The sequence below is a fragment of the Rhea pennata genome, chromosome 6 (assembly GCF_028389875.1).
Source record: "Rhea pennata isolate bPtePen1 chromosome 6, bPtePen1.pri, whole genome shotgun sequence".
Classification (NCBI taxonomy): Eukaryota; Metazoa; Chordata; class Aves; order Rheiformes; family Rheidae; genus Rhea; species Rhea pennata.
This window is the reverse complement of record NC_084668.1, coordinates 20,210,508-20,498,865: the sequence shown is the minus strand read 5'-3', so window position 1 is coordinate 20,498,865 and position 288,358 is coordinate 20,210,508. Positions and strand designations below refer to the sequence as shown.

Genomic DNA, 288,358 nt, shown 5'->3' with positions numbered 1-288,358 from the left:
TGAAATGTACTGAAACTCCCAGGTAGATGCAAAACATTTACAGAAATAGTGGCTGAAGTATCTTATAATTTGGGGGGGGGGGAGAGGGAAGGAAATCACATTAAAAAAAATGTATACAAATACATACACATAGTACAAATCTACTAGAACCTGGTAAAAAAAATCATAGTGAGAAGAACCTTGTGCATGTACCATACCTATTGAGATAGTTTTAAGGTGGTTTCTCATTATTTTTAAAGAAACTGATGAGGCTCCTTGGCCTAAAATTAGACTTACTATATCAGTTGTGTTAATTCTTGGCTGCGACATCCTTTCAGCCTGCCCTTACACTGCTCTCTTGTGAGCTATTGTGGTAATGCAATAGCTCAAAATAACTTGTTTCAATAAAATGCAGCATCAATAGAGATGCAAAATGGAACAGGAATGACATCGCAAGTTGTATGCAAGGGAAAGAACTCACTGGCCTTAATTTGCTGCTGCTGGAGAACAGAACAAGAAAGCTGAATTTAAACAGAACTGCAGTCATTCTTTGCAGCAGGGAGGCCGTAGATCAGGATTGTTAAACACTTATTTTGGAAATAAAACTGACAGGAGAGAAAGAAGTCTGACCGGCTCTTAACCTCGCACTATGGTTTAAATGCAATTATTCACAAAATAACTGTGAACAAAATATAAAGTATATTTTTTAAAGAGGAATTAACCTACTCTTCTAATTCACATTATGCAACTCCACCTCTTGGCTGCAGCAGGTATCAAGACATTCAGCTGTTTCATAGCAATGTTTATAACTTATGTGAGGTGCTTTAAAGCAGATATGCTCATCCTGTGTAAAACAACTGCGACTGCTTTAGTGTGCTTCTGAACCAAATCTTGTAAACTGTACTTATAACTTGCTGACCATTACCTGGACCATGAAGACACTTTCAATTTTATAACCAGTTATGCTTATGTTTTTAAGTAATTTAAAATCATATTTAAGAATAGGTCAATAATGTATCTCTGCCACTCTGTCAGGAAATTAACATCAGAAAAGTCTGTCTAGGGCCACTCAGCTACTTTTCAGTTATACAAACTGCATGCTTGTAAGTGTATTTTATGCAAAGTAATAAAAATACCTGTTAAGGGTTAGAGGGAAGAAAATGATGAAGGATCATATCAAATAGCTAGAACTACAACAGCAAGGACTCTAAGTTTATCCAACAATGGAAACTCCAGCCACAGCCCTCTCTTTGCAATGTCATGAACGGTTGCTGTGGAAATAACAAAGCCATTAATTCAAAACTGAAAACGGGGAGTGTCTGGAAACTCAAAGTCCAGCCCCCAGCATCTCTAGTGTTAAATTTCTAATGTTAAAATCTATTAAAAGGATTGTATTTCTCACCCATAAATCATATTCTCTCAATCTTCTTTTCTGCCTCCCACCCAGCTGCACCTCCACCCACCCTACTTCAAGGCTGTACTGTTTGTGCAAGGTAATGTTCATCACTGCATATAGTAAAATAATTCTACCTTCTGTTACCCAACAGCATTTCTTTTTTCCACTCCATATTATTAATAGTTAGTCACAGAGCTATTATTCATCCTCCAGACTCCTAAAATGAGATATTACTGATAGGTTTATATCCTTAGCAACTGCACACAATATGGAGAACTGTAGTTTGCTCAGCTGCTTCATCGCATTTTCCTGTTTCTGCTTGCAAACAGTTTCTTGTTGTTGCTAAAGAATGTGTGTTAACAACAAGCTTCAAAGAGATATTTCGTATGAGTTAATACTTAAAACGTGTACTTGCATCCCCAGTAATGTCACCGGTTTGAGTTACTGCAGTCTTTCAGCCAAGAATCAGGTCTTTGTTAGTTTGTAACTAGGCCGGTTACCTATTAAGCACTATCTTTAGTATTCTTCCTAAAAATAAGCACATGTATAAATATATATATATATATATATATGTATATCTAGTTTTGCCTTAAATATCACATTTACATGTGAAAATATGGCAAATAAGTGAAATAGCTCTCTAAAATATTTGATCACTTAATACATACTATGCCTGTAAATATAAATGCTGCTTTTCATTTAAAAAGTTTATAGTTACTGTATTTTACTCAAATCTCTCTCATTGCATGCAGTAGCGAATACTGCAAATAGAGGAGGCAAGACTGAAATTTAAAACAAATGAAATCATTTTGGCAGTCACTATCGAATTTCACAGCTACTGGAGAAAAAAAATTAAAGGCAGGATATGCAAGTATTTGAAAAAAACTGCATCTAACCTTAGATGCATGTTAGTATTAGCTCACACCTTCATATAATAAAGGAAGGGGTCAGATGACCACCTTTTGTTATACTAAGTGTGAACTAAATTCAGTGAAGACAACTAGTCTTTCACCATGGAAGCAACCCTGACAGAGCTTCTATTTTTTTTTTACTCCTTTCCTAAGAAGGGTGAGAATGTTGCAAAGTGAGGAAAATCACAAGGTTGAGAATAAATAAAGAGGCACAAGTTGTTAAAAGCTTAGATCTTTATAAGCAAATTCTCCATTTGATAAGAGTGTAAGTCTACTGTTCAAATCCCCGGTCTTGTTTCTAGATGGTCTTTTTGGCCAATATTAGTGCTGAACTTCTTATAATTTTGAAATTCCTACATTCCTTTTAGACTGACTACTTCACAGGCACTGTAAGGAAAGTGAAAAAAAAGTCTTCATACAACTAGCAACTCAGCATACAAAAGGAAGATTTTCTTCATGAAGCACTACAGCAAAATCTCATTCCATCCACAGACCTATTTGATAAAACCTGTTTCCCTTCTCCTTTTACATGATTGTGTCAAAGAACTTTAAAAACTCATTTATATACTCTAACAAAATACTGCTATTTCCCCCATCTAGGGCTTCCCGTCAATCTTGCTAGAGTCTTATTTTCATAAACTCTTCCAAAAGACAGTCAAAGTCACTGCATCTTACCAACACATACAGTTAACCCTCAAAACATGACGAAAGGTTTGAAGAAGGATGATGAGAACTACTGGCACCACTATTGCTGCCTCAGGTTCCAACAAGAGTCATAAAAGTCCATTCCCCACTTTGTCCAAGCATATTACCAACTCAAGCACCTCAATCAGGTTTCCACTCCACTGCAGAAGTTACCTGTGGTCTAACCAAACTTCCTCTCACCTTGGTAAGGAGGAATGAGTATTATTCTCCAATTCTGTACTTGTCAGTGTAAGCTCACAGCTTCATCAGAGGAAGACAGGCAGAAATGAGGGAGCAGGTAAGGTAGTGCTTCTTGAGGTGAGAAGTCACAGACTTCTGAAGAGATAGTAGTAACACCCATCTTAGACTAAAGTGTGAAGGGAAGTACTTAACACTTAAAGTGTGTCTGCGTGTACAAGTCGAATAATCAAATAAAGACACCTATCACACTGCATGTCACTCATACTTTATCAAAGAGATATTCTAGGTTAGTTACACATTGTGTATGTCAATATCACAGAATCAGTAAGGTTGGAAGGCACCTCTGGAGATCATCTAGTCCCACCTCCCAAACAGTTCCGGGTGCTGGTTCCACGAGGGCTTGAACCCAGAACCTTCTGCATGTAAAGCATATGCGATAACCACTACACCATGGAATTTCTGTGACTGTGTGATATTAAGTTCTTCTAGAAGGTGCTGCTTTTATAATTCATTGAGAGGAGGTATGCCTTTGAGCTTGAGAGAGATGATATTCTGTAACACTGTCAGTTTAGTTTGTCTATCAAAGTAGTGGCTTTACATATGTATCTATCTATATATAGACAGATAGATACATGTTAACACAGATGCATATACACACACAGACACAGTTACCAACATTTCCTTTCTCCTTCATTGAAATTACTACTTTTGGCATTAAGGAAGTCTCTCTTGCTAGCCACCTATATTAAAAATAGAAAAAAAAATGATTGTTTTTAATAGAAAATATTTTACTGTTATAATGCATGCAGTTATCCATTCCTTTAGTTAGTTGTTACTGCCTATGGAGATGATTCCGAGTCTTTCCCACTGATGTTGTATTTTATCACTAATCTGGGCATTAATCCAAGTCCAAAGATAGGAATGAAAATTATAGGTTCATCCTACATAGCTTTCCTTTTTAGTAACTACATACAGGTTCCACATTAGCAAATTCTAACTTTTCTCAGATTTCTTCCTACAAAAGTCAGTCTCAAATGGATCACGACTGAAATAAATTCAGCTCGCTCCTATAAGGGAATTTATTCTTTAACTTCTTACTGAAAATAGACTTTTTTTCCAAATCCAAATAAAGCTAAGTTTGCCGTTGTTGTTTTCTTGTAGTAATTTCTACAGTATCAATCATATTCAAATCTGAGAAAAAACATTATTGAAACTTTCTTCATAACAGTTCCCCAAGATGCAAAATATCACTAACTTCATTTCAGCAGTAGGGAACTCGTGTACAGAGAAAGTGTATTGCGTGTTCAACATCACACAAGAAGCTTATACTGAAATCAAGAATACCTTTCTGAAAATGCAATTCACCTCATTCCTAATTCCCTTAGTGTTTTGGAAGACACTATCATGTACTTTACTGCTGTTCTATGATAGTAACTGAAATGAAAGCTGAACGTAACTTTTTGATTGGATTTTATTCATCATAATACCTTAATGGCTAGGAGCCCCAAGCATGGGTCAAGATTCATTGCACCAAATGTCAACAACTTAACAAGTTAGCAATATTATACTAAATATTAACTAACTAAAAAATAATCAAATCTAAGGAGCAGAAGCAAGAGAAGTCACTCCTATTCTGAACTAACTGACAGTAAGTCTATTTTGAAGTAGGAGACAGAACTGAGGTGTGATTGATACCACCTGTCATTTATGCTCAGAAACAGAGGAGACTGATAAGGCACATTTGCTAGAGGAAAAGCTCTGTACTTGAGTACATGGAGTCCATACACTGCCGTAGTGGTGTGTTTAACTAAATATTGCTCTATGTGCTTACCAAGACTCCTGGATCATACAGAATAGGTACTTCAGAAAAGATGTAATGTTTCACTGAATTTTAAATTGACATATTGACAACAAAACACTGAAAATGCCCTGTACTTTTTTCTTTCCCTTTTTGAGAGCCTTCCTCTTTTCTTCACTTCCCTTCGTCTATAATAATTAAAAAAAATAAGGAAATACATTTGCAAGCAGCTCTTCAATCTCAATCTAAAATAAAATCAAGAACTGTTGCCAAAAACTTCTTGGCTGTTTTCACAATGAAATATATTCATTTAAGGTTAAAATGAGCAATCGTATATGATTACAAAATTGAATGGTGATTGGGCAACATTTAATCACCTAACCAACATAAAATGTTATGTGTGACAAATTGCTTGAAAGAAAAATCTGAGAGGCCAAAAAACACAATCAAAAGAGAAACCAAATTTCAGGAAAATCATTAGCAAAACAGCACTTGACAAGCCCAATTGCCTCCTACTTATCTTTATCCTGCTATTTTGAAATCATCACTTCCCACAGACTATTTCTATTCTTCTCCCTTCTTCCTTTTGCTAGCCATTTTGTAAAAAGAAAAAAAAAAAAAAAACACACACACACACACACACACACACACAAACCACCACTATTCTTCTACTCCTTGTCAAAACATATCACTTATGCCGTCTTTTCCACTTACTAACTCCCTCTAAACCTGCATTATTGTAGAACCTACCATGGGAATTTACACATAAAATTTTATCAGAAATAAAGGTAACAAACACACACAAGAAGCTTATTAGAATAATTCATTACCTCCTATTGGTCTATGTAATTGGTGAACTCTCACATTTATTTATACAGTACCACGAGTATTTAGGAGTTTCACCACCAATTGCAAGATTTTATCATTAATACTCTACCTATAAGACAGATTCTAAAATAACAGTAACCAAACAAAAACTTATGGGGACTTAACAGTTTCCAGAAGCATAACAAAAGCATATGGCACTGTGTGCATCTTAAATAAGCTAAAATCAATTTTGTGTTTTTAACATTTTACACAATACAAAAATACTTGTGTGGCTTGATTCAAAACAGCCTTCTTCATGAGATCTTATCTCCTCACCTTCAGTACAGAAACAAAGAGAAACACAAGCTTGTAAATGATTGTTTAAGACTCAAATATGGACAAACAGTTGCAAGGCACACCAAGTTATGAAGATTGCTATGAGCAGGTCAACAGAAGACTGAATGGGATTGACTAATCTGACCCAATTACTGTACTTATTAACATTTCTTTCATGATTTTATGTGATACTCTCTTTTTAAAAAGTAAAACAGAACAGTACCACTTTATTTTCCATCTTTGACAAATCGAGGTCGTCACAAATGTTCACAGTAGTTTCTGAATTCAGGCACTGTTTTCAACATTTATTTTTAATTTTCACTGTGTTTTTATCAGCCTTTTCCACTAGGGCCTGTATAAGCTGTAACTGAAGTAAGTGAGAATCCTGACACTGATTTCAGTGCTTATCAGATGTGTCATACATGAAGTTTATTCATCTTGATCACACATAGGAGTTAGCGCTTTGCAGTACACAACTAGAAGTCAAATACTGACCCCTAGTGTCCCACAAAGCATGTCACCTATGATCAATTGCTTATATACTTGCCTACACTTAGCATCGTAAGCTGTGCATCCTCACAACACAAGCATAGTCTTTCAAGGGGAATTTACAGCAGAAGTTTGGAGGACTGAGGTAATGCAGAATTCCAAGGCTCAGCAAAACGGTACTCCTTAGCCCTTGCTGAATGACTCCCTCGTGATACAGCTTAGAAACACGTTAGATGAGTAAGAGCCACTCATTTCTGCAAAGAACTAAAAACACTGGCAAAGAACTTCAGCAAAGAGTTAAAATCATATAATAATGATGAAAATGGTTTGCATCTCAAAATAAGATAAAAACTAGTCTTTTTATACTCAACCTATATTGTATCTTTAATTAGAAGTAGAAAAATAAATTACCTTGATTTTTCTAAATGAGACCATAGATCTGCAGTTTTTAAACTACTGCAACTGTATGTTCAGCTCATTATTCATTTCAAAAAACACCGAGAGATATTCCTTAAAAAACAAGTGACTTATGCAGTTGCTTAGCATTCATTCTCAAAACATATGATTAAAGCACAAAAATTCACAGCCAAAAGAGCAAGAGTTAACAGAAATAAGTAACATCAGTTCTAATTCTTTGAAAACAAAAGCTAGTAACTAGCAATCAAAGCAAGTGATTTTACTGCAGTATAGGATCTGCTAAAGCACGGCAGAAATACTATAGTAAAGACTGTTGTGCCACACGACTTCCACATCCTCAGTGAATTGCTCACATCCAGCAGAATAATGGCATTTGCAACATCTCCAGGCTCCACTACAGTTCAGGAAGAAAACTGAAGCAATTAAGTTATACTCACTGGCAACCATAATGCTATTGCACTTGCTATAAATCAAAACTATGTATGCAACAAAAAAAATACCACACTTGGCAAAAACACCTGTTGTACAGAAACATATGTCAGCCAAGCATGTTTCTCTGTCCTTAACTTTTCACTCTCAACACTGAATGCCTGACTGCCAAACAGATGCTAAATGACTGCAGAACTAGCTTCTGCCTTCAGGCTGGCTGCTGGCTAGCATGCATCAATCATGCTCACATCTGTCTTCCTTCCAGGTATATAGGTTGTCTTTATTATGTCTACATTATTTTATTCTATCTAAAATAATATTATAGTATTATTATGTCTATAATCCCATACTCAGGATTAGAATTTTAATGTACACTAATCAAACACTTGTGTGACTCTTTCAGTTAAAATAATTGCATGAATGGCACTGTATCGTATTATAAATCAACAGGACATACTGACATACACGTTTGACTTTAAGTGTTTACATATAATTATTCAACATACGGGAAATTTCAGTAAAAAGCCTGAAGATCCCAAAGTTAAATTTCTCTTGCCAACACCTATTTATCTGTTATTGCACATTCAGCAAGCAACCTATGATTCACACTGTACAATAAAATTCTTTTAAACATTATTAGGAGAACAATCTTTACCATTTAAGAAAAAAAACATTTCTGGCATTTAGGGATTACAGTCTGATTTGGACCACTGTAAGTAAATAGGTATGAAGAAGAACAGAGACTGTTATATAATTCTGCCATGTAGTCTTGGGTAGGAGGGAGATACCAGACACTAAAAGCAGAAGCCTCTAACAGACAATCAAACTAAACCAGTTAAAAAAAAATAGTAAATTAAATAAAGACAAATCCGGCTGATTTGTGGAAATCAATGCCATTACCATTTACTTCTAGCTCCAGATAAAATCAGTGAATTTGTCATGAAATGACCAAGTGAAATGGGAGGAGAAAAAACATGAAAAAAAAAAAATCAAAACTGAACACTGATTTGAAACTTTGCCTCACCAGTTTGTCTTCGCAGAATATAACTCATTAATCCCCACACTCATTCCAATTTATCAAGTCCTCAGGGATACAGACCCTGCCCCTCTCTCATGTCTTCTTCACTGTTACCCAACCTTACAATTTTTTACGCTCATCTCCTCCCATCACCCATATCCTTTGTACCAGACTCAGTGAAAGCTGGGGCACTTATTCTGGGTGTTCAAGGGGAAAGGTTTTTCATTCTTTCTTCTCTCCCCTGACATTTACTGCATTCCTGTAAGCAAAGTATGAACAGTTTTAGGCACCTGTTCAAAATTTCCGCATGCGAAACATGTTACAATCATTTCACAGTTCAAAATACCATTTTTCTCATTTTTTCCTCACTTGAAGATTTTATTCGTAGTTCTACATTAGAACTGCAAAAATACCAAGCTTTCTTATAGCCCAACAACAAAGAAAATTTGCAAACTTTTCTGGTACTATTAAATCAGAATAGTACCCTCAACCCTCAATCTGTGTCCAGGATCATAGTGCAGGGGTGTGTAAAACAAGCATCTTGTAGACCAAGCTGTGTCTTTGGATCACTGGACTACCCTTCTCAAAAGTTTCTGATTTTAGGACATATCTATATACCCAATATTGAAATAGAGATATCAGAGATATCTGTCAGAAAGATATGTAACTATATTAACAACACAACTTTAATAACCATACTAAACCATATTTTTTAGTAGGCAACAAGTTTGAGCTACATACTACTACTATTATGATACAATCTACTCAGTTGTAAGAAAAGTCAGATCTGCTCCACCTGAAGATGAAAGATTTTTGCAAGTGGTCAAGGGCCAAAGTCAGCCTTCTTTCTATCTGTTCTGATATTGTCAAGCAGCACAAAAGGAACAGATTACTAGACTTGCTGCAGCAACACTTCAGACAAATCCCAATTTTCACAACTTCCTCCTCACTCAAAGGCATTCCAAGGTAAACAATCAGGCAGCCATGATTAGCTTTAGCTTTCAGCTTCTCTTTTTGCCCCAGTTGTTACTAGTGTGACAGAGCAAGCTTAGCCCTAGGCCCTGAGCTAAGCACAAGCAGATCTACCTGCACTCACCTGCTGAATTGTAGAGTCATCTGATACTAAACATTACTCTTTTCTTTACCTTCTAATTACAGTAAACAGTCAACGGTAGAACTATGGAGAGTCAAAAGTACACAGAAGGAAAAGAACTTCCAAATTCCAAAGAAGGCGAACAAAACATCCAGGAAAGCAGATAACTAGTTCCTTCTGGGTTCACACAGCTGAGCTGAAAAGTCACAGGGTGAAACACAACAAGTCAGTTTCCAATTTACAATCAAAAAAGGGGTTCTCTTCACCACCTCTACCTCCAGGCGTCCCAGTAGTTCCTTTGAACCAGAGGAATTTTGGTTTTGATTTTCTCAGACACAGATCCCATGATTTAATGAGTTGAAGAAAAAAAGTGAGTTTACATTTCAGACTTGCTATAAAAAAGTATTTCAGAAAGCTTCATATTCTAGTATTTAGCTGGGGTTTTAAGTGTGTGATGTAAATCAAATGAGAAGTACATTTCTCACAATTGACTAGTTAAGCAGATCCTCTTGCAGTTCTCAGACTTTTTGCTCCAAATGCTTGTTTTGACCAAAACTGTGCAGCCCATGTTTCAAGTGAAGCAGAAAACTTTCAAGGCTGTTAGAATAATCTGGATCCACAATGAGTACCATCAACATTAACAATACCACCTATATCTTAAAAGCTTTACTTTATTACCCCAAAACCGATTGGGTATAGTGACTATAATATATACGAGAGAAAAAACTGAAAGTTACAGTTTTAGATAACTTCCAGTTCAGATATTGAGAATTTCTCCACCAACTTATTCATGAAAGTCTACTGGTTCTTAGCCAGGATAAAAGAACTTTTAGAGTATAAATAAACATATTGCTCAAACCCTAATTCTTTTAAGTAGTGTCTCTAATGCTCTGTATACTCCTTCATGAGCCCAGGTGGTTGGTTTTATTAAGTTACTCAACTAAGCTATGCAAGCACACTGCTAATAGTAGTAACACAAGGAGGTTTCATTTTCCTGTAGCCCTGACAGTCTTTGCAGGAGTGTCTAATTAAGCAGGACAGTTTTTACATCATCTTGCTCAGACACATCACAAAGGCTCATTCCATAGAAAAAGCTTTCTAAAAAGTGGTCCATAATCATTCTTATTAACACACTACTAGGTATCTTACAGCTAAATTACTTTACTTTTGAAAACAGTAGTTCTTTTTTAATATGTTTGCCTCATGTGCAAATACACTATTAAAAAGTAAAAGGTTCCTGACAAATAAAACATGGACTAACAAGTTTGATACTAAAGCATCATGTGATGATAATAATCGTGCACTAGGAAAATGCTCATTTATTCTTGTTTTATTCATTCATTTAAAGAAAGGCATAACAGGAAATTATATCTCTCTTCAGTGTTTCTTAATTTTCATCACATGACTTTTCTTTTTCTATGCCCACTTTGTGTTAATCTTTATCTCATGTTTTCAGATAATCCAAACCACATCCTTGAAGTACATACACAACTTCTACTACTGACTTTTCTCTTTTTTAAATCCCTTGTTCAGTGCATTTAATGCTTGTGAAAGATGACCGTTTTGATGGCCTTTAGAAATTAAGTCCTCAGGTGATAACATTAACATAGCCAAATTTTTTAACAGTGCAGGCTTCTCTACAATGCTCTGCCAACAAAGCTCAAATGTCTCTCATTCTATTCTTTAGTTTCTATTACCTTGACTTGTGCCAACTGGCAAGACTTCTGCTCATAAATACTGATGTTATTAATATTGATTCTTTTTTGCTGGCTGTTTCTCTAACTTATTTTCAGCCTGCCTTACCGTGTTTTTACATTTCACTTGTGAAAGTTTATAATTTTGTCTTATTTGGACACAATTTCCTTTGTGTCTTGCTTTTTGGAAGACTCCTTCTTGCTTTAGGTAACTGCCTACTCCTGTTGTTACCTATACAGCATCATTCAGACTTTGGGCCTTCCACCACAACCACAGAAATAAACTTTGCAGCAAACTCTCCTGCAGATAGCTCCTAAGGGACACAATGCAAACAACGGATTACAGACTTTCTGTGAATCCTATAATTTCATTCACAATGAGCCACTAGTCTCAGTGCTAAGACTAAAACTAGCATTAAGGTTTTCACACAGTAATTGCACGCCAAAGCAAGGACAATCCAAGTGATAAGTGATTACTTTTACAGCACAGAAAAAAGCTATACAGTCTTTCGGGAAGTGCTGATTCTTTTCTGTAATTCACTGTTAGGGCAGTGAATTAAAGCTTTTAAGCTTAGGAACAGTGTTCAGTAGCATGCCAGTATGACCAGGACAACTAAAACTCCAGGACTCTCAATAGGTAGGCATATTCAATCATTGGCCCCCTCACATAGTAAGAACTGAAAATAAAAGCTCGACTTACCATGTGTCAAGTATAAGCCTTAATAACAAGGAGAAAGTATTTGCAGAGATTGATTTCTGCTATAACTAATGCATATTCCTAACAGAATTAAGATAAAAAAATCACAGAACTCAAGAGGGCCAACAGCAGAGCATGCAAGTGTTAGATAAAAATGCTTTTTGAGTTCCCATATTACTTAAACAGATGGACAGGAATGAAAACCTACTATAAGTTTTATATGCACTGTGCTTGAAAAACAGCTTTAGCTTCATGCCTTGTTTTTACATAGAAGAGGTACTCTTTGTACAGTCCAGGCAAAAAGAAAAAAAAAAAAAAAAGGCACCTTTTGCCTCTTGACATTTTCTTTGCTGAGTCACGTCAGCTGACTGGTCACACAAGAACACATGTCAGTTTGTAACTTGTCATGGAGCAGATTAGAGATTTTTGAACAAGATGAAGCTAATGTGCTTAAACTATTGAACAAAAATGCCATACATGCTCTTTATGTATGCTTAGTTCCCCATATTAAATCATACACATCACAGATTTTTAAGAACAAAATTACTGATGAACAGCATATGCATTCCTTTAAACACTACAGTTTACCCTGGAAAAAGGTTATCAAATATGAGTGTTCTTCAGACCATAGAGAGCAAATTAACATGTTGTATTTTCTTCTGCTGTTTAGTGAATGTTTTATAGTTGTCATCTCTGCAAGATTTTTCTTCAGTGATTTATTCTTGCTGGAAATTTGAGGTCTCCATTCTATCGATACAGCCCTGCAACTAATGGAATAAATTCCCATTTTTTTTGACCTGCACACAAGAGGTAAATTTTGCCTCCAGGAATACTTTACTAAATTAATAACAATCTGTAATTAATTTCATTCTTGTTTACCATTTTATACATGTTTTTGCTTAAGACTTCTATTTGTAATTTGTCAACACAGAGCAAACCATATGTTTTTGCTGGAGACTACCTGGTCTCAGCTCATGAAAATGCAGGTATTTATGCATAATAAACATATAGCATTGCACTAGTACACTATTTTTTAATTAGTGTGGTCTCCTTCCGTATTTTTACTGTAACTAGTATGGTCTTAATTTAACTCTTCCCCCTTTCATTAACTTTCATTACAGTAACTTACCCCATCTGAGGAGGAAAAAAAAATCAACACAGTAGTAAGGCCTAATTAATAACATCTGCAGTGAAAAGCAAAAACAGATGAGCAAGTTTAACACCTGAGCGGATTTTAGTGACTCACCCTACATACACAGATGTCTTCATACATTCAGATTAAGCAAGTATTGTATAAACTCAGTGTCTCGAAAGTACAAGATGAAATAGCTTACTTTTTGGCCCATGCTGCAAGTTAAAGACGGACTAAGGAAAACTCTTTGCCTTCTCCTCGTCCTGAGGTGAGACCTACACCACCCTCCTTGGGCCGCCATGTTCTCGCCCCACCCTCCTTGGGCCGCCATGTTCCCGCCCCACCGTCCCTGGGCCCGGGAAAGACCGTGCTCCTGCCCCAGCACCTGAGCCGGGCTCCAGCCAGTCTCTGCACAGACCCAGCGCCGGCTGCAAGGGAGGAGGTGGACAAGCATGGCCCACCAGCGCCCGCCTTTCCTCCTGCTGCAGAGGCGGCTGTGGGGGCGGCTTCGCGCCTCCCGCCTCAGAGGAGCTGGCGGGAGCCGCGTGCCCTGGTCCCGCCCCCGCCTGAGGCGGCGCCCCGGGAGGAGCGGCACAGCCGCCCGCCGCCGGCTCTGCTCGCTGCCCGCAGCGCTCAGGAAGGGGCGAGCGCGCTCCCCGCCGCGCCAGGCACGGCCCCCGCCGCGGAGGCAGCTCGGCGGCGCCGGGAGGGGAGCGCCGGCGATGGAGCGCAGCGGGCGGGAGCCGCCGCCGCCCGCCGCTTGCCAGGTACCGGGGGGAAAAGGATCAGCGACGTGAGGCACTGGGGGGCTCTCTGCGGCCAGGCAGATCTACTGGGATTCACCTCATTTCGCTTCAGCTTCCTCGGCCCGTCTTCGGGGGCTGGGCGGTGGCTGCGAGGGGCGCCGGGGCCGGGCTGGCGGTTCGCTCTTGGCGGGTTCACAGCGGCGAGCGGTGCCGAGCGCCCGCGGCGCCCCGGGCGCTGCAGCCCGGCTCCTCGCTCGTCCGTGCCAGCGAGCCGTCCGTGAGCAGCAGCTTCGTTGCTGCTTAGCTTTTTCTTCACTTAAGAGTGGTCGGTTTGCTCCTGTGAGCAATTTGAGGAAGAAAGTGCCATAGGTACCACCTGGGAGAACTGAGCCGGTTTTCTGTTTTGTTCTGTTTTTCTAATTTTAATGCATCTTTTTAAAGTGCGGAAAGGACCGAAGTTGAGCACAGGGTTTATGAAAGAATTTTTGATCTCTGCAGCAAGTACAGTGTTCACTTTCTAGTAACAAGTGAAAAGAAAGAAACTAGACTGTTGTGGTTTAATGCAATTACACGTGACTGTGCTGTAAGTAGCAGAAAATACTAAAAGTTGGAGAGAGAATTCCAGTGATGCTGCTCAAATCAGTGATGAAATAAAATATAAGACTCCAATGTGAAAGACAGGCAGCTCAGGGCGAATATGTTACAGGCGTATAAAACCACATGCAGCATAGGAAGGACAAGTAGGAAATGATGATTCATTGCCTCTGATACAAAAGTTGAGACACAAACTTATTTTAATTATTAAATTATTTAATTATTAAATATATTTAATGGCAGATTCAGAACAAGATCTGTCTCTTTATACAATGCATAATTAAGCTGTGGAACTCACTGCCACAGGACACTGCAGATACTAAAGGTGCTTACTTCAAAAGGGACAAATTCAAGGAGAAATCCATGAAGAAATCTAATGCACCGGGAACATTTCTGGTTCAGGAAGTCTAGGACTTGCAAACTGATGTAAGGTGGGACAGTATACCATAAATTACTTGCTAACTATATATTTTTCTTGTTCTTATACTCTTCCTAAGCACCTTGAATTGACCACTCTTGGAAATGGAATACCAAGCTACATGGGCCTCTGGTCTGAACCACCACTACTACTACTATTATGTTAGTACAGTTTAAGAATTAAAGGTTCCATATAAATGCTTAGTTTTTCTTGAGGCATTTTTTTTCTTGGCAGCTTATACTGCTATCTACAGACTAAGATTTATCAGTCACTTTAGTTTTTTTTTCTTTCCAGATTGGTAACAGGCATCTCAGTTCTTACTGCCTGTTATATGTACTAAATAGGCTTCTGCATCCCTGAGATTGGAGGTGAAAATAAAACCAGTATGTTCTGCTTTTGCAGAACACAGGCAGGCATTTTCTTAATTACCTGTATGTTCCTCCTTTGAATCACATAATCTCAATTCAAATACTGGATGTCTAATGAATGATATTAAAATATTGCTTTTCAGTAGAGTGGTGGTCTAAGTAGAGGACCACTACATGCTTATGAGGAAGTGCTGTTTGAAGATAAGAACTTTAATTTTCAAAACCATTGGATACAGATCTGTGTGTCTTGAAATTTACTTTGAAACTAGACCTTTCCATAGAAACTTCTTAGGGCTAGCCAAAGTTACAATGTCATTGCTATTAATGAACTAAATTGTTGATTGAGATTGATCACTGCTTGATAAAACCTTGCATTAGAGCACCTCCGGGTGCTACCATATTCTAAAAGTAATTTATTGAAATAATTTTCCTGATTCAGGGGCTTATTTTTACTAACCAGTGAGATTAATCAAAATATTTTCAAAGATACTTCGTTCATGTTTCTGCCTTTGGAGCAAGACTTCAACAAAAAAGCTCTTTGTGTAACAGCCTGCCTCTAAGTTTGTATACATCTCTGTTCTTCCTCTTACATTCTCTCAGAGAATAACGTATTGCAGGAGGTTATAGGTCAGGCTTATAAGGGAATTAGATGCCTAATACTCCTTTGATTTCTTACTGAAAAAATGGGATTTGAGATATAAAAATACCACTACAAATCTGAGTTAATATATTTATTTAATGTATTTTTTTATAATTTGATCTTGAATTGACTGTTAAATATGTGCAAAATGTTTGTTCTCACCTATTTTTCCATTTTATAACACTATCATTATCTTCCTAAAATAGATAGAAACAGATGACCAAACAGCCCTGGTCATTAAGCCCAGGAATAAAAGAGGAAACAGTGATTTGGCATCAGCTGGTTTTAACATTATCAATTCTATTATAGGATCAGGCATTATAGGTAAGTATACTTCTCTTCATTATAGTTTTATCAACTTTTTTTATAAGTACATCCAGTTTTGAGGGAAAAAAAATCCTTGTATTTTCTGCTACTATTCCTGAAGATTAGCCCCTATTCCTTGAGGATTCAGAGGTGTCAGTTCAGATCAAAGGTCTTATTGAGGTAAATGTCATGACTCTTTTGCCTTATTGACCTGAGTACTGGTTGAGCAGGTGCTGGCTGAGCTATAAGTGTAGGCAATCATTTGTCCTTTAAAAAGATTTTTTTTTTCCTGGGGTTATGAAGTATGCTGCCTTGCACTGTCTTAGTCCAATCTGGGGGAATGAAAGCAGGGCTTTCGGGGGGTGGGGAGTGTTGTGGGTTTTTTGTTTCTTTGTTTTAATCTGAATATTGATATTGTTTTATTTTAGTCATCACATAGAAGGAGTGTTTGGATAGGTTCTTCTATAATCTCATTTTTTTTTCATTTACAGGATTGCCATATTCAATGAAGCAAGCTGGCTTTCCATTAGGAGTACTGCTTTTATTTGGAGTTGCATATATCACAGGTACTGTAGAAGCAGCTTCTATTGTAAAATGGAAATTAGACCTGCACAGATTGGCTGCCTTTGAGCTTTCTGATAGCTAGAAGAAATGTACCTGTAAATAAATAAAAATGAAGATTTTTTTTCACTTGCCTCACTAATACCCTGAGCAGATTAGAAGTAGAGAATTATGCTGTACCGCATATAAAGCTGGTTTTGTTTGCATTTTATATTTTGGTGAAGCCTGGTTTCCTAGACTAGGTCAAGGTGACATTTGAAAGAATGGCTTTTATTTGTATTTCATAATTGCCTGTTTATAGTCCACTGTTTTTTACCCTAATTAGGAGGTTAACCTTGAGTACGTTGTATTTCACTTGTTTTAAAATATATCCCAGGAATAAAACCTTTGGACCATGATTCTGAGTATTTTATTTAATTACCGTTTAGCACAAAGGTATCATAGATTTACCTTCAAAAAGGGCCAACTCTTAGAATCACATGATAAATAAACTTTAGTATAAGTAAATCCATTCACTTCAAAGGAAAGTTTTAGTAAAGTCACTGTGAATGCAAATTCAAAAACAATAAACCACACCAGCCTAAATGGCACTAATTCTGTTGCCTGTAGGCCAAGCAGCAGTTGATACTTTTCTTGGCTTACAAATATCATTTGAGGGTCCATATATATGATCAAGATTTGATGAGTACAATGTATATAGAAAGTATGGAGAGTCTTCACTATGACTGATGGCAAATTGCATTAATGAAAGCATGCATCCTATTATAAACATTCAGAAATTAAAGTTCCTTTTCAATAGGAAATCTGATTCATGTCCTTTGCTTTTCTTTGTGTTTTGAAGACTTAATAGTCATAGGCCCAGAACATGTGAATTAATCACAGCATTTTACCACATTAAAAATGGGACTCTTATAATTTGGTTATGCAAAATATGTTTACTGTAGTTAAGCTTCCTAACTTGAAGTGTTTCAAGTGTAGGATAAAGTATGTTACATCAACACTTACTTTCCCCAGTCTTCACTGAATAATGAGTGAAAACTTGTTATTTAGAAATTTTTGCTATATGTCATTTTTGGGAATGTTTTTGAATGACATCGGGATCAGTCCTAAATTGCCAAACAGATACATTATTAGATCATCTAAGTATAAATGTGTTAGAATTCTAAGTTCTGTGGATCTAAGCCCTCATGCTACAAAGTAGTATTTTTTTCGTACAAGATCATCTCAGCATGCAACTTAGTTGACAGTGAACATTTCTGTATTTGTGATTCTGTCTGCCACTAACTATAACGGAAGTGAGTATATGTTGTGCAAAAATAGCACATGCTTAGGGGAATCTCTTTGGATTGGCTTTCTTATTAACACAGTAGAAATATCCTTCGTAATGATTGTGAAAACTTCACAAATGGCGTGTGAAATGGAATTATGCACAATTTATGGCTGTACTCAACAGAATTTCAAACAAATATCCCAATTACAGTCGTTCCTAGAAGACAACAAGCACTGATCCTGTTAGCAGAAAGAAACTTGCTATCACAGCATAGATTGCAGGCTAAGTAAAAGCCAGATAGATGAGGAATAGACAAGGTCTAGCTGCTATCTGTCAAGACGTATCTGCACTAAGGTAATAAATTCAGAGTTGTAACTAATCCAGACTGGAAAAATCTCATGGTGCTCAAATAATTACTAAAGCACAGCTTGAAATAACAGGAATATTTAATACAATTCCTCATACAAGGTTGAGGTTCAATCAGGGAGCAATTTTACTTGTGACCTTAGCTCTGCCTCAAGGCATATTGTCTCATGTAAGAAAGTGTCTCAGTTTGAAGGGCATTCAGGCCCTGGATTTCCTGATAAATCACTTTATGTATATTTTGTTTCAAAGAGTACTCAATAAAAATGGTTAAAGTAGATTTTTATGGCAAATAATGGAGAAGGCACAAAATAATAACCAGACTACTTTTGCAAACTTAACTAAATAGCAGAGTAAAGTGATCCAGAGCTTTAGCACCATAACACAGGCAGTCCTCATATTCCACCATGCTTCAGGATACAGTGGCATGTACCACTTGTTTGGTAGCCCTCCACATTAACTGAATCTTCTTTGGTCTTAGTGCTTATGATGATTCTTACTGCCTTTTACCATACTGGAAACCAGTGAAAATGAGGCTGCTTCTACTTTCTCAACTTGCGAAAGCTGAAATTTTCCTCCAATGGGAGCCCACAGCTTTTGTCTTTAGTGGATTGAAATCCTTTGTAAGGATTTCTCTTCCCTGCTCTTCACAATGCCACTGATCTCCTTTTCCCTTTATACAGATATTGTTTATTTCTTAAGGAGTGAACAAACTAAGCAATAAATAACCTACTGTTTTTAATAATTTTATATTTTAACAGATTATTCTATTATACTGCTGATCAAAGGAGGGAACCTCTCCAGTACGAGCACCTATCAAGAGCTGGTCAAAAAAACATATGGTCTTATAGGTTATTTGATTCTTTCAACTCTTCAGTTTTTATATCCATTTATTGGTAAGATCACATAAAATATAAATGTTTAAATTTTATAAATAACTAGCACTTTGCACTACCTTATGCTTTCAGCAGTTAAGTATGAAGAAGTGGTGAAAAATAGACTGCATATGTCTGTCCCTTTAATATATATATATTTTTTTAAAGTAACTGAGAACTGAAGAATGATTTAAAGATCAATGACTTAAAGATCAATGATTAAAGCAGCTATCAGTTATAGCATTCTACTAGAATGGGTAACATAGCACAAATTTGATGTGCCTGAAAGAAAAGGAAAATGTGTTTTTTGGAATATATCAAACTGATATTTGCAGAAGTATTAACATCTATTAATGATAAGCCACTGAATGAACCTCACCTAACTGATTTTACAGAATACTCTATGCTATCATTGTTCTTCAAAAGCTCAGATTCAGCCTGATGCACAGTGAGTTACTAAGCAGTCTAGGCTCTATTATACTAGAAAGAGTAATAGAAATTGGCTTGTTTTGCTTACCAAATTGGAAAACTGAAACAGTTTATTTCTTTCTGTTGGGAGAAGAGTGGAGGAGGAAGCACTAGTGAGGAAGAAGAGTAAGTTAGGCTATTTGAGGAAAGAACGAATGTATAATCTGGAGAAGAATAAATTAGGAAGTTAGAAAAAGCAATATGCTCTATCTGTCCCCTGAAGTAGTAATGTGATTAAATCAAATCTTAAATGAGCTTGATACTTTAATATATGAGACTACAAGGGGTCGTGACCTGAGATACTAAGGGATTGGACTCAGTGACCTTGTAGGTCCCCTCAGAGAAAATTCTTTCTTTAGGAATAATCAATCTAATGTCATTTATAATTGGCTGAAATTCTTAGAGAGTCAGATTACTGTTACTGCAGGTAACCGTGTGGCATTTTTGCATTAACTACTGTATAAAGCTATATCCCTAAAATTGGAATCACCACTTCTAAAAATTCTGATCCATTGCTATTGGCTTAATTTGATGGCTTTACTCAGAAAAGAGTTGTAAAGATCTCAGCTGTTACCAGGGAACTAATTATGCATAAGTTGTGCTTGAGTTTATTTACAGAAATAATATTAATGATTTAAATATTTGCTATTGTGAAGTTGTGTATGTGTAAGTTAAGGTCTAGTACATATATGTATGCTATATGAATATATAAAGGGTAAAGACTGTGTGTGTGTATATATATATATATATATTTTACCTACATGTGTGTTTGCATATGTGTCTGCACACATATGCATGTTTTTACTGTAGGTGAAATATGAATGTTAGGACTACAGTTTTTATTAATGGGAGAAAGGAATGAAAGTCCGTATCTGATATCTTTATCTATCTTTGTTTTCTCCTCCTTTCCTCTGACATCTTAAAAGATGTCAGTCAGTAACTTTTTACTTGGGCTGGGAAGTTCTGTGCATATGACTTCAGAATGGATTATTACACTAACATGGAAACTTGGTTTACTGAATATAAATGAAAAGTTGAAAATAGACTGATGAAGAGTTTCTGTTAGAAATGAACAAGGCAGTTTTAAAGATTCCCCCGCCACACACACAGCTTTTTGAAGTAAGTGTGTTTGCTAAGACTGAGTAACAGCCTTGCTCATTAGACCAAATTCTTTTTCACTGTCTACGTTTTTTTTTTTTTCTTTTGGGGGGGGGGGGGAGGGGGGAGGGCAAAAATAGCAATGTTAAAGAATTACTGGTTTTTGTTTTAGACCTAAAACTCGAAAGTTGTTGGTGCTAACCAGAGTTTGTACAAGAGGGATAGTGGCATATAATCCTGGTATCAACATTATATACTTATTAAGTGTTTAGCAAATACTTAAGTACTTATCAAATACCTCGTATTTGGCTTGTACTGACAATGCTTTCCTTTTTTTTTTTTTTTTTTTTTTTTTTTTCCATTAAGCTATGATTAGTTACAACATAATAACAGGAGACACTTTAACTAAGGTTTTTCAGAGAATTCCTGGAGGTAAGATGCATTCAAGAAAGGGGAAACTTTATAGTGAAGTACTTAGGGATTTGCATGCTATTAGACTGAAGGCTTATCTACTCATTATTTTATTTCTGGTTTATTTTTAAATATAGCTTAAATTAAGTTACTATCTTCCTCCTTTCTCTATGAGTTCAGAATTTATGAGGATCTAAAAGTCATTTCTGTGTGTTGTGTGTGGAGAAATGTTTTTATTATATATATATGTGTATATATATATATATGAATCTTAGACCTTAGTTGTCTTTGGACCCTGTGTCAGTGAAGAGGCCTCTTGCTTCGGTGAAATACAAAGCAAATCTGAGGAGTCTTTCCTCAGTAGTATGATTATAAGATCGTCAGTGTGCCTAACTTTGCTGTCATATTTTCTGGGTATTTGCTATAATAATCATTATTTTAAAAGCAGTTCTGATACTCACCTAGTAACTAATTCTGGATGACTTGCAAATAAAAGATTTAATGCTTGCTTAAGCTTATCTGTGTAGGTAGTTGTGAACTGCATTATGTAGCTTTAGATTTCTTCTAGATATTCACTGCAAAAACAGATGTGGCACTTTGAGATTTTACTTCATGTACTTGTTAGCATTCCTGTACTGGGAGCTTTAATTCCCACACAGAACCCATTGAGCAATTTGTGTGCATGTTTGTCATCTGCTTTGGTACAAAGCCAGCTGAGTTCAAAAATTCTGCACTGGTGAATTAAACTAAAAAGAACATCTGCAATGAAGTGGAAACAAGTATTTGTATGAACTATTTAACTTCTATGAGGGGACTATAATTTGCAGCAGGTATGTAAAGCCTGAAAGGTGTAGATAGTTTTAACTGTCACATACTACTCTTTAGTAGGGCTGATAATGACAAAGAATATTAGATATGACTTCTGTAGTAGGGGGAACCCTCAGCACAGCACATCTTTTCACCTGGCTGGTAGAATGCTTGCCTGGGAAGTGAGGCATTACAATTTTCTGCAGAAAAGAGGGAACTGAACAGAGATTTTCTAACTTTGATTCAAATCCATGAATCATAGTGGTCTGACTGAAACTGATACGTATGTTATGTTCATTTGCTTTTGTCTTGAAAAAAAATCCAGCTGTAGATAAAAATCCTGTTGATTTTAGGGAATGTTATGACAAATACTCTCAATGCCTACACATAGTAATCTGTGTTAAGTGTCATCAAAAAAGGAGGTGTCAGAGAGAACCCCCTTAACTGAGCTTATCTTAGGTTCCTTCTTTATGAATTTGCTTATCTTGACAGTAGTAGTAGAATGGTTTACTTGCAGTCTGCCAGCATAGACTCAGTCATGATGAAAGAGGTGATTAATACTAATCTACATTTACAAATACCAGATTACCAGTTTGATACAGTATCATATCCCGTATGTTGTTATGCACTTAGTTTGAGTTTACAGAATTCTTATGGTTATGCACATGCTGTGTATGTCTTCCTCAAGCTTAACTAATGCCTAGTTTTTATTTCAGTATTTGTCATCTTGAATAAAGGAAATAAACAAATTAGATTTGAAAGGCTGGCGGTAACACACAGTGATATTGACTATGTTTTTATCACCTTAGTTTCTGAGAGAAATAACATACAATTTTTTTCTGTTTTAGTTGGACCAGACAATGTACTTACTGACCGTCACTTCATAATTCTTTTTACCACCATCATCTTTACTTTACCTATATCTCTGTATCGTGACATAGCAAAATTGGGAAAGGTAAATCATAATAGCAGTTGAGTTTTAATTTGTTTGTTTGTTCACTTTTCTGTATGGCATTATAAAACAAGTGCCAGTCATGATTTAAGGTATTTGCATTGCCTTATATCTGGCTAGAATCTGTTATATACTTTGTAAGTTCAGTCTGTCTTTTGTCCCAACAAATATCAGAAAGTTTTGGAGAGTCTCAACAAAATGTTTGTCTCCAAAGAAGAAGCTATGAGTCATTGGATTTTTCCATTTACTGTTGATAGAAATCACTGTGTAATTGAAGTACTGGACGATATTGGTCTGATCTTGAAATAATGAACACTGTCTGTGCCAAGTGTTCAAGTGGGAAGTCTTTGTTACAATTAGAGGTACAGTTGCAATAGGCTAGTTGTCAAATACTTATTTATAAGCAGGTTGTCCTATATTTTCCTGTTGTCACATTCCTAGTATTTTGAAACTTGTTTATTAGTTGTTCCTTTTTAAAGCAGACCATGCTGCTAAAAAGGAGAACCATGAGCAGCTCACAAAGTAAAGTTGTGGGGCTTTTTTTTTTTTTTTTTTTTTTCCCTTACAGGTGTCTCTTATTTCTCTGATTTTAACAATTGTCATCCTGGTTATTGTGATGGTGAGAACAGTAACGTTCAGTCCACAAATGTAAGTACTCTTTCACTTGTCACAAAGTGATTTCTAAGATAACCTGTTTTATAGCTACGATAGAATCATAGGATGGTAAGGTTGGAACAGACCTCTGGGGATCATCTAGTCCAACCCTCAGCATAGCCTGTACAGGGATTGAACCTGCAACCTTGACGTTAGCAGCGCCACGCTCTAACCAACTGAGCTAAACCTGCCCCCATTATATATATATATATATATATATATATATATATATATATATATATATATATATATATATATATATAAAATGGAAACTTTCCATTCACTACTTTCTGAAGAGTAATCATTTTTTACCTACCTTTTACTTCAGACTTTCAAAATGAAGATTATTCCACCTTGAGAGATATGGCGATTATCTGGGAATTATAAACTTTCTTTTTGCTTAAATGGAGTGCAGTTTCTGCTGGTAGTAATATCGGTTATTAGGCCAACAGAGGTTGTTTTCTCTCTCAGGAATCTCCAAGCCTCCACTATGTTGTGCTAGACCACCAGAGAAATTTTTACTACTTGTAATGATTTGATGTGTTGGGGTTCTTTTTTTTTGGGGGGGGGGGGAGGGGGTATTACTCTGGGAATACAGTTGTTTAGGGACAGTATGAGAGTGTTACTTTTCTGTTAGTCTGCAGGCAAGAATACTGTATTTGTAAAGAAAGGGTTATTTGGTTTAATTTATTTCTTCTTTATGATAAATACAAAACAAAGGTACTTGCTTTTAATCAATATCATCTTTGTAATCGTTGTTGTCTGAAGAACATAATATGTCTGTAGATAACATCCAGTGCTCTGAATCTAGAACTTACCCTCAATAGTTCTAGTTGTTGGATAAAAAAATAGTTAGATGATACTTTATTTCCATCTACTTGTAGCTGGATATAACATGTTCAAAAAATAGATTAAGATTATCTCAAACTGTAAATGTCTTCAGATGCATTAATACTGCTTAAAGTAATTTTCTTATTCAGAGATGAAATTTACCTTCATTGTTTTAGAAGGCAATATTGTATGTAACTTATAAAGATGGATCATTTCAACTTGGTGTTCTTTTTTGAAAGAAAACCTTGATGTCAATGTCTGCATAATACATAAATCTCCAGGAAAAGTTTCAAGAGCATCTGTTGCACATAAATGGGATGTGAAAATTACTCAACTGGCAGCTGATCAAAGGGATGAAACACCAAGTGTTCAGGAAAATAACTTGAAAGTAGAAAGTTGTTTACTGTTGAGTTATTTAGAAGCAAGGAAGAATCAAAGGCAAATTTAATGTATGATGAAATTGAAAAAATAAAACCAACACTACGTTGTAAATACAGAATTGTTAAGTAATTCACTAAGCAAAAAGGGGAATTAAAGCAACTGGAAGTTAGTAGGACTATGGAAGGTATAACTTTACCTTCTTTGTTCTTCAATGACAAAAATTACTTTAACTAATATGAAGTTCAAGCTTGACCTGAGTATTAATTGTTTCCTTTCTGCTATGCTGATTGAAATCATATTCACTGTCTAACTCTTAGAGTTTAAATCAAAACAGAAGGATATCCTATCTTATTTTTGCAATAGCACTGAATCTAAGTTTTACAGTTGGTCTGTTTCCTACATTGAATTAAACCTGAATTAGTCTGCCATGTATTCTTCCATTATCAGACATCTTAACTGCCAATTTAAACCTAAATTTCGCTGTTTTCTCCATGATCTTTAATCCAAAGCAGTGGAAGCCTTTTGCTGATTCCAGCATGTAGTTCCCTTCAGTCAAGTGTGACTTCTCTCTTTCATATATGTGCTAGGTGGGTCTGAGGTCAGGAACGTAGGCTTCTCTTTACCCTCCTTTAAGATGGTTTCCTTCTGATGTACTCTAATACCTGGGAGCATTTCTGCATAAATGACAGATCGTAAGCAAAACCCAGGGAAATCTGACAGTGTAGAACAGTCAATCTACTTCTTTGTCAAGCATTTACTGTAAAGTAGTCCCTAGATTTATGCTATGCAGAAATCTGCTCTATGTGATGTGCCTTTTACCGCAAGAAGGGGTGTTAATCTTCGCTTGATTCTTTCTTCGTTTTCTTATTTTCTCTTTATTTTTCCCTTTCCTTACATAGGTAAAGAGTGATCATCTCAAAATGCTTTTTAAATTCATAAACAGGTTTATTATGTCTTACTTTCTCTTAAGTATACTGAAGACTGAGTAGGGTCATGGTTTTTCACCACCTTCCTACAGACAATTCAAACTGTCAATCTATCTTGTTGTCTTTTAGTTTAGACTTTTTCCTGACCAAGAACTTCTTTGGAACATCTTGTCTAGTCCTTTATTTTTGTTCCAGGAGTCACAGTTACATTATCTCTCAACTTTTATATTGTATTACAGCTTCTGCTGAGTACTATAGCTACTACAGGTCTCAATGACTGCAGTTAGCATCACGCTTCTTCCTGTTAACTTTCATTGTGTTTCATCTAACTTCTGCTTCTTCTGAAACAGTAAATAATTTTGTGTTTAGCATGGCTTATTTTATACACTGAGCGAAGATCAATAAGGAAAGAAATTCCTGTTTCTACAGCTAGCCAGTTTCATCATTCACAGACATTCACAGTTAACACTGTTTTATGCAAGCAGCAGTTGTAATCTTCGCTGAACTATTTCTGACAAGAAGGTAGGTAAAACTGTGTCAGAGCAAAGGTCTATTTTGCCAAATCACATCTTTAATGGGAGCAGCAGAATGCTCCGAGTACTTACAGAGATCACTTAAGAAGCAGAACAGATATTGTGTGATGTAATATTCTCCTGATATGCTCTTTTTAGTGTACGTATGCCATACACACACTTATGTGTACACTTGTGCACATGTTTATCTAAACTTATGTATATTTGCCTGACTTATTTTACAGGGTGGTAAGATAATAGTAGGTAAGCCTTAGGTGGCAGGAGCTTTCCTTCTAAATGAGAATAGAGTAATCAAAATTAGCAGCAGCCAACTTTGTGACCACAAGCTACTCTGCTAATGCATTGTGTGTGCTTTAACATTCAAAAATAAAATATTCAACAGGCTTGTGAACGTCATCTGATATTTTAGAAAATTGCAAATCAGGAAAAAGATGTTCCCTGCCCTTCCTCTTTCCTGCATTTTGATTCTGTAATCAGAGCTGTTCATGCAGCAAATGGATTTGTAACTAAGATTGTTGACAGTTTTCTATAATCCTTCAAGAATTACAGTTACCTCCCATCCAAAATAGCAGGGGTATCTTAGAGGAGCAGATATGGAGGATATTATATTCTTTCTTGTGTGATTATATAAGAAAGTATATGGGGTTTTTTATCATTCTTGGGAGCTCATAGGATCTCTTCACTGTGAGAAACGCCCTCTTACGAACAGTTGTATTATACAGAAGGTTTGAACAAGTATGAATCAAGACACTGTCTCACTTGGTCCAGGAAGAAAGTTTCTCTAGAGCCTATGGATTACCTGTGTAGATTCAAAGGAAGAAACTGTTCCTAAATAGTCAGAAGAGATTTTGAGTTGAGATAACCTCAGCTAGTAACAGCTTTTATCCTCCCAGCTGCTGTTTCTTGATATATGGAGACTTTAAGAGATATTTTATTTGCAGAATTGATCACTGGAACAGACTGACATTTTTGGCCATACAAACTTGTCTCAGAAATGCTTTAACTGAAACAAGGGAGGTGAGAAGGCAATCTAACAGTGTTCAAATTCTGTTAATGAACACTGTGGCCTACCATGGAGAGTGAGGATCTGACTAGCAGTTTTGTATTAGAGCAGTGTTTTACATTATTTTAATAATTGATAGTTGAAAAGAATAATCTGTTGAAACAAATATTTGTTTTAGACCCAAATCAGAAAATACTTGGATATTTGCAAAATCAAATGCAGTGCAAGCCATTGGGGTGATGTCGTTTGGTAAGTCAGTTCTCTGTATTTTCAGTCTTCAGACTGACTGTTTAAAAACTTTGAGAGGAGGGGCTGGAAATTGTGTATTAATTTTTTTTCTATCTTCATGTTAAACTGTTTTAGAAGAAAATAAAGTTGACTGAGTGATCCCTCGGTGAATCTAGTTGTTATGATTTAAGTCTTTATCCCCATCTACTGTCCATCTTGTTGTAGAGGCTGTTGCCACTGTAGCAGACAAAGCAGTGTGGGACATGTGAATGTAGCTCAAATGTCCAGTTCATAATTCGTATCTTGAAATATCTGCACCAATAGTTTCAGTATGATTTGTGAAGTGATGTGGCTATTACCATTCTCCTTTCTTTTGAATAACCTCTAACAGAAAGGGCTTATACTTGAACATGCAGATTCGCTAGAGAGCACCTGTTATTTCCCACAATGAACCTTTTGGGTGAATCTTAACTCACATACATTATCCTTATTCTAAAATCTGTTCCTACCTGGTTATCTGGCACACTACTTCGTGTTAATGCTGTGGCAGTCCAAGTCTTCCCTCTGCTTGCTGCTACCTAAAAAGCATGTCATAGAAAGTTTAAAGTCACAAATAGCTCTGTGGAGTTAAAAGCTCTGCTGGGCTCTTGTGCTAAAGAGGAGGATAGGAGAAGAAAGTGGAAGTTGGAATGGAGAGGTGGATAGGAGAGGCTGGGATGACACGATGTGATGTGTTAGGGTGATGTAATCAGAATCGTGTCACCCTGAACAGATCAACCTGCACTGAATCAAACAAGTTCAAGCTACTTACTTTTGTTACTGACTGCAGGATTAATGTTTTTATGCAACAATGAGTGGTTTCTGTGTTTTGTATTTCCTGCCTTAGAATATGCACTCCACTATTTTTTTTATATACATATGCATAAATTCATGTATTTGTTTTAATTATGATGTGTGTTTCAGCATTCATTTGCCACCATAACAGCTTTTTAATCTATGGCTCTCTGGAAGAACCTACTTTAAACAACTGGTCTCGAATCACACATGTTTCAGTCTCACTCGCTGTTATTATCAGTGTAGTGTTTGCTGCATGTGGATACATGACTTTTGCAGAATACACAGAAGGTAAACTGATCAATGCACTTATTTTGATGTTCATTGCAATCCTTATGTTTTCACATTCCTAATCTGAGTTCTGTTGCTAATGCATTATTAGGTGCTGAAGTTCCAAAGCTATATTATGTTTGGAAAGAAATAGCTAGAAGAAACTTTTTTTGTAGGTATTGAACAACCAAAACAAGGTACAAAGTTAGCTGTGTGCCAAGAGGTAACAAATTTCCAAGTGTAAATCTCAGTGGTGAAAGTCCCCATCAGATGTTTCCCTAATCCAAAGATTTCTGAGGACTAAATCTATTCACATGATCTCCTAACAGAGCAGGAAGAACAAAAATCGCCTATGTTTTATTGACATTTATTTCTGTATGTTTTCTTATGTCATTTCATGTCTGTGTTAATGTAGTTTCCTAGCTCTGACTTAGAGATGCTTCCTATCTTTACAACTGATGTCGTGCTGTAATTAAAGCTATTGTAACCTCTGTGTGTATCTTTTATCTCGCAACAGAGGTGGGAGGCTAGTTGGTCCCTCTTCTGCTTCCTTCCTGTGCTGTTTATGCAGGAGAATAACTTACCCTCATATGTGCAACTTTCCAGCCAGACTAATTGCAAATTGACTGAGACATTTCAGGTATAGAAAGCTCTTGACTGCAGCTGCTCCTTGGCATATCACTATACTGTAAACAGATTCCATTTTATCATCTAGCTCTCCTGTCAAAACCTTCTGACTTTTTTTCTCTAGAGCACAACTGGTTGCTTCTTCAGTGCCATTATGACCTTAAAAGTAACAAATCATAAAGATAGTATAATAGAAATCAGGTAGAAAAGATCTGCTACATCACTGTTTTACAGTTTCTCCTGTGTCTCACAGATCATCATTCCAAACTCTTTAAAACTACTAAGCAAAGTGATGATTTGAATTCACTTGGCAGGCTTTTGTTAGCAATCATGAAAATATTTAATAATTACACAGCTTATTAGCAGTGATTAGATACTGTAAGGAAAATGCAGTTCTCCAGAGGTATCTCACTGGTGGTCGTCATGTAATTTTTTTGTTCTAAGAATAACTTTTTTTTTTTTTAAGGAAATGTTCCTTTTATGTACAACCTTTTTTAAATCTGTTGCTGACTTAAACAATTTTGTTTACAAACTCATACATAATCTCATACATAAAAATCTCATACAAAATCACTGTGGAAGACTGCTATGTGGAAGTTAACACATGACAAACATTACTATGTGTTTGAAGATAAATGCTAATTAAAAATACTGCTGCTGTCAGGTGAGGATGAAAGTTCTTTCTGAATATAATTTGTGACTAACTATAGTTTCTTGATATGTGTGATGAAAGTAGGTCAAAGTCTTAAGTGTCAGTAGAAAGATGCTTCTGTAATTTACATTTCAATTTGAAAGTATGGAATCATGCAGTTGAAAATAACTGACGTTTTACTATGCTTCAGGAGATATATTTGAAAACTACTGTAGAGATGACAACCTTGTTACGTTTGGAAGGTTTTGTTATGGAGTTACTGTGATTCTGACCTTCCCCCTTGAATGTTTTGTGACCAGAGAGGTAAGCGTTTATCATCTCCCTCTAGCAACGTTGGTATCTTGTTCACTGCACTATTTCTATGTAACAATACATATTGTAACCATAGTTATGGTTGATACATAAGAAATATCAACATATCCTATCCTGTCGTATTTAATGAATATGAAGTATTAGATGCGCTACTTAGCATAATATTGCCAGAATCTGTATTATATTTATTATAATATCTATCATTATACTAATAATTATTTAATGATAAATATCAGGATAACAGCTACTGTGGTCATTGTATTGAGAATAGCCAGGTTTATAGTAGATATCTAGTAGATTTATAGTAGATAGTAGATGTGGTATTTATAGTAGATACTTACCGTGGTTACTAAGTTTGCTTTGTGGAAGGAAGCTTGTCCATCTAGGAAATACTTCTTTTCAATAAATAACTTTATTGCAAATGATTAAATTCTATAGCAGAAGAATGAGAAGGAAATAGCTATACCCTGAAATTTTGATTTTAGTAGGACTTTTACTAATTATTTGGGGAAGAAAATGAAGAGGCTTTCTTGAAACAAAATGGGTAAAGTTGAATCAGTATGTTCCCACCAATTCTTTTAGTTTACTAAGGTTAGAAGATTTGCAACAAGCTGTTTGTTAAAATAAAGAGCAAAAGTGAAGTTTTAAACTGTGGTTCTGTTTCAGGTGATTGCTAATGTGTTTTTCCATGGGAACCTGTCAACAATTTTCCATATTATCGTGACAGTAATTATTGTTGCTGTAGCGACTGCTATCTCATTAGTATATGACTGCCTTGGAATAGTTCTAGAGCTGAATGTAAGTGAACCTGAATACTCTTATATTTAATAAATCACTATTTAATAAGACACATTCTGGAAAACCCACAGCTCTTCTAGAAATCTATTTAATGCAATATGGTATTTGATTAGAAATGTTAGAGAAGAAAAGGAATTATTTACTGCTTTAAGGTAATTAAAGGAGAAAGAAAATTCAGAAGGACAAGTTCACATGGAAAATTTTCATAACAATTCTGGAGACAGAGTAGGTAGCTAAATGTTTTGAAACTGCAGTGACAATCATTAAAATATTCATTCCACCTGGTACTGCAAAGTTGAATCCAATGTTTCTTTTTCTAGGCCCTTTTTCTGATGAAGTAGACAAATTACTCAGTTTTGAGTGATTTTAGAAGATAACCATTTCACGTGCCAGTAAACTTTCCTATGTCTGGCACTGCCTCATAGCCGAGGTGGAGTTTACCCAGCGGACCTCAAAGTGCCTGTTGTCTTAAAAAGTTATATAAAGATGTTAAATTCAAAACTTGTTTTTGCTGATTGGGACTACTGAAGTCTACTGAAGTCCTAGACTATTAGTTAACAAAATGGACTTATTGAATGGAGTCGGTCTTAAGGGGGGGACACAAAATGTACATTTAATCAAAAGTCTTCAAAAATGGGTAAAAAATTCTAATCTACTTTTATGACAAGTGGTTTGTCTAAGTAGTTTACTTTCCATTTCAGGTCAGCTATTTTTTGATAAATTAAAGCAAGTGTGGGGATCTCATGCTTCAGGATATGAAAATCGGAAAGTGGGGACAAAAACTTTTAAGGGCAGCCTTTGGGATTTTTGTTGTTGTTTTGGGCTTTTTTTAATAGAAATATTTTAGAATTGGCTCCCTATGTCCTTATTCATTTCATTCATTTATAACTTTCAGCTATATCATGCATGCTCAATCAAAACTTGTAGAACAAGAGGAAGGGAGTTGTTCTCTATGCAAAGTGCAAAACTCTTCTCAGGAGTAGCATGCCCACATCATGACATCATTCTGACCCACAATGCAGTTTATCTACTGCCTGAGCAGTAATGAGTGATTTTTGTAGCAGTGATTCAGCAGCTCATGGTTTGACTTGTATTATGGAACTGGTATGAATGTCCAGATAAGCTACAGATTATTCTGTTTAAAATAATTACCTACATAGTTTCCTCTCATTTAATTGTTTATAAATAGCTTTAAACAGTACTGTTATTGTTCTGGTGAGGATACATGTTCCCATTGAAATTTCTCTGTCATAGCATCTGTTGGTAGTTCCCTTTCCATTATTTTTTGCCTATTTTTATATTCGAAATAGATAACATTCACTTGTGCACATAAACACCAATAAAAAAAATTATATGTATTCATACATATGTGCCTATTTTGGTCAAATTTCTGAATACTGATATAATGAACTTTATATGTGTATTTACATTATATTTATTATATATTATAGGTAATAAGAATAAATTACATCATTTTGGAGAACTGCCAGTCTCTCTAGCGAGATCAAATATGTATAGTTCCTATTTGTAATGAACTTAAATTGTTTTAAAGCAATCACTCAAAAGTAAGCATTCCACGAATGCAGTATTTTTCCCCAGATAGGCCTAAGTGGTTGCTTAGTAGTCAATCCAGTAGTGTTTCCGCTAGTAAGAGAAACTGATAGCCAGATATTTTAATGGGTAGCTCATATTTTGTGGGTTTTCTCGGGGGAGGGATGCATTTGACAATACAACTGTCTAAGTGCAAGGATTCTATCCGAGAAGTAAAGGGGTTGTTCAGAGTCTTGTTTGTCACAGTAGAGGTGAAAAGAGGAAGAAGGGCCTTTACATTACAAAGGAAAAAAGGTCTGTATTCTTGGCACACTGCATGCCCAGCAAAAGGGCTCCTCACCCAAAATAGCACTATCGATGCTTCTCTGACTCTGCTTGCTTTTTCCCTGCTTTCTCATTTTAAAACGATGCACAAGCCATTGTGTTTGTTCTGTGGTAAATCACCAGGGAAACTGCTTGATCGTGCAGGAGTCAAGGGTGTGCAGACGTATTTTCTATCTAGCAACACTGGAAGAAGGCCGTTTTCCAGCTTTACTTTTGCTTCAGTCTAACTAGTCATTTTAAAATGATGTAGCTTCTTTTGCTTCAAATGTCCGTATATATTCTTACAAGTTTTTTGTTATTGTTATTTCCCCCACACAGGGAGTTCTCAGTGCCACCCCACTTGTTTTTATCATCCCAACAGCATGTTATCTAAGGCTGTCCAAAGAGCGATGGAACCATTCAGATAACATCATATCCTGCCTGATTCTTGCTGTCGGTGTGCTAGTGATGACAGTTGGGTTTGTTTTGACTATCTTGCATCCCCAGGAATGTAGCCATGGAAAAGAAATGTTCTACTGTTTCCCTAGTAATGTTTCTTTTCACAATAGTACACTTCCACTCTAGGAAATACACAAATTGCCAGATTAGATCGGGTACATCTCCCAGCAATCTATTTGCTAATTTAAATAAGACTGGAACAGAGGCTGGAACAAATTTGTTTTCATATGTGCTGAGAACACTGAACTGTGTAACTGAATTTATACACTTGGTTTTATGCTGCAATTCTTTTCCAGAAAAGATGCAAGTTTTAACTTTTGACACTGAAATGCTCTGAAATGCATTTCAGTAGGTATTACTTGAATAACTTGCACACCTTTCAAAAGGGCTGCATTTTTTTAATTAATGAATCAGCAATATTGCTTAAACCATAAGTGATATGTTCAGGAATGTAAACTTCTCCCATGATAACATCATTTAGTTATTAACTTTATAGTCTCTTAATGTGTATATGTTAGCATACTGTAGTATACTTTTTATGAGTCCTGAAACAGAGAGACCCAGACACATTCTGTTGTTAAAATTGTGCTTTGAAATTGAAAGACCTCTATTAATTCTGTCTTTGATTTAGCAGTAACTGTCCTTAAGTGCTGAAGGCACTTATCCCATGTGCTGAGTCTTCCCTGAAGGGCAATTTCATATCCCTTCTGAACAGTAACTGATCCAATTCAGCTGAACAAATTACAATTCGTGGTCTTGCAACTGAAAGTTTTTAAATGAATAAAACCACACAGGTAAATTTGCAAAGAATGTTTACTTGAAACTTTTTAAAACTTTTTGATTTGGAGGGGACACTATTTGAGAGACCCGGGTGTGTCTTTCTGTTATAATTTCACTATGTAGTCATTTTGAATGCGTTGTTTCATGTGGTGGTTAGGCAACTGGTACTGTTAACAGAGCTTTTTTTCAGCCTTTTAGATACAGCTATACAGCTGATCTGCCTTGTATATGAGACTATTCACTAAATGTACTCCAATTCTTCAGTTCCAAATAGTTAGACTTGGCTAGTATTTCCTTATGACAGCTGGTGAAGATCATTTCAGATGAATTAGGAATGACTTGATACCTTTCCTGTTCTTTCCCCCCGCCCTTATGATTTTTTAAGGCTTTTACTTGAAGTATTTTTATCCTAATTCAAAATATTAATTATAAGTATCCTTACTTCTAAAGATCAGAGTCAGAATAATTTATAGGATGCCATAATAGCATTGCTTTCTTAATTTAAAGGTTCTGCTGAGGTTATGCTAATATTAAATCAAATATATTTGTTTTATGAAAGACAAGTCCTTCTATGCTTTAATATTTATTTTATAAATGCAGATTTAAAGAAAACTGTTTCATGATACTTCTTATTTTAGGAAGTGTGAGGTAGTAATGGTTCATTAAATGTTTGTGTTGCTGATGAAGCTATGATAGTTTCTTTTGCCAAAACTAGTTGCATTCATTTCAACATATAATCATGAATGACTCCCCTGGTTTTATTTCACGAACTTGCTAAGTGAAAATGAGGCTCTCCCAAGCATAAGTATACTGGCATATATATATAAAAGTATATAAATATAGTATAAGTATAAAAGACAAAGTCAGATGTCATGGATACCAGAATTTAAGGTTAGTTACTGTTTGGCTAATGACTTTATATAAGCTGATTCTTTCTAGTATTACATACTATAACTTATCCATACAGAAACTGCAAGTAATGACCTGCTATATCCTTTCTTATGACACAGAAGGTCTGAATACAGAAACAAGTATTCTTTTTATTGTCATCATAAAATTGTCATTGCCATAGTAGATGTTGGGGAAAAAATGAAACTGCCCAAAAGTTAGAATTGTTGCTGTGATCAAAAGCAAACAGGAAGGATATGAAAACCAACTTCAAATAAATGTGACGGTAAGTGTTGATGCAACAGAAAAGAAAGATGGATAACTTTAACAAAGGGAAAGAGTATATCAACAAAAAAACAACCACACTAAAGAATTACTAGCGTATACCTAGTTCAAACTTCAAGAACTGTCTTTGTGACAAAACAAATAATGCAAAAGCAGTTATGTAGAAGTTGCTAGTTTTAACGTAAATCCCTGAAAATTAATGAAAGCTAGCACTGCGGTTAATACCTACAGTGACAGGTGTGAGGCCAGATTCACACTGAAGGGTGTACTTTGTCGTTTTAGAACACAGACTGGTTGATAAACTGGAGGGTTTGTAAGGGTACAGACTGGGGTTGGTCCTGGTTTTGTCAAATCCGTTGGGATGGGATGGTCCCTCTGGCTGCAGCACATGCAGGATTTCAGCCCTAGTGTAATACTTTAAGCATCCAGCGACATGATGTGCACAAAAGTAGAAGGAGCGCTGGAAGTGGCAATGTCCTTAGCTGCATACAGTACGGTGACAGGACTCTGCTGCGTTCAGGCAGAGGGAGGAGCTCTTGAACAGCAGTGTACCAGAGGCACCCACTGGCAGGGTTTTTGTATCACAAGCTGGTTGTGCAATTCACTGTTTCTTCCAAATGCTTTTCCTCCAGCTGAGAAGGCATTTCAGGACACCAGATGTACAATTACCATTCTCACAGGAGCTAAGCAGACAACTTCTGACTTTGTAGAGCAATTTACTGTTTACAAATCACCAACTTCTGCATGTTTGCAGAACATTTTCTCCTAAAAGCTTGGCAGATTTGCATATTCCTTGCACTACTAGGACTCCATTGAGAGAAAGGATTTTCCTGCCTCTTCAAGATTCTCTGGAGAGAGCAAAATGGCTCAGGTTTGCTAAATGGGCATGATCTTGGCATTTTTCACATACACAATTGCTCTATCTTGTACTACACACAAATTACCTGGATCTGGTACTGGAATGTTTTAACTACTTGATGCTTGTGACTCAACAACAACAAAAATAAATGAACAAATGTAATAATACAGTGGTAAGCGGGTTTATTTGGAATTTCTTTTGTGAATGCTGAATACAAGGTAGGAAGAAGGGGACCAAAGTAGTAGACTGAACAAGTATATTATGAGTATGGAATATGAGATTGAGCACACTCCAACAGCAGGATTGACAGGGAAATTGTCTTGTGCAGGAAAACATAGTACACAGAAGGCTTATGTTTTCATGGTTGCTCTATTACATGGAGATCTACTTGAAAAAGCAATTTTTGAGTTCCTGCCTAGAAAATGTTGCAAGAATGTTGTGTAGTGAGGTATGGAGTGTTTTTTTCTTTTCTTTTCTTTTTTTTTTTTTTTTAATGGGCCTAAACTCTACAAACTGAACTGTTTGAATTCAAGCCAGTGAAGGATGGAAGTTTGCCAGTTTCTGTCATTCAGTACTTTACCGTAATTACAACCTATGTTCAGCTAATGACCTTAAAGACTGTGGAATGCCTTTTAAAATAAATCTGGCTCCAAACTGGACAGATCAATTAGAGAAACCAGGTGATCAGGCTGAAGAAGATCGCAGCACTTCTGTCTTTACTGACGTTTGAAATGTTTGATCTATCTATTTCAGTCCCTTATGGAGGATGCTATATGGACATGTGTGCTTGAACTTCTTTTAAACATGTAAATATTAGATTCCTGTATGATATTTATAATGGAAGAGTTTTTCAGTATCACACCATAAACCAAATTCTGCTATAATTTACAGCCTAAGCAGTGCAATGGCAGAGAATGTAAAGTGTAGCAAAACTGAATTCTAGGTTGCTGAAAATGTGCTTAGTCTGATAGTCAACACATTTGAAAATGTTTCTATGTCTTCCTTTTGCAAAGCTAAACTTTTGTGGTAGTTTCTTTCCCCCTTCTTGCTGCGAAATAGTTGCATATAAAACTATATGAACAGATTATGGCATCACTTATTTTGCCCAGAAATCTGATTATCAAAGAGCAAGTTTTAGCATGCTAGTCCTTCCAGTGACTTCATAAACCATTTTGAGGCTTGCCTGGAGAGGTGGAACAAGGTGAGGTTATGCAGTTGTCATTAGATAATTGACATTTTCAGTCATTCAGAAATCAGATGTAATTTACTCTGAGATTTTTAAATAGTAGCTAGGGCCTCCCTGGTAAATTGCAAATATGTAGGTGATGACATATCAAGCCTTTGCATGGCTCTGTTGGACTTGTCCCAACTTTAGGTAGAGCATGAGGATGCGGATGCAGCAGTCTTACATCAGCATGTTGGAGAGAGGGTAGGGAACTAGACCCTGAAATGTGTGGAAGACAATTTGCTTAATTCAGGTTCAGCTACAAAAGCAGTGGGAATAGATGGCATAACGTACCTTTCTTCCCCATAATTTCTCCCTTTGGCCCTGTGTTCCCAGTCTATTGCATTAAGTGGCTTAAAAGGCACTGTAATATGGAAAAGGATATTTGACCATAGGAGTGATGAGGATTAACGCTTTAATTTTGTAGGTGGAATGAGGAAAATCTTGTTTTAAAGCAGAGAGGCAAGCCTTTCAGAAGCTTTGACAGTGGAATGGCAGAGCTGTCAGGCTTGCAGATTCTGCAGGTGCACTGAAGACCCATGTCATTGTACTTCAAAAAGATGTTAGTGAAGCTAGTGAAAGTGTATCTGGACAAGATACCCTATTTATTTCCTTGTACCTAGACTCATAGCAAACATATTATCCCAGATAACACATGGTACAGGAAGCATGTTATTTAAAATCAAGAACAATTATCCAAACATCCAATCTTTTGTTACCTAAGAATGCCCACATTAAAGATGCTAACAATTCTGCTTGATATAAAAAAAAAAAAAAAAAAAAAAAAAAAAAAAAAAGTTTGGGAACTGATTTCACCTCTGTCTACTCTGAAAGTCCACTGCAATTATTGACTAAAAAGCCAGGGAAATGCAGGAAGATGCAAGGAAACTTGAAACTATTTTTGGCATCTTTTAAGTTATTAACCCTCATTTAAACCAGGAAATCAATATGATACAAGTATTTAAAATGCAAGTTGTCTTTAATGAATATGAATACTGTTTCCTCTAATACAGAGAAAACTCAAACTACAACAGTAAAGAACTGTAGACTTCTTAGAGCAGAATTAGTTCTAAAAAACCATGAATTGTTGCATACTACTTTGTATTACTAATTGCTAGTACCCTGTTCCCACCTTCTTCTGTGAGGATGTAGTCCTTTCTCATATGGATATACTCTCTCCTTCCTCCCCACCCCTCCCTGGAAAACTGAAACTTGTAGGGGGCTTCCAGGAGGACTTGGAACTAAAGCAGGATGCTACAAGAAAAACATCCTGAAACTTTAGTAGGACATCTAAAGAGGAGCCCCCTGGAACTTAGGAAGGTGCTTTGTTGAAAATCCACAAACGCCCCCAGCTGATGGTTAATGCCTCCAAAACTAGAGCCAAAAAGGCCAACATTGTGCTTGCTGTGCTATAGTTGGATACAAGCTGGGAACCCACTTGGAGCTCTTCCACAGAACATCAATATTTCAACAATGTAAACTGAATTTCACTGGACTATTTTTAAACTTCTGGGAAAAGAATGTTTTACAAGTTGCTCATGATTAGATTTACTAAATTGTGTAACAGCTGTAGCTACTTCCTGTAAGAAGTGCAACTTTTCATGATGAACGAAATGGAGAATTGTAAAATAATAGATCCTGTGCATCAGGATGTCAGTAGACACAGTATCATGGTGCTGGAACAAAGTCTATGAATAATGTCAGTATGGTGTGAGAGAAAGAAGTCGTTAGTATGAAAAGAAGACAACAAGACAACTGGATAAAGTGCCATGTTAAAATGTTAAGAAGTTAAACAGCTTTCCTTTTCTACAGAAAGTTGTTTATTTACATTTTTCCTTGTATTATACCATCTCTTTGAGAAAGAGAAAAGAGCACAAAACAAGCCTTTAAACTGCTGTTTTGTAGATGGAAAAAATGTTTTAATTGGAATTTTAAAGAAATTGCAGAAAGATTCCTATATATGTTGCCCCAGATTCTTCAATTTTGGACAAATTCTACTATCAGTAAATGAAACTTTGTATCAGTGCCTTGGGATTCCTGCCAATTATTGATCAGTATTGAGAAGTCGTTGCACTTTCTCTTTTTAGGACCATCTTAATCCAAGAGACAGTCACCTAGACTAAGAGAACTTGGATTTATTTTTCCTGTATAAAGTGTTAGTGTTCCTTGAAGAATTGTCAAGCATGCTTAAATTCTGAAAAGACTCCATTCACAAACAGTAAGTAGTGTTCTGCATGCTCTTTTACTTAGACCTAAATTTTTGTCAGCCTCCACAGGGCTCCAGAGTCTCAATCCAGTGCATACATGATTAAATTAAAATGCAGAAGCAGTCCGATTTACTTCAACATGAACAAAGTAAGTGCATGCTTAAGTGTTTTCTTGGAATGATACAGAAATCAAGATTTTCCTGGGACAACAGACTATTGTGAAATATTGAAGGATATACAGAATAAACTCAAATTGATAGAAGCAGACAAAGCAACTTGGGAATATTAATAATTCACTTGATAGTTGGTAATAAGTAAATATTCAATGTTCAAATTAATTGAATAACTGCTTAGCATATTAACAGGCTAGTGTTTTATATCTAGGCCTTGAAGGCTGTACCTTCAGTTTGATGCTGAAACTAAATTTTCTAAATTAATTTTGATCATTATATGTGTGTGGCACTTAAGTATATTTGTCATAAAGGTATGAAGAAAATGGGAAGGTTCAAATGCTCCCTTCTAAAAGTCTTTACAAGGCAATTCAAACAAGAAATTGAGTGAGAGCAGATTTCTTATTTTGTAAAGTATCTTGGTAATTGGAAAATGAAGGCATATTTAGTATGCGCTTATTTAGCGTCCTAGGGAGAAGGAGAAGAGAATCAGGCCACAGATTTGTTAGTACTTAACTCTACCAGAATCCAGGCTCCTAATGTTGGACCCTGATATCTTGTCCTAGAGAAAGTGTTAGGTTTTTCCCTTTCTGGAATGAAGTAAGGAGAAAGGAAAGTATATGACATGATATCCTTTCATTGGCAGGAGCAAGGGGAGAGCAAGAAGGGATCATGATGATATATTTGAGGCTGAGTTTATATCTGTGCTACTTTTCTCTTTCAAGCAGTACCTGGAGAATCCAAGAAATAAAAGATGGCAGTGATATCTCTTCTGTCCTTGCTGACAAGAATTGTGGTAGGGATAACATATAGTACATTAAGAAGAAAAGCAGTGGTAATTTGCTTTCTATTTCAATATACTTTAGAAATCTGTTCAGTTTAAACTTCGCTATGACAGTCCTTTTCTCAACTTGTTTGCCACAGAGAGACCATTATAACCTTTCCAACACATCTCTCCTATAAGCTTCCATTATTATATGAATTCAGTTATTTTCTGTAGTATGATGATAATGCATGACTCGCAGGATGCTTTAATAAATATGTGACAAAGTATGTGATAGATGGATACGGACTAGATATGTATCTAGATCTTACTGCCTTGGGGAAATTCAGAGGTTGTTGTAGAAACAGACCAGCAGATGGTGCTCAAAAATTAATTGCAGCATACCTGAGTTATAGTAGTGCATTTTCAATTTGCTTATTTTGTTTTTTTCATTGTTACTGGTTTTTGTTTTATATAGAATGGTTATTACACACACTTAGATTAATTAAATATGAATGGGACTAAGGCTGGAAGAATGGAATATCCAAGACTTTTCAGAAATCAGTGTCTGAATTCTGTAATGGTTTTACTTTAAGCTATAATTATTGGATTTAATTTCATTATTTATCTTATTATATAGCTTCCATTCAGATGTTAACAGCTTTATCTTAGAACTTCAGCTTTTCTCATAAGCAGACTAAGATGGCTTACTTTGTAGATTTAAGATTTTTGTTGGGATGATGAAAACTGCAGATGACAAAGTTATTTAATTTCATGAAAAAAATAATAAAAAAATCTCTGCTTGAACTAAAATTAAGCTGCAAAGGTATATCAGTAATCTTTGGAGCCTTGGGAGTTTTACAAACAGTATGCTAACCATGAGTCCTGCAAATGATGAAATTCAGTGTTAATTTCATAATCACAAATAAAGCATTAGCCAATGTTAAAATACAGATTTACTGCAAACTTACCCTCCTCTGCCATTCTTTTAACTCTCGGCCTAAAACTGTGACAATCTGTTGACATGTTATATTCTGGATGCTGTGAATGACATGCACAGGTACTTTGAAAGCTGTCAGCTTTACAGCCCCTGCTTTCTTTGATATTTCACTCACAGACACCTTGATAAAATACCTTCTTCATTTTATGCAACAAGGCGTGAAAAGGAGCCCAGCTCAGGAGCTTTGATAAACCCCATCCAAGCCCTATACTCTGTTTTAATTGCATGTAGTGGCAAGCTAATGAAGCTATTTTGTTTGAATAGTAAAACCTTAACATTTGCAGTACTTGCCTTGAGGTAACTGTACTGGAAAGAGAGAGAGATTTAAAAAGGAGTCAAAAGTGTAATAAATAGTATAGTGGTACTGGTGTTTTGTGAAGGAAGGATTAATTGGACAGGCCTTTGGTGGGACAGGGGATGTATACAGTGCAAGCTTGCATATCAACAGAGACAACCAAAGAACTCAGAGCTAGCGTAAGTATATGGTAGGTAACAAAGCCGGGGTTATATAAATTGCAGGAAAGTGCATACTTATGCACTGCAGTGGAGATTAGGAAGCTGTCACACACACACACACACACACACACACACACACACACACACGCAGGCACATGCACTCGCTCGCACTCGCTGTCTCTCAAAAGAAGGACAAACAATTCACAAGCAATAAAAATTTGTAAAATAGATAATGTACATATCATGTAAATAAAACAAGTACCTGGCTTTCTTTCCTGCTGCTAAGAACAACTATCAGAGACTTACTGTAAAGGATAAACTTTCAGTGGACCTTGAATATAGAATCAGTAAGGTTGGAAGAGACCTCTGGAGATCATCTAGTTCAACCTCCTTGCTGAAGCAGGGTCACCTAGAGCATGTTAGAGAGGGTTGCATCCAGGCGGGCCTTGAATATCTCCAGAGACCTCTCTGGGCAACCTGTTCCAGTGCTCTGTCACTCTCACAGTGAAGAAATTCCCCCTCACGTTCAGGCGGAACTTCCTGCGGTTCAATTTCTGCTCACTGCCTCTTGTCCTGTCACATGGGACAACTGAAAAGAGTTTGTCCCCGTCCCCTTGACACCCTCCCTTCAGATATGAGTTAAGATCTTTTAGAGACTGAGAATGTGCAAGTCTGCCCAGTAAATCCAAAGCCATGTATGTGGAGACTGACTGACTTTCAATTGTGCTATAGGTATGAATGGAAAATAAAAAGTATTTTTGAAATTGCCAGTTTCACAATAACCCAACTTGGGAAATCATATGTATGCTGTGGCAGCTCTTTGAAAAGTTGATCAAACAGTTTTCTGCTCCTCAGTGCTTCTCTGCTGACAACTTAGGCTGCTGTATGTGGAACACCTCTCTTTGCTTTCTCACATAAAAGAACAGTTATTTGTCCATGTTTATAGAGAATAGGCAATTATTGTAATGATGTATTTTGATTTTATGGACTCAATGCATTACCTAAAGTTCAATGGCAGAATTGAAGGAAAATACAAGCAAGTCATCTGTCTATATGGGTAAAGTCTTTGAATATAGCTATTACTCTGTTCTCTGCATGAAGTTAGAACAGCAGTTTATGTGCAACTTGAAATCAAGGCTATTTTTTAGAGTGAATCTAGGTGCATGCAACACGTTCTGGGAACATCTAAGCACATTATCATTTGCACAGTATTACGAATGTTCAGCACCTCCTCTGTAAATAGCAAAGCTGAAGATGACTATCAAGATTGAGCAAGGCTGTAGGTTCTCTGCCATATCAGGGTGCTTGCTTGTTACTGATTTTTAGTACAGTAGTTACTTTGTTACTCTTGTTACATTTGACATTTGTTGCCCTCCACATAGTGTCTGTCAGTCGTCTTATTCTAGTAAAGACTGTGTTTAAAGGCCTTTTTTCCTGCTCTGAATACATGATAGTTTCAAGCAGCTTTATTTGCATTCATCTTTGGCTAGGGGATGAGATCATCCTTCTCTTAAATTGAGTGCACATATTTGTATTTTTGGTGACCTCATGCAGAGTAGTCTTGGCCAATGGGAAAGCCAGCACAGATATGCTGAGATGGAGCCCATGTTGCAAAGTTCAGGCATGCAATAGTTGCTAATTGCTATTCTTCTGTGGAGAATAAGAGACCATTATGAGATAGACTCTGAAACCACTGGCCACTTGTAGTGGACAGAGACAGCAGTAAGCATAGGGCAGGCCTTGTAGCTTTAACATCTGTTTTCATGGGCTGCTGTTTCAGCAGGAAGTTATTTTCACCTGCTGGTTGTAGGCTATCTAACAAATAGTGCCTGCACACTAACTTGGCCTGTCAGGAAAATGCACTATTGATTATTTCAAAAACTGACTGCTGTAGAGGATTACTGCAGCTTTAGAGAACAGGACTGGTCTCTAGATCAGAGGCGAAATGACACATAACTGGTACGTCCACAGCACATATCAACAGGCCCTTGATGTTGAACCACATATGGCACTGCCGTGGCTGTAGATACGGGGGGGGGGAGGGAAGAGACAGATTCTATTTTTTTCTTCGTCTCAAAATATTTAAAATAATCATAAGGCTGTTCTGCAGCTCATGGGATTGGCAAACACTCATAGTGTTATGCTGAGGGTATGTGAAAGAGTGCTAGATGGTACAGTCAAACCAGGCCAGGAGTGTCGTAACAGTTCTGCAGCACAGGTGAACCAAGGGTGCAGCCTTAACTCCTGCTCCATGATCCCATTTAATTCAGTAGTAGCCTGCCTTTATTACTGATGAAAAGTCTGTGACAAGATTATCAACTGTGTAGCAACAATGTCAACAAGAGCTGCACCATTTACCAGTTTCATACAATGTCACACAATACAGACTAATATAGACCAATACACACTTGTTTATTTAGGACTTACTTAATGAACAGACAAACTGAGATCAGTCCCAGAATGAAAGAGGTTTCTTGTTCTGCCTGTAGAGGGCATTCATACTATGCAGTAGGTCGTTCCTCTCAGGTTGACAGCGAATTCAAAGCATTATTTATGATCATCTCAGTTAAGGGTCAATGAAGCAAAAGCTTTATGATTTTTATTTTTTCTTTTTAAGTTTACTGACACATCTGCCTTCTGTGAAGACTGAGAATCCATAGCTGGGTATTTATAAAACACCTGACAATATTGTGAGAAAAGTTGTAAGAGATGGCCAAAAATTTTCCCAAGCAAAAATACCATTTTACTTACTGAATTACTCCTTAGTTTTAGTTAAAAAAAAAGGAAATTTTAGGAAGATAGTATTGTTGTTATTAATATCTAATGCTTTGTATTCTAATAAATTTTTGCAATAATTTAATTTTTACAGTGCTAATAAACTCTCAAAATCCTTTTCAATTAAGCTATTCCAGGGAGCTTGCACTGAACTTGCAGAGAGCAGCAAAGCTTACAAACCTCTCAAACAAGAGACGTCAAACAAGACGACTTTGGAAAAGATACCATTAAATCAGGCTGCAGATATGGCTAGAGTGTAGAAAGATGGTGTTTTATTTTCTGGGAACAGAGAAGCAGAAGAGGAAAGAGATCATAATATTAGGGCTATTCAGCAAAATGTTTTTCAAATTATTTATTTCAGTTTTAAATTAATTTGTACAATGACTGTTTTCTTGTAGAGGGAGTATGCCCCCTTTGGGAGGCTCAGGAACTATCTTCATAAAGTATCACCCCATCCTGGAAATGAAGAGGGCAAGGAATGTAGACTAGCTGGAAGAACAGGTCTGATAAATGGTAACCCAGGCCCAGGGTATCAGACAATGGGGACTGCTGAACAAACACTGGCACTGCCCTATTAGCCTCAACAAGAGACAAGCTGAAACAGAGAACTTGAGATCCCATTCATGTTGTTCCTCAAATGCCTGGGGAAGAGAAGATTACTGTTATGAAGTAAGCAGTCCCTAACGTTTGAGAACAGAGCTTTGGGAAGCAGAAAGATCAGGAACAAGCGGAGTTTCTACCTGTTTGGAGTAAAAGTAACTCTACCTTATCACAAGTTGTATTTTTAGCCAATATTGTGAGGAAGTCTCTGTTCAGTGCATCAAAGTGACTGCAGAGTGTACCACTGAGAATCCAGGATCCTGAAATGAGGGTAAGATGCTCAGCAGGAAGGTCATCCCTGGCAGCAGACGGACATACCTGTATCCACAACACAGTATTGCTAGAACAATATTCATCTCTAAGAATAATTTGGTTCCTAAAAAATCAGTTCAGTTTAAAGGTGATTCTTGTAATAATCCAGCATCTATTCATGAAACAGAGTGACCGAATGCTAAATTCCAACTTCCAAATGTCTGACAGCTCTCCTCTTGAATGTACATATTTCTGTAGTCTCTTTATACTGTCACAAGTTGCTTGACACACAGCTTTCTCCTCTGAACTCTTCATCAGCTCTCTGATAAAGCTTATTGATTGTTCCTTAGTGGAACTTGCATAGTATTTGAGTGCAGCCACTGCAGATGGTATGCTAAGACTTGCTGCTGTCAACCATATTTTACATCCAGAGGCCTTTTTGCTTATTCACGTTTACAGTAAAAGAGTTTATGAGCTGTAGCAGTTTGAAAAGTGACTACAGTTAAAATGATTGCCAGGTGCAAGAGGTTTCAGGAAGTTTTTCATTTTAGTTCACGCAAAGATATCTTGTGTAATTGCACATCCTTACAGTGTGCTCAGTAATACAACAGTAAGTTTTGTGATGCCTAGTGCATGTATCTAGGACACAAAAATAGTCTTATGCCTGCCAGGTAAAATATTGCCATACAGGTTAGATTGCAATAGTTAGCGGACTTCTGTAGGTTTTTTTGGTTTTTGGTGAGCCTTTTGTAGAATTTTGTAGGGGGTAATGGGGAAGAAGAGTTTTTGGAACTTAGTATTCACTTTAGGTTGGCAGGGAATTCTGCGCATCTTATTACTCCTCTTTGTTTGATATACAGCAGCATAAATACCAGTACTATTCAGGCAGGATCTGCTGCTGAATTAGATCCTGAAGCAGACAGGGAGCAAGATTTCTAGTGGAAGTAAGAAGGGCCATTGTCACCTCTTTCCTTTACCTGCAGCCTCCCGGTGACGATCATAAAAATATTGTTGCCTTAGATTACAATTCCACCATTCCCATTAGGTGCCACCTTCTGTCATGCCTACTACCTATTTTTGAGGCCTGATGGAGAGAGAGGTTGAGCGGGCTTTTACAAATCAGAGCCTTACCATTACCGTGTCTTTTTCGTTAGATAAACCAGAACTGTTAATAATCTCTGGGAAGTATACTTGGTCTTGACGAGATAATTTGCATAAAAATGATATGCTGCATGCAAGAACTAAAACATACACTACAATCAGGTCTTAAGGTTTTCTGGTGATTTCCAGCATGCCTTTTTTTCATACCTTGCTTTTACCAACCATTAATTTTCTCCTTTAATAAATGATATCCTTGCTGTTAATCTGTAACTGAAGTAGGCTGTTTGCAAATGCAATGTTACAGTTCTAATCAGACTGCTCTCTACGTTGGCATTTTGTAATATGCGATATTCTGGTATCTGGTACAATGTGGAGAGATCTCTGGAAAGGCTTGCTGTATAAACACAAAGAGTAAGCTGTATTGCACAGAAGGATTTAAGAAATATTTATTTCACTCTCTTCTTCCTAGCATCAAGTTAAAGTGGTAATGACTTCAGCACATTAGAGCTTCCTGTTTTCTATCATATCATATTGAATGTGGTTATTTTTTCTGTGCTGTACTCTTGATCTTTATCTGGATGATATTTAGCTTGCACAGTGTATCAGAGAAGGCTTCCAGATTTCAGTCTTTTTTTTTAAATTACATACTACTTAGATGCATATTTGCAACAGTTAACTACAAATAATTGCTACAGCTCTTAACGTTTTTCATCATGGCTGAGATAATGAATTCTGAAAGTGGCCCCCATGTTCTCCCCCATTTTCTGTTTTGCTGAAGTCTGCAAAGCACTCCCTTTCTTATCATAGGCCCCAAATGTCTAGAATTCTTTCATAGAAGCCAGTTTTGGAATATATATCACATGATTTCAGACACAGACTCTGTGGAAACCAGAAAAATGGTTGTGTAAGGATAATAAGGATAACTTTAATACTTCATAAAATAGTTGCTCTGAATTCTATCCACTGGCCTTTCTCTCTCTCTCTCTCTCTCTCTCTCTCTCTCTCTCTCTCTCTCTCTCTCTCTTTTTTTTTTTTTTTTTTTTTTTTTTTTTTTTTTTTTTGCTTCCAGCATTGTGGTTCAAATCTTTCTCAGTGATAACTATAGTATATAGTATATGTTCAAAAGTGAGACTGAAATGACCATCAACTAGGAATGATCTTTGCAATGAGCAGTAATTGCTGTTGGTACTGTCCCAGCCATATATGCAGCACAGATGGAAACTCTGCTAGAAATTCACTCAAAAGATAGCACAGCAGTTTCTAGCTGGTAGCTTTGTACAGATAAGCAGGCTTCTAATTAAAGTCTCTGTTCTAAAATATGCATGAAAAACTGCTGTAAGTAGCATTAAGGACTAGAAGTCTTGTTTAAAGAAAAACTATACAAGATACTATTATGTTATAAAGTGCAACCCATGTTTTGCACAATAATAAAATTTATTAGGACAAAGAAAAAATTAAAACACCTTCTACATGCATTTAAAATAGTTTTAAATAATTCCCCTTTCCTATTATTCCCCATCTGAGTGATGCCTTTTGTCATGTCTATTACCTGCTTTAGTGAACTAATTTAAAGAGAAATCAGGTTTTAAACACCCGTGACCTTTGAAAAATTAGACTTGACTGGAAGGAGGAAGGAAAATCTTCAAACACCTATGCATGGATTCTAAAAAAATGAGGTAAATTGTACCCCTAAGGGCCACAAAGGATCTTGTCTTTGAAGCCAGTGGGTTGGAGTTCACCCATCATGTCTGACTGTTCTGTCTGGATTATCTTCTTTGCAGAACATCTTTTTCTAAAGTTTTACTGGATAAAAAAATACATGTTTATGTGACTCTTTGACAAGAGTCACCAGAATACACCACTATTATTCTTTTGCTTTGTTTACAACAGGAGATTTTGTTTAGTCTGATTTGTAGTTCATCAATATTATCTTGGCTAAATAAATTCAGGTTAACTGTCAGTGGTTTAAATCTTGAACTAGAGTTTGCTTTTCTTCAGCTACACTATACTATAGTAGATACAATTCTATATTCTATACTATTCTATAGTAGATACAATTTTTATCATAAAAAGGGACTAAAAACCAGTTATTTTACCAAAAAATGGACAAAAATATTTTCATTTGTCATTCTAACCAAAAGTTGCAGTAATGCAGGTAAACAGAAATTTAGTGTGCGCTGCCATTTCAGTTCAAAAGAGCAAAATTTAGATTCACATTTTTCACTACTTTTCAAGTTTACACAAGAAAGACAGCTGCTTGGTGAAGCTGCATCACTTTGTTTCTGTTCTTCTCATACAAAAAGACAGTAACAAATCTTATCTCCTGATTCAGTCTTAGACATTTGATCAGTCATGAGAGTATACACCTTGAAGAGTATCAGCATTTATATAAAAATCTCTAACTCTTGACTAAGAACAAAATAGTTGTGAAATTTGCACTTCACTTTTCTTCCTTTTTTTTTTTTTTTTTTTTCATCAGTGGCATGTGAAGTGGAGAAAAGGTAGTGTGGAAAAGTTTTTAAAAATAGCTTTTGTGCTAGAAAGACAGTTAAAAAGACAGCAAAGTTTTTAATGCAGATAGTTATAAAGTCTAGCTTAATCACTGATCTAGAGAGAATAGTGTGATTGGGAATTAAAGCCTCAGTATGCAAAGATGACCATCTGTCTGGCCAGAAACATTATTTTTACTGGTATCATAAAACTGTACCTGTACATTGCAGAAATCATTAACAATGTTCTCCACATTTTTTGCACATTTTGCCTCCTGGTTCTGTTCTTCTCATCTCAGTCTCCCTATTTTATACTGGAAAAATATAATGTTTCTTTTTAATGTTGATAATCACAGTCCATGTTTGAAAATAATTTCTCTCTGCACTCACAGGAATCTCCTGAGCCACAGTGCAGCTTTATCTCCTTGTCCTTTTTCTCTTACCTTAAAAGTTCCAAATATTTTCTGCCCTTGGGCCAAGTTGTTATTAAGGTGAATCTTGAATTATTTAAAATAGGTTATGCTGCAGGGTCTTGTCTGCAAAGTCAGGAGAGAAGAGTTAGTTCACTTGAGAAATATGTGTGTGGCTTAACCCAAATGGATACCACGCATTTCTAAAATTCAGTTTCAGTAGTAAAATCAAAAAGTATAAACTATTTAGTGTGACTCCTAATTTCCACTGTTTTCTGCCTCTGGGTAGCACAACCCTCTTTCTTTTTTCTTTAACCATTTGGCCTAAATAGACTGATGCATCTAATTAGTGCATAGATGTTTATCTCTGTGAATCTTAGCCTGGAATTGAGCCCAAAGACTTGTATCTGACTATTATGGGCTGACTTTTAAAGTCCAGACAGGTTGATAAGCATTTCATACACTGCTAAGGAGAGATAAAACCTTGTCCCAGCACTGTCACTTTCATACACATTGGCTTAAGAGTGATTAACTAAGTTAATTCATCATGGCCATTTTACATAGGGCTTCAAAAGTCAGTACCTAAACAAGACATTTAGCAGAGCTGTAATTTACCTTCTAGCACCACCACACTGCCTTTGCCAGCTCATTGAATGGCCAGCACTTAAAAGGTGTGGTGCATTACAATGAAAAAAAGTAAGACTGAAGGCAAAATCTTGAAATAATAATTACAACAGGTTCAAAGAAACCACAGACGTCTGTACTATGCCTTTACTTTTAATTAAAAAAAAAGCCTTTCTCCTTTAAAGTCAGAGCTCTAAATATATCTAAAGAAACTCAGATGTAAAAATGGCCTTTCTGTGTCAGACCAAAAGTCTTATTTAGCTCAGCTGAGGGAATACAAGTGAAGGATAAACATACAATGGTACTTCCACAAACATGCCCATTGTCCAGATCGTCCAAGGATCTGGAATTCAGGAAGTTCCTGAGCCAGAGAGGATGCTTTGTATCCAATAACCTTTGATAGACTTCTCTTCCATTAATATGTCTATTCTTCTTCAAGAGGGGATAGGAGAGAGAATGGTACTCTTCATTTTCTAATCTTTATTCCTGAGGAAAGCATTGGCCCCATTCCACAAAGTCAAAAATCTTTTTGCTGTATTTAGCTGGTTTTCCTCTTCAAAGGAAGAAGTTAAAAATAACGCTACTTTTAGTGATCTATTTGAAAGCTGAATCTTCAGATCTTTGAACTGTGCAGTTGTACTGCTACAAGTAAAACATTGCAAAGTCTTCTAAATCTGATCTAATAACAAAATGAAACTGGTTGAGCAGTGGAGCTCAATGGAGCATCTACAGTTCTAGCCTAGCTTGTTTCTTTGTTTACATTTTACTTTATTTTTAATGACTATATCTGGACAATTCCATGCAACTTTTGTCTCTGATTAGTGCGTACTGTTTAAGTAGGGTGTAACATAATAGATGTTAATGTAAAGTAAAAAGTAATGCAAACTGTTCATGTTGAAGTAAACATAGTAATTAGCATGTGAGAATTTTATGCATCATTAGATTTGTTTTTATGCTACACTAAACAGAATAAAAACAGATTAGTTTAGCCTTTTTTTTCCCTTGACCGTGTCAAGATATGAATTAAACTCTCTCAGCCATGCCATACATTGGAGAGTAAGCAATGACTTTAGCGTAGCAATTTGGAGGGAAGAAAGAATTAACTAACTTTGATGTCAAGAAGCGTGCCTCCCATGGTGCATGGACACAATCTCTGAATTAAAAAATGGGAAAACTAGAACAAGAAAATGCTCCATACATTTTTAAAATAAAGTAGAAGCATTTAAAGATGCTGAATATATACACTACAGTTTGATAAATTAACAACAAATGTATGTATGCAGGCTATATTTTTATACAATATACACAAAGGTTAGACTACTCTCATTCAGCAGTCTGTGTCTCCCTGGGTTTATTGTTATATGTGAGACTGCTGCTTAATTACCATTTTTTGTTTACAGGGCAGATATGGAAGTATACATACTGCTGTATATATGCCAGAAAGTATATTTGTACTACCACTGAATTACCCAGTCCAGTGTACTGCTACTGATACCCAAAGAGAGGGAGAATTTAGCTTCAACGTTGTCCAGGAAATCTGCTTCTGAAAATGAGTTGTCAGCCTGTGCTGAGGTTTGTGCAGCTGCTGGTTCCAAACTCTTTGACACGTCTGCACAAGCTGCATTGACTAAGCAAAGATGCTCACTAACAAGGTAATACTGTAAGACAGACAAACTGCAGAAAAGAACCAAAGTCAAAGCTGAGAACTTGAAATGACTTGACATTATTTTGGCAGACTCTCAAACTCACATCAGTAATAATTTTTGGTCAAACAGCTCAAAGAGCTTTTGCAACCAGTGTTTTGTTGTACCCTTATGAGACAAATATCAGACATAAGCCAAACTCAGCTGTAATATGCAGACAGCCCTGAGCTCCTATCCATGTTCATTTTTGCTTTTTATAATCATACTGATAAGTGATATATTTAGGTTTGAAAACGTTACAGAAATTAACACAGTTGGTAAACTCTGCCAGTTACTCTAACTGAAACCTTTATATTTTCATTTATAAACCTTTATATACTTTTCATTCAAAGGTTTCATGGAAAAAAAATTCCAGCATTTTTCTCATAGGCTAATATATCTTCCTCCATGATACAATACAAATAGAGTGTATCTACTGAAAGCTTAGTTATTGCTACATTCTTTTTCTGCATCTCCTTTGAAAAAAAAAATCTCAATTTTCTTTTGAATCTAAGCATTTTTTTCCTAATAGAAAACAGAGAGGATGTTTTTTATAGTGTTATTTTATGAGATGCAGTATGACAAGTTAATACATTAATAATCATTTGAACAATTATTATGAATGCAACATTTATTTTTCCAAAAGAAGTAATAATCCAATATTCATAAATATATTGTAATGTTTAAAGTTTGCAGACTTAAGTGTTGACAATTTTTGCACAGTGTGCTTTCCAAGTTACATATGAATATTCATAATTTGTACGTTCAGTGCATGAAAGCAATATAGTGAACTTGTAGTTTCTTGTAAACTCTAAATGAGTTTTAACATTTAAATTCATATCTTATCTATCCTTTGTTGCAACTACTGTGGTTAACATGATTTGAAAGCACTAGACAAAGCTGCACTAAAAATAATTAACATTGCAACAGGATACTTGAGGCATGTGTGATTCTGTATCACTGCACTCTGCATCATCTGAAGCTTTCTAATATTACTCAAGTACAGTTATTCCACGCTAATATCTCACTAATTATTATTTAATGCATACACAAAAATGCTGTTCAATAATCAAAACAGCTTGCAAATCTTGACATGTAATGTGATAAAATATCCACCCTGATCATCCAAACAGCAAAAATAACATTTGAGTAGGATAAAATAATACTGGTAGCAGTAAGAATGCATCATATCATGCTAATCTTTAATCTGTCCTATGATATGAAATTATATCGTATGTATCATGCTAACCTTTAATGTGTCCTAAAACCACTATGTATCTCTAAGTAAATGCTTTTAATATACATTTTAAGAGCAAAATGTATTTCAGACATTAATGAAAGCAAAAATATTTTTGGATCTGACCCTGCAAAATTTTACTTCTATATGTAGTAGCAACTATTGGGTAAAGCCTCTGTAAAAGGCCAAAGTAACTTAATCCTATATCTAACAGTTTTTGAGGTACCTTTTTGTACTGTGTTCTGATAAGACAAGTTCATCTACTAGGGCCAAAATGTTAAACAGACAACTGCCTTTCTTTCACTTTAAAATAAAGGGTGAAGTCTGTTTTTGTGTAGATGACCAGCACATATATGACTTAAATATAAATTACTAAAATATAATATTAAACGTAAAGACTAAATGATACTACCTCTATAGTCTCATTGGTGTTAGCAGAGTCTATCATGCTTCAGTTACTTTAACCAGATTCCACTGGACAGCAGTGCACCAGAACAAATCCAACTACAGGATAATTTTAATATTACCTTTGGTCTCAGAGCTATGACAGTCCTAACTTGAACTATATTCTACTTTTTTCTTGTGCAGGAGGAAGATAAATCATTCTGTTTTTATATTCTCTTGCACCTAAATCAGCACTCCTACTAAACACTGAATCTAAAATCATCGACATACTGCATAGGATATCTTTATGCTCTGATGTTAATCAAATCCATGTATGCCCTACATGTGTGTGCCCTCCCTATGTGTGCCCTACTAGATAAATCATTGATCCTGTACAAAGCTATGTTAAATTTTGAGCCTACTCACTTTAAAGAAATAAGTTACCAATTTTATAATTTTCCATGTATTTAAAAATACAGGATCCCCTCAACAGATGCCTTTTGTTATTGTCCTATTTCCTGTAAGATCATCTGCTGAACAGAGAGCAGAGAATACAATTAGTTGTGATATAAAGCTGTGCTATTCCCAGCTTTGTTGTTAACTAGCTGTGATTTTAGCGAATTGTTTAGTCTCCAGGCACCAAAGTTATATTATAAGAAACAGAACCAATAATTTTAACTACTTTACAGTGATGACATTTTACTATTTTGAAATGCTTTCAGAGCACCTTAGAAAAAAAGATGTTACCAAAATGCTTACTATTCCTCTTGTATATTCATAGATGAGAGCATGAATATACTTTTCTTCAGTTAAGCACACATAGTTTAGGTAAGTACAATAACCTATCCCTGTGCCTACAGCAATACTTTCAGTGGCTGTATGCATGTGTGTGCATGCTTCCCAAAACCTCACCCACATGCTGGAATGCAAACAAAGAAAAGGCAACTGTTCAACAGGATGCGATGTAAGCTGATTGCCTGTTCTATAGAAAATAAAATACAGAATTGAGTTCATTTAAACCAAAGCAACAGTTATATATTAACTCCTTATTTTATCAAAATAGTACAATAGAAAATACTGGAAAATATTTGATTTTCATCACAGCTGGTATACCTACAGAATGAAACAGCTCAGCTTTCTAACTGATTTAATGGTGCATCATAAAATTGATCTAACAAGGTAAACACCCTTCAATTCCATACTCTACTCCACAACTACATTGCACAATATTATGCAAAACAAGCACTGCATCATACAGTATAGTTATATCTATATAAAACTACAGTGAGAGAGCATCCAGGTTACATCCCTAAATCAGGAAATCCCACTAATAGGGTGACTGAGATACATATAAACATACATATGTATGTACATACATGTATATGTATACATGTATACACACACACATATATGTATGTTTATATGAATAAATTCAAAAAGCAAGACCTTGTAAACAGATCTTTAAAACAGTGAAAAACACTGGAAGAGTCTCCTAAGTTCTGTTTAACGCTTTTAATAATTTTCACCACAGGCAATGATGGGCATAGCTGTTTGAAATTATACAGTCTATTAGATTTCTACAGCATCTTTCATACCAAAATATTTATATTCTGCGTTTCTGGACTGCAGCTGCCTCTTGAACACGAGACAGTAACCACCAGGACCATCCTACTGGGTGGGTGGAGGCAGGGAGGTTTTCCCCAAAAGTTCTAGGACAACAACTGACTGTTGTAAAAAATGCCATGGGATATTTCTGCATTTTCTGAACAGGCAGGACTTTGTTTTTAGCAATTTAACTTGTATGAAAGACCTATGTTTAGTAAGCTGCCTGGAACTCTTTTTCCTACCTAAGATGGAGGTTCTCTTTCAAACAGCAATTGGAAATAAGTCTTCAGTACTTGAAGGTTATGTTAACAATAATCAGAACTGAGTATTAATCTGCAAACATACTGAAGTATTCAATGGTACGTAGTACAGTCGCTGAGTACAGCAGGTGGAGACTTGTCAGATGAGTTAATTCTTCCAGAGGTAAAACAAATGGTTATTCTACCTCAATCCATATGGAAAGGATGACATTATTGCTACTATGCAATTAATAACCTGTTGACTAGGACAATGATGCCTTCTGAGATCAGCTTGAAAAAGCAAGAGAACTTTAAATGGTTTTCTTTACGGCATTTAATTTGAGAGACATGAACAGTATATTAATAGCCCACTTAGTTGGTATTCCCTGTAGCAGCCTTCTGTTTATCGTGTATGAGAGTTACATTTGCTTTATATGAGCAACATTTTGAGTTCAAGTCAAGGCTGTGAACTTTACAAAACTAGGGGAAAAAAGAGATTGACTCTGTCAGCATTTTTAGAACATGAACACAGAACTGATTTTCTATTGTTAAAAAAACAAAGTGTCACAGGCATCCAGATTTTTCTTGCAAAAACAGAGATGTCTAAAATGGTATCTCAGATATCTCAGAAAACCAACTATGTTAAGTCTAGTCATCACAAAACTGTCACTGCAGAACATGGCCTGCAGGCACTCAAGAGCCTGCTGTTTTTCACCGATAAACACTTCAGAAGTGCTTAGTTGATGACCGAAGTTGAAGAGAAGTGGTAGTGCAATGAGACAAGCACAATCTCTTCCCTCTTAAGTGAGGCTAGCATTATTCAGCGAACGTTTTTTTTTTCCACCAATTCCCCAGTCTCTATTGGAAATCGCCACCACAGACAGTCTTTATTAGGTTACTTCCCTTAATTGTTGTACTGAAACCTTACGATGATAGTCCGTTTTCTCCCTGCCATTGCTGAGTTTCTATTATTAGCCCATGTGAGCTATTTGGTAGATTACAATCTTAATTTAGTGTTAGTACTTACCTAAAGCATTAAAATACAGCATATTGTTGTTTTCAAATGAGATTTTAAAGAGAAAAATGCCTCAGTTTCGTATCTCTTGGTGGTCTGGTAAATTTTATTTGGCAGGATGACAACACTGCACTTCAACTTCTGTAGTTATTCTACCTAACAGCTATGTTAATGCAGTATATTTTACTGTGCTACAGTACAGTCTGCTTTGATGTTCTTCATTCTCAGTTCAGTTGAAACAGTGCTATTGTGCTGAATCATCCCACACCTTTGAAAAATGAGAGTTTCACTAGTGTTTAAAAGACAGAGGTCACTTCATTTTTGCTGAAGAAGTAGCTGGCTGGAAATACCAGGGTCTTTTGTACTTTAACTAGGGACACACTTGTAGTGCAGAAAGTTACCCCGTGGGGACAGCCAGCATAGAAAGGAAATATCTGGCAGTAAAAACGGCCTGGGAAGCTTCTCAGCCGTTGCTGTAGCCCAGGAAGTGGCCAAGCAATTTGAGGAGCACCCGAAAAGAAACAAGCAGACTGCCAAAGATGAGCAGGGCCAGAGGGGCTTCCCGAAGACCTTCATGGGGATTGTTCTCGAGATTCTTCTTTGTTAACAATTTGTTGAACACCGTTTCTTTGAAAGCAGGACCACCGAGAACCTATCTGACTCATCAGTGATTTTTTGGTTTAAGAAGCTGGGAGAGACGAGCGGAGTGTGCCTGACCACGGCGTGTGGTAACTGCGGGTGCGAACGGTCTCTGCAGTCTGGCAAAACAGGCACCTTCAGGCCTATTTAGTCTTTTCTGAAGAAGCAGAAAACAAAAGCAGAAACATCATCGCAGCAGCACAGGGCGCCGGGGGAAGGAGAAAGGCGGCCCCGCCGCGCTGACGGGCCGGGCCGGGCCGGGCCGGGCCGCGGGCAGCCCCTCGCCCCCGCCACCTGCGGCGGCGGCCGGCGCCCTGGCGGCTGGAATGGCGAAGGGCCGCGCCGGGGCGGCCGCCGGGAGGCGTCGCTGGCGCAGAGGAAAATTCCAGCCGCGAAGGGCGGCGCTGCCCCCGCGGGCGGCCGCGGCCGAGCGGAGCGGAGCGGCCGCACCGCAGGAGCCGGGGCCGGGGCCGGGGCTGGGCGGCGGCGGCTGGCGGGCCGGGTGGGTGGGAGGAGCCGGGCCGGGAACAGGGAGCGTCTGTTTCCCTGCGGGTGCCGGAGCGGGGAAGCTTCCGCGTTTCAAGTTTCTCGCCGCGAAGTTTGTGCGTGTTTTCTTTCCCTCCCCCACGGTGTGGTTCGACGAGCGGCCGCCGCGGAGCCCAGCGGAGCCGTGTGCGTGGCCGCCGCCTGGGACGGGAGGGGAGGGCGCCCATGGCCGCGCCGTGAGCGGCGGGGAATGTCTCGGCTCGGGGGCACGGCGGCGCCGGGGGCGGCAGAGCGGCGGCCTCTCCCTCAGCCCTCCCCGCGCAGGTGAGGCGGAGAGCACAGGCGCTGCGCCGGCGGGGCCCCAGCGGCCGCCCCTCACCCCAGCGAGCCAGGCGGCGCCCAGCCGGCCCCGGGCATGGACGGCCCAGCTGGGCAGGCAGCGGCTGCCCCGCCGCCCGCAGGGTAAGGCTCGACGCGGCGCACAGGCGGGAGGCGGGGAGCCGGGCGCGCTCGGCGTGGGGCGGCGAGGTGCGAGCGGGCGGCGCGGGGCCGGCGGCGCCTGGGGCGAGGGGCCACGGCGGCGGCGGGAGCGGCGCGCGGAGCCTCCGCGACCGTTAACGGCCGCCGGCGCTGCGGGGCGGGCGGGGCGGGGCGGGGCAGGGCAGAGCGCCGTGCCCCGCGCTCCGGCGGCCGCTGGGGCGGTCTGCCTCGGTTCCCCTGACTGGAAACGGGTTCGCCCGGGGCGACAGGGCTCCTCCGGCGTGAGTCTGGCTGGCGCGGGGGCAGCGCGCGTTTCCCTGTGCAGCGCCTGGGCGAGCAGCAGCGAGCGTGTGCGGGTAGGTGCTGCCTCAGCCGCCGCGCGTCGGCGGGAGCAGTTCCGTAGGGACGAGCCGTAACCTGCCGCTTCGCGTCGTTGGTGCCGCGCGGTGCTTCTGCAAGCCCGTCGGGACTTGGGGGTGGGGGGCAGTGTTCCTGGTCAAATACGTGCCAGGCAGCGTTTCCTTGTAGCGACTGACTCCTTGGTAAACTCCCTTAAACACGAAACTTACCGATTTTATCAACCTTAAAGCTCTCCCTCGAGAAACGTTCGTGGCGGCGTGGGAGAGCAGGGCGCTTTGGTAGCCGCCCAGGTGGAAACGCAGAGCGTAAACAAGCAGCATCCGACCAGCAACGGTTGGTCGGTCGGTTTTTAAATGAGTCGTGTCTGATGAGTGATAAGTTACTCATAGCCAGTCAGAAAACAATATGTTTGTATGTAACTTTACAGAATGTGATTATAAATCTAAGTGCAGCTACCCCTGTCACAGAGAACTAGGAGAGAGGTGGAATTGCTGATACCCAGAGAAGGAGGGGGAGGACCCTATCTGCACTTAAATGCCAGATATGTTTGAAGAAAAGTAATGCACCAGATAGCTTCAGTAGGAATTTTAGGGGTTAAAAATGCTAACAAGACTGCCAGGGTTACCACCTTCAAATAGAAGGGATGAAGGAAATGGTGAGTGTATACTTCAACACCAAGACTTTCTGGAAGCTTGCAAAAATTTAGTTTTTTGGATTTCTGACCAAATGAAGACAAGATGAGCATCTGGAGTTGTGTGATTGGTTTTAACATTTGCTAGAGATAATCAGATCAGATCATGGATGCAGCAAATATAGAAGACTCATTGAGAAGGGCTATTTATTCAGTTACAGTCTCGTGGCAAGTCCACATTTACAGTCATTAAGAATTGAGGTTCACATCATTAATCATTTTAGAAGGTGTAATTGCAGAACAGGTAATTCTTACATTTCTGAGACTTTAGATGTGTAAGTGAACTCGCTCACTTGAAAGGATTAAGCCTATGATAATAGAATATACATAAATTTGGAAATTACTAAAGCATTATGTCTTGAAGGTCCTCACTTTCATGTTGGGGGCAGGAACACAAAAACAAGCAAAAAGGCATAATTAGAATTTCAGTTGTTCTGAAAGCTTCTCTAGGCCTGAAGCCTGCCATAATGCAGTTGGTTATACTGGATTTTGGCAGCTGCTTTCCAAGTATCAGGAAATATACTCTGTTTACTTAATACAACTTCAAGCATCTGTCACTACTGACACCTTGATTTTGAATAACATATCTAACAGCAATTCTTATTTTCTTTAGCCTTGTAGGTATGTTTTTAATCATTTTATCAGTTGTTTCCATATAATTTGATGCATAGAAAATTAAGTTATTGTTCCTTTCTTGTTACAACAAGAGTTCTTTATTGGAAAATTTTAATTGTTTCCTCAGGATGGTTTCTTGTTAGCTCATCCAAGCACTGAGACAAAAATCTGGTTATACCAACAAAAAAGGGCAACTCTTTCCTAATTCATTAGAAAGGATCCACAGATAAGTGTTTCGAATAGTAAGCAGTAGTACTGCAGTTCTCTTCACTGAATGACATTGAAGGTAGAATTGTGTAACCTAGGGAAAAAAATCATTTGAAATGGTAAATTTTCTTTAAATGGGGATCATCAAATGGTATTACACTGTGTTTCAGCTCTTCCTAATCTGTCTAACCAGGTGGAGAATGTTGTTAATTCACAGTTGAAAACTGCTTATCAGGAAATGTGTTTTTAAATCACTGTTTGAAGTTATGGGGTGTAATTATAACTCTTTCAGATTCAAAAATGAATTTATGCTAAATACTGGGAAGGACAGATGTGTTAAAGGTGCTCTGTGAGTTTTCAAGTGTTAATGTTTATGTAGCCTGGAAGCTTCTATATAACTATAGGTGATAAATTTGTGTGATTCTTCTACATGGAATTTAATCAACTGTTATATTAGGACAACCTATGGGAAACTACACTGTAATTTTTTTTCCTAAAGGATAAATGTTTGCATGTAGGATTGTGCTTTTATACTGAAAAAATTGTTTATTAAAATCTATTGTGGATGAAATTGTTCTTTTGAAATTTTGGGGGAAAAATGCTGTTGTTTTAATAGTGTGATTGAAGTAGATCAGTAAAGATTAAAACAAAAAACAAAAAAACAACTGCTGCTGGAATTTTTCAGAAGATGGTGAATAGGAGCTCGGCCCAGTAACTGGCTGGACTACCAGTTTTTTCTGGTAGCAGAAGAAACTTGGCTGGATCTGCTTTTAAAGCATTTTATAGCATATCTACCTTTCTTGAGTTTCAGCACCGAGGAGAATGAGCTGCTGCCAGGGTAGTTGACACAGCCTATTACTGTTCATTGCAGAGCTGAACTGACTTTATAAAGGCGATACACCTGCATGATAGGATGACAGTAAAGTGTATGTTTTAATTCATTAAGAAAAAAAAGGAAAGAAAAAAAGAAGATCATGTGACTATGACTGATACCCAGCCTCTTGACCACAGTTTTGCTGCCCTTGCTGGACAGCAGTGCCATTTTCCTGGAGTTAAATGAACTTTTACATGAATAAGTAAATTTAATTAGTTAACCTAGGTTTTTATCATAAAGAGCTGTATTGCAAGTAAAGTTGCTGCTAAACTGTTGGAGCAGATTTGGTTTTTGCTAAACTAAAGATTGGTTTAATTTGAAATATTAGAGTGCTCATTGAGGTGTACCTTTTAATTCAGTTCTAATCAGTTTCTGATAAATTGTCATGATTTCATTTGTTTCCTTAAACTATATTTAAAACTGTATGTTGACTTTCAAAATAACTTTTGACCTGCCTTACCTAAACAAAACCCACCCCTTTTTTTTTGTAATTTTCTTCTTGTATGTGTAATGAAAACATGCTTGGGAGATGTGACTACTGTTGGGAGGCTGAAGATGCACAGGTTGTTTGGGGGAGGTGAGGGGAGGGAGGCTAAAATAAGCTTTGGTTAGTTTACTACCAGAAATGCTCAAAAGTGTGTTAATGCTCCCATGCCCTGGTCCTTTGGCCTAGTGAACATACTTGAACTGTTTTATAGTAAGAGAGAGAGGGAAGTCTTTTCACATGGTTAGGGGTCTCTCTGAAGAAGCGGGAGACGTGAGTGCTTTCAAAAGGAACAGGGCATTTTAGCTTCTCTCTGGTGTGGCTGGGCCCACATGTTCTAGCTGTTTGAGTTCTTTCATGGAATAATTTCAATCAGATTATAGATCTCTGGAGATATCAGCTGTGGTTCAGTGCTGCAAAGTGTCTGGCATCAGTACGACCTTAAAATACTGTTTTAGACTCTCTTTCAGGTTGTGAGTTGAGCCAGTTCACAACATAGCTGTGGGTTATTCAGGTTTAAATGAAGGTCCCCTTCGTGTGAGGTGGAGCTGAGAGTGTGGCAATAACTTTAAACCAAGCATTCCATTGCCAAGCCACAGCAATAGATGGAGGATTTCTAAGTCTGCTAATTCTAGTGAAGTTTAGGTCGGGACTGAAAGTACATTTTCATCTTACAATGAATTAGCTATATACTACATTAGAGAGATGCAGATATGAAATAGTGGTAGATAAAGTTTCTTTTACTGCAGAACCCTCAATAGAACTGGACTGGATGTAGGGATATTAATATTAGAGATTTTTACAATTAAAATTCAATGAGATTTTTCATAGTAAACTTTTTTGTAAGATTCCCCTCACATCCTTTATATTTTAAATTCATCGGTGCCCCCAGATCTAAAACAGTGAGGTCATTTGTGATGCACTGATAAAGTTCTGTAACTGACTTCTTTACCGTGCAGTTCTGTTCACGTGGTAAGGTCCTGTTTCTCTGCTGTGGGGCACTACAGCAGAGAATCCTGTACTGCTAATGGACTTTCTGATTTTTGCAATACTGTTGAAAATTCTGGGAGTCACAGGTAGTAAAACAAAATGTTTTTTCCTGAGATAGTATATGATATCATTTGGTAACTTTTTCCTTAAATCTATTATCCGTATTCAATTTCTCAAAAAAGCAGAAAGTCTGCTTTTAGTCTTTTTGCAAGTTTATGGGTAAATGCAAGATGTTTATGATACTAAATGATACCTTGTGTTTTTGATACTAAATGATAGCACGAGCTAGAAAAAGAAATTAGGCTGGCATGGATCTAATAAGCAGTCCGAGCTTAGCCATGTGTATCTCTTAGATTGAGGAGTTCAAGATAAATATTTAGTTTATTTTTCTTGCCCTGGAGACCAAACAGAGAACAATTATTTGAGAAGCTAGAAAAATGGAAAAAACTTTGAGAATCTGCTACAGTAGTTTGCTACATTTTTGCAACAAAGTTAACTATTTTGTGGGTGGGTCTTATCAGAAGCCACTTGACTGTTCCTCATTTCAGGGTGTGATTTACAAATTGAATTCATATTCAGAATACCTAACACTTCGAGTTGATTATGTGGTTCTTAGTAGTGGATCTGCCTTAGAAGACAATGTCAAATAGTTGCATGACATAGTGGTGCAATAAACTTACTGTTGTTGTGTTTAAAAGCCGGTTTGATTAGTCCAAATTTGTTGAGTCTGAAGTTATAGCTCTGTGCTTATTCAGTATTCAGTAGTAATGTTCACTGTTGAGAGTGTGTTGCTGTGGGAATGAGATCAAGGAAACATTGAGGGATAAGGAATGTGGATACTAGGGTGAAAACATGTGTGGGAGGATAATATGTAAATAGGGAAACTAACAGAGTTGTTTCAAAACCTTGTCCAACTCTGATGGCATCCTATCAAAAGGAATAGTGAGAGCTAGCAGTTAGTGAGGTGTCATGTATGAATGGGAAAAAGTGCTTCAGATTGGAAGGAGGGTTTCAGTGTTGTCCTCTCTTGCTTTTGTTGTTGTCATTACCGTCTTGTATGAGGAAAAATTGTTTAGTTCTAAAAAACTGGATTTTTTGACTTGATTTTGTAAACCTGAAGATCACTGTTTATATTCAGTGATTGCATCTTTGTTGGGGGAAGAAGAGGAAAGCTCCTTGTAGAGGACCAAAACTTGATTTCCAGGAGAAACTGAAGATCTATACAAGATTCTTGTCATCTAACAGATAAATTAATTCACTAGGAATATTTTGAAATTACAAGTAGATGGTTTCAGTTGTTATCTAGCAACATTTAAATAGACCTGTCGTCATAAAGTTCAGTACTGGTTCTGGCTTTCTTGACTGTAGCTTGGGAGAAAGTTTTCAGATATCCATTCTAGCTTGACTGCTGTTGTTTCTAGCTGCAACTGTTGTAATTTTGCATACTAGAGAGCAGCTGATGTCAAATTCTCTGGAAAGACATTGGAGTTGTAAGAATTTTTTTTTCTAGAAATCAACAAATCAATATGATGAGTTGTTATGTTAATGGAGGAGGTACAAGGAATGCTAGGTGTTCTGTTTTATAGTTGCTTGCAAGATAAAGCAGATCTGATTTTGTACTTTCTTTCCCTTTTCACCTGGCTCTCACTGTCTTTCCCAACAGCTGACCTGCTACTCTGACTTAAGTTCACATTGCTGCCTGCTGTTAAAGAAAGAGTTACTCTTTACTGTATGTATTTTCTGTCATTACATGCACTGCTCTAAAACTCAGTGAATTGACGTTAAGGCATTAGAGGATGACAAGAAGCCAAGATGTTGGCTTTGAGACTCCTGTAGAGTTCTGTGGCCATGCCCAGCATTAGCACAATGAGGAGGAAACTCCAGCTGTGCAGCATGCAACAACAGAGAGTTCAAGGGGAAAAAAATCCCACTGTTTTGAACTGTAATAACCAATTAAAAAATTGAGATTTCACCTGAATCCTCTCCTGGGGTGAGGTCCCACAAATGCAGCTCTCTGTATGAAACCAAAGTTATGTATTTACCAACTGGACTTCCAGAGATGCTTTGTGACTTACAATCTGCAATGGACTAATGGATAGAAATGCTTCTTTTCATAGTTAGAAAACAGTTTTTCTGCATAGGAAGTGGAATACCATGGGAATCATTAGAAAACTGAGAGTTCCTGGATTTGTTTTTTGTTTGGTAGAAAATTATTCGGTTCAAAATGGGCATCTATATTTGTAAGTATCTTTTGGTGGTTGTAAACAGTCAAAGGGTTGTATGTGACTGAGGGTGGCTCCCTACTCTAAGAAGTGTCTCCCTTGGGAACCAGCATGTATGTTGACTGTTCTGCAATAGTCAACTGTTCTGGAATTCGTCAGTATTGCTATTTCCAGTTAAAGAAAATAGAGCATATGCATATTTTTAGCTAGACATAAGTTTTTCTACTGTGAGAAAGCATTCATTTTACTGGGAGCTTTAGTTTAACAAAAGTTTTTATTGAAGAAATACTTTTATCTATCACAACTATATGTAAAAAATCCTTTCTGCATGTTTCTTTTGTTTATTTCCCCCCTTTTTTCTGGTTCACGTCTGTTTTGGAAATAAACTATTTGGTTTCAGAAACATGACTTAAGATTATTTAAAAAAAAAGAAAAACTTGAACACTTGTCAGAAAAGTGTAGACAGTGATTGCTCTGTGCTAAATAACAAATGTGGTCTTGAATTTTCTCAAATACTGATAAGCATACAATTTCTATTCTCTGCTCTGTGTTTCTTCTATGAAATGATGTAATCTTAATCCCCCCCAAAGAAAGTGTTTCAAAATAACATCATTAGAAACATAAGTATTTTTCTCTAAAATGAAGTCACTTTCCCAATTTTATGTTTCCAAGTGGAATTTTTTAATTTTGTTTTTTAAAATCTTTTTCTTTTGTGGGCTTTGGTTTCATATTGGGAATAAATTTTACCCTTTTGTGTTGCACCTGGCCTTAATATCAGACCTTCAGATGTGCTTTTTTCCAAAGACTAAGAGTTTGTACGACGATTTATAGCAACTAATTCTAAATGTTTCGCTATAAGAATTAATAATCTTGAATCAAAAAAGCAAAAAACAAATGCATCTTGAGAGGTGACTGTTTTGCTTCTTTGTGTAAAACAAACTGTCAGTTTTGTTTTTTAATGCTGCATTTGCCTGCACTTGTTAGGAGCTTTGCTTAGTGAAGTAAGTTAAATGAGAATGATCCAGGATATGGGACCATCAGTAGAGTCAGCAATGGAAAACTTGTGTTACTGCTGCCTAGACAATTACTCTTTCTTTCTTTTTTTCTTTTTTTTTTTCTAGAAAAAGATGTTTAGTGACCATGAAAGGTGGTGAATTGATGTCATTCTGGAGGTCATACTTTATGTACAAGTACCAAGATAATCAGAAGGTTAATAGAAAGGAATACAGTGCAGCAATTTTGTTCTTGACCTTTTTAGAACCTAGTAAAGTCCTTGTTTACTGTCAGACTGTAGCGACAAAACAATTGAATGTAGTAGTGCAGGTAGAAGGTGATCTGAGATACCTGTTTAACTCTTCTCGTGATAATGTTGAAAGTATTTTTTGTTTTGGAGGAGCAATGACTTTTGTCTCTGGATCTAGTTAAAAAAACAGGAGCCAAAATGTGTATTAGGAGCGAAGTTAAGAAAACAAATGTTTGAAACTCATCATTCCTGAAATAAACCCTTTGGGCAAAAGCGAAGTAAATCTCTGGTCCTTCAGTTTGGAAAAGAAAGAAAAAAAAATTAGTAAGTGGCTGAAGTGTAACAGGCAAGTTTTCAAAAGTGGCATATTTTCTGATGTTTATGTAAATTCAGAAGTTCTGGCTATGACAGCAGTATGTGCTTTGACAACTGTCTTAATTCATAAACTTGATTCCTGATGAAAGGTCAAAAATCAAATGCAGCTGTGTTGAGTGTTGTCCCTAGGTTCCCATTCTGTCATTATTTAATGCTCGCTGCTTTCTCGATCTGCTCTGTGAAGTTTCCAGGCATAAACTTTCCTGCTGGTCTCTTGACTCATGGTCTCTCACTTCCCTTCCTCTGCAGTTTGGATCCTCTCCTTCCACCCACACTGAGTAGCCTCACTAATTCCATACTTGGTGCCCTTTTGGAGCTATTTTTACCTCATTTAGTTTATAAAGTGCTCACTGCTTGGAGAAAGTCCTGTTATGCTGAATCTTAAACTTCGAATCTGCTACTTCTTTTCTAAAAGCCTTTGTCATCGATCATGCTGAGGAACTTTGAAGATGAGTAACACCTCATTCCTAACACAACTAAACAATTGTGGTTTTAAAAATTAGAAAGCTAAAATGGCCTTGTCCATCTGCTTTTTCTTGGTGGCAGATGCCCTTGAAAACTGCTACATTTTTTCCCCACTTCTTGGGACAGGGGGAGAGGAAGGATACTCTTTCTCCTGATTACTTATTACTATTTTGCAATGTATGATTCTATCCTTAAGCATTTTCATTGAGTCCTTCTGCATTTAACTTTTTGGATTCAGTTTGTGTGAGTGTGTATACATAAATATGTACATATGTTTTATGTATATGGTATAAATTCTGAGATTCAGAAAGAATCTGACCCATCAGTCTGATCCTTCCATCTCTCTCATGTTTTTTTTTTCCTGTGTCTGATTTCTCATCCCTTGACTTCATCCTGAAGCCATAGATTCTCCTCCTTTATTTTCCAAATAAGGCTTAATGTTTAAACACTGTGTATCACATATTACCTAGATTAGTCTCTGTGATCATGCAAGTACAATGAAATAAAGTGCATTATTTTCTCTACAGTGTTTTTAGGAGAGAAGGACTTCCCAAGTTCTCCCATATGATGCTTTAAAGAGTGTTCATCATCTGTCTTGGAGTTGCAGTTCTCTTCAACTCAATTGTGGTTGAATAATGCCTCAGACATTGCAGAACTTGGAGCTGAGATCTTAAGGTAGCAGTGACAGCTAAAGTTGTGAAGTAGGATTTATTTTATTTTTTCCCCCCACTCAAGCAGGTCAGAGTTTACTTAGAACTTTATTGGGCCAGCAGCAGTATTTCTATCAATATTACACGTTGTCCTTCCTAAGAATTAGATATACCCCATGTGATGTCTCTGTGACAGGTTATCAGGACACTTGTTTTTGAAATGACCTGATGGAATTGCATCAGATGTATCTTTATTCCTTCAACTCCTTTATGTTTCTTTCTCTCTCTCTATTTCCCGCCACCCCCTAAGTGACATGTACAGGGATTTTGAGATTTAAATAATTGAACAGATAATTGCAAAAAAAATTATCCATTGTTTTCAGAGTTTGTTTTGATTGTTTGACTGTACTGTAGAGTACCCTTTTTTTCCCCTGTAGATACAATTGGGAGAGTCTTGTATTTAAAAACACACCCTGTAGTACTCATTGACTTCTATAGAAAGGCGAGGTGAGAATTCAAAAGACATGGAAAACCACAGCATGTTCTAAGCACCCCTTCAGAACTAATTATCAATAATGAATGGGGTAGGAGAGAATCTGAAGCTGCTTATTTTGGAAAAGCAGTAAGGATCTGACATCATTGTCTGAACTGTTGGAATCTCTGTCTTGTTCCTAAGCATCTTTCTTTGACTGTTCTTACGTTTTTATTCCCCAAACATTCCTACAAACTTTCCAGCCTTCCTCCCAAAGTACACTGCTGTAATGCCTCTTTATCCATAAATTGCAAATGAATAGAGGGAAAGGAGGGAAATGTAATGACTCGTAAATGTTAAATGAAACCATCAAAATATAGAATAATTTATTTTAGAAAAAGGATTTTGACTTTCAAAAGCTGACATGATGCGGCATAAATCAATCAGAGATAACTGATTCTTTGTGATGTTGTTGTTCTTTAAGGTATTGCTTATAGAGCTGTTCTTGTTTTTGTGTGGTTTTCTTCGATTTCTTTTTTTCCTGCTTTTACTCACCTCAAAAATATTTCCTGGATTCTCTAGCTCCAAAATGTAAAGCCTGCCAACCATATGGGTTTACAGACTTTTTTTTTTTTTTTTTTTTTTTTTTTTTTTTTAAGACTACTTGCCAAGACTCAATCCAGAATGAATTTTTATGGTAGAATTGAGAATATTTGGAATTAATGACATATGATGTAAATGCTGAAACTTTATCCTATACCAACCAGTATTTTATACATGCATTGGCTGTAGATGGAGATTGAAAAATTACTTGGCACTCTGACTAAATGGTCTGATGGAAAGATCCTTGTGTTGTCAAGACTCAAAGCTCTTTCCCTCTTTGGAAGAAACAGAAGCCCTACTGCTATATTTATATGTATGCGTATATATGTGTGTGTGTGTGTGTGTGTGTGTGTATATAAATGATCTCCAAGAGGTAATCAAGCATCTCTTTATGTCTTGGTTTTATTTGAGGGAATTAAATTAAGAGTATAATTCTGGCACTAGTGAAGTGATAGTAACGATAAACCATTTCTGTGATTTCTGAATGAATATAGGAAAATGTTTGGGCATGTTTCTTTTATCAGGAAAAATACTGCACTAGCTTATAGTGTTTGGATTCAAGTGATTCATTTAACATATTTAGGGCTAAATCTTGAAATTCCCGTTGGGAGGTCCCTTTGAGGCAATATACATTCTTCTTGCTCTTTGTATAAAGCAATTATGTTGTGCATTAGGCCATATGAGAAATACCACCATTTTTTGTCTTGTAAATCTGTTATAATTAAGTAGTTACTTTTTGAGAAATCTTACCAACTTAGCTTTGTGAAGAATTCTGTAATCAGGTGGGAAGTGGTTATTTGTAGTTTAAAAACTAAATGCGTACCCCTAAAAATCTTCTTTAAGCGGAATAGACCGTAATCATTTTATAGTCTTATTTGCTTGCATTAGGCATAATCAGCAGCTAAAGTTAGAAAATCTAGAAGAAATAGGAAAGTAAGTTCTGTTTTACATTGACAGATGCATAATGTAAAGAAAAAAGGTAATGATTAATGGTTTTAAAGTTATTTCCTCTGAGTGCTGTGCTTTTTATTGCTAGGTGTCTTTTCAGATTTTAATCGTTATTGTTCTCTCTGTAACCTGCCTTCCTTGTGGGTAGGGGTGGATGATCATGTTGTTGAAATCTTAGAATTTCTTTAGTAGCACCTCCTTTGGGCATAAAATTCCTTTTACTGCTCTGATACTGCCTTTGGCAGAAGACTTGCACGAATTGTGAGGATCGGTAACAGGTTATCTTATCCTTCAAGTTGGATGTGCTTGATATTTTAAGCCTTGGGTGGGGGACATTAAAGTGCTTTGCTGCAGCTCCAATTTTGTGAGTTCCGACCTGGTTCTGGACTTTGACTGATGATAACCTTCTGCCTGTCTCTAAGTGGGTCTTGATCATCTGCAGTGAGAGGCTAGCAGCAGTACAAATTCAACTTTTCCATTCCCTTGCAGATTATTAACAGCTAATGTGCTTTATCCGTGTACCCATGCTAGCCTAATGGACTTTTAAAGCTCATGGATGTTTCATGCTACGACTGTTTTCAGTTACGTTCTGCATGCTGTCTCTACTGGAAAGGAACTTCTGGATGTTCCTTCACATTTTCTTCCATTTATTGTAGGAGGTCTGCAGATCTGTCCGTTCTCTTAACAAGCTGATGCTGCCTCTTCCTGTTTGTGGTGCAGAGATCTGTAGTAGAAAATGCAGTGCCCGGTAAAATTTTACTTTATAAACAAGTGTTTTTGTTGTAGCAACTTTGAAGAGCTTTAACTTTAAATAGCGATACCTTTGAAAAAATTACCCTGATTAACTGAGAGGCTTACAGTTCAGCTGCCAACAACATTCTCTGTCAAATGGAGAAATAGTTGAGTGTGTAAAGAATTCTTCAGTTATATGTAAACAAAAGCTCCAAGTTTAGAAGTGATTGTTTTAAAAATAAATTTTTAGCATTTATTTAAAATAATTTTAAAATTGACTGTTGGAGAACTCTACAGTTATTGGCCTTTCCCACATCATGTCACATTGAGTTTCACATCTCAGTCATATGCTAGAAGAATATGTATTTCGTTTAGTCATTTTTTGCTATCATGTGAGTAAGTGTTCAGTGTGGTAGCGAGATCTCCAGTCTATCTCTAAAAGAGCATGTGATACTTTAAAGATAGGAAGGGATAACTGAAACACGTCATAGTGTTTGATGAAATTGTAATGATTCAGTCCTTGAGTTCAGCCCTTTTCAAAATTCTGGGCTACTGACTAAAATGAGATCAAAGGCAAAGTTTCTGTTGCTTTATGACCTCTTCACTTACCTCTCCTCACTTTAGGACCTTCCTTCAATTTTGGAATGCGTTTGAAATACCAGCTTTGAGTTTCTGGCCTGAAAGAGAGGCTTTCTTTATTAGCAGTAGTATGGTAGTGACATTATATTCATGTAATAAATATTCAAAAAATTCCGAGCATTGTTATTTTAGGTGTGTCAAAAGAACAGTCAGATGGCCATTAGCCATAAGTAGAATCTTTTGTCCAATATGAAACTTGAGGTTTTCCACAGGCTCCTTAGGGCAATAGTTTAAGCCCAACCCTCCTCTCTCACAGGGGAGAGAGAGAGGAATGGCACAGCAGTTAGCAGCAGCTGTTGGTTTTTAGGGTGCTGGCACTTAGAGTTTTGCTGAGTTCAGTGAAGATGAACTTCTCAATTTCGTAGAGTTTCCAGTTGAATTTTGGCTATAACTCTTGTTTGTGTCTATTTCTGCTTCCATCATCTGTGTAGATAGCTGCGCGTGATCTTTTTTTTCAAATTTATGTCTGCTGTTTTGTGCATGTTGTAAGGTTCTAGTCTTAAAACAACATTTATGCTGCTTTTGACCAGATTCTGTGAAGCACTGGTCAACTCCAGTTGAGTTTGGGGGAATCTGGGGACAGATCTTGGAGATATTAGCATATGAGCCAGCTGTAACTTGTCCCTGACCTAGCTCCTACCACTAAGTATAAGAGCAGAACCTCTGATGTAGGTGATCTGCAGCTGTCGCTGAAGCTTCTACTGATGCAGCTGGATTAGTGATAGTTCTGCATATCCATTCCTCCCACCCCTAGGTCTTTTTTTGGCCAGTGTAGGCAAATTTAGGGTTCTCTGGTGCTCTTTGAATCAGGGTCGTTAGTTTCTAATAAAGAAGTTTGTCCTATATTGGTAGTATGTTAAACTGTACTTCCACTGACTTTTTGCTGACATACTACTTGCCACTTACTTGAAGGCAAATCAGTAAAAAATGTAGACATATTGTAGATTTTACTAGTAATGCACCCCTCATTTTACTAGTCTTTTTGTGAATTAGTGGTTTCAACAAGTAAAACTTTATTCTAAAAAGATTTCTGAACAAGTGCAGTGGTTAACAGTTTAAAAATACAGTCTGTTTTGATACCTTTTTCTAAAATGTGATAACATGTGAATGGAATGTTCCTAAATTACTACACGGTTACAGAGTATGTGTGTATAAATCTATATGAACTGCTATTTGACTACTTACTTTCATGGGTAAGAGTGTGGAAAATTGTGGATTTCTGACAGAATTCTGATGGCTGTGATAACATAGGATACAGAATTTTTGCATAATCTGAGGTTTCTAATCACAATTTTTTTATATACTCTTTTAGACATGCTACTGAGATTTTCTGTCATGTTCAGTTTAAACTTATGGAAAACTTGCAGAGACTGTTCCAGATCTCAGGAATTTGTGTGTGTGTGTGTGTTTCTCTTTTTTTTTTCTAAAGGGACTAATCAAACACCTTAGATCATTCAGTCAGTTTCTCCTGTGTTTCATCTGAAAGCTGTGAAGCTGGATGATCCCTTTTCCCAGAATTTCTTTGGTGTTTTAAGCGACTTCTTAGGGGGAAAAGTGGTTTTCTTTTTTTCGTTTTTTTTTTTTTTTTTTTTTTTGGGGGGGGTAGTATTTATAAACTTAACTCATTGTTTCAAAGAACTTAGTATACATCCAGATACTCAGATAAATACCACATTAGAATTTCAGGAGCAGAAAATCAGAAGGATAAAATGATTCCTCAATTGGAGGGTGCTATTTCTCATGATGAGAAGAGAGTTAGTTATAGGAATCTGATAAATAAAACCTGCAGACAAACTACACAGCTGTACTTGAGATGAAAACAGGATGTTGGTTGTATTGCTGTAGGACTACTGTATAAATCAAAGGATATGCTATTATTGCTGTGTAAGGAAACTGCTACTACTCCCTTAGAGTAGCTCTGTATATAAAAGAACGCTAATTGCCATGCTTATCAAGGACTGGCAGTTCTCCTTTTCCAGTTGTGACCTAGTGAATCCACCTCAAGTCTATGACTTAAAACAAAAAGTTGTGAGTTATTTTAATCCCCTATTCAATGGGATAAATACAAAAGCTATTTTTATCTCAGCGTGGTTCCCTCAACTATACAAGTAAAAGAAAAAAAAACAAAAAACACACTTTTCTATATTTAATCCAAGGATGGTTTACTAAGTGGGAACGTGGATTGTTTTTCCAGTGCCTGTTAAACACTGCCAGTTCCAAGTTGTGTACACTCAGTCATGTAATCTGGAAAGGGCCAGGTGGCTTTTCTCTCTTGCTGGTGTTCGACCTTTCCATCCCTTATTTTTTTTTTGAGTCTGATTTCAACAAGCTTATTTCCTTTAAGTTTTTGTTTGATAGGCTAAGCTGTTTTTTGTTTATTCTTGTCATTTTTTTAAAAAAGTGTTCTTCTACCCCTATTCCACTGACTGCACTGTTCTCTGTTCCACAACACTGAATAGAATGGTGTTGCCCTTCATTTTTTTTTTTTGATGCAAGTCATCACAAACGGAACTCTTGGAAGAATGATTTTAGCATGGCAGTTTACATTGGTTAGCAGAAAGTTACTAACATAGTAAGTAGATTGTAGTCTTGTCAGATAGTAGCACATTTGAAGTAATAACTTCTTTAAAGAGCTTTATTGTGGGCCATTATTCATCTAAAACTTCCCAGTTGAGGGAACTGGTTGCACTGAGATTGTTACTGGTTTCTCTCTTAATGTATGAACTATGAATTTTAATGGAAGTATTACAATGTTACAGTAAGAAAGGGAAACATTGGTTTGTCAACTTAAAACAGAATCTGAGTGTGGTCAACCAAGCCAGTCTATTAGGTTAAGTTTCTGGTTCTTAAATTATTTCCTAAATCACACTTGCATTACCATAGTATTTGTGCACACTGTAAAACTGTTAAGTCAGAAGTACTAGAGGTAGGATGTGCTCAGGGAATACCTCTTGAAATGCTTGCTGTTATTTTAAACTTATACTGATAAAATAATTTTAGATTTAAAACTGAGATGTTACTGTTAACTGATATAGTTATATGCCAGTATCAAGTGAAGTATGTATTTCTGAAGAAGAAAGGCGTCACGAATCTGTTTCTGCTTTTTGCAGAGGGGTAGGTTAGGAGGAGGAAGTGCTAAAACCTTGATTTGTTTCATGTCTATAGGAATTAATCGGGAGTCGTTCTGTTGAATCACACTGTAGTACAGATCAAGTTATATTGGATGTATTTGGGAGGATACTATGTTGTATGGAGAGATGAATCTTTTTTACATAATTGTTTGTGCTTAGTTTATGGAGGACGACTCTTTTCTAGGGCCAGAAACTAATTTCTTTTAGAACATCTTTATCACTATCTGAAACCAAATGTCTTAGTGTCTGTAGCATGAGTTCACCAAATAAAGGCAGGGAATAGGAAGACCAGTGATTCTGGAAAATACGTATAACTCAGATAGTTATGCTTTAGTGTCACTAAAGATGCAGTTTAAATCCTAGCTGTTAAAATAAATATGTAGTATTTTTATAGGCTACAGGCCTGGTTATCGAGAGTCATGCTGTGGAATTCCCCTGACATGACCTTTTAACTGTTGGATTTGAAAAACACTAAGCATTTTTCAATTGGTCTAATACTGAGAAGGCCTCTTAATTATACTTAATTAATTAATTAAAAATACTACCAGTATTATTTTTCTTAAACTTTCCAATAAATGGAAATGCGATCTAGAGTTCTTAGTTATGCACTCCCTTAGATCTCACACTCTGTGTAGGTTATATTGTACCTTAGATTGATCTTTTTCTTCTTTTTTCAAGCAATACCACAACTTTTCATCCACAAAGCAATTATATATTGTTTTTGATTAGTAATTTAAACCTTAGTAAATACATAAATTCCTCAGCAGGGAACTGGTTTTGAAGAGTTACTTATGCTTCAGTGAGAAATCTTTGGAACAGACTGTTTTAGAGCATGCGATTTTTCTGCCTCTGTATTACATTATCTGCACTGATTTACTCCTTTCCTCCAGGAAACACATTTGCATTAAAGATCCGGTCTCCTGTTTGTTTAGTTCCTCCTGCTTATTGCTTACATGAAGTCCTCTTTGACCTCATAATTAACAGTATAATAACTAATATCCGGAGAATTATATCAAGCAGGAATTAAGTACGAGGAGCTGATGAATTCTTTCACTAATCAAGCCTCTCTTTTTACATGCAAATACACTAAGTACTAGTAATAAGAATAAATAAAAAGAAAACATAATGAGCTGGGTTTTTTGTAGGTTCCCTGATGCTTCATGGAGGACTTTAAGCTGCTGTGGTGAGTGACACCACTGGCTTCTATTGTTGATTGTTGGCTTTGACATCAAAAAAAAGTTTTAATTGATTTCATGGAAAGTACTCTGATCTGGGTTGAGACATTTTTATTTATTTGATCAGTTTTAGCTAACTGCCTTTTAGGTGGAATGTTTACATTGTACCGTGGTGGTTCATAGTTTGATATATACAAGCTTCTGTTTTAAACTCCATTGTTGGTGTAAGGATTCTGGCTGCAGTTAGTGCAGTTCTGAAATAGTAGTAAGTGCAAAAGCTAGTAAAAGCTTAAAAGCAAGATGAGTTTCATAAAACTATTGACTACGCTTGTTTGAGTGAATAATGGCACTAAGTATGATAAATCATGGGTAGCTGTTCAAGGATTTTGGAACTTCTTTGCTTTTGAGCAGAAAGCAGATTTCTGGTTATTAGTTTGCACTTAGCTGTATGGTGGCAAGCATTTTAGGCAGGAGTTTTAAGTATGAAAGGTGAGATTCAAGCAATAAGGAACGTGCACCTTAAGCAACTAACAATGGTCCAGAATTCATAAAGCTTGCCCACCTTCTCGTAAGTTGGCAATGCTGCCATTTTGAAGAGAATGAAAATAAAAAGAGAGGTTTTATTGTCAACTTACGCACTGTGCTATAAGAATGTAATCATCAATTCCTGAACCCCACCGGCTTAGGATTCTTGCATGTTTGCCTTGCTTGTACAAAGCAGCTAGACAACAAGCCTATTCCAACTGGCTTATGTTTGCTATAAAGCATGTATGTACACTGCTAATTGAAAAACCTTTTTTGGAATCTGCAAATCAACAAATGTTGAAACTACTGATCTAAATTAGGCTGGCTCAGGATTCAAAAATTTAGCTGCTATTCTATAGCTATCTATGTTAAGAATATCTCTGCCTTTCTTATTGGCACCTGAAAAAGAACCAGCATTTCCTGGTGCAAAATTCTTTTCTTCTTTAAGTATCTCCAAAAAATCAGTGAAACGATAGCTCATTTCTGGATTGCAGGAGGAGTGCGTTAGAGTCCATTTCTATGGATATTGGGGAAGGCAGGGTCATAGAGTAATAGGATTTGGATTGAAGAGTACTTTGGGAGGTCATCTAATATAAACTGTGGTTCAAAGAGCTGTCACAAAATAATATGTTCATGGCCTTATTCAGTCAGGTTTTTGAAAGCCTTCAAGAAGAGAGAGGAATTCCATAGACACTATGGACAGCTTGTCTTCGGCGCTGAAGACTGGACAGACTTGTAAAAGTCCCTTTTACTCTAGAGTTTGCTAAACTTACTAAGCTGTGCTTGAACATCTCATTGTGTGTTTGTGATTATGAATCACCATTGATCTTGCACTCATATTGATGCTGAAGTGTGTTTGTTACGCCACAGCCTGTTTTGTTTTGTAAAAGATATGGAAAAAATGCATTATAATTCCTCAACGCACAAATCACTCTTCACTCTTCTGAATAAAACTGTAGTGGGAGTTCTCTTGAATTTGACTGAATTGATGTTTCTCACTTTCTGTCCTGACTGTATATTCATAACCTTGTTTTAATTTGTTTATACTTGCTAAATTTGACCATGGCAGCCAGTGTCTTATTGTCACAACAGCTTTTCTGCAAAGAACGTTTTGATCAATGTCATTTAAGTTCCAGCATTAAATGAGTCCAGATTTTTTATGTTCTTTGATTTTTGGTTTTTGCAAACTGTCTAGTTTCAGGGAGTGCTCTGACTTCAAATAATAGTCTACAATTTTTGCAGTGCAAATTCCCGTGGCAGAAACACAACGTAGTAGAAATATAATGGATGCCAGAGAGATATGTGAGGGGAGATGCACCTTACATATGATTAATCTTAAATATTTTAATCTTGAGTTGTAGTAGAGGTACAGCCGGTAAGTAATCTCTTAATCACATACAGCAAATCAAGTGAAATAACAGCAGTAATGCTGTAATCTGTTTGTCTATATACTATATTATATTATTACAATTCTATTGGAAATAAAAAAGGCTGGAGAGAACTAAAACTGGCACGTCAAAGAACTGAAAGAGTTAACTGTAATGTGGTCTGCTTAATGTCACTTTAAATCTTTAAGCTTGTTAATGTGGCCTGATTTGAAGGCAGAGGATGCCAAGAAGGAAAGATGATGATTTACATCCCTTGAGCTTCCATAAGTAGAAGTTTGGGAATGGAATTTGGCTATAAAAATACTCAGATTTTTCAGGAAGGACCTGATGAAACAGGCTAGTTTACCAAGGCCTATGACTTAAAACTTCTACAACTAAGCTTGTATGTACTTTTTCCAGAATGTAGGGAAGGGTCTTATTTATCTTGGCAAATAGCCAGCCTGTTTTATTTTCTACTATCTTGAATTATAGGTTTGACTTGCATGTTGGAAGAACTTTGAGCTAGTATCATAAACAAGTTCTACTGTATACCTGTAGGTTGTGCTCTCCTGCTGTGGCCTCCAATGAATCTCAGATTTTTCTGGTCAGAGGACCAGATGTAACAATAGCAAGCCTTAGCACTTATGTGTATATAGAATTGTGTTTCATTGTGCTGATAAAAATAATTCATCCATATGTGTTTATGGCATGTAAGTAAGAATAAGTTTTTCAGATCAGAGGATCTAATTCTAAATACTACAGAAATTGATGTTTACACATTTGACTTGTTCTACTGGTAATACACCTGTGGATACACATGTACATGTACTCAGTGACAGTGTTTTGAGTATGAGCATTTTCCTATGTTTTCCAGGGCTTAATCCTGGAAATTCTATATATTTTAAGATAATAATATACTATATGTTGTCACTGTTGGCAGTTACCAACAGTAGAAATAATCTACAAGACATTAAATCCAAGTACTTATTTTCTTTAACATAGCTTCTAAAGAAAGCTAAGCATGTGTAATTCCAAGTACACAAACCAGTGTGTTCAATATTCATATTCTTCTTTAGGACTCTGTGGTGACAGCTGTCACTGGCCATAGTGTGGAGCTTCACATAAGTGCAAGAAGAGCAGAAAGATCTCCCCCCCCCCCCCCCCCCCCCCCCCCGCCCAAATTAGTTTGCATTCTTGGGCACTTCCTGCCCTGGCACATAAGTGTGAAAGGGTGGGACTTCTCGTCAGTGTTATACAACAGGGTGTTGGAGTTTTGCCTACTACAAGCATGTGGGGACGTTTTTCTTTCTTTTTTTTGTCATTAAAAAGTAAAAAGAGTATGGACTGGAGAGGACAGCCTGGAGAAGAAGAGTTTTCCCTCTCCAATAAGAAAGTAGAGACATTTTTTTCTTCAGCAGTTGCTTAGCCACAACACTTAGCATTGGTTGTGGTGAAGATATGCAGCCGTGTCATTTATTGGGTTTGAAGAAGAATGGTAAAAAGACTGAGAATTATGGCTAGGCCTAGCTGTCAAATTTACGTTTTGCAGTTTTATCAGAAGCAGAGACCATCTCAAGTTGTTGTTATGATCCTTTGTATTTGAAAGCCGCCTGGTATCCTCATTAACCCCAGAAAGCCAATGGTACAGAATATTTTAAAGGCTCATGGATCATTCTTAAAACTTATGGTCTAAAACATGTTCTACATCACACACAATGTTACTGTGACAGATATATCCCAGTTTGACCCTGTCATTCTGCATCAGCAAACATGCAGAAAACAGGATTATGAGGTTAAAAATGATGGTGAGCTTGAGAAACTCTGTCACTACACACTCAGAGACTGCACCTGTGTAAAGTGTTTTATAAGCAGCCACTATTTAGCCATGTTAGCTTGCATTTTCTGTTTAAAAAACAGATTCAGCTGGGTTGGTGGTGTGTAATGAATAAATAGGAGACACAATCTTGCAAATTATACCATGATTACTAGTGGGAGCAGTGCATTTGTACAGCCAGTGACTGATCTTTAGATACAGAAGACAGTGAAAGGTTGGTGGACCTTTGACAGAAGAAGAAGATGGAGACATCCAGAATCAGATAGTTGGTTTCGCTTGTTTTTGCTAACCATAATCCATAATTTGATGGGTGAATTTTGATATTTCTTGGCACTCTGTCAAAGTTTGTTTGGTCTTCTGTACATATCTGAATTGATAAATAATGCTTCAGCCCGGTTTTCTCATTTCTATCTGCATGTCTGAGTCAATACCAGACCAACTTTGCTTAACAAAATTAATCAGCAGCTGTCCTAGCACTTTGTATGCAAAACCACTTACATATTATGGTATTCTCCATTACATGATTGCATATGTTTTTTTTTCTGTGCATCTTCACCCCCCCAATTCTACTGAAATTGTTAAAGAAGTCTTTAGGCTAGATTTTAAAAATGATGAGAGTGGAAACTAGAAATAGAAATATCTTCTTATCTATTAGATAATCAAGGTAAATGTTATGCATCTCTCTTGAGTAGATGATAGAATAAATTTTTCTCCTCTAAAAATGCAGAAAGTTATCTTACGTTTTGGCCATATGCCAATAAGAGACAGACAGGATTTTTATAGTATGATGAGGCTTCTGCAACACGATTTTTGAACGCATTCTTCTGAGAATGAGCTGATGATCATAGACATAGTCAAAATTTTGCAAAGTCTGTGTTTTAGTAAAATTTCTACTTTCAAGATACTCAGTGCTATTCAGTGAAATAGTAGCTTTACATAAGCTTTCAACATACCATACTTAATAATACAGATATTTTTATCCTGTCTGGATTTTTTGATCTTGCACAAATTGGTTGTTCTTTTAAAGGAAATATTTCTGATTTAAAAACAAATGGGACATTCACACAGCTGTGTAGCCAAATGACCCAGAGAAAACAAATTCTCATGATCTATGTGTATATGCAAGTGATGGGGACCATAACTTGTTCTTTGTCCAATATTTCAGTTGTGCGTAGGCACAAGGGAACATGCTCCTTTTACTGTTAACTCTCCATGGGAATGTAAGAATTTCTGTCAATGTTGGATAGAAATAACTGTGTGGGAGGGTTGTTTTGCTTTTATAAAATCTGTTTTGTTACATCTATATTCCTGTGCATTGTGTGAACATTTGTGTCTAATATTGATTGCACATTTGAGGAAGAGCCTAAAACTCTGTGATACTGCAGGATTTTTTTAAGGGTTGAACGCAAACAGTTTGTGTGGCAGCAACCAAAGCTATGCAACCATTTAATTTCTGTTCTTTACCTTGTTGAACAAACACTTTTGTTTTAGAATATTTGAAAAAGTAGGTCACTTTTTATTTATCTGTGTAAATAAATATGTATGAAATTCCCTAACATTAGTCACCTGAGTTGTAAAAACAGAGATCTTGGTCTGCTGTGGCTGGGACAGGGATAGGAATAGCAGCATCCTGTTTTTGGTACTTGATTTTTTTTTTTTTTTTTTGATTTAAAATGCTGATATTTGGGGTTTTTTGTTTGTTTGTTTTTCTTAAGAGGAGGGTAAGATTTGGTTTTCTTGTGACTTCTCACTTAGAATTGCAAGGTTCTGTAATGGTGTATCATGGGTGAAGAGCTCTGCGGTGTTCTAGTGACTGACCATGGAAACTTCATGCATTGTGCAGTTCTGAAATGGATTAGCACTTTGGAGCACGTAAGACGGCTTCTGAGGTGTTATTCTGAACCCATGCAAAGTATCTGCAAATTAACTATGAATGCATCCCTTTCTTAAATAAGAAAATACAAAAAGCAAAGGAAAACAGAGAACAAACCGTAGGTATGCTAGATACTCCCTCCCTACGTCTTGTTATTCAGAGCTTTCTGAGAGGCTGAACTTAAGAGTGAGCCTATGCCCTGGTAAGCAAAGCACCTATTTCCCAAATTCATACAGTTTCCTTCTACCTAGCTATCGTATAGATATCGTATAGTGTGGACAGAAAGCTTATTTAAAGTGTTTTTAGATTGCATCTAATATATTTATTTTTTAATTTAAAGAGCTTATTTTATTTAAAATTAATGGAACTCTCTTTCATTAGTTGCACCAGTATATGAGCTTGCTATGTTATATGTTAACTATATTGTAGCTCACGTAATTGAGGTACTGGAAAGCTGAATGAAGCGTTGTAAGTATAGTTAGTCCATGTCTACCAGCATACATTTCAGCAGAAACACATGCAGAGAAAGCAGATAAAATAACAATAGGTAAATATTTTCAATAAGTATCTTTTGTTGTTTTTGCTGTCTTAAATGCTTTTTATATTGCTAATCTTTTCAATTAACACACTACAGTTGCATTTGAAGTAATTGGAAGAAGGAGTCCAAATAATTAAAGTCTGAAAACTGTGTAACAATCCACTCTTACTGGAATAAAGAACTGTAACGTTCCTTCTTAAAATTTTAAGGATTCAAATTCTTTTATTAAAATATTTCTAATATATTTCCTGTTCTTGAGAGGGTTATCCTATCCAATAACTTACTCATGTTGTCTAGTCAGCAAATGTGTTCATGTAAGAGGGCAGCTGGTCAACAGCAAGGAAATTTTAACTACTTTTTTAAAAACTACTTTTCATGTCGAATTTTCCCTATTTCTAAAATTTCATTTGGTGATAAAATGTCTTTAGGTATCCACCTGTGTTTTCATCAATGACCGTCAGAATGGATTCTTTATGATGTAATTTGGAAGAAAACTTATAGAATTGTGTGTAGATTATTAGAATATGAATAATACTATGACCTCCAAAAGCTAACTACTTATATTTACATTAAATGCAAATATTTTGTTTTTAAGAAATACTGACTCCTAGTACTGAGTTTTTGGCACCAAAATTGATGTAGGCTGGTCACTAACTTGTTAATTTAACGTTTGTCAGACACATGTTCTGAAACTGTTTATTAAAATATAGATTGCTTTAATGTGAGAATCAATAAAATAGGTAAATAATATACTTTTGTGTAGCTCTGGAAATCAATGCTGTTATATAATCACTGGCCTTATCCAAATGTATCATTTTGATTTCAGTTCAGGGTCTGCTGAAGTCCATAGGAGCCTCCCACTATTTCTGAGAGTTCTGAGTCAGATCGAATATGCCTACATGTTTCTTTGCCAACATATGATATTAATGTCATGTTACCTAACAGCCAAGTAGTCTCCATGCACAAACAGTTGAAGAAATATGAGCAGCCATCTTAAAGCAGAAAGAATGTATTACAGTTACTTGGCAGTGGGAACAATTGCCAATGTACTCTTGCATTTCTGTCTGAGGGATTATAATTTTCTGGTTTTTAGAATTCTTGCCTTCTGAAATAAGAAAAATGGCAAATAGTAGATGAATTGGTGGCCTAGTTGATAAAGTGATGCAACAGAGCTAAAATACAGCTTTTTGTTTATTTCTGGAAATATAGACAAAGAAAACTGAGCTGAGCGTAATTTCAAACAGAAAATTTAATGTGATCTATGACCTCAGGTGACTAAAATAATCATGCATGTTAATATGTTATCAATTAGTACAGAATCTACTGAAATGTCAGATTTATACCTTGAAGGAACTTTTGTTTTATGAAGTGGAAAGTAACTGTTGCAATGCTGGATGACTTTCAAATCTCTTGAAAAATCATTTTTTTTCCCCACTTAATGAACAGGAATAACTTTTCTTGCAACTGTTTTGGCTTTTAACTCAAATGCCAGAGATTTGAAAGTGGGAGGAAAAAAGCCACCTTAGCTGGAATCCCTTCTCCGTACAATGCACTATAAATAGATTTGTAAGTCTAGCTTCAAAATATTGCTAGCCTCAGATCACCTTTGGGTGAAATGCTATATGTTTCTTTCTTTAACAGTTCTAAAAGGATGTAGTAATGCTGAACGTAAGATTAAGACTGTTTTTCTATAGAATGAATGTTCACTTTCTCAGAAGCTAAAACTGTTCTGCTTAATGTTTCAGAGAGCTATTTAGAAATTATGCCATTTCAGTATTAAAAAAAAAAAAAAAGACATGGTATGAAAAAAAGCACTCTAGCCTTTGTATGAAAATGCACTTGCTTCATGAAGATTTTTCTTCAATTAATTCAAACTGAACTGCAAAAATAAAGTACGTATCACATATTAGAGTATCTGTGTAATAGCATTATTTCTGCTTTATGCCCTAAGTAGCATGTAATGAATTTGACATTGTTGTGGTAGAGTACCTCTTCTAAGATGTGACTTGTATTTAGGACTATTTGTTGCTGGACAAAGCAATGTGCGAAGAAAAACTAGTGAGCCAGTCTCCTGTTTTATCCAGATGAGATTAGATCTGCTCTGATGTGCTTGGAAAAGGATAACAAACCAAGCAGTTCTAAAACATAGCCTGTCTGCAGTGCCACCCTATGGCTTATTTTTTCATTGCTTCTCTCAAACCATTTTTTCCTACCTTCTCTCTCCCTTCAATTCCTCCTTCCCTCCTATAGGGAAGCTTATATATAAACAGCTAGAATGCCTGTATTCCTGGCTGCAGGCCTGATTTAAGCAGGGTAATATCACACGTTTCTTTGCCTAACTTCTGTAAAGCAGTATTATTTGTACCTTCTAAAACCTGCTTAAAGGAAGAACCAGAAAGAGGATTTTTGAATACTACTGATGCGTTAATCCACCTTGTGAAATCACCAAAATAATTATTGCTGGTTTAGTGATCGCAGAGGAAGGATCATGTTGGAGCAGGAAAGTGGAAGTGTGTCAATTCACAGAAATGAATTGAAAGATCATGGTGATTGGTCTGGTCTGTTCCAGCACAGTGTCAGTGCATGTGATCTGCTTCCAGGTAGTCAGCTGTTTAGGAAGATGTATTCTTTTTAAAATTAGATTGCCTAGATAAATACTGGATTCTCTTTTGTATGTAGTTGATATCATTTTGCATTCAAGACAGATCTGTGTTTTTGTTGACTTTAATGAAGCATATCAGAGAGCTTGACTTCATTCTGAAAAGCAGCATTATGTTTTGAGGAGTATGTTGTGCTTTACCTTGCAGCATTTCAAAGGGTCACTCAAATCTGAGTAAGATAAGTATCTGCAGATTTAAGAATATGGTTTTAACATATAGTAAGAAATAAAAGATTGAGGATATTTCACAATGTGCAAGCATAATATAGAGATGTTTTCAGCATTTTATCTATCTGAGATGTCTTATAAAGCAGAACCTATTTTCTTACTCATAACCAGCTTAGTTTTGCCAAAATCTCTGACTGAGAGGGCAGTATCTGTATTTTTATTCAGTCATTCTGCTGTGTGACAGACTATTTTGTCTCTGTTCTCTAGGTGGCAGTACTAACATCATCTTTGAATGAATTTGGTTCAGCAGATGATCTTTAGTCTTAATACCACTTTCCCCCACTCCTTGCCTGTATAATGAAAGCTGACATATAACTCTAGTCAAAGGAGAATTGTTACTCTAAATTTTTTGTGCGTTTTAAACTGTTGCCCTTAATATTATAGGAATTATTACTGTAATGCTTTTGACATGCTTTTGATATCTTTCCGCTACAGAACTAGTTATTTATTTTGATTAAATAAGCTATCATAATGTATATTAGAATATCTCTTGAAGCTTTTATTTGTCTTCCCTTTAATTCTTTGGAACTCTCTATGCTTATATTGGCTAGTTGTTAGCCTGATCTCATTGCTTAGGTCTCCTGACTTGCTGCCTATTCCGGAACTTCTCATGCCTTGTGAAGAGCAGGATGTGACCTCAGGTGTGAAGCTGATGAGTGATACAAATCGAGTCTGGGCTAGAAGGGCTTTCATTTGTGTCATTCAAACACTTCTGGGCTTTTACGTCTTTACTTAAGGCTTTATTTTTTTTCTTTAATAGAAAAATGAAATATAAGGACATGGTAAGTTTCAAGCTGCACATTTAATGTGTATGTGCTTTCTCCGATAAGCATGTACTTGTGTTCAAAATTATGTACTAGTTATAGAAGTTATACTTTGTTTTTTTTTAGAAAGCTAACTTTACTTCTTCCGAATTCTTCTTTCTTACTTGTAAACTGTAGGTAGAGGAGCTTGAATGTAGAGTTTGAGTTCTTGCACAATCTTAGTCAGCTGTAAAGACCTCTGCTATTAGAATCTTTTTATGTATGTTATTGTTTGTTATGTGAAGTTGGAGAGTCTTGAATAATAAAAATTAAAAATTCAGTTTTCTTTTTCTGATGTTGGCAGTAAGTTTTTCTTTTTTGACAGGAAGCTGTTTTATTTCTGAATGTCTAATATAAATGCAGTGTGTAGCTGTGAAGAAATGATTAATTTCTTGCTACTTTATGTTAATTCAGCAATACAAAAGGCTTAAAAAGAAACAGTTAAAAGACTGTAATTTATTTTCCTAAGTCTGTTGTGACTAGTTTAATATTTGCATTTAAAAACCTCTCTTGGAAGCCTGGATTTCCAGGTTTAATAACCAAAGTTACAAGAAATGAGCATGAAGGAAAGTAACTGAGAAGTTTTTTGACTAAGTCACTTGTGTTTATTTAGGAAGCTTGTTTATTCTTTCTACCACACATCAGGCTTCTGCAGGAGTGAGGAGATGTGAGCTAGAGAATCTCTGATTTAAGGTGACTATTGTGGAATCTCTTCAGACTATTACAATATGAGAAACAACTACATTGTAGTTTAGATCTTGTTTTTATTCAGTCAGTGTTATTCACATGACTCATATATATGTAATTCTGATTATTCTTAAAACATAAAATACAATACTGGAATGTACACATGCTTGTACATTCTTGTGCATTGCAGGTGTTAGCCTGAGTCCCCTTTGTAAGTTCTAGCTATCAAAATGTCTCGCTTTATTCTCTAGATTAGAAAAAAAAATGAAGTGTTATTTTAAGAAATAAGGCCCCTTTGAAACTTGTATAAAATGTGGCTTAAGCCATGGGAAGACTTGAACATTGTGGATAAAAGTCTGATAGTGTCAGTTACGGCACTTTCTTTTATTAGCAATGAAAATCTGTGCTAACTGTTGTGAAAGTGGCATTCATGACTGCCATATGCCATTTGATATCTTTTTAACAGGTACTTTTATTTATATCTTTCTTTTAAAATAAAACTGAAAGTTGTGTGAGCTTATCTGTAAAATAGTTTTTAGGAGCTTTTAGGAGAAGATGCTTTTTGATATCAGAAAGTGGTCATGAGAGGAAAAATATTAAAGAAGGTAAAATATTTATAGACAATGATCCTTCATTACCTATACCTTCTGACATATTCTGTTATTAACTCAAACTTTTGGATGTTTGACAGAAAAATTTTTCTGGAGGTACAGTGCTCTAGCCACCTATTTTAATTTTTTGCTCTTCTTAGGCTTGCAAAGTTTACAAGGCTAAAGTAAAACACTGAATCATAAAATAAATTTTGATATGTTATGTACCCAGGATTATAGGCTGAAAATATCAGATAAACTGACTAAATGTTCTGTAGGTGGTATATCAGTCGATTATAATGTAATGGTTTCTGATAGCATATGAAGACAGGACGCCTGAGAACAAATTGTGAATTTACTGTAGTTTAAGAGGCCTCTTACTGGGTGAGGAAATATGTTCTTGCTTTTTGTTTCTTTTTTCTGGTTTTCTTTTGGTCCAGTACAACTCAGACAACTCAGCTTCATTAAACTGTACTTTTTGGCTCTTCTTCTCTCATTCTGCTTTAATTTAGTTTGTTCCTTATAAGCTTTTCATTGGTAGTATTTCAATATTTGTACTCCACACAAAAATAAATGTTTGAACACATATCACCTTTTTTTTTTTTTTTTTTTTTTTTTTTTTTTTATGTTGTGTGAATAGGTAGAATATTGAGCTGATGTTTTGCTGTGTGAAGTACTTTTAAGAACTTCATGTTATTTTCACATATAAAAATGTTAAGCGCCTGTTTCTTACTATTGCACAGACAAGACAGGCTGGGAGAATGATACAGCTGTTTGATGAGCTGTACACTGATGCATACAGTGTGGTATACTCAGTTACTAGAATATCTGGTTTATCTAGTAGCAGTTTCAAGAAGCCTATGAGCTGCTGTTGAAGCAGTTCAAGGAAGATTTCCACATTCAAGTGGGAGTTCCAGGAAGATACTGGAACTGTGGAAGATTTGTAACATGAAGTAACTTTGTTTTTGCCAGTGTCTCTTCAGCTTGTAAAAGTGTATTTTTTTTTCACATGATTACTCTTGGAAGGTTTCTAGAATAATGTTGTGTGTTTTGTAAAATTTAAACAAAAAGCAGACTTCCTAATCCTGTGACACATGTAATAGAGCTTGAACATGACTGGAGCACTTGCACTTCTCTTAAGTATTCCTCTGTAATCTTTTTTTTTTTTTAATTATTTGAAACAAAACTAATTTTTTTTGGTCAAATCATAATTGTACAAATAACACTTTAAAATGCTGACCTGTTTGATGTTCTTGGAGATATTTTACACTGTTTTGTTGAGTAGAATGAAGTTAGAATTTTGGAAATCTTACTTTCTTTTTTTGCTCAACTTTCCTTATGAGTTTGAATTTTCTGCTTTTAAATGGCAGTGAGAATTTCCAGACTTGCCTAACAGCCCCTGCCGGGAGTTGGCATGTATATTGTCTGTGATACTGATTCCAAGGATAGCTGCTTATTTGATGAAGGAGCTTGTGTGTGCATACTAAGCAAGAAGAACACTGTATTTTACTTCTTCATTCCTGTGCTCAGGGTAGCAGTGAATCTAAAGCATGTTCCTCTCCAGATACTGCTTTTGGAGCCTCAGGGTTTTGCTTTCCAGTCAGCTTGTTATCCCTTTGGAATGAAAGCCCTTCTGAAAATCGGTCTGAGTTCCTCTAAAATAAATCCTTAGCTGAATGACTTGACATCATCGTTCAAGGGAAGGCCCTTCCATTATATCTTTTTTTTTATTATTTATTCCAGTTCAATTAACTGGAATTTTTGTCTTCTAATATTTATATAACTTTGAAATACACTATCTGAGAAGTGAAACGGAACAGATGATGAGAACACAGGCAGAGTTTTGAAGCTAGTACTTTTTTTGGGGGGGGAGCTAGTGCTAGATGAAATAAATGCAAGCAGTTCTTGTTTCACAAAATGTTTAGTATTGAAACACTGCAGTTATTTTTAACTTCTTTATTTTTTTTTAGGGTGTGTTATTCAACTTCACCCAAAGTTTTTAAAAACAGCATTATATCACATGGGAACTTTCCAAACGAGAAACTTTTTAGATTTCTTATGAAAGCAACACTTAAATTCCTTATAGCAACAGTACCATAAAAAAGATTGAGTTAAGTACAGGGTGTTCTGTCAAAAACTAGATCTGATTTACAAAGGCTTGTATTTAGAACTGGATCTGAAAGTTTCTGAATTAAAGCATGGGATTTTCTAAAAGTAAAACCACTCTGAGAGCTTTGGTTTGCCTGTCATTTTTTGATTAATTTAGACACTTTTGGTCTCTGACAATGATTGAAGGAAACGAAGTAGCTATCTTTGGAGTTGTACTTCTCAGATCTCCTAGCATGTAATAGAAAACATTGTGTTTTTTTATTTATTTGTTTTTGGATACATTTGCTTGTTGAATCTCATAGTGACACTTAAAGCTTCCAAAATTCTTTGTTGTGTATCACTTCAGCTTCTGGTAGTTGAAGAAAGTAATATTGTTTTAAGTCTTCTCAATGTCATCTGAAGAAGTTGTGAAGAAATGGGAGGGCTCCAGCACCTGACAGAGTAGCTGGTCCTGTATTGAGCTTTAAATATTAAAATGCTTATTAGAAAATGCAGATTTGCTTTCCCTGTAGTTCTCTGTCATACATGAGTTTAGAGACTTGAAAAGATATTCTTTGCATTACATCTTTTAAATAGTCTGATACTGGCTCTTCTCAACTATGTAATTTCAGTGACATGTAATTTTTTTTAACATTATTTTCCTTTCTAGCACTACTGTGAACACTGCTTGGTAGTAGCTATCTTCTTTTTGAATCCGTGATAGTTTAATAGCATTTTTATGGAAAACTATCAACCCGTTTATTTTAACACTGTATTCAGGTGGTCAGGATTTTCAGTGTTCAGGTTGTCTTTGCCTTGCTTTCCTTTGCTCTTTGCATAATAATTCAGGATGATACTGTTTGTACAGCAGCATGCTGCATTTTTTCAGCATAGAATTTGGATTTTTTTTTTGTTTTAACTTAACATTAAATAATATTTTGGGGCTTAGTTCTGCCAAGCTAGAACTAGTTTGCTTGTGCCATAGACCAGAGTAGGTGGTTTCAGTTATCTGTTGGGTATGCCTGTACTACCCAGTGAAGGAATGATTGCAGTGCAGGAATGGCTGTTCAGTTTAGCTTTAATCCTGTGGTGTGGGTAACAGTACTGAAGGCACCGTGGCATGAGCTGGTAATAAGGAGTACTAAACGCCAGAGGGCTTGTAGCTGTTAATACCAACGTCCTACGTTACTGTTTCTAACTATGTTGTTTAAACTGCAGCTACTATTACGCCTGTTTGTGTTAAAACGACAACTTCATTTGTGGAAATAACTCAAGTACAAGATTTGTGGTGTGTTTCAGTTCCCCCCTCCCCTTCTAGATCTTACATCTAATGAAATATTGATGTTCTACTAAACATATGGCATATTCTGAGTTTTTGTGGAGGATTATAAACTGAGATTTAAAAAAAGTGAATAATTATTTAAGCACTAATTAGTGGTTTTACTGTAACATCATAACAGCAGCCCAGTAATTCTTGATCCTAGCTATTCTGTATAGAGTGTTCTTTTTAAAGATTTTTTTAAGTGTAAATTTGCATCTCTAAAACAAGTCTTGCTAACACTTCCCAGAGGCAGCTGAATTAGGCCTGTTCATGGCTTTCCTGCCTACACACTCTATTAAATAAAATAATACAGCTGTTTGCAAAACAGAGAGGGGGTTATAAAGGTAGCTCTACTGTGACATTAAATCTGTCTTGAGAGCTTTCCCAGAAATCTGAATATAGTAATTATATGATTAAACAATAAGGAAATTTTGGGGTTGTGCACTTCCTCCAGCTATTACCCTAACCACTAATTAACCAACAGGAAATTCCAGACCTGAAAGTTTCATTATTGCTATACTAAACTGTGAAAATATAAGTGTTTTAATGAGGATTTTATTATAGCCATCTGTAGCTTGTTTTTAAATTGTGTCAAAGCAGGAAAAACATAATACACCATCTGTTACCTAAACATATTATACTGCGTAAGTTTAGCTGAACTGAAAAATGCTAGGAAAAACAATCCCCCAATTTGCAAACCTAGCTATCTATTATTTCTTGTATTTTTTTTGTGGCAACCAATAGTGTCATGGCAGTACCATTTTAGCAATGTGTCATTTGCCCCATAAATTATATATTTTTTTACTTTATAGTTTGTGTTATATAACCTCAGTATTTAGAGAGGAAGAATAGTTGACGTATTAGAATGGGTAATTTCTGGGCAGTTAACAACCCACCAGCTTCAGTGCCTCGTACTCCTAAATGTCTTTCCATCACCAAAGCTCAGGTATTGGGGATTGTCTTGCAATTTACCGTTTTTTAAGTAAATACAAATTTCTGGATAGCATATATTATCATTCTGTTTTTCTCTGAAAAATTAAGATGAATTGAAACATTGCCCTAACTCTCATCAGACCTTGCAGGTTTTTTAAATAGTGGCTGTTCCTTTTACCCTAGTCCTTTTATGCTCTTTCATATGGGCTCTTTTCTCAGTGCTTTTCTATGTGCCTTTACAGAGCTTAATCCATGCAAACTTTTCACAAGTTTTTTGATTTGTGGTCATCTTTGACCCAAAAGAGGAAGGAAGTTGTAATGTACTATCATACATGTACCAAGAAATACTTCAGAATCTTAACTGCCAAGTGTTTGCAGGTGTAAGGCAGATGCTTACAGCTTTCTTGAGGTGAGGAGCTGATGGTGGTCCTATGAAAAACGTAACAGAATTACTCTTGGGAAGAATGCTGGCACGGAAGACACTATAAAAACAACTGTGGGATAGTGGGACTGACTGATAGCAGTTGAGGTGAAATAAGACTCAGTAAGGTAAAATGCTGGCAATATCTGCATGCTGCCTTTTGAGTTGAGCACAGAGGGGTGATCTGTGATGTGAAAATGAGGATAAAAGGTTATGATAGAGAGGAAGAGATAGAAGTCATACAGCAGTTTAAGGGAAGACACACTGGCCAGCATTATAAAATACAGGTTTGTCCTTTTGTCCTTGAAAGAAGTTTTTGGGGCAGTCACTCCTTCTGTCCTTCAGAGTGCCTAGCACAGCTTTGGTGAGAGTGACCCTTAAGTGTTACCTTATTATTAATGATAAACTGTAAATATGGTGGCTAAACAAAATCTTTCTCTGTAGACTGTGATGCAACAAGCACAGCTGGACTAACTTGAGGAACTCTTCATTATAGTACATCTATAATTTAAATGCTTTATGTTCTTTTTATATTTTTAGAGTATTAAATAAGTGCTGTGCTACTAAATGAATGAGAGAAAGCCAGCTGACAAAGTCTGTTTGGATTTTGAAAAGGCTTCTGGCAGTTCCTGACCCAAAGCCTTTAAATAACTTGCTCAAAAATAGGCACAAAGATCTGAGAAACGGTCAGCTATCAAGATGAAGGAAGGCCACCTTAGGTTTCCACAGGGATCTGTGCTGGAACTCTTTTGGTTCGACATAATAATCCAGAAAAGAGGGTGAATGGTGAGATGGCATTTTCATGACAGTATGAAGTTATTTATGGTAACTAGAGGAGGCCTAGTGGTGAAGACTTGCAGAAGGAATTTATGGAATTAAATGAATGGATAATGAAATTCACTTCAGCTACATTTAATAGGAATTAGTTTATATGTATTAAGAAAGGAATGGACGTGAAAAGAGAAAACATGATTATGCCACTGTATAAATCTATAATGTCAGTACTATGCACAGTTCTGGTTCTCATCATCTTCAAAAGGATATAATAGAGCTGAAGAAGTTCCAGGGAGGATTAATAGGGATGGTCAGAGTCTGATACATCTCTCATAAAAGGGACAACTACTTAAGATAGCACTCTTCTAGCCTGCATATATGATGAAATGATTTTAAGCAGTCATGGGTAGTGTGAAGGAGTGGAAACAGCAATCTGTCAGTCCTTTCCAATAAAGAGCTAGAGAACATCTAATAAACTGTAACAAACTCAGAACAAGAGGAAGAGTGTCTGCAGCTAGTGCTTTGAAACTGAATGTTAGATGATGTGGATGCTAAAAGTTTGAAGGTTCAAGGGAGACAGGCCATATAATGGATTTCTTTTTCAGAAACAAGTCTGGCTTTTAAAAATGTCTGGCTCAGAAAGTCCCCACTTGGCAAATGCTAGATCCTGGAAAGTATTGGAGAAAGTATCAAATGTGTGTCCTGATTCCTTCCTAGGCATCCATTTTTAGCTGTTCTTTGATAGTACTGGGTTAGACTGACCTTTGAACTCTGCTTGTATGTTCTTAAATGTGCCATAGTTCTGCGATCTGTTACCTTTTAACTATTCCAAGTAACTGGAAGGAGAATATGGAACAAAATTGTCTAAAAGATGCGGTGTAAAATCCTTAAACAAAATGTTACATAATGGAAAAATAATTAAGCCCCCCTCCTTAATGTTGAGTGATTGTACAATTTATAATCAACTTTCTGTGTTGATGTGTGACTTGCTTTAGAAAAACAAGTTATTGGTCTGCTTCCAAGCCATTTGGAAGCCTCTGTCTATTCCCCCTTCTCCAGTTTTTTTGGATGGAACAAAAGTGTTCGCCTTTCCCAGGAGACTTGACTATGTTGATCCATCACAGATAAGATGTCAGTCATTTCAATAGGTACAAAGCAACCAAAGAAATAAATTATTTAATAAGGCAAGAATTTAATCTGGAAGAATGCCTAAAGAATGCCTATTCTTACCCTAGTAATCTAGGTTTCCTGCTATTCTTGCTCCTTTCAGACTCCAGTTTCTCATGGATATTATTAAAAAAAAATCATACTATTTCAGGGTTAGATGAAATATCAGATTTTTTTAAACATTCTTCTGATTGTTAAATAGAGACTATGGTTCAAAGACCTTCCAACTGCCAAGATACATCTACTGGGGATTGGAGGGGGGGGGGGAGGAGTGAAGAAGATAAAATAATTCTGATCAGCTTTTCCATATGCAGGTGATTAATCTACAGCAATTGAGTTCTAACAGCCTATTAGGCTTCAGGGGAGGGCGGGATTATTTGTTTCTCTTTTCTCCCAATACAGAAATACTTAACACTCAACTTTTACTCATCATAGTGAAGTGAATCTGAAGATACTAGAGATATAAAAATGACTGTTGTGAAGCTTTTGTTTATTGTTCTCATTAGGATATGCAAGTCTTCGTATCCTTTCGGTCTTGAACAATTCGGCAGATTAAAAAGCATGAAATGTCTGTACTGGAAATGCGATCTATAGAAATGTGATCTCTTCAGAAAATGTTTTCTATTTAGTGGTGTAGTGTAATTGTATTTAGCAAAACTAGATTATTTCTTTTAAAGGAAACATACACAAGAAATTACGCATTATTCCCCTTTGCTGCTGCTGAGACTAGCCAGTTGATATTTCCTTTTTAGGGAATGCTTGCTAATACAGAGGTGCTAAGATGAGTAGTTTGAGTAGAATGTCTTACAGAAATGAGAAGCATTTCAAAATTCTAATCCTAAAGAAATTCAAACAAAACTATTGTAATCCTCCCCTTTAGATTTTATTTTAATGCCCTTCATAAACTCTATTTTTTTTTCCTCCAGGTCTTTTGAAAGTCTTAGTATTTTGGCTTTCACGGGTGTTCTAGGGGCTCCGGAAAAAAATATTGGTAATGTTTTCATATTTGCATAAAAAGCACATGCAGAATGATACTAGTGGGAGAAAAAATAACCTCTTTAAGATGTACTGGAGTAGCCAAGTGCATACTTACAGGAATGGAAAACCTTTTTATTTCTTCCCTTTCAGATTATCTAAAGTGTCTGACACTTGCTTATCTTAAGCATGGCTAGCACAGGCATTTTAAAAACCTAAAGCACAACTGTATGAAACATGCTTGATAATTTACTTATTAGCAATATAAATGAGAATAGATGTATGCAGGATTTTTATATTAGGTGTTCTGATATAGCACTATAAATAAAACAGATGCTGATCTTCTAATGACCTAGTCGATAGTCTTAAATTGTGTTGGTTACTCACTGAGTGAAGACCATGTTGTTTTCAATAGTGATAATTTTACTGCTTTATATGCAAAAGCTTTAAGGAAGGAAATGCTAGTTACTGCCACAAGATACCAGTAGGACTAAATAGGATAGTAATCAAATAGTCCTAGCTACAGCCTTTAAACCAGGATGGTAATTATTGCTTCCAAGTGGAATTCATGAATCTTTTGACATATAGGCCATAGGGAATATTTTGGCATTCTAAAGACCACATCAATACCCTGTTTGCCTTGAATTTTGCACAACTGGTGGTTTCAGTCTGCAAGTCTGACTGGATCTGCCTACTGTTGTCCCCAGCCTTTCAAACAACTAAAATCTCAAGGAATTTCTATTTAGTCTAAGCACTGTTAACTCTTGAGCTTGGGTGCATAGTGTTTGTGTTTCGGACCACAGCGAGTGGTTGATCTGAGGGAGACTGGGAAATTGCTTCAGTTAACCTTAAGTGTCATAGTGGAACTGACTTAATCTGTTCTGCCTGGCGTAACGGTGATGGATGTCTGTGACAGGATTTCTCTGGCAACAGGTTAGATAAGGAGCTGTCAGTAATGTTCTTCACTCTGTGCATGCGCACACTTGCCCAAGATGTTATCCTCTAGCTGAGGTGGCATAGTAGCTGCTTCAGAACACCATGTGGCCTGATGCAGATCAAGAAGCAGCATCTCCTGGTGATAGGGACCTCCCAGAAGGTGCTGCAGTTGCTGTTAGTGCTTGCCCCGGAAGTTTACTGACCACATTCCATCCCAGGAGCTGGGCAGACCTGCATGTAAGCGCTCCTCATATTGCTGTATAAGTTAGGTTTAACTTTGAGAAAAGGTAACAGAGCTGAGAATTGATTTTTCTTTTTGCAGCCAATCATTTGCAGCTCACATTTGAGTTACTTTTTCTTCACAATGGGCTCAAGTTTCTGTAAGTTATCCTACTTCAAACACTGTTAAGCCCCCCCCCCATAGCCTAAATACTTTTGTTTCTAAAAATGATTAATCGAGCTCTTAAGCATCAATAATTTTGTAGGTACTACTGATGTCCGGACTGAATGGATGTAAATATGCATTTGCCTCTGCTGCCTTGATTCAGTATTCAAGTGATTACTAAAATTCATTTACTTGAACTGTTTAGTGGGATATCTTACAGACAAAGACATAGTGAGAGGCTGAAAAGCATGGAGGAAAGAAGTCTCCTAATTCTAGAATGTCCCATTAAAGTTACTTTGCAAAATTAAAGGGGGCATGGAAAACAGACTGGGTTCTTTTTATGGTATAAAGCCACAGAAGACATAACAAAGCTTCTTAATAGTCTCTTTTGAATTGGCTGAAGTAGATGTGTCAGGATTAATGACTATACAAATCTCTAGATGTACTGTGTAGGTTGTTTGGTCAGGTGGTGGGATTATAAATAGGCAAGCTTACTGATGTCACTGGCAAAGGAAAGGAACAACAGTGAACTCACCATGCATACGCTTACTCAATCCCCTCTACCTACATATGCTATCAAAAGAAATTCACTTGATTTTAATGGAGAAGAGAAAGCTGTCTTATCTTGGAGGTAAGCTGAAAAGTAGCTTGATCAGTGTTACCCATTTCTCTTCCGTCTCTCCTTGTTTAGATGATCAGCAAAATGGCTTGCAAGTAATGCTTATGCTATCTTGGGAATAGCATACTAGTAATAATTTCATTTAATATATGCAGATAAAATATTGACCCACAAAACTGTTCTGATTGAGGTAAATGGGAATTCTAGAAATATTGGTTGATACAAAATGACAAATATTATGCAAGACTGCAGATACACGTCTTGGTATTTGCACAGTGTTTCCTTATTTGGGTTGAAATTGTCGTAACTCCTATTGTGAGGAAAAAGATCTAGCTGTAATTATGTATCTTCAGCAGCACTTAAGTCTTTGCGCCTTTAGGGAAGGTAGAATTCAGGGGTGGGACAGTACCTACGTTGCTAGAACTTAAACATAGGCTCATAAAAGGAAGACTAATTGGTATCTAATCTTACTTTCAGAAAAAAAAAAAAAACAAATAATTCAGTCAAAGTACAAAGGCTTTTTTAACTCCCTTTGAGCCACAAAAGATGAGTGTGAATACAGACCTGTAAATTTATCTGTGTAGATGGACTGCTGGAATTTCAGTGGTATACTTCTGAGTATAGAGGTTGGTCCACTTTTTTAACTTGCAGATTGTAGCCTGGCAGTTCAAATGAGATTAGTTTAAAGGAAGAATGTGTATTTCATGGAGACTGTATGACTAGTTCTCTGACTGAATATCATTGGTCTGATTTTGATCTAAAATTATGTTTGGAAGAAAAGTGCTAATTTGATGTATTAATTTGTAAAATTCAATGCCTTTAGTGTTTTAATATAATAGAGTCCTTGCTGTGTATTCATTGCTTTATGATATAAAGCACTTTTATTTATCATGGAACACATTAAAACATTGTGGTAATTTCTAAATAGATTTATTTATGTCATATATATAATATCAAGATACAGTTTGCTTACAGCAACGTTGAAAGAATGTAAGACATATTGTTCAGTTAAACTTGTAAAAGTATAATTCTTGCATTGAATCATAATGTTTAAGAAAACAGCAGTGAAAAATACTGGATGTAAACTTGTGATTGTAAAGGGATCATCTGGAACAGATGAGAAGGGGTGAATGAAGTAGTGTAATAGAGCAAGCTATTCACTAGCGTGGTTGCATAGGAAAGTTTCTCTACATTTCACAGAGCAGACTGCTGCTGATGATTATAATCCTTATAAATGGTTAATGGGAAATATGTTTTCCCCTTTCCTTTCTTAAAGAATTTTGTTCCCACCTTATAGTAAAGGCTGAAGTCCCATTCCCTTTTTTGGAAAGCAGGGAGGCTTTCTGGTGAAAGTTACGGGAAATCCAAAATAGCTTTGCTATCATCCTGCTGTGATACAGGGAGCCTGCTTTCTTTGAAGTGAAATCCTTTTCCTTGCCTGTGCCAAATGGATGTGGGGGGTTTCCAGCGGGCAGAGGAGAGCGGGGAAGGTGGTCAGGGAGGGCTGGTGCGCGGGGCCGGGTGTTGGGGAGGGAAGGGCAGCGCTCGTGCGGGCCTGCCCGCGGCCGGGGAGCAAGCTGAAGTTAAAGTAGGACAAAGGGGAGGGAGGCTGCCGCTGCCGGCACAGCGGTGCCAAAGGTGCACCCGAAAGCTGCCAGGCGGCCCGCTGCAGCTGCAAAGCGGGCTGCAAGTTCTGCCTGCGCTTCACACGCGTCAATGGTGCGTTTCCCTCCACCACTAATAAGAGAGGCTTGGGAGCCGGTTAGGAGCACTGGTGGTTGAGGGGATGGTAAGTGTTAGCTTGTTCCATAAGGTGAGAGGGTTTCCCGCTTGGTTTTCTGAGGAAGATGCAGAGAGAGGCTTGAGTGCTGAGGAAAAAGCTGTGAAAGGTGAACAGGAGATCCTGGCTGGGGCTCAAAGTTGTTCTGTTTGTGAAGGATCTTACCCTAAGATGCTCAGTACTTCTGCTTGTAGAACTAAAGCTGTGTTGGTCAGACTCAGGGAGAAACTTTCTAGTTTTGGGAATATTAACTAAGTTGAAAAATGAAACTGCTAAGGTGCTTCTGCAATTTGGTTTAAGGAAAAAAACACTGTCTTTGATACAATTTCTTGGCCTGAACTTAACTTTTTTCTCTAATTTTCTTTCCTGCGATGAATTAGGCTTCCTTGTTTGCTGGCATGGCTGTCTGTTTAGTACCTGTCAGTCTCCTCTTCTGTCGATTCCTCTTACCACTTATCAGATGTATATTTTTGTAATTTTTTTTAGTTTCTTGCTCAGAGTAGAAAACTTCCTCTGCTTCCCTGTCCCTTCCCATCCCTGTTGTCATGTCTCCTTCAGTTTATCAAACTCTCCTGTTTCCTGGTCATGCAAATTTTTGAAGTTTTACCAAACTATACATAGCTAAAACATGTAATAACTAAAATCAGTACAGAATGGGGGAACAGGGTTCTGCAAGGGCAAAAGCCTTTTGCTTTCCAAATACTTTCCTAAAAGATAGAAATTAGGTGATATCACTGTGCTTGGCACAATTATCCTTCCTATAGCTGAATTGTCAGCTGGGAAACTGGGATGCTGGACCCAATTACTCTTCTACAGAGAGTAAAATTTATCTTCCCTGCTGTTACTGCAGAGCTTCCTGATTACTGTCCTGCATTATTTTGTCTGTGTTACCCACCCTCACCTATGCCCACATACCTACATTTGAGGCATGTGTGAGAAAAAGGGAGGGGTCTGTGTTCTCCTTTCTCACCTGGCTGCTGTAATACTGTGAGGCTCTGCTCTTCTTTTTCTTGCCTTTCCCGACCTCCAAATCCATCCAGTGCCTGCCTCCAGTGTTACTTCTAAAACATGATTTTAAACAGGAGAGAAAAGCAGCAGAAGAAAAGCTAAGATAAGCTGAAAATTCTTAGCTGTATTGATGTTCAGAGTAGCAGCTGTAAAAGCCATGAGAAGATCTAGGTGTTTCATCTACCGGCTTTGAAAAAACAGGGGTGTTATACCTGCTTTCATGACTAGGAAATAATAGCCAGAATGGCAGATTTAGGTTCTGCTCTGTGTAAGAGCCCTTAACTGGACTTTCCTTGCTGGTTGTAGGAGAAAAATGTCTGCCAGAACACACTTCTATAGAAGTTCTTGAGAAAAGGTTTAAGGGTTTGTTTCTAGTGGAGGTAACATAGGTTTGCCTGAGTTTTAAGCATTTGTTAGATTTACTAGTGTATCAAAGGTTAAGCTCCCCCTTTCAGTTCAAGCTGTTCTTTGTTTTGTTTTCCTGCTTATTTAGCCAGTTATATATTACTTAATCACTGTTACAGATTTACTGTTTTCTCTTCCCTACTCTCCCTCCTTTCTGACAGGCTGTTGTCATGACTGTAGATACAATAAAGGCTAAGTACAAAATTTTAATTGTTTTGAATGTTATTGAAGTTCTTAAAGTTCTCTTGTTAGTAAATTTAGGTTATTTTGCGCACTTGATACCTTGTGAAAGCATTGCTAACGGATGTAAGTATCTGTATTACAAAGGCATGTTGCACATGACATACCAAGTATGTAATTTTGTGTTAGCTCTCCTTATTCAGAAATCAATTTTTAGTCTCCTAGAAGTATGGTTGCTGAAACTAAATTTCCTTCATTCTTTTTTCTCTCTCTTTTCTTTTTTTTTTTTCTTTTAAAAAGAAGAAAAATACTTATTTTGACACAACAGAATGTGGTAGAAAGGAATGTTTGTATCAGAACATGTTTCTGTAATCCTTTAATAATACTAATAATAAATTTTATGTTAATTCATAGCATAAAGTCTTTTCTGTTGTACGCCAGGATTCTGAGCTCTTGGCTAACTTCCTAATAGCAAAGCAATTCTTAGGCTTAGAGTGGAGCTAACTGTGTTTTGCTGGATGGTGTAAGGCAATGCTAAGTCAGTAACTATTTGTACTCAAGAGCTGGATAGTCATTCACATGTTTTAAGGGAACTTGAAAAGGTCATTATAACTTGCAAATGTGATTTGGCTTTTAAGAGTGATGATTCACTTATTTTTCTGTAAAAGGTTTAAATTTGTACCAGACTTAGCTATGTAAATTTGTACTGGACTCACTACCCTTTAATGCTGAGAGTGCCATAATTGAAAACATGATCATACCATATAGATTTGAGGTTATTCTGTCTCTGAATCTCCCCTTTTTCCTTGTAATAGAAGGAAAACACAGCATTAATTATGGCTTGAGTTCAGTCTCTTCTGTTTCCAAGACTGCCACTGCCTTGGGGACAGACAATCAGATGGGCAAGTGTCTGTTCCAAATGGTCTGGAGAAAACTAAGGGATTCATTTGTTGCTTTCTTGCTTTCAGTGTGAACCAGACGTCCAAAGATTCCATTAAGCTTTCACCTTATTGTCATGGTTACAGTCCCAGTTTTGTGATTTATTTCTCTCTAGGATAAAAACTTTCTTCTTCTTTTCTCAGAACTATGAGCCTATTGGACAGGGATTCCACACATTCAACTGATTAGAAAAAAAATTTCTGTAGCAAGAGCTTTGAAAACGTGCCTTGATTTCAGGGATATCTCCTTTTTTTGATCTAATTTATTTATAGAAGAAGAGTGGTAAACAGATAACTTCAATTTTTTGCTTTCATTGTAGCAGTCATCTGCATATAGACACAGATAGGAGAACGTCTGCAGAGAGTCTGTTTTTGCTGGAACCTTGTTGAGTAAACCTATAGAGATAACTTTTAAAGATTAGTTCATTAACATATCATCTATAGCATTGTTTCTGGCTTATCAGCTGCCCAACATGTTTTTGTTTCAGGAGAACCGCTTACCACGGTCCCTCATTTTGTAACATTGTTATTTTTTAAAATAAAATATAATAAATATGGATCTCATTTGCAGTATTGATCTCCCTCCAGCCTGGGAATCTGTAGAGAAATACGCAATGAAATACCTCACTGTCACAGGAGTCTTAGGGATCATTCTCATGTTTCCCTCTCCACTTGGAAATTGGAATTAGAAGCGTGTTTCTGTACTGATTTTTGGTAACTGTTGAGCCACTTACTAGATACTGTATCTATACAATGTAATTTCAGAATCTTCCCCAAATAATTAAGTTTGATAAGATTTTAGTAATCTGAGTGCTCATATTTGTCTATGGAAGAAATACAGCAAATGTATTTCCTTCATATTGTCCTACACACCTGTGCTAAACCTGACTTGAAGGGATAACCTCCTAAAGACGGACACCACTTGACTGCCCTTGCTCTAGACCTTGATCTTAACATCCAGTTGGTGCTTTTACAGTAGAAGTAATTAGATAGTGACTGTGTATCAAACAGTGATCTATTAATATAGAGTTGAAAGCCTGGTATCAAGGCTGATAGGTGCTTAATACAGGGCTGATAGTTGCTTAATACAGATGCTATTGTATTGGTACAGTAAATACTGGAGGTGCTTAATTTTAAGCATAAACACTACAGTACTGTCGCACATTAAAATGAATTTAAAAGTAGTCTTTTCCACAGCACTTCTGGCAACCCACATGTAGTGTAGAAACCTATTGACTGAATAATTGACTGAAGATAAATAAAATGTGTAATTTCAGCTAGCCAAATATCAGTTAAAAATGATTATTTTAAATTTACCAAAAAAGAATGCTTTTCATGAGCATCAGCAAATTGCTCTTTAAGAGTATGTTTTTTTAAAAATTATTATTATGGAGCATGAGCTCGGCACTTTCCAAAATATTAAGAGCTCTGAAATAAGAAATCTAGTAATTTTCAGGAACTGTATGGCAATAAATTCTTTCTAAATTCTAATCTATGGCGTAGTATTGCAAATCAGTAGGCCTACTAACCCGTAATAACCTAAGTTGAAGCAGAGGTGATGACAAGTTAGAGACTTTGTGAAAGTCTTCTAACAAGCATTAAATATTTTCTATTTAATCTTGATGTGAGAATGTCAGTCATGGTGGAAAAAAACGCCATGAGGAATGGAATGAGACTAGTTCTTATGTGAATCTTTTGTTTACAGTCCTCTGCGTGTGTCTACTCTCACAAAGCATCAGCCACAGACAGTTCAGATGTTGAGTTGGAGAGTGTTTCTACTTTTGAAACTGCTGATTATGGTCTGATTATTTAAAAAACAAAACTGTAAGTCTTCTAATGCAAAGACCATAAGGTCTGCATACACATAGTGTTTTGAAGTATCTTTTTTTTATCATGTGCTAGAAATTGTCTGTCTTTAGGTTTGTGATTAGGAGTACTGTAGTGTTTTCAGATGAACATGAACACAGTTTTACAGTATTAGAGAAGAAGGCATCTTATTGCTGGGGAGTCTCTTTGGCTTCTGTGTTTAGACAGTTGCGTGGTGGGTTCTTTAACGATGTAGAGATGATATCAACTACCCGCTTTTCTGTTTTACTTTGTCTTGACTTTTTCAGAAACAACCAACTTAATGGTTTCATATGGCTGTGTGGTATTCACATGGCAATGAGTTATCAGGCTTGTATCAGGTGTGAACTGCAGTAATACTTAGTAACTAGTAGTTCTGCATCTGGTTCTCGTAGGTTCTAGGATTTGGAAATGGAAAGTTCGTGCCTTCAGACCTCTTTCTTTGGAGAGGTACTGATTTGAGAGAGATTCCCAGAAAGTCTGCCAAAAGACAGTGTTACAGCCATTAGGGCACTTCTCTTATTGACATTCTTGACAAGCAGTGCTAGAACTGAAAGCAAATGTTGAATGAGCCATTGAAGACTACTTTCTGTGTTTAATTCCATTGCATAATAAAAATTCGGAGAGACTCCTGTCTGAGAAAGGATGAGCCAAAGTAGTATAATTTATATATACCTATAGACATAGATCTTAAATGCAAGTAAGATTCTTGCTGAATCTAATGATGGAAGTTTGCAGATATGTATTTCACGTTGTATAAACAAGTATGTTAAAGCTGGGAGTGGGAGTGATGTTTTTAGTGTCTGCTGTTCTGTGATATGAGGTGGGATGTCTGGGCTCCTCAGTTGGATCCTCTTTACAGCAGATGTACAGTGACAAGGAAAAGGCTGTTTCTGTTTCTTCCTGCACATTGTCAGTGTTCTGGGGCTTTTTTTGTGGTTTATTTCAAGCTTTGTCCTTGATCGCCTTGCAGATTGTTGTGGTTTGCGTTTACAGTTTATCTGATCCTGTTCCTGTGTTCAGCTGTTTGTTTGTCTTTATGACTCGATTCGAGATAAACACACAGTTAGCAATGCCAGTGGGCAGTAACTTTACCTGAAGAAAGGGCACATGTGCCTTCTCAAACAGTAGCTGTCTACCTCAATCAGTGCATTGACTTCTACTATAAATCCTCGGCTCCCCTATGGGTAGTTTTCAAGAGTTGTCTCGCTATCTTCATGCCCACCTCAGGGCGGAAGCTTTGGCTGTTCTTGAGGAACAAAGTCTACCTACTGACTTTCAGGTCTGAGCATTAGCCCTCGTAGCCTTATACGCACAGCAAGTCATCAAGATTCAACGAAATCTCTTGGTCATTCCTCTCTTACTTAATGTGCGTTTCCTGCTACAAGGATGGTCATTGTATGAATTGTGTTTTTGGAGCAGCTTTAGAGCAAAACAACACTGAGATCTAGAACTGACGTATGTGTAGCTACTATAACAAGAAAAGCAATGAATTTTTCAGGCTGAAAGAAAAATACTTCATATGGAATAGATGCTGGATGCTATTGTTAGTATTCAGGTTAAGAACAATGAAAATTAAAATTGAGCTACACTTCACTAAAAGAAAACAAAAAATGTCTGTACTTATACAACAGGTGAAGCTGATGTCATTTCCATGTCACATTCTTAAACAAACAAACAAAAAAAACCCTGTAGAAGCATAGAATCAGTGAGGTTGGAAGGGACCTCTGGAGATCATCTAGTCCAACCTCCCTGCTCAGCAGGAACACCTAGAACATGCTAGACAGGGTTGTATCCAGGCAGGCCTTGAATATCTCCAGAGAAGGAGACTCCACCACCTCTCTGGGCAACTTGTTCCAGTGCTCCGTAACTCTCACAGGGAAGAAATGCCCCCTCACGTTCAGGCGGAACTTCCTGTGCTTCAATTTCTGCCCATTGCTTCTTGTCCTGTCACATGGGGCAACTGAAAAGAGTTTGGCCCCGTCCCCTTGACACCCTCCCTTCAGGCACTTACACACATTGATCAGATCCCCCCTCAGTCGTCTCTTCCCCAGGCTAAAGAGGCCCAGCTCTCACAGCCGTTCCTCATAGGGCAGATGCTCCAGCCCTCTGGTCATCCTTGTAGTCCTACGCTGGACTCTCTCCAGTAGCTCCATGACTCTTGTACTGGGGAGCCCAGAACTGGACACAGTACTCGAGATGAGGCCTCACCAGGGCTGAGTAGAGGGGCAGGATCACCTCCCTCCACCTGCTGGCAACACTCTTTCTAATGCAGCCCAGGATACCATTGGCCTTCCTGGCCACAAGGGCACATTGCTGGCTCATGGTCAACCTGTCATCCACCAGCACTCCCAGGTCCTTCTCTGCTGAGCTGCTCTCCGGCAGGTCAGCCCCCAGCTTGTACTGGTGCCTAGGGTTATTTCTCCCTAGATGCAGGACTCTGCACTTGCCCTAGGTAAATGTCATGAGGTTCCTCTCCACCCAGCTCTCCAGCCTGTCCAGGTCTCTCTGCATGGCAGCACAGCCCTCAGGGGTATCAGCCACTCCTCCCAGCTTGGTCTCATTGGCAAAAGTGCTGAGGAGGCACTCTGTCCCCTCATCCAGGTCACTGATGAAGAAGTTGAACAGGATGGGACCCAGTAGTGAGCCCTGGGGGATGCCACTAGCCACAGGCCTTCGCGCCACCGATGATGACCCTCTGAGCTCTGCCTTTCAGCCAGTTCTCAATCCACCTCACTGTCCACTCGTCTAACCCACACTTCCTGAGCTTATCTAGGAGGCTGTTACGGAAGACAGTGTCAAAAAGTGCATGCACCCTGAAATATATAGCAGTAATTTTCATAAAAATTTTAAAAGGTTTGTTTTTCAGTGACTTACCCTTGTAACTTCAGTCATTTGCCATACTATAGGAAGCACAATTAGATAGTAATCTTGCACTGCTTCTAAACCTTTTTCTTAGTGTTTGATCTTGAGTATGTGCCACAGTGATGCTGTGAAACCGTAATCTCCAAAGAGGGTACTGACGAAACTGCTGGAAAGTTGGTGGTTTCAGAGTCTTTGCTTAGCGTATGATACAATTTCCTCTATAAATTTTGAAGATTAGGATTGGGCTGAGAATGGTTGTGGAAGAAATTCCTTTTATTTTATACCTGTTGCTCAGAACTGACACAACATTGTAAACAAAGTAGGTTGTACTTAAGTAGACCTAAACTCTTGCTCAATTGTTCTTTTGTTGAAGATGATGTCTGTGAGGTTTTGGCCATCTACTGCTAAGCAGTGGAGGAACGTTATTGTGGTGATCAAAAAAGTGTTATAATTGCTTGGAGTATGAAGTCAAAGGGAAGAAAAGCTCTGGAGGGAGCTGCATTGCAGTGACTTTCTCTACTGAGGTGATCTAAACATGAAAGCTAGGTGCTGTTCTGGCTTTGAAAATAAGGAAGTGCTACTTCTGACATTAAATTTGGTTGAGATTGGTATGAAAAGCCCCCTATAGTTGTTCATCATATAAATCTGTGCTTAGTGATGCTAGAAGTCAAATCAACAAACTTAAATCTATCTGCTATGCAGCAGAAAGCTTCCCCACCCCCCCTTTATTTTTAAATAAACTTCTTCAGGATCTGGAGATGAGTGAATTGAAGGTAAGGTTCCTTATCACTTCTCCTGTCCTCACCAGGTGATTCTTACAGAAAATCTGAGTGATGGTTCTGATGTTGGAAGTTAGATCCAAAATAATTCCTGTGCAAGCTGTCTTTGTATAGTATCTTATGGAATTATGTTCTAGCCTGGAAGTTAAGTGCTGTAAATGTTGAGATTTTCTTTGATATTAAGATCTGAAGAGGTGGTTTGTTTATGCTATAGCCTTTAGTTGTGTGCACATCTAGCACAGAAGATTTTTATCTGCAAACAGACTTCCTCTTTTTCTCCAGTCTTTGGGGGAAAGTGATCCTTACCGAGAGGAAGTACTGGTGATAACTGGAATATCCAGGTCATTGTAAGTTCAAGTACATTATTTTAAAGTTCTCTTGTGTAGTTACTGATAGTTAAAAATGTACTATCTGAGGCTTTGTAACATGCGTTTGCTGAAGCTGCTGCTTTTTTTTTTTTTTTTTTTTTTTTTTTTTTTTTTTTTTTTTTTTAAGTAACATCAAATGAATACATCTTTACTGTGTCCAGACCTTTATTGTACAAAGGGCTTCCATTCATTCAGAACATTGATGCTATTATTTATTTTCATAAGAAGGAAATACATTGAGATACTGCAATGATACTTTATTCTGTAGAAGTAGAATCTGGAGCACATAAAATCTTGAATTTATGGGGCTAGGAATTTCTCAGGACTAGGATTTTTTTTTTCTCCTCCCTTATGGTAAGAATCAGAGAAGAGCGATATTATATTTTCCACTTTGCCTTAAGCCGTTGTGTAGACAGAAGATGATATTCAAGTCGTTGCAACATGGTAGGTAGCTGCAGTTGAGATCTGGTTCCCTGATGATAAACGTGGAGTGCATCACTTCAGGTGAGATGAGATTGGCTGTTCCAATGTTGAGGGTAGAGAGAAGTCAGTCAGCTGAGAGGGCTGGGACCTATGGAAACAAGGAAGGATTGAGGGCCCACATTGTACAGTGAACTTCAGCACAATTTCCACAGGATTTTTTTTAACTGGAAGTTGTGGCCTTATTTGGTTAAAATTTTTGTTTTAACTCCCTTTCTGTATGCACTAGCTAAATAAGTTGTACTTTGATTCTTCCATCAACTTTTCCTTTTGTTCTGTAGTAGCCGAGGAGATAAAGAGCATGTTTTTTTAGTTATTCTACCTCTTTCTAATGTTTGCTTTGAAAATCAGAATAGATTTGCTCAGTTCCTAGCACCAGTTTCAGATAGGAAATTATCTGAAAGAAAAAGGTATTGTGAATGAGATCATTTACTGGACACCTTCTTCTGAACTCCAAGTAATATTTTTGTGATTGGAGTTTATTCAGTTGTTTTAATTGTTTCTTTTTCTTACTTAAAATTAGGTGTTTTCTTCCTATTGAGAAAAAAAACAGCCTTAACCACATTCTCAATCTTTTAAACAAGTTCATTAAAAAACTGGGAGCTCACCCAGTTTACTGAGTACTTGGTGGGAAGTGAGGAGGCAAGAGAGTACTGGATAAGAGCTTGAAATGAGGATGTGGACTTGGAGTTTCCTGGATAATGCTGTTTTTATTGGGGGGGGGTGAATAAAAGGGAGTGTGCAGGGTGCCCTTGTGAGAGTCACCTCTGGCAGCTTCTTGGAGGCTCCGCAGTGCTAACGGGGAGGGAGTGTGGACTTAGACTTCCAGTATAAGTACATTTCCACCATCCTGTCACTTACTGCTTTTCAATTGCACCTGCCTACAAAGTGCTGTATCTTTAAGTGTTGCTAGCTCCTCCGTGCCTGCTCTGCAGCTCTGGGTGGGCACCGCTTCATTTACCAGCCAGGCAGCCTTTCTTGTGAAAAGAGCTCTGTCTTTTCCAGCCTAACATGTGAAAAGACAGCTACAAAACCAAACAAACGTACTCTGGGGTACAAATGAGAGAACTGGTGGAAACTGAAGAAAAAATAGAGATACAGCATTTGGAAACAGAAAATGAGAGTATACAGATCTCTGTTGCTTAATAGGAGGCTGCCAAAAAGTCAGCATGACTTGTGAGAAAGGACTTCAGGATCTTCTCCCCCTTTGTTTAGGGCTGGGGTGAGGAGGCAGGGAACATAAGCATAGCTAACCATGGAGAGCTTGAAGATTTATTAGAATGGTTAGGGTAAACTGCTCCTCACTGCTGTAAGTGGGGAATCAGCTGGCCTTTAGACTGCCTTAACTCCATACGTGTGTATGTGGTGTTTATACAAATGCCTAACTTCACCTTTCTACCTGTTGCACACGAGTTTTGACAAGTGTGTTTTATCAGTCCTAGCTCTCTACAGTGTAAGCTGGACACTGTATAAATGAGGCTGCATTTTACTGATACGGACCATGCCTTTATTCATGTGTTAATTTGGATTAATTGCCATCTTCAGTAGAGTTTCAGCAACGAAATTGCATTTGTCTGCTTAAAGGGAAATACAATCCACTAGTAATTGCTAACAAATCTTATTGTGACTTGTGGTCTTCAAAGACTGAATTCTGAATGTAGTTCTGATAAACATTGTTTAACAGTAATCTGAAGTTACCTCATAGTGTAAGAATGGGTGTAAAACAGGAAAAGCATTTTTTTTTCTATTAAGTAACATCTCGTACTCCCCTATCCCCCCTTTTTTAAGTTAGGTTCTATATGGGCTAATGCTTTCTTTTTGGCAGTGTAAAATTCCTACTAAAAAAAAAAAGTGGGGGAGGAGTAAAAAGTAGTTTGATTCATACATTTTGCAATGTTCACAAAACCCCAAAATAACCCTGGCACACTGCTATAGAGATCAAAGTTAAATGTGCAGCAAACACCACGCATCTTGAATTGTGCATGGAAGAGTTGTACACCAAAACTAGTTTAAAACATCAGCAGAGAGGATATATAAATTTGATGATGTGTATTCATTCAGTATGTTTTAAAATCTGTGAGTATTTCTGATTACTTTTGAGAGACTGTGAATAGTTAATTATTCAGCATGGAGTTCTGAAGTTCAAAACTCCTTAAGTACTTTCAGAAACAGATGGGTCATGTGAAATCTCATTACACAGTCGTCTTTTGCAATGCTGCTCTGGACCTTGTTTGTTCTTCACTGTAAGTGACTTTAAACTTTATTTTCAAAAGGAATATGTGTGTTTCTAATTCTCTGTATGCTATCGATCTTTAATTCTGTAGAATAATTGTAGAAGTTAATTTCTTTGACTGCACTGACAGTGAACAAACTTCAGTACAACCCCAGTATCTAAATTGCCAACATATTTTTGGAACCTTTGTGTATTATGTTATTTTTATCTATCTATATATAAAATATATATATATATATATATAATGTGTGTATGTATCTATAAAATATCTAGTTATATATTTCTTTTTAACTTTTAGTTAATGTAGTTCCTTTCTAGATTTTTAAAAGATTATTTATAAGAAATGAAAAATGTTTGCCCATATTTTTTTAAGTGATGAACTTAATGATAGTCTTTTTTCCTCATGAATATATTGGATATCTCTGTCTTGTTTGTTTTCATATTTATGGTCATCAGTGTTCTTTCATGTTTCTTAAGTACAAAATTCTAATACAAAAATACAGTTCATTTCTATACTAAAAAGGAAGGCATAAGTACTGCTTATCTGCTGAATTGTTTCAAGATGTTTAGATGTTTGCCACTGAATGCAGAAATCTTTTGGGAATCTTTTTTTCCCCCTCTGTATCAAGATGGTACTTCAAGTAACCAGAGCACTATTTTTGGTTTATTCACTTTGTTTTCATGGCCTGTGTTTATGAATCTTTCCATGAAGCTTATATCTAATTAATGATGATGATAATTTCCTGATAAGCATTTTGAAAAAAAGAAGATGCTAAATTATGTGTTGTAGGGAATGAAAGTACTGTCCTCAGGGTATCCTATAGCAGGAGTTGGTCTCCAATAAAAGTTTTCCTTGGCAAAGAAAAAAAAATGGGAAAAATAACTAAAACTTATTTAAAATCAGGCTTAGGAAATGAACAGAGGTGAGGGGAAAATCTAAAAGATTATATGATGATTGAAATGTCAAAAAATATTACAGCACAGTAGTATCGGTTAAAGTGCTATTCTATTAACAGAGAAATAAATAGAGATGGTAGGATTTTTTTTAAAAGGATTTTAACAATCAAAGGAAAACTTTGGGGAGGAAAATAGTGACTATTCCTATGTCTGTTTAAACTATAGATTAAACATTTGTTAGTGCAATTTCACTTTGTACTGTGTTGTACAGTGTTTCTGTGTATATTGATCCAGTAAACATGTTTGGGAGCACTCAAAGTCTTAACTTCTTAATACCAAATGAAAAAAGAAAATTTATTTGCTTTTAAAATTTTTTTTATGTGTTTAGTGTTTATTGAGCTTTAAATTTAAACTTTTTACTCCACAAATTAAGCATTTTTTCTTTGATAAGATAATTTAGTACACTGTACATATCAGTGGTGACAACACAGAAGACAAGATGTTTAAAATACTAGATTACTTGCCCATATCAGTTACACAGTATAACTGAACAAAAGAGTAGTGTGGCTCATTCCTTTTCTGAGTCTTGTTAGTTTGTAGAGTCTGTATTGAGAATTTTGATAATATCAAATCAAATACACAAAAATACTCAACTCTTAATTTTTTTTTTTATTTCAGAAGAAAAGCTAAAGCACCTCTTCCTCCATCTGAAGCAAAAAACATTGATGTTTCTCCTTTTGATGAGACAGAATCAGCCAACTTCACCATGGAGCAGAAAGAGAATGTAATTGATAAAGACATTGAACTATCAGTGGTCCTGCCAGGAGATGTGATCAAATATACTACAGTTAATGGCAGGTATGTTACAAAAAATGACATTTTTGTTGAGTCTTGCTTTCTTACTCTAGCATGCTCATTCAGATTTAAACCAGTTGGTAAAATACATGAGTTGTGTAAGCCTGAATGTTTTAGATAGATGTGGAAACATGTACTTACAGATGTACCTTTCTTTTGGAAAGATTACGTGAGATTCAGAACTTCTGTATGAAACCTACCAAGACTGGCAGCCATACCTGCTGAGTTTTTTTCTGGTCACTCCAAATCTATAGAAAAATACTGATTTGTATGAGTTGCTGAATTTTGTTGCACATATTTTTCTTATTAGACCTAAAGATGAATTCCTGCTTCCCACTCAGGTTCAAAATGATACATATTCAGCACGTGCTCAGCAGCACTACCTATAGACTATTATGAGACCTAAAAATGTTGTCATCACTTTAGATAAAAACTGTAATGCTTCAAAGAAATAGTTTCTAGCTACAACTGTGGATAGCTTTCTTTTGAATCAAACGTATTTTGCTTTAGCTGGTTTAAACTTGAAATGCATATTTCAGTCTTATAATTGATAGTGTGGATTGTGCATGTGAGTCCAAAATCACTTTTAGTTCAGAAAGATTGGGAAATAGACTTGTGAGTTGAAGTCAGAAATCCTAAGACTTAGATTGGTATATTAATTAGCATAGCAGGTCTCCTAAAAAGGCTCCTATGCAAGCTGTTTTATGGATCAGAACAGTTAGGATACCAGTTTGTTTCTTTTCTAAGCTGAAAAAAAAACATACCTATATTTCACTTGTAGTTGTGTGTTGCCAGTGTCTCTGTTACTGAGAGCAGGCAGTCTGATTTTTTGCTCTGGGTAATGTAAATATGTAGTTTTATGAATCTCACTCCTTAATAAGAGAAAGAAGGTTTTATAGCTCAGGTCTCTGAACATGCATTGTTATTCATTAAAACTGATGAAGTCTTTGCTTAGACATCAGTAGCAGCTTGTTCACCAGAGCTGCAGTGACTAAACTTTTGTGGCTGTTGTTGTGGTTTGGTGTGTTCTCCTCCCCCAGCCCATCTGATTTTCAGGATAACTGAAACCTGAGGATATACTTTTTAAAATGCAACATATTTTCTGAAATAATTTAATAACATTTCAGTGTTCTTACTAGCATATTTTCAGCAAGGAGTGTTGCTGTCTGTAAATATGGTGCCTTGCTGTAGTTCTAAAGATGAGACCCCATGTGTATTCTGTCAGGCACTTCTCCCCATCTTCTTTTTGCTCTCTTCCTCCACCCTTCTGAATGCCGTGAGCCCTGTATCTTGCTGTGCAGCTCAGTACATAGCAACAGTAAGGAATTTTGCATTTACCTTCACTCAGTTGAATTAAGCTGTGTATAAATTATTCAGTGTTCAAGAAGGGGTTCACAGGCTTATCAGGAAGCACATGCACATCTCGAGCAGTTTTATTATCTCACAGTTAGTCTCTCAATTGAAGAAATAGTGTGCTTTTTTTTTTTTTTTAAGGGCTCTCTTACAAATAAGAATCTATATTAGCACTGCTAGGCTCATTGAGAACGAGGGGGGGATACTGTGCAGGTCTTGCAGTTCACCATCAGGTATGCCTTAAACCATCTTTTCTAGTTGTAGTCTGTCTTGATGGTTGCTTTTTGTGGACAAGTAGGCAACATTCCTATAGAAATGACATTAAAAGGTAAGCTACTAATAAGTCTTTCTTGCTTACAAAGATAAACAGTTTCTAAGGTGAAAATATTATTTTACTTCTCATTATTATCCTAGGAACAGGAAAAGTTTTTTACAGCCATGTGCTCAGATGTTGTATTGCACTTGAAGAAGCTCCTGTGCTGTTGGCAGGTGGAGTTAGGTGGGTTTACTCTCTGGTTTGGAATTGTGGGTAGCACGAACTGTGTCACACAAAGCTTGTCAGGGTAGCATTTTTAGGACTTTTGTGGTTTCAGATGCCTTTCAGAGAGAACTTAGCTTTGCTGAATCTGTTTTCTTAGAGGCCCTTTTGAATTTCCATTTGATCCATTCTTGAGTACTTTCAGTCATTAGGATATTCTTAATAACCTGTTGGTTTACTCTGTATAGCTAGCTAGTGAATAACAAGCTTTGTGGTATTGCCCTACTTTTCAAAATCTATTTTGCTTACATTTGTTATTAACAAATTCTGGTGGGGTTGATGGTTTTTGTTGTTTTTCTACATCAAAACAATACGCCTTTTTCTTTTTACAGAAGACCATTAATGAATACTTTTGTAAGGAAAGTCATGGAGCTATAGACTTAAGTAATCGGAGATTTATAGGAAGCTAAACTGTGTTGTAGGTTTTGGCTTCTTTTCTTCCACCTCCTGTTAGGAATATGTTTTGTGGCTACTAACAGAATTTTGTCTGTTCAGTGGTGCTAAGTTTCATGACACTAAGACCTTATTCCTGTTGTTTGATCTTGTAAAAATCTACTTTTTTTAAAAAAGTAGCAATTTTCTAGTTCTCCTCATTGGAGAGGAATTTGGAAGCATGATGTATTTTTCCCTTAAACACTGGATCCAGAAAGCAAGTGAAATGAAACAAATATTTGCTGTGGCTTTTACCATTCTAACAATTTTGGAGTACAATTTGACTTATAGTTTTGAATGCAGTGTGGTTGGTAACAAAGTTTGGATGCCCACCCGCTCCAAAATACATTTTTTTAAGTTTCAGTCACAGTTCAAAAATCTGTGAATCACTGGGTGATAAAAGCAATCCTGGTGTGAATACAAAATACTGTGCATTTTCTCTTAAACAAAATTTGTCTGCATAATTTTTTTTTTTTTACAGTTTTCTAATGTTAATCACTTTCATGTAGAGAAAAAGTTCTGCAACAATAAATATTTGGTGAATAAGTGTGTCTATGACAAATGTGAAGTTAATAGTTTGGAGTAATCCTGAGATTGTAATAAAAATGATTCAAGTCTTTTCAGTTGAGCTGGGAATTTTTTCTTCAACATTTCACTCAAGTTAAAAGGTAAGGAGACTTGGAATAGCAGAGTAGTTGTTTCAATGGATGTACTAAGCTGTTAGGAAAGAAGAACAAAAGGATATGTGACTTGCCTTACAGAAATTTTATTTGATATAATTTCATAAATCTTGCATATTGTATAACTTTTTATTGACTTAAATGAATTGAAGATTCATTTTTAGAGAATTGGGAAAACTGTTGGCAGATGGAAATATTTTTTTTAATATGTATCTTCATGTAATAAGTAAGAAACCACAAACATTATTCAAAGAAGAAAAATTAAAGGATTTAACAACTTGGGTGACAGAGTAGAGTGATTTGTTCAGCATTTGTCATTTTGAAGGACTTTGGTTAGAAGTGACTAAGACTAATTGTAAAATATGTTTAGGAGTTTGCTCAAACTTGTCAGATTATTGTAAATACTACTATATAGCTGTGTCGAGTTTTATTTCTTATCAGATGGCTATAGTAGAACATTTTATGTTCAAGCTTTCTTTCATCCAAATGATACTGTAAAAATGATAACAAGATGGCACTTTAAATACTTGCAAATATAGAAGTATTTTCTCAACTCTCCTTGCCCCTAGCCCTCCAGTGTTGATTTCAAATTTAACTTGGTTACAGGTCCAGCATGGTTTGATACATTCTAGATGAAGTTCATCATTTAACCATCAGTTACATTGTGTAATGAGAGGCATCTACGTTTTATTGTTATTTAATCAGGTAGGAGTAACCAGGGGAAGATAGATGAGAGGTGCAGGAATGCTTAAAAAAATTTACAATCAGGGATTTCCAGAAAACTGGAAAATGTAATGAAGCTAAAGTTGTAGCAAATAAACATGTTTTTGAAATCAGATGAAGGAGGATGTGCAGATATTATTCTGTGAGACCACTGATGGAGACTTCTTGGGGTTTTACTAAATACTAATGATGGAAGTGGCTGAATTTACTGTGATCTATGCATTCCTCTACCTGCAATCTTTGAAGGCCTCAGCAAAAAATACAGTTTTGGAGAACGTGGTTACAAAAACAAAAAAATCCTCTAGATTCTCTGTAAGAACATTTAAAAATGTTTCTGTTTGAAGTAGTGGTCAAAGGCCTCTAGGCCCTAGAGGGAGGCTTAAACTCTGGTGTCATCCAGTCAGGCAGGTCATTTTTGGAATTACCTATGGAAAGCAAATTTGTACTGAATCAGTACCTGCTTTCGTGCACTAATGTGCATGTACCGATCTGTTTGTGAGCAGCTATGTTTCTCACCTGTCATTCTGGCACTTCTTGTGACTCCCGCACCGTGGTGTTTGGAGGGGCAAGCCCTCACATCGACATTTCTGTAGACGGTTTTTCCTTGCAGATTCTCTTCCTGGTAATCTTTTGTTTTTCTTACACTCCACTAGCCTTTTAAGCTAGTCAGTGTATGAAAATGCGCCAGAAAAAGCTAATGTGTAACTTATTGGATAAGCCGATAACCAGCAAGGTCACGCAGCAAGTGTTGTCTGGGCCCCCCCCCCCCCAACTGCGCTGGCCCCAGAGAAACATGGGAATGGGCTGAGCTTCCTTCATAGCTCCCTTTATTTTCTTACTGGGGTGAGAGGTAGGCAAACCCTCCGTTGTGGTTTAGAAGCACAAGAAAAAGAGCAGTTTATTTTTCTAATCAGAGCAGATTCTGATATGTGTGAGAGAAGAATTGAAATAAGTGCTCTGATATAGTTCTGTGTAAAAGGAGCAACTTTTTTTTTTTTTTTTTTTTTTTCCCAGTGCTCAGAGCATTACACATGGTATTCCTCAGGCCAATAGGTATTACCTAGATGAAAGCAAGCAAGTTTTTTCCATTCTTGCATCTATACCTCTTCAGAGGTATTTCATAGCTGCCTTCTTTCTGGAGCATCCTTCCTGTAGATTTTTGGCTTTATTGTTCCTCCTGACACGTCCTCCTAAAAAATCCCCCCCCCCCCCCCAAAAAAAAAAAAAAAAACAAAAAACAACCAACCAACCAACCAACCAAAAAAAAAACCATAAAACCATGTTCACAGCAATTTCTAACATTTAGTCATTGTTAACTTTTTACACAACCATATAATAAAAAGTCAGTTTTAACTTCCTACATAATAAATGTCTTTGTAGTCTTTATGATATTATCTAGAGTTCTCTTTATCCTGATAGCTCTTTATGGAAGCTAATTATCTCCTCGTTTTGGTATGCTACCAGAAGAGATTTAGATTTCCGATAAAGCCATACTGTCTAAATCCAGTATTGATTTCCTTTTAGACACCTCAGTGTTGTTCTCAACATAGCATTTGATTGCTTCGCAAACTTTTAGTTTATTTTCATAAAATCTTTGTGAGACTGAGTAGGTGATAGCTTTCCCTATTTTTAACTGAGAGATGCAGAGGATATTAAAATAGAGTGCTCCTTACCCAACTCTAAAAATTATTGAGGAATGATGATCTCCAGTGATTTGATAGTATGATAACCTTATTCATAATTCTGTTGCACTAACATGCAGAGTTCATTTATTTTCTTTCCTTTCAGTTTATTTAACATTTCTATGGCAGTCTTACTGTTTAAGGTACAGTTTTAATAAATTTCATTCCATTAGCAATAGGGAATGTTTAGCCTATCTTGAAACTGTGTTTCTCATTGAGCAAAAAATTTGGATTGCCTTTTTTGTGAGAAGCATATCTATCCCATCACACTGAGCTTTTCAAATTCGACTACTATGTTGAGATTTAGCCACTTTTTTAAATCTACCTTAAACATGGCTTTCATTTTGGGATTCATAATGCAAGACCACCTTATGCAGTGATCGCCTCAAGCTTCTTTTGTCTGTCCTCCACAGGACTTATGCTTAGAATTTTTGAAAAGAAAGTCCCTCATAGCCTTGCAATGATACCAAAATTGCAAGCTTTGGAAGGAAACTGTTCTTAATGAATAGCAGGGCATTTATCATCACTGCTACAGTTCACATTAAATGTTAAGTTAGGTGGCTAATCCACATCTCCCTGCTGGCTTCAGGAAAGGCATCACTTCCTGCAAGCAAAAATTTCCCTCTTTGCTCAAGCACTAAGCGTACTTCTATGCAAACTGGGTTCATTTTCTTTGTAGTGATTTTTGATGTTGCAGATACTTAAAGTTTGTGCTTGACAATAATTATTCAGTCATGGAAGGGAAAGAATGACTTGGGTAAACATTTAACAGCAAATTTTGTTTTATAGCCTGCTTAATTATCTCTTCTGTTGGGACCATTTTGTTTATCTTTTACAGGAAACCCATGATGGACTTGCTGATCTTTCTCTGTGCACAGTATCGTTTAAATCCATCAGGTTATACTATCGAGTTAATGTCAGCAGAAAATAGTCAGATTAAATTCAAACCCAACACACCAATTGGAATGCTTGAAGTGGAAAAGGTGATTGTAAAGCCAAAACAAATGGATAAGAAGAAACCTGCTCCAGTGATACCAGAGGTGAGAACTAAAATTAGAGCCTATCCAGAAATTGGAAACAGTATTGTAATCAACAAGGTGAACTGGCAGCTCAGTCTCTTGTTTCAATTTATTCCTGTTGTCTCTCTTCCTCTCACCATGCACCACTGTGAAAAGTTGGGCTTTTCAGTAATCTTCTCTTAGGTAAAATATATCCCAATTTATTGCATACAACATCTTTGCTGCCTCAAGAAAGAAATGTTAAAATATTATTTAAGATCCCATGCCTTAGTATCTTTTTATCTTAGTATCTTTTTGGCAAACTTGGAAGATTATTTGAATACAGCAAACCTTCCACAAACTGAAAATCAAGAACTTGTGCCACCTCTTGTGCTGTGATATATGTGTCCTTCTGATTGTATGTTCATTTTTCTTTAATGGTGTATTGTACTTTCTGGTTATTACTCTGCATTTCTTGGTATACTCCCCCTTAAGAAGACAGGAGTTTTTAGAATTACTGAACCAAATGCCTCTTCAGGAGTTGTATAAATCTTTTCTCTCTCGTTTTTCATTCTGCCATATAGAATAATAATATTTTTAAATTTATCTAAAGCACTAGCATATAAAGTATATTGTCATGGGAGCTCTTATGCTGCTGTTTCACCTTCCTTCCATCCACATGCACATGGCTTATTGACTGACTGATCCTGCTACCTAATATAACCTAGTAGGGTATCCTGTGGCGCTGGATCCAGGCATAGACCCTTCTGGACAGAGAAGTGACAGTTCTTAAAGTGGATAGTTTGAGCATTCTTCTTGAGTAGAAGGGAGTCACCAACAAATTCTTTATTTCCCTTCTAATGATACTAATACATTGGTTACTAAAACATTGGTGAATTTGGCCTTAAGGGGAATTCGTGTGCTTACCGTAAATTTGTTATAAAAATGCCAGTTGTTTCAGAATATATGTGCTGAGGGTTTATTGGCATTTTTTTCTCTTTAGCAAACAGTAAGAGTAGTCATAAACTACAAGAAGACACAGAAGACAGTAGTAAGAGTTAGTCCGCATGCACCCCTTCAGGAACTCATACCAGTTATCTGTAGTAAATGTGAGTTTGATCCTTCACACACTATACTGTTGAAGAATTACCAGTCTCAGGAAGCCCTGGATTTGGCAAAATCTCTTAATGACCTTGGGCTGAGAGAATTATATGCCATGGATATCAGTCGAGGTAAGACAACTTTTGTAAATCTTTTATAGCAAAGATGATTACCTAGTATTTTCATAATGTATGCTTTCTGAATTTTTACTTCAGAAGAAATTAATTTCCAGCAATTTGAGAAGTGTGTTTCATGAATCTTCTACAAAATTGAAAATGGGACAAGCTTATATGTATTTAGAGTTGAGAAGTGTAATATAATTTTTTTTTAACCAAAATGTTAAACACCAGCAAAGGTGGCTATTACATAGCATCATTGAGAACAACTCCCTTCCACCCTTTGCAAAAAAACACTGTATTTCCCTTAGCTCACAGAGAAGACATGGGAACATGATGAGAAGAAAAGAAAAGAAACATTAGAGAAATTTTGTTTTATGTTTTAAAATTTGAAAGTGTTAGAATGTTCTGATAATGCTTACCTATGCAGTACCTAGGTGCTTTTTATGAATATTATTTGACAATTTCATAAATGGATTGTGAAGGAATAACAATTCTCATTTTAATAGTGGTCCAGCAGGGGCACTATTAACTACCTTGGCTGTATTTGCACAGACTTTCCTATTCTCAAATTTAACTTTAACTATAAACCTGCCTTTTTAAAGGTAGAGTTATTGTACTCTGATTTAAAATTCTATTAAAGTGTGTTTTGTTGTGTTTGAGACATTTCTGTAAGAAATTTTACTTCAATATAGAATGTTGTAATAGTGACTTGCTTCTTTTCAGGATCACTGTTCTACATTTTTGTTATTTTCCTTTCCTACTTTAAAACTGTTCCCCTTCCCTCCTTCCTGAATACGACAATTTTGTACGTGTATATACGGTCATTAGGGGTGTATGTGTGTATACGTGTGTGTGTGTGTGTATATGTATAAATAAATAAAAATATATGGCAATTTTTGTAGGTATCTGTAGAATTCTCGCAATTACTTCCTAAAGAGCAGTTATCTCAAACAGTAAGAATATTTTGATTTGGCGGGGGGGAGGGGAGGGAGGGGAGAAAGGTCCTTTCTACCATGGTAAAAACAAAAACAAAGTTTCTTTCTTTCCTTCGCTGAATTAAAAAAAATTTTTTTTTGAACATGTTGATTGGCCAATAGTGCATTGTCTGGTTTGTTATCTGGCCACCACTTCATCCTACGGACTGGCTGAACTGCCTTTTGCCCAACCTGAGCCTTGCATCATTTGAATCAAGCAGCCAAAAATCCTTAAGAAAGAATATAAGGGACTATACAGTTTGTACGAAGCAGTGTCTTACTAGGAAATTTAGATATACCTTAGTTCTGTCAATTTCAAGTAGTTCTATTAAAACTTTGACTTTCTAGCTTTCTTTATGAAAGTAAATGGTGAGCTGTACCTTTTTCCATAGAATTTAAATTCAAATCTTTATTTGAATTATATCTTAAATATAGATTCCTCTTTGTTTTTCAAGTTTAAACTGCCTGACAATCCAGAACTTGTACAGCAAGCTATATTTGCATACTGTTTTTATTCTTTCCTTCAAAAAATATAGATGCAGTCTCTCCATATTTGAGATGCTAGTTTGTGTTGCATGTCTTCCGTCAGAATCCCCCAAATACCCTTTAGGTTATGTATTTCATGGGCTGTTAGATTGTTCCACTGTTTTCTCACATGTGCCCTCTCTTGCATGCATTGTGTGTGCGTGTGTGTAGTTCTCGTTTTTTGAACTCAAGTTCTTACGTGGCATACAGCATTAGGTACAGTTTAAAGATAAGCATCTTTTTACTTCAGGAAAGCACCCAATTATTTTTCCTAATGTTGGGGTTCTGTGTTTTTGTAACATACAACTGCATCCTTGATTCACACTGAAATTCTCTTTTCTCCTTCTGTAGCTGCATCACCAGCTGATTTAAATTTGCCATCTTTACAAGGTACGCTTTAGTGATATAGGTTGTGAAATTGTGTCACTTACACGCCATTACCATCCCATCCCATTATACTATCACTTACCTGTAAATTAAACAATGTCTCTGCCCTATCAAAGATACATAAGAAAAACTTAGTACAGAAGTGTGTGTGTGTGTGTGTATATATATATACATATATATATATGTATGTATGTGTGTGTATATATATGTATATATAAAGTATTTCTGTGTCTTTTTACTTAGGTCAATTTATTAAATTTACACTTACGTTTATACTAACGCTTAGACTCTGGCAATGATCTTGCTGATGTCTCCTGTTGGTTGTTGCATTTGCATTCAGTGCGATTCTTTAGTTTTTACTGGATTTGAATTTGTTAGAGAAGGACAACCTTGAAATTTACAAATCCTCTGCATGACTAGGACTATGTAAAGAGGATAAATTCTGCAGGATACCAGTGTGGACTTGATTATCTTTACTGTGACTGCCACGCAGTTATGTGTAGGTCAGCAGCTGTCAGGGTTTCAGTGATGTTTCTTCATAGTCATACCATTGGTAGGCTTGTACCTGGCCTGTCCCACTTCACCCTTTGCCATTAGTTTAAACTGCTAGGGATTGTGAACTGGAGAGGCTGATGCTCCTTTTTCCTTCTGTAGACTTTGAGATATGAACTATAACTTAGGACAATTGGGTGGGTTGGGCTGAGAGCTTAAGGGTATTAAGGTAGCTGAAACGCCTCTGCTGTGAGCCCTGAGAAGGGAGGGAAGAACACTGATGTTAGGAAAGCTGGTCATTGTGTAGTTTTTGGAAAAGCTATTAGTATGGATGATTTATGGGGGGCTTGGTGTATCCTTCCAGAAGGCTGATGACAGACCGTGAAATAGTAAGAATGCAGGAGAAATAACCTATGCAGTAAATAATATCTAGAAGTATTTTTCCCCCATTTTTAGACTCCCACCAAATGTCTGAAAACTTAGATGCTTTGAAGGAGAAAGAAAACAGAGGATTTTTCGGTTTTTTTCAACGAAGTAAGAAGAAACGAGAACAAGTAAGATGTAACTTTGCATAAGAAAAGCTTCTATAAACATGTTCTTAGATCAATCAATACTGCTGATTTTTTTTCAGAAATTATAAAAGATTTTTATTTATTCCCTCCGACCAAGGCTGCCAGTGCTCCAGCAACTCCACTGATGAGCAAGCCAAGGCCAACTTTTATCACAAGATCTAACACTGTTAGCAAGCAGTATGATTCAAGCACTTTGCCGTCTGAAATGCCAAAGAAACGGAGAGCTCCTTTACCACCTATGCCAGCTTCTCAGAGCGCCCCCCAGGAACTTGCACATGCCCAGGTCAAAACGGCGTCTGCTATTGTGAAATCTAACAGTCTTGATGGGAATGAACAGGTTAGTTACATTTGCTTCATTTAAGGGAATAGCCCGGTTATATATCTGCTGAGGGGAATAAAAGTAAAGTGTTTACTTCTAAAAAATTTACTGTGACAATAACTGTAGATATTAGCAGATGCCTTTTTTTTTTAATCTTCAAGTCCTATGTCCAGAGTAGCAGCTGAACTTCTTCTAAAGGGAAAAACTAACTCCTAATGTAAACTGCTCTTGTGAGCACCTTTTGTTCTTTTGTATGAATAGTTTACGTATTTTAATATGCAGATATAGTCTTACTTTAGCATGGCTAGTAATTATATGTTTTAGAATTTCCTGTACTTTTTAATGTTTTAATTATATAAGTTTAACAATATTTAGTTCTTTAACATTACTAGAAAAAGATGGAAATCTTAGGAAGTAGTCTTGTTGGAAGTACAAGAATGTTAAACTAAGGTTTTATTTTAAGCAAACAATTGTATATTTAACTGAAGCTGTGAGATGGGGGCTGCATATCAGTTACCTATATATCCAATGCAATGTAGAAATTCTGCCAACAAAATTTGGGAGAAATTGATGCGTCAGGTAATATTTTGGTAAAGTACATATGGTCAATTGTGAATTCCTATTAAAGTTCAAGGCTAAAGCTGGCATTATAAGTCAAAATGTTTTACTTTGTACTTAATACTTTGCTTTAAATCCAGAATCTAAGGTGGTCTTTAATAAATAAGGCTGTTGGCATGCTAGAAAGATGAAAAGTAGAACAAAATGAAATACAGGTCTGAGAGAGAAATTTTGTGTTAGACCTAGAGACAAGAAAATTCAAACTGTGATTTGCTTTATCTTTATACAATGATTTACTCTTTCATTAAGGCACAGAACCACAAGAGAGCACTGTTTAACAGAAGTTCTGAATTTGTGTATTGCATCCTGCTGAAAAGCTTTATCATTAAAGACAAAGGATTTTTTTTCCTTTGTTTTAATAAAAGGAGTGTTGAAAAAAAAAATCAGTCTTTTTTTTTTTTACCTCCTCATGTTAGCCTTTTAATTGAGTTTCAATTTTTTTAAAAATTTATAATGTCAACATGCTTTAAATGATTTATATCCCATTATGTATGACTGCTGGGCTAGAATCTGTCACTCAAAATTGCTTAGATTTATTATTTTGTACTGACATTTTTTATTCATCTAAAGTGATTGGACTGAAGTTGACTAACTCAAGAAGAAAGGACAGAAGTCCAAACTGATTATCTTTTTTTGTGTGTGTGTTCTAGTTTTTCTAGCTACCTTGTCTAGCTCCCTTAGAACTTAGAAGCCTTTGGCTTTTTTTTTTTTTTTTTTTTTTTTTAAGAGCCCCGTTTCATTTTGGTTTAATTGTCTAGTGATTTAGAGCACTACTTTGAATAATGCTGGCAAACAGAAAACTGGAAGCTTGTTTCTTACAGCTTCCACTCTAAAATAAACAAAAAGGTACCTTTAACTAGTAAGAGTTCTAGTTCCACTTAGCTGTAAAATAAAGAACAGTTCCTTTAAAAACATGTTAGGTGAGAGACAATGTTAAATAATTTTATTCAAATAAAAATAGCATGAAGAGTATTTTGAACTTTATATTTGGTTGCTATTTAATATAGACTCTAAGAATCAGTCTTTACCCTAAGAACCAAAATCCTAGGTGCAGAACTTGAAATGAGACATACAAGCATCTAATAAAGGCAGTTATGACGATTGCATAGCATTTCTGATGGTTGCACAGCATTTTTCATCTGTATTGTACACATCAGTGTTTCATCAACTCTAAATGACTAAATTACGCTCTTCTGTTCTGAGTCAGTTCTCAGTAATACAGCAAATCTCATGGTTACTCCATACCATAATTATTTCACTGTAAATGATACAAGAATTTGGCATCTTTTATTCTCCACTGTTGAAAATGTGCCTCCAGTCTCTATGATTTAAAGTCCTGTTTAGGTTACTCCCTGGGCTGATCAGTGTGTTTGCTAGGCTGTTTAGCATGTCTTGTAGTTTCATTCTTATTGTCATTTCCCATCATGTTAACTTACAAAACGAGAACATAATTATTTTCTTAAGAGTTACTTTTTATCTGCATCTGTTTTACTGAAAACATTTCCTTGCAAATCATACTACTTTTAAGAATGCTGAAGTTCGGAAGCTGCCTGCCCTTCAGTTTATTTGGCAAACTGGCTGCATGCTGAATTCCTTTTATAGACCAGGGTGACCTTCTGTGCATGCCTTATTATGGACAAATCTTTTGTGTAGCATCCACAAGGAAGACAAAGTGAAATGTCAGTTTTGCCTAGATAAACTGTTTTTCTGGTTTTGATAGCAACAGGCATTTGCCCATGCCAAAGTAGTAACATCAGACAACAGTGAAATGAGCCAACTTTGAGGGAACAGTGTTCTCAGTGTTGCTTTTTTTTAAATTCACAGTATATTGTAGTCCAGTTTCTCATTGTATGAAAAGGTTTTTATGTTTACCTCCTACAGCTTCCCTTCTTCTTTTCCCTTAAAAAAGAACAGATACAGAACTGTATCTGAATAGTTACATTCTAGTATGAAGAAAAAAATTTTTCCCTTAAATTTCAGAGCAATTATAGAATCAGTTTTTGAAGATGATATGTTGTTATTTTTAGGTAAGAAATTAGTGTGAAGGATGAAATGTTATCTCTTAACAAGTTATTATGTAGCATGATTTGTCCATCCTTTATACGGCAGGATGACTAGTACTGCTTAAATATTTAATTTAAGCACAGCAAATTTCTGTGTTAAATTAAGTTGTAAATGAGCATGTTAGTCTCATACTGAAATCCCTCCCTGCTTGTGTCAGTTCTAATTTTGAGATGGTTCTTGCCAGAAGTATGTTTAGAACTAGCAAGTTTAAATACACTTGCAAATCAAAAGTGCTCTTAAGGGTTTATGGAAAGTGCTGTTGTATAATGCAGTGTGTGCATCTTCACAGTTTTCATAAAAATGGATGCAATTTTCTAGTAATAACATTTCTTTAAATGAAAAGCATTTGATTATGCCCAAAACACAGTTGCTGGTTTTCTTCCTAATGCTTTATTTATAAAAACTAGATTGTGATATCTTTTTTTTTTTCTTTTTTATGTATGTCACAGTAACTGAAAGTAGTGTAAGGTAAAGGAACATACATAAACTGTGCTTGGTTAGAACAATTAAATGGAGATTTTATAGGGAAAACGTTTAGTTGGATAATAATTCTCTACTGTAGAAATATAGTAAGTTTTTATTTCACTCAAGCCTAACCCCTAAAGAAATTGAAATCTCCAGTCTGTTCCTCAGAAAAGAAAGGGAAGGAGCAGGTGAGAAATGGTGGGGGGAGCAGCTAAGCCTTTAAATGGTTCTGAAAAGATTTATTAGCCACTGTCATGGAATTGCTTCATTAAGATTTCTGGGAGGGATGAATTCCATCCTTCAGTGGTTATACCAGAAGCTCAGTTGCCTGAAATGTGATGGTGAGGCTTCTAAAGGAGAAGTTGGGCAACGTCACAGCAGGCCATATAATGAATCTCAGGGAGATGTCGAATAGAACCAGGGTCATCTGCGAAAAGATGATGCTCAGGACTATTTTGTTTTCTCTTGCTAAAACTTGCATGAAGATAATTTGATATGATTCTAATGTGATTCAAAATTGGTTTGTGTACATAGCATGTATCCAGTTTTCATATATACCAAATATATAGCCTTGCCCCCTTTTTTGTATTTACTTCTGTACCATGGTTTATGTACAGAAATCATTGGAGAGAATACTAGTATCAGGCGTTTGGACAGAAGACGACCTATTACGGTTCTCCAGATATATTCTGTATGTCCTTTCTTTCCAACAAGTCTAAATTGTTTTCTTCCTAGTAGTTTGGGTAAGAAGCTTAAGTCACATAATAGAAATTTAGTTCATTAGGCATTTTATTTTTTTTTCCCTATTATTCCTTGGGCATACATTTGTCTGCCTACTTCTTTCCCTGTATGGTGTAAAGGGAAGAAAAAATTACTAGCAATATGATTAGCGATGTGCTTTGTTATTCTATTCTCATGTATAGCTTCTGTTAAGCCAGGATATATGTGGAGGAAAAGAGGTATTCTTGATATGAAAATGTGTGTATAATGACACTTGGTGTGAGACATGCTTTCCAGGACAGTGAAATGCTCTACTATGCCCCTTACCAAACACTTAACAAACGGGCACCACCTCTGCTGTTGCTCAGAGAGGCTGGAAGTTGGGGAGCACTGGCATTTGTTGGTGCGTGCTTGGGATAGTGTGGGATTTAGTGCCAAAATTGTACACTTTTAGGCTAAAAAGCCTCATAATGCACTCTTGTTTGTTCCAGGATGAGGAAGGTGTGCAGTGTTAAAAATGGAGCTCCTGCATTTCGGGAGTTTGAGAAGTCTGCACAAGTGCTCACTGATGTTTCTGCACAAGCACAGTTAATTACTTCAACAATTCTAATATGAACTTCAATTTAAGTGCAACTGATAAGGCACTGGTATCATTGGCAGTTGGTGTGACACATGAACACCCGGATGTATATTCCAAAATTTTGTCAGATGCATGTTAATAATGTTTTTTTTTTTTCCATCTGCTTAAAGTACTATTTTTATATTACAACCTTTGTAACATTTGAAAGCTCTTAATATTCATATGCTGAATAATTCCTGAGAAAATCTGTTCAACACTTGAACCTTAACTGGAACATTTAGTACTTGCTTGAAATCTCTTTTGCAAATTGTTTCTTTGGATGCAAAGGGCAGTAGAAAGATTTATTAAAATCCTGCAGTAGTATTTCTGCTCTTACGCTGAGAATGTTATTTCCTCCCCACACACATACTTTTTTTCTGTGCATGAGGGAACTCTGGTGACAGCTGTACAGCTGAGCAAGCACATGCAGAACCTTGTGCCAAACAAGTCAGCTTGGGGGGAGTCTGTGCAGAGCAGATGAGGGTGCAGAGCTTTGAACAGAGGAGCAGAGTCTTTGTGCAAAATAAAGGGGCTACAGCTGTACAGCAGCTACCAGAAAGGACAGAGATACAGCTGTCCAATATCAAAAAGGAAAATGATTTTACAGTCAAAAAAAAGTGTGATTGGGGGAAATAATACTATCTCTGACACCTTTTCCCTTGCAAAGTCAGATGCTGAATACTGTTAATTCTTCTTCTTCTTCTTCTTTCTTTTAATGTAACTATCTAGAAACTCCAAATAAGAAACTATAAAAAAGTGTAAAGTGATTTCTTTTGTGTGAAGTTTTAATCTAGGATCTGACTTGTTAACTATTAGAACTTGCAAATATTTCTAATTAGGAGTGGAATGTAGGTTCATATCCTCTACTTTTCTTGAAAGAGTATTTCACCTTGTGTCTTTGTCCCTGTTATTCGGAGCCTTGCTTTGCTTTAAATGGTTTGAGTTGCTTTAAACGGTTTGAGTTGCTTGCTTTGGCATTAAAGTCCTTGGTAGAGGAATTCCGTGAGCATGTTTGGACAATGCTGCTCCTTACAGTGCAGGAAAGTACCTATCTGTAGGTATCTGTCAGCCCTGACTGGCACCCAGGTGGCATATAACAAAGCAGGTGACTGACTGTCCTCAGGGTAGCTCAGGGGATAGTTTTTGCCGCTGCAGTTTGTTCATTCAAATGTTCTATTGAGAGGTAACAAGAGCTGCCAGACTGCTTCTCAGACAACTTGCACTAGTATCTTTTCTCTTGTAATTTTCTTTATAATTTTGATTATGTAGAGTGAAATACTCTAGCCTTTTTTTAAAATGTCCCCTTGCTGTAGGATGTATATTTGGTGTGAGTGGTAGCTTGATAAATGAGAAGTGTGTTCCATGGATACTGCCCAGGTCAGGTGTCCTGTCCTCAGGGAGGTTTTGGAAAGAAAGAAAGATTCGTAAGTGTATTTATGCCATCTTGGCTCCTCCATATTCCACTTTGTGAAGCAGGCTTGTTGATTAAAGCATGAAGAGAAGTTCTTTGAGGATCCCCATCTTGAAATGGCCTTAAGGCAGAAAAGAATTCAAATTCTATTTTCATACTATATAGTCATGACTGATTCTCTTTTCCTGCTGTATCTTGTGCTTCTGTGAATATATTCAATTACACTAAAAAAACCCACTTTTTTTGAGAAAACTCAGAATTTAAGATCAGAAACATAGTAATTTTGGTAATAGGCATAGGCTTTTGTTTTCCCAAATGCGTATTACAAATCCTTTTGAAGAGTAATTACTGGAGTTATTTTGCTGGGGTTTTTTTGATGGCTAATAGTCTTTTCCCTCCCCATCTGCCTTCTTAGGCCCCTCCAGGACTAGAAGTAGTAAGAAAGGGCTCTCTGCCGTTCAGTGACACAGCTTCTGTGAACTCCTCTTTACGAAGAATGAAGCGCAAAGCACCTTCACCACCCTCTAAAATGCCAGAAGATCAAAGTGAAAGCATTAATGAGACTGGTAATCTTTTTATACTGCTTAATTACAAGGTAACAGAAAGTATGGTAATTTGGCTAAACATTAAAGAAATACCACCCTATGAGATAAGAATTAAAAAAAAAAAAAAAAGTGCCAAACATTTTCAGATTGTAAGGTGTGATAATATTATTTTATTAGATTGGCTCATGTATTGTGAAGGCAAGCTTTAAGGGACACTGAACTGAAAGAAGCAAACTTCAAATTAATTATAGTTAGATTACCTATAGCACTTTTGTCTATATTAATCAAATGGACAAGTTGGGGGTAGACAGAGGAAAAGATTAGCTTCTCTGGAACTGGGAGGGATTAATAGAAAATGGATTGAGAAAGAGATTTATATTATTGTTTTTATAATTCTTCTGTTTGATCTAAAAATTCAATTCTCTTAGGTTCAAAAATACCTAAGAGTTGAGATTAAAAATATTTAGGAATTGTGACAACAATTGATCACTTAAGGTGCATTTCTTGAAGGACTAACCAGTCTTTAAGATCACAATTTAACATTTTGTTCAGAGCTTTTGTGGGTGCAAAAATTGAGAGGCAATACTTTTTATTAAAAGGCTTATTTCGCTTGTTGCAGTAACATCATCGACAGAAGTAACCCCTGCTAAGGGTACTGTGGAAGAGAAAGCCACTGAAACACAGTCTGAAACAGGTTGGTTTTTTCCAAATGCATTGGTCAAATCTATTTTACAGTAAGCAATTATAATTCATAGCAGTAAATTTCTATACTACAGTTGTGTCTTAAGTACAGGATTATTACAAGGCCTCAGATTGATTAATTCTCCCATTCAAGTACAGAATATGTCTCTCTAAAATACAGATATTTTACCATTACTATATTCAGGAAGATGTGTGTATGTTTTGTATTGGTTTCTCTGCTTTAGATTTTAGGAAACAAAATATTTTCCCTCCTCTCCCACAAACTAGTCACGAACAGGCTAGAACTTCAGTGATTTTTTTGTAACAAGCCTATCAAACGCTGAAGTCCAGTCTTGTTTTCTGGGAGAAAAGAAAAACCCCTTGTGTGCCCTTGACCTGCATAAATTGAGCGTAAGAGCAAATCTGTGCCTGCCTTTTGGCTTCCATCTTGAACAGCCTTTGAAAACATGAGTTGTAAATATATACTGTACCCATAAATAGTTTTACTTATGTTGGATGCTAAAGAAATAAATCGTGATATATGAAAGTATAGCTATTTAAAATAAAATACAGTTACTTATCTGCTGAATAACTTTATTTTTAAGAAAAGTACTGTATGGTTATTTGTAAGCATCTTATGGTAGGGTTCAGATACAAGAATCAGATCATAGCTTCTAAGAATCTTCTAAAATTTGCAAATGCTTTTAGAATAATCAGTATCAGTGCAGTCCGGAAAAAACACTTGTGTAAGTATTTGGGCAAGGATGAAGTGTATGAACAGTAAGCATGTGGAGTGTCATAAGCGGTATGTGAGGCTAAACAGTGAAACTTCTCACTGCTTGACAGGAACTCTTGAATACTTTTCCGGCTAGTTTATTGGGGATGCCAGTCAAACAGGTTGGTGGCGAAACACGAAACACAACAACAGTAGAGAGAGTCATCTGCCATCTTAGGTCCCTGACAAAGGGGAAAAAAGAATGATCAGGAATCACTGAGTTTAGGCTCAGTTTGTGTTTAGGGTTGTTTATGTAAATTGTCAGAGAAGATCTTTGATAGAAATTTTAACAGGAAAAGTCTCTGGAAGACTAAAAATACCTAATTTAATAAATGCAAAATACAAATACTGTGCAGCTGAGATTGAAAAATGTAAGGAAGTGTGATTGCAGACCTGTTACATATTTGTATGCTCCCATAACTTACGTTGGAAGCAATAATATACACAATGAAAATACAGGTGGAACCTTGTAAAACATGTGCTAACCTGTGCAAACAAATAACCACGGATGCAGTATCTAACATACTAATGTGGACTCACTTTCATTGGAGGTTTGAATGACCTTGCTAGAGAGTAGTGGCTGATGTTCAAATGTGCATCTTCTCTCTTTATCTCCTGTTTGGGTTTGGAGCCTCTGGTAAAGAGATGTGGTAAACAGGCGAGGGCTGTAACTTCTCCTTGTCCTCCAAAGCTTTCTGGCACTTGGAAAAAATCCGAGTACAAAAATCTGAGTTAGTCTTGAAGGCGCACTTAAAGTATTCTATGAGAGAGATTGTAAAGAAATTGTAAGCTGTAGTTAAAAAAAATGTGACTAATTAAGTGATAATGGAGACTCAGTTTACCAGACTCTTTGAATTCCCTTTGAAAAGAACTGATCTGTTTTGAAAATCTTCTTGGCTACTCTTTTGTTGTCATTCTAATGTTTATATTCTTCAATCTGCAAATCATTGGAGCTAACAAACCTTATTCCTGTAGTACTCCTTTGATAGGATTAAAGCCACAGTTGCAGCATGTGTCTATCATAGCTTTGAGTCTCCCAGCCATGAACAAAATTCTCTCCAGCAACTGAGTGATGAAACCATCTTTACTTGTAATGCTAACATCTTGATGTATCTGAAATATGATTTAAATATTTGTTGTAGTATATTTCTTTAAAATGTTTTCACTTAATAGTTAAAAATAAATACACAACCTTTTCCTTTCCTAGTTGTAGCAGATGAAGGAGGGTAGTCGCTGCTAATATTGTTCTGAATGAATCATTCTTAAGAATGTTTATTAGTATTTAGTTTCCTGCGTTACAAAGTGTATTTATCTATAGGTGATGGGTCTAAGATGAGCAAATTTATCATGCTCTGATATAATATCGAGCCTTTTTGTTTTCTTGAACTTGTTTTCATTTTACAATTGTAGATCTGCGTCAGAATTTCTGCATTTCCCATCGCTGTAGTGTGAGTGCTATCACTGTCGTGCCCAAGCTTTGCACAGATAAATAACTATGAACTTTCTAGAATAGCTTTCTTGTTCTTTAGGTTTAGTGTCTACGTTTAGGAAGCTCTACTTGAGGTATTTGATTTTTGTGATTAAATATTTTAATTTAAGCTGTAGTGGAAAGAAATGAAATGATCTTTACTGAGCTTAGAACAGCCCCTGTTGAGCCCTGGGGTTTACTTTCTCGGTCAGTGGCAGTCTTCATTCTATAGTCTTGCTTGTGATGTCTTCATACCATATCCTTTGCTGAAGATTCATTGCAATGCATTTTTTAAACGTAAAGACGAAGTCACATAGCACGGCTTCATTGCCATTTTGTTTCTCATGGCTTACTACTGCTCTCTAGTGGTGTTTTGTGGCCTTCTTATGTAAGGCCTTTTCAGGAAAGCCCATTGTGCTGTGAGAAACAATATTTACCTGCAGCAAAATCAGTTGTACTACTTTCGTCCTTCTCTCATTCTGAAAATTATGCATCAAATTGGGAATTGTTTTAAATATATAAGATGGAATAGTTTAGTATCTCTTTAGTTGCTAACTTGGACATAATTTTAACTTTACATAAGCTCAATATTTCCTTCCATTTGGTTTAATACCGCTTAGAGTATCAGGCTTGTGGAAGTCTTGTGGGTTTTTGTTCAGCTGTGACGGGCATTCAAAAAGTAGTAGTTCTATGCATTGCTACTGTATGAAATAAGTAAATAAAATTAAGCTGAAAATATAGTATTATCTTCTGCCCTATAATGAACCATTACAGATGTTAAAGAAATTTTATTTACTGTCTGAGTGGCACGTGGCTAATAGACACATGCACATTAAGTGGAGTTATGCTATATAACTTGCAGCAGGCAATGCTTCCGTTGTAAAATAGCATTTTCAATAGTTTTTTAATGGTGTACAGGCAGCCTATACTGTGACAAAAGTGGTGTGAAGGCATACATCTATTAGAATAAACTTTTAAAAGAGAACTAATTTGAAAGTATTGGATTGTAAACATTTTTTTTCTCAATTATGATCTTTGTTCACCTTCACTAAGCTGAATTATTACTTAGCCTTTTTTTCCTAGGGGAGAGAGTGAAATGATTAAAAAAAAAAACAAACAAAAAACCCACGCCCCTCAGATTTTTAACGTTTTCTGTTAAATAAATCCCTTGTTATAATCTTTGTAGTTACAGTATCTTTTAAGAATTTTTTGAAGGAGTCAAGAGCAAAGGAGCTGAGAGATTTACATAATGTAGTCAGTCTTTCTAGTTTTGTTTTTTAGAAGCATAATGGCTCACAAAGCAGTATGAACCTGTTATCTATAGTGCAATGAGAGTTCTTATTGACTCAGGTGAGACTTAGTTGGTGTATCAGGTATTTCTTCACAGTGTTATCCCATAGGTTTTAACACTCTTCTTTTAGGTCTATATAAAGCTCATCCCCTGGGAACATCAGGCATTAAATTAAACACAGACAAAAATGCAATTTATATGCTTTGTAGGTTACCGGAGACTGATCACCTGATTAGAAAAAAAAAGTTTCATTTGCATGGCGCATGCATGTATACGTACACAGAGTAGGGAAGCAGTATGCGTACAGTATGTAGCCAGTGTTGCCATAAATAATTCCTAGTGATATGTTGCATATAAAACTTCTAAACTGTGGATCTGGAAACAAGTCATAAAATTTGAACTGTTCCTCTTGTGAGTTAACTGCATAGTACAAATGAAGGATGGTTGGGGTGTGTTTTTGTTGTTGTTGTTTTGCTTTGTTTTGGGTGAAATTGAGCCTTTATCCTGCTGCAGCCATGGCAGACCAGTAACAGATGGAAAAACCACCAGTTGAAACTAACATCAAGGAAGTCCAATAGGCTGTCAAATAGCGCTTTGTAGACGGTGTGAGTTTCTTTTTGGTTGGAATCATATATTTGCAGTTCAGAGCTTGGAACTGTACCTGGCACAGTGAAGGAGAGACTTTCATGTAGCAGCAATGTCTTCTACCAGACCAGGCTAAGTTTCCATCCCGTCAATATAGATATAACTTGGTTTTCGTTACACTTTTTCGTTATACTATTCCAGAGGAAAAGCAGCAGAGATGACAGCAGTGCATGTGCACAAAGCCATAGCAACTCCAGAAAGTTTTCATTTATCTTGTCAGAAATACTAGCTGTGTTTTGTTGTGTAATTCAGGTTTCCAAAACATATTATGTTAAACTGAAGGTCTCTGTATTTGTTCCTATGGCTGTCAATGGCTCAGGCCCATAGCATGTAGGAGCTAACCTCAAGCTCTGGGATGAAGATTCTGCAAGTCCATAGTGTTTCTCACTTGTGCAGGACACAGTGTTCTTGCAAAATGGTTACAGACTGTGGAACAATCTCAGCAGAACTATTTGTCCAAGTTCTGACATACTTTGTGTACATATATATATATATATATATATATATATATATATATGTATATATCTCAAAAGGCAAAAACAGAAGGATACAAGTACCACTAAAATAGTCTCCCAAAATACTAGGCTGTATACATGAATTTTCCATAGATGGCGATGAGCGTTTTTAAAAAAACAAAAACAAACAAACAAAAATCAAAAAGGAAAAGAAAGAAGTTACTGTAAGTAAGAGCCTAAGGAGTCCCTTTAATACCAGCATGGTGTGTGTTTGTACACATGTGCTTAGGTCACATGGCAGAGACTAATCTGCACCACTTTGCAGTCTTGCTACTCTTTCCACAGAGATTTAAATAACCTCCACATTCAGACCTGTGACAGGTGCTGTCCACATTGCTAAATGCACAGCTACAAAGCATTATTATAAGAGAGCAAGACAAAAAATTACATAGAACTATTGACTCTGGCTTTCATAAATGCTCTGTAACTGTGAGTGAGTAACTGATATTACTGAAATCTTAGCTAATGACCTTACTAGGAAGAAAAAAGTTTCTGTTCTGAATATTGATTTCCTCTAAGTCTTATACAGTTCCATATTATGTTTGTGTAACACTGTGTACTTCTCTAAAAGTACTGTCTGCATTGTAGGACACCAGCTTGTAGAAAAAGTCTATTTAAGGCTTTTCTTGAAAGAAATGCATACTCTGCGATCTGCTACTTTCTAGCATTATTTACTTAAAGCCAGTGTAGTTATCATTCTTAGTCTTTATTTAAGGTAGGTTTACACCTAGAAATTTGCTCATACAACTTTTCCACAAGGGTCTCACTGCCTAAGTGCAAGGCCTGTACCTAACAAGTACTGGTGCATGCAAAACTGCACAGGAATACCTTGTTCAGGTCAGGCAGAGCACACTGCTTATAAAGCTACATTGCTTCTAGTAGCTTTACATTGTACCATATTGTACTGTATAGATGAAATTAGTGTTATTTTCCTTGTATTACAGAACACAAATTGCAAAGCCAAGAGGTTAATTGTATGGCCTACTTATTAATATTTGAAAAATGTGAATCAACATCTTGTTGTAGGAAGATTCCTGGCAGGGAAGTAAAGCTAGGGACAGTTCGTCCCTCTGGAAATCAAAATAAGTGGATTGATTAGTCTAACTTTAGGTATACTGACTTATGTATATCCTAAACCACTAACTAAATCTTTTAGTTATTGTCATGGATGAATGCTGGGTTTTGTTTTTTTTTTTTTTTGTTTTTTTGTTTTTTTGTTTTTGTGGCATTCTACTGTAACATAGGGCAGTGCGTAGGGCACTTCTAGCCAGGTTTTAATACAGTCAAGATAATTAAGACAAAATTTTGACAGTGGTGAGCATACTTATTCAAAACACTGGTAAAGCTGAGATTTGACTTATTCTTTAGTTCTTTAGCACATTAATTATGATCTAAATGAACCGTATATTTTAAACCTGATTGGAGGTTTAATGAAAGTAGCAAGAAATCTGGGTAAAATAAATTCTGCTTACATCTGTGAAATTTGGGATTATAATATTGTTAAATATATTTTTATCTGTGTTAATCCAATACTTGGATAAGCAAAGGAAAACTGTATCCAGTTGTTACAGATACAGAGAAAGATGGACACTAGTATGGGGATGAGCATCTTTTTTTTGTGTAAAGAGAAAGAAATGAAAAAGACTAGTAAATTAAGTGAAGTTAAAACTCTGATTTTTTTTCTTGAGTTATGAAGAGAAATCTCTTTATTTTCCTTCTTTAAACTATTTAGGCCAACTTTGTAGTTTCTTTGTATCTGCACTCTGAATTGGTATTGTGGTTTTTTTTCTTTTTTTTTTTTTGGTTTTTGTTCTTTTCTTGCATTCTGTGAGCATAGCTGGAAGGAGCTCTGAATACAGTCTGGAAGAAATTGATGAAAATGAAGAGATGAGTGTGCAACAGAGAGAGGAAACTGAAATTACAAAAACCTCTCTCAGGACAGGAGAGGTTACTGCAACCCTAAGCTCTACTGAGGTACCATTGGAAACAGAGAAAAAAGATCCTGCTTCATCAGCTCCAATTCCTGGCAGTGTTTCTGTAGACAACTTACAAAGCCTCAAGGAAGAAAAACAAGAAGATATTAGCACAGATGGCAAGTAAGTACGCTTTGTGACAAAGAAAGAAGCATTGGGGAGGGAATGGGGGAGGCAGATAAAATGTAGAGTGCTGTTTCATTGTGGAGCACAGAATAGAGAATTGTGAGAGAGGAATGAGCTTAATAAGCTAAGGTTTCAATTGTAGCACTCTTCTGTACACAGTAATTCATGCAGCTTTTCAACAAAAACGACTAAGAAGTGTTCTGCAGGCTATTTGGTTTGAGCCTCCCTTTCCTTATTACCAAAACAGCCTGACCCCAGGAAAGCAGAACCTGACTCTAAAATATCCAACATATTTACTAGAGCAATGTGCTGTGAAAAACTGTGGATTGACTAGTTAAATAAAAATTTAAATTTTCATTCTTAGATTGTAGGGGGATAGATAGGCTATCTCAGTTCTTCTGGACACAGTTATCTATTGCTTGCATATCTAGTTTTTTTCATTTTTGTTTTGTTTTTTCCCCTCTATCTTAGCCAGTTATCTGGACGTGCTTTATCCATCTGCTCTCAGGAAATCAAGTTAATTCTTCCTTTTTAAAGGATAAACACACAGGTTTCCTTAACCACCCATTTTCTTTTCTAGTGATGCTGTACCTTTGCCCTTCAGCATGTTTGTTAAACTACCCGACTCAGCAGGCCTCCAACAAGAGTTAGTGCCTGCTTGAAATGAATACTGATTGTCCAGAAAAGTCTCATTGCGTTAATGTAATTCACTATTTCTGTGTTCTCTGGAGCAAATAAACTGGCAACTGTGCCAAACTGAAATTGAAAGAACTACTTCAATTATTGTACTGAAGCCAAAATCTGTGAATGCTGTATTAGCCAGGAACTTTCAAGGTAGTATAGAGAGTTTTGACTTGTATTTCAAGGGTCTTTTTAGTTAGTCCCAGATCACCTGGAGCTTTGCAAAAAGCTTTGGTGTTCTGTTCTGACGGATACTGTGCTGGTTGTTTCGGTCTGCCTGCTTTATGAGTGAGGAGGAGGATCAGGCAAATAATATTTTTGTCTTGAATTTTCAAATTTTCAGACCTGTTGTATTACTGGGCCAGTTTGGCCAATTGCTCAGAAACTGTTTTTTTCTCCACTAACTTGTAATAGCCTCTCATAGCCTATAATACTACCGAGCATCATGCAGTATGCACTGCACTGTAACTGTATAGTTTGGAAATTCTTTCCTTCCTAGAATATCAGAGTGATTCTAGAATAAGGACTCGCATTTCTCTGACACATGATTTCTGGAAACCTTTTGCTAAGTCAACTATTCTATATAAGATCTAGTTACTTTGTAGGAATTTTTCTTTTAATCAAGCTCATGGGATATGTGTAGTATTCAAATAAAAATGATGGTTTCTGTAGTACTGTATATTATATTATGACTTGTGGTTTTTAATTTGATTTGGACTTTATTTCTTTATTATAAAAACATTTTAGCTTGTGAGAACCTACTGTTCAGTGTCTTGAGTGTATGAAGTTTAAACTTTTTCTCAACAAGAGCTGTGAGAGTTTACGGTCCTGTTTAATGGTTTATTGGACACTTTAGACTGTGCAAGCAGATGAAGAGGAATGTTGCTGAAGAATTTATTGTTTTAAAGTGATTCAAGCAGATGTTTCAGCTCAAGGCACTGGTTCCTGATAACTAACACCTTTGAGGTGAAAAATAGATAAGAACCTTCATAATACTGGCATTTGTAACTAGAGAAAATAAAAGTATCTTAAATGAAGACCTAAAAATATCTTAAATGGAGACCTAAGTTTGAAGTTCTATTTTTTTTAAAAAAAAGACAGTTGAAGTATTTTGGCCTTTTTTATTTACCTTTTTAAGTCCACTACATAATCTTTTCCCCAAAACTATACACACACGCACACACATACAGTCCTCTTGTTTATGATTTGAGGACAGAAATTATGTGCACTTGCAAAATGTTTAGCATGCAAGTAACATTTGATGCCTATTTCTTTCTTGTACTCAAGATTTCTCTTGAAAGGAACAGAAAATTTTTCATTCCATTATTTAGAAAATTCTGCATTGCACTTTTTCACATGCAATCAGATAAGTTCCTGTGTTTTGTATAAGGGACAAAATCAAAGACGCATTTTTAATGTTGGAGGTGTCAGAAGGAGTCAGGAGGTGTAAGAACACTTACATGAATAATAAACCATCACTTTAGTGGCTTTACTGAAACTGAGCTGTTACTGGCAAGAAGATTGTTCAAAGTGCATGAGTAAACAAAAGGAGGGGAAGAAGGGAAAGGAAAACTGAACATGCTCTTATGCAGAAGAGAGTGAAGCTGCATGTCATTTAGGTATTTAAAATATCATAGCAACATTTCCTGTCACTTAAAAACAACAACAACAAAAAACTCTATTGAGTATCCCAGTGTTTGGCAGAATGATTCTATTTTGTCCATCTGTGTTTGGAGAATATTGCCAGTTCTCTTGCATCTTTTCTTGTGTTTACTGAAATGAGTGATACCAGCATATTTAATGTTCTGTTGTGCTTTGTAGAGGACTGCAGACTAAGATAAGCAGTGAGCAAGCTGCATTTGAAAAAGACAGGAAACTCAGAATTTTGGATCAAAATAAAAATAATGGTGAGTAGTTCCAACTCATTTTTAATACTTCAAAACAAGTTTGAAGAGAACTATTCCTTTGAGAACAATGACAATTTAATACCGTCAGCTTGCATGGTTATAAGCAGATTACCTTCTTGTTTTCTGTAGCTCGGATGTATCCTGTGGGATAGGGTAACAAGAATTTACTCTTCCTTCTCCCCCCAGCCCCTTATGTCTCATAGCAGTAGTCAAAGCAGCATTGCAGTTTTGAAAGGCAGTATGGGGACAGGTCTGGGTGGAGCTGCGATGAGGAAGGTGGTTGGATGCAGAGGTTCTCCTGCCGTGTGGTATGACATGGGCACCATGCTACAACGGAGAGGGAGAGGCCTTCTAATGTTCTTATGAAATTGCCATGAGTTTTCTGTGTGAAAAACATGTTTTTTAAACACAAGTATTGAGATGTTTATTTAGAAAGAAACAACATCCTATCGATACAATGGTTTGTAAATTTCTCCCTGACTTTAGTGACCTTACTGATTTATTTTCTCCTTTTTGTGACATTTATTTTTCAGATTCATATTCAGTTTTCCATAGTCTCTGTTCTGTACTCTCTGTAAAACATAAGAACATACTGCATGAGTCCAGCTTGCATTTAAAATAAGTTCTAACTGCCATTTTAATAACTTAATTAAAATGGGGAGAAACATTTTTTTTTGCAAAATGCCACTCTACATGATTATTTCTGAAGAGTGTTTTTTTTAACAATATTTTATTTTGAACAATTTAAGACCCAAATATTCCCATGTTTTGGAGAAGACCATGTGTGTTTAGTCAACTCCATTTAGCAAATGGAGTTAATAGGCCTGCTGATTACTTGGAAAACTACAGTTCAACGTAGTGCTTGTGTCCATGTTCTCCAGGTGTTCCATTATGCATATAAGCTAGGTATAGTTGACAAATAACATTTTAACAATAAACAAAAGCCACAATGGTGTGAAACTAGATAGAAATTACAGCTTACTTAGTATTGAATAGTCCTTGAACTCGAGTCATTGATGCCAATATAATAAAGTCAAACTCATTAGTACTCTTTAAATGATTCTAGAACAGGTTTTTCTATTAGGTGGATGCATGACACCAGAAGCCTGTTAATGAATGCAAAATACCTGAGTAAGAATACTATCATTTGGCAATATTATTCAAAGTATATCTTCAAACAGATTTTAAATGTAAATGCTAAGAAAAATTAGTACTAGTGAGGAACCAGTTTTTGTGGTTAAATATGTTTAACAACATTTTCCCCAGTACAAGAGAGACATGGAGCTACTGGAGAGAGTCCTGTGCAGGGCTGTGAGGATGATCAGAGGGCTGGAGCATCTGCCCTCTGAGGAACGGCTGTGAGAGCTGGGCCTGTTTAGCCTGGGGAAGAGAAGACTGAGGGGGGATCTTATCAATGTGTACAAGTACCTGAAGGGAGGGTGTCAAGGGGACGGGGCCAAACTCTTTTCAGTTGTCCCGTGTGACAGGACAAGAGGCAGTGAGCAGAAATTGAAGCACAGGAAGTTCCGCCTGAACATGAGGGGGAATTTCTTCCCTGTGAGAGTGACGGAGCACTGGAGCAGGTTGCTCAGAGAGGTGGTGGAGTCTCCTTCTCTGGAGATCTTCAAGGCCCGCCTGGACACAACCCTGTCTAACATGCTGTAGGTGTTCCTGCTGAGCAGGGAGGTTGGACTAGATGATCTCCAGAGGTCCCTTCCAACCTTACCAATTCTATGATTCTATTTTGGATTTTGGGCTTTGTGATGTAAGTGGGAAGGTTAAATTTTTTCAGTATTCATACTAATTTCAGAATCTCTCTTTAACTTGAAGATCACAGTGATACAAAACTCCTTGCAAGAGCAGAAGAAGGAAAAGAACTTCAGACAACAGAAATTACTACAGTAGATCTTAGAGAAAATAACAAGCTTGAAATTGACAGACTATCAAACTGCCAGGCATGTAAAAACGACATCTCTGTAAGTCATAGGAATTATCCTCAAGTGATTCCAGGGATGCAGGATCAAAAGTCAAATCAAAACAGCCTGGATACAGTAAAAACTCAGGATGTTGCAATTCAGACAGGTCCATCAGAGAGCAATTTGGGAAGAACTACACTCAAGGAAATGATTGTTCCTCAAGACTGTGAGTCATTCAGGGGCTTGGCCCATCAACACAATACAAACAACCCCCTTCTCCAACTGAAGCATGGAGTACAAGAGGATGAAGAAATTTCAACAGAATTAAACCTTCAGAGGAAAGAAGTTACTCCTGAAAAAATAAATCATATAAAAGATCAAAGTTACAGTTCTACAAATAGCGATAATGTTGTTTCACCAGAAACAACTGCAAAAATTCCAGATGACTCTCCTTTAAAAGGTTACCCTCTTTATCGACAGGACACCAAACCTAAACCTAAGCCCTCTAATGAAATTACAAGAGATTACATACCAAAAATTGGGATGACTACTTATAAAATAGTGCCTCCAAAATCCTTAGAAACAGAGAAGAACTTAGAATCAGAAATTCCATCAGATTATAAAGATCAGCAGGTATCTGCTCTGGAAAACTCTCTGAAGCATGAAGACTCCAAAGAATTCATAATGCAAAATGAAATTCCTCATCTTTCCAAAAGCGTGGATCATTTTCAGTTTGGTTCACAAAATGAACCTCTAGCAGCAAATGATCCACTGCACAGAGTGACCAGTATTTCTGAGCACACTGTGACTTCTCAAGTTGAAATTACTCCTGAGAGCAATCAAACAGAAATGGTGTTTTCCAAACAGCGTATCCCACTGATGTTAAGCTTGGATAATACAAATGTTTCTTGTGACACTCAAGACAAATCAATTGCGTTAAGTCCTGCAACAAAACCTAATTCTTTTTTTCTGCAAATGCAGCGAAGAGCTTCAGCTCATTATGTGACATCTGCAATTGCCAGAAATACTGTTTCTGTTCCCAGTTCTATTCAAAATGAAGCTAAGAATACAGACATAGGAAAAAAAGATTTGACACCAGATAAAGCTACTTTTCTTTTACATAAAGCAAGTAGTTTCTCTCCTCGAGCAGATGAACAAGATGATTACGAAAACAAAATCGAATCCTCCACCTCTCCTGTTAAAAGCAAACCTTTGAGTTTTCCCTCCTGTCAACCAGCACCGTTGAACTTAAAAACTCTAAGAACCTTTGCAGTTCCAAAGCCATATTCCAGTTCAAGACCATCCCCTTTTGCTCTTGCTGTCTCATCAGCAGTCAAAAGGTCACAATCATTCAATAAAACACGTACAATCACTAGCCAGGCAGCGAGAGAGGAGTTTCCTGTTGAACTGTCCTCTGCAACTTCTGCGGCTGAATTCTCCTCAGCTACCTCCATGCCTCAAGTGAAAAACTCTTCCTTACAGAGCATACTGGGAAGGTCACAAACTAGTCTAACAGATAAGGTAAACCTTACTTCTAACATTCCTCAATCACTGATCCACTGTGATCTCATTTACAACAGAGGAGAGATTTACTTTGGCTAGTCTTTGAACTGCTCTCTTATCGGAAGATGCTATATCGATACTGTAAAACTCTTGTGGTACTGAACAGTAGTGCAACATCTCAATGAAATAAAAAGAAATATTACAGTGAAAATGGTCTCATTCAGAATATTAGAAATAAGTATTTCTTGCCACAATTAAAACCTTATTTGAAGAGCAGAAAATTAAATGGAATCATTTACATTGCATATACCTATTTTTATGTTCAGAGTGCTCAAGATTTGTTCTTCATGCTTCTGTGTATTGGTTGTATCTCTGACTTAATTCTGTGAGTAATGCGAACAGTTTGGCTTCAAAGCGATCATGGCATAAGGAAGTTTAAACTGGGTGTATTGAGATTTTGCTGGCGTAATTATCTAAGTGAGGAGAAAAAAATCATAATAATCAGCTAGCTTATCAGTATTGCAGATGCAGATACACCAACAACAGATATTTAGTGTTCTCATTCAGAGAACTAAAGTATTCTGTCAGAGTTGTTTTCTAACTGTTACAAACAGCATGTTCACAATGAAAAATTGACACATCCACAAATTCCATGCAGTATATGAGCCGAAGTCTGCTGGCTGCCTTGTATGTTCTGTACAAATCAGCAGGATTGCAGGATTACAAGATTCTGAGTTTAGAAGGCAAGAGGCGGTACTGTCCCAAATTTCATATTTTTTTTATAATGTCCACTTTCTTTAAGCATAGAAGCTAGACACTGATCTCTGTTCAGTAGATTCAGAATGCTGTCATGCTTGGTGCTCTTTCTGCTTGTGGCACAAATGCACTGCTGAACTTTTCAGGGTGGCTCTTTCTGGATAAGGTTTGGATGTCAAATTTTGATTCTTTGAGGAAAGCATAGTGAAAGAAATGGTAGAAAGAAGAAATTCTAGCTCGTGTTGGGGCAATGAGTAGTTTTGTCTAGGAATATGGTATAATTAATTCTTTGACTACTTCAGTGCTCACAGAATATTTAAATATGATATAGTGTGTCTAATGTGCTTATATTTGAGCTATTTGTTTATCTGTTTATCTTAAGTGTTGTAGGCAATATACAGTTTACAGAGCTTTAGTAGAAATGTGGCTGATCTCTGAAATCTTGAATGAAGCAAACACTAGAATGGTGGCGTAGTTTGATATGCAACTTTTTGCCAGATTTATTTAGTTTTCCATTTGTGACTAATTCAGATTAAAGGGTTTTTCTTCTCTTTTTCTTTTTTTTCTTTTTTTTTCTTTTTTTTTCTTTTTTTTTTTTTCTTCTCTCCCTCTCTCAATAGAAAAGCAGCTGTGTGAATAGTGAGCAGTTGAGCCAGGTGCAGTCAGGTGCTTCAACTGACCACCCACCCTCTGTCACCAAGAGACAAACTGCGATGATGTTCCAGCGCTCTGACCCAGAACAGATCCACCAAAGCTTGCTGGCTGCAATCCGTTCTGGAGAAGCTGCTGCCAAATTGAAAAGGGTGAGTTTTCATCATTGCACTGTAACAATGAACTCACAGTCCGTCCTTCAAACTTACCAAATTAATGCCTGACATTAAAAGCAGTCAGCCTTTGCATAAAGCACTATAAGGAGGTGTCTTAACAATAGGAAGAGAAATGGAGAAGAGAGTTTAATTTTGCAAAGTAACCCAGTAAATGCACATAAGATTCACACGTCCATATTTTCAAACAATACAAATCAAATTGGAAATCTTCCTGAAATGTGTTTGATACTTGTTAGTCATCAACTAAGTCTCTCTTAGATCTCTAAGATTTGAAGTGATGTGGTTTTAGCCTCATGCTGAACAGCTTCATCCTAATAAGAAGTGAATCAGCTGCAGCCTTTTGCTGGCAGGTAGCAAGTTCTGAAGGTATTTTTTTTTTCTAGTTACTAGACTGTATCAAGTCCTTAATTCTCCTTAAGCATATTTGAAGCCTCCTGTTGCTGTTTGGTATCTTTAATAGATTTCTCAGTGTTTGTCAACAATCATGGTTAGGTGGTTTTGTATTCTTTTTTCCCCCACCCCCTTAGGTAAAAAAAATACTGCTTGAAGAATTGTTTTACTATTCTCCTAAAATTAACCTGTTCTTCTTTCATTGGGTAGAATATTGCACACTTAAAAAATTTATATTACTTCAAATTTATAACCAAGCAGTTGAATGATAGTCTCACACACAGCTTTCTTGACCCCAGCACTAGTATTTTACATTCTGTAGGGAAGAAAAAATTCTTACTGTAGAAAGTTAAAGAAATACAGTCCTTTTTGTTTCTCTTCCCTTTCCCACCTGCAGCTTGAAAAAACAAATGCTTGTGTGTGTGTCTTCTTTAGTAGGCCTTTGATTCTTTAGGGTCAAAATCTTTCTCAGTGGACATTCAGATCTTAGTATGTTTTGGTATTAGTCAGTCTGTTTCAAATAGGTAAGGTTTTATTTCAGTGCAGCAGTGCAACAGCCTCTCTGCGACTTCTAGACCTGCTATCCTTCCTATACTGAGCAGGAAGTTACCACCCCTTGGAAAGGTTATAAGCACACTCAAATAGTTGTTGCCCTGTAGTCAGTAAGAGTGACACAGTGCAATATTGCTTCTAACCATCTGTAACTAGCCAAAAGTCACTTTAAAACACAGAGTAAGAATAAGCAAATGCTGTATTGTTCAGAGTCACTTACAGGTCAAATCTGTCTGTTTTAGCAGAAATACTGGCTGGGCATGTATTTTTATTAAAATGTTTTCCCAATGCATAACTGAACTGCAAAAAAAATATATTTAATTTTGCATAGTAAGTGAACTTTGGTTATTTTATGATTCTATGGGAAACATGCATGAGCATGGCTACTGTCATAGTAGCTTACAACTTTGTTTTTTAAAAACAAAGTTCATAAAGTGCTCCTCAGAATTCAGGAAATCTGTTAGACAAATTAAAGAAAAACTTCAGTGTGGGTTTTTTTTTTTTTTTTTACTTTCTAATAGAGATGTTCTCAGAGCAGGCTTACTTGACCCATATTGTTTTTATCAGTCTGGGTATAAGAATGTCCTGGGAAAAAGAGAGAATTACTGAAATCTTTTTCACCTGCCTGCCTCCCTCCCTCCCTCCCCTTTTTGTGGGTAGATGTTCTTTCTCAGTATAATATTTTTAGAGGCTGGGGTGGGGAGAAGCTATAATTTTAGGGAGAAATGATTAGAATGAAGATGCCATAAGCATAAAGGAAAGCACTGTGCAGTAGTGAAATCAGAAACAACTTTAAACAAACAAACCAAATGCAATGAAGATACCGTTGAAATTTTGCCAAATGTAAAATTCTACACACTGCTGTTTGCACTCTTAACCCTAAGCACATATGCTGTAGTGCATGTATTTGTGATTGGGGAAAAAGTGTCTTGGCCTGTGGCAGATTAATAAAAACACTGTCTGATTTTATGTTCAACACTGAGAACTAGCAGTCCTAGGACAAATAGAAAAATGAAGCATTTTGTGTTAACAGGATGTGAGCACCCAAAAGTGATTTCCAGTTTTATTGGAAGGGATTTTTAAATGTGTTCACCTCATAGCTTTCATCATCATACTGCTATCAGCAAAGGGGTGATAACCTGATGGATTTGAATTGTGTAAGAGGTCTGTCAGGTGCTTGCTTGTCTCTCCCCTTTTCATCTCTCACTGTATTCTCCATTTTTTCACCTCTGTGAGGGAAGCATTTAAAACAAAAGATGAAAATGCTAGCATCACTAGCCGAACCCTTTATTTTTTTTCTTGTTTTACTTAAAAAGTTGTCAGTATGCAGTGCCAAGATCTGTGGTCTTTTGTGTTGCAAATCTTTTTTGTTGAATGGGGCCTTCAATAATTACTAACCTAAAATGGATCACGTGAGGTTTCTTTTTGACCATTCTTCTCTTCAGAATATTTTCATTTTATCTAGTAGACTGTGCTGTGGTATCTGGTTCTCATGGCTCTAGGACACCCATAGCTCCCACAGACTCTGTTTGGATTTGTTGGTTTATGCAGCCTTCTTGAAAATCAGGCTATGTCTATCCTAAAAGTTATCTCCTGGTAAGAGAGACATTTCCATGTCATAAATGAATGTTAGAAGATTTTATGTTAGAAATTAGTTCTATGCAATATTTAATAAAGACAGTTTGTTTAGAGTGATAGTATTTCAAGTATTTCTTTTAGTTGAGTCCATCTGCAGTCCTGCTTTAGAGATTATGTATTTATTGAATACTTATGCATTGAATTTTTAGATAGGATAAATGTACTTTTAAATAATGAAGTATGTTTCTACTTTAGCAACATGTGTACTTTGTTCAGAAATCATCTCAGAGGTCTCTGGGATGAGGAGAATATGCTAACTGAAGTAACAGCAGTTCTATTTTCATGAACATTATTATATAACACACTACAGAGAGAAGAATCTTAAAAGTTATGTTAATATTATTTCTTGTAATTGTTTTTTCTTCTTTTTCTCCTGCCTCCAGGTTGGTCCTACATCAACCACTGTATCTGTCAATGGAAGAGCCAGGCTTACTCATTTGTATTCCACAGAAGCAAAAGCTAATCATTAGATAGTATACCAAATATTTTGCACTTTACTACTGCTTCATAGGCCAACTCAATACTAACTACGAATTATTGAAAGTATAAATGCAAGTAGATGTTAATATATTTGTGTTAATTGGTATAGGAATTTCACACTGGGTCCTTTGCCCAGGAAAGATTATTAGACTATATAAATTATGGTAATATTTTGCCTTTTTCTCTTTATAAAGCTGACAATGCTGCTAAAAAGGTTTAAGAGAAGGTGCAGATGAGCTTCACTGGTGTTGGAATGAGAATCAAAAATTGTTGATTTCAGCCTTTAAGGCTGAACAATATGTAGCAGTGTGCTGAAAGTACAGATTTCTCTAAATGTAAGAATTTTAGATCAGTAATTTTGTAATTGTGTAATACTTTAACAGATTGTATGAATTTAAATCTACCAAATGTTGCCTCCATATTATTTTGTTAAATTAAATTTGTAATTAGTAGAAAATCTTAATTATACTCAATACTTTTGCTTCTCTTAGAAAACAGATACTTGGTTTTGTTCCTTCAGCTGAAGTAGTTGGGATAAGTATTTTGATTTTAAATCTTCCTTATTCCTAAGGAAGCACAAAGCAAATTGGGACATAAATTATGGGAAATTCTTGTACTACTTAAAAACTTTTCATAACACTAGGACTACACAACTCTTCTCATCTGCTCTTTGAGTACCTGTATATAGTATTAACCTAGTATTCAGATACACAATCTCTTTCGTGAACTAGATATATTTTAAAATAGTCATCAGCGTATAGTCACTCACTGGTAAAATGCAAATTCTGGTTTTGATACTTAACGAAATAGAAAAAGTTTTCACTGGAAGTATGACTAAAGAATGAACTGCTTTGGACTTATTGTGTAAAGTATTTTAATCTTTAAACAGCACAATAATAGAATTACAATGCATACTTGTGGTCTGAGAGCCTCTATTTATAAATTAAGCATTAGATACGAAAATGGGAGCATATATTAAAAAGAAAATGCTTTATGTTATATTTTAGCATGTATTTCCTGTCAAGATAATACATCTTGGGGAGAAGGGTGGAAATGTGATCACAGTCATGATGAAATAGCTGGATTGTGGACACATGCAGCAAGTGCGGGGCTTTTTGCCAAATTAAAATATTTTCTTGCTGGGCTTGATTTAAATAAAAGTAATTGTATTAGTTTTTATTCCTTAACACTATATTTATTTTGTTATAGAGACATTCTGTAACTCAGTTTCAGAAGCTGATTTATAATTGTGCATTTCAAAGGGTTAATAATGGTTTGCTGCCAGTTTTTTGTGCAATAATCTGAAAAAGCCTATATTACTTTTCTAGTAGAGAGTGGATTATTGATTACAAGGAAAACAGTGTTAACTTAATGATGAAACCCTTCCAAGAATGTCCTAGTAAATAAAAATTCATAAATACAGCTGATGAACATTTGTTCAAACCTTACTGTTCTCTCATGCTTTGTCTTTTATAGCTTAGTCCTCTATAAATGTATATTACTGCTTCCTGCTCCTCCCAGTTCTTTCCTCCAATCAAGAGCTAATTCCAAAAGGGACCAAAAAAAACCAGCATGGTAGTTCAGAAGGTCTGTTTCAGGGTCTGATTGTAAAAGAATGCTTCATCCATCGCTTGAAAAATGGGGAGGCGAAAGAGGTAGATACTTGTGGTTTTTTTTCCCTACTGGGGGGTTAGTTTTTCTAGATTTCACTGCGTCCTGAGGGACAAACTTGAAAATTATAGCTCTCTCCCAGGAATTTAATAAATAAAAATGTCAGTGGTCATTGTAATATTGGAATTCCACGTTTCAAACACTACTGTACAATATACTGACCTATGACTGTCACAGAGAGGTTGCACTGCTTAAGGAATCTCCTCGTCACTTTGTCCACTTTGGGTGGGAGAGGGTTATGTGCTCGATTTTAGACCTTTGTGTTTTCTGCCAAAGATGACTAAAGTTATTTCACACAACTAATTTCATCTCCATGCATAATGATACAAGATTACATGACATTTTCAATTTCAGTTGGACCTGTGGAATCAGGTTATTCTGGGTTGGGGGAAAGATCAAATAACGTTACTTAGTTGTTGTTTTCTTTGGCTTTGACTACAAAACTAAACTACTGTATATTCCTTAGTACCATATGTTAAAAGTACATTGCCCTTTTATGTGAACTCCTAAGGGCAAAACACCATGTTATGTTAGATATTCAAACTACAAACATTTTGCTTTAATTTTACAGTCTCTGGTCTTTGTAATTGAACTTGCTTGATACTTAACTGAAATGTCTGCACACAATAGTACTGTGAAATTGTTAACTGGGATTTTTTGTTACTAGCTGGCAATATTGCTCAGCAAAACTTTTTCCCCATCGTCCAATATATGCGTTTAAGACATTTTAAGAACTTGCTATTGTATATCTAATGACTCATTTCTCCTTATACTGTTGTATTAAATTCTACCAGCAAAACTCTTGGTGATGAACGTGACATCTTCATTCATTGTTTAAGGAAGAAAATATTTTTGCTCAAGTAATTTATCAGTTGCTCTAGTACCGGCAAGCTTCAGTTAGACAGCAGTAAATTTTGGTTGTGGATGCCTTGTGTATAGGGGAAAAAGACTTTTTTCTTTCTCAAGAATACAGTTTGGGCAACGCGTGCTACACATGCCTTCCAACAGAAAGCCACTAATTATGCGACACAACTTATAATCTTCTTGCTGTTTCAAAGCAACAGTCAAAATGTTTGGTGAAGGACGTTGTGCAGACATTAATATAGGTGCGCTGTGACTGTTACGAGTTCTTTGAAGAAGCAGCAGGTACTTGTAGCATCTTGGTCCACTTCTGTCTCCTGTACGGGATGGTTGGGAAAACATCTGGGATGCTAAAAATAAACTCTTTAGTAATTATGGATCATATCCTTTTAATTCATTCTGCAGAAGAATAAAATAATGACTACAGACGGAGAAGGGAAGCAGTTTTGCTGAGAGAGCTTCATGCATCACCAGAGAATATCTGAAAATCAGTTATGATTGTAGGTTTTGAGGCTAAGGCAAGAACTCTCATACCTGAAGGTAAAAGATATTAAACCACTGGCTGTTTCAATTTTAGGAAATCTATATAGTAATCTGTGCCCTAGTTTAATTTCCCAGTTGCTCCCAATCAATGTGGGATACAGTGTGGTTACAGAACTTTGCCATTTTCTTCAAGAGTTGCTTGGGGGTGTTTTGTTTGTTTGTTTCTGATTTTTTTAAGTTTTGAAGTCCTCCTTCACTGGCTTCAGTAGCCCTCTTTACTGTAAATAACAGGGCAAGTTTTCTCCCTCTCTTCATATTTCTGCACTTTTGATTGCAGATATTTGTAGCAGAGTATACTCATGTCTCTTCATCATCATGTTCAGTTTAATTTCTCACCTACTTGTGATTTGTGCCCTACGGTCCAAGATCTGTTAGAGCAAAGAAGATCCAAGAAGATCCATACCTTCAAGAGGTATGGGATCACAAGTAATAGGTAAAAAATGAGAATGCAGCATAAGACCACTTAGTGCTTTTAAGTTTGTATAGGCACTTGTTATCAGCCAAGGCAAACATTTTCAGTGGGAGCTGCTCAGACATACTGAACACACAATGCAGCTGAAACACAGCTGCAGAGAAGGTTAAAGGAATTCTGTTATGTAGCTATAAAGGAAGGATGCTGTTGAGCAGTAGGGTGGACACCCTTCAACATGCTGCTTGGACAGAGTGCGTTTATCAGATGTTGGACAATTACAGCTAGATTTGAAGAGCAGCTGTAAATGACTAAGTTGATGGGAGTCACAAAATCAGCAAGGTTGGAAGGGACCTCTGGAGATCATCTAGTCCAGCCTCCCAAAGATTTCCTGGTGGTGGCTCCACTGGGGCTTGAACCCAGGACCTTCAGCATGTAAAGCAGATGTGATAACACTACCCTATCCCTCTACCCCAATGGTAGCAAAGCAAATAGATTTGGGTTTTTTTGTTTGTTTTCTCCTTCGGAAGGGAAAATGTGTCTTAATTGTCTATGCCAGTGTTAATGCAATATGAGGCTGAACTCAAAATTGTGTTTGGACTGCAGCTGCCATCTTCACAGCACATGATAACTGTTTCTGAATGCTGTGAGTGGTCTGAAGTTCTGAAGCTACAATGTTCTGTTCAGAGTCATCTTTACTGTCAGCAACTGAGTTGAAAGATTGCTTGTTACAGATAGAATCTCTGTTGTGAAATTATTTTGATGACAAAGCTGTTACAGTAACAGTTGGAAATTTCTGAGCATTTAATAGAAAATAATGCATTTTATGTAGATTATATCTGATTGCAAATGGCAGGTTGTTTTTTCTTTAAAAATTTTGTGATGAGGTATTTTTGTGAGAGGGAAGGTATCCCTGTTAAATGACATGAAACCTGTAAGTAATGAGAGATGCTAAACTTTTTTTTTTTTTTTAATGCTACTTTTAGTTCCGTCTGCCCTGCAGGAGCTGTGTCCTGATATGTAATGCATGAACTGTGCATCACAAATCTACACAATGTGTTGTACATAAACTTACTTTATTTTACTCCCTTGCATTTTATATCCAGTCTTCTTAGAAGTATCTTCTTTCTGTCTGTTTTTATTATCACCATGTTCTTACTTTCTCAAGGCTGAACATCCTTACTACTTAGTTCTGATCTGTTTTTCAGTTGTGTTCTAATTTGTTCTAATCCCTGAGATTTTTCTTTTTGTCAGGACATCTCAACAGTGGTCCTTCCAGTTTTAACAGCTAAGGTAGATTTCCCTATTTTTTTTTTTATGCACGTTAAGAAATGTCACTCAAACTTCTAGTAATACTATCACATAATATCTAAATTTGGAATTTAAAAACAGGTTTTGGACCTCTATAATACCTCATACAAAGTTAATGAAAATAATCAGGCTTTGATCCGTTGATCAGTTGTCCAATTTTAATCTCTAATTTTCAATATGTGAGATTAAATTCAGTGTTCCACACTCAGAACTCTGATATTGCACTGAACTGGGAATAGATTGAGATCGAGGCTGAACTAATTGACGTAGAGTTGAGCCAAGAGAGTGTTCACGTGCAACTGGAGCAGGTGAATGCTTCCTTCCCACCACCCAGGAGAGAATATTAGAACTGTCAATGGAGTTATTCAGAAGTTATTCAAGCTACTTAAGAGAATGAAATTAAGGAGTGAGATGGGTGAAGGATGAGGTAGAGGAAAAAAGAGGATCTTGATCTTCTGGGGAATCACAGCTTCTGTGGAGGTAAGCAGGGATAGTTCTCCTCCTCCTCATTTTAGTGCATTAAGGAAGAATCTTCTACAGTAAAAGCCTGAGTCAAGGAATATTGCCCTCCCCGTGGAAGATTCGTAATGAGTTTGGCATTCTTTATCAGTTTCTTATGACAGGCAGTGCTGCTTCCCCCTCCTTCCCCCTTTTGTGTTTCACGCTGTTTTGATGCCAGAGTGCTACAAATGCTGTATTGTTTGTGCACATGCGGGTACAAGCCAGAAGCTAACAGCCTAACTCTGAAAGCCTGGTGTCTTGCAATCCTCAGTCATGTTAACAGTGCAATGATGAAAACAGTCGTGTGCAGGACAGGCATTTTTCTGTGTTACTAATAGTAGAGCAATGAAAGAGAATCTGTTGGGAAAGGGTGAAGAAAATGTACCTGGGGAAAAAAGAAAAAAAAAGGCTCACTGAAACTCCTAGGAAATTTTAACTGCATCTATTTGGTAATTGTTATTTCAGAGTGACTGTGTATGTGTAACTTGGGGCCAAGAAACCACAAGGACTGTGTCATCTCTAACAAATAGATACAACTCCAATGACAAAGGAATCACCCTTTCTTGTATCAAAGTTGGATTTGGATGCAAGTTGCTAATTCCTTTGTGAGCTTCCCAGATTCTGCCAACAACAGCCATGTGATCATACATGTAACACCAGTGGTGACTGTTTAATGAATGTATTTTTAGGAGCCCTGTTGTTGCTATTGCCTCCTGCATGAGAAGTGTTTCTGAAGAATATAGTGTAGTCTTACAAAATGTAAGAAGGGGTTGTATTAACAGTGACCCAACTGACTTTGGGTAGATGTGCTGACAGGTAGATGTGTATCAAGAGTGGGAGGTTGGGGGGCGGACGGGGGGGAAGTTTTTAAGATCAGTAGAGTCGGACTCCTCCGGGAAGAACAACAGCTTGCTGATGGACCATTCCCTTGCTCCTTCCCTTTGAGAGAATAATCTTAAATGTCCGAAATTGAGAGCCTTAATCTTTATTTTGATCGACTGGAATGGCAGGATTCTTCATATTATACCTAACAAGGTGCTACATAAGAATTAAAGATCATACTCCCTTAGTTATTTGGTGACAAAAGATTGAGATAGTCACCCTGTGGAATATTTACATAGGTATCAAACGCTCACTGATTTATGTATTTTTTTCTGCATTTTTATGCAGCTATGGTAACTAGTTTTACCAGGTTATACAAACTGTTAAGTCTGTAAGTCTCCTAAATATCACTTTACTGGGGAAATCTGTAGCATCCTAGAAATGCTCATTAAATATTCCCTCGGTCTTCAAAAAAAGAAAGTTTTGAATTAAACTTAAAAAATAGAAAGCAGTTGTCAAGTGTAGGATTCTGCTACTATTTTTGCCATGATCAGAGAATGTCAAAGTAATGGGACACTGCCGCTTTTTATAATTTAAATCTCTATCTGGATTTTTTTCACATCTGAATTTCGTATTGAACTTAAATGTTGAACAAATGTAATTGTTAAGGTGTTTCAACATCTTTAAATGTGAAAGATCACCAAATGTTTAAGGCACATAATTAGATGGACCTAATCACTTTTCATTAATGAAATACTGTCACTTAAGATGTACAGTGGCTTTGATTAGACACATTCACTTGCCAAATGTACTAGAATGGCACCTGAGGATGTCTAATATGTCAGTGATTCGGAAATATTAAGCTGCTTCTGTTTCGGTAGTGTCATGGCTCCTTCACAACTACTCTGGTCATTTCTAAGATGTAAAATTAAGCCTGCTTTGATTTATGAATGAGAACACCGTGTGTTGTGGACACTAATGGGAGTCAGTGGTACTCTAACTTGCATGCGAAGTCAACATTACTAATAAAAAACAGGATAATTTAACCACTGAAGCAACTCCACATAAAGACACAGCATTAGTCTTTATTTAAATTCTGAATGTGAAATGAGATTTAACTTGATCGCAAATTACAGGCTTAACACAGAGCTAATGTATGAGTTTATATTATTACCATTGCATAGTATAGGATGGTCACAATGTTATTTTATTTTCATGTGGGTATCTGCTACCTGAATTTTTACAAGAAAACAGAAAACAATTGTGTACTGTCTATATCAGAAAACTTGTTAATTCTGATACTGAAGCGGTGGCAGGGGAAGGGGGGGGGGAACACAGAACTTAGTGATATATTATAAATAGTGAACTTAAAAGTTGAAACATCAAGTTATGTGAGTACTTAGAAAAGTCTACTGGCTGACAGAAATTTTTGTTCAAATAGGAGCTCAAATCATTTGACATACTGAAACTTGACTGTGTTTATGGATAATTGTTTTGCACATTTCACTCAGATGCATAAAAGTGTTGTAGTCTCTTGCAAATGTCAAAGAAAACTTGGGAATGGAGAATATAATCACTTAGAATACAGTATGGCTGGAGAGCTGTTAACTTTCTCCTCTAGAGAAATAATTTGTCCTGTCTAGTGACTGAACAGAGCTCTTAGTCCTTTTTTGTCTGGGGCTGGGGGGATGTCAGCCTTTAATGCAGCTGGATTATCTAGTACTGTTACCAGTCTGTAATACAGTAAGTCACAAAGCAAAACGCCAGCTACAAATAACCCAGCACCCTCTCCTGTACCACCAGGAAGGCAGTGGTTATACTTGTTTAGTTTTGAGTCTTCCCTTGGAGTACTAGGCAGGACTGGCCTTGTTTAGCCTATTAAATTTGATACGATCACAGCCAGAACAACTATAGCTAGAGGGAACTCAACAAATGCAATCGATCGCATAACAGACTTAAAGCTATTGTCAAGAGTGAGAATTTCATAAACATTTTTGATATCTCAGCATCTGTGTTTATTGTCCTAGGTCACTCAGTAAAGTACTTGAGGTATGTGCCATAGGTGAGTGGTACATATCAGTAATACAGAAAGTATACAGCCTATCATAAACACAGAAAACAAACCCAAGTTTGTTTTACTTACTCAAACTAAACAGAGAAGCAAATAGCCAAAGCAATGATACTGAGGCATTCTAGTAAATGGATAGTATTAAAGAAGAGAAAAAGAAATTTATAAGTTTATGTATATATAAATTTATAAGTTTTTATAATTTATATATATATATATTTTATATATATATATTTATAATGTTTTATATAATTTATATGTACAAAGAAAGATGGACATAGTATGGATAAGTACCTTTTTCTTACTGTATAGGTTCTTTCAGTGTTCCTAATGTTGCTATTTGTAGATACGTTTGAAAATAAGTCCATTTTTAGTCAGGCAATAGCCTCCTTTTATTTTGTATTTATAATCAAAGCATCTTTAATGATCTCACACTGATGAATCCTTTCAGAATTGTATACTATTTCTAGGCCATTTTAGTAGTCCTTCTTTTAAAAATGCTCAGGGAGTGATTCTGTGCACAGCTCTGCAAGTGCATATATCTCCAGTTTTTCAGTATGTGGCTTTTGATGCCACTGTCTTTAAGTGTTTATATAAACTACTGGAAATGGGATAAAAGTAAACACCAAATACAATAAAGTATGGTAGATAAAAGTAAATAGTATTCACAACTGACAAAATAGTTACAAAATGGGAATCTTGATAGGGAACATCCCTAGGCATAAAAATGTGCCAAAATGAATACAATCAACGCAGAAAGGGAGAGGACAAAGTCCACAGCACAACAGAACCTGCAGATGCAGCAGCTGTTGAAGAATAAAGCTGGCCCACCAGTGGCTATCTGCAAGTACTACCATACTTAGTGTATTAGTACTAGTGTACATTAACCACTGGTGTATTTACTAGTGGTTAATCATAGAATTGGTAAGGTTGGAAGGGACCTCTGGAGATCATCTAGTCCAACCCTCAAATGAGTGGCCCGTACAGGGATCGAACTTGCGATCTTGGCATTATTAGCACCACGCTCTAACCAACTGTTAGCTCTAACCAACTGAGCTAAACCTAACCCCTAAATTATATATTCCTATTTGCAAACTCAATTATAGTAAATAAACTACTGTAGGACTTAGAATTTCATAATCCCCCCCAGCTATATGTGTGTTTGTTCACTCTCATTTTTTTTTCTGCGATCCTGCGTGAGAACTAGGATGTGATGGTTGGTTGTAGTCACATTTATTTGAACCGGTAAAGCAAGGACGAGACGAGCACAAACAAATTTACTTCACAGTTGCATAAGCATTAAAATATTTCTGTTTTAACATAAACACAATGAATGATCTTTCTTAAAACAACTGAGCTGATTGCACTTTTCTAAATGAAATACTCAAGGGAAATGAGGATAGGAACAGAGAGAGTTGCAGTCAGTCACCTTGGTTAAAGAGCATGATGGATGCCATCAACAGAACCTGTTGCATTTCCTCAAATGCAAAACATCAATTGAACGCTTGTGTACTGCACGATGAAGTGTTATTCGGACACACAAGTGCACATCACATCAGTGGACACCTGCAGTTGCGAAGTGCATGTAACAAGCAAAGCCCTATGGTGTGCCAAACTGCTGCAGTTCTGACCTGGGGCACCCCAGTAACACGAAGAGGTGAGGCAAAGACTAAAAAAGTGGATCGCACAGGATTTCTTTTTTAAATTGGGAAAATTTAGGAGAAACACATACTATAGGCAGCTGCATAATTAGGTACCTTACTTCCAAGAACTAACGTACTGTTAATCCTCATTAAAAACTGCAGTATAATGGTAACTTGCATAGTCAGATGTTCTGGAGGAGAAAGCCAAAGGTCCATCAAGCTTCTAGTGGCCCCAGCTCTTGCAGTTGGCACATTTCAACCATCTCTGGAGTGCTGAGGGCAGAAAGCTCTGAGAGAGAAAGTGTTTCTCAGAGACTCTCTCTACCAAGACTAGCGAGCGGGTGGGAAGAGGAGAGCGTTATAGTTTCTGTAACTCGTAACTGTATAACTAATCCAGGCTGTGTAAGAGAGCTCCACCTGAAACTAGCATGATACATAAGCACAAGCTGCATGCACAGATTTCACGTGGTGCTGTCCTGCTGGAACCTGTGAGAGACCCTGAGAAAAGGAGGTTTGGGGAAAGTTGGCTGCAGACTATGCCTGAGAATAGTGGTTTTAATATATGTATTTTTGACTTTAAAATTTGCTACTCATTTCTTTGAAAAATGAAAATTTCAAAAAAGGTGAATAGAATTAAGGGTCTGCTAGACCATCTCCTCCAGGAAAGGAAGTAGGTGAGGCTTTTCTTGTGTAACTACTACATTCATCAAAAAAAAAAAAAAGGTGATAATGATATGACATATAAGTTGCCTGATCATCACTGGGCAAAAATAATTGTTTTATCTTGAGGCAATAGTCTGTATGCTTTAGAGCCTAATGGAATAATGGCTGTACTGGGTCAAACTGAAGGTCCATTTAGCTTATTACCTGACTTCTGACAGTGATCAGAAGTTGATGACTGGAGAAACACAAGCATGATCAATCTTCAAAAAATTTTGCCTCAGAAAATTTCTGAGCGAAGATGATATCTATGTATCTAATACTCCTAAACGGTTCTATTTTTCAAGCGCTTGTCTACTGATTCTTGCGACTCTTGTAAACTTTAAGCAGTGATGGTACTGCATGGCAAGGAGTTTCTTGGCTTAATGACACACAGTGTGGAGAACTGCCTCTTTTCTGTTTGTTGTCAGCTTCCACTTGCTAGCTTAGTTTTATCCTCTCCAATTGTTTTCCTGAAAAAGACGTTAATTTACCAATCCCCATTCGTGCGCTTTGTGTCACTCATGCCTTTATGTAAAGGGAGTGGCTGAACCATTGGCATTTAAGATGTGTATGTTTTTGCCATCATATCTGTTAGATGTCGTCACAGTTCATTGATATAAAGATGTAGGTCTGAGCATGTCCCATGCTTTGTTTCTCTAAACATCTTGGGAAGAGGGTATATTCTCTTAGCTGGATTTATTTCTCTCCAGGTTGTTTTTTCCTTTTGGCATGTTCTGTAAGTTTTCTACTTTGGCATGGGTGTCAGCCCATGCAGCAGAGCCGCCTTTGTTTGATGAGGGCTGATAACCGATTTTCCAGGGCAAATGACGAAAGAAGGCTTTTTGTCATGGTGAGTCACATGCAGGATACACCCACCTTCTGTACAAGATCAACAAATTATAAGAGGAGTTTGTGTGTCATGGTTTGTGTGCCATATATCCAGCTAAGTAGAACCTTGCTAAGTTATGTTTATTTACAGATGATCATGTGATGATTTATTCATCAGATGATCACATCTGATTTGCAGCTGATCTTTTGAACTGACCAGTGAACAAAGAGTTTAAAAACTTGAGAATGGGATACAAAGGCTGCTCAGTTTACTGTGATAGTCATTCATTAGTTTCAATTTATAATAATAAGATTACTTTGGCAGCTAAAATGCAACGCTTTGCATGTGAAATTTCAATCCATTTTTCTGATGGAAATTTCTATTGACCTTATTTCATTCAGTGACAGCAATTACTTTTTGAAATCCACTACCAGCATACTATGTTTGATTAGAATAGCTCATCTAATCTAATTCATCCATTAGCAATTTTCCCCGGAAATCATGAAAGCATAAATATATGTTTTCTAACAGTGAGAGATGAGAAATGAAACAGCTTAACAATAATAATAATAATAAAAAGAGCATGCCAAGCAAACATTCATGCTGCCTCCCACCTGAGCAGCACAGGCCGGCTGCTGCCTAGGGGATGGCGAACCAGGACCCAGCGTGGTACTGCAGCCAGCAGGGCAGGCCTGTCCCCAGTACTGGAGCGAGAGGAGCAGGGCAGGCCTGGAGACAGCAGCTACATTCAGCCAGGAATCTGCATCTCCAGAGGGACAAGGCAGGTCCAAGGCCAAGCTGGGAAGTCTGTCTGCAGCTCTGGGTCTGGACCAGCAGGGCCTTGTGGTGAGGCACAGGTTTGCTGTGACTCAGTGTGAGCTGTACCTCAGGCGCGGGCCAAGCACTGGAGCCTCAGCTTAAGTGCAGCTGCCCGGGAAGTAAGGGCTAAGCCTGGGCTGCGGCATCCCCGCAGAGCTCTCTGGAAGTGCTTGTCCCAAGGCCAGCACCCACAACAGCCTAGCCCCAAGTGCAGGCAGCCAGACCCACAGAGGAGAGGGGAAGCGCTCAGGGCCCGGACACCCGGCTCGGATGGAAAGCACGCCTGCAAATAGAAGATGAAGCCCCAGCAGCGTGATTAGATTATTGAGAAACACAAGCCTGAGCTGGCTGCTGGACAACTCGTTGCTAGCCATTGCACAGGGAGTCTAACAGAGAGCAAAATGTGAAACATAGGGAGCTGTGGCAAGTTATTAATACTGCTCTGGTTCTCTCATCCTTCAATGAACTGTGCGTTAGACAACCTGACTGTAACATTTTCACTGCATTGAATCACTATACTGAAGATTACTGTAAAGCATCAGTTAAATTAAAACTATATATTTGCATGACGAACACTTTTACCTATGAATACCACTATCCAGAAATCTAGAACAGGCACAATCCTTTGCCTTTCGTTCAAATACTCTTTGTAGTCTGACTTGCAATTAAACAGTGTTTTCTCCTGAATTATTTATTCTGATTATTAACTTACTTTGTATTTCAATGTTAAAGTGAAACATGTTTAACTCTCTTTAAATGAACTACCTTTGTAGTGGTATTTTTAGATGGATCTTTTGATGCCTTTATTATGGTACATTAAAACTTAATGAACGCTGAGTAAGAGTAGAATCCCTATGGAAGCACATATGGTATCTACATTAATAGTGAATGAATGCATAATGATGAGTAAAATTTCTGTGATTTCCACATGAATCAACAATGATGAGCCACTTAGTGTTACACTCAATTACATCATGTTTAATTTATGTAGCATTGTTTGGACATTATGTTTAAAATGTCTTTAGTAAATCATTGAGACTCTAATTGAGCCTCCATTTCTGTGACAAATTGCACTGTAAACATTAAATTCATTTTTTTACACAACAATTAATTTATGTTGAAGCCTGTTTGCAAAGGGTCAACAATTTGATATATTTTCACTATTACTCCCTGAATAATGGAATCCTAGTATGACAACAAATTACAGTACCTGTTAAATTATTTCTGTTCCCTTAGTTATGCAGCAGGCAGACATTGGAAAAGCATTAATAACCTGAACTCTGGAAACAGTGGCAATACCTCAACTGCTCTGTGTGACTGCCGCCAAGCAATCTTCCACTGAGAGCACCTCGGGCCACACCACCTTACCCATACACACAGAGCAGGCTCAGAAGAGGTCTCCGCCTCGCCACGGTGCCACACCACCCCTTGTATATTTGGGAGGCTGTTTTAGCCCATTTGTGACTCAGCTACGGCACATGAATAGCACAGCAAAGTGGACCAAGAGCTCTAAAAGTGTGACTGTGCCACATGCTGCCAGTCTGACAGCAGCAGCTGAAAGGCTGGGGTGGGAATATACCCCGAATGCAGCCATTTCATTCAGCCTTCAAACTGTTCTCCCAATACCTGTCAGAGCTTTTATCTGATATCCCATATAGAACAAGGAAGCCAACACTTATCCCCTTGGGGTGATCATCCAGCTTGCCTTGTTTCCAAAGCACTACAAAAGCCTGAGGATCCGCTATCTCTCTTGATCTCTCCCCATCTATCTTGTAATATGGTGAAAAGGGGCAGTTGGATGCCTGTGCCCCCAGATGAAGGCTCTGTGAAAGGCTAACAGTGGCAAAAGTATCTCTAGCTGAAGCCCTTCACTGAAGTTTTCCATAGTAATTGCTGCAGCAACAGAATTTGGACTGAAACAGGGCACAGACTTACCAAAGGAAGCTAGGTGACACTGCAGCTTTCCAGATTGGCTCTACGTCGCGACTGGGGATACGCAGGTACCTGATCACAATAAAAATAATACAAGTAAATCCGCTTTGTATAGGAAAACTGGAAACAAAATAATTGAAATCCCCCTAGCAATAGCACGTGTCTGTTTGGCTTTCACATTTCTTGTCAAGTACTTCCAGCAGATAAGCTCCTGACATATCAGTTCAGTGGGTCTATGCTTGAACTGGCTTTGGAGATGTTCCAAGGTGTCTTTCTGTAAGGACTCATTCATAGAAAAAGGCCAGAGTTGCCTATTTTATTCAATCAGTTCAGAACAACTATCTGAACTGGACTGATTTTTGGCAGAGAAGATACCCTCTCCTATTACCCCAGAAGAGACCTTGCTTGTTGCAAATAAAGCTTGTTGCTTTATTTTTACCTTCTGCAAATTTTCTGCACTAGCTATTCATAAAGAATGAACCAGGCACTGCATCCAGTTAATTTTACAGAGGAAATATTTATCCTATTTGTGTATACAAAATTAAAATACTAATTAGCTGCTTTTTTTGTTCTACTGTAAGATTATCTGATAACTTTAAAGGCATCTAATAAGCAGCTGACCAACAACTTTGCTACATCTGTAGACAAAGAACTTTCTAATGATGACGATCATAACAATAGCAGTTCTCATTTCTCTGGATTGCTGAAAAATGCAAATTCAGACCTTTAACAATTGCAGCTCAGGCTTTCATTGCTGACAGCAAAGTGAGAGAGAAAAAAAAAAAATCTCTCCATCCTAAGAAGCTGCAAAAGAGGCTATCAGGTTCTTTTTTCTTTCTTTCTTTTCTTTTTTTTTTTTTTTAATTACGATTCACTTCATTCTTATTAGAAGAATGTAAGTGAAGTAGAAGATGGAAAAGATACTGACAGAGAACAATTTCATTTTGTTTTAAAAAGTCCTTTTCTTGGCTTATGTTGATCATTTTAATGATTCTATTCTCCTGATTCAGGAATTTAATGCTGTGTTAATTTAATTCAGCCTTAATTTGAATTGAGTTAGATATTGGTTAACTTGCTGGCTATGATGAAAACATGCACACACTACCAAAACAGACCATGTTTGAGTGATTTTTTATATATATATATATATACATATATGTATATATATATATATAAATCCGAAATGCACTTCCATATATGCTTAACACATTTTAGTGGTGTAATTATTTCTAATTAGTTATGTAGCTATATATATATGTTTAAGCCTGTCATGTAATAATTATTTTTTAATGAGATGTAATGGTTATAACACCAGTGTGGTCTTTGGAATAACACTAATATAAAAAATAGTACAAGAAAACAATTGAATGTATGCTTTGAGCTACATGATAACTGTAAAAATAGACTTCACCATAAATTAGATTTCTTTGACTGGCGTTGTGGTTATAGTGATATAATTCATGTTTCTTAACTCTGAAGAAATAATGAAGACATTGTAACCAGAAATTGTGTCAATTTGAATAAATTTATTATGAATTGCTTTGGTTTTAAAAGCTCCCAATATGTTATAGTAGAAGCCTACGTTCTTGCTTAAGAGCCAGCCCAGCTATCTTATAGAAAATCGAATGGGCTTTTAAAGTCTCAACAAATCACTTAATGCTAGGTGCTTTAAATGCTTAATGCTTCAAATAAAAAGGAAAAATGTTCTGAAGAGACTGAGCTAGTAAGAGATTGGAATAAACTTTTTTTTAAAGCCATTTTGAAAGTTGACTGTTTGAGTGCCTTGTATTTAGATGGGGGCCTCTTATTCCATACAGAAACTCATGACATTGTGGAAAGCAACATCCATTTTTCCCTAAATTTAAGTTGTAATGAAACAAAACCTAGTCCATGCAAAAATTCAACTCGCTTCACCTACTGCTGAACTGGAATTACGTTTGGACTGAATGCAGCAAGTAATGGCTACTTCCAGCTACAGTACAAAGTAACTTCTCCAACTAAGATCACACAGGTTGGCAGAATGTAAATTGGAATTTAATTAAGGCACGATCTGATGCTTACAAAAAGTATAGATATTTTATCAGTTAAGAAGTTTCATTTATCACCTTTAATGACATAACCTGGTTTTAGTCAGATTTCTTTCTTTCTCAGCGGCTTGGTATTGGCTCTAAGGCCTCGGCTCTACAACACGCTCAAGTCGGTTCGGGGACTTAATGAGAGCTGCCACAGCCACAGGATGCCGAACTCTGAAGCTTACTTTGTTGGTTCAAACTTGTTAAAGAGATTTTTTTGTTGATGGGCTGAATTTTTACCAGCAGATGTTCTGCCAGATCAGATAGTCTGTCCTCCCACGTGTCTTTTTCATGTTCTGTGGCTAATTTGACAGAAGTGACTGTGCGCCTCTTCTCTACGTCCAGCGGGTACGTAATCCTGCGTGATCTAGTAGTACAGAAGTCTAGTGATGAGAAAGAATGCCAGCTTTTGAGTCTAACATGGCTTTATAAATACCCAGATTTTCTTTGTGAAGAAAGAATATATCAGTTCCATGGTTTTTCTTGGATAATAGAATGAAAGTTCAAGTAGGTTAGAAATCTGAAAAATACATTGCTATTGTTTTAAAAAGTAAGGTCAAAGAATGTAAAAAAACCTGCATGAGTTGATTTCTCATCTCTGAATTCTCAAACGAGCACAATGGATTGAGCTAAATTCACAATATTGAAGGAGGACATTGAAGGTTGAATTTAAAAGGGTTGAGTGACTGTAATAATCTCTCTAATTTTAGAGGTGATCTTTGTACTCTTGCTTCCCATATGCTTCTCAGATATATTGGATATTAAATTTCTTTGAAGTCAGGTGCAAATTATTTATGAACTTACTCAGTAGCCAGCATTTTTCTCAATTTTTCATCCCAAGGCAAAATTTTTGTGAGACTAGTGAAGTTTAGAGTGCCACTGTGAGCAAGACAATTGTCTGGAACTTTATGTTGTACGTTATTATTCATGTCCTGTTTAATGTCTGATTCACAAATATATAAGGTGGACTAGATAGGTTCAGTGTTAGATTCAAATGTCCAGTCTTACGAAACGGTTCTATTTCTTGCAGTAAAATCAAGAGTATTAGAAAGAAGAAAAAAAAAAAAACTTTTAAAATGGAGTGGCTACTAAACAACTCCACAGCACAGCTTTAATAAACATGAAATCAAAAGAAAAGGTGTATTTTTTGTCCGGGTCATAGGAGAATAAATCGCATTTTGGGCCAGACTTGAAGTTAACTCCTTGTCAGGAGTTCTTCAGTATTAATACCTCTTATCTGTTTTATTTTTAGAAGCAAGGAACCTTCATTATAGTTGCAAAGAGCATGGCCTGATTGTTAGAGTACTAATTTTGGACTCAGGGTTTACATTCCTTGCTCAGCCACAAATTCCATTGGATCTTGAGAAAATCACTTAGCAAATTAATTACATTGTCTAATTTTTGACACCTAACTGAGCTAGTTAAGTCGGAAGGCAGTTCTCCCTAGGTTTTCAGGGTAGTCAGAGGAAACAAAGACGAATTCTTCTGAGACAGTTCTCAGCACTAAAAGCCTAAGGTGTTCTTAGCTGACCTCTGCAGTCTTCCATCTCGCTCCACAGAAATGTGGGGCCTTTATGTTAAATCACTAATCCAGCTTGTTCTAATATCTACAGCCAAGTATTTTGAATATCCATGTAGGGTTAATTTTTAAAGAAGACATTCAGGCACATAAAGATGCAAACATCTACTCATCCGTATGAAGGGAATAAATACATTAAAACGTTAGGTGCGCTGATGTTGTGGTAATTAAATTCATAATAAGTGCTGAGATTGTCACTGTTAGAAAGGGTTCCTGAATTACAGATATTTGCATTAATAACCTTTTAATATAATAACTTTCAAGTAGTCAGCACTATGCTTTTAAAATACGAACAATAGGTTGCTTTTTCAAAGGTTTATTGCATACTGCATTGCCTGGATATAGAGTTCTTGGAAAAACTCTTGAGAAATAGTAAATGCCTTTTCTCTGTGCAAACTCTGCAGGATCAATTCATTCCAGAGAGTACTAAATGTCCTAAAAGGTGATATATTAAAATGGTGTTAGACATGTTATCTCACAGTGGCAACACCTTAGGAATTCCACCTGGCCAGATAAGCATTTGTTTGTTTTACTTTCCATCATTTGGGAGGAACGTAATGACTCATTAAGGTTCACTGGCGCTTTGCATTTCAGAGCCCATTTTTCAAGGCATTCTACATTGCGTATGCGCAGGTAGACTGATTTGGAAATTGCTTTGTTGCATCTGGGCCAGTCCAAATTTAGGGATGAAAATATGGGCTCCTATTCTAGTGATTTCAGAAGAGAAAAAATAATCTTCCTGTCATGTGTACGCAGACATGTATACAATCAGATTTTATTATAATTTTTTCCAAAATTAGAGAAAAAATATATGGTGGGATTACTTCCGGTCTTCTTAGATCTGAAATAATGAAAGCTACAATCCTCAATTTTGCAATGCAATGTGTCTGAAGTTATTAGACTTCAATTTTATTTTGTGAAGTCATGGAAAGTCTGTTGTGAGCTGCATGTTACAGAAACAGGAAGAAATAGCATGAATGGAATTCTGGCACCTGAGTACAGTGCCATTTTTAATGTCCAGGCATAGCTGAAACTTCTGCTCTGGGATGTTAGATAAGCTGCTGGACCAACAGGAAACTTATGCCCTTCTTTAGGGTGTCTAAACTGGTACTAGATGCCTATGTTTAGGCAACTGGTTTGCTCTCTATCAATTTTTCAAAATACAGAATTCATTTTGTCTTTAAATTTCATTTGTCAGCTTCACACTGTCTCAAGCAGATAGCTGTTGGTCAAAAAAGTGGAATCCTATCTTACTTGGGACTGACCAGATATGTTATTTACTTTTTCCCAAAATAACTTCACATCTGCTTTCCTCTTTGCTCATATGAGGAGACTCTTACCGTGCTCTGTTATGAGACTACTGCTTCGGCATCCTTGCTGGCAGCTCAGACACAACTGAGACTTAAGAGTGACAAGGCTGTGTTTGTGAAGTCACATTTTCACTCTACATTCCTTGTTTTCTTAATGTTCGTATTTTGCTCTTCCCTGCACACAATGACTGATGTTAAGGGATCATGAATCTGTCTTTCCAATAGCTACGGAAATTGAACTGCTGTGTTCTGATGAACACATGCAGCACTGGATAGCAGAGTCACACACACGCTCCCCTTGGTGGCAAGGATATGTTTGCGTGCAATATTCTGAATGATGTTCTTTGGCGGTGTTCCAGAAAAAATGGTGGCAAAAGGTATCTGTAGCTCTCTGCTGTTGTGAAACACCACATTTTAATTTAACAAGGTATTTTATCAGCTATGCAATGTTTCAAGTTATCTACTCTTCATATTAGTTATTTCAGAGTACTTGATAAAGCATTAATTATCACAAATACTTACAAGGGACTAAGTTGGATTACTGGAAACTTGTTGCATTTGAACTACCTAAAAAAGCTGAGACTAGATAAGAATGACACATTGTTGGATCTAATGATGCTTGTGTACAAGTGCAAGTACTCTAGAGACTTGCACACTTAGGATTTACCTTCAACATTTCTTTATGATTTTATGATAGCTTTATTGGGACTGAGTATAAGTGACTTCAGGTGAGTGCAGACAGTGTAATAAGAGCAGGGAAATGCATTAATTTCCCTCCATTACAATACTATCATTACAAATATTTGACACTGCTGAGCCAGTTCAAATTCCCTAAGACCTGGCAATGTACTTCCACAAATAACCACAGCAACATGCACTTCATCCATTAGAAGACTGGTTCTAGTCTAGTAGATTTAGACCCATTAGATGAAGACGTAGGCACTGATTAATCCATACGTATGTCCATAATCCATTTATAAATACTCATCCTGGACTACAGTAGTTCTCTATCACTAGGAAAGAATTTCTTGCCTGAAGAAGTTCAAGGCTGGTCAGTGTAGATCACGTCACCCAATATACAGCTCATTATAGACACTGTCGAATGATCGAGCTCATACTGCCTTAGAGCGAGGCAGCAGAAGCCAGTAACTCATGTTGCCTGACCTGCCTCTCTCAGACCTTTCATGCCGCCCAGTCAACCCTACACTGAACCTAATTATTTGTTTTTTAGCTACAAAGACTTTTTTCAGAAATTGTAAGCTCTTCTTTTGACTTGATTGGCTCAAAGAGTATCGTTCTTATTCTCAAAACCCTGCACAGAATTTAATTCTGTTTTTGTAGTAAAGTCCAAGGGAAAATTCCAGCAGGGGGATGTTTCAGTCTGAGGGCAAAGTTTTCGCAGAGAATCACAAAACTTGCTATGGGAATAGCAATCACTGTTATCAAGGCTGGTTATAACATCCCTTCCTGTATGCACATTTCTTATGAAAGTACACTAAAGTATGCATGCTTTCTGAGGGGAAAAAAAAAATCCCAAACCCACCCAAACAACAACAGAAAACACTAGTGCAGTTTCCTTCTTAACAGCAAGTGAAAAAGAGGAAAATGACGTCACCGGAAGCACCACAGCGAGCCCGTGCTGTGGTTTGCGTAGGTCCATGCAGAGCCTGGGCCTACAGATTACGCTGAACAGCAGCTTCTTGAAACTACTGGAAGTGGCTGTACTCATTTCAGAATTTTTTCCCTATCTCCAATAAAAGACACGTTTTAACTGTAATTCCAAACTTATGTTCAATGTGAACTATGTAAATACACAAAACTCCTCACAAAAAAAACAACCACGAATAATTTTCAAGGAGTTATCCACTACTGCCAAAAGATTAGTGATCTCTCTACTAATGTTCTTACGATAAATCTGTCTCTCTTGAAGCACTACCAAACAGCTGGGTCAGTTTTTAAAGTTAAAAATTGGCTTTTGAAAATGCCCAAGGAGGAGCAAACCACAAATTTATTTTTTAAAGATGATCCTCTGATTACTTTTGATGTAATTTACTTCAGGGTGCTTGTTAGAGAAAATATTGAATTGGGAGAGAAAAGATTTGGCTTGTTCATAGCCTTGTAATGGAGACAGTGACTATTTCTGTGTCTTGCTCTACCTAGTACTTCAGTGGTGGTAATTATTTTCTTGTTACTGTGACTATGACATAAAATGGTGTAAAGATAGGTTATTATTTCTATTAGTGTAACTATCTTTAAAAATGATAATTAAGCTTTTCATGGTCAAACCATTATATGTAAAAAACCCTCTTCAAAAATATCTTGATTAAAATATGGAGGGGATGTGTGGAAGTGTGAAATAAAACACTAAACAACCCCGTCCACCATAGTTTTCAGAAATAATCGTAGACAGTTTGTATTTTTTAAACCTTCATTCTGTCAGTAATAACTATGACAGTTTATTCTAATTAAAGGCAGCATTTTGTCACATTGATCAAGTTCAGTGGTTCTAAATAATGCACAAGCTTTTGAGAACTAGAAAGCTTAATTTTTTCTGAAAGTGCAGTGCATACTGAATAGCTTGAATCTGTTGATTTTTTTTTTCAATGCATATTTTTAATTCTACTTGATAAACATCCGGGCCTGACTAGGGTCAATGAAGATTTCAAATTAAAAGAAAAAACAAGTTTACTGAGTTGGGATTGAAGAATGCTCAGAAGTTTAATTTTAGAGAAATTAAGTATTAGATTGAAGACTGTTGTGCTGGAGCAGCATAGCAAGTATCAAAAAACAGTCTAGGCAGCTTAAGTGTATTCATAATAAAAATGAAGCCAAGCAACAGTTCAACAAATATTTTGATTTCAGGACTTAACCAAAAATCTGCCCTTCTAATCCTAGCATCTTTAAGTGTTCAGAGAATACTAAGAGTTTGTACTGGTTCAAAGAAAGAATTAAAAAAGGTTACTCTTGAACGGAGTCTAAATCAAATGCTCTCAGGTATCTTTAGTCAAGCTCAGTCAATCTTTCTTATCCTTTCAGTTGTTTGAAAAGAGAGAGATGGTAGTCAGGTAGTTTCACATTCTCAAATATGCAGTGCTTCCTATGCTGCACTGGAAAAATCACTCAGGTCTTTCTGTGCTTCAGTTTTCTAAGGTATTTTCTGATACAGTGCTCCTCCATACAAGACACTGTATGCATAAGCATCAGGACAGGCTATGGGAAGTCATAATTCATAAAAAAAATTTCAGTTAATTATTTTCTTAAATTTGTTAATTATTACATTCAGTGAAATTATAATGGCATATTTTTTTTTTTGTTGCTCTTTCCTACAAGGGACTCTTTTTGCTGACATGATTCAGTAAAATCCTAGCAGTTATGTTGAAACATACAAATACTTAATGTATTTGCTAATTATTCCTACTAAATGTGGTTATTACTTGCTTGCTATTTTAATACAATTACATGACTAAGCAAAAGACACAAAAACGTACCACGTATGTCAGGTTACAACTATGTAACAACTTGCACAGACTGGGTGAAAAGTCAAAATATATTTTCTTTTCATGGCTGAACTTTTTAATGCTGATTCATATCAGCATACAATCGCCACTTCTCGTTCTACCTGGAACTCCTGCACCATTTTCCTTTCCTTCTGTTCTTTTGAAGAAAGTTTAACAGGACAGATTTACACCAGTGAATCAATTAGACAAAAATCAGTGGTCTGGCCTGTGCAAATGTGTAAAAAGATAGCCGTTAGCAAGCAATGAATAAATCTAATCAATCAGCAGACGCTATAATATTCCTGACATGTTTGCCAGTCTTTGCAAGAATTCTTAATCTACTCGTGCTCGTCAGCTGTTAGTAAAACAGAGAATGAACTGTGTAGAGGATGAGGAATCCTTATTTTCCATTGAAAGTAAATGTCCTGCAAAATCATCTGTAACTCAGCTAAAATTAAAACCATGAGTGTTGCTTCTATTTTACAAAAATCTTTCTCCATAATTGAAATTTTGTCTTCTATGTGAGGATTTCTTCAACGTGTTCAAGGACACAGCAAAACACATTTACCCCCAGCCACTCGGTATCCTTGAGTCTAACCTCTCAGTCGCCGTCTCCGAGCAGGCCGAGCGCTGCCGGGGGGGTGTTTGCGCACGGCCGCTTTTACCGCCGGCTTGAACGGTGCGCGGTGCCGCCGGCGGCCGCCCGAGCCGGGAGCGGCCGCCCCGGCCAGCGCGAAGAGCGGGCGGCAGCCCGCGCTCCCCGGGCACAGGCGCCCCGCGGTGCGGCAGCGCGGTGCCGGCTGCGCGGCCAACCCGGCGTTTCCGCAAGCTGGGTGGGTGGTGGGCAAACAGCCCTCTCCTCCTGCTCCTGCTCCTGCTCCTTCCCCCGCCCCTCCAGCCCCGTTCATGCCTTCTTTCCCCGGGGCGTAACCATGAACCCCCGGCCTCTCGGCAGCCCTGCTAGTGGCCGCGAAGGCGCTCAGGACGCTCGCCTGCTCCACGGGGTAAAACGTTACCTCTGCGGTCAGGCGCCGGGGCCGAGCCGCACGGCGGGGCAGCGTCCCGGGGCAGGGCCGTTAGAGCCGGCTGCGAGGGCGCGGGGCGGTGTCGCCCCCCGCCCCCCTTCCCTCTCCCCGCCCGGCGGAAGCAGCGGGAGGCCGCGGCGTCGCCCCCCGCCCGCCTCGCGCTGCCTCCCCGACGCGGCCGGCGGCGGGAGGCAGCGCGGAGCCGGCGGGCTCGGCGGCCGCCCGCGCACGTGCGCCGGGAAGGCGCTCGGTGCCGCTCGCCGCCCGGGCGGCGCTTACGCCCTCGCCGCCCGCCCCGCAGCGGGAGCGGCGAGCAGCCTCCGCCGGCAGCGCCGCGCCTCCCGTGCGGGCTCCCGCGCGGCCGGCACTCGGCCGCCGCCGATGGCCTCGCCGGCGCGCGGGGCGGCGGAGCCGGCGGGCGGCGGCCCCCGCGGCGCGGAGCGCTGCCCGTGCCCGGAGCCGCCCGCCGCCTCGCAGCCGCCCGGGGGAGCCCTGCCGCCGCCCGACAGGTAAGGCCGGAGCGGGGCGGCCGTCGAGGTGCGCGCTGGCGCCGCGCGCTGCCGTCGAGGTGCCGCGGGCTCGGTGCCGCCGCGGCGCGAAGGCGGCTGCGGGGAGGGGGCGCCGCGAAATGTCGGCGGGGCGCAGGCTGCCCGCCCGCCCGCCCGCCCGCAGCGGCCCCGGGACGGCGCCGGCGGGGCCGGCCGGGCGCTGCCCCACGATCGGCGGCGGCCCCGGCCCGGGTTGCCCGCAGCTGGGAAGTTGCCTGGCGGCGCGGCGGGTGGTGAACCTCGCGGTGAAACACATGGCGCGGGGAGGAAAGTGCAGCGCTTGCAGCCGGGAGGCCGGGGGTGCGCTCAGTCCAGGCTTAGAGCCCCGAAATAACGCGGTAAAAAGTTGTTCCGTGGAGCGGTGCCAGAGAAGGGTTTTTTGTGGAACATCTGCTGCTGCGGGTGTGCCCCCCCCCTTTTCTTTCACCTCTTCTTTTTTTTTTAGTGGTTTCCCAGTTTGAGGCGAAAAGAGACGACGTTGCCTGTCCTGCCTTGTCACACCGCGCCGCGCCACTACCCCCTTAGTACAGGCGCTTGCTTGCAGCGCTTGTCAGCTAAGCTGCTGCACAGCGAGCGCTGCCGCCGTGACTGCTGTGCAGCAGCTGTCTTTACCTGCTAGGCTGTTCTTAAAGGTGTTGATTGGCTTTTTAGTAGCGGGAGCTGTGAGCTAGGCGTTTTATGAAGTGTCTGATCAGTTTTGATAGACTGAAGTTTAGGAAATCTTAAAGATGCTGCACACAGTGTTTTTCACCCCTCCTTAACACTAAATTTCTCCTCAAATGGATGTTCTGTGAGGATTTCCAGGAAGAAAAGTAGCTTCCTTCTGCATCAGTACTTTATTTTGAGGTTTTCAACCCTTCTGTCGTACTGATTAGCATGTGAAACCTAGAATGATAATTGTGAAGGTAATAAAGATTAACTTTGGAGCCATCAGCTCACACAAGTAGAAAAAACTAGAAGTATTTTGGCCAACTCAGATACTTGAGGTATTTTGCGTGCTGCTCCCTAAATCCAGTAGACAAAGTGCTGGTTTGTATTTTTCATGTGAGAAAATTGTGCACTGTAATGTACACAGCATCCAAAATTATTAATATGATATTTTAAAGCGGTGCCTAACTCAGCTCTTTAGCAAATATGGAGGTGATTATCTTCACAACTTTTGCAAATGCTGCTTGGTAATATTTGCAGCACAAATAAATTTAAGTAGTCACAGACATCTTACACTGAGACCTTTGTTTAATAAAGGCACTATGGAGGGTCAAATACAAAAGCAGTTAAAGAGATAAATGAGTGTATCGCTTTGCGTTATTTTGGCTTGTCGATCAATTTGACCCCTGATTCAAGGGGAGGGGAGAGTGTACATTTGTTTAACATACAGCTGTGATGTATCTATGATTCTATGATCTGGGAAGTATTCCTGAGAAATTATATGCATCCACTGTTGGATGTATACATAGGAACTGGTTTGAACAGAGGGGCAACAAAATATTTACTAATGTCTTTAGGAACCAATATAAATATATCCATGCTCTTACTCTGCAAAGACTTGCACATATTCAAACAACTTTAAATCCAGAGCTGAATATCTGGATTGGTTTCAAGTAGTATTAAGCACTGTGTGTTAATAGACTCAGGCTATGATTAAAAAAAATAACTGCACAAAAACCCTAATTACTGCATCCTCAGGTATTGTGCTATTAGTGCATTATAGTTGTTTTATTGTAATTTTAAATCACTTGATATTTTATGTATCGTGTTGAAATAGGAGAAAAAAGAAAGATATTTTGGAGATCCCATCAATTCCAAATCCTTTTCCTGAACTGTGTTGCTCTCCATTTGCATCAGTTTTGTCAGCCAGCCTGTTGCCCAAGGCAACTTCAAGAAAAAAACAGGTAAGATTTATAAACTGATATTTGAAAAATACTAAATTGGTTTTACAAAGGCTTGAAGAAAGCCTCAGTTACCTATTAAAATATTTTTTTAATGACGATATACCTTATATCCACTATTGGGTGTAAAATTTTCTCTGTAGGTATCAGTGATGATGAAAAATGAGGTTTGGAATCTGTGACTGAAGATATGACTGTTCTTTCAGAGAGTCTACATGTGACTGTATAACTTGTTCTGATGAAGTGGAACCACAGGCAGGCAGTACGTTGCATCCTTAGATGAAAAAATAATTTATTGTAAGGAAGATTTTAATGGTTAGCGAGCAGCTGCTTTTATGTGAAGATCTAATTTTGCTAGTACAATTGAAGAAATGGATAAGGAGCAGATGCACATGGCTCAAAATACAAAATACAGGTATTTTGTATGCATGTGTATATACAGATCTGTAGCTGATCCTACTGTGTCTATATAGAATATAAATAATAAAGAATACATTCAACTGTAAGCCAAGGGAAATTCTGAATGGAAAGCCAGACTTAGCAGTATTCTTTTTAGTTTTGTTCATATGCAGTATGTTTGTTGTCCTGAGCAGGGGTAGAGGTTAAAAAGGATGAGTTTCCAATTAATGGAAATCACTGTTCTTAGATATGTTTCACTCCTTAAAAGCTGACCTGTCTCATTTCTCTCTTCTATTTTGAGACTGTAAAGAATTTTGACAAGGAACACACGGGATTAAGGGTACCACCTCCATCACATTCTCTTTTCTGGTGGTCTGCGAGATCTGTTTGAACAGTGATATTGGAGGTGTAAGAACTTAAGAATGCTGCTGTTTATTAATGTTTAGATTTGCATCAAGAAATTGTGTGGAAGCTGAAGTTTCTTGCAGTTGTATTAACTTTTCTGAAGCTGATGAGCTATGGCTGTTCTTGTGCACCTGCTATAATGAATAGATGCTAGAGGCTTTATTAGCATATTTCTGAGTTGGCACATTAGTGAGGAATTTATTTTCCCTCCTGTGGAAAAACAGGTACCTGTTTGGAAAACTCCACTAGTTTAAGCCTTCTACTTTGCTATATTTTGTATACTCTCTAAAAATAGCTACGGTGTCTTTCTGGACTATTACTGCTTTTAGTTCTTTCCTGCAACAGCAAAACTACTTTGAAGTAATTCTGGTCAGTCTGTACCACTAATGCAGTGCAGTAAAGTCATGCTGATTTCATGCTCAGGGAAGATAGAAGCATTGATTATCTATTAGCTTCAGCAGCAGAAAAAACACTGAATTGGTAATACTATCTTTGCAAACATAGGGGCTAGAAGTCACATTTTAAAAATTAGTTTAAATTACTTATTTTGCTTGTTTGAATTGCACTTACTGTTTTAATCTTCATGCTTGCAACTGGGGAACAGATTTTCCAAACATGATTTAACACACAAAGGTCAACTCTTTGCTTTTATGGTCCATTGTGTTTAAAATTACTGACTGACTTAATCACTTAATCAGCTAAATGTAAGCTTCAGTCTCTCCGAAGAAGCTGAAATTCATAGCTTCACTCATGTAATTTCTGTTTCTTTATAAAGGCTCTTGTTCTACCTTCTGTGACAATTTCTGCTCCCAATCTTTCCATTTCTTCTGGTCTTCTGTTAAAGAATGTAGTGCTCTTCAGTAAAAGCAGGATCAGTTGCTTAGGAAAAACTGTTTTACCTACTGAAGTGAACTAAAGTAGTAATAGTATAATGGAGGACCTGATCCAGTTTCCAGAGACCGGAAATAGTGTGAGGGGTCTTTCTGTTATTTTCAGAAGGCATTTTAACAAGATGATGGTTTTTGTCCAGAAGTCTTTTTTCTAGCTAACTGTTTATGGCCACAGCTGGAGACATGGTACTGGGCTAGGCAGGCTTTTTGTCAGATTCTGTATGGCTGTTCTTTTGTCCTTAATCTAAATTTTTTAAGGATTAATGCAAAATGGGCTTAATGGTCTGAGTCAAATTTGTATCTTTTAATATCAGGTTTAAGTCCTCTAATATTTTTGTAAAATTGCTTAGGTTTAAAAAGGAGAATGAGGGAATGTTAAGCAGGTATGCAAAGAAAGGGAGGAACCTGGCTAGGCTGTGAAGGCTCTGCTTGGAAATGAGGTATTTGCACTGTATATTCTTGTTTTGCCTACTTTGTATGAGGTCTGTCTCCACATGCCTAATCTGTATGCAGACCCTTCTTTGAATATACCCCCAAGGTAATGAATATTACTGTTGCAGTTTGATAATTCTTAACTCTTAAGAGAAATAAGCTATACTCAAGCTTTTTTTTATTTTTTTATTTTTTATTTTTTGGTATAGTGTTGACAGCTGCCAGATTTTTTTTCTGCTGCCTTTTTGATGATCTGCGTATGTTTTCAATGACTCTTCTTGTAGAGTGGTTTCTTTTTGACTTAGTTTCTTTTTCTGTTGTGCTTTTAACTTCTAGCATAGTAAAAAAAAAACCACACTTGTTTTTTTCTTGTTTCTACTTGTGCCCAATAGATAATTATTATCAAGATAGGTGTTCCTAAAAGAAACAAAAAAACTTTGTGTCTTGTGTTTTATTTTTATCTGCGGAAGACTTTTCTGCTTTCAAAAAAAAAGAAAAGAAAAGAAATTGTCAGAAATACATACCTTCTATCTGTGACACTACTGCTCATATTCATGGCACTTGTGATGTCTGAAAGATCTTCAATACGTTTCTTTTTTCCGAGCAGACTATTAACAGTATTTTGAACTATTGGTTTTCCAAGCTGAAGCTGAAGCTGGTACTGTCTTCTGATGATCTTTATGATAAACCTCTTGAAACACTGATCATGCTGTTTGAACAGGATCTCCGTTTATGGGACTAACTTACTAGAAATGAGCTTATAAAAATTAATTGGTAGTCCATGGAGCAGAACAGTTGGTTGCTTCTGCGCTTGGGAAGTAGAACATTAGCATCTGAACATTGCTCTGTCTGCCTCATCAACACAGCTGTCAGTTTCCTTTTTCCTTTTTCCTCCTGCAGTTCAGAAAAGTTTTGTGTTACATCCTCACAGATTCATAATCCTGACACGAAACCAGTGATTTGAACAAACTTTTGTGTAAGAGGCAGCCTTGACTATTCTTTTTTAATTTAATAAAAGGAGGTGGAGGGAAATTATGGGGATGAAAATGAGAAGTAATAGTATAGAGTCAGTATAAAGACAAGTTTTGTTTTCCTAGAGGGAGGACTGGGAGCTGGGAGAAGGGAAAGAAGAAGTAAGCATTGAGCATATTGAGAATGTGCAGACTTGTGGCTCAACTGACCTGTTCTCAATGGAGCATTTCATGGAGGTGATTCACTGGAGGTGATGTTACAGTGTCAGACCTGTATTTGGGAAGGTAGAGCCTGGAGAAGTATCACAAAGGGGAGTGGGCTTATGTATTTAATTTTCTCCACTTTGTGGATTGTGTAATCCATCCTGTAAGAAACAATCAAGTTCAATATTTTTTGAAGAAATGTAGGGGGTAATTTTTGTATAAATATGGATATGGTATAAATATGGACTTATGGATGTTCAGATAAACTGGATTATATGCTCCAAGACAAAAGACTTGCATCTGACAAGGCCAAAAAAAGTTCTGCTCATGTACAACATTGCGCAGTCAACCAGCTGCATGATAGGAAATGTTGCCTTTCTCTGATGAATCAATCACTTGCTGTTATTAGATAGTGTGTGTGAATTCATATGTGGAAAATACTGTGTATTGGAGTTTGTGTTCTCAAAGAAAGTGACAAGGGACTGAATATATGAAATGCTTTGTGAATTAATTGTTTTAATTTACAAAAAGAATTTGTCTCTGGTTACTAATGAACAGATTCTAATTTTATGTTCTTTAGTATAGTTTCAATTTTCTTGAGTCAAATGAACTACATATAGGTTATTGTAGTTTTTAAAGTTAGTTTTTAACAGTTTTCATGATAATGAAGCAAAAATCATTTGCAGTGGAGTGACAGTTGTTTCCATGTCCAAGGATAAGCCAAAAAGTGTTTCATTGCAAAAGTAGTTCAAGGTAATTAGTACCTTGTTTCTTTAAATCCAATTAGAGGTACAAAAATAAATCTCAAGTGAATCTCAAGGTGAACAACATTCAACTCTTCAAAATGTTATCTTTGCTTTCTTGTCTTTTATGATGTTCTAAACAAGTAGCTATTTTTATCATTTAAAATCTAATTATACTCTCACAATGTTCTTTCCAGGAAATCAGTTGTATAAGGGAACCTTAAATACATATTTGATTGCAGTGGAACTTCTCTTCGTGCCTTAACAAAGATCTTAATGTAAAGCTCTGGCAAAGAGGAACTGAGAAGAGCTTTATGGCATAGTGCAGACATCTCTGAAAATGTTTATCATTCAAAATTTATGACTAATACTAAGCATTGATTGTTATAATTGGAGATCCATTTATGTTTGTTACAGCTGTAGTTCAATGTCTTCTAGCTTGAACTCATTCTTCATAATAGTACAAATAATCTGATCAGTAAGCATAGATTGCTAAGTATCTGATAATTATGACAGGTACAAATGACAGATTTTTGTCTGAAATATCTGTTTTCTCTTGACTTTTAAAGAACTCAAAACTGAAAGGATTTTTATTTAAATCTAAGATTTCCTGAATTTCCAAACAAGTACTTGCTGGTGTGTTATTCTGGAGTATGTGATTTATAATATAGCCTTGATCATTTAATCCTTTTAGAACTTATTTAGGAGTTTTATTTTCTGTTGTTGTGCTGAGTTAAGCTTTATTATGGACAAAAAAAATGAGTGTTTACTAACATAATTGGTATATACATACGGTATATGGACAAGGCCTAATTTGTGGCTGTGTATCCTCTACATAGCCAATTTTACTTCCATTTTCAACTTTGGAAGGATATGAGCTCTTTCTCGTGTTCCTTTTCTCTAGCCTTAGTGGAGCTGTCAAGTGAATGATAATTGAACACAGATTTGTTCTTACAATAAAAAGTAAGGCATAGCCTCTAATTTGTTTTAGGCAGTGGAGGGAAAAAATCCATCCTCATAGTAAGGGGAGGCAAAGTGGCAAGACCTTTCCATCTCTTTTCCTCAGTCTATTCCACCTACCTTGCTTGTGCACAAACTATATCTGAACACCCGAACTGATCAGTTCTGGAAGGTCATGCCTTAGGCACCCATCATTACTTTTATTTTTGGTTTCATTTTTTTCTACTCAGATCTACTGAGATCTAGAAACTCTTATTTAAATAGCGTGACTCTGGGACCTGTGCTGTTTTTGACTGCCCCAGGGATGAAGTATCTTTCCCAACCAAAAAAAATGCATTAGTTAAATTTACTTTATCATTCCAGTTTGCCTACTTCTTCCCAAATTTCTTTCCAGACTTGAAAGGATTGCACACCTCCTCCTTTATTCTTTCTCAGTTTTTTAAATCCAGCTCCTACACATATATCTTTCTACCGTGTCTTTCCTCTTTAAATTGCACAAAAAAAGACTCAGTTTGAGAGAAAGAAGAATTTTTCTAACAGCTTTTCCAACCAGTTTACAGATAAACAGAAAAAACATCCTGCACAGAACTAACTGGAAGAGCACAAGATTTTTACTTGCAGACTCTAATATGAGTTCAGTTAGACTGCTTTTTGCTGTGGCTCAAGTAGTGGGTTTTTTGCTCTACAAGTACTTTCCATGCTGGGCTCTTCATTCAAGTGGCTTTTCTCTTCTACCAAGGAAAGATTTATTGCTACTATATTAGATTAAAATTAGTTAGAATCCTATTAACACTTGCTGTTTTATTGCATGTATCTATATGCATTGACCAGTCACAATAAAACTAGGACAAAAAGTCACAGATTTACATAGGTGAAAATCACAAGGCAGAGTTCAACAATTTCTGATTTTAGCAATAAAGAATTGCCTGATCATGGGGCCTAGCAGAAGCTGTCTGAAACATCAACCTGAGGAACTGGGGAAACTTCTGAATAATCACCTGTTTGCGTCCTTTTTTTCTGTTGTTATTGTATTTTATTTTATCTTCTCTACATTGGTTCATTCATTAGTGTCCTTCTTACAGAGAAGACAAATTGCTTTCTGTCAGACTTCACATCAGCCCTGAAAGTTATTACAAATTAACCTTGTACTTTGTTACTGTCCAAAAACAAGCCAAGTAAACAATCCAAACATTCTAACTTTACAAAAATAGCATGTCTTTATTTTTCCCTCTAATGAGAAACAAACAAAGTCACTCTAACTTTTCTGGTTACTGAGATGTTTCAATTCATTTATATCAGGCAAGTATCAAACTTAATTTTTTCCTCTTTGTAGCTATATAAAACTGAAAGATTACCAATAGTGTCAAAAACTGGTAGTCTATTTGCCCATGTTTGTCAAATAGGAATAGTTTTGGTCATTCTTTTGGTTTTGATTATTCTTTTGGGCTTCATCAACCTGAGGGTCTGAACTATAATGTCTTATCGTTTGTATTGGGACTGTTTTTTCAGCACTAGAAGCTGCCTTTTCTGTCCCATTTGGGAACTTAATATTTGAAAGAAGGAACTTCTGGTACATTATAGTATATCAAGTTTTTGTGTAGAAAGCCACCTCTGTAAATTTGGAAATCTGTTTGTCTTATAAAGCAGTGCCTTAGTATTGGTCTCTCGAATTCTAAGTTGACTGTTTTTTTCATCCCCAGGTATCTCTGGTATGATGTAGTTAGGAAATAAATACAGCAGTGATAAAAAACAGACTCAGTTTCTTTGAATATGCAAGAGACTTGACAGTTGAATCCAACAGAAAGTGCAGGAAACTCTGCTGTAAAGTTGCCGAGACACTTCCGATATCTTGGTTTTATTGACTTTGGCTTAAAAGCATTAACCTCTAACCACTGGAGCCTGAATCTTCATAATTTTCAGGAGGGAAGGAGATGTGATGAATGCTAATGTTGTTCTTGTTTATAATTGTTCCCAAGAATGGGTGCTTTTGTGTAGAATTAGATTGGAGAACTGAGATGTTTAGATAATTTTGTAGCACCTCCATGACTACTGTAGACAGATCCATGATTAGATAAATGTCTTATTGACAGATCTTTTTCCAGGTTTCTTCTGATAGTATTCTGGTAGTGCTGTCAGTAAATGATACCGTTGGACAAGATGCGAGACTATAGTATTGTAACAACAGCATGCTAATGACATTTCTCTGTATGGAACACTGTCTGAGCGCTATCAAAGCAGATAACGTTCCCATCTGATTTTGAGGGGCACAAAATCTAGATTAGTCACAAGCAGTGTTTGGTAACATTGGTAGTTTTGTATTTTAGTTTGTTTATTGTAGATTATCATTATTATGCATATTGAAAAAAAATACCTGGTTTGTTGTTTAAAGGCATTATTAAAATAGAAGACCCTGCTTCCAGTGCTTTTCTGAAGCAATACTAGTCCCAAAGTATTGAGAGTCTATCTTTAGAAAGATCATTTTTCACAGTCTTCAAAGACTTAAATGACAATGTTTTTAAACTTTAGTTGTAAACTTGCATGTTTGTGTTTACGTGTGTGAGAAATGATTACATTTGTCAACATCTTTTTTTTGTTGCAAGAGCAGTTTTCATTTTCAGTCAGAGAAAAACGAGGCTGTGCTTTCAGTGTTTGTATTTCTTTTTTTTTTGTTTTTATAAAATATTCTTGTGTTTCTATTCTTTTAAACAGTCTGCTTTGTCATCTCATAGACCTGCTGTATTTCATATTCTGTTAATTTTATAACAAACAATTTAATAGTTGCTTAATATTGAATGAGATGAAGGTAGTTGGGAATGAATAGTTAAATTACCTCAAATGTGACCAGTTTGATAAAACTGGCAGCTTAGAAGTTTCATATTGACTAATCACATGATGATTGTCAAGGTTTACAACTTCTGCCTAATTTGAATTAAAAGCTGTGCTAGGAATGGAGAAAGCGCTGGATTTATCTATCTATATATTTATTTTTGCTGTAAATTTTATGATATACCAACTTCCATAAGATGATCAGAAATCTTAGGATTTTACATAATAAAACATTGTTATCCTAGTGTTTGATCTGAGTTTCAGCTCTATTCTTCAGTTAACAGCCAATTTCTATTAAAAGTTTTAGCATCATTCCTAATGTATTGTTGGATTCTTGCATTCTGATATCCTGAAAGTTGTTATTCCTGTTCAAATAAGACCTTGACAACTGCTGAAACTTAGTGGGATGATGAAACAAGCCTAGGAGTATCCCCATTCTACCACTGAATGTAAATGTTGCCACCATAGTTTATATTTTAAGCAAAAAAAAAAACATATTTTCACATAAATATTGGCATTAAATCTGGTTAGTTTCACCAGGTGGGAACTAACTTGATAGTGCATATAAGATCTTAGTCTTAAATATTTGTGAGTATTAACACAATGTTATATTCATTATACAAGTGTATCTTCTTGTCAGCTATTTACAATATATAGTTGAGAATTTGTTCTATCATGGAGTTACCCCAGAGCTACTAACACTTGTGTGTGTGTGTGTGTGTGTGTGTGTGTGTGTGTGTGGTATTAGATTTTATTTCAGCATCTACTGTTTGCATTGGTAATCTTTATGCTGTAGCTGTGCCAGTGTACTTAAGAGAAGTAGGCAGAATTAAAATGGAAGATGGCTATGAGAATGATATAGGATATGAGACTAATTACCTGCCTAGCATAAAAAAAATGACACTTTTGTTTTTAAGTTGCCTCCTTCCATTTGTTCTGTGCTTTACTTGCCATTGCTTTCACGATGGAGTTTCCATTCTGCAAGAAAACGTGTAGAAACTATGAATAAACCTGAGACCTCTCACCCTTCCCATCATACTCCCTAGAGTATCAGGAACAAGGATGCCGAGTTTATGGAAGGACATCAGAATGGTATGATTGACTAATGATTTTGAGCACTTTTTTGTGTGCAGAGGCAAGAACTGATACTATTTCTGACTGGGGGTTTCAGAGCTCACAGATTTCAAATTTTTCTAGCAGCTGAACTTTTCCATTAAGAAGACAGGATATAATGTTAGTAAATGGTAAAAATCTGTAATCTGAAGTGTGGGATGGCAGTTGACTATTAGCTATATTCTTCTTGTTTGTCTTGGGCATGTTTAAAGCTGTTACTTCTGAAGGACTTTTCTCCAAATGCCTTCAATCTGAGATTGAAGATAAAGCAAAATCTTTATGATACTATATTTAAGTATGCCTCTCATGTTAGAGTGTTGATAGGAGTCAGCTCAGACAGGTGGATTAAAAAAAAATGCTAATCAGGCCAGAGAAAATCTTGCAAGAAGGACAGTTGTGGGAGGAGGGATTAAAAGGAAGAAGGAGAAAGGAGACCTCTGCTCTAGTAACAGCATGAACTTTCTTTTCTCCTGTTTCAGTCACAGGGCATTCATTTGCAACTAATCAGCTAATATTTTGGCCCGACAGTGTTCATGATATTTAATACTTGAGTCTGAAGAGAGAAATATATATTGGTTATCTTAGAGGTGTGCCTGTGCTTCTAATTAGTATATGGATGGATTATTCCTGCCTATTTGAGATATGTAAGCATGTGCTGCATATTGGTCTATCTTTTTGCTTTTTAACTTGACGTAACATCCATCAGCAATACAAGATACAGTAGATCGCCTTACGATCAGAATCAGATTTTTCAGCAAGTGCATTCTTAAGCTATATATAGCCCTTTAATGCTAGTTCTGTTATGGTAACTCTTATTACTGATTGCATTAAGACCTTGAGTTTGTGAACAGCTGCAAGCACTTGATAATGACACAGAATGGTATTCAATGTTGAGAAAACAGGCTTGAAGTTTGCAAGAATTTCTCATAATCACTAGTATTTACTGCTGTAGTGAGGGAGAAGCCCATAAAATAGGCTATCTATCTGACGTTGTAAAATTTAGAGTTACACTAAAGAACAGTATTTAGCTTTTTCTATTATCTGTGTTCAGATGTCATTGCAGTGTTAACACTTCCATAATCATTTGAGGGAAGTTGAATTATCTGGTTAAGAGGAGAAGAGAATATTTTTGCCACGCTGATGTAATTGTTATTATTTGGCTTTTCTCTAACATAAACAAGACCCTCTGTGATTAGTGAGCTGTAGTATTATGAGGCAGGAATATTCTCTCCCATTTTGGGAAGTAGACAAGATCTGAAATCCTGACGCACTCCAGCGCCCAGTGTGTACTAGGCACCAGGTCTGTGCAGTACAATAATTACTCATTAAGGCTAAAGGGAAAGTGTCCACATCCTAATTTTCTTACTTTAATTTTGTTCCCATAGCTGTAATTTTGACTGGTAGCACTTAATAATACATCTGACCGTTCTCGTTAAGCTATATTTTTGAAGTAATTTTTATTTGAAATTTTTTAACAGAGTTTTTTTGTATGTGTACGTGACTTGTCCAGGAGGTAGCAGCTATCCAATTTCAGATTGTCTTGGAAAGCCTTTTTACTTCTGCTTTAGATTGTCTTTGTAAAAACAGAATTGTGATAAGATATTCATTTTCTTACTAAAACTTGAATTGCTCAGTTAGGGTAGACCTGGGAGAGAGAACAGTCTTTTAGACTTCTCAAACAGGGAAAACGACAGGCTTTACAGAGTTGAAGATTAATGCCCTGATTTGTGATATTGAAGATGGAGGATTAAATCCTTTCCTTAGTTTGAAATGATCTGGATTGAAACTCCTTGCTTTAAATTGAACAGAGCTAGCTCTCTTTAGTGTTTCAGCAACGAACAATTCTGGAAGAAAAAGGGATATTTCACAGCTGAAAACAAGGATCCATAGTATTCCATAAGCTGTAGTCCTGGATTAGCAACTTTCATAATGGTAAATTACTTTGAGTTTACTGTTTTCATGTAACTTCAGAGCATGGAGCTTTCAAAGGAAGTTTGTGTGTGCTACCTTCTCTGGATGACAGGATACGTTTTCTCCCAAGTATCTACAAAACTATTTATTAACATGATCCTAGGATAATATTCTTCTCATTTATAGAATGACAATGAAGAAATGGATGTCCTTTTCTCCTTTTCTCCTTTTCTTTTCTTTCCTACTTAGAACATGATCACAAGCGAGTTGGAAGGATTTTGGAAAAGTGCTCCTTTTTAGTTACTTAGAAAGTTTTATACTTTGTCCTTTGTACTTCTGAGACAATGACCTTATTAAATAATGTTTAAATATTAATACATTCTTCAAGTAAGTCAAGTACCTAGTAGGAGTTTTGTAACTTTGTCCTTTTTTAGAGCAAACAGATAGATTTATAGGTATGAAAGATAATGACAAATCCTGTAATGTTTCTGTTATACTTCGGCACTAGATGGCAAAAACTGATGTAAGGAATATAAACCTTACAGAAAAACTGATTATACAGTTGCTATGTCAGTTCAAGCCATATAGAAGGCATAAGTTTCTAAAGGAATTGGGACTAGTGAATGATAAACTCTTACTTGGGGTGTTCCTAATCTGGGATGGAGATACCCCAAGTCCTGAATGCCTGAATGAGTTTATAAACAGAAACTATTCAGCTTTTCAGGCCTAAAGGAGGAGAATTTGTAGGTTAACTGCAAAGAAACAACACATAAGACTATTAGTGGGGAGGAGATGAGTAGCTCAAGGCTTCTTCTGGAGAGGTATTGTGGAAAAGCAGTGAAAAAACACTTACAACCCTTGTATATGGGACTTATGCATTGTTACAAAGCTTGTTTGTCTCTCCACTGTCCACTTCCAAAACTCTTTGAAGTAGGCATTGTGTTCACCCAAGTACCCAAATCCTGGCTTGGAAAGTTGTTTGTGTAGACTCCTCTGAATGATATTGAAGAGGATATTTACTGTTGTGACTCTGAGATAAGGGAAAATGCCTTTCTAATTCAATCCAAGCAGAAATGTTTCCTGACTGAACAAACAGCGAGGAAAATAAATTGTTCATGAAGCTTTCTTGCTTGCTTGACTCTCTTCTATCACTGGTTGATTTCTGTGTACTAGTGGCATGAGAGGACCCACTGTTTCTCAAATGAAACTTGCTCCTTCAGAAGAGTGACCTATGAGGACATAAAAATTTAAGCCAGTGATTCAGCCATGGAACCAAGAAACTGCTTTGTTTGTCCTTGTCCACTCACTTTCTTCCTGCAGACTGTGTTTCTCTTTGGTTTGGCTCCATGTGTATTACTGAACACATTTTCCTCTGGTAAATTAAGACTTAACAAAAATTTGTCTTCTAGTACAAGCAGCTTGTAAACTTGCTGTCATGAAGTACAGAATCTGAGAATTTCTATCTGAGAATCTTGTTTTATGTATGCATAAGGGTCAGTTTGACCCAGTCATATCATAGCTATAAATGAGGGGGAAAAGGAAGCTGACACTTGCTTAGTTGTTCAGGAATAGCATTTAAAAAAATGGGTTCATAGTTCATGTGGTACATATTCCTTTGGCAGCAAAAGGATAACAATCCACTGAGAACTAAGAAATGACAAAATTGGAGATGGTTTTTCAGTACAGGATTTGGAATCTAAGGTTATCTTAGTTTGCTCTTAAACTGCTCTGACATGATGTATTCTTTGTAATGCATAGCTCATACATGTAAAGGCTATACATGGAAAAGCTGAAACAATGAAATGCGCTGTTTCCTTTTTGTGCCACATGAGCCTCTTATAATAGAAAAATTTAGTAAGTGGATAATTGTATAGACAGACAGAATAAGACAGATGATCTTCATTCAAACTTCATTGTGAAGTACACATATGTTGCTTTACAGGTAATGTATTCTGTTTTAATGCAACCGTTTCTGCAAAGCAGTTAGTTATTATCAACTCTTTAAAAGGTTGTTGTACTGTATGTTCTGTTGGAGGAATAAGACTTGGAGGAATAAGACCTTGCTGAATTTCTTTGTATCAGGAGTTGTGGGAGTAGAGAAACAAGTGACCTACCAACTTTGATTCTTTTTTTTTTCTTTTATGTGGGGTGATCCTGTTTCAGTTATAAAGAAAATAGTTATTTGACAGACCTGTGCAACTGCACCTATGTGAAAAATACCCTGTATATGTTTCCGTAATCACCTTGATAATAAAACTAATTCTTCTTCTAATAGAGACAGATGTGATTGACAGAAAGTGCAGGCAGTACAACAGATAACTTACGTGACTTTACATTGCTCTTGTGTAATAATCTTCTACTCTAGTTTAATGGAAGAAAAAGTACAAGAACAAAAAAGCAGAACTTTCCAGCCAAGAACGTGAAAGTTCTTTATTAATCTTAATGAATTTAATTTCTCTAGAATTTTTCTTTCTATCTACCGAGACAAAAGCAGAATCTTATTTGTCCTTGTTGCCTATAATGCCAACATTCCTCTTATATCTGGCAGAGCCAGGAATAAAATCAGCTGTTGTGACTCCTTACCCAGTGCCTTAAGTACAACACTGACCTTTCTCTACTAGCAGGATATTTCAATTTTCTACGTTGTTATAAAACCCTTAGTTGGAGCTACTAACTCCTAGTAGGAGCTTTTCAATTCTTGCCTACATAATTTAGTCACACTTTCTTTAGTAGCATGAAGTATGAAAGGTTTATATTTTGAAGTATTAAAAAGTATCTACACAGTGTTCCCAGAACTGTAGCTGGTGAAAAGCTGCATGAACATACTTATTTTACAGAGTTCTCAAGTAAGTGGGCTGGATTTGATTTCCTTCCTGTCCACAACCAACAGAACTGTTTGCAAACCTGCTGTGGATGAACCAAATTTTTACGTATAGAGAGAAAAGCTTTCAAAGACTCTGTTTCTCACATTTATCAATAGAACTCATGTTGACTTTCAGGTGGTGAGACAACACTTCGGGGTTTGCACTTAGAAGTTGAGAGATGTCTTTTTTTTTTTTTTTTTTAATTAGTACTTGTGAAATTTAAGATATTAAAGTATTCCTCAATACCATTTTTAGTATTCCTTGGTGCAGCTGATGGGTACTGTCATTAGTATACATTAAATGATTTTAGTGTTCTGTTTAAAATCAAATCAAATCAAATCTGAATAATGGCTCTTTGTTACAAAATCAGACATAGTACTTAGGTGTTTGCTTACTTTCCAGATAGGTCTGACTTGTAGATCTGCCTGGAGCCCCTAAAATACAGATAGTCTCACTTTGGAAAATAATCCTCTGCTTCACCTTGCAGGACAAGTAGGTCAATATTATTTATAGAACAAAAAGTTGCATGTGTTCTGCAAGAAACAAGGACCTTCAATACCCATGGGAAAGGTAAAATGGCTTGGCTTATTTTTGTTTCCATCCAAATATAGTCACTGATAAACCAAGATTTACAACTGTTCCCCAAATATTTTTTTTAAGAGCCAAGGAAAAAAGATTGTAGAGAGCTTTTTGCTCTGGTGCTGCAGACATGTGTTTGTATAACTTTATTCCTGGGAGTAAAATGCTAAATGCCTATAGAATCAGGCTGTGGTATCACAAGTTGATTTCTGAATATTACAGCAAAATTTTAAAGTCACGTTGCAGAATTTTGAAAACATGTTCCCCTAGCCTGAAGGTAAAAACCTAATTGCAATCACTTGACATTTATCATAACTATGTGTGGTAGAAAAAGATGTTCACTCTTAGTGTTACAGAATTAACACTTTAAACTTTATCTCCAGAATAATTTTTTATTCTTCTGATTTCTTGAAACAGTCATAAGGATTTTGGACTTGATCTTTGAGATGAAAATGAAGTAAATAAGTATAATACTAATGTCTAGAAGATTACATATTTGTTAAGGATTTGTTGCTGCTATGGGCTCAATGTAAAGTGCACCAAGATTAAACCTGCTCATTTGTTTGTATGGATCCAAGAAAATGGTTTATATATGCCATATTTTAGCTGGCTTATGGCTTTATTAATAGCTTCTCTTTTAAAGCTATCTGAAGAAGAATCAAATTCCCGTTGCCAAACAAATTCCCTTTATGACTTAGCATCAGTTTCTCATAGCTGGTTTTTTCATCCTACATGTCATGGTCAAGGACAAAAGGTTTTGAAACTGTAGGAGAATATTTGCCATTACTTCCTATTCCTGGAAAGTATTTTGTTACTGTTTCACAGCTGCAGGTAAAATGCCAACATGTTACAGGTTGTAGTGTTTGTTACAGAGTTGTATTTTTTTTCATTTATATTGTTTGTTTGTCTTGTTCAGTAACAAAATATCATAGAATCATAGCATGGTAAAGTTGGAAGGGACCTCTGGAGATCATCTAATCCAGCCCTCAAATGAGTGGCCCCATACGGGGACTGAACCCACAAATTTGGCATTAGCAGCACCACACTCTAACCAACTGAGCTAAACCTGCCCCATATATTTAAGTCCTACTGATTTTAGGATTTCAGGAAGGTAATTTAGGGCAAGAATAGATGCTTTGAATCCATGGAGTCTAAAACATCTTATTGGTGCCAGTGACTTGTTTTGCCACTTAAAAAAAACTATTGAAATGGCAAATTACATTAAATCATATTGTTTATCTTTTTTTCTTGTCAGTATATAATTTTTTGTGGCCTGATTTTTTTTTTTTTTTTTAGACATTCAGGGATTACTAAAGGGTATACTGATCTTCCAGTTACTCACTGGAGGGAAAAACACTATCAATAATATGATAAGGTCTATTTTGGCATGGATTATTGCAGTATTTGCCAAGTCAGTTATGAATAATTTCAAAGCATATACATGAGATATGTGCTAAATAATTTACTTACAGTAACTATCTGTGAGATTACGGTAGTTTACATCTCTGATATATTAGTGTTTGAGATATAAATACTTGATACAAGTAAGTTTTGCAGACTATCCACCATCTACTTCTATGGTGAGCAGTATTTCTGATGCTAACTGCTTTATCAAGAGTTAAAAAATATCTGTTCTAACCTCTAATTAGTAATCTGGTTTACAATAGGATTCTTGGTACTCATGCTGCTTAAAAACAAAACTGTTTTGCCGGCTGTTAAGCATGTTAGGAGACATACAGCAAGGTGATAGCTTTGCTTATGTGTAAAATGTTGCCCTTTTTGAGGGAGAAAGGAAGAAAAAAGTGTATTTTTCATAGCCCCACATTAATGAAACCAGACCTTTTATGCAAATACTTGATGCGTAAAGTAAATATGTGAGTGGGAGTCATCAACAACCGTAGTTAATGAAGTATTTTTCTGAAGTTTCACTTGACTGTAGCATTCTACATACCTGTTTTTCAGCGTTTGATGTATTCCAAAGGTAGAGATCACATTACTTTAAGTAGGAAAGGGATCTTTGCCTCTGCTTTCATAGCAGTAGTTAAAAATTATAGAGACTCCACAGATTCAGTGCATCTCTCCTTATGCTCAATTACCTTCCTGAAATCCTAAAATCAGGAATATTTAAGGATATTTTGTTTGCTGAAAAGACTAGAATTTTGCAAAGAGCAAACAAATTTTTAAAAAATGCTATAGCTAGTAAAGGGATAGAATATAATATTTATATAGTGAAGACAGGATTCTGAGTGAGTGATGTAAATGCATGGTGTTCTGCTTCTTATTATTACATACAGAAATATCAGCATGTGCCTTTCCAAGGACAGAAGACAAGTTTTCAAGTGCTTTGGTTGGTTGATTTCTAGTTAGTCCTACCCCAATGTCTTCTGTAACTGGTTTTGAGTAGGACTGAATTTACATAAACAGAGTGAAACTTACTGCATTCTTACCTTTTTTTTTGCACTGACTTTCAGATACTTGAGCTATGAGAAGTTGGGCTTCAAGGAATACTGACAAGTATTTTGTTCTGTTTCATGTTAGCACCTGGGTGAAGGTTGTTGAGTTCTGTGGAAAAACAAACATGAGTTTGTGTTCCAGAAGAGTAACATTACCTACAATTACGCCAATAACTCTGCAGAAACGGGTAGGGCATTTATATTAATTTTGTAACTCTTGCTTTAGTACAGGGCGATAATGAACTTGCTCAGTGGAAACAAAAAATGTTTTAAATAAAAATGGCTATATTTTTTTCTTAATATTTTCTTATATCTCTAATAGTCTTTGTTTTCTGATAAATGTAGATCTTTTCAATTTCATTAACTGAAATATATATATACATAAATATGCATATGTATACATAATTGAATATCTGTTACTGTGCTTTTTTCACAGTTGTCATTGTAATGTACTTTATGGAAGAAATTGATTCTGCTTATAGATTAATGTAGCTTCTAAATAAAAAGTGTCATAACTCCATTTCAGAATATTGAAATATACCTCTTTAGATGGCTATGGGTCTGATCCTAATGAAGGATTATTGGGGTCCACTTCCACAGGCTTTGGATTAGCCTTATGTGTGGCATACCTCTCTGCCTAACAACTTAACTGTTGATAGTTCGTCATATACTTTGGGAATGTAGAGAAGGTTGATCTGCCACTATAGCTTGCCTTTTTTTGGGTCATTTGGCAAAAATGTGGAACTTAGCAAAATCATTTTGCCTGTGTACACTAGGATTGCCTACAGTAACTCTACACAGTGGCAGTATCTATAAACTTAAAGATAGACATGGAAGTGAAGTATGGAAATACTACTTTCTGCTAACCCAGATATATTTCTAAGAAGTTAAAACAAACTATAACTAATTCATTAATTTGATTTATTTTGTAAATGCATAGATATTTTTCAAAAATTCATTGCTGCATAATGTATCTGAATCACTGTTAATAGACTCTTTTGTTACTCAGAGTCTTTTAATATACCAGCAGTGTGAAAAATGAAATTTAACTGAAATATTACCATGGTATTAAATGGTTCTCCTGAGCAATTTACACAAGACAGCATATATGTCTTACGGCATAAATCCAGTAGGTCTAAAGTAGTATATGAATGCATAGTTTTACTGAATTAAAACTTTGTGGTATTCTTTAGGGTTACTTCATTATTTCAATTGGAGGGAAAGCCTATCAACGCATAATTTTAGTGTGATTGTTTGGTGCAGACCAGATTATACTGTTGTCTTAATTACAAGATCATATACTACGTTTATTATATAGTAACTTCCCTTTCAGATGTAGATGTGTACAAGATGCTACTTCACATGTTCTTATATGGTTTGTATCCTAATAATCTGGTATCTCTCGTTATACTCCACAAAAAAGGGTGTTTTAAAAATTTCATTTGAAGTTTATTTTCCCAGTCCTTTCCTTCCCCCTGCAGATCTTCAGTTGCCAAAGTTGTTTTTTTTTGCAACGGTTCTTTTGTTATCTGTATATTAGGAGATGAAACTCTTTGTTCTTACAACTTGTATTTGTATTGGACTCCTTCTAGAATGCACAGAGCAGTATATGGTAATAATGTGGGAAGGGAGAAGAGTGTAAGTTTGCTCAATGTAGCATTCAGAAGGTTAGGAAACTCAGTTTTAACTCAGGTGTGTACTTTAATGGAGAAAAATAATTCCACTGTAATGGATTGCCCTTTTTTTTTTTTTTCTTTCTTTCTTTCCTTCCTTCTCTGTTGAGGGATAATCATTCTCTGTGGAAATTTCAGAGTTTTTCTTTTCTTGACAAACATATGGTGAGTGAGATGGTTTCCTGTACATTCTCTCCTATTTTAAAATACCAATATTTTCACTCTACTACCAAATGAACTGTCAATTGTTATTGGCTTTAGCTCACTTTATAAACCTGAAAAAAATATATTGAGAATGAAAGGAAGAAGTGGCACAGGATGATGCATTAGATAGGTATTGGATTGCACACAGTTGCAGAAATACTCAAATGCATATATCTTCACTGAGAATTCACTCAAATTTAAGTGTCCTGGTTTTGGTTGTGATGTTTGTATCTGTGCACATAAAATTCCTCCTGAAAATACCTCTTCTCTCCATTCAGAAGACTCAGTGATACTTCTGCAGCCCTGCCCTAATTTTGTCCTGATACTGGAATACTGCGGTAAGAAAAGCAGCAGGCAAGAAAGGGACTTGTTTGTAAGGTGTAAAGGGTATGTGTGTGCATGAGAAGCAGAAACAAAATTTACACATGTGTGCATGAATGCTGGAAACCTAGAAATCCAATTCAGTTACAATCTCTTATTTTGATATAGTACCTTCAAGTCAATTAGTCTGGATACTGATTATGAACAGTATTTCTTTTAGATACTGAAGGCAAAAATCACCTTTCACTTCTAGTAATGGAACTTCTATTTTTTCTAGTGAATAAGGGCCTGGAAATTGGTATGTAAAAATATTCTGTTAGCACTGCAGAGTCAAGAGAACTTCACATTCGCTCATAAAGTATTTTAGGCAATCATTCCCAGCCATTATGTAATTACTTCTGTCATCACTACTTGTTTTTGAAGTCTAGTTTTATTAATTATGGTACTGTAAAAATTGTAATTCTTTTAGTTTTCTCTCCATCATAAAAGCTAAAATTCTGCGTTATTGATGTGATAATCTGGCTGTTCTGTCAGTCTCTTTTGAATGCATTTTTTTTCCTCATTTTATTTACAAATATCTAATATGCTTTGTCCAAAATTTGATCATACTTCTATTTTAAAATCTGATATGAAGTACTTCTCATAGCTGACATGTTTTATTCTTAACTAATATATTTGTAACTAAAGCTGCAGGATCTGATTTAGATTCCAAGGGGTCTTTCAGCACAGGCAGAAAGATGACTTGCCTAATAGGCTTGTGGAATTATGCATATTGAATACTATTAAAAACAGATTTATATAAAGCAGACATATAATTAGTCCAACCCAGTTAGAAGAAATATCTTATCTTTTGTATGGGTAACTTTGTACTCCTCTAAAAATGTTTCTAGGAAATTAGATTTAAAAGGTCATAATGCATTCAAAACATTGTTTTACTGTTAGTTTGAAAAGTCCTTTATTCAAGATAAATACTCCAAAATCTACTAGACTAGTTATGTGATAAACAGAAGAGTACTTATTATGTATATGCACCTGATGTTGGACACAAGCTGTAGAAACAACCAGATTTGTTACTTTTTCACAGCAGCTGAGAACTTCATAGAATATTAAGTCATGCAGTATTAAAAGGCTGGTGTATATAGGTGGTTCTGTTACAACTGAGTCACTTCCAGTGATTCTTGAAGAGATGACATGATTTCTTTTAAATGGAATAAATATTAATTAGAAAATGAAGATGTGGTTTAGATTGCTCAAACTTAGGACTGATAAAAGCATGCTGTTTGCAAGATTCTCTTGCATCTTTAATCCATCTATTTTTCTGGCTGGAAATCACACACTGCTTTAATCATTCCCTCTACTACAAAAATTGTCACGTAGGACAATCACATTAAGAACTAGCAATGACTGTCTGCAAGGCTAAGAGCATGAAAGCAATTTTTTCATCTTTGCATTTGGGTTCCCTAAGATGCAAGGTGAATGAGCTAAACAAAGAATTCTAATAAATTGATAACTTTCGTAAAATACCTGGAGGTAGACAGAGCATTCATGTTTGAAACATCTCTTCATGCAGACAGTTTGAAGAGTGGAGTCATTTAAAGATACATAAACATCACTTATGCCCTCTTTGCCTTTTGTACAATATCATGAAGAAAGAATAACATTGTGAAAAGATGTGAAGATGATGAGGGACTTGAGTGTAAAATACGCCTCAGTGTGTTTGGAAAACTTTAGGAGCAAAGTCTTATTTTTAATGCAGTATTTTGTTTAGTGACTTTTCAGGGAGCCTGAGAGAAAATAATGGGAATTACTAGGTTAAGCATAAGATGGCCCTGACCAGGAATTCAGTATGGAATTAGATCTTAAGAGATAAATTACTAGGAAAAAGCATCAGGATGTGCCGATATTGGATGTGCAGAGTTTGACTGAAAAAAAAATAGTAAAGGTTTTGAGCCTGAACAAGAATTGATGAAGGTTAAGGAGCAAGACTATATGTATGTGTGTGTATATACACACACACACACACACACACATATATATGGGAATGGGCAAGGAAGTGAAGTGAACTCAGGAGCCTGATAGTGTATTTTTGAAAGTAGTTTGTGTTTAAAATTGCCATAAAGGGGACTGGCTCAATGAAAAGTCTTCCACCTTTGTGTATATACTAAGATAGCTGCATTTTGTTTGGAGAGGCCTGCTTCCTCTATTTTTACAAGTATCTGTTCCACCTCAATTACTTGTTGGAAGGAGTATACAAGTTTCATGTTACTTATGAAATAATTTGTGAACTGCTTAGGGTTCAGTTATTTGTCATACCTTACTTGCAGATACTTTGTTATCTGCTCTTGGTAGAAGCTGATGTGATGCTAGAGATCCAATTGGTAGATGAAAGGAAAGAAGAGTGGCAGACAAGTATTTTCGGACTTTGTCGAAGAGGTCTGATTAGGTCTAGGAGAGCTAGGGGAGCTCATTTAGTGGAGAGCTATGAGCTGCCTCACTGGTGAAGGTGTTTGCCAAATAAATCTAGACCTAACACCATGCTTTAAAAGATTTCTGGGACCAATTTTTGCTTGGAATACGTACCCTTTATATTCAAGTAGAGTCCTAAAGATGGATTCTGGTACAGTGATCATATACCATTTGACCAATCATAGTTACTGCTTTTAGAAATGTGAAACCAGTGAAGCTTCCTGCCATTTTTATTATGTATAAAATGATCCCACACATGATTGACTTCATACATCCTTATGGTTCTGCTACTCTGTGGTGGAGATTCTTCTTCTGTTCAGAGACAGTCCAGTCTCTACAATCAGTTGAACTTCACAGAATGGTTTGTACATAAAATTTTAAATTACCTTGGTATGTAAATTGTACAGTGTTATGTTAGATAGCTGCTAACATGTAAGTGGGTATAGATATGTGAGTATATGAGAGAGTGAGTAATAAGGACAAAGCCTTTTTTTTTTAGTTTTTTAAAATCTCGGTGGTTTAATACACTTGGTCATTACTTGTGCCTTGTATAGTTTGAGAAGGTTTAGTGGCACAATTAATGTTGCACTCTCTCCATTCTCTCTTCAGTTCTTGAACAAATCTTTGATATGTTTTTCAGTTTCTTCTTGCCTTCTTTGAACATCTAACATTCTTCATACAGTAACCAAGGAAATTGGCAGTGTTTAGTGCCCTACTCTGCTCATAATCCTTTTCTGCTGGCAGAAATCCTTTGGAAAAAAACAGCTTTTTCATCAATTGAGGAAAGTGTTTGGCCATTTTCTAGCTCTAGTACTTTAGTCTTCCTCTTGAGTGATTTAGGCTTTAAAAAGTAGGAATGTGACCTTCAGACTGTGTTATCTAGCCTTTAAGTATATCAAGAACCATTGCTGAACAGTTATTTCTACTGGTAGCAAATCCCTCACTTACTATGCTGCATAGCTGTGTATGAAGGGAGAAACTTAACAAACTGTACAGTGTGTTGGTGTTGTTGACAGTTCTGTGCTAAAAATCAAAGGTATTTCCCATACTTGTATTTTACTGCTTCTATGTGTTACTTTCAGCATGCTAGGATATGTAAGTAAGTAGATGAAAAATCTGAAGATTTTATTTTCCTTTGGTAAGTTGAAGATACACTAAGGTGTTCAAACAAAATTAATCACCTTGCACCAAGGAATTATTCAGACCTAAGTTTTCTTCCTCATTTTCTTGCTGTGGATACTGAACTTGCTTTTTACCCTCTCCCCTTGTTTTTTTGCCTTGTAATTCAGGAACACAGGCAGGATCTATCCCAGCAAAACCCTCACTGTCTTAAGGAGGAAAAAAAGAGTCATGATTATGTGATCAAGACTTTTGAACCAATATAAATCTTTCCTAACACTGGAAACTTTACCGTGGTTCTAGCCCATCTTAATCTCTGTCACTTAGTGGTGTCTTCTTAAGGTTTGTTTTTCAAAGTTGTCCTTATTCAGTTGCTTTTAACATTTTATTTATGATTATCTGTTTCAGGGCAAGGATTTTGATGATGATTTTTGCGGTCTGGCACAATACAGCACTTAGTGCCTGAACAGGGATAAGTATAAAGCAATGTGAATAGTCACACTTCCCAAGATTACACATCCATTTTACTAAACCAGAGTTTGTATGTTGTACTTTGTCCACTGAAGAGGCAGATTTTTACTGGAATTGGGGCTCTGAACCCAAACAGACAAGCTGTCTTTTACTTATTTGCATTCTGTCCAGTATTTCAGCTCTCTTCTCTGTCTGGCAGGCCCTAATGGGTATCTTGGACTGCTGACTAATAACTCTACCAATACACATACTTAGACATCAAAAATGTTAACTTGTCGAGTCATCTTTGATTCCTACTACTTTTTGTTTCTTTGCTAATACCTTTTCCATTTGGCATCCTGAGATTCTTATGAAGGACTGAGAAGTGGGAGGAAGTTCTTGTGTTCAGCTGTAGTACTTTTCCTTCATTTTTTACTAGAATCATCTTTCTTTGTATATTTCTCAATGTACTGGGCTTCTTTGAAGTCTGTTTTGTTGTTGCCTATTGTATAATTTCTACCTCCCACCTTTGCCCTAACATAACATCATGCTTTCTTTGTGGACTGCTTAGACTGCTTTTCTGAACCAAGTAATTCCCTTTTCCAGGAGATTAGCAATTAAATGGTATCTAGATTGAATGGCAGTTAGAGGACTGTGCTTGTGTTGTATTAGCTTAACAACCAGAAATAACTAGCTCATCAAATTATCCACTGGCTGCCTATGCAAGCCCTCATTTTTCTTTTGGTCCTACTGATTGTAACTGTTGCTGGACTGGTGTCTGTCACCATCCGGTCAATTTGACAAGACTTTTAGCATAATCGTAAGATAAAAAGAATACATCTGTGATGATTTGGATATGGTTTATATGTGGTGAAAAGAAGAAGAAACACATAGGCAACTCAGAAAACTTCTGAACGTAGGTTATCGTAGTGTGAAGAGATGCAAATTTACTAGCTACTTCTCTGTTTTTACATATGACTGAAGACTGTTCAGTCTACACACCTCATTTTCTTTTTAGAACAAATGATTAGAGGTAAAAATCATTCAAATATAGCAAATTTCAAAAATTATACATCTTTCTCTGTATTTCTACTCAGTGTATTTTCCACTTAAAATTACCTTCTTGTTCAACTTGTTTTAGTGAGTGTCTCATGCATTAGATGACTAAAATTTTTGCCTGTAATTGTGGGGCCTAAATACCATACCAAGGTGGTCCCTTTCTTTTCTGTGTTCCTGTAATGGTGTAGATTTGTCTGCAAAGTTTGTCAACCACTCTGCAATAAAGCAGCAATGTTTAGTTGAAGGTATTACATGGTTTGAGAAGACTTACTAGCTTTATTGCTGGATTTACTCTTTATTTGGATTTTATGCTTTGGCTGCAGGGAACAGTGCTATGTGAATAAAATGAAAGATATGTTGAAGATGCTGAAAAATAAAACATTCTGTCAGAATAACTATTCTACAGCAGTTATGCCTTACTGTTATATACCACCAGTGACTAGGAGGAAATACCCAGAGACGGTACAGGGCTGGATCCAGCAAAGCAGTTTTTTTGGTCTTAGACCAAATGGTAAAGTACTTCAGCATTCTAAAGCAACTATTTATTATGGTGGGTTAACCTACATAACCTTTGTCATATCTGTTCTGAACGTTTCTGGTTCCACTCCAGAAATTCTGTGAAAATTACCAAACTGTATCATCTTCAGCTTAAGTCTAAAACTTACTTAGTCTTACTGAGTCTGTGTTCTTTTTTCCTTCTTTGACCGCCTTGAGAATGCATAGATGATGAAACCTTTGAAGGTGTGTTGTAGTTCAAGCCAGATTTTTTTTTTTTTTAAGTTGATGAGAAAGAATGTTTTAAGAAAAATATTTTTTGATTTTTTTTGATACATATTTTAGCATTGCTGCAAAGGAAATAGGAAACTAATTGGTCTCTTAATGCTATTATTCAGAGACTCAGTTTTAGCTTCAGCAAGAGATCTGCTTTACTGAGAAACCAGCAACATGGTGTGAAAAACCTAGTAGAAACAATAGGTACTTCTTTTTATAGCTGATTATCTCTTCAGAAACATAGAGTGCAGCCAGAACGTGGCAGTAACAGATTTGCTTTCTCTTGTGCTGGAACACAGCATTCTATTTATCTCTGACAAGCGAAGGAGATGTTGGACAAACTGCACTATTAAATACAGAAAGCCTTATTTAAATAATGTTAACACTTTGACACAAATAAGGACAAGCTATTCAAACATAAGGCTGATAACATTCTGCCCTTAACTTCATTGTACACAGAAAACAAAAATTTGTGGTGTCCTTTAGTGGCTTTATACTGAAATTCCTTTCTAGCCCAAGCTTTGTACATGACTTAATTGGGAGATGTACTAGTACATGGATAATATCTACTATAGTGCTAATTTAGGGGATAAAGAACACTGGTGCACTGAAAGCTTTTTATATTTTCTGTTCATTTTCCTTTTCAAAACTTTTTCTTTTTAATAATGAAATGCTGAAGTTCCTTTTGCAAGTCAGATTCTCTGAACCCTCTAGTACAGTTTTTCATCCCCTCCCTCTTTTTAAGTCCTGTTTGTCTAACTAGATATTTTTCCATCAGTAATATAGATATGGTTAGTGCATTTTAAATATTCTTATGATATGCTGTAAAATATAAAATTGTGTATTATTATGCAATACATAAAAAAGCTATATAAAGTTAAGATTTAGCAGGCAATGTGGAAGCAGAGGGTTGAAGATACTAAATTATATGAGTTTAGCAATAGGGCTCATGTCCCCCCCATCTAGCTGGTTTTATGAGCACTAAATTGATTTTTGATGAAGTACTGTTGAAAGAATATAAAATTCACATATTTCATATGTGAATATGAAAGCTTATATTTACTCTAGCAAAAATCAAGCCAAGTCTGAGTATTTCTCTCTTCAAATTGAAAACTAGCAAGCTGAGTTTCTACTAGTTAGTTTAGCAATTGTCTGTGGGTTTTGCAAAGAATGCTAAGTTAGCTCCCAGTGAGGATAATGGGTCATAGAGCATGTACATTTAGTCTAAATATCTTCAGTATTCTGAATTGTGTTGGTTTGGCATACTGAACTATATAAAAGAGCATGGGAATTTTGACTTTAAGAGGTGGTGGTGCATAGCTAGAGGGGAGAAGAGCCTACCTACAAATGTAGTTATTTTAAAGTTGCATTATGTTACATTTTCAACTGACTTTCACAGTTATTTTCCCTTGTTTAAAGATTTTACCCAGGTTTCACTGGATTTCATTTATGTATTTGTTTTTAGTAGACAGGAAGGTGAATCTTTTACCTTCCTAGCTGACATCTCTGTTTCTGTGTACTGTTAGATTAACAGGGGGGTAATGTGCACTGTGTAGTGAGGCTGAGAAGTACCCTCCATATGATTAGCTTGCCATAAGTAGTGGTACTTAGAATTCTGACATGTATAGGGAGCCTTTTTCCTTCCACAGGGCCAAGAGGATTTTCAAATACTTTTGAGTATACATTTAGCATTATTTAATAACACAGCAGAACAACCCTGGTACTCACTTTTATCATGGCCTGTAAGAAATAAGTTCTCCACTCTGATTTAAAGGTTAGTGTGAGTGACAGTCTGAATTGACTCAGTTGTAGCCAGTTGTTTTAAAAATGAATCAATCGTTTGTTCCAAGTTTATTTTTGTTTTGGAGTCTTTCACTCCATTACTATTTAATCCCTGTAATTTTTGTCTCTTCTTTTGAAGGACTGATTTGTATCAACAACTTTTACAATGTGAATTGTATTAACCTGCTGAGATTTTTTCAGAATTATGATGTTTACTGTAAACCATCCTAGTAACTGCTATCAACAAGATGGGGAAAAACTTCACTTTTTATAAACACAAGACTGGATTTTTGCTAAGACGAGAAAGATTAATTTAATGTTAGTTAGATTCTTACCCATCTGCCTAGGAGTGGTGACTCACAAATTCACAATGCAACACCCCAAAATTAATCTGCCACAATAGCCCTGTGAAGCAGATGGGCTTTTCCTTTTTCCTGGGCCTGAACAGAAGTCTATACTATATGCACATGAGATGAGGGAATAGACTGAGCCTCAGCCTCGATTTCTGCATATATGTTCTTTTTTATTAACTATTTGTTGTTTTTGCTTTTCATTTTCAATCTCCCCTCTTTTTAAAGTAGCAGTCTTACCTGTAAAAAGGAGATCTGGGAACATATTCCTCCATATCCTGTATGAATAATTAATGCAAATAAATCATTTAGCTGCTTTGTAGTGTGTTTATCTTGTATAGGCGATCCTTTGAGTGCTTAATCATCTAGCAAACCTGCTAATTTTCTTTCATTCCTGTTATTCGATAGAATTCTATTATTTGAAATTTTTGTCAATGCTGTTTTGTCTCTGTTATTTAAATTTCCTCACAGCTTTCTTAGTTTTTCTTACATATCTTAGGAGTTGTATTTGAAATGCCTCTTTACCTGCTTTTGTTTTGAATCTCCGTTGTCTGAAAAAATCTCTGGAAAGACAGAATAATTTGAGACTTTCTATTTAAATTGTTCTTTCCCCCCCCCCCCCCCCCCGTTTGCTTCCCTTACAGAATATCTGTATTCTTTTTAAGGGCCTGATTGTGATTTCTGCTTTTATAGATCCCTTTGCATTTCTTACACTTGGTTTGGTCCTTTGTTGTGATGATGGCTGTTGACGGTGGTGATAAATCGTTCACTTTCTAGCTTTAGTGTGCATTTCATTGCACACTTGTTATTCAATTGCGCATTTATACTAACTTTCTGAGCAAAGTATTATTTATTATATAGTTAAGAATAACTTCACTTTTTGCTCAAAAAAAAATTAGTTGTATTATGAGTTAATTTTCCAAAGTGTGGAAGTAGCTTTCTCTAGACCTTGCCTTTTGTTCAGTCCTATACAAAAAACTAAAATGATTTATAAATATTTTACTAGTCTTTTTTGCTTCTACTGACCAATATTGAAATATATATATATATGAACATTGAATATACCAATATTGAAAAGATATTTATATTTTAACTATCTTGTTGTCTTTCAAGCCTTGTTTCTCTTCAGTTACACTAATGTTGTCTTTGAAATTATTAAATGTCAGCTTTGTCCTCATTCTGCCATTTTTTTAACATCATAATATGATTGTCATAACCTTCATTTGAAAGAACTTTGCTAGCATATTTTTGTACATAGCTTAGTATAATTTGGAGATCTGCATAATTTAACCTTCCTTTTTATAATACAACATATTTACACATCTAAAGCAGTAGTCATATGAGGAAGTCTAAATGCTTTACAAATCTTAATGAGTTCAATCTGTTATCCTGCTGTACAGAAACAGATTTCAATTCCCCTGCCCCATTTTATGAAAGGAACCTGAGGGACTAAATGGACTTTCCCAAAGTCAGGTGGAAAACACATGTTTTAAAGCTGTGAATCAGGCTTTTTTTTTGTCTACAGGTAATGTCATTTTCTTTTTTTTTTTTTTTTTGTTACTTGATCCCCTTTTTAAAATTTTTTCAGGTTTCCATTGATGGAATAGTCTTATGGTGGATTAAGCAGGAGTTGGGAGGGGGCTGACTTTATGGACTATACAGCATAGACTACTGTATGCTAGTGCTACAGAAAATAAACAGGAATTGTTCTGTTTGATAATATGCCCATACTGTTATTGTGAATTTAAACATTTTATGAATACATTCTGAATTCTAACAGAATATTTGTTTTGTTTGTTTTGTTTATCTAGAAAAATTCCTTGTGTTTTGAGGCAACAAATTCATGAATTGCTAAAGAAATCCAGCTTGTTGGTGGTCTTATATTTGAATAAAGGCTGGAAATGGATGTTAATTCTGCTCTTTGAAGCAAGATGAGACTTTTCTAGTCTCGGTTGTGGCAGGAAAAAGCCAGTTTTCCTAGACTTTGTTCTTCCTTTCTGGTACTTTATTTTCATTGCAAGGTAGAGACATAATTGATTTTTATTGATTTTTACATCTTTTCATGCTTCTTGTGGGACCATAACTCAATCTATCAATAATAGAGAAGTATGTATAAAATTTGCACTTTTGGTTGCTTGAAAGAATGGTTCCCTCTTACTTCAGACAACTGCTTCATTCTTTCATATTTGCTGTCCTTTTAATCAGTGACTTGGGTCTGAGAGTATTTTATTTTTTTAAATTGATCTCCCAAATCTTTAATATATGTCTTCACAAAACATACAAGGTTCTTTACTTCTCCTAACAAACTTGATGGCTCTATTGAAAAAGATGACAGTTTCTTTTCAGAAAGATATCATTTCTAAAGTGGGCGATCTGCCCATCTTGGCTGGTCTTGATCATTTTTCTGTTTTGTACCTTGAGAAGAAATTGAAGCATTTTGATTAGATCTTGCATAGAAATCTGAGCTACAGAATCTTGCTGGCAATAGGATCTTAAAATTTCCCCAACCTGAGATTGATAGGGATATAGGCAGTCCATGTATGACAGAGATTTATAGTCACCATTTTGGATTTGGGTAGCTAAAATATGGATAGGTCTTAATGAATGCTGTGTTAGTTTTGTGCCTGCGTTTCAGTTCTCCATTCCTCACAGAAATATTTCTGTAACAAATTTCTGAAAGGTCCTATGAATTTAACTATTGCAGTGATGGAGAGATTAATTGCTTTACAGTGAATAGGTAGATTTTGTCATTGTGCACTACTTTTTTCTTTTTTTGACAGATTTAGTTTTCTGCAAACTGTGAGAATCCTTTCTGCCTCCCCTTTGGAGGAAATACTGGAAGCTGGCATTTTAGCTGTAGACCTGCATATCTAAAGGGAAATTTTTGCATTCATGTTTGATAATGAGGACAATAGACTTTAGCCAAGACTTTTTTGTTAATCTTTTTTTTTATTAGTCTTAGATAATGTCCTTAAATATTTTTGTGAATGAAGGATTTCCCTGTTTCTCATGAAATGATCCTTAAAAACAAGATAGGTTATTGCTAGAAGTCATAAAACAGTTCAAAATGCTAGAAATTTCCAAGTGCTTTCATTGTAGTTCAAATACACTCCAAATTCCATTTCTCTCTGCTAGTATCAATAAGTAAAAAAACTTGGTCAGGCAGGGGACAAGGTTGGAAGTCAGAGAACAAACACTCCAGGCAAACAGCCTGTTGGTTAACACTAAAGACAGAGGTTGGCACTGTATCAAGCAGGATCTCAGGGGAAGTAAGGTACCCTGGAGTGTAAGACTTTTTAAGCGCTGGTTTTGCATGCAATAACTGTGCATTTAACATAAATGTGACTGAAGTTGTAATATAAGTACAAAATGTGCAATGGTCATCTAAATGTTAGATCCTTTTGATGGATACAGGCACCTAAATATGGACTCTATGTGCTGAGTTTAGGCAAAGCAATTTTTTCTTTCTTTTGGTTGTACCTGACTTTTTTCACACTTCAGGACTTAGTTTGAAATTTGAAACTCTCCAGGGCAGGGTATGGTCTTTCCATATGTTTGTATAGTTTCTGCAGATTGGAGCTTCCAAAACAGATGGCTTGAAAATTCTGAAGAATCAGCCTTGGACACCCTCTTAAACGTCTGCGATAAGCATTATTTAATTATTGTAGTGGAGATGATGTTTGAGTATGGCAGGCTGGAGGGAGTATGGTCCTGCCTCCCACACTGATTACCTTATGCTTTCATATAGTTTTCTCCTTTTACAGAGCTTTGATATTTTTTTCTGATTTTTTAGTGTCATAGCTAATGCCTGCTTTACCTTTTCTGTCTTAAGTGCTAGTTGTATTTGTCCATATTGATTTTACATTCTGAGTTAAAGTAATTAGTGAAATACAAACAATATACAAACAAATTTATTTTGAAATAAGATTTCTTAGCAAATTAATTTCTGGAGGCATAAGGAAGAATTTCACGTACTGATTTTTAAGATATTGAAAAATGGAAAGAGGATGCATAGGAAAGGTGTATCTTCTTACCTGGCCCCACTGGCAATGAAAATGCTTAATGCTTGTTGTGGTCAACTTGTGCTTTCCTCTCATAAGAAGATCCTAGAGTTGCTGATGTCTTATTTCCATTGGCCTAAAATGGAGGTTATTGAGATGTTTATTTTTTTTAGCCTTCGGAAGAACTAAAGTCTCTATATTTATAAACTAAGCTAGGAAAGAGGAAAATTTGAGCACTACTGAGGCAAGTTTATCTCACAATCTGCTAACAGGTATAGTCAAAGCAAATTACATAGTTTGCTTTAGGACAAAGCTTGAGAGTGTATGCTAATGAAAACAGTAATGACAGCTTGTTCTTAACTAGCAGCTCTTTTCTTGTGTGCTATTTCTGAGACAATTTTTCAAGAAAAAAATGGAAGTGGGTGAGGATGACTGGCCAGCATAAGGAATAGTGATAGCTGGAAAAAAAAAAAAAAAGAAAAAAAGAAAAAAAGAGAGAGAGAGAGAGAGAGAGAAAGGGGGAGAGAGAAAAAAAAAGTGTGGTCTGGTCACTCAGGCATTCTCATCCTTATCAGAAGCTTGTATAACTGCATCTTTAACATAATACTGCCACCCTTTAACTCTGCATCTGTTTTGGGGAGGAGTATTTATTGCCACACATTTCCAGGAAAAAAACAAGACTTTGCATTGATCCCTTTCATGCAATTCACTCCCCTTAGAACAAATACATTGCCAGCAAATCCTACCCGAGACTCTGCTTCGAACAGAAACCAGAAAATGCAGACTTTTAATTAAAAAAACTCTCAAAGGTCACTCTAACCTGATTAGATTTACACTATCACACTTAATTCATTAAACTAAAACTCTAGTAACTAAAGTTCAGAAAGGTCTATTAGGTGACTGCCTGTCTGCTGTCTCTTGCTGTATTTGGATCCCTTGTAAAGAACAGAAAAAGGGCACAGCATTTCTGTGTTTTATAAGGTAGCATGTGTCATAGCTGTGAGCTAGGGTAATCAGTTGTCCTAGCTTGTGCAGGATTTATTTCCTGATCCTGAAAAAGCCAAGTGAGGAAATTCACAGAGAATACAAACTCTGGTTTTGTTTTGTTTTGTTTTGTTTTGTTTTAGCTGTACTAGTGTAGTCCAAGGCCACCTTCAAGGTTTCCCTCTCCCCAAGTTGAATGGCCGCAGGCAGCTCATTATCATGACTTGTGTTGCTGTCTTCAGCATTTTAAAAAGTCTATTTCTATTTCTTCAGCAATAAGAGCCTAGTCATCTGCACTGCAACTCTTAACCCCTTTAAAAAGAATTTCTGTAAAAGTTCTTCCGTCAGGGGCCTCAGCACGGGCTGTACGTGCTCTTGCTGTAAAACAAGCACAATACCTAACTTGATGAGTACCTGGAGAAAACTGTAGCTGCTAGTACATGCTGGCAATGTCCTTAGCTGGGGCACTGATGTGGGAAAGCTGGATTCTCATCCTGGCCCTATTGCAAGAATGTTGAAGAATACCAGAAAAATCACTGTACTTCTCTCTGCTTCTTTTCCCTTCTGTAATTTTCCTCTCTTTTCCAGCACTTTACACTGCACTTACTGGACAGGCAGATGAGGCTGTCCCCCTGCTTTAGTATTGCCCAGAATAGGACATACTTCAAGGTCATGGGGTGCTCTTCTGCCTGTTCAACTATATAACTCATTCACAATGCCAGTTGCCTCTTCTAATGTTACCTTTGAATCCTTGTAAATACTGCAGGAATGTAAAAAATTAATGCTAGATTATTCTGAACTGCAGAACATAATTTTTGTGTGACTGAGGCAGGGGTTTGCTACGTAAGTTGCTGTGTATGAAACAAGACCATATGGCAAGCAGACTGCTTTGCTACCAGTCTAACTTATTTAACAATGGGAATGCTGCCAAAGGGGATAAATCTTATAAAAACCAACTGTAGCAGTCACCCATTGTTGTTTCACCAGTATTGATCATTTAATTCACTATTGATGTGGTCTCCTTTCCTATTAAATGCAAGTACTTGGCTGTAGCATAGCATAGGCTTGTGGAGACTTTGGACAGCCTTTCTGCTAGACCTGCCTGCTTTACATAGAAGGCTCTGTTTTGAGGGTGTTCATCTACAAACAGAGGGAGATTTTCACCACTCAGAAATCTGGTGTTAATGTTTGCTGATCCCTGGTAATGGGTGCTGTTGTGGCAAGGGTGGCTGAACCTCATGGGGAAACTTCTGAGCTCTCATTGTTTATGAGCTAATATGTTAAAGGAAATCAGCATGGATTTCATGCTGATTTAACATGCTGGTCCCAATACTGAAACTGCTGTATATATAGTTCCCTAGAGAAATGCAATTTCTTGGAAAGGAGTGAAGCCATTAATGCTTTAATCTGCATGTGCTTAAAAATGGAATCTATTTCGCTTGCTGTAGTGTTAAGACAGCATGGGAGAGCTGGCCTGAGGTTTGGTTTTTTTGCCTTCTTGTGGGAGCTAAGCAGGCTGCAGGAGATGCAGTTGCAAATCCTTGCTGAGTACCAGCTTTGGCACAAAACAGCAAAGGAGCTGTCCTAACCCATTAGGACAACAATGCATTGTTGATTGTTTATCGGATGCCCAAAACGAGCATTAGTTCAGTACAATAGCAATTGAGGGCAGACTTAAAATAACGTGCTTGTTTGTCTTTAAAGTAGGAACTTATGTTTTGATAATTAATGAAGGGTTTATAGTGGTATGGAGGTTTGGTAAGTAAACTTCAGGTGAGTTGTGTAGTGTACACTGATGGATGTACATTCTAGCATAAACTGAATAAATGAAGAGGAGGATTTCTGGAATGAAATAAGAGCATCCTATCTGGAGGCCCTTTGTCATTAGGATGATAGTGCTTTGTTGGTAGGGTAATTTAACCTGTGTTAAGGTCCCTGCTACTGTCGCTAGACTATTACAGGCCAGTGCACTGCTTAGTGTTGCACATTGACACAGTACACTACAGGCACTGCACTACATTAAGACTTTCAACAGTTTTGGTAGGGAAGCAAGATGGTGTGTTGCTCACTCTAGTGTTACTTCATGCTACTAGAAAAATGTAAATATTGCAGAGTAAGTCTTGTTCTTAGAAATCAATTAATGCATTCACTTCCCCATTTCAAAGATTTTTAACTGGCTTTCACACAAAAATACCTGCTTGAAAATAGAAAATAAGAGTAAAAATGATGCATTCTGGACTCCATCACTTGCTGTGTTTCTGAGTACCTAGAAGACTTTTATGACATGTTTAATGTCGCATCAAATCCTCTACACCTACTTCTTATGTTAGTTGCCTGTTTTTGTTCACAATAAAATTTCAAACATCTGTTTTATTTTAGGGACTACATCAATATTTCAATATACAGTATAACAGATAAGAGTTGATCCTAGTGCCAGGAGCCTCTGTATTTTTCACTGTTTTGTTTTTTGTCTGGCTTTTTTAAAATGAGAAAGAGGAAAAAGCGTAACAGAGAACTGAGTTTCTTGACTATTTTGAGGAATACGAAATTATTTTCTACTGTTACATCAGAAAAGCTTTTGCGTTGACTTTAATGAGATTAGTCACTGTGCAGAACTTAATGCAGATAGGGAAACAGTGAATTTCATCAATACCATCCAAGTCACCGAATGTCTTTGATCCTTCAGAAAACAAAATAAAACAAAAAATATCTAAATTGACATGTCTTCTTTCCAAGTCTGTACACAGTGAAACTTTCTCAGCCTCTTAGTTAACATTGAAGCATAAACAGATTTAGCCCAAGGTTCACTTCTTCAAGAACTTAATGCATAGCCGTTTCTCGGAACTCTAAAATGTGTACTAATATTGAAAAATATGTTTTTTTAGTGCAATTTGAAAGTTAAGATGTCAAAGATGTAAGTCATGAAAGTTTATATTGCTTTCTTCCCCTCTGTCCTCCCTCCAACATCCTTAATAGAATAAAGAAATTTGGAAAAACTACTGAGATAAAACATGACAAAAACTGTCTACTTTGTACCAAGTTCTTTGTGTATACATTTTATGCAACATTATATTTACTTTGCTGGTTCTACATATTATAGTAATTCTTTTCCATGTATGACATTCTGGTTCTGTGTATATATATGTGTGTGTGTGCGTGTACATATGTATGTATTTTTAACTCCTTGTCAAAATTTGAAGTAGCTCTGTAGAATCTCATTTCGTCTATGGAATTAAGAGTATCTTGAATTTGATTGCTGTTCTCTGAACTACAGAAAATCTTTCCATTATTTTGCATTAATAAAGTTCCTGAATGTGGCTGTTAATCCTCTGTGGTTTTATCTTTAACTTATATAAGGATATGGAGTTTCACCATATTTATCTGCCTCTCCATTACAACTTCTTTTTAAAGTGGATGCCCAAATCTGTGTAGTGTCATGTGACAAAAGATGTCCAGCAGCCAAATTTAGAATGCATATGCTTTGCTCAGTTGTTCTGCACTCAATTATGTCTTTAGTATTGCATCTTTAGCTGTTTTTAGTATTGCATTTTATGCATACAAGTTCTTGTCTCAGTCATGAAATTGACAGAGGAACATATCTGGACTAACTGAACTGAAGATTACTGTTAAGATTATTTCAGCTTTTCTATTTATTGCAGGTAATTAAAGTGTATAGTGAAGATGATACTGGCAGAGCTTTGGAAGTACCAAGTGATATAACAGCCAGGGATGTATGTCAGCTGTTGATACTGAAGAACCACCATATTGATGACCACAGCTGGACTCTGTTTGAACAACTTAATCACACAGGTTTAGGTAAGACTCATGCCATAGAATGGTATGGCAATAAATAAGTTTCTGTTTTGTTTTGTTTTTTTTTTAATGTAGAATAGAAAGGCTTAGAACTGAAGTCTAATCAAATTTTGACTTTTCCACAGTAGAGAGAGGAAAAAGTGGTGGGAGAGCTTGTTTGAAGGTTTTAATGTTTTGTGGCTTTTGTTGTTTTTGTTTTGAAAGCCTAGCCATAAACTACATTCTGTCAGTGCTCATTCACTGCTTGATCTGCATATGTAAGAGTGATTTGGAAGACACCTGCCATTAAGGTTCTCACTGCAAATTCTTTCTGGCTCCTGATTGCTTTTACCTTGGTATTTCTTCCTCTTTTGCCTGTATTTCATACTTATCTCTAGGAAGAGTTGGAATATTTTCAAATAAAGTCTTTGCTATTCCCAACACATCTGACATCTCAAGGACAGAAAGTGGTCATATAGTGCTATCCTATCTGGACAACAGGGCTGTGTTTTCAGAAACAACATAGGAGTTGGTTGTCAGTATTCTCCTTCAGTACCATTGGTTTGGCTAGATTTGTTGTGTTCTTTCTGTAACATCAATGTTTTCCTAGTATAGTAAAATCCTCTATTTCTATTACACAACATAAAAGTTCTAATTTGTGGCTTCAGATTACAACTATATTTTTGAATTCTGGTCTCTGTTCCTTTTTGTAATGTATAGACATAACTTTGCAGTATAAAAGCACATTAAGGCAAATAATAACTAAAGCATGTTAAATATAGGAGGAAAGGGGATATGTTTGCAGATACATAAAAAAATGCAGAACACTGAAAAAACTGCATTCAGAAAAGAATAGTTCAGGTGCCTACTCCCAGAATGTAGTATTTAACTATTACTCTAACTGGACAATCTCACTTCCTTTTACAGCACTGCTTTTCAGTATTCTACTTGATTTGTTTTTGTTTGGAGATTATATCAGAAAAATCTTCCAGAAGACAGATTAAAAAAGTATCTGTTTTTAATTTCTGATCACTCAAAGTTTCCATGTTGTTCTTGTACTAAGGCACTATACTAGAGGAGTTACCAAAGCTGATGCTTCTCCTTCTGCAGCATTCTTAGCTGCCAGTGCAGAAGTGTGTGGCTTGAGAAAAAGGAAGTTTTGGGGACCTTCCTGCATTCTGAAAGTATATAGAAAGCTCCTCCAATGCCTTCATTCTCAGAAGAAATAAGACTGATACATGGTTACTCCAGTACTGTGGATGCAAAAACAGAGTTGAAAGCTATTTTCATGCTACCTCTGTGTGTATTCATCTAGGGAATCTGGACTTGTGTATTTATGTAAAATAAGCTTGTCTGTGCAGCTCAAACTGTATTATGTTTAACAGCAGTATTTTAAAGATGAACTATAAAAGCTAAAATGGTTTGCTGCCCTTTTCTATTCCTTTATCCTATGAAGGCAGCCACAAACACTTAAAAAAAAAAATCTTGCTTTGTAACATTTCAGAGATATTTATAACCTTTTGCACTGAATGTATCAGTTGTAAGATGCTTCCAGCTCAGAGTAAGGTCAGAGTTAAGCGAGACCGTAGATGACTGACTGCTACAGAAGAGGAGGTATAAAAATGGCTTCAGACAACACTACTATAGTAATAGTAGAAGTGTTTTCTGTATTTTATAGTGTGGCTAATGTTTAAATAGTGAAGTAATTACAGAAGAAAACGCTTTTGACAAACTATGCCTGAACAATTGCACTATTGTTTCTTCACACTATTGTTTATTTGCACAATATACATCCTGTCAAATACTGTGTGTCAATCTAAATGATTTCTTGGATTATTTCAGTATCAAATCATTAGTGAAGATGCTTTTTCATAAAATTCTAAAACTCTTGAAATTGGTTGTATGTTCTGTTAGTGTCATAAAGAGTTTCTTCAATATATATGAACTGTAATGTTAAGAAGCACATCTGTTCCTTTTAGTAAAGAAACTACAGCTTTGTTATTGTGTAGGCCTACTGTTTGGTTTTGTCTGTAGGGACATTTGAACTTGCTATATATCCTAGTTAGATTTGAACCAACAATCTCAAGACCTGAATTCTCCACACAGTCTTCTGATAGATGCTGCTTCCTTTTGGGTATAATTTTAGAGAAAGAAAAAATGCTCATTTTAAAAGTAAATGATTTCTTAAGATGATGAGGATTAGAGATTATCATTACTAGCCATGAAAAGGAGCAACTTGAAATAGTTTCTAATTTCTTTTTGTAACACTTAATAGTAATGGATTTATTGTTATGATACTGTTAGATCTTTTTTTGCGAAAGGTTTAACATACTGATCTTGATTTCCATTAAGTATATTCTTAAGTGCTGGATGAATAGCCTGAAAAAATACTTTTCAAATGACTTCGTTTTGAACTGTTTGCTATTTATTATTTTGTTGTGTGGTTTATCCATGGAAATCTGGCACTTTTTTTTCCCTGTTCCCAAGTTAAATGAATGACTACTGAAAGAAGAAATACCCTGAGTGACTTCTGTGTCTCTGTAAATTCCAGTATGATAGTGATTAATAACTCATTCCTCAATTAGTGAACATTTTCTTTAATATCTAACAGCTGTCTGGATACTACTGAATTAGATATGATTGCATTTAGTGAGCTGAGCAGTGTTCTGCTTTTAATCAAGATGGACATTAATTACATTACTGGATTATGCCCTCATTACTGTGTAGGGTTATCTGCACGTGGAAGTTTAAAAACAAACCACCTCCCAACCCCACGTTTAATTCCTGTCAGAAATTTTCATAAGCCTGTATACCTCTTCATGTCGAACCGCCTGGCAGCCATGAAACGGCGTGCCGTTCCCGCTGCGGGCGGCCGCCGGTGGCGCACGCCGAGCGCCGCAGCCGTTACCCGGCCGTTACGACCGTTTCCTGGGGGCGCTGGAGCCCCGCGCGCTCCCGCGCAGGCGCTCTGCGGGCGGGCGGGGCGCTGTGGCTCCTCGCGGGCGGCTCCTCGCGGCAGGGGCCGGTTCGGCGGTCGCGGCTGCGGCGGTGGCGCGGGCTGGGTTTGTACGTTGCTGAAGTCATTATCGTAGCGCTGTTAAACAGAATAGATTTCAGGGCTCTGTGCTTCCCGTACACGTCATTTTGTTGTTTCAAAGAAATCCTTGGATGTTTTCAGACGTTGGGTTCCTCCACTTCATCTGCAGTTACTGAAGGCAGTTGCGGTGTGTCTAGGTTCGCTCGCCTGCCAGCCCTGCTCCCGGTTTCTTTGGGCTGGCGGGGTTGTGCCTGGGTGAGCTGGACGTAGAGCCGCGCGCTGCCGCCCCTGCACAAGTCAGACTGTGAGGAAAGGGCAGCCTTCCCTAGCTCTTTCACTTTTTCAGCAAAATACTTTATCTCCCTTCAGAATTCTCCTTTTCTGCGGAGAGATTTTTGAATTGAGAGTAACCCGTTTTCCATGTGCTTCTTCAGCTCGCTAGCCCTGCACAGGGAAATGCGCTCCGACTGCCCCTCTGGGCTGGAAGTGTTCCCCTGGCCAGGCCCATTGCTGGGTCACATCTCTCGCTTGGCGTTCAGGTCCGGGTACATCTGTGAAGCCTGTGGGAAGGCTTCTCGTCTGTGAAATGAGAAATCCCACCAAGCACCAGCTACACAATCATACTGGACAGTGGGTTCCCTCCAACCCTCCTTTTTATTATTTTTTAATGCTTTCCCTGGGTGGCTAGAGGGGAGGCTATTTGAAATGTGTTTTGTTGTGTGCCCTAGTATATATTTTATATATACTAAGTATATATACTTAGTATATATATATATATATATTTTTTTTTTTTGGACTGTGGCAGGTGCTCATCAGACTGAAGACAGCATCAATAATGGAAGGCTAGAGGGGAAGGCCAGAACTTCCATCTCTTGCTGGAAGAAAAAACTGATCTAGCTAAAACAAAGGGGAAACTTTCTCATGGCAACAGTCAGTAATTCCACTGCAGAACTGTTTTGGAGTGCACTAACTCAGTGTTTCAGTTCCTGTGAGAAATAAGTCGAATCAAATGTAAAACGTTCTATAATGTGACACCTTTAAAAAAAAAAAAAAAAAAAAAAGAAAAAAAGAAAAAAAGAAAAATCAGCATCCTTAGCCATCCATTAGGGTGATGCAATGTGTCTTATTTTTGTACCAAGAATTCTTGAGGAGATGGTATTTTCTTAAATGTCACAATGCCAACCATTCAGGAGTTTCAAATGTCATCCCAGAGGAGAGCTTTCTCTTTGTAAAACTGGATGGAAAAAAAATGCTGCTTTTGAGTAGGTACTTCAGTTCTTTAGTGTCTCTTTTCCCCCACAATTGAAGAATATCTTTTGGAGTAGAATTGCCTGCCCAAGCTTTACAGATATTTTTGAGGTTTTTTTGATTTTTTTAAAATTCCTTTATGCTTTTATTTGCTTCATTTGATCTAGTTACAAAATGTAAGTTTTGTGTAAAATCCGTAATGTCTGTTTTTATGGACTCAGGAGTGAATTAAACTCGATGAGAGTTTAACGTTTCCCTCCTTGATTATGGACATAGGAGTACTTTGTCTTCTGTGAGCCATAAGCATGGTATTTTCATGCTGTGGTGGATTTACATGCTTAAAAGCATGTTGTCTCTAGGTTTGCTGGCAGGAAACTTCCTGAAGAACAATTTTATAGGTTTGTAGCTAGAATCAGACTGGACAGTATGGAAGCATGAAGTGGTGACTGATGAAAGAGTTAGCAAACAAAGATCAATAAAAGCAGGCTGCAATTCTAGAGAGCCTTTAATTATTTCAACTTTGAGGTTTGATTTTTACTTTGAAGGTTGGGCCTGCAGCTCTTCTAAGGGTTGAAAGTTAGGCTCTCTGCTTTGCCAAGGACTACAAAAATCTTACATTCATGTTAATTTAATAGTATGCTTAATTTAAGTTGAAAAAAATCCCTAGTTTAAGTTGTATACATTACAGTACTTTTTATATGTTATAATATTTTTAAAAGTTCCTAGCATCAGGCAGTTATATGAGAACATTAGTGTTCATTTCAAGTATAGAACCGTAGGATAATGCAGTAGAATTGAAAAATGTGATCAGAAAATTGCGCGAGTTGCATGGTTTTATAATGTATTTTTAATTGCCTTTTTCATTTAAAAGCATGATCAGAATTGGATGGTAAAACCCCATAATTGGCAGGGAGACCTACTCTTAGTCTATAATGCATTTGTTGGAGTGTTATTTAAATTTGAAAGTACTGATGATCTTTTAAACATAGCCTACAATTTTATTAAACTCCATATTGTTCTTGTTAGTTCAAGTCCATAAGAAAGTACAAGTGGCCACCAAGGTTGTATACTTACTTGGAAGCATGTTTTTCTTTTTACATGATATGATGATTTCAAAAACTTGTGAGGTTTATCTAAAAGAAAAAAATGTATAAATAGTATTGTATAAAAGTTATCCTCAGTCTTCCAGGATTTGTGCACTTGCACTATGTGCATTTGTGCATACTTACACTATGAATAGTCTCACTTAAATCAATGGTATTACTTAGAGTGTGCAACACTTGAGCATGCATAGCATCTGCAGGGAAGTTCCTAAATTCTGTATCTTTCCTATAAATGCACTTAATTTATATCTTTCAAGAAACTGAGCTGCAAAAGGAGTCTAAAGCAGTGAGAATGTTGATTCTGAACTTGGGTGCTAGAGTACAAATACCTGAATACTTTCTTTTCTTCCCCTTTCTCCTTTGCAAAAGCAAGCTATACATTAGGACTGACTTTGCAGGAGTTTTTATTTTATTTTATTTTATTTTTTGGAGCTTGCTTTTACAGTTCCTTTTGCATATACAGTGGTTTAACTACTAAAATTCTCAGTTTCCCTGATATGTGCAAAAGCATTACCACTCTGAAGAGCCCTACCTTCATTTGCTGTTTTAGAGATGCTTCAGAACATAGCAGGGACTTGGGGAAAGGAAGACAACGTAATGCTTTCTTATATTGGGACAACTCATGTTTTATGAATGATGCATTAGAAAAAGGAGAGTCAGACAGACATTCCTCACATCCCAGACAGGCTGTATGCAGGTGAATTGTTGGAGTAGTCTACTTCCTGCTGCTCTTTGCATCACTTGGTTGGGACTGCCTGGGTTTTGTCTCATGGTGCATATGGTCATATAGTAGAGTAAAGCCTCTGGGTGCTCCTATAAGAAAGTATGTGTAGTACCTCAGAAGTTGAGCTCCACTGAAGTGGAACACTAATTTAACATAACAGGAGCCATATTCAGCTTGCTTGTCTCATGTTTTGCAAATACAAATTATTTTAATTATCTGATCCCTGTGCTTTCACATTTTGCTGTTAATAACTTGAGTGCAGGTTATGTGTCATCTTTTACAGGAAGAGCTATAGAGGACCATGAATTAGTGATGGAAGTCCAATCAAACTGGGGAATGGAAGAGGAAAACAGACTGTATTTTAGAAAATACTATGCCAAATATGAGTTTTTTAAGAATCCAGTGGTAAGTCATAACACCATCTCTGTGAAGTGATGCAATTACCCCAGTACAAAGTGAAATAGCCCTCATGCAGATAGGCAGCGTGTAAAGCTGGTAGGGTAATATGAGTCAGAACGAATAACTGGGAGGGGTTATAAGAATATATTGTAGTGTGTATAGCTTTTGGTAGCTCTGATTTCTAAATATCCACGTTCATATGTTTTTGGGAAGGGGCAGAGGTGGATTTAACTCAAAATTTGTGTACAGACTTATAAAATTTTTGAAAATGAGAAGTTCTTGAACATTTTGAAATGAGAAAATTTTGAAGGTTTGACTGCTCTAAATAAGATTTCCAAAAAACCAACAACAAAATACAAAATGAAGCAGTGTGGGGAGGGGCATTAATCTTAAAGATGACTTTATTAAGTGAAAAACGAATGTTATGGCCCAGCTGTACCCAACAGCAGCTTCTCACAGCTGCTGCTAAATGACAGCTGACACAAAAGGCCATGAGCAGCCATAACCTACTAGGAACAAGCAAAAGTGAAGTCAAAGTTAGTGTGTATAAGTAGTGGAAAGTTCAGAGACAACTCCTGGATGTTACCAAAGGTTAATGCTACCGATTCAGATCTTTGCTGATGGCAAAGGCCATAGAAGAAGTACTGGCTCAGCAGGAGAAATTCACCATCTGGTTACTCAAATACACTGTGTATTTGGATCACTCCTAACATGATCTCTTACGATGCCATCCAGCTTCTGATGTCAGAGAGAGAAATAGCAGAAATGTCTGAGGGCTTGAAAGGTGAGAAGTGGAAGGGAACTCTGCTTATCTGTGAAAAGGATAGAAAGGTAGCTGTTAAGGCATTGAGAGACCTAGGAGATCTGAGCTTTTTCCTTGCTTCCATATGTGTTTCTCTGGACAGATTATGTAGATGTCGCTGTATATTGCTTGACCAGCGGGTGGAAGCAGCTGGGGGCTTTGGTAGACACGCAGCTGTGAATAGCATCAACTGTTGTGGCTAATCAGAGTCCTTATTATTCCTGTTGAGTTACTCTTTTGGGTGCTTAGAAAAGGTGTAATTAGAAAGCTTTGTCAGAAAAGGTGAATATTAATCACTCCTACTAGTAGCTCAGCATTACTAGCAGAGAAAGTCAGTTGGTATTAGAAGGTCAAATGAATATTTAGCTTGGAAATTCTCCAAGCCTTGAGAAAACTTTATTAGTAATGGTCAAACTCTTTGCTGATTCATGTCTGTGTAGCTACACTGAGTTCACCAGCTGCAGACCTGTCCCATAAATTACCCTTTGAGCTTTCCTTGACAGTGAAATTGGCACTTTAAATGTGCATTTTTTAGCCACATCATGTTGACATTGTCACATTTTGGTGGTTAATTCATACTCATGTTATACCAAATTGGAAGAAAACTGAGAGGAATTTTTCTCTATTAGTGGAAGGTATAAAATACTTTACTGAGATTCTAGTGTATTAAAAACAATAGAAAACATTATATTTTTCAATGTATTGGTGTATATCCTCCCTACTTGGTAGCATACTCAAGCCCGAGGCAAGTCTTATATGTCAACAGTAATAGAAATTACTACTAGAAAAACAACACTAAGGGCCAGGTACTGTGAATTGACTTGCACTGCAGCATGAAATTGCTTCCAGAGTCCACTGATGTTTTTTCAAAATTCTAAGGTTTTCAGCAGATAATATATAGGATGTCACAAATTTAAGAAGAGAAAGATAAACTAGAATTATTGTATCAGAGAAGCAGCAATTTCTTACACAACATTGAGAATTTTATGTCCAAAAGAGATACAAAGTTTTATATTTATTTTTACAGAACTTTGATACAAATTATTGTCTTTACAGGGCTTTTTTCCAGATCATATGATGTCTTTTTCAGATGAGACCAATGCAGCTATAAGCCACTCTGGGATATTACAGGTGTGTGTGTAATCTTTACACGAAGATAAGCCAGTATAGCTCAGAACTTCTAAATACCTATAATGTGTAAATCTAGCTTACTCTCAAATCCATCATTAGTTTTTGAATGACTCAAAACATGGCTAGTAACTTTTTCCTCATGAAATGTGAAGTGATGTCTCCCTTCCAGAAAGTTACTGTATGACCACAATTAGAAAAGTGCATATTCACTCGGGATCCAGGAGTATAGAAAAAGCCAAAATGCAGTAAACATTACTAATGCCTTTGTTAGGTATTTCACGTGAATACCTAACATGTGAAATACCTAACAAAGGCATTAGTAATGTCTTAGTAATGAATAGTAATGAATACCTAAGGAATGTGTTTCCTTAAAATATGAAGTGTGTATTATCAGCACGTACTTAACAGCAGGCCTTGGTAGAATATTGAGGAACCCGTAAGTGATACAAATCGATATAAAAAAGAGTTAAATAGTTAAACTTAATGAGTAGAAAATTTAGACTGACTAGTGTGATTTGTTAGCTTGAAGGCTGCTGTAGCCTTCCAAAATAAGTGGTAGGTCATTCGGTGTTAGTCATCTTTTAAGTGGACAGAAGATTCTAATTTACAGTTGGAATAATTTTACAGAATGACCATATCAGGGATCATCATCTTACTTCTCAAAGAGGGGAAAAATGAGTAATAAAGGTGGAAATGTACACATCACTCTTGTTTGCTTGTCATTGGAAAACTTAATTAATAGAAGAACTTTCACTGGTCTTAAGACAGCAACCTAATGTGTGAATTCTGAGCATAAAGAATGTTTGTAAAGGCAATATAATAAGACTTTTATGGTAGAACTAAAAGAAATATAGAAATTTCAAAATTTTTTTTCCATTTATAGAATATATTCTACCTTAGTATCTACCAGGAGATGAAAAACATTGAAGAAATAACTTTGAAAGCAGTTTTCTGCATCAAACACTTCTATCCTAGGAAGAAGGGGATGCTGAAGTCAGGAGGTTTAGTTGCCTCAAATACGGCAAAAATGTTCCAAATTAAATTTAATTGACACATACTAGATTCCATAGATCATTTTTACAAACCTAAATAAAAATGTTATAACTTAAAAGATGCTACGCATCTCTATTAGGTAGCAAAAGTGAACTAATTTTAATTAGATTATGCAGCTTAATTTAGGCATTTAATTTTGAAAACATTGTTTCTTATGTTAATAGAATTTAGTATTTTTTTCTCTCAAAAGTAGTCTGGTAGTTTGTAAAAGATAATAAAGACTTCTGCAGTAAAACTGTTTGCTGTGCACCTGTGCACAAAAGCTATTCTCCATGTACTGCTTGAAGCTACTTAAGCCCTTGAAATAGAACATATGTGATACGGAGAATATGTGCAGAGAATATGTATGAGTAAGATTGAGAATTGTTCTAAATATATATAGTTGCATCCAATTTCGATAGCTTGAAAAATTTGTTACAGATTTGGTCTGTTGCTGTTTTCTCTTTTATTGCCTGTTTAACTGTATTTGATCTAGTAAGACTTACTAAACGCGAAGTACAGAATGCCCTCGCGGCTTGTGCAGCTGTCACGCGTGTTTCAGCAGAAGCTGTTCAGTAGATTGTTTACAGTGTGTCACTATTTGCTTGGAAACTTTCATTAAGACAAGTTAATGGCTTGAGTTATTATTTGTGATACACTTGGTCAAGTATCAAGAGAGACATTAATTTTAAAAACTTTATGCTCACAGGTGATTAAAAAATCACTTCTGATACTTTTACAGCTTTATGTGGATTGAGCTGTAAGGAAGAAAAATGTTTTTCAAGTATGTTTTTCTTGACTTTCCTTGAAAGAGAGAGAATGAGTGTTTCAGCTGATGTCTTTAAATCAGATCATCAAAACTGCCCCCCCCCAAAAAAATTTTTTTTTTAAATCTGTCCCCCATCTATTTAGCAAGTGTTAAGTAAAATCACTGCCCGAAGTATGCCAAATCTCTATTTATACCAAAGAGAGAGAAGGTTCAGTCTCTGCCATGAAGATCTTTAATGTAAAAAAGAAATATGTCACTATATGGATTGGGATATGGCTCTTCTGAGGGACAATTCTGTATGCATCCATACAGAGGTAGTCAGTACAGGTCACCGTAACTTTTTTTCATTTCCAAATTGAATATGTTAAGATATGTTAAAAATTAATGTAGTAAGTAGATTTTAATCTCCTGTAGTAAAGAAATATTATTTTCAGTTTTATATTTTTTTCTTTTAGAATTAATAACTCTCATAGGTGGGCCGCAAATTATATCACTCAGTTTAATTAGATGTGAAACTGTTGTTGCAACTGTAATTTAAGATAAGAGTTGTCACTTGTCTAAAACATGGTCTGTTTATTGGAACAACACTTGCTTTGGATGAATTTATGTACACACCAGATCTATTGGTGTTCTCATTCATAACAGTATTCCCAATGAATAGACTGCACTAGATAGAAGGCATGAAGGCTCAAATCTGTCAGCCCTGAGTTAGCATGTTAAATTCTAGCCTCCCTGAAGTCAATGGATTTCTTTTTAACAGGTCAAAATTTTAGCCTCTTTTTTATTTTTTTTTTTTTTGTCTATGTGTAGCATTACTCTAATTTGCAACTCTTTTTTTTTAACTTCTAGTTGTATTTGTACCAGATTTTTTTGTACCAGATGTACCATTTTTTTCCACTATGCAGAATATAGGCCACTGTTTTAAGTTTTACAGTCACATACCTTCAAAATAATTGCCCAAATAATTTTGACGTGTATACTTTTTCTGGTTTTATTTAGCAGTAGTCCTATTTCTCCCTCCATTTCTCCTGCCCTCACTGTTCAATAGATGTGATTGATATGCAGGTTCTGTAGGCAGACCTGAAGTTCAGATACAAGTATTATTTTGACCAGTTTAGCTGCTTCTTTCTAATAGCTTTCTAAGTATAATGTGAATACTTTAAAAAAACTATTGTAGATAGCACATATTCAAACCATCTTCCAGAGCAGTGAAAAAGCCTTTCGCCTGATACAAAATATATTAGAGAGAGGAGCATCCATCTTTCCTAGATAAATATAAAAACCAAACTTTATATATGCCAAAATTAAGTAAAGACAGAGTAGGATTAAAAAGACAAACCCTATGGCTTTTAGGAAAGGTAGAATTATTGATACAGCCTTCCTCTTCTGCTCCCTCCTCTTATTTCCTTCCCTACTCCCTTCCCCACAACACTCTCCGTTGTTCCTATTCTCTGCCTTCAGAGATTTAAGATACCAGCTTCCTTCTCCTTAACCTCTGTGCCACAGCAAAACCCTTTTCCTCACCTAGTTTGTTATCTAACTCAATTCCAGTTCCTATTCCCTCTTTGTTCTTGCTGAAATTTCTATGCACTGAATTCCAGTCTCATACCAATGTCCCAGACGTGTCCTATCTGGTCCTGTTCCCTTTCCTCATCTCCCCCACTGGATTTTTCTGGCCTTTCTCCCAGGCATATTCACTCAAATGAACTGGTGTGGAGAAAGACTAAAAATCAGTATCAGTTCCTGACTGGAATCACTTACTGCCACAAAAATTCAGTCGCTGTTTCAGAAGAAAATCCTGCTCATGCCTAGTAGCGTTGTGATGGATCATGGCTTAATATCAATAACCTATCTGAAGAAATTAGCCATCAAGTTCAAACTTGATTCATGGAGCCTTAAGAAAATAACAGCTGCTCTGACTTAACTCTCCAGAACAGAATGGCTCTGCCCAAGAAGCATCCACCTTGGAAAATGTTATTCTCTCCCCTAATGCAGCCATTGTTTCAGTTCAAATAAATGTTGAAGGTACAGGCAAGTAAGTTGTATATTTGAGAGTGCAACTTTCAGTCTTTATGTTCCATTCAGGAACACCTAGTATTTGTGCTTGTTTTACTATTATATTAATCCTAGACAGTGGAATGTTCTTCCTGTTCAGTTGGAGTTTTGCTTATTGTTGCTTTTTTATTGTTTTTTCTCGCTCACTTTATTTTGTTTATAGTTTAAGCTAGTTTGAAGTTGGTTTGGTTTACAGCTATTGAAATCATAATATTGGTACTGTCATATATTAGTGTCTGAAGCACATGGTGACATTTGACACCACTCTACATATGTAGAGTGCATTTCACTGCACTGCACTGTACAAACTTATTTCTACACATTGTGTGACTGGTAACCCCTGTTTACAGCCTACTATCTTTTAACTCTTTCCTTTTTTTCTACCCATATCAAGGGCTTTTCCTATTTTTGTCCTACTTTAATTAACTTTTCCCTGTACAAACTTGGAAATAAACTTACAATAAACTTCAGTCTTGCATATGTTTCTATTAACAACAACAAAAAATTTCTAAGAAGTTCTCTTTTCTACCATCTTTAATGGCAAGTTTTATTAAAGAAGTTTGATTTTTCACTCCGAAATATTTCTCATGCTTATTTTGCTGTGACAGTTAATGGTTTTGACTACAGCTTGTTCATGTTATATTTTCTCACATAGTTCTTAGCTGTGTTAGAGAAAAGAGGTAGATCTGGGATTACCTTTTTCCTAGTATTATTTCAACTTTATTTAATTGATACCTTGGGTACAGCACTGATTGTTGAAGCTGAGCTTTGTATTGCTCATCCAGTTTGGCCTCTGAGTAAGAAATGTGTTTTTCATGAGTGCCCTTTCTGTTGGAAGCTCTCATGGCAGGAATACAAGACAAGATACTTGCGCAGGTTAGGAGCCAGCATTTCATTTCATCTTCAGCAGAGGTACTAAAGCCCAAAGAGATACTGTTTTTCTTTTACATATATTGACTCTCTAGATTATCCTGAAGTTTCTATTCGACTTTGTTTATGGAGTTAAAATACTTTTTCAGTGCAGCCTTTTATATTCACCATCAATGAACCTGTTAATACATGGCAAATGAGAAGATTAACAGAGACTGTAACACATACCAGGACCTACCTGTCTGCTTCAGTATGGCTGAGATAGCTTAAACTGCATTTGTATACAGAATGTGACAGCAGCACATATAGATGGATATACCTAGTCTTATTGCAATGTAAAGCTACTCAGATTTGAATAGTGGTGAAGCTCTCATAGTATGTTCTTAGTTGTGGGCTAGATATGCCAGGCAGTCCCCTGTCAGACAAAGTCTGGCCATATTACTGCACTCAAACTAGCTAAATTTAATTACCTCTGGATAGTCTGCATGTGCAATAGTCATGCATCTGACATGCAACAATAAGAGTGAAAATAACCTTATCTTTGTTGGGCTCCATTATTTAGTGGCCAAAGAACTTGGTGTTCATCCAAGATTATGTTCACTTTATCATTTGCTGCAGCCAGGTGCCAGCCAGTCTGTCTCGTTGCCTTGGAATCTGCTGCTTCCTGTCCTCGGCTCTCCCGGCTGGGCAGGCCGTGCTTGTCCTGTGCGAGGATAGAGGTATCTGAGCATATCAGGAAAGGGCAGCAGATGGGAGGAAACTGCAGCAACAAGAGCTGCAGAAATCAGCAAGAAAACCCCTTGTACCGTACTCACATACAGGCCTGGATAGCATTTATGATATTGCAAGCCAGTTGGAGGCTGAGTTGCTTGACAACCTCAATAATAAAACCTGAGTTCTCAAATGAAAGCAAAAAATCATATTTAGGGACAAACACTTTGTGTGTATTTATACAAATGTGCATGCATAGACACAAAGCCTTCTTTGTGTTTGTAGAAATTGAAGAATGCTAGGTTAGTATTTTTAAAAATGAGCCATACTTCTGAGTAGTTTTATTGGAAATAGAAGAATAGAAATTAATATATTACATGGAATTATAATACTCCCGTAACATGATTGCTAAATTTTAGGAGGTGATTTTGCAGATTGACTGAAACTATGTGTGTACTTGGTCTTAGCAAGACAGCAGCTCTGTTGCACTCTGAACAATGTCTGTTGGAAATGGCTAAACAGAAGCCATTGAATATCCTACCTAGGCACAGTGCATGAGTTAACTTTTCTGTCTACTCCTGTCATTCTACCAGTAGGCATTTCCATGGTTTGTGAGGGTACATACCAGTTTCTTGCAGTTCTGGAGGCAAAATGGCAGATATTTGACTCTCAAGCCCTCTTGCCTTCCTCCTGATGTAGCTTTTTTCACCTAAATACTCTCTAAGACATGACCTTAAGTGGAGCCAGTGAGTCCCTTGGAGGCAGGCCCAACCGCTCCTGTACTTGAGTCAGCTAAACCTGCTATCTAAGCACCACTTTAGACCTTAAGACCTTTGTTCCCCCGTTCTTTGGGAACAGTACGATCTTGGTCAGGCCAAGAGGAGAACTCCTCCAGGTCTGTATGGTTTTGTGATTTGTTTGCCAAATTAATTTTCATTCAGGTCAGTTCCCTTATCTGACTTGTAACACAGGGAGGGGATGGCATTTTTTCCCCTGTTTGCAGCAGTGATTTGCAGTTTACATAAAAATAGGCTCCAAGGCATGGGATCAGAACTTCTTAAACTGGTATCACTGCTGAAGTCAATGTATTGCATAACTAATGCTTTCGTTTCAAACCATATTTTCCATGTAAATATATAATTTACTCGGCATACCTTGGAGTTACATAATGTTCTAATCCCATTAAGATTACCTCTCATTTAAGGCATGCAGATGTAGTGGTAACTGAATTAATGTGGTATGATAGTGAGTTTAGGGGTCTATTCACCGTAGTCCTGTGTGAGTATGTTAATAAAACAGAGAGCTGATTTTGGATTAAAGAGGGGAAAAAAAGCATATCTGATTTTCTTTCAGATGTTTCTAAACTCCAGCACATATCCTGAAATTCATGGTTATTTGCATGCAAAGGAGCAGGGAAAAAAGTCATGGAAAAAGCTGTACTTTCTTTTGCGAAGATCTGGTCTTTATTTTTCCACTAAAGGTACATCAAAGGTAAGGCAGAACAAAACAAAACAAAAAAGAAAAAGGAGAAATACAAACATAGAGCAAATGTTTATGATCTGCTGTAATGTTAATTTAAACTTAAAATTTCAATCTGTACTGTTTAAAGGGCACAACTTTTCCATTTATTATAGATAAAACATACAAAGATACTGTGGCATAATGCTGGGAAAACATAGTTTCAGGAAAAGTAGTTTCTTTTTGCCTGATTAGTTTGCTTCATTCTGGTTATACATAGTTAATTTTTTTTCAATGAGTTAGCAATGTATTTTTTAAATGAGTTTTCAATAGTAGTTAAAAATTTTGAAGTTTTAGCAGATGCTCTGAAAGATGCACACAATAGTTCATTACCAAAAGTAAACCAAATTAAAAGTAAAGTATAAAAAGATAGGAACATTTTTAGAGTTCTCAAATGTTATCACAGTTCAGTTTTTCATTTTTTCTAGTTCAATCTTTTGATGGCAGTACTGTTAACCTGATCATGGCAAACAGCATATGATGCAGACGAGACATCTTTTGAATAAAGCACTTAAAGTTTTTTATGTTGTTCTGAATTTTCTATGTGAACTGCCATGGTCTTCCCTGATCTGTTTTATATCCTTCAGCAAATATCTTCTGTTTTCTTCCTTGACTTAACTGACCTTGGAAGATGGATGTAATGCTTAGAAATAACACTGTACAGTAATAATTACAGTATATTGCTTTTTCAGATTTTGAAAGTATATTTTATTTTGTTGTTTGAAATGCATAGTGAACTCAAAACTTACAAAGTTACTTTTCAGTTACAATCTTAATATTACTGTGGCTTCCTTAATATTACTTTGGCTTCCATCTAGTGGATGTTTTCCTAGAAATCAAATCACTTGCGCTATGTTCTTTCTCTGTGCGGGAGAAGGAATTCTTTGATGAGTTTGAGGAGTTTTTTCTCTGTATTAGAAAGTGAATTTTGAGTTGCATGTGTCTAGATTTCATGAGACAACGTTATAGTTAAAACTGCTTGCTGTACGTAAGACCATACTTTGGAACAGGACAGCTACTCCACTGTTGTCAGTTTCTTATCTGGAGAGGCTGGCTAAAAATAGTCTAATTGTATTATATCTTTCTTATTTTTAGGAACCAAGGCATCTGCAGTTTTTCTGTGAATTCAGCAATAGTGATATGTACATGTCTCTGACAGGCAAAAAGATATCTGGAGCACCAACAAACTATGGATTCTGCTTTAAGGTACAAGCTTATTATTCTTACATGAATTAAAGCAAGCCACAGATTTTAGGTAAGCATAAGATTCTTTAAGATTTCTGAAAGTAATATTCAGCTGTCTGTTATAAAATAGGAGAATTAGTGGCTTTTATTTCAACAGGTGTTATCTTCAAGATATGCATTAATGATAAAAAAATGTGCTGTGGCCTTCTAGCCTAACAAATCAGGAGGAACCAGAGACCTTAAACAGCTTTGTGCAGATGATGAGCAAAGTAGGACATATTGGACGACAGCAGTTAGGTTGCTTAAGGTAATTTTTTTTGTGGAGTTAACTTCTTGCTTGAAGTTTATCATGTGGCAATATTGATACTGTGAAATAGAGAAGTAAGTTGTAATTGTAGGTTCTCATGCATTATCAATTAATTTTGTATACTGAAGGCTTCTTTTCCTTTGTCTCAAGAGAGAGAGACCAAATTCCTGAAATCACAGTAGAGGATGGAATGATAACTTGAAGCTTCAATCCTGCAAACTTACACTTACATGAAAAGCATGCACATAATGTTAACTGCTGAATTTAGTGAGATGGCTGATGAGTAAGGTTGAATGAAGCTACAAGTATGTACAAGATTGGGACTTTAAAATATTTCTAAAATATATCTATTTGTGGTAAGATATGGATAGCTCAACTGGTGTATTGAATGTCTAGAATCTAATGCAGGTATATATTTTTTAAAAAGTGCAACAGTTTCCTTATTTTAACAGCATCCATCCCTATTTTTTGATTGGTTATAAAGAAAAACAGTACAAGTGTTATCTTTTACACCTGGAAAAAGTTTACTTGGCTTGGGATTGTAGTTTAAAATACTAACCATGTTATTTTCTGGTTTTAGTATGGGATGCAGCTGTATCAGAATTACATGCAACATTATCAAGGTAGTGGTTGCAGCCCTTGGAATATGACACCTATGGTATGTCCTACAGTATGTCCATGAATAAATACATTGTTTCTGCCATCATGCTATTTTTAAGTAACTTTTGTCAGTTACACTACTGACCTGATCCTGCAAATCTCTGTATGTGTGAGTGCTTGTTGAAATCTTTAGGGATGTCAGGGTAGACTAGACAGCTAATTAATTAATTGACTTAATTAATACAAATCTGGTAGTTCAGACCAGTTAACAGGCTTTTTCCTGTTGTCAAATCTGCAGTATTTTGAGAATTCATTGGCTTATTATCACTGTCAAAGAGAATGGAAAGAGGATGTTAAAAGCAGAATAGCAGAACTATAAATGAATTAAAAAAGAAGCGCAGTGTTTAAGGTTGCACGTGCTGTAAATTATTAATAAGAGAGCTTTAATAAATGCTTTTCAGTGTACAATAAAACTTCCCTTCTATTTCTTAAAAATGGTTAAGTACTTAAGATGAATTTCAGCTAATATAACACTGTCTGGAATTCAGAGGGACACCATGATTTGGAGGACTGGATTTTGGAGGAACACTAGCCTGTAATAGAGAATGTTTGTCTGCAGAGTCAGCTAGCTGAGAGTGGATCTGTTTGTCCTTTTCTTTAATACCTTGCCTTCCTCATCTCAGTCCTTTGTGAGTCACTTAACTTCATTTTTTTTTCTTAGATAACTTGTATCTTTTTATGATTTTTGGTTGGTTAATTTAGGTAAGAATTATTTATTGCCAGGACTTGTTATGATGATCTTATAGTGGGATTTTTTTGAGCTTTTATTCTGGCTCGTGCTGTTAAAATGCCTAAAATATGTGATTGCATATACATATATAATATGTATTCATGAGAAAATTATTTTCCATTATATTGCTAATAAGCATGGCTTCAATATTGTGCTTAATGCAGTGGCTGTATTCTTACTTGCCATTACATGTAGTTGTAACAATAGCCAGCTGCTTCTTTTATAATGAATCTGGGAGTTGTTACTGTGTTTTTGTTTGTTTTTCTTTTCTCTCCTCTTACATTGCCACATGAATTTTAGCTCATGTAGATTCTAGCACAGGCTGTATTTATAACCAGTATTAAGCATAGTACTACTGTATACTTGTGTATAATTGGCCAGCTGAACAGCAGATTTGAAAAACTCAAGAATTAAGTGTTGAAGTAATCGAATGTACTTCATACAGAAATCAATTTGATGTTTCGCATTCCTGAATAATTCACAGCTATCTCAGCTGCAAGGAGTTCCCAACACTCCCCTAAAGAGACTCAAATGTCTCCTCTTATTTTGCCCTTGCTTCTCACTTTTGTAAAATTCTTTGCAGGTTACAATTATTCAGGCAGACCTTTAGCTTAGACTACAATGTCAAGAGTTACAGTGAACAGCAGAATTATTCTCTTCCATTTCTAGATATCTTAGAGGAATCTATCTGTAACCAAATAGGAACAAAGCCGCTCTTTTGGTTTTCTGAATCAGGAACTCCACTGAAATCTGTGAATCTTACATTCTAGATACTTCTTTAATTTATAGAATGATAAATTGTTTTAAAATTATTTGATATCCCAGTGCCTGCCAGTGTTTAAGTCATTATAATCAGCATCAAACTTGATTGTATAATCAAATTTCTGTGTAATATATCGGTGAACTTTGAGGTTGTTTTGTCAAACTGTAATACTTTTTATTCTATTGTTACAAACTTGATATTCACTTAGTGAAAAACAAAAAAACCCTTCTCTTTATAGTAGGTCCTATAGTTGCTGAGTCTGTGTCTGTTCCATAATAGGAGTTTGAAGGAAAAAATTAAAATGGATCTTAAAAATATATAGAAATGGATGTTTTCTATGCTTAAATCTGGTAAACTTTGATTGAAAGTTTATGCAGCAAATGTGTGAACTTGTACATATTTATAGCAAAATATTTCAAATCTTGATTTATCTGATGGTTCTATTCAAGTATTTTGTTTATTGTTTTTGTGTCTGCTACTTGGACAGCTTAATATCAATTTCCTGACTTGTTTTGACTTACAAAGGGATACTTATAGTTAAAAATGTAAGTAGTGATTATGATGAAGTGATGTATTCATCATTCATTACAATGATGCAGAAAGATGATCTGTCTTGCCCAACTGTAAAATTGAACTTTGCAGGAACGTATGTGAATTACAGATGTTCCCCAGAGTAAAAACAAATTTAGCTCTGATAGGAAACATTGCAGATATTTGAAACACAATTTAAAAAACATAATGTTTTCTCAGAAGCTCTATTTTAAAATATAGAGCTTAAAAAAAATGACCTCTTTTTTTTTTTCAGAGAAGTATTTCAGAAAATTCATTAGTAGCAATGGATTTCTCAGGACACAGAAGCAGAATTATAGAAAATCCAACAGAAGCCCTTTCAGTTGCTGTTGAAGAAGGATTAGCATGGAGGGTATAAACATGCTTTCTTTATCAGAATAATAATTCTGATTGTTTTCCTTACAAAAAAAGTTCTGAAATCATGTTTTTTCTCTTCTCCCACACAGAGAAGAGGGTGTCTGCGGCTCAATTCACATGGTAGCCCTACTGCCATACCTAACATAGGTATGTGTGAGTTAATTCATTGCAAGAGGAATGCAATAGTTGATAGTTTCAATAAAAGCAACATGATTTTTAAGGATCTTTATTTCTCTAGCTATACACAGATCTCAGTCATGGTTTCATCATAAAATCTCTAGAGATGAAGCTCAAAGACTTATTTTGCAGCATGGACTTGTAGATGGGTAAGTTAATTCTTTACATAACTCTTCTGAGGCACATTTCTAGTCAGCTGCTATTTTCATGTACTTTTTATTGTGGGGGGAGATAGAAGAAGGAAGATTTTGCACTTACCTAATAGAAATAATTTTTTTTATATAGGGCTATCTTGGGATCGCTTGGTTTCTATTTTATATCTTCTCAAAGTAATAAAGTGGTGATCTAACACTTTGATACTGTCACTGACAGATTACTTATGTCTGCTCAGAGCCAGTCATTTTAGCTCTATATTTTCACAGTATTCTCTGTGAACCATCAACTTTGGCACCAGGGCCTTTTGTATCTCTTATTAGTGATGAAAGGATGAAAGCAAGTCTGAAAACATTGCTTAACCGTATTCCAGGATGAAATGTACAGAGACAGCAATTGAAAAAAGTACATGAAATGAGTAAAACTCTTGTTATCCCTTAATGGTAAGCAGTAAACATTAGTGTAAGACTATTCACTTATATTTTTCTTGCATTTAAATTTTCATTCAGAAAAAAATAATGAAGTATGTATTTCCTGTTCAAATCCTTCTATTTTTAACTTAGATATTTTTATCCTTCCTTATGTGATAAATGTAGACTGGGTCTCCTTCATTCAAGGAGTTACTCTGTGAAACCTAAAGTTTCTCTTGATCTGTTTCTAGTTAGGTACCTGTAACATTAGACCACTGGTTACATTCCTTCAGTTTTAGCTCAAGAATATTGTAATACTACATCCTACATCTGCAGAAAGAATGATACCAAAAAAAAAAAAAAAAAAAAAAGTGAAAAAGTGAGAGAAGAGAGGGGAAAAAAGAGGAAGCAAACATAATCTTACTTAGCAAGTGAGGATATTTGCACTGTTTTAATTACAGGGGTCCCACTTTTAAGCCTGGCTAATCATTGTACTCTACATTGATTTCTGCATTTGTTACAAAAGAGAGATATGGGATAAATCCAACATGTATTTCTGAGGGTGCTATAGGTCTAGATCTGATGAATTTTCTGGTGTATTTCAGTGGCCATACACAGATATTGTTAAATGAGACCCAGGAAACTAGGGGAATAAAAAGCAAAAACATTTGAAATGAGAAAGTGAAAACCTTGCAAAGATTAACTTAGTACAGTGTTGTTTATGTACAATTCTTGGGCCTATTCATAGATATGTTTTGTGGTTTGATGAAGATGATCTTAAGAAGACTTTCTAGAATTTATTGGAATGTGATTCCTCACATTCCAATGTGTAAGGAATCATGTGCTGGTAGATATGCATTCATGAGTCGCAATGAAGACGTGCAATTAGAGCATTTGACAAATGCATTGCTTTTTGAAAGCTGAGAGAGCGAATTGTCACCAGAAAAATAAAGAAGTTTTTCATGGGAATAAGAAGGGGTTTCCCCCCCCCCCTCTTTTTTTCCCCGCTTGGGTGGGGAACATGTTGAGTCTTTTGAGGTGCTTCAAAGATAAAACTGATCCCAAATCAGAGATCTCCTTGATTATTAACAGCAGGTGGTAGTGCCCTCTGTAATAATATATGAATGATGTGTGTACCAACAAATACACTGTTCATAATGGCAAAGTACTATTATATGAAGTATCTACAATAGTCTTGGTATTTAAATAACCCAATAACAGGTTAGAGCATGCTATAAGGGGATGATGATTTGGAATCTGCTGTTCTAGTGTAAACCAGCATTCTTAAAGAAGTTTATGTAGCAATATTGCTGGTTTAGTACTTGACCTCCCCAAAGGACATTTGAAGATCTTTCAGTGATAAATGATTGACAGGTTTGCAAACCGGTCAGCTTCTGATGAATACTGGGGTAATATCATTACCAAAATTCCCATATCAAAATGCAATTGATTGTTCAGAGAATTCCCTATACATTTATGAAGGAATAGTTCTTAGGAGTCATCCAGCCTATCTGAAAAGCTCCCTTCCAACCAACCTCCATATGAATCTATGAAGTAGAGCCCTTTCTACATAATAAAGTAAGTGAGATTTTAAGTGTTTTTGGCAACTAAAGTAAGATTGTTGTAATAAAGTTAAGAAAAAGTAAAGATCTTTTGTGATGTGTGAAGGAGAACAAATCTTGCTTCTCTTCCCTGTTAAAACAGGAAAAAAATAAGAAAGTGGGCTTTGAAGGAATTTATGAATGGGAACAGAGTGGAACATCCTCCTCTATTTTCCTTCCTATGCCATGTGATTACTTCATGTGTTGTTTAATGTGGATCCCAGTATCTGGTTTTAGAGACCTCCTTTTGGATATTGGGAAAGTGCCACATTCTCATAATGTAATTTTTCTGAATAAAAAAATTTGTCTGATCCGAATGACAGATATATAAAAAGTTCAAGTTCAAGCAAAGGATCTAACTGAGCTCTGAAAATTTTATTTTACGGCCACAAATGGGTGAAAGACCACTAGATGGCGAGAGAGAGCTTATCTAGGAAAGCCTGAGTATATAGAGAACTTTATCCTTAAACTTGCTGTGTGCTTTTGCTAGCTATATGCTTAGCTGGCAGTTATCCCTCATTAAAAGAAAAAAAAAAATAAGAGGTGAAAAACTGAATCAGAGTTCTGAATTAGTCTGAATGGAAGATTTAATGTTAATGATTAGGGACTCTGAATTTGTTAATTCCAAGTTTTTTCTTTTATTATTTTATTTTTGATAAGAACAGGACTCTGAAAGCTTTGAGGATAAAAATAATGTCTTAACTATTTGAATCCATGTCTTAGTCAGTGAAAGGCTACTATAAACCTTTATATTCCTCTTTCTTCTCCTGAAGTCCTTTCTCATCATATAATAGTAGTGCCTGCATTCTTCATAAGCTGTTGGGGAAAAGAAGGTGCCTAGTTCTCATTTGGTTGATAATTGCAAGTCTATCTTGCCCCCCCCCCCCTTTTTTTTTTTTTTTGGTATCCTGAAAGAAGATAATGCTTGCTAATGACTGTCCTTACATTTCCCTTCTTTGACATTCAATAGCTGTATCTGTTCCATGCGTGTACAGTACAAGCAGTTCAGACTTTCTTCACTATAAAGCTGCACACCAGGTACTTCCCTCTGTCCTACAAGCTGTTCTTCTCTGCTGCTATTCCAAACTCAGTGATTCAGTTAAAGCTGTCTCCTATTTTTATTCGTCCATTGTCCATACCAGATAATCTTGCCAGGATTATGGCAAAATTGTGTCTGTCAGTAATCTGGCTGGAACGAATTATCAGTGGACTAGTTACAATGACAGTGTTAGCAGGTGAGTGTTTTGATTTGTAATGATGCCAGAAAATGAACAGCCTGTGGCTCAGTCTTAGCGAGAATTTTGCTGATGTGCAGATGTGAGCATGCATTTATGAATATTGGCCAGATGTGAAAATCACTCTGGAATCATATACTGTATTAGCTTTTTTGTAGACTTTCTGTTGAACTGCCTTGCAAATTGTCCCCATGAAGACTGTAATTTAAGTAACTGTCAGAGTCCAAGGAAAAACTTTGTTCGAAGTACAAACTTTGAGAGGTGTTTTGGTTTTTTTTTTTTTTTTAATGTATCTGAAGAGATGCACTTTAATTCTATGCAGTGTAAAAACTAGCACCTCTGGTGTCATTCATTCCGAGAATGCATATTTTTCAGATAACAGACAAGGAGATAAAGAAAAATTACCAAAATATTTCCAGTGACACATTTTCACAGAAATAATGATTTTGAGCATAATTTTGGTAATTAACATTATTTTTCATTTTCATTAATACTTACTGTAATGAATTTACAATAGTTTTAACTGAGTGTTTACAAAAAGATTTCCAGAGTGACCTTACTGTGAAAATCTTCAATTTCTTTTAGGGTATTCCTGGTACGTGATAGTCAAAGTAACCCCAAATCATTTGTATTGTCATTGAGTCATGGATTAAAAGTAAAGCATTTTCAAATTGTACCAGTAAGTAAAATTTTCAGTTTATATATACATATATATATATATATATATATACACACACACACAGTTGTAAAATAATGTAATCGAATAATTGTGGTAGAATATTAACGGATTGTTTGCTTTTTTGTATGGAATATGGTAGACATACCTCTATCACTAAGAATCATAAATATTCTTAAGTAGAACTGAACATTTCTGAGCTCTGCTTTGTGATTTGTTATGAAACTTGACTGGTGTTGTGAAATGCTATGTTTTGGTTTACCTAAGAAGTGCCTTGAAACAAGGAACAAATCTATTTCAACTGGAACATAAGCAACCGTGCTAGCATGAAAATCATATTAAAATAAAGGTCATACTGTCTTTTTTCATTTTTTCAATGTCTACACAATTTCTTTTTAGTTTTCAGTTTAGATGGACGGCCTGCAATCAGAGCGTGTGTGTGTGTCTGTCTGTCTGTCTCTCTCACTGACTGAGAGTCTTCTCTCAGTATTTGAGGTCAAACATTTTTTGCTGATCTCCTTTTCTTGATTAGTGTTTTTGTGGTATATCCATGTCCACGTCTGTTTCAGGGGGACAGTTTTTGCTAAAGCTGATATGCTTCTTTAGCCCAGTTATTTACAGGTAGCCTGAAATTTCCTAAGTTGAAGTTGTATTTCCATCAGTTTCCAATGATAATGTCGTCTCATTCTTCTGCCAGTCTGCCAGCTTTCCCCATCCTTTCCACTTCCTCCAAAGATGATTTATACCATTTTCTTTCCAAACTGCTTCTGTTGAGAAGTACTTCAGCATTACATGTTTTAGCCACAGCTGCTTTACATAGCTGAGGAGACCTGTATCTTTTTCTTCTCTCTTCATAAGAGAACCTTCCTTCTGGGCCATATATACTATAGTCTCTGTGTTTCTTCCTGGTGAAGTTTCTAGGACATTCTGCTAGACTGTTTCTTGGTAGAGATGAGCACTGTGGATTTTCTCCTTTCTTTTCTGGTGGCATCCTATGAGCATTCAACACTGCTATGTATGCCTTATCCAGTGCTTCTAGCTGATACTCTAAAAAACTTTCCTAAAAACTTTCCTATAGAATAAGACTGGAGGTTATTTGGGAAGAGGAAAGGTGTGAGATGATTAATGTCAGGAAAAAGAATTGCCCAGGATTTTCATTGTGTTAAGTGCAAATGATGCAGGATTCTGCAATCCAAGGTAGCTGTGTCCTGGATCCTTTGTCAACATCACCATATGCTCTGTGATGAGATCCTGGATGTAAGATCCTCTGAGTGTCTTTGTTCACTCCAGTTGCTTCTAGTATTTACTTTGGGATAGATGTTGTGTAGTTTAGAAATCTTTCGGAACACTGTACTAAAACTATATGATTATACTTTATTGGGATGTTGTTTAACTCTCAAATTTGAGAGACAGCTTTTTCTTTCCCTATCAGAAAATGGACCCGCTCTCCTCTAACAACAGATGGGGCAGGAAGCTGCAGTTATCTTCAGTTTCCTCTGAGATTCCCTTCTTCTCTAAAAAAAAAAATCAATCAGTCAGTTTTAATGCTCTTCTGCAAACCATGTTTCCACATAAATTCATAAATTGGGAAAGTACAAGCAGTGCCTTTTAGGAATTAATCATAGATATGGATGCTAAAACCTTCTCTCTTACGGTAGGATCTTTGGTGTAGGAAGAGGTAATCTGTTTTGACATGGATTGTATACAGGTTTCGTTCCACTTCTGCTTGATCTAGAAGACCTGTATTGCTTCAGTGCAAAACTTGTCTTCGAAGGATTTATTTATTTTTTTTATATTCTCTAAAGTAAAACAATTTATCCTATGCTGGTTACCAGAGAAGTGGGTGTGGGTGTGACTCTATAATGAGAATAACTTAATGCAGAGAAAGAGGATGTAAATATGGAAATTGGCAGTATTCTAAACACAAGCATATTTCAACTCCCAATATTCAGTCCACTTCAGTCCCCCTCATGCAATGCCCAATCCCTGACTTGCTGTATGCTCTGTTTATGCTAGAACAAGAGTTTTCAAGGAGTTCAAAAAAATTGGAGAAAAAGAGTTTTGCTTCCAATTCATGCTTATCTTCTTTTTTCAATGAAGTTACCGTTTTCTAAGAAGGCATTTTGTCACATGACAGTGCAGTAAGTTGGGAGCTTATTAGTTGGAGATCAAGGTTACCTTTTTGAACTTCAAATCTTACTATTCTTCCAAACTCCCATCTCTTTTCAGCCCCCAGGAAGAGAAGATAAACCTTTCTACTCAATGTAAATAAATAAATGACATGCTAAAGGTCTCTTTTACAGGTTAAAAAAATCATTCAGCCTCTATTTTTTTTTTCTGACGTTTTAGGTTGCTTCAGATTATACAGCATTTAAAAATATCCTCTTACAGATAGGGGATATACCCTGCCAGTCTGAGTTTTTCCCACATTAACAAGTGTAACATGTTAACACTGGTAACATGTGCAGCAGATACTGCAGGTGGGTGGCAGGAAATTGCTTTTAAGAAGTTAAAAGAAAACCTTTGGGATACACTTGGGATCCCATACTGTGAAAATTAGAGAACCCCATAACATAAATGGATTCTTCATCCCTATTAATCTAGGCTGATACTAATTAACTTCAATATAGTCTATTCTGAAATCAGCTATTATGTAGCACAGGTGAAAAAAAGAAAAATTCATATGCATGTATTTCTAGGACTGTTCTTTTTCTAGTAAATGATTTCCCCTTAACAGCCTTCCTAGATTGCAGAAGATACTAGGTTCCTGGTCAGCATAACTTCTTACTGAGTATGAGTTCTTACTTTGTAAAATATTGATCACTTTCTTCAAGGTGTGGGATTAACTTTAGGAGGATAAAATAAAATAAATAAAAAAAGCTAAAAATGAAGTCCCAGACATCTGAAACAGACATCTGAAATGTCAACTCTTCCTTGTGTTCAGTGTGTTGGCAGGAAAATTGCATGCATAAGAAAAGTCCAGTGGCTGATAATCCATTTTCAGGTTTTTGGCTGAAGAACAGGAATTTACACATGCACACATTGATAATTCCTTAACTAGCAGTGTTTGACCTGGATTGACCAAAGTCTGAGAATAAAGAAATTAAAAACTACTTCTAGACATGGTAGAAAGGGGTAGAATAACCAGGAGTCATAAGCAGTCAAACAGCTGCTTCAGATGAGAAATCTTAATTAAAGGTAAGAGAACTAATTACATCTCCCTTCCTTTATACCCCAAGTAGGATAATGGCATCTTTTTCTAGCACAGCACATGCAGCTCTGCACTAACCCTACTTCAGGAAGTTATTTTGTTCACTATCTATATCTTACCAACTATTTTCTTCTCCTTTTCTCTTTTAAAAAAGTTTCTTCCTCCTTTTCTCCTTTATTTACTTTAATACTAATTGGTCACTATTGTACTGAAGCTTTTTGATATCAGATATATCATCAGAAGAGGAAATTTATCAAGAAAGTATATAGGCAGAATTAGCAGCACAATGCAAATTGTGCAAGAGCTAATTTTAAGTAACATAGAACGGGGAAATACTGATTTTAAATTTCCAGGCTTCTGAAAGAGGATCTTTAAAGAGATATTCTGCAGTTTCTTTTGTCTCTCATGTGGTTATCATTTATGCCTTTACATTTACAATCCATACACACATGCATTTGGAGCAGCAGCAGTTCTTTTTACAACAACATGTTACTACATCAAGAATGTTACTTTTATGATGGGCAGTTCCTTGTACAGCAAGTACCATTCTGTACACTAATGTGTAGCCATATTGCACTCTACAAAATCAGTGATCCAAAATATATCAGTTACACAGACTGTTGAATGGAACAAGGGTTGATGAGTAAGTCTGTGAGTAGGCTGAAAATTGACAGTTCACTGTTACTCTGTAAAAACTCCATGTTTGTATAGGTTTCAGGTTTGGTTCTAAATCAAAGGCATAAAACAATATTATTAGTCCAGAAAGAATGCTAACATTTGAACATTTTATTTAGCTTTCTTTCATTCTAGGCATGTACCTAACATATACAGAAAGTTAAAGAATGTGTTATTTTTCTGTAGGTTATTTCTGATCTTGCTGTGAATGATCACTATATTTCTCATTTTCTCCCTAGTCATAAGATTCTGAATATCTTGGTCTACAAGAAGATTTCTCAGACAAGTTTTTCAATCAGGAAGAAATACCATAGTAAAAGAGGATCTTATTCTATCTTGTTTTTCCATTTTTACAGTTGGAAGATGATGGGAAGCTATTCTATACCCTTGATGGTCATACCAGATTTACTGATCTCATCCAGCTAGTAGAGTTCTACCAACTTAATAAAGGAGTTCTGCCTTGCAAGCTAAAACACTACTGTGCGCGAATTGCTGTTTAACCAAAGCATCTATTGTTTCATCAGAGGGAAAGGAAGATGCTAGAATACTTTCCCCTCCTCAAGGCAATTTCTGTCGTAAAAAGGGAAAAAGCAGTACATTGAAAAGATTCTAAATTTCAGCTGCAAAAATAATTTATATGCTCCATAGATTAAGTACTTTGCATTGTGATTGTCACTGTGTTTTCTTTTTTTTTTTTTAAGAAACATTATTTTGTATGTAATTATTTAGTGTTGTCTTGGACTTCTTTTCATCTGAAAACTTTTTTTTTAATAATAATACTGTGTAACTTCATCTACAAAAATAAACTGAAGGGAAGTTCTATGTTCTTAGCTTTAAAATGAATTAGTTGCCTTTTCAAATGTTTGTCATTTCTATTCATCAGATGGAAGAACAACTTTTACTTTGGTGAGAATTAGAAGCTAAAGTGTGCATTTTATTTGTAAATAAAATGAAAAAGTATTTTGCACTATATTTTTAAATGCTACTTTGAGGATTACCATATATTAAAGTGAAAATAATTAAAAGTACTTATAACTGATAAGCTGTATTGAGTTGTGCTACTACTACTGTAATATTTTAAAGGATTTTTTTTCTAATTTAATGATTGTATCTATACCTTTATACAGACCTGGAGTGTTGTTACTTGGCTATGAGATGTGTAAACATGCATAATATATCACGTAGTGCATAACATGGTTTAATGTACACCTAGACACGCACACTTTCTCTGTTTGCTTAAAACCTTTTTAGAGTGTATCCACAGTCAGTTCTTGGCTTATTTTCTTAATTTATGACAGAATAACAAGCTTAAATATAGCTACCAATCACCAAGTCTTTAAAGATTACTGAATAGCTAAAATCCCAACTAAAGAAAGCTATTAAGGTAGAGCAAATTGAATTTTGGACCACAGCATTAGAAATAGCTTTAGTATCTGTATGTTAAGAGAGGTGGTACTCTTACATTTTTGAACAGAGCCCGGAGGAGTGGAGCTTAGATGGAAAGAGGAGTCCCTGCGTTAATGCTTTGCTGCCCAGGAGGTCTGATTTTGTTCTGAGGGTTCAGGACCCGGCCCTGGGGAGCTTCACTGTGGGTAGAGGCCGTGTGGTGCCTGGAGCCGGACCACCTCCCTGAATCCAGCCCCCGTTCCCCGTACTTTCTCGCTGGAGTCCCTGGCCACCAGGCGTATGCGCCGTTCTGCTGCAGGAGTAGTGGAGAGAGGAAGCAAAGGAGCTGGGTGAGGGGCAGTGCGAGGGAGCCGAGGCGCTGCGGAGCCCGTGCGCGCCAGCCCACCAGGCCGCGCAGAGCAAAGCGCCGCAGCACAGTTGCGGAGTGGTGGTAACTGCAGCCTGTCCATTTGGTATCGTGTGCTGCTGGAAGGCAATCACAGTAGCATAATACTGTGATACTTAATTTACTAACTTCACCCACACATCACTGACCTTCTCCTCTAGTATGCAAATACAGTTTTTAAAGCTCATTAAAAAAAGCAGCTCTTCATAACATGTACCAAAGATGCAGCATATGCGGTGCCTGAGCTCATTACATTAGAAATGTAAAACTCCTGACTGTCTAATAAATTTAACACTTAAACCTTGAAAATAATTTCAAATTGTAATAATAATAAAAAAGTAGAATTAATTAAAACCTCTCCAGATCTAGTCAAACAGCTTGACTACTTTTGAGGCCTAGTATTATTTCAGAGATTGGTATAGAATAAGGAGAAATTTCTCCTCTGCATCCATATTTTTTGACTGTCATTGCAACAGACAACTTGTTTAATGTGTCAGTTGCATTTTTGCTTTGATATGTTACAACTTTGCCATCATTTCTATTTATATTTATTTTTTTGCCAGCACACTTGATAGGAAAGTTAACTGCCTCAGTAAGTACCTTTTCACCTTTAGATCTGTTGGAGTGAGAATACATGGATTATGTCACCCAGTGGAGAGACATAAGCAGCCTTTGCTGGCTAGTGAAACTGGAAAACAAAACAACTAAACCCCACGCAGTGTTTAATGAGCATCTGAAAGTGTTTAACTGACAAGTATTTAAAGCATCCTTACTCTGTAAAATGTTGCTTCTTTCATTTTATCAGGTTTTTTAATTAAAAATCTAAATTGAAATCTTGCTGAGAATGCAATTGATATCAGAATTTTCCTTTTTTACAACTCTGCATAACTTTCCAATGTACAATTGTTCACGACTATGCAATAAAAAGCAAAACAATAAAAATAAAGTTTAGGTTGCTGTTTAAATAACTCACCGGCTGCCTCTTTGTTTAAATGTTACTGAAGAAGCGTGTAGTCTTAACTGAAGAACCATGTACCGAAGGAAGAAAGATGTAGTCTTAACTTCTAAACGTGCTAAATGGTACAGGTGGTTGATGCATGATTTGCAAGATCCTTGCCAGCCACAAGTATTTTCTTGTTGGAAAAATTGATATGTTTGATCATAAACTTCTTGGAGGGTGTTGTCAATTCTGTTTAAACAAAAATTCAGTGTGCTACTGTGGCTCCAAAATACATGTACCACACTTCCTCGGTGTACATCCTCACAAAGAAAATTAGGTAATTAAGAGTTGTGCACAACAGCTCCGTGAGAAATCAGTATTGTTTTGGGCAAGCCAGTCTTTCTCCAAGCTTGCTTCTCTGCAAAACTATGGCATTTTTGCATCTACCTCAGAGGATTTAAAGACTGATTTTTTTAAAGTCTAATTACTACCAGCATTTGCAGAAGCTTTTTTTGTACATAAGGTGGTAAGTGTTTACTTTGGGGAGGTCAGAATCTACGGTGTTAAACTTCTTGGGGGAAAAGTAGTTTTTAAGCACTTTTGGGCTGAAGCATCGTAACTGACAAGCACTTTGGACTTCTTCAGATTTAAAACTTTGGTCTTTTGTGAGTATATCTGTATAGCACAGTGCAATGCTGGGAAGAGAGAAGCTTGCTATGAAGAGGTACCAGAGGGCGTGTAACTGCTACCAGCCCGTGTTTCCATCCGGGGTAATCAGCCCTGCAGGGGCAGGCGCTGCAAGATTGCGCTGGTTTAGGGATTGCTATAAAGCTCAGCATTGTATTTGTCGGCATATGGCCTTTGTGCCTTAGTTTCCAATCTTGAAATCTTTTAGGCTCAAAGGAGATTAAAAGTTAATTCACTGGTGTTTCATAATGCATACACATATAGGGCCAGAATTAAGGTTGCATGGGCAGCATTAAATGACATTTTTTAACTTCTGAGTGTTTTTACTTAACAATCTTATTAAGTCACTTAATGAATTTTTTGACATGTAGCAAGTCTTCAGTTCATCAAACTAAACGTTTTGAATGAGAGCTTTAACCCATTAAATAAAAGAGGATTACATATGTAACTAACTACAAGTGGGATCTTTCAAGGATAATTGAATTTCTGTCAAATGTTGTCTGTTACATCCTGGTTTAAGAATTGTAGCATTTTGTGCTTCCCTGGGGGTAGAATTATTCTGTAGCGCGTGAGGCTTTAGAGTTTCTATTTTTAAGACACAAACCAGCTTATTTCAAGAGAACCGCATTTTTTAAAAAATCATTTAAACACCACCCTCATCCAAGCGGAAGCCATTCAGCCACCAATTAATTTCTTTTAAACGTTAAACATATTTAGTATAATTGGAGCTTACGTATCAGTCTAGCATTTGTAGGAAATCTTAGGTAATTTTCACTACCTGCACTACTTTGGGAAACACACAAGGTAACTTACAGCTTGCGTCAGTTCTTCTACTTGGTTGCTCCAGTGATTATTTTTACTGCCGTTCTGACATTTCACACTACTCTCCCTTAGCACCGTGACTCTTTTTCTATCATTATAGTTATTATTAGTATTATTTAATTTGCACTTGGCAGGTGAGGATTGCACTCGCGCTCGCCGCGGAGGGGGCGCAGCGCGCGGCGCGCAGCGCCGGGGGCAGCGGGGCGGGGGGCGCGCGCGCGGGCGGGGGGGGGGCGCGCGGGAGGCGGGGGCGCGCGCGCGGGCGGGGGGGGGCGCGCGCGGGGGGGGGGGGCGCGCGCAGTGCCCGCGTGCGGCCTCTGGATGTCAGCAACGCCTCGCGCAACGCGGCGCGCCGCCCCCCGCGCTTTTTCCGCCCATAAATTATTCACTTGCTCTGTACCAATTAGTTCTACCAGTTGCTGGGTTTTGTTACCGAGTTAAGCTTCAAGACGAGAACCTGAACTCGATGAGCGATTAAAAATTTATTAGCAGAGATGATTAAATATGCAGATAGTCTGTGAAGCTTGTTCTTGAAACCATTATATTACCTTTTTAATACTAATGATTTGTATAATTAATTTAACAAAAAAAGCCTGAAAGTCTTTAAAAAAAATCAGAGTGGGTCATAAAAGGGAAGGGATTAAATGGGAAGGAGGCAGTGAACCTGAGCATTAGAACAGCTCATTCACACGTATAGGCAATAAAGTGATTTCCTTACAGGACTAGTTTGTGTTTTTCCCTCTGCTAAGTTGATTGTTTTATTAATCTCTTAAGCAGCCTGGGAAAACTCTACCCACGAGTGAGCCGTGTTTTCAAAACAGCACTTTATGTGATTAACACTGATAACGCAGACTATCCCACTAAACTTCACGGCTAGGAAGCAGGCTGCGGCTCCCGCTGCTTAAGGCGCGTTTCCCGCAGCCTTGAGGCGCGCGAGCCGTCCCGGAGTTTCCATGGGAACTGCTCCAGGTGCGCCAACGCCAGCGCCTCCCGCCACGGGCCCCGCCAGCCGCGGCGCCGGCGCCCCCCGCGCCCGCCTCCCGCCGCCTCAGGGCGCGGCCGCGGCCGTTGGCGGCGCGCGGGGCGGGGCGGGGCGGGGCGCGCGGGGCGGCCGGAAATGGCGGCGCCGCGCGGCGGGAGCGCGGGACGGGCCCCTCGCCCGGCTTCTCGCGTGGCGCCGTCCCGCGTGGCGCGAGGCCCGAGGCAGCGCGGGCGACCGACGGTCGCGCCCAGGTGCGGGCGCCGCGGGAGCCGTCGCCCGCGTCTCGAGGCAGCGCCCGCGGTCCTGATCGGCTGCGGAGTTGTTCTCGCCTTCGGGCGCGTGCGAGGCGCTAGGCGCCCCTGGAGCCTCAGCGCGAGGCGCGGGAGGCCCGGAGACCTGTCCGCCCGCTGGAGGCTGCGGGGGGCCGGGAGAGGCCTGGGTGGGCTGTGCCGCGGCCCCTCTGCGTGGGGGCCCCGGGGCGGGTGAGGCAGCCCTCTGGGCTCCGTCCCGGCTCCTGCGAGCGCTGGGATGGCCCGGGAGCCGGGGCAGCCTCGCTGCGCGGCTGGGAGAGGGCGAGCCGGCGGTGGCTCAGGTGTTGCTCCCATTTTCTTCCAGCTCGCCCTGCCGACTGCGAGGCCCCGCAGCTCCCAAAGCATGTGGCCGATCGCTCCGGATGGACAGGGAGCGGGAGGGAGCCTGCTGCGCCCACGAGGCTCCGTGCAAGGTGAGGGCCTGCCCTAGCTCCTCGGGCTGCGGCCCCTCTTCCAGTGCACCTCACCGCAAGGCGGGGCTGAGCAGCCCTGGAAGTGCTCCTGCTTCCTCCGTCTCCTGGAAAGCATAGAGGCTGCCCCTGAGCAGGGGCTGCTCGCCCCAGCTAACACCCTGGAGATAGGGGAGTTGGTGAACATGTCCATAATACATGCGTGTGTTTTGGGTTAAGCTGGTAGGTGTGTGCATGGAGTAGGCAAATCATCAGATTGATGCAGCACAAGTAATGAGCTAAGCAAAGTAAAACCCATGACAAAGCATTTGGGTTTGGAAGGTTTGGGTGATTTGTGATTGATACATGCTGGTCTTTTTCTGTTACAGTTATAAATTAAAATGCCTGTGTTTTCCAGTGCCAAACCTTGTGGTGTGCTTACTTCAGGTTGCCCCTATCAAGAATGGTGTGTGTTTCTAGGCCTAGCCATAGTATGCAGCAGAATTAGAGCTTGTTTTTTATTTTTATTTTTTTTCCAGAATGGGAATTGAAGAACATATTTGTATCACTGTCATTACTGAATTTACATGACTCAGGATCTCATAATGGAGATTAAGTAAAAATAATTGTTCTTTATCCAAAATACCATGCATTCCTCTTTGATGGTGTGAAACTAGACTATGACCTAGGAAGTTCTTAAGTCCTTGAGGTATTCCACTAGTCCTCTGGGAGATGCTGTGACTCAGATGTACAACTCTCTTGCTTGCTCCTTGCTCAGAGCTAGCTTCAAACACCACTTCTCATAAACTTATTTCAGCTTTTCCTTCCCAGCTAGCTACTTGGTGAGAGAGAGGGGGCAAAACAAAGAGCATTCCCTTGGGTAAACAAGCTGGTGGAAAAAATTGGGAGGGCATTCCTTGAATAAGGTGCTTCTTCCCCTCCTCCTTGTGCCTAAATCTGAGCAAGGGAGTGAGTCCTTACTCCTAATACCTGCATATTGGGTCAGTTGTCATGTTTCCAAGTGGGATCAGAAGTTTGGACTGGTATTTAATGTCAGCAAGCAGTTTATAACGTAGAGAAAAATTCTTAAATGGAGTAGAAGGAAATGAATAACTTTAAATGTTTTTTGCAATGCAATAGAGTGGAGATGTGAAAAAATATGTATAAAGTTTTGAGAGAATTTTCACCAAAATCTCATTCTGCTAAATCTTACAAAACTTTGCAATTGTAAAATCAGCAGTGTAAATGTTTAAGTTCTGGAAAATAACTTGTGGGAAAATCTTTTCTGATGATGTATATGAGGTCAATTATTCAAAACTAAAATACTCTCTCCCTAGTTACATGGTATAGGGCTGTGGTGCTCAGACCATATGCATAGTTAGTTATTTTTAGGCACTTAAGGAGAATGTAAAGGAGGTGAGATGCGTAGGAGGGTGGAAGGGTAAGGAAAGAATTTTAAAATAGATAATAACATTTGAAGCAACAATAGGTATGCCATTGGAGTGGTTTTCCTAACATGTACGCATCATATTCAAATGGGCTTGCTTCTGTGCTGAACAATTAATGAAGTCCTCACTTCTGAAATGATGCATGCATTTGTTTGTGTGCTGTGCATAGTGCTATGGATTTCAGTATGCTTAAGATAATGTGTGTAAGTGTTGGCAGGATCAGAGTCAAAGACATCAAAAATAACTTGGAGGGCTTGTGGAAATTCACAAAGTGTAATAAGGTGATACTTCAGTTGCTGTTGAAGTGGAAATTGTAGCTGATACTATATTTAATGATGGACTGTGGTCACTGGGTTCACTGTGACTGAACAATACCCATCTCTATTTTTGAGGTAAATGAAGAGAAGTATATGAAGTTGAACTAAAAGTTAGTGATGTTTTTTCTCTTTAGTACTTATGCACTGATAGTGTTATTTGCACTTACTATCCTGTATTGTGTGTGCTTAAAAACACCCACCTCCATCCCCCCACCCCCAAAGCTTTCACTGCGAGCGTTTCATTTCAAACGATTCCTGCTTTCTTTCAGTAGGAATCTATATCTGAAACACCCTCGGCCTTGTGAAAATGTAAGATGCATGATACTTCTTTTAAAGAAAAAAATCTTCATTCCTCACCACTGCAGAGCTGGGAACTAAAATCATAGTGGCAATGTTCTAATTCTTCCATTTCTAACTATAAATAAAACTAGCAGATCAGTCCAGAGAATCTCAGCAGTACAGGTGACACTTAAAAGAATATCCTTGCAGTATGAAATAAAGTAAAGCTGAGTTGTGTTACCCCTTTGCTTAAGCAATGTAACATAGAACAAATGAATTCAAGATTGTTATCTGATGAAATTATATCACTTACTTGTCTGCAGAAATGTGTGTTCTGCTATTTCCATTTTGCAGTAAAGCTAAATCACTCTATATGGACTTAGAAACATAGGAAAGAATGATCGTACTATTGCCATCGTGTTGATCGAAGAAGCTTTGAGAACTAACTGCTGACATTCTTCTAGGTTTTCAACTTTTTTGCTCCCTATGTAATTCTCCCTAAATTATTTTTTTATTCCACAATTTCAATTTTCTCTCTGAAATATTTTTTGTCAGTTAATCTTCCTATAATTTATTCTAGAGAAAAGAGAAAAATATCCTTCCTGTTTTCTGAAAGCATTGTTGGTTTGCAGTTCTTCTAACACATTTTAGGTGTAATCCTGGAAGCAGTGCGGTATCTGTATCTGCAGTTAAGGAATCTGGCGCTGAAAAACACAGTAATGAATGGATTAATGCACATGTACTGTTCAAGATGCCTTCAAAGTCATAACAGTAGGAGGAAAAATATATCTGATGTTTTGCAGGCTCCTCAGAAAGAAATGAAGTGGTGGATAAATTTTACTGTACTAGGTTGTGCAGATAAAGAAATCAGACTTGAGGTAATTGGACATCTTTATAGAGGAGTGGTTTGCCTTTATAGCATATCTGACTGGTTGTGAGTTGAAGATAAGAAAAATGAAACAAACAAAGAGAGCTGTTGAGATAGAGAGTTGTGCTGATGAAGAGGTTGAAGGAACTGACTCCCAAGCAAAAGCTAGAGAACTACTACAGTTTAGCCAAAGGTACTGTGACAGTTTTGGCCCTGAAAAGTTGCATTAAAAAAAGAGAAGAACAACCAGGGAGGTGAAGATGAAACGGAAGGGATGAGGAGAGAGGATCAACAGCTAGCTATTCAAAAAGTCTTAATCTGTTTGACCCGCGATTCTGAGGCATTCTTGCAGGGATGTGTATACATTTGAAAACTATCGCTAAATTCTCTGTGATCTGTGGGATCTTATGGAGAAATTCTGAGCTAGTGAAATGCCAGTATTTTTACTAAACTCTGAACCCATAACAGTATTCTGATGTTGCAGAGCTAGTTTTGTTCTGAGATGTGTGTTGAATTTAATCTTGAGCTTTGCTTGATACTCTGTTACCAGTTAAAGAACATCAGCATAATCTGGAGATCAAGTATCCACTTGGTGAGATGGGAGGAAATGGGGTAGAGGGAATGAGGCACTGTATGTAACAGAATTTGGAGGACTGACTGAAGATGGAGAGACTGGATAGTGAGGCATCTTATTTCTCCTTTGTAGTATGGCACCATTTGGCGAGGCCATGTATTTGTAGCTAAAATGCATTTTTGTGACTTTAGCTAAACTTTTGCTGAAGACATGGCTCTGCAGTTTTTAAGGACTAGTTTAACAATTGCTGTTTGGAAGCTTCGTTAGAAGCCGTATGACTTTGAAGTGCGAAAGTAGTTGAATACACTAAAGTTTTAAACTAAACTTCTCTGTGATCTCTCTGCTAAGGAGTAGTGTTCATGTGATTTAAAAAAAGTGAAAAGGCAGAAATCGGATACATAAGCACTGTGAACCTTTAATAAAAAGAAACCATTGCAGGAGACCTCATTAAGCCAGGACGATATTCTAAAAGTGAATATACATGTTGACAGCTACACCCATAAATTTGAAAACTGCAAACATGTTCAGCATAAAAGCCATTTTAGAAAAAAGCTGTTGCTCTGCCCTTGTACTAATTTAAGAATTGTTCTTTCGTTCTGATTTTTTATAGTTACTCTTCACATATATAACTGGGACACTTTAAAAAATTCTCTTAAAAATCTTTCATGATGTCACAAACTTTTTAATGCGGAGAATTATTTTTGAAAGTGCACACATTACATAATGACTTGAAGGGTCAGATAAGCTTAATGATGCCTTTCTTTACCTTTTTAAAGAAATAAAATTAACTGCTCTTAGGCTGTACTTCTGTACAGTATTCTGAACCTCTCTTTCCCAGGGATAGTGATAGCTTAAACATCGTGGCTTCAGTGTTAGTTTCTGGGAAGAGGTTCTCTTGTGTTAAAACTGTATAAAGATACATATATAAGTCTTTTGGATACGTAATGAAGTCTTCACAGTGAACACAAGATGATCTTAGAAGATCTCTTTTTTTTTCAGTGCCATTGTGTCAGAGTACAGTCAAGGTACATGCACATATCATTCGATTTCAGTAGAGCAAGGACTTAATATTAGCCCAGTGTTATGTTTGGAGAACTGTAGTTGGTACAAAGAAAATTATTATTCTGTCTATGAACACAGCTTCTGCCAAGGGACCAGCAGCAACAACCAGTGATGACCTCAACTTCTTTTTTCTCATCTGTGTGGGAGGAAGAAGGAGGAACAATTCATTTGGTCCCCTCTGTGGGGTGGAGGGAAGATGATATTCAGAAGTTAAAATAATTTTAAATGAAACGAGAAATCCCCCCAGAAAGAGTGCATGAATATGACAAAAGACTTCAGATGGCTGAGAGGAGCAAGGGACAAGACCTTGGCTTGGAATGGTTCTTGGACATTGCAAAACATAAAAATATGTGTTTTTTGTTTGGTTGTTTTTTTTTTTTTTTGTTTAAGTAGGCAGGAATTTTTGTGGCTACCATTCATATCCAAAATGTCTGTATACAATCTGAATAATGTCTTATTTATACAGGTAGCTGCTACATTCCATGGTAATACTTATAATTTGCTTGGGAAGGGATTGTATTTCATGAACTTAAATGTGTATATTACCTTAGATCTTGCTTCTGACAAATGGCCTGTGCTGTGGTGTTTTTCTGTGCAAATAAGTGTGAAAATATCCTTGAATTTATACAGTTTTATAGGAAAATATATTCTTCTGACTTTGAGTGATGATGTAATAGAGAATGGGAGGCACATAAAGTACTGTTGATTTAAAAAAAAAAATCATTGGATGAGCTATGGTAGTTGAGATAAGTCAGTAATTTACCAATAGAAACAGTGCTTGTGATACAGATAGTATGTTGACTCAACTTTATTCAACATAGTGCAGAGGATGAAAATTTTTCATAGAGAGTATATTTACTCTGGTAATAAATGGAGGACTGAGGTAGAACCATAATGTAAATTCTATAGGATTTACATTAAATTACTGTGTTCAAATGCTGGTAGGATTCTAGTTAAGACTTTGACTTACTAGCAAATATGTAATTTTTTTTCTAGTGAAAGGTTGTCAGGCATGTTGCACTGCAAAAATGAAATCAGTAGAGTCAAGTAAGTTATAAAAGCTATAGAGTCCTGGGACAAAATTGACATAGAATCTTTCTAATGAAGTTAAATGACACAATTGTACTGTTTCTGCTCTCTTTCAGTGTAACTGAACTTAAGCTTTTTAAGCAGCTCTTGGTTAGTGAATACTAGTGGAAACCATCTGGTAAAGGAGAATCTGCTTGTTCAAAATACTTCTTTGTTCAAGAACCCTAAGTAGAAATAGATTTTCAGATTGCTGGTAATATATTATGCTATTTGTGGATAGTGGGAAGAGGAGTAAGCAGATTTCACATCTAAATCACGTGTGTTAGTCAGCAGTAGTCCTCTGTCTGTCCCAAGGCAGTCCTACTTTCCTGAATATTGAATTAGACTCCTGCTTCAACTATGTTTTGTAACACATTCTGCTCTGGTATCTTTGCCATAAGGTAGTGCAGGAAACAACCCCTAATTTGAGCGCATAAAAATAAAACTATTTTTTTTAGGGGACAAATCACATTAAAAACAACTTAGGCATCCAAGCCAAAGGATTCATACATGCCTAGGTGGTGATTTATATAGTAGAAACTCAAGAAGAATGCAAGGCTTCAGGGCTTTGGCACATTCTCTGCAGCTGAAACTCTCAAAGCGATGTAATGACCAACACCATGGACTTCCAATAGGAAATCTTGCCTGTAACTATTCGAGGTTTTTGAACTTGGAACAGTCAGTAACAGACCTGGACAAAGGCAAAAAACAACCATGACAAGGAGAGGACTAGTGTGATCCTATATGAGGATAACCAACACTTACAGTGAAGAAGAAAAAAAATAACATAGGCTACAGTCAGTTAACTGTGTTACTCTGGTACGCTTCTGCATTGTCCAGTGTTTGTACTGACAAACGTTTTTAGGCGGAGGAAGAGTGATAAAGGCTCATGATACTATGTTGCTAAATGTGGTATGAATGTAGTGACTGACATACTGGTGTAAGAATCTCAGTTTTCCTTTGCTGGCTGAACAATACATTAGAGGTTACTGCAGACCTAAGAGAGAGCAAGGGTGTGGAGGGGCTTCCATGAAGCCGTGGAAGAAAAGGCCAAAGAACTACGTGCCTGATATTGAAGGTGTTTTCTCAATTGTTTCTCAATTTAGAAATTGAGATGTATTTGCCAATCTACTCAACGTTGAGCTGAGTGGCAGGAGGAAAAGAATTGTGCTTATGCAATACTTTGAGGTCAGATGAGGAGGTGTGTGTTGGGTTTTTTACTTTTTACTGAAAATCAGCTAAACTATTTTTAAGACAAAAAAACTACAAATAATTGCATAGAACTTGAACATACAACTGATGTGTTACTGATACTCAGTAGTGAATATTCTTAAGTATAGCCTCTGTATACTGTGTACGTAGTAAGGGTGAATAGGAGTGTACCAAATATATTAATATATTTAAATAGCATTCAGGTGTGACTGTTCTTGCGTATGCTTTTTTTTTAATGCAAAAGCATATTATGTCTTTGGGTAAATAGCTACATCCTGTTTTTATGCCAGATAGTGGTGTTATCAGTCAGATAGGTAAATTGTGAGATTTATAGCTGGACAAACTGATTTTAAATAATGCATTACATCTAGAAGATGACCGTTTTATATCATGTTAAGTTTTTGTGCAATAAAAGTTGCTCTTGTACTGGAGCAGAAAATAGGTGGAGCTGGGCAACTGAACAAATATGACCATATGGCAGGAACCAGCATATCATTCCAGATTCTGATTTTCTATGTCCAGATCTCAAATCTTCAGACCCAAACTCATGGTACTAATTTCATTATATAGTCAAACCTGCCTACACATGTACAGTTCCTTGTTAAACCTCCTTCTCCAGTCAGCATACTTTCATTGTTCAGTTCCTAAATACTTCAGCCTGTAACTGAATGTATGGGCCCACGCAGCTTGTTTGAAGGACAGTTTTCTTGGAGTTGAGGAATAATTTGGATGTATCCTGTTTCCTGTGAAATTTTGTGCCCCAAAGTTCCTACACTTCCTAATACTTGTCAGAAGTGGAAATGCAGGCCGACAGGTTCTCTGAATGACAGAAAGTAAAACAGAGCATCAAAGAAATAAAATGACAGTTTGAAAAGAAAAGCAATCTTTTTCACTCTTGAAGAGAATTTAAAAATTTCTCTTTCCTCTTCCCTCTGTGCTGAGCAGGGTGGAAGAATGAGATGTTCATGACTGTTCTTGGTAATACCTCAAAATGGTAACAAGTTAAACAGATTCAGTATTTGCTTCCCACCAGTCAGCTGTGAATGCTGGGGATAAGAGTACAGGACACGGGACTTGCATGGAGGGATCCTCCCCGCGGCTCATCCACTCTTTGGCAGTCAGTCAGCTGTGAGAGAACTTCCTTACTGCAGGCCGCATCTGGTCCCTGGTTTTTAATCAGTCATTATGGAGCCATGAGTTATTTTCAATTGTTTGGTCCCATTTGTACTTGTGATTTCCACCACCTCTCAAGCAAAGAGTTTCACATTTTCATTTCTCATTATGTGGAAGAAGTGGGTGTTTTTTGTTTTGTTTTTTGAGGGGGGGTTCAGATAAGCTGCTTGATAAGCATATTACATGTTATCTAGTTTTTAAAATGTGATAAGTAGTGAGCAGGAGTTATATTTGTTCTTATCCAATGGGACTTGAAAAACATATTTTAGAAGGGAAAAAAATGGAGATTTCAATTCTCTGAAGAGGTTTAGTGAGCCAGTAGAGAGAGAGCCTGCTGGGCCAGTAAGGACGAAGACTGCTGGGCAACAGCTGGCTAGGACTTGAGTGAGGAAGCAAGAGTGGCATGAATGAGACTGGCTGGCTGGCTTGCAAGTGGAGCATGGTTACTGAGAACTCTAAAAGTAGAAACTTTTTTTCTAATTTGTTTCATAGAATCATTTGTGTACATTTTTACAAATGACTAGTAAATTAAACTTCTAAAAATTGCCATTTGTAACTATTCCAAACTGCCAGTTAGAATGGTCTGCAAAGATACCTTTCCATCCACTCCACTTCCCCTGCCACTTTCAGTTAAGATTAGATCCTGATGGGTAGCATCATTTTGTCACATTGTGGCACTTTATAAATAACATAATGCGGTGATGTACAGTGCACTGACAATTGCAGTTTTAGTAGCTATTGGAAATGCTAAAAATGAACATTTTCCATAATCTAGATTGTTTACTTTGGCTGTCGGGCTTTCTGCACATCTCCAGCATGTATTCCCATAAGATACTAAAAAGGATGCATATGTTTTTATTATATTGTGTGTACACTTTGGTAGGTGTAAAATAAGTTTACATTTTAAATGCATTTATGCTGCTATCAGAGAAAAGAAAAACAAAATAAATTGATGCCAGGGGAAATGTCAGGCATGCAACACAGATTTGTTAAATAAACATTACTGTGTGGCATTAGCTAATGTTATTACTTTGTGTCCCTAGTGGCTCTTTTTTTTGATTATCTGCATTTCTAAAGACTGTGCACATTTCATACATACTAGGAACAGAGCGCAAGGATTCTGCTTACATGAAGGACCTTGCAAAAAATAAATAAAAATACCATCGTATTCTTTGCAACTCCCTAGAAATATGTCTATTTTTTTGGTGTAGAAGAGATAATGTGAAAAAATTTAACTGTTGTAAACTTTATTTTTTTTTTAAACTATATAGGAAATATATGTAGAAAAACTAAAATGCAGAATAGAATCCTAAGGGTTTTAACAAGGAGCAAACACATATCATGCTTTTCCTGAATACCTTCCAAAAACCAAATCAAAACAAAAGGCTCGTTTAGAAGTTGGTTAAAGCTTTGGACAAATGATAGCAGATTCTTGTAATTGCGGAATATTATTTCATACCTTCCACTCATACCTTTCAGAGGTAGATGCTTCTTACTCATAAATGTCTGTGAAGCCAATCTGCAATGTAGATGTGTATACCTAGTAAACTTGGGAAATCTTAGGAAGATGGAAAATACATTTGTTGTCTCGTATTTTTTTTTCTTCCACGTCCACTTCAAATTCTATACCAAAGAGCAGAGATTGGGATACCTGCCTCTAAGTCACTGCATGATTTATTAACACAAGCTGAATTTATTAGCAAGGGTTCATAACAGTGCCAGCTGAGTGCTAGTCTGCTTTTAGATGAGTGGCTGCAGCATTAGATTGGATAGTGTATATATTTTTATTTGAAGAGTATATAAAACAGGTGCTCATTTTCAGGGTTTGCATAATCAGCATATTTCAAGTAAGTCTGACTGGAGTAAGTAAGAATGTCAAAACTGAATGCTGTTACCATCTGTTCAATTGATTTCACATACCATGTTGCTGGTCTTAGTCCAAGTCCAAATAGACTTGTATCCATACTACAGCTGACATCAGTTGATCTGCCTTTTGGCTGTTGCTAGAGGAGGGCAAAGACCTAGGCAGGAGCACTGCTCTATGTGCACTTGAACGTGGTTAAGACACATTGACAAGAGTATTTTGGGGGTAACTCTGCAGTGCCATTGCCTTTTTGAGGATGACAACTTTAAACTCAAAACAGTAGGTTAGCCACATGCTTAATTGTCTGTGTGTGTTTAAGGAAGCATTTTCTGTTTGTTGAAAGTTTGATTTTGCAACCTAGATGTTATTTCAGTATGTTGATTTCAGTTATAAAATTGGGAAAAAACAATAATCTCATATTTAAGGAAAAATGTCAACCTCTTCTCTTGGCCCACAAGTATATCCTACAATATGAATCTTCACTTAATGGAACAACTTGTACATGAAGAAGTAACTTAGGAGAAGAATATCATTAATCTGTGCTGATGAACAAGAACGTAGAACCTGAGTTTCAGGGATTTTTAATTTATATTTCTGAGTGATTTCTGAGTGTGTGTGATTTGCCTTTTTATTTTTTTATTTTTTTTTTTTTTTTTAATTCATGGTCTGACCTTCTTCTGCCTTCATTTATCCATTTCAGTCTTTTAGCTACTGTCTCCTTTTCCTTAAGGTAAGAGGACCAAAGGCATCAGCTTCAGCTCCTTTTGTTTTCTTTCTGACTGTTGTGTTGTTCTCTTCCTTAAAATCATATTATTTTTGGATGGATACAAAACAAACGACTGTCTTCCTGGTTTCCGTTGTAGAGCCTATAATCTAGAGCCAAGAATTTCCTGCTTCCAATAAAAAGTCTGGTTCAGCTGTGACTATTCCAGACCATGGTATGTTCAGTGCAAATATATTTTCTGAGGATTCTGACTGCTAAAATCCGGCATTGGTCCTTTTAGTACGTGCAAACTAAATATAATCTAAAAGCCATTAGCTTTGCCAGGACGGGTGGAATTCCTGTGCGGGCTGGGGGACACTTATGCAAATTTCATGTTTTTTTTCCAAAGAATAGAAGCATTAGAGCACTCCGATAACATTATCGGAGACTTGGCATGAGAAAATTCATGTATTTCTCCTAATAATCGAATTTGGAAATATTCAAAAATTTTTTTTGCTCTGAATCACAAGATATTCAAGCTATAAATGATCATTCTGACAAATGTAACTTCAGGAAAATTATGATCTGCTGAGAATATGGTTTTATTATGGAGAATTAGAGAGATGTTTAACCACAAACTTTATTTGTCTGTATTAAATAAGTTACATGTCATATGTATGGTGGCGACCTGCTGAAGAGAACTTGGGGAACTTGGTATGTCTTGATGGACAGTTGTGTCAAAAGTTCCTTGTGCATCATACTGAACCTATATTAGAGTATTTCATAATGAAAACTTAAACACTCCTGAGCTTGATCCGGCTGAAGATGATGGTTAGTATACCGTGCACGTCAGGAGGTGCTGGATCAGCTCCTAAATTGTTCTTGTTTTGTAACATAAAACTGAAAAGGAAGAAATTCAGTGATTTTTGCTGTAGATACAAAGCTAATTGTCACAACTAATTTCTAGGGTAGTTTTCAACTCTCCTTTAAAATACGAACTGTAAAAATAACCCTTCTTTTTTTTGTTACTGCTAACCCTATTAATGGATTCTATCACCTAGTGGCAGGACTTTAATCCTATCACCCACCCTTTCCCATAATTTTCCTGAAATCTATCATTTGCAGCATGTGGCGATGGAGACTCTTAAATAGTGACATATTTATCCTTAAGAAGCAGGTTTAGCTGGGGTTCATGCTTGAGTCCGGTTTTCTTATCTTTCTCAAATGGCCAAAGTTAACTGATTTGAAAGGGCCTCATTTTAAATTACATTCATTCAGTGAAAACAGAAATTAACACTTAGAGACATCTATATGCTAATGATTGTAGCTCAGGGAATACCCTTCTAACCTTTTCAAAAGGAGTTGGTAAAAAGCCATTTCACTTGAAAGCAACTTAGTAAAAATGGTAGATTAATTAAATACAATAAAATTTCCCTAAAATCTTTATCCCATTTATCACTTACCGTTATTTTTCCATTTCACATATGGTACCTTAGGTCCAAGCTGAATGTTCCAGGATGCATTTATTAAAACTGTTTTGCTGGTGACATCTTTTAGATGCTGAAAATCAAAGGTTAATAATGCCATGAGTTTTAGGGATGACATGCAAACAGAGGTGAAAAAGCAGTTTCATCTGTCACCATCCATAAGATACTAAGTGTATGAATTTTGGCAAAAGGGTCAGGGCTGGGGTAGGAGAAAAATTTCCTACAACCCTTCCGAACGCCAAGCAGTGAACTGAACAAGATCTCAAGCGTTCAGACCTTTTAAGTGCTGTATATCTACATCCATTAGTGAGTTTACTGTAAATGCAAAACATGAGTATTGCTGTATGTAGGCATGTTTACTATAGGCTTTTTCTTGACTTTTTGTGGGTCAGAACTGCTGAAGAGCAGAAATGGAGTATTGCACGTATTAAGCTGTGTGTCCAGATTGGTGTTATACCTGGTAGCACCTGTATCAGTGCTTTGTGTATAGCATATCTCAGATAAGGCCACTGTAGGGGAAAAAGGACTTGCAGGTCCTTGCATGTTGCATTCCTGTTTGGAATAAAAGGAAAAGCCTCTGGAAACAGCTGCCGTGTTGTTCTTATACTGACTACTGTGCATTTTGTGATTTTTAGAGGAATAATTTCAAAGGGAAAAGGCCTAGAAAGCTAATGCCTGAAGTCTCTTTGAAGCCACCTGTCTGATTAGTCTTGTAGATCCTGATATGAAGTCAAACTAAGGTCAAATAAAGTATTAAGCCCTTGAGTAGGATGCGTCTGCCCTAGGCTAGAAGCAATTTGCAACTCATACTTGGTTTAAATTTAATAGCAGTAAAAATTCTATTGAAACAAAATGTGGCGATTATTGCACTTGAAGCTCCAGCAGAGGAGAGACTGGAGGAAGGTCACACATCTGTACTTGGTTTACTGATAAAAATCTGTAAAAGTGATGTGAAGCTCCAAAAGGATTATAAGCTATAGTAATACTTACTTAAACAGGTGTGATAAAGCAAATTCCTTTCCACTGAGCAGAAGAGGCCTAGAAAACTTCCAGGCTGGCTGAGCCATGTATCTGTAAGCCCTAAAGAGGCAGGTGTAAAAGACTTCACTGGGCTGTACGTTAAGAGAGAAAAACAAGTATGTTAGGCAAGCAGACAGGAGAAGATAGGCAGAGATGGTCCCTGAGCGGAGAGGGACACTTGTAGCCCAAGGATTGGAGAGTGAGATTTTTCTGCAGGAATTTGGGGAGAAGGCTAAAAGACTGGGTGATAGCTGCCTCCTACCTGTGTAGCCAGCAAAGAAAGAGGCTGAGAATCCTCTGATGAAGAGCTGCTAACAGGTAATATATGATTAAGAAGGAATAACTGTGCCTGAAAGATGCACCAGAAGAGTATGTGGGGTGTGAGAAAATGGCTTTTGCAGGCTTTATTAGCAGCCCAACTGTACCCTAGGTTTTTTTTGAGTGTTGTAAGTAATGATCTGCACTGCTGTGTTTTTGTCCCCTGGACTGCAGAAAGACAGTTTTTAAGCAGCTGCTGCCTAATACCACAAAAAGCTAACATGACCTGGGATCAGAGCAGTTATGAACAACCAGATCTTTGTTTTCCACCTAAGCAGGAGCTATTCCCTCTGCTCTTCTGATTTCAACTTTCCCATGGGTTTTAATCAAAATGGTGTCTCTTTCGAAATCTTTCAAAAAGAAGAAAACATCCCATTTGGGCTGGCAGCCTTTAGTTGGTGTGTGTAATGATGGGACACATTTACATGGCTAACCTGTCTCTCAAATTCCCACTCACTGCACCCCAAAAGATAAGACTACTCTTAAAACTGCAGATTTGAAAGTGTTACTCATTTCTTTCTGGCAGACACTGAATTCTGAATTGCTTTTTTCGACTGCTTGGCTCCAGATAAAACATGACGGTTCAATTTATTTTCTTAGTTTAACATGAAGCAGTGTTTTTGGTGGTGGTGGTTGGTGTGGGTTTTGTTTTTGTTTGTTTTTTCTTTTTCTTTTGTTTGCTTTTTTTGGCTAGTAAGTACTGTAGGTTCTAGGTTAGTCTACTTAGATAAAAGCCCTGCTGTCTTGGCTGTTACGTGGGGCACTCCAGAACTGTTTGAGCTAGACAGCTGTGTCCTTGTTCTCTTCTCACACCGGAGTGCTGGGCACAGCAGGGAACTGTACCGTACTGCTGGTCTGCAGTCTGGGACTGGCTGCAGGCTTTCAGTGCCCTTCTTGCAAAAGGTGAACTGAGAAACCAAACATTCGCAACCTAAACTATCTGATTTGTTATAATGCAGTGACAAGAAGCTTGTGAAGTCCGTGACTGAACAACATCCACATGTTCAGAGTTCAGCATACTTTTATAATAATTTCTGATTTTGTAGCAATGATTAGTATAACTTTCAGAACCCTGGGTATATCATTTGTGATTTGTTGTGCTCAGTACATTGTAAGCTTTAGGTGCTAAATTATGTGCAACTGCTTGGACATTTCCATCACGGTATTTGTGCAAATGTGTAGTGTGAAAGAAATGTAAATTGTTTAAACAACTGAAGAGAATTATTTTCAATGCACGTTGTTCTAAGTTAATGTAAGTTTAACTACTTTTTTCTGTGGCTTTTAATGCAGGTATGGTGGTGCTGAGAAGGTTTGTAATGGAGGGTGTGTGGTTCCCAAGGTCATGAGTCAGGGGTGTGTGTGTGTGTGTGTGTGTGTGTGTGTGTGTGTGACCACTCCAAATGAAAAACTCATTTGTTGATCCTGTGTGTAAAAACAGTGACAAGGTTCATGAAATAAAATAGTAAGAAAAAAGTATTCTCAGAAGAGAGAGCAAATAAAACTGTTGCTCTCACTGTGTCTCCTGTGACATGATCTCTCATACTTACAGTGTGGATCTGCACATCTCCGCGCTGATCGTCTCCATTCCCATGAGTGCAAATGCAATGCTCTGGGCATGCAGTCAGGCTACAACCTGGCCCTTGGTTTGTGAACTTTCTGATCGTATGACTCGGGAAGCAAGTGGGTTCTGTGTGTGTGTATGTATGTACATTTGTTTGTTTTCTTTAATGGAAAAAAACTTGTTTAAACTTCATTGGCCAGATGCTATAGTTAATTAATGTTGATGGTTTTATTGCTTAATTACCTGAGCATCAGTATGACTATATTTGGTTTTCTTTGTTTCTAAAGTGTGTATAATATATATCATATATTTTGATTCCCCCACCTCCATTTTCTTGTGCTAAAAGAGCCAACTACCAAACTAAAATTGGTTATCTGGGGACATTTTACATCTATGATGCTTTGATTTTTGGTAGGTGGGTTTGGTTTTCTTTTTTCTTTTTTTTTTTTTTTTTTCAGAAAGTGTTAACAGCTTTAAGTTTCTTGTTCATAAACAACTCTGCTAGCTGAGAGCTGACTGTTGAAAGACTATTAAGGACTACTGGTTCTTTTCTCTCCTCCTAGGAAAGGGAGCATGGGGAATAGAGGGTGTGCGCGCCTCTTTGATCCAAGGCCTGTGTGACTCATTTTTGCAGCTAAGTACTGATTCGGAGAGTGAACTGAAGTCCTAGGAGACATCCCTGGTGGAGCAGAGCAGCATTCCTTGTGCAGTGGTAGTGGGAGGTGGGGGAGCTGATGGAGGTCAGGAGCTCCCGGAGCAGCTTTTGGGGATTACGGATTTATTTTTTTTCTTGTCCTTTACCCCACAGCACCTGAGTACTATGGGTCTGCAATTGTGGAGCTTTGAGCCTCCTGGAGGAGGTGGAGGCATGTGACTGATGACAGCTCCGTGCACCCTGAGAAAGGTTCCTCCTGTCTGTCAGTCAGTCTGTCCACTTCTGATTTGCAGCAGTCAGTGCGCCAGACTGGGCTGCTTTCTCAGAGGTGTCAAACGTTGCTTGTAATCTGTCTTCAGCTTGTGGTATTTAAAAGCAAAACCGCATATAGACCCCTCTAGCACTGTAATAGAACCAGATTGTGGGAGTTTAGCAAGCTAAAGAATATCCGGCAGATTGGAGAAATACAGATTTAGAAATGAAAAAAAAAAAAAAAAAAGGAAAAAATCTGAGTGAGAAATTTCACAAATTCTGTTTGTTGAATACATCAGTGATGTTTGGTTTACTATCGCATGAAAATATAGTTAGCCGAGGCCGTTATCAATCTTTGAGGGTTGTACTCCCTGCAGCAAGATTAAAACTGATGTTGATATTGTTTATGTTAATGAAGATATTTTTAAATGGATAGCCATATTTCAGCTCGCAATTGTCATGGTTACAAGAACAGAAGGAAAAGCCTATCAGGAACCTTCTGGGTGAAGATAACTATAAAATTTCAATTGCTTAATAGTTTATTATAAAAATAAAAGAATTCTGTTGTAATGAATTGTTGTTTTCTGTTGGTGATGCTCTGCTTTACTGTACTAGAACACAGACTCTTGCTTGACAGGGAGAAAATGTTCAATGGTAGTTAACTGTCAGATGAAGTTACTATTTTTTTTTAAATTAGCGATTTAATAGAAGGCTCTTGTTCAGGCTTATTTGAACAGTGTCAATAGAATAAGATTGTATCATATCTATCTGTGTCACTGGCACTGTCTGGAAAAAAAGTATTTAATGTACTCCACCTTTCCCCTTTATCTTTTGCGGTTGATGTTCAAACTGGTACTGCAGCTGTAATGCTTAGAATCTGCTATGTCTAGGTAGATAGTTAAGCTGCTGAAAAACATACTGATCTCTTAAATTCACCACTTTTGGCTGCAGTACCTAAGCACTTGTGCATCTTGTTATAAGTAGGTGAAGTATTGATTGCTGATAGATTCTTTCATTACTTGAGTTAAATTTTTCATTCATACCTACATTATCATGGTAGTGTTTATACAATAATAATACAACTTTCATTAGTATCAGATTACAACTGTATCCAGAAGAAGCAAGAAAGAAGCTGTATGGGTTTTATTGTGAGTTTTTTTTTTTTTCCTAGTGTTCTCTCAGATATAGGCATTTTATTGTGAGGGTTTTTCTAGAGCTCTCTAGACTTTAATTAGAGTTGGAAGTAAGTTCATTGGTTTTATACTTTTTCTTATGAAACTTAAAATCTAGATTTTTCCATTGTAAATGCTTCAATGTTTTCTTGAAAAAGGCTTATTTAAAGTATACAAACAGCTCTATGTAGTCATTATAGCTAGGCTCTTTATACTGCTTCTAAGCAAGTATAAGAATTTGGCTTTTTTTTTCCTGTGCGCATCTTGGTTAAAGAAGCATCAATGTTAAATTACACGTAATTTCAGCTGATTCACTCAAAAGTTTTTAAAGAGAAAACCAATTAATTCTCTTTACTGTTTCACTGTGTGTAAAACTATAAAATCTAAAAAGTTGCCTACTATAAGCTAGTCATTTAGAATATTAGTGGCATGGAAAGCAGCTTGGGCAGGGTTAAGTGTGTTGGACCAAAGACTGAGCAAATAGTTATCAAAACAAGGAGAGAAGAGGTTTCCTGCATGCATAAGCAATGCATTTGCATTATAGTGTAAGAGCAGGGAGATGCGAGTTTAATGTTAATGGACTTTTAAAAAAGATATGTTGCCTGATAAGTTAATTTCTACTTTATCACTTGCTGATAGAGATTAGTCTTTGCGTTAGGTTTTAGGTATTCTATTGCTACAATAAGTGTACAGCAGAGCCATGTAAGGACAAGGAGGAACACTCTCAGGAGGGAAGAAGGACACAAGGACAGCTTTGAAGGCTTGGGTCTCCCATGCTGTAACCAGGCACAGAGCCAAACATCCAACTGATACATCCAGTGTATCACACACAGGGGTGACAATAGGTTTGTAATCCAACCACAATAACATTGGTTAATGGCATATTGAATTAGAGCAATCTGTGGCTTTAATAAGGACCTTATAGAAGTGCATCCTTTGCCAAAACTCAAGAGATTTAGAATTTATGACTATTTGGAGATTAGGTAATGTAGTTCATTCAACTCCTATCTCTCCAGGCCTCCATGACTGAACAATACAGGTTTGAAAGTGGGCATTGGCCACAGGATCTGTTAACAAAATCCTTTCTGCTATCCATGCAAGCCTTCTGAGATCCTCCAACAAATCACAAATTTTTACTTCCTTCCTCTGTTTAACCTTAATCTCTGCTGTAATCCTAGTTTATCAGGTAACCTGCTGATGTCTTGGGTGTCCAAAAGCAACCCTATCTCTTAAGACTGTTGATTTCTGCCTATGTTCTGCTAGCTCCATGCTTCAGAAGGTGAATTAAAATCAGAGCTATTTTGGGCTACTTTTCTAAAAAAATAAATACATTAAAAAATATATATATATATAAAAAATCCAAGCCTTTAGCTTTGTCCCAGCTATGACTGTAGTCTTGAGGCTGATACAAGCCTTTGTCCAAAGAGGATGGAAGCTGCCTTGCACTGCCAAGGCAATAAATACCTGGTGTGAAGAGCAGACATACCAAAGTATAAGAGAAATAAGTTGAATCCTTCAACATATCCTTTAGTGTTATGTAGGGGGTGAGGTGGGGAAGTTTTTTTTTTTTTTTTTTTTTTTTCTGTCAAGCAACTTGTACATAATTTCTGAAACCACAAGGAGAACTTGAATTTATAATTAAAGATATGATTCTTCTGGTTGTATCCTTGTAAATAATTCCACTAGTATCCCAATTTATAATTCCCTGCACCTAATCCTACAGCCTTCACTCTCAAAAATAGTTTAGCTTTGGAGTTTTGTTATCTGCTATTGACTCTAAGTGTGTCTCATGTTCTAATTAGGGATATATAAAAGTGCAAAACTATTAATGCAGGAAAGTTAAAGTAATGGGCTGTATTCCTTTAGTGCAATCTATTCTAATCTATTCCACAGTAGTGTAGTTTTTGATAAAAGCATTTTTGCTGTTTGGCTGAAGAGAATCCCAGATCTGTGTAAAATACAGGTAATTTTTAGAACTATGCACTTAACAGGAGTCCATGTTAAAATATCCATCACACTCTAAGCTCTATATTGTCTTTGTTTAAAAACACACCATAGTTTTCAGTATGCTATTTATTAAACCAACATATGGTTAAAGTTTTTGAATGACTCTATATTTTTCATATCCTGTGACACAGAAAAATCATACTTATTTTTAATTTCAAATAGGAAAATTCTTTAAATCTTTTTGTCTCTTTGGGATAATATAAGTAGAATAAGAATAGATCCTTAATGCATTATGTTTTTTGACTTTCAGACATGAGAGCGGAAAGAGATCTCTGCCACCAGATGTTGACAGCTCTTTATTTTGTACTTTCCCAGCACAGTTTAGTTTAGCAGACATTTGAAGATGCATTGGATTTAGAGCTCTGCTTATTTGATGCTCCTCTGTGGTTCATACCATAGTCTAATGCCACTTCCGCATAATTCTTGCAACATTAGACTGGGTATATAGTATAATGCATCTATGATGGAATAAATGGCTGGGTAGGGGGAAAGCAGTGGATGTTGTCTACCTTGACTTTAGCAAGGCTTTCAACACTGTCTCCTTGTAACATCCTTACAGGCAAGCTTAGGAAGTCTGAGCTATATGAGTGGACAATGAGGTGGATTGAGAACTGGCTGAAAGGCAGACCTTGGAGGGTTGTGATCTGTGACGGAAGGCCTAATTGGAGACCTGTAGCTAGTGATGTCCCCCTGGGGTCAATATTGGGAAAATGTTGTTGAAAGACCTCAACAGGCTGGAGAGATGTGCAGAGAGGAACCTCATGAAATTCAGCAAAGGCAAGTGCAGGGTCCTTTACCTAGGGTGGAATAACCCATGCAGCAGGACAGGCTAGGAACTGACCTGCTGGGAAGCAGCTCTGCGGAAAATGACCTGGGGTCCTGGTGGACAAGAAGTTGACCATGATTCAGCAGTGTGCCCTTGTGGCCAAGAAGCCCAATGGTATCCTGGGTTGCATTAGGAACGTTGTGAATTGCCAAGAGGTTGAGGGAAGTGATCTTCTCCCTCTACTCAACCCTGGTGAGGCTGCATCTGGAGTACTATGTCCAGTGCTGGACTCCCCAATGCAAGAGAGAGATGGAGCTATCAGAGTGCTGCAAGACCAGCAAGGGGCTACTAAGATGATAAAGGGATTGGAGCATCTCTCATATGAGGAAAGGCTGAGAGAGCTGGGACCAGGTCACCTAGAGAAGAAAAGATGGAGTGGGGATCTATCAATGTGTATAAATAGCTGAAGGGAGGGTGTCGAGAGGATGGGGCCAGAATCTTTTCAGTGGTGCCCAGTGTCAGGGTGAGAAGCAGTGGCACGAAATGAAGCACAGGAAGTTCCATCTGAACATGAGGGAAAACCTCTTTACTGTGAGGGTGACTGAGCACTGGAACAAGTTGCCCACAGAGGTTGTCTCCTTGGAGATATTCAGAAGCAGGCTGGACAAGGTCCTGGGCACTGTGCTGTAGGTGACCCTGCTTGAGCAGGGGGGTTGGACTAGGTGATCTCCCTTCCAGCCTCAACCATTCTGTGATTCTGTGATACTAGTGGAACTTCAGCAGTAGTACTTGTAAAGACTGTTTCTAGGTGAGCCACTCCAGGATACAGTAATGAACATGAACACATTCTTAATATTCTAACACACTATATATTTTAAGATAATATACTTGCTGTTCTTTCCTTGGTACTAGTTGTATGGAGGAAACTTTGTACTACTTTGTGTTGCAGCATACTGTGGGAGTTCCCTCCATGGCATATTTAGAAAATATTATTGACATTACGTCCTCAGGCATTACTGGTGAACAACACGTTAATGCTTTGATGCCTGCTGTTCGTTATTCATAACCTACCATTCCATGGTGCTTAGATGGTAGTACCTATGCTGACATACAAAATGTCATCATTAGACTTTGGAAGGAGGTGAAAAGAACCATCTTATGCTAGAACTAAGAGGAGGAAAACAGAACCTTACATATTCACAAAAAGGCGCTATAAAGACTACTGGTCTTGTGAACTGTGTTTCTGGCACAGTTTACAGAGATATGACACTGATATTACCATTTGATTAGAAAGATCACACAATATAATGTTACTAACAGCATATCTCCTGCTGTAATTATAACAGGAGAAATAGCTCTTTAACATCTTTACAATATCTTTTGGAAACTTCTTTGTGCTTTTCAGGATAAGCAATGCAAGTTGTAATTTTCTCATCTCAATATAGAATCTGGAGAAAATACAGCAACAGATTCATGAGAGCAATTTTTCTTGTGAACAATCTACAGTTGAGTATCTAAAAATGAAAAAATATTGAAGGTGATTGAAGTGTCAGTACCAAGTAACAGTTTTGAGAACTGTTGATGGTTTTGTGCCATTTTGCAAAATGTGGGAACTGGCAGTGTGATGCAGCCACTTCCATAAAGGTGGTAGACTTTTTCTATTTAAAAGGAAAAAAAAAACTAAGTATTTGTCTTAGTCTTTGTATGTGACTTATGTTAATAATAAAAAAAAGTTCTACTTAGAGTTTAGTCAATGAGATTTTGTTGTCAAGTCTTATTAAAACTGACCCCCCCAAACAATTTATGAAATTCAGATACTTTCTTTACATCTATTTTTGTGTGAGCTTTTAAGTCCCCTTAAGTTTTTAGTGTATGCTTCTGAAGAAAGCATTAGTTCCAAATTAACTTTATTTAAAATGCAATAGAAACATGGATTGCTGTCAGTTTATATAGCTTACTAGCTGTAGCTGAAATCTTCGAGGACTTAAAATTCTTAATTTGGTTGACAGGAAAAGGCCCCATGCACTTGAATGGAATAGAAGATACTACAGTTCTGTAGACTGAAACAGTCAGTCTGGTCCTGAGGCTTGAAAGCTAAGGAGGGCAGGCTAGTCCTCTGCTTAACTCAGTAACTGAAGCTGTGTTACTGAAATACAATGCTGTGGGCTACAGCATTTACCAGGATGCTCAGGATATTAAGACTCAACTATGGCATTATATCTTAATATGACTTTATTGGTATGGCCAATGTGGTAGCAAGTACTTGTTTATTTTTGAGCTCTGCAATTCTTAAATATTTGTGGCTAAAATGTAACTACTTTTAGGACTTGCTTATATTAAAACTGATTGGAACAGCTAGACTTTGGGTTTTCCCATAAATGCATATGTGTATTCTTGCTGATGTGATCAAATCCAAATTGGGACAAGTGTTTGATTTGATTGTTTTATTTGAGTAGAGAGAGACCAATAGGAACTTTTCTCTCTTCATTTTTGTTTTCTTTCTCAGATTTCCTTACTACTATTCTACCTGGGACTTGCTGAAATACTTGGAGAATATTTTCCATTTATAGCATTTTGAGTAAATAATGCATCCAAACTTGGGAAAGAGTCTTGCTTGTTCCCTGTGGTAGTATCTTAGGGTCATATTAAATGTTTGCAAAATATCATCTACATGTCATATAAGCTGATTGTTTTTCCCCATGTTCTGCCTGTGGTATTAAAACTAGGACTCAAATGTTTTTGGCCTCAACAGAAAGGCCGAAGAACTGTTTCCTGTGCTAACCTTCGAACATTTGAATTGTAAAGAGAAGCTATCTTAAAACCGGTTCTCCTTTCCTACCTTCAGCGATGACTTACGGTGCTAGATCTGTCCATCTACTTTCCTGTAGACAGCTGAAAGGCTTTCTTAAGAGGGAAGATGATAGTCTGTAGATTCATCCCAGACCATGTTTCTGTATTAATGCAGGCAGGAAGTCCAGTGCTGAATTCCGAAAGGTGAAAATAGGTGTGTGTTTAGGGGGAAAAAAATTCTGATGAGTTGCATAGTAAATTTTTGTAGCACAAATAATATGCATATTTTTCTTTTCTCAGACCCAAGCAAAGTTCATTGGAAAATACTCCATACATTCTGCATGTGATAGCTGGGAGTGCAAACTTTAATTAGTTTGGGGGGGGGTATTATTATTTTATCTTTGTTCATTATTTTTTGCTCAGTCTCTATGGATGTTCTGCATTTTCATCATCAGATAACTTGCTGGCTATTTTTGTCAAACAAGAACCCCGAAACCATCACACTGGAGTGCTGAGCCTATCTGCCCATTCTGTCAACAGGATGAAAGTGAATCTCAAGCTTTTTTAATTACAAGGATAACATGTTCGCTCATCTAATAATGAAGATGGTTAGCAATTTTAAATTTTAATAATCAATTACTGAAAGTAATTCTCCATTAAACCACAAGAGAGTCATTAAATCTCAAAAGATGGAACATGCTGTATGTAACAGTAGCAAAATTTCTATTTTTAAATATCATTAGGGAATATCTGATTTTCATTTCTCTGCTTTTCTTTTACCTTTTTCCTCATGCAGACCATCTCATTTTCAGCAGGAAGACAGCACATGATCTTATAAATAATAAAAGAAAACCCTTGCAAGACTTGATCCAATGTGTGAAATATGTGCTAAGAATCTAATTTGTTTCAATCCAGCATATTTTGGCTGAATAATAAGGAAAGTGACTAATTAATATCTTAATACGCTGAGGGCTAGGTGGCATGGTGGGCTTGATACACTCTCCTTTCACCTCAGGAGACCCAAGTTCAGATCTTATGGATATCAGAGAGTTTGGTGGTTTCTGCCTTGTTGCTGATAACCATTGAAAACCACCATAAAATTCAGTTGGCAGCTTCAGCTGTAAGCATACTGAGACCTGGAAAGCAGGGATACTGCAGGTCCAGGGTAGGTCGGTGTGATTATTTGAGAATGCCTGTTCAGTGACAAGCAAGTTGGCATATGTAGATCAACTGTTGCTTCCAGCAGAAATAAAATAACCCCCAAGTTATTGGGGACAGAGGGAAGAAGTAAATTAGTCTTGCTTTGGTTGCAAAACAGCTGTTTCCTTTCCAGGTCTTATTAAGTTGGGTGAGGGGGAACCTCCAGGGTGAGGGCTCCCCTGGAGCCACCGCTGTAACAGCGTAAACTTACCTTGCCAGCAGACAGCAGAGGCAGCAGTGTGTGTTAGCACTTGCACGAGCCCAGCCTGACCTTGGGCCTCCTCACGGAATTACGCTGTCCCGGTGTGCCTGTTGGCCCAACAGGCACACCAACACGCGGTTCAGGGTCCCTTGCCACTAACTGCCGTCAGATCGGTATAGTCAGAACGGATGCAACTGAAGCTCTGATGCCTTGGGACAGCTTAAAGCAGAATCTGATTACATCAACAGAAATTTTATCAGTCTTTTCAAAGGAGCCTAGATACCTTAGGAGCCCCTGTTTTGTTGGAAGTCAGGTGGAGTAAGGCTTAAATTTTTTTTTTGAAGCCATACCTGTGTACTGCTGACTACATTTGGAAAATTTTGCATTTTATTTGGAATAAAAACCTGCTGCTGTAGCCATGATAAGTCTGATTTAGAGATGGAGAGGGAATTGTCTTAACATAAGACTTTAGACTGTTTTTATTGCATTGGATGTATCTTGTAGCTAGCTTTTTGTATGTTTATTTTTAATCTAGGAAAAAGAATTTCAGTTTATTGATGTCAGTTGATTCTTTTGGTAAAGTTTCTGTATATCTGAAGCCTAAGTAAACTAATATGGCTTTCAGCTTTTTGATTAGTTTGAACAAGTTGTATTTTCCATCTGAAACACTTTGGTAAGACTGATAAGAAAACAACTGATATAGCTGCAGGATTGGAGGGGGGAAACAAATAAGCTTTTGAATACAAAGCCATTCTTCATGTCTGAAATAGAAGCAAAAATCCTTCAAAACTAAATACAGGTTGAGAACAATTGCTCTGAATTTAACTTGATTATGTTCATCAATTAGGCAATTTGAAAGAAAAGGTGATTGAACCTGTGGAGTGAAAGGGAAGTATTAACAAGGAGAGGGGTGACAAGGTCACTAACCTCTATGGCATGGAGAAAGAGATGGATAATTATCATTTGTGGAAGACTGGTGAGGAAATTGTTGTTGCTTTCTTTTGTCACTAGAGTTGTCACTGTAAAGTTAGGAATTTTAGTTCCGGTCTTGTTTTTTACTGTTTCTCTAGATGGTCTTTATGTCATGCCTGAGAAATTAGAGATGGAATAGTTCTTTTGTGAAAAAATATTCTGCTGTAATAATTAGTCTTTCTGACCTTTTTATGAGTTGCCAATTCACATTCTGGTTCATAGCAGTCATTAGTAACTAGGTAGCTTAAATGATGGATAGGTTAGTATGAGGCATAAATGCTTTTTGCATGGTAGTTGTAGCAGCAAACTGCCAACTTTTGTCTGGACTGCTCTGTGATGGTCTGCGTCCATTTGATAAAAGTTGGCTTGTGAGTTACTTGCTTCCAGTGATGGGTTTTGCTTTAGACTTAAGAGGTTTGAAGACTAAAAGCAGAATTTGCCATTGTGAGTAAGTTTCTTTTGTGTGATCACTGTGTGATCTTCACCAGTATAATTTGTAATGGTTTAGTTAGATTTCAGGGAAGGCTGGTAGGTGACAATCTAGGATGAAGATGTGATGGACACTTCTTTATGTATCATATTAAGTATGCATGTAGTACTTGGCATTTTTTGGAAGGAGCTATGCATTTCCTAGAGGAGTTGGGGAGCTCCCAGGAGTCCAGGTTGCATCCAGGCAGGCTTTGAATATCTCCAGAGAAGGAGCAACAGGGATACCCCCCCCCCCACCTTGCTGAAGCCTGGGCTGGAACGGGGGACCTTTAGATCTTCAGTCTAATGCTCTCCCAGCTGAGCTATTTCTGGTTAAAGGAGGGTCTGGATGTTGGCCTTGGATTGGTCAAAGTGTTCTGAGAGCAGGTGAAGTGCTCTCAAACCACCTGTCTCTGTCCCATAGCACTTTTCAGATGTGTTTTGGAGGCCTACTGATTTTGTAGAGTAGAGCTGAAAGTTTCTTATTTCATAGGTTGGAGGGTCTGTGCTTTTGACATTGCAGTTTTAGAAACTGTTATTGGAGAGAAACAGGAATGGTCTATTAGAGGGATTAGATCACCTCCTCTTCCAAATTAAACTAACTTTGGAGCAATCATTCTCAGTTTAAAAGCAACAACTCTCAAAACAATTCCAGACCTGAAGAAAGGGCTTGTGTGCTTAGAAACTTGTCTGTCTTCACATTATTATTGTTGTTTTTTTTTTTTTTTTTTTTGGTAATTTGACTAAAGCTAAGCTGTCAAGAAAGGGCCATCTATTTTAATTATAGCTGTAGAACATCATAAGTACAAGTACATTAATGTTAGAAAACAGAGATGCATGAGTGTATTTGGAGACTTGGATCTTCTGTGTATTTGCATGCGAGATCAGGGAAAATTGCTTCTGGATATCTTGACTCTAACTGGAAATACTATGATGCTATTAATGTCCTTTGAAAAATGCTTTGTGTGAAGAACACTTCACTTTGTTTCCTGCAGTCTTCATTGTTCAACTCTTCTCATCTTCTCCATTCTAAGGTTTGTCCCTCACTCTGTGGTGTATTTGTGATTTTCTTTCTTTTCTTTTTTGTTTTTGTTTTCCTCAGACTGAACCTTTTCTGTCTGATTTTGTATTTTTACACCACTTTTCAAAATTTGAAATTCATGATGTCTAATGCTATCTATCCTTTATGCAGCTTCCCTGCTGGCTCTGCTAACCTGACTGGTGACGCAACTGTTGCTCCTTTGATATCCCCAACCCTGTCCTGCTGTGCTTTCAGGACTTTTGGCTGTTTCCTCTCAGTATAGAGTGCGTGTAGTTTTTCAGAGTACAGAGAAAAGCTTTTAAGTGGAGGCTTGCATGTTGCAACGACAGGAATCCAAGAAATACTTAGATATCACACGGACAGATAGAAACACCACCAAGTTTAGTATAGCTACGCATCAATAAGTATTGCCCAACCTTTGGCCATGCAATCATAACATTTCCCCAGAGTCAGTGGTTGTGCAAGCTGCCGTCTAGCAGGCTGCATGAGGGAACGATTAAACGCTTGCTTAATGATGCCTGAAAGAAGAGGTAACTATTGACAAGCAAATCAGCTGCTGCCTAGGACTGCACGTGAACTATAGGGTGGAAGGGTTTTCTCATGTGATAGGTAGATAGTGCAAATTAAGTTTAGTTGTAGCTAAATGCACTGTTTTGGAAGTACAAAATAACCCTACCACTGAGGCAATAATTAAGCTTGCTTCTGTCAGCTAAACATGAAAAAAAAATTGGTTTAGGTGTGATTAGAAAGTCTTCCACTATGAAGAAATAAAATTTCCTCTTCTGTTTGAGTTCTCTGACTGTTCAGAAAAATGGGATTATGTTCTGTGTAAATAAGGCAGGCAGCTGCAAGGAAAAAATACGATCAGACATCCTCAGAGAAGTAAAAGAAGGTATCTTTAAGAACTTAGGAATTACCTAATTAGTCAGGCCAAATAGTGATAAAATCTATCTATTTGTGCTGTCCAATCCTGCTTACTTACAGTAATGAATTAAGAGGAGTGTGGAGAGAGAAGAAATCTTGTTGGGGATACAGCATGGGAGGAACTGATTTATGAAGATGAGTTAATCTATTGCAACCACATTTGGTTTGGCTATGTGGATGAAGTATCAGACAAGTCAGGGGCTTAAAAATATCAGTGTAAGGAGTGAGAGGAAAAGGGAACCCTTAGCATTAGCAAAAGGCTGAAATTAAGCAAATAGAGAACTTCCACAGAGCAACAGTTCTTACCACAAGCTTCCATATGTGGAAGTGATGGAATCTCTGTAACTTGGAACACTTGAAACCAAACTGCTTAAAACACTTGTGAAGGTGCTGTGGGGAACAGTTCTCTGCTAGGTGGGAGCTGAACTAGATGATCTACCTAACAGACCTCATCTATCCCTAACATCCACGATTCAGTACCAAGATAGCATCTCAAGGGGAAGAGGAAGATTGAGGTTTCAGAGCATCATCCTGACTTTAGAGTGGCTTCTTTAAGTCCTCTTTAAAGTTGCTCATGGTATTTAAGCTCAGTGAGATGCAGGAAGGGCTTGTGAAACAGTGGAGCCTTTCTCTTGCAGATTCCGGTGTTCACTGGAGGGTGGATGCTGCTCCACTGTAGGTTTTGTAGCAGCCATACAGCTGCTATATCACCATGCTTGGAGGGTTGCCTTGTGCTGGACGGTAATAGGAGATGACAAATGGGAGGGAGAGTGTTGTAATTTACCCTCCTGAAATCTGTCCTGCACTGTGCCTGATGGTGCCCACTGTGTTCTGAAGTTTATAATTGTACCAACCTTTTCCTATGGAAATTCATATATGTTCTTTGTATAATGCTTAAACCTCCTGTTCTGCATCTTGCTGCTATTGCTGTTCTATTTCCTTGACCCACCTCTCAACTCAGATACTCCTGAGTGCAACAAATACTGTCAACTTGTGCTCTGCTCCACTCCACCATTCTGCAGCCTAAAACAAAGTCTTCTAACCTAATTATCTGCCTTACTGCTACTTTCTGTGGGCTGTTGCTCTAACTGAATTTTGGTGACATAGAATCATTTATTTTTCCCTATCTTTATCCAATTGTTTGCTTTGGTTTTCAGATTATTCCTTAGAACAATGCATGTATTTGCTCTGGTGTAGTGTAAAAAGCAGAGACTATCTGCCTGCATTGCTACAATTGTTGTTGCTGTGAGGAAGAAGCAAGGACATGTCCACAGAACACACGGAAAAGGGAGGTTAGAACTTTTGCATGAAATACAAGGTGATAGACTCAGTAATATTTCATCCTAATTCTGTATGATAAAGCAGAAGTTGCATACGAATACATTTAATTCTAGGCACTTTAAAAAAAGTCCTGCTGAACACTGGATGCTACTAGATGTTCAGCTGACACAAGACTTCTTGGTGGTATAAGAATAACTTAATTATTTTTGGCAATGGCAGGACAAATCTGAAGAAGAGTGGGGTAGAAGGGTTAGGTCTTAGGCCTGATGCTGGAGGCGGCTCTTAGGGGAGGGGACAGATTTCTCCTGTCACCTTTGTCCTCTCAGAACATCTAAATTCATCCCTCATCCTTTCCCTGGAATATATAAGAGTTATCTTTTCACCAAGCACCGGCCTATCTCCATTCCTCGTAGTAAGTAGTAGCTCTGGCACCTTCCTGTGATGCTGAGGAAGCAAACGTGAGCAGGGCTGGTTCTTCTTACGGGAGAGGAAGAGATGAACTTGGAGAGCTGTGGAGTAGAAAGTTTTCTTGTCCCTACTGCTGCCAGTATTTGGGGGCTGCAATTGCTTTGGTGCATGACAGCTGCTCTGAGAGGGAGCAAGAGGCAGTGACTGTCAGGAAGTGACCTAGAAGCGCTGACAGTTGTATTCTCCAGTGCAAATAAAGTGAGAGCCGTGCAGGGTGGTGAACCATGCTCCTCATGCTTTCAGGCTGCACTGGGGCAACAGAGCTCAAGTCTGATTGCAAGCTGCTTGTCTGAAAGACTGCAGTGATCTTTTACAGCTCAATACTTTGATGTATTAGAAAACAGTGAATATATCTTCCAGGTGACACAGGAAAAAACAGGTTGAGGATCAATCTTGCTCTTGTTTGAAAATCTTATTTTGAGGGCTCAGAATCCCTTCTCCCCACCGAGTCAGTCTCATGCGCGTTGGTCAGCAGGCTGGATTGTTTTATCGTTCAGAGGTTGACTGGGCGTTGCAGTGATGTGTCATGCTCAGTTACAGAGCCTTGTGATTTGTTGAGTAAAGCAACTGAAAAATCTTACAGCTTCTCTCCCCCCACCCCAAGTGAATGATTCTGAATGTAAAAATAAATGATCATCAGCATCATCAACTGTCTTTCTCTTCCCTCCTTGTAGTATAGGAGGCCTCAAGTGGCACACAGTGTTCCCTAGCTTTCTCGCTGTCTGGTTTCCTCCGTTTATTCCCTCCAAGTTCCAAAATTCTGGACTTAATAAATTCCTGGTGTTCTTGGACCCTCATCTGAATAAAGGAAGCTGTCTGCCATAATAAAATGTAAAATTTCTGTGACATCCAAGTAAAACTGTTTTTTAATTTGGTTTTGTTTGTTCCTTTTACTGTCCTAATGAACAGTGCCTTGGGGTTATATCTTGATTTTGGGGGTCAGGGATCAACTTATGTTAGGCTTCTAACTCTTTCTTGACATTAAATTTAACTAGAAGAATTACCCTTTTGACAGCTCAAGGCTTTTTTTTTCTGTGCATGCTGGTGTAACACACTGCAGGTCTTTCAGACAAGATGCAAATTCAAGGTCCTTACCACCTGTGGTCATTAAAGACTTCACTGCACTTTTGTAAGAGGAGAAATGTTAACACCAATGACCTGGCCAAATTCCAGCTTTAATAATTGCATGCTGCCTTCCTAAAAATCTCTCTGCTGTTTTCAAATGGAAAAGCTACTCTTCATTTTCTTTTCAAAAGTACTGTCTGGTGGTGTTGAGTGCTATAAAGAACTTCAGTGTGAAATAGGCAGGTTTCAGTACAGACTTGGGCAGTCACCACTTCCATGTCTGTCTCTAAAGGATTAATGACCAGTGCATTCCCTTATGCTAAACGCTTGTGCACACCCAAATAACTAAAAGGTATCTGGGTAATTTATAGTTGAAGTGTGAATCTTAGTGTATAAAATTGTCTTTCAAGATCAAAGGATTTCATTCCTCGAAGAACTTTTACTATTTGTTTCTTGTTTCTTTATGAAAAATACAAAGTTCTTTTAAGAATGCTTAGTGCTTTTCTCTGTAAAGTTTCCTCTTTCTTTTTGTGACCAGAAAAGGTGTGAAAGAATATTTAGAAATAATTTATAGAAATCTAACACTGCTATTCATTTGTTTATTCCAGTTCTTGGTCCCATGAACAACCATCTAAGTACAATCACAGAGCAGCAAATGTCATTCTTGGTTGGCCCTTGCATTCACCAATGCCAAAATAAAAAAAAACTGTTCTTCAGTCTTTCTCATCATTGTACTGCCTTCTGCCACTCTGCTGCTATTTAGTATACATGTATGTTGATAAGGCATTTTCTGGAGGCTTGCATGTGACTGGGAAAGGATACAGACTAGGAGTGCTGGTAAGATCGTTCAGTTTAGTTTTGCATTTATAGACAGGCCTAACTAAAGACCAGAAACATATCATAAAATAATTTTAAATAATACATTGCATTTCTTTTGAGTGCTGTGTTATACTGCACAAGAGCATAGTGTATAGCTGTTACAGATGAGTTGGGAAAGTCAACATGGTGTGCTGGGATGCTCTGATGGGAGTGTGGTTCATCTAAAGAACTTGATAAATGTTTCAGTACTTCTCTAACCTGATTGGTCTAGTTTGCTTTGCTGTTTTGCTAATGAATTCCCTTTACACTGTAGCCTTTTAAAATTAACTTCACCATAAGCTGAAACTAGCTTTCTCCTTAAACTATACATTACAATAAAAATCACAAGTATTGTAACAAATAATTGCAGTTTGTACAGCAATTGCGCATAATCAGCGGAACCTACTGGACTGTGTGGAAAGTGTATACATTTCATTGTTTTTTTAAAAAAGTCCATCCTAAAAATATAAGAAAAGCAAAGCTGTATTCTGTGATGTTGGTATGATTATTAAACATAGCTATTCAAACATACACTCACTAGTACTTAATATGCTCGTGGGAAGATATAATTTCTCGCTTTAATGAGTGCAGTTTTGTTAAGTAAAACTTGCAAAATGCGACACCACAATCTTTGGAAATGCAGCTTTGTTTAGCATTGTTCTGTGTTGAATAATGAAATACAAAATGCAAGAAATTGCCTTCTTGTCTTTCAGATCATACTTTCCAAACATCCAAAATGAAACACGACTGCAGGGTACTAATAAAAGTAGGCATGACTAGGCAAGGTAATTTCCTCCTGCATTAATCTTAAATTCTTTAAGAGTCATCAGAGTTTTATTTCACTGCTTCCAGTTTAAATGGCTGAATTTAACAACACATTAAAACTTACGCTGGGAGATCAATTTCAAACAAATGCCCCTTTTGCAATTGTGCCCGTGTAAAGAAAAACAGTGATCAGTTGACTAGAAATTCAGAGTAATTTAAACAGTGTTTGAAGTGACTCATGTCTGTGTTTTAAGAAGGCTGGATGCTTGATGTCCAGTTTTTTGTTAAGAGCAATTTAATTCCAGCAGCAAGCACTCAGGGCAGCGTTTCCTTCTGCTCTGAGACTCACTGAGCAGAGAATGGATGAGTAGCTGTCAGGAAGCAGGTTGCGAGTAACCACAACCACAGTCCTGCTGTGCAGTAGATCACTCATAAGCATTTTTTTTCTTCATAGTGACAGTGTCTAGCTCAGATCCCTAAGAAATCAAACACCATTTTAATCATCTCTGTAAATTTATCATTCTTCTTCCCTTCTATGCTTCCTTTTGCAAGAGAACTGTGGGGCAGAAAAAGCCAGTTTTATTCTCTGAGTTAAGAAAAACTCTTAAGTGGTCTTTCTCCGTTTCCAGTCTCTGTGGTACAGAGAAAAGGATGACCTTATTCTTTTATGCTACCCCTGGAAAAATGGGACAAGGCAAGACTGTCATGTAATCCTTGCTCATTTTGGTAATCCTAATGTGGATAAGTGCATATACTAGTCTCTGGGAAGGAGAGTGAGACAACCTTGTTGTATCACTGTGGGCATCATCTTATGTCTTTCTATCTAGAGATAATTTAGGTAGTGAAACACTAGGTAAGACTAAATTAAAGTAGCAGCAATTACTCTTTCATTTGAATAGTCTTTGTAGCTACTTATATGGGTAATAACTTCAGAATCTAGACTTCCCAGTTTCTGAACTGTGCTATCTGGTGTGTGGAAGCAGTATTTGACCCAGCAGCCAAATATGATTTAAACTTCTATTGCTTAACAGCTCATAACAGCCTATTTATGTTAAACTTTCAGTGATGTGAGCTGACATCAGTGCTGGTGTACTCTAATATTCTGGGGGGAGACTAAAGTAGCTCTTGCTGAGCTTTGTGTTGCTGTTTGGCTTTGACCAAGCTAATTTGATGGCTGGTTGTGTCTACATGGCAGGTACTTCTGTGACAACAGTGTGGATATGCTGTCATCATTGGAGATATTTTTTCATCAAAAATAATGTGGAAAGCTTTATACAGCTCTGTTCCTTGGGAGGAGCTTGCAGGTCTGTCTCGTAGGCAGGATATTTTGTCCTTTCTTTTCTTTTCTTTTCTTTCTCTCTTTTTTTTTTTTCTTCCCCTTTCTCTCTGGATTGTAGGTCCTCTAGGGAATGTCTTCAGGTTTGTGTTTCATGGATTAGTCTCACTGCTCCAGGGCTTGCAAGTGTACGTTTTATCAATCCCAGGCATCCCTGTTCACCTCATGCATTCAGCTGGCTGTGGGCAAAATTCTGATTATTCCATCTGGTTTCTCATCAGATGATACAGGGCCTGTTTTGAAAACAACAATTAGGTAGCCTAATGTTTCTCTTGGTTTTCTCACCATGTCCTTTCTAATTTGGAAGGAGCATAATTAAAGGAAGGGAGAAGAGAAAGTTCGTCAGGGTCTGCCAAATACTTTTCCTAGATATTATCGCCTGTTGAAGCTGATCGTCTACAGGCCATCTGCAGCAGGCATCTGAGTAATAATTCTGTGTTAGTTAACCAAAATGTGTCTGTCTTCCAACAAGCTTCTGTCCCCATTTGAACAGCAGTGGGCATTCCCTGTGCCAGTCTCTAACATCCTTAGCAGTTGGACCTGCTAATTTTTCAGTGACCACAGTAAGTCACCAGCAGTTATTTTCAGATAACTTTCAAATATGTATATTAGGTAGTTAAATTTGCAATAAGTGTCACTCTGTTATGCTAATGTTAAACACCCATCCCTTTTCCTATCCTTCTATATTAGGCTTCTTCTAAACTGATGTGTCAATAACTGATCTTTTCCAGCTGTTCTAGATCAACAGTTATTTTCTGAACTGTAATGTAAAAAATGCGCTCACCTCACGCTCTATGCAAATAAAATATAGCATCTTTAGAAGCCACTTCATTGCATTCAGGTTTCATAGTCCAAGTTACAAAATTATTTTGCTGCTTTAGTGCTATGTAAAGTTTAAAGATTAAAGCTATATGCATTGCCTCTGTTTTGGGCCATTTAAATCTGTCAGGATGAAGACAAGTAAACATTTAATGTAGAAGAGAGTCTGAGAGTGTTAAGAGAATAACCAGTACCCACAAAATACAGTAATTGCAAGTAATAAAGTTTCAAAAATACAAAAATTTTCCTTTTAACTACCTGTCCCTTTTTCTCCTCAAATAATTTCTTGAGGGAAGGAACTTCTTGTTGGGGGAGAGAGAAAAGTATCTCTATTTTGCTTTTTAGGTTTACCGGAAAAGAAGAACTCTGAATTATTCGTACTTTTACATAATTCTGGGGTCTTGTCTCCCAAGTGCAACCATGCTATTGATATATCACCATTCACCAGGACTTTTGTGGCCCCCTCTGCCCAGTTCTGCCGTTCTCTCTTAACTGTCACAGTAGAAGCAATAACGCAACATTATTCGTGTTTTTTTCCTTTAGCCTTTCTGATTATAGAAGAAAGGTGATGCTTACTGAAATGATGTTTTTAGAAGTCATGCTAATCAGAATTGAAGAAGCTTTTCTTGATGAAAAGGAGAAGAGGGAGTAGATTCCAGTACCAGGGAACCAAGACAGTCTCTTCCCTCAATAAATTTCAGAGAATTTTCTCATATGACATGTTCTTCTTCTATCTCAAGAAAGAAAAGCAAAAGAATCATCGTTCTCCCTCTTGACTATGATTATTTGCAAAAAAGCAGACTCCTATCTGTTTTACCTGTAGTTCCAAAGCTGCTGTCTACTAACACATGCCTGGTAAAATCGGGGATGACCATAGTAACATAATGTCAGCATTGGTATTGGTGCTTCTTGAGTACAAAAGTCTTTCCCTCATGTGACAAGCTTATGGACTTAGGTAGTAGCTGCAGTATGAATTTCTTTACAGCCATCAATGTGGACTCCCTTAGGGGCAACAAAAAAAGGTGGGGGCATGTTATGCTAGTTAGGCATTCAGCAGAATGATAGCATAAAACAGATGTTTGCACTTGGTTTGCTCTATTTTGGATAGAGATTTCTTATTGTACTTGCACTCTGTGGATGTTTTAGAAGACTCTCTTTATATGGAATATAGCCCAGGACATTACGTGTATTTTTACCTATAGAAAGTATGTATTGTGACTGAAAAAAAGAAAGTGATGGTGTATTTCAACTCTTGTTGTAATGCATACGCATCAGGGAACAGAGTTAATGTAGTGTGTGCAACCTTAAACCTTGTCATTTCCTGACTTGCAAGTTCTTCCCAGGGCAGCCTTAATGGCAAGCACTGTGTCCCTGCCAGATTTCAACTTTCTTGCCCTAACAAGCTCAGCACTCTTTTATGTGGCCCTATTGATGTAATCATACATAAGATGATCCCAATATTTTTTTAAAAATAAAGTACTTAAAATGAATATTGCTGCAGAGCCAATTTCTTTCAACAAATTTGACTTGGGGAGTGAAATGTCTGCTGCCAAATGACTAAGCCCACTTTCAGTTTACCACACAAGTTCTGACTACACTTAAATTGGAACAGTGACAAGGTGATTATATGCAATCTTGATATCTTCCTCAGGATGGGAAATACAACATAATAGGTTTTTGTGCAGAAAGGTGCTGTGCTGAATGACCTAATTTTTCCATGTTAACATAATTTAAAGATAGGTATGTGCAGATACCAACTGTCCCAAAGGAAAGATTCTTCATGAAGTTGTAGCTTGCTTTGTTGTATGTCTAGTGTGCAGAGGAAGACATTTCTGTTTTTTTCCCTTCACCCACCAGCTAGAAGGAAAATACATGAAAATTATAGGCTTTTTAAAAATAATGCTGTTAGCTTTACCCAACCTGAAAAAATGAACTTCGTAGAACAGCATAGTACTGGGGCCATAGAATTTTATCAGTTAAAATTAAAAAAAAAAAAAGTCTTTCCATTTTTTTGTGACTGTTTGTTTTCATGATCAGTGTGCTTTGAAGTATTCTGAGAATTCAGATGATATAAGCCATAGGTTTCGAAAGGTTTCCAAAGAAAACCTTATGGCATAACAGAACTAACTTGAAGTTAGTCAACCATAAGAGATTTAAGGTAAGGTTTAAAGAGGCTCCATGTTGTCTGTGTAACTGGACCTGGAGGATATATGCACCTTTAAAGGGTCATGGTACAGCTAGATGAAGTAAAGCCTAGCTGTTATGACACCAGGCATTGCTACACCTGACATTTAGGAGCTTGATTTGTAATGTGAAACTTCTGCTTTGGATTCTCTAGCTGATAGAGATTTACAGCTAGCATAAGACATCAGATTTATGGATATGTTTTATGCAAATCATTATTTGTTAGATGGTTCCATGGATTACCCAATAAATTAGCCAACATGAAATCATGATTATAAGTGGTATCTGAAGTACCACATTAATTTTTCAGAGCTTAAATATTTACCTCCATGTTAGTTATAACCCTGAATCATTTCCTGGTGTTTGATTCCTGAGCTGTTTCTTTACAGAAAACAAAAGAGAGATTATTCCTTTCTTGAACGAAATTGCTGCCCACTGTATGGGCCATTCAGTGGAGCATCAGTCAGAGTGTCAGAGACTTGGGTTCAGGTTTTTCCTGCTGACTGAGGAGGTGCAAGCCCATGTGTCATTCTCCAGTGAGAGACCTCACTCTCTGATAGGGATTCGAGGTTGCTCTGCTTCATCTTCTTGCAGAAAAGTTGCATTGGCCTGGAGGAAAAAAGCAGGACTGCTGGCTAGTGCACTCTGCTGGGAATGGGAAATCTATGTTCTGTTACCTGCTCCAGTGACTGTTTATGTATTCTGACAATTAAGTGTGTCGTATAAAGTGCATGAAATCTACTTCATAAAAAGAACTTCGCAGGGGGCTATATAAATACAGAGTTGTTCCGTGATGACAAGAATAAGATGCTTCTGGGCATATTTAGAAAAAGAATAAATGAGTAAGTCTCCATATCCCAGTGAGAGCTGTGAAAAGCTACCTGAACTACAAGCTGCTTCTGCACTGGCAGGAATCCGCATCATGTTAGTATTATGCTCTGCTAGTGCGAATCACTGCATCTCAAGAAAGCTAATACGGTTAGACTGCTTCTGGTGTCTGAGATGCCCAGAGAGCTTTATGGACTATTACTGGTTTAGATGTAGGCTGTGCCTGAATCTAGATACTTAATGCTGTTTTCGGCAGTATGCGAGATACCTGCGTGAGGCCACCTGACATACCAGGGGAAGCGTGCACCTTTCTGAAGCGGCACCTGGAGACCCCACAGAATACTCCAGGGCTCGTACAAAAGTACTTGATGCAGCTGGCGGAATCCTATCCCTGGGTGCCGCATTGGATGCCTATGAAATTAGGCAAGCATCTTGAGGCTGATATTTCTGGATTTATGAGCATAAGCCTGCCCAATGCCACTGTAGCCCATCAAGCATTTTTGTATGCGTTTTCAGCATTTAATTGCAACTTCCACAAAAAGTGAAGTGGAGGAGAGAGTGTAGGCTGGAGTTACTGACAGATGGTTGGGCCACTCCCTGGGGAAGTAGGAGGGATGGATTTGAACCTCCTCAGACAGCAAAGGAAACTGATACCTTACCACAGTTCAATAACCCACGTGAGTGTCCACTCAAAAGCACCTATTGGGAGTACCTGTGCTGTAGAGCAGATGCTCTCTGTGGGACATCTTGCAATCTTGCTTCCCAGTTGTGTGAACTGAGGTCCTTCTGGATTGCCTATAAACATAATTTTCCTCTGTGGGGACCCCTCTCTGAGGGGACCCTGCTGAAGTCCCTGCTGAAAGAGCAGTCCAGGCACAGCCACAGATATGCCCGGGCATTCGGCAGGCACGGCGAGGGGGCACTGTCCTGCAATTCAGACGTAGCAGAAAACGCCTGGATTGTGGTATCTGTGGAGGCCTCCGGTGCTCTAGTATTTTCCTGTGTGTGACTATGCCTAGCTAAGTGGTTTATAGATGCATTAGACACTTGACTTTCTAACCTAGTCTATGCCCAACTTACATTGCAGTGTCTTTGTACGCAGAGCATATGCGTTCTCCTTTTCCGCACCTTTGTGTAACAGTACTGTAACACAGACTTAAGTTACATTCACAGAATAAAAATATTATTTGTAATGTGCTGTTGTAATGTGTGCATTTTGTTCCAAACTGCTCAGCTTTAAGCTTCCTGGAGCATGGCTAGTCTTTTACTACATGTCTGGACAGGACTTCACACAGTGAAGCTCCTGCATACTGGTGTTCGTGTGTTATTTTAAAATAGGAAGGAGTGATCTTGAAGTTGCATTTTCATGGAACGTGGCAGAGTTATGAATCCTGAATGTATGGTAATGGAGTATGGCAGAGTTATGAATCCACAATGTATGGTAAAATTCATCTTAAAGACTAATTATAAGAAATGTAAACTTTCTATTATGCTTTTGCACTGCAGTAACATATGCAAATACAGCTTTTTCAAGCTAAAATCATATCCTCTGTATATATTCTGAGGACAGCCTCATTTTTTTCATTAAATAGAAGATGGAAACGATGATTAAAATAAAATAAGACATATGAAACTTATTATTTTATTTTTTATTTTTTAATTTCCTAGTAATGTGTGAACCACTCATTCAGGCAATAGCTATAAATACATAGAGGTAGACAAGCTGTACAAATGATCTCAACTATATATATGAGAAAGAGGGAGGTTTTTGCACTGGTTAAAATGGAAAAAGGAATATTTTCCTATGATATGAAAATATAGCTTGATTGAAGATATGCACAGGCGTACAAGCACACACAATTACTGCTTGAGCTTATGAAAATGTAGCTCTTAATATCTATTCTAACCTCCATTAGGAATATTATAGAGCTGCAGTCTGCATCTATATTGGTTATTTAACAGTGATAGTGCATATTGTAATTGATCTAGATAAAGATGTTAGCATAAAGTATGGCAGATGTGCTTAAACCTTATGTCCCTATGTAGTCATATTGGCCAATGATGGCTTAATTTTTCCGTGAGATAAAATGTGCAGCTCCGCATTGTAGCCTGGTATATCTTTTAAAAGCAAAAGGAAAATTCCTGTGCATCTTTAAATAAAGTGACAGAGTTGTTATCAAAGAATACAGATAATTAAGTGCTGAAACTGAAAACCATCTCTGAGTGAAGAATTTTGCTGATTTTGTGTGCGTGATTGTTTACAGATTTTGTTCTCCATTTACTCCCATAGAATACACTTAAACACTCAATCAATGAATAACCTACAGCAGTTTGTTGTAGATTCAATAATGGGAATGGTGCATTGTACCAGGATAGTCAGATATACCCATAGGGAGTGTCAGTGGTCAAAATGCTTCCATTGCCAGAAGGTAGTCTGAAAATGGTCTAGAAATTCAATACAGCATTGACCCTACATTGTATACATGATCTGCAGTCAGTTTCTCAAGCTTACTTGAAGTTTAAAAAACAGCCATTTTAATTCTAGGACTCAAAATATATATAGATATATATTCTGAATTTAAACTATTTTCCTTTCTCTAACATTTTAAGTTTAGCTTTTTTTATTTGCTTTTATAGATGCACCTGACTTACTGTTTTGTTTTAGCATAAGCATGTTTTGTGGAAGTGAGGTTTCTGAAAACACTATGTTAGAAAAATTACTTTTTCCCCCTTCCCTATTGTTAGATATCTCTGCCTGTTCTCTCTCTCACAGCAAATACATTTTTGAAATATATATTGTCTGTAATTTGACATCACTGTGCAAGTTTCAAAATTTCCTGAAAAGCTTTAACTACTCTTGATCTCAGAAGGTGTCTTAAGTTTTGCTTTTCAGAATTTTGTCCACTAATGATGTGGAAGTGTGCTTCAAATCAAAATATTTAAATAAATGTAGAAATATTTTTTAAAAAGTTGAAAATTATACTTTTTCATTCATTTACACACAGCACACAGAATAATAAATATTTTCTACTATTTAACAGAAAACTAAAACCATTTCCAATCATGCATATTTTTATACTCTATTTTGCAGGGCGGGCAGGAATAAGATGCTAAACAATCCTGCCTGAGACGCTGCTTACTGCCAAAGCCTGAATGGCTCCTATGCCGTGACTTCTACTTGGACACAGCAAAAACTTTCTGCCTGTTTATAAATCCACCTTGCCCCCAGACTACCAAACAGTCTAGGTAAGTCAGACTGTTTTTTCTACAGTGCGTTACTTATTTTCTAAATGGTCGGTAAAGGTCTAACTAAACTAAAGCAAAATAGTATGTTGCATTGCATTATGCTTCAGATTACTGCATTTAAGCAAGTGATACTACCAAATATTTCAAAGTACATTTTATGACTAAGTGCCTTAAGTTTCACGTATGATCATAAGGCGAGATGACACCACTTGGAATTTTTACAGCAGTAGCTGTACCGTCACAGGCTGGTTTTCAGAAAATGCTGTACAGCTGTTGTGTTTGTTTTCCAAACGGAAGTCTAATTGTTTGATAAAAATAGTTACCTTCAGCTTTCTGATTCAATTCAAGTTTTAACACAGACCTTTCTCCTTTGAGATTGTTTGCCATGATGAAATGTTTCAACTGTATACTATTTAGCCGATGCAAATGTTTCCTAAAAGCAAGAGAGCAAAATAACCTTTCAGATTTTTCTGAAGCCTAGAAGTGTTTCGTTTGGCCAGCTGTCTATGAAAGTTCGGTGCATAAAAGGTTAGGAGCGTGACTTTTTTCTGTCTTGTATATCTTTGAAAAATTGGTTTATGGTGAGTCATACATCATGTAGCTAAGACATATGGGAATAGTTAAAGATTAAGGTAAATAGACAAATTGAACTGCTTTAAATCATTTTTCCCTGTTTCACTTTTATGAAAGAGCTTATGAACAAAAGTTGACATTAAGCAATCACAATAGGCTATTCTATATATTTTAGACAGTGGTAAAGACTTTAGTGTCAGAAAGTGTTGCATCACTGATACTTACATCAATTTGATTGGTGTCCAAGTTTTAAAAATGTTACTTTGTCAAGTCATAACCTTTTCTGAGTCTTTCATTTGTCATTGTTTTGATGATTATATCTTAAAAGAAAGGAAGAAAGAAAATAAATGTTCTCTGTGTCAAGAATCATATCATAGTTCATAAGACTTTTCTTATCAATTGCCATGATAAAATTAGCACTTCTGTCATTCTTGTGTTATATGATTGCTTAGATATTTTGGTATTTTTTTTAATACAAACACAAGCAATTTCACTCAAAAAAATATATTAGAAATACATTTCCATGAAGTGTCACATTTTGGCTTGTAAGGACATAAATGAGAAGATTTTATAGTAATATGTAGTCACCATACTCTAGATGTTATTTACAATAATATTAGTATTACTGTGAGCTGAGAACTTCAAGACAAAAATAAAGTAAGATAAACTTGATATAAGCAGACAAGTATTTTTTCTGTTCTTTTTGGCTGGTCCCCCAAAATGTGGATATTCTGCAAATGCTGAATGATAGCTAAGAGGGATGGATCTGTTTTGCATGTCTGTGTTCTTTGTGTGTTTGGTGTGAAGTTAATAAATCAGAAACAATGGGAGTTTGCACTGAAAATGCCAGCTCTGATCTAAAATGCTGTTTCCTTTACTTTCATGATTTCAGAACAGTTATTTCTGTTGTGATTATGAAGAATGGGGAGCTAGGGCGGATGCTCGTGATGTTTTAAAGATTAATCAACATTTTCCAAATATTTCTGTGTATTATAGGAAGATTTAGGGGGAAGATGATCAAGCTACCAGTAAACATTTTGTTCAGATCCTTGGGCACAGCTTAGCCAAGCAATCTTAAATAAATTTAAAAAATTGTTCTTTTCCAAAATGGAGGCTAAATATAATGATGACTGTTGTGATGCTTTTACAAGTGTAGTGGTTGGTATGACTATATCAGTACATGAAGTTTCACTACTTTATAATTGATTGTAGGGAGATCGTTCTTATACATACTTTTGTAGGCCTTTTTTTTTTTTTAGTCTAGTACTAGTCTTGTAACTAATTGCTAATCAAGTTTTATTTTCTGCTGTGTGCAGTAATATTAAATACACTAGTAATTTCTCTGATCACTTTACAAATTGGTAGTTTGTATCAATCTATCTGTGTGTATAAATAAAAATTTTGAGTATCATTTGCCAACGATCATTTTATTTGCAAGAGAAGATCAAAAAAATCCATAAAAATAGAATTTTGAGACATAAGACTTGAAATATTCTATTCTGTAGCAAGATAATATTGTTTTGTAGCCATTTTAAATGAGTTGCTTGTTTTGAATTAAGAGAACGTATTTTCACTGTGTATGTACACTGTGTAACAAGAGGCACTGATTGTTTTCAGTGCCATGGGTATTAATGCAGCTTTTAGTTTCTGTAGTAGGAAACTGTTTGCTTACTGAAAGCTGTTGTTATCTTTCCTTTCTATCACATCATCTAAAAAAAAGGCAACTGAAGAGAATCCTTAAAATACTCCCGTAATTCTTAGGATTTTGCCTAAACTGATAGAGAAATGACTCTTTTTACAAAGTGAACCTTTAAAAAGTACTTTGCTAGACTAAGTTTCTGTATTACCCTTGATTATTGAATTACATTACAATGCTTTATGTTAAAAAGTATATTAACATGATTTTCTGGTGAGGCAACTTCTCTTTTCCTCTTTTTGACTTAACGTTGGCTATGGAAAGAGTCACAGTAAGCTTAGCATGACATACAAATGTTCAAATTAGGCAAGGGTACCTTTGACACTTCAATCACAAGAGGGAGCTGTTGGAGTTAAAACTACTAGAAACCTGTGCTTACACATTGCCTTTTTAATCAATACTGCTCAGTTCTAAATATTTAATGAAATACATTAACAATTATTAGTTTCCACCATCACACCCTATGACTACCACTGACATGCATTTTCTAAGAGAAGTATGAAAACAATAATTAAAGTGAATAAACCTATACATTGGTAGTAATATATTTGGCGTGTGTGTGGGAACAACAGCCAATCTTTTCTTCTTATGTTGGTGACAAGCTTAAATCTGCTTCAAAGAAAACAGTCTTGACAACCAGTGAAACATTACTTTCGCTATAGAAACCTTTGTTATTCATTTATGTTGTTTTGTATCTGAAGTCTGTAGGTCCAACTTTTCTAGTGGCTCTGATAGGAAACTGAACGCACACATGAATGTCATATGGTGAAGAATGTCAGTTTATATGAAAATTGAAGAATTATCTGTTTTCCCCCTGCAGTTACGCACAAAGGCATCATTGTCAGTTGCCTTTCTTAGACCTTCCCTGCAGGCATGATCAGACTCAAGCAGACAGCTATTTTCCTTTAATTTTCCACAGCAAGCCAGTAATGCTTATGATTATTGTGAAGTCAGGAAAAGTTTAGTTTCATCAAGTGACATGTAGTGTTGCAATTAGTTATTTAAGCACTTCTTATAAAATTTTCTTCTACGGTGTCTAGCTTGTCAGATGCAGCTAAATATTAGCATCTCGTATTAAACAGGAGGGTAAAAACTTCTAGCAGAAAGCACAGCTGACAGCTCTCAACATGAGCTGAATGATCACTCACAATTGTAATCGATTCTGTAAGTACTGAACACAACCCCCCAGGCAATTGGAGAAAATAGGATGATGAAGGACTGCAAACTAATACGTTACACATCTTCATTGATTAGTCATTGATTAACCATTATTTTCCTGAATGACAAACAGCGAGTGGTAAAGTAACTGAAGCTGATGATTTATTTACATGTTAGACAGAAGATGACTTCTTTATTCAGCTGATCGTGAGCTAATGCGAAACCAGAAGACAGCAACAGTTTAAGAATAAAGGCAGGTTTATAATCTTTCTTGACAGCATTCTTAGATTTAAAGTGTTTTTACTGGAAAGAAATTTAACTAGACTTTCAAACAAGGCATGAAATTCAAATGCAGATCATCTCATAGTACCTGTAGTACAACTACATTTAAAGAGAGGATCATTTTATAGACTTGGTATTTACAAGAATATTGATCAGTGTTTATTGAACTTTTAATTTAATTCTCTGTTTTGTTCAGTGCTTTATTGACAATTAAACATAGTTGCAGAAATGGCAGAATAACATTTTAATACACCTACTATGTTTATTATCTTGAAAAATATCGCCAAACCTTAGCTGTGAACACCCCATGGAATTAGGAAACACATAATTAGGAAGCAGCCTACGCATTTGGAGATGAATTTTTTCTTTAATACATATGAAACATCGAATTATAATCAGCAATAAGTAAAGCTGATTGCAGTGGAAAGTGGCAGGGCAGGGGGTTGGGACGAGACTGGTGCCGGTCCAATGGATTTATGTTGAAAGTCCAGTTGACCTTTTCCCCTTCTGTATCCCATTTCTTCCCTGAAGCTATTCCTGGTTACTCTGGTGTTTAAATCAGTTTAAGGAAAGAAGCCTCTGACACTATTTATATAGAGATCCCTGGTATGGTCTACTTCAGGTACCAAAGTATTGTGGACAAGATCTGTTACTAGTAGTGACAAATCATGAAGATTCTTTGATTCTTCACTTTTCTTTTTCATAGCATTAATCATGATGAGCTGTTTATATTCATGTGGATGTATGTTTCTTCATAGGAATTACACTGTAAATTAGCATTAATTAATGTCCACTTAATATAAGGTGTTAGTGATCTGGGATATATGCTAACTCGTTATCAGAAAGCATTTCAGTGAAAGATATGTGCTTTCAGGGAGTATGAATGTAGAATAACTATTGAAGAAAAACGTACCACCATGGTTAGATTTAAAAGTTAATTATCATGTCATGTAAATTAAGAGCCAGAAGGATGCTAGTACACCATAGAACTGCAGTTGAAATACAGATGTACTTGATACTACATTTAATAATTGTTCCATTATTAGACATATAATTGCACAATTCTGTTGTCTTCTGGCCTTAATAGATTTCTAATTATGTAGATTAATACGTTAAAACATCACTATGTACTCGGCCAACCCTTTACACATCAGATTCCCCTCCCTGTTTTATCACAGTGAAAACTTTAGCATATATCTTTTATCTTCTGTAAGTGTTTTGGAGATGCTTACTTACAAGTGGATAGCAACTGCTATCCAGCTGGTATATATTTTGAACACATTTAATATGAACCTCTGTTAAACTGTTAGCCTTACTGTTGAAAAGTTTGTCAACCAGCACTAGGCCTCATCTTAGTTCAGGATTTGAGCATTTTTTTTTCTATTAAAAGCAAAAATCTCACACGCTTTCCTCTCAGCTTTTGCAAGGCAGCTCTTGAATGATAGTAGATGTATACCATTAGTATTTTTTTCCTTTCAGTCAACTGAGTAAAGTTTGACTACTTTTCCCCTTGGGATATCCAGTTCTCTCCTAGTTTCAGAACTGGATTGGACTGGGCCACAGAAGCATCTTACCAGGTACCAAGTTGCTTCTTGCGAGGTTGTTCTATGTTGTGAGCTCTGAAACGATGACACGGATCAGTTCCACACATCTTAATTATAAGTCGCTGCCTCCGCACTGGCTCTTCAGCGCTGTGTGTGTGTGTGAGAAAGCGCTCCTGCTCTGCCCAAAGTGGTGTCTCATGCTGCCGAGCATTTGGAACTGGACAGTGCCGACTGCTTTAACAAGTCTGAAAAATAACAAAAGAAAAATTGCTCTTAAAGCAAAGGAAAAGCCTCTAGGACAAGGTATGAAAATACACGATTCCCTTACCTTACACCTGCACTTTCAATATCCATTTCCAGTTCGCTGAGTAAAAGTGGAATAAGAAATTCCATGAATTCTTTTATATTTGTGTGTGTCGTATTCTGTTTGTATTACCCATTTTGAATTGCCAATTAAAGGGGCTATTCACATGAGTATGATGTGGCCTACTATGCAATGCTGGTACATATTTCATAATTGGAAAAAAAGAAAGAAGTATCCTGGATTTTACTTCTCATTCTTCTGACTCCAGATATGTTATCACAACTACACATGGGGTAGAATATGCCTCAGCGTCTTCAAGCATATTTAATATCTTTAAATTTTTAAATGAAAATGTAGCTGTCAATTTTAAACTAATTTGGATGGACAGCAATAAAATGCAAACCTCACTTCAAATTAGAATTTTCAGTGAGGATTTCTAATGGAAAGTAATTGCTGACAATAGGAAATGACAAATTACTAATTACTTAGTTCAATTAGACTTTTGTGCCTTTGGTCCTAAGTGGCAAGCATACAGCAAATCTTGCACTTTTATAACAATTAATGACACTAAAACTATTTAAACTGCCAACAGATGTGAGTAAGAAGACATGAATTGAAACTTACTTAATTTACATACTATCCCAATTTTATATTAAGTAAATGGTATTTAATTTTTATGTTACAATTAAATATCACTGGCATAGTGTGATTTCTGCAGAACTTTTCAGGATGAAATAGTTTTGCTGAAATGCTAGTGCTAATGCTTTTTTTTTCTCTTATCACAGCACTATTTATCTTAAAGTGATTCTGTAAAATATATAGGGGATTTTTTTTTAACACTTGTGCTAACAGTTTCCCTAAAACAGGAGCCAGAATTACATCAATTAGACTACTGCAGTGTAAGAGTTCAAATTCCCGAGTAATTTATGCAGAATTGATCCAGTACATAGCATTCAGAAGCAGTCCAAGTTTTGATGTGTTTGCTTCTCAGTCTTTATTAAAGTACTTCTAGAATTCATGTGTTAGATACTGTTTTGTGCATTAGCCCTGTGCTGGTTTATGCCGATTTTTTAATAAAGGCTGGATTTTTCATACTTT

At 37.0% G+C, this 288,358-nt stretch overlaps 3 protein-coding genes and 1 long non-coding RNA gene across 4 annotated transcripts; 3 read left to right on the top strand and 1 right to left on the bottom strand.

Annotated features, from left to right (window-relative positions):
• The first annotated feature begins 16,644 nt into the window (after nt 1-16,644).
• Nucleotides 16,645-33,446, top strand: SLC38A11 (solute carrier family 38 member 11). The gene is made up of 10 exons (XM_062578903.1): nt 16,645-16,719; nt 19,109-19,243; nt 21,155-21,220; nt 22,855-22,961; nt 23,527-23,606; nt 27,465-27,535; nt 28,478-28,639; nt 30,088-30,200; nt 30,876-31,007; nt 33,201-33,446. The coding sequence occupies exons 1-10, from the start codon at nt 16,659-16,661 to the stop codon at nt 33,444-33,446; spliced, it is 1,173 nt and encodes a 390-aa protein (XP_062434887.1). The 5' UTR covers nt 16,645-16,658.
• Nucleotides 33,447-57,533: 24,087 nt separating this feature from the next.
• On the top strand, nt 57,534-148,572 carry COBLL1 (cordon-bleu WH2 repeat protein like 1). Its single transcript, XM_062578588.1, has 14 exons — nt 57,534-57,953; nt 110,027-110,206; nt 116,450-116,651; nt 117,613-117,841; nt 119,680-119,718; nt 120,664-120,761; nt 120,877-121,116; nt 127,411-127,561; nt 128,160-128,234; nt 134,753-135,011; nt 137,517-137,602; nt 139,433-141,039; nt 142,398-142,580; nt 145,568-148,572. The coding sequence occupies exons 1-14, from the start codon at nt 57,907-57,909 to the stop codon at nt 145,652-145,654; spliced, it is 3,483 nt and encodes a 1,160-aa protein (XP_062434572.1). The 5' UTR covers nt 57,534-57,906; the 3' UTR covers nt 145,655-148,572.
• Nucleotides 105,900-169,418, bottom strand: LOC134141957 (uncharacterized). The gene is made up of 4 exons (XR_009958758.1): nt 169,250-169,418; nt 159,779-159,847; nt 129,537-129,697; nt 105,900-106,309 (listed from the first exon to the last, which is right to left on the bottom strand). It is a non-coding gene; the product is annotated as an uncharacterized LOC134141957 (long non-coding RNA).
• Nucleotides 169,419-169,708: 290 nt separating this feature from the next.
• On the top strand, nt 169,709-238,264 carry GRB14 (growth factor receptor bound protein 14; the record flags this gene model as incomplete). The annotated part of the gene is made up of 14 exons (XM_062578902.1): nt 169,709-169,767; nt 171,572-171,698; nt 207,285-207,441; nt 213,813-213,934; nt 215,787-215,861; nt 222,652-222,789; nt 223,912-224,022; nt 224,213-224,308; nt 224,889-224,966; nt 227,267-227,383; nt 227,478-227,535; nt 227,627-227,714; nt 231,550-231,643; nt 235,883-238,264. Coding segments are annotated over 14 exons (1,464 nt in total), but the record flags the coding sequence as incomplete, so codon positions are not given.
• Between the last annotated feature and the right edge of the window lie 50,094 nt (nt 238,265-288,358).

Excerpts from the sequence above, each read along its gene's own strand:
- SLC38A11 (XM_062578903.1), top strand. The coding sequence starts at position 16,659 with ATGAAGCAAGCTGGCTTTCCATTAGGAGTACTGCTTTTATTTGGAGTT. Across the intron at positions 16,720-19,108 it reads TGGAGTTGCATATATCACAG|ATTATTCTATTATACTGCTG; the intron begins GTACTGTAGAAG and ends ATATTTTAACAG. Across the intron at positions 21,221-22,854 it reads TTTTCAGAGAATTCCTGGAG|TTGGACCAGACAATGTACTT; the intron begins GTAAGATGCATT and ends TTTCTGTTTTAG.
- COBLL1 (XM_062578588.1), top strand. The coding sequence starts at position 57,907 with ATGGACGGCCCAGCTGGGCAGGCAGCGGCTGCCCCGCCGCCCGCAGG. Across the intron at positions 135,012-137,516 it reads GATATTAGCACAGATGGCAA|AGGACTGCAGACTAAGATAA; the intron begins GTAAGTACGCTT and ends TGTGCTTTGTAG. Across the intron at positions 137,603-139,432 it reads GGATCAAAATAAAAATAATG|ATCACAGTGATACAAAACTC; the intron begins GTGAGTAGTTCC and ends TTTAACTTGAAG.